Here is a 264,903-nt window from a genome sequence, read left to right on the forward strand (position 1 = left end):
CCTTCCACTGAGCCACCTTGCCTGTGACAACCTGGAGTGCTGGCCAGGTGGCAGCCAGAGGGCTTTGCGGCCACTATTCCATTTGACTCATTACGGCCACCTCACTGACAGGGCTCTGTTTAGCCCCTGAGGTCCCCGAGGTTGTCTAGGCCATGCATCTCCATCTGCAAGTGACCACGAGCTCCCTTCTCAGCTGCACGGCCACACTCACTCTTCTCCCTTCAAATCAACGAGCCAGGAGTTGTTTTATTATCACATTTCCCCCACTAGAGTGGGGCTGGGGAGCTATAGGCTGGACCTCATATTCCTTATCTCAAGGTCACTATCTTTCTCTTGAGTGGGGTGTGTGCTAACCGGGGCACAACTTCACAGGCCATCCCTCAGGGATGACCCAGCCTAGAGCTGCTGCCTCACAGAACCCAGGGCCTCCCACCAGCCCAGGAGGCAAGTGGCCCAGGAGAAGGGCAGGCACAGTGACAGCAAAGGGAAGGCCTGGGTGTGGGAAGCAGGCATCCCTTTGTGTCAGCAGCCCCTTGCCTCTGAGATGGATGCTCCTTGTCAGGGCTGAGTTGTTAAACCCCACCCTCCCACATCCTGGCTGACCCACCATCTGAACTGCTTTATCCCGCGGTAGCAGAAAGAGGAGCTCGGGAGATAAATGGATACCCCAAACTCACATGTAGGCAGAGGCGAGGTGGATAAATGGGAGAAGGGGACAGAGACAGGCAATGGGGAGCAGTGCGGCCCGGGGTAAACAGGAGACCTCTGGCAGCCTCCACCAGCTGACTGTCATGACAGGAGTGTGTCTGCAACAGGGTTACCAGAAAGTCTAAATTTTTTAAGAGTAGCCAGATATCTGAATTTTTATGTAAACTAATTTTTTTAAAATGTTGGCTTCCCAGGTGGTGCTAGTGGTAAAGAACCCACCTCCTAATGCAGGAGATGTAAGAGAGTGATGAGGATTTGATTACTATCCACTCCAGTACTATTGCCTGGAAAATCCCATGGACAGAGGAGCCTGGTAGGCTACAGTCCATGGGGTCACAAAGAGTCGGACACAACTGAGCAACTTCACTTACTCACTTACTTCAGGAAGATCCCCAGGAGGAGGAAATAGCAACCCACTCCAGTATCTGGCCTGGAGAATCTCGTGGACAGAGGAGACTGGCAGGCTACAGTCCAAAGGGTTGCAAAGAGCTGGACAATGACTGAAGTGACTTAGCACACATGCACCAATTAAAAAGTTGTATACACTGTACAAGACAAACAAATCACCCTCCTGGGGGACCCCAGCCCATAAGGGCACCTGCTGCTACCCTGGCCACCCTGAGCTGGCCAGCACTGAGTGGTGTGGCCGCTCCAAGGCAAATAACCTTTTGCACTGCCTTGGCCTGGCCTGGCTTTTGGTTTTGACTTTGGTGTGAGGTTCAAGGAAGGGCTTCCCTGGCAGTTCAGCTGGTTAAGAATCCGCCCTCAATGCAGGAGATTCCGGTTCTATTCCTGGATGGGGAAGATTCCCTGGAGAAGGGACAGGGTACCCACACCAGTATTCTTGGGCTTCCCTTGTGGCTCAGATGGTAAAGAATACGCCTTCAATGAGAGAGACCTGGGTTCAACCCCTGGGTTGCGAAGATCCCCTGAAGGAGTACATGGCAACCCACTCCAGTATTCTTGGCTGCAGAATTCCCACAGACAGAGGAGCTTGGTGGGGGCTACAGGTCATGGGGTTGCAAAGAGTTGGATAGGACTGAGTGACTAAGCACAGATTAAAGGAAGTGACCATCACACCAAGGAGCAGCAGTAGGGAGTGCTCAGCTCGGAGACTCTCCAGTCTGGCCATCTTTAGCTGGGAAGGGCAGAGGGGTGGCACACGCAACCACCCCAAAGCCTGGCAGAGCCTGAGGTGGAGGAGGGCAGAGAGGCACATTCAAAATTGACTATTGCTTTGATTTCTTTTCATCATGTATATACAAAATGTTAAACACTATAAATGAAAAATGTGAAAAATTTTATGTTCAACCAAAAATGAGAAAGAAACAGGATTGAGGCCCATCCCTGAGGTGAGGAGAGTTGATCCAACCCCCATTCTAGACGAGTGAGCAGACTGTAGAGAGAAGGGCTGGAGCAAAACAAAGGGGAGACTTTCTGAACGCGAGGCGGGCATGGCAATGAGCACCCTGGGGAGGCGGCGGGGGGTGGCGTTCCTGGGCAAAGGGAAAGGCCAGGGAGGCAGGACCGGGGGAGGGTCCAGCTCCCTGGGTCTGAAGGCCTGAACTTGGCTGGAGGTGAGGAAGGCGGACTTTTCAAGGACCCTGCCAAACTCTGAAAGGGCAGGAGACCACTTTTCAATCTCTTTCCCCAGACCTAAAGAGCAGCTGCATCTTCCCTGTCCTCCTGGCCAGGCTGGACCTCAAGCCCGGGATGGACAGAGAGCAAAGGGCAGAGTGGGCAGGCCCACTCAGTTCCCAAGCAGCAGGAGCCACCTAGAAGCTTCCATTGGTTGGGGGGGTGGGGGGGGGGGGCTGGCTGCCTACCTCTCTTTCTTCTACATATGGCACTTTTATAAAAAGTTGTGAGTCCAAGCATCTGCCCCCTTGGCTACGTGTGCGAATTTGGCTGGTGCGAACTCACTTCAGTTGTGTCTGACTCTTTGCGACCCTATGGACTGGAGCCTGCCAGGCTCCTCTGTCCATGGGATTCTCCAGGCAAGAATACTGGAGTGCGCTGCCATTTCCTTCTCCAGGGGATTTTCCCAGCTCAGGGACCAAACCCACATCTCTTATGCCTCCTGCACTGGCAGGTGGTTCTTTACCACTAGGAAGCCCTGCTTCGTGTGTGACCGTAGGCAAATCGCTCCACCCATGCGCGCCTCAGCTTTCTCACCTGTTAACAACAGTATCCACCTCACAGGGTTGTTCTGAGGATGGAATGAGCCAATATACATGAGCGCTGAGCGCCCGGCACGTGCGGTGCTTGTTTATTACTGTCATCATCATCGTTGTCATCACCATGTTGTGGGAACTCTCGCCAGGGTCCCCTCCACCGAATGGCGGAGACGGGTGCCTGGGGCCATTCAGGGCTGCTCTCCAGGCTGCCCTGAAGCACTCGGGATGGGGCTGGAAGGGAACGAAGGGGCTGCCTTTGGATCACCTCCTTCGGCCTGCGAGGTGATCAGTAGGGAGACTATAGCGAGACCTCGGCCACCCAGTGGGATGCAAGACCACCGCTCCTGCTGTGAGGGCATGCCAGGGCTCAACAAGGAAGCACATTTTATTCCTGATGACCCAAGGAATGAGCACCACCCAGAACCCGTGGGTGGCTTATTTTGGGGTGCAGAGAAAGGCAGAAACTGCAGAGCCTCATCCCATTTGACAAGGATGAGCCCAGGAGGTAAAACTGGAGGCAGAGCAGATGTTAGAAACACGGGAATGAGTCCAGCAGGCCCAGTTTGGAATCCCGGTTGTGCCACCCTCTAGCTGTGTGACCCTGACAAATTAATGTATAAACCTCTCTGTGCAAAACTATCACTGTTGGATGGGTAGCAGTAACCAGGGGGAGCAGAATCAGGCTGAGTCCTGTGGCCAGGGCTGTTCATCACGTCCTGACCAAGTGCTAAGCACTCACCTACCTTCCCTGACCAGCACCTCAGACTAGGTGAGGTCACTGCTCTGCCTCCCAAGACACCCAGTTGTCTGTCTTGACAGCACTCTGCATGCTGCACTCGTGGCTTAATTGTTTATGATGCAGTGTATATTCCCCACTAGACTGTCAGCTCCAGGAGGACAGGGCCCATGCTCCGTTTTATCCTCCACTGTATCTCTGGAGCCCAGCACATATGTTACACTGAGAAGATGCTCAATAAATATATTGACCTACCTCAGTTCTAATCCTCACAGCTACTAATAGTTAGAACAGTTAAACAGTGCACACTGTTCTAACACAAAGAAAAAAGATTAACATTTGTGTTTGCTCTGGTCATTGGGAAAGAAAGCCTGGCTGAAGACTTTGACCGGGTTCAGAACAGTGACGACAACAATCCCACAGCTCCTGCTGTGGTTCTGCAGGTCACGGTGTAGGTCTGGGGTGCAGGTGCATACCTCTTGCTCGAACAAGCTCTTTAATGGCTCTTTTCACAAGTAAAAGGGTAGGCTCCCAGCCTAGTCTCCGTGTCATCATTTCTCTGCAGTTAAGAATAATGGTACGGAAATGCAAAAGACCCCGATAAGCCACAGCAATCTTGAGAAAGAAGAATGGAGCTGGAAGAATCAACAGTCCTGATTTCAGTCCATACTACAAAGCTACAGTCATCAAGACAGTATGATATTGGCACAAAAACAGAAATATAGACCAATGGAATATAACAGAAAGCCCAGAGATAAACCCACACACCTATGGGCACCTTATCTTTGACAGAGGAGGTAAGACTATACAATGGAGAAAAGATACCTGGGAAAACTGAACAGCCATGTGTAAAAGAATGAAATTAGAACTTCCTAACACCATACACAAAGATAAACTCAAAATGGATTAAAAACCTAAATGCTAAACCCAGAAACTATAAAACTCTTAGAGGAAAACATAGGCAGAAACTTTTTGACATAAATCACAGAAAGATCCTCTATGATCCACTTCCTAGAGTAATGGAAATAAAAATAAAAACAAACAAATGGGACCTAATTAAACTTAAAAGCTTTTGCACAGCAAAGGAAACTATAAACAAGATGAAAAGACAACTCTTAGAATGGGAGAAAATAATTACAAATGAAGCAACTGGCAAAGGATTAATCTCTAAAATATACAAGCAGTTCATGCAGCTCAACATCAGAAATACAAACAACCCAATCAAAAAAATGGGCAGAAGACCTAAACAGACATTTCTCTAAAGAAGACATCCAGATGGCTAGTAAACATGTGAAAAAATACACATCACTCATCATTAGACAAATGTAAATCAAAACTATAACTAGGTATCACCTCATACCTGTCAAAACGGCGATCATCAAAAAAAATCTACAAACAATAAATGCTTGAGAGGATGTGGAGAAAAGGGAACCCTCCAGCACTGTTGGTGGGAACGTAAATTGATACAGCCACTATGGAGAACACTACGGAGATTTCTTAGGAGTTTTACTCTTAGAAATAAAACTACCATATGACCTAGCAATCCCACTACTGGGCATATACCCATAATTGAAAAAGATACATGTATCCCAGTGTTCATTGCAGCACTATTTACAATAGCTAGAATATGGAAGCAACCTAGATGTCCATTGACAGATGAATGGATAAAGAAGCTGTGGTCTATATATACAATGGAATATTATGCAGCCATAAAAAGGAACAAAAAAAAATTTTTTTTTTTTAAAGGAACAAATTTGAGTTAATTCTAGTGAGGTGGATGAACCTAGAACCTGTTATACAGAGTGAAGTAAGTCAGAAGGAGAAAAACAAATATCATATATTAATGCATATATATGGAATCTAGAAAAATGGTACTGATGAACCTATTTCTCAGACAGGGGCTTCCCTGGTGGCTCAGAGGTTAAAGCGTCTGCCTGGAATACGGGATACCCGGGTTCTATCCCTGGGTCGGGAAGATCCCCTGGAGAAGGAAATGGCAACCCATTCCAGCACTCTTGCCTGGAGAATCCCATGGAGGGAGGAGCCAGGTAGGCTACAGTCCATGGGGTCGCAAAGAGTCAGACATGACTGAGTGACTTCACTTTCACTTTTCATGGAATCTAGAAAAATGGTACTGATGAACCTATTTCTCAAACACAGAGAACAGACTTATGGATTCAACAGGGCAAGGAGAGAGTGGGAAGAACTGAGAGAGTAGCATTGAAACATATACATTACCATGTGTAAAATTGATGCTTTTAAACTGTGGTGCTGGAGAAGACTCTTGAGAGTCCCTTGGACTGCAAGGAGATGAAACCAGTCAATCCTAAAGGAAATCAACCCTGAATATTCATTGGAAGGACTGATGCTGAAGCTGAAGCTCCAATACTTTGGCCACCTGATGTGAAAAACTGACTCACTGGAAAAGAGCTTGATGCTGGGAAAGATGGAAGGCAGGGGGAGAAGGGGATAACAGAGGATGAGATGGTTAGATGGCATCACTGATTTGATGGACATGAGTTTGAGCAAGCTGTGGGAGTTGGTGAAGGACAGTAAGCCTGGCGTGCTGTAGTCCATGGGGTCACAAAGAGTAAGACACAACTGAGTGACTGAACTGAACTGGCTGGTGTGTAAAAGAAACAGCTAATGGGAGGTCGCTATATAGTGCAGGGAACTCAGCCTGGTGCTCTGTGACAACCTAGAGGGGTGGGATGGAGTGAGAGGTGGAGGGAGGTTCAAGATGGAGAGGACATGTGTATACCTATGGCTGATTCATGTTCATGTATGGCAGAAACCAACACAACATTGTAAAGCAAGTATCCTACAATTAAAAATAAATACATTTATATATAAAAAAAAAAAATAATGGAAGTTGGGACTTTTCAGAAGTTCTGGAGGAAAGTGTCCAGGAAAAGTGGTCCCTGGAAAATGGCAGTCAACTAGGCTTGAGGAGACAGACAGCCAAGGAGGTGAGCAGGCAGGGGAAGAGGTCTGGCGCTGTTTTAACTTCTGCTCCATTCTGAGCGAGGGGCCCTTTCTCATAGGCCCTCGGTGACCGCCTGTTACACACAACAGCCTTGGCGCGGTGGGGCTCAGGGAATGAGGAAGCCACACCTAGGGCACCCACGCAAAGCGTGGCGGCTGACTCTGGAGCCCAGATGGCCAGCGGGCCTGGTCCCAACTCTGCAATCCCCAGAAAAACTGCAGATGAACGGATAATCTTCAAAGAAAAATAAATGATACTCTCAGAGAGCTTCCACAGGGAGAAAAGCTTTGTGGAAAACGAAGAACTATTGGGGAGAGCATCTCCCCACTTCCACATCTGTGGGATGAGAGCTTGCCCAGCCTAACTGGATTAAACAAGAAAGGAGGGCGGTGTGGCCAGGACATGTAAGTTGCAGCAGCCCTGTCCCTGTTACAGATACGGCAAAGGAGGGCCAAGCAGGTGGGGACTTGCCCAAGGTCACACAGAGGACAGGGAGGGGACAGAGAGTCAGCAGGGGGGCTGTGGCCCAGGACCCTCCCTACTCTCCTGTGGCTCCTCTGAGGAAGGGAGTAGGGACTGAGGGGCCCTGAGCCCCACCGAGGCCAGTTGCTGGTGGCCCCAGACCCTGCCTGGGCCCGCTCCTCCTTCCTTCCACACAGGGGCTCTCCCACCCTCCACCCAGCTCTCCTATCCACACATACCAGCCCCAAATAGAAAAAAAGCCCCCGTTAAGTGCTTATGAGAATAGTTATTTTGTGGAAGAGCCAAGTGACCTGCTCCCGCTCCCCCCTTTCCATCCCTCCAGCCGCCCTCAGTTTGAGCCCAGAAGTAAAACAAAGGCTTTGTTTCTTTATTTTGATTTCCTCTTTAAAATCTCAAACATGCAGGAAACACCCACCCAGCCCCAGATAAGCGGAAAGGAGCCCCGTGGGCGGGCGGGGCGCGGGTCACCAAGTCTTAGCACCCCAGGAGCACCAGCAGGGCAAGGGGGTGGGGGGGCTGACTTCCTCTTCCAGAAGAGAATGGGTGTGAGTGAGCGTGTGTGCGGAGCCTAGGCCTTCCTGACTCTGACGCCAGGGGAATCTCAACCTGAGGAATGTGGGTGGGGAGGGACCACGCAGAAGACATATCTCGTAGAAGTTATTTTTTTTTAACATATGCCCCCAAGGCTTTGGGACCCCGGTTCCACCCTTTTCCATCATCTCCGGTTACAATAAAGCAGGCATTGAAGGAAGAACATGATGGATGCTATTTTGGGCTGCTGAGCCTCCTTGTGAGAGAATGGTACTCCCCAAAAAAGATGCCTTTGCCTCTGCCTCTCCCTTGGGACCTCCGTTCCCAGTGGAATTAAAATACAAAGGAGTGAGCTTGGGGTCATCTAAAAGGGGGAATTTTCAAGGTGTGTTAAAAGTTCTAAAGGCTAAAAAAGAAGAAAAAACAAACAGAACTGAATTAAAACACATTTTGCCCTTGAAATGAATATATAATGCTTTGGGGAGGCAAGAACCTGTCCCCAGGTCCCCCCAGAATGGTCAGCTCTAAGGGGAAGATGGGTCTCCCCAGCTCCAGCACATCTTCGGCTATCTCCACACAGCACCACGTGCTTACAAATACTTTTACTTTTAATCTGGGTAGTTAGGATTCAAGGGACATCCTAACATAGAGTATGTATAGCAGATTCTTAAAAAAAAATTTTTTTTTTAACTTACAGTTTCTGCCATACATCAACATGAATCAGCCATAGGTATACATATGACCCTCCCTCTAGAACCTCCCTCCCACCTCCCACCCCATCCCATCCGTCTACGTTGTCTCAGAGCACTAGTGTGAGTTACCTGCATCATACAGCAAATTCCCAGTGCCTATCTATTAACATATGGTAATATATATGTTTCCATGCTACTCTTTCCCTTCGTCCTACTCTCTCTTTCCCCCACTGGGTCTACAAGTCTGTTTTCTATATCTGAGTCTCCATTGCTGCCCTGCAAATAGGTTCATCAGTACCATCTTTTTAGATTCTACATATATGCATTAACATGATATTTGTTTTTCTCTTTCTGACTTACTTCTTAGGCTCTAACTTCATCCACCTCATTCATTAGAACTGACTCAAATGCATTCCTTTTTATGGCTGAGTAACATACCATGAGAAGACCATAACTGAAAAAGATGCGTGTATCCCAATGTTCATTGCAGCACTTTTTACAATAGCTAGAACACGGAAGCAACCCAGAGGGCCATCAACAGATGAATGAATAAAGAAGCTGTGGTACATATATATAATGCAATATTACTTAGCAGATTCTTTTTAAACCAAAACTTTTCTTTAAAAAGTAGGCCATCAACATAATATGTATGTGTATTCTTGCATAAACAAATAGTTATCAGCTTTAGAATATACTTAACTGCCTTCATTGGCACAGCTTCTGACCATTTCTATTGCAAGAGAAACTCCAACAAAGCAGATCCTTCTGAGGTCTTTGGGGTCCTAGTCTTTGCCAGCTTCTGCAGCATCTCCATCAAGTCAAGGGAAAGGATGCAGACAGTGTTATCCATTGTTGGTAACTCAGGGACAGAAAACATTTCAACTCATTCTCACCACTTAGTAAAGAAAACCTGGGGACCACCTCAGGTCCCTGTGTTCTATCACAAAACTAATTGAAATCTGTCCCCAGTGGTGACTCCTTGAAAAGCCAATCTGCTTGGGGAATGCAGGGCTTTTCCAGAAGGTTTTAAAATCTTTCCTGCACAGCTTTACAAGTGGTGCTTTGCTAACTCTCTTAACTCAAGCCTAAGTGAAAGTGAAGTCGCTCAGTCGTGTCCAAATCTTTGCGACCCCATGGACACCAGGCTCCTCTGTCCATGGGATTTTCTAGGCAAGGGTACTGGAGTGGGTTGCCATTTCCTTCTCCAGGGAATCTTCCTGACCCAGGGATTGAGCCCACGTCTCCCGCATTGTAGAAAGATGCTTTACCATCTGAGCCATCAGGGAAGTCACTCAAGCCTAAGCTACATGCAAATGGGCCATGTCAGGTTCCAGCTCAGTCAGCCGGGGTGGAAGAAGGAGCCTGCAGAGCTGGGTGAGAAACCATCTCCTGTCATGGAGAGCTGCCCCCTCTGCAGCTGGGACCCTTGGCAGAGAGGAGGACCCAGGACCAGGCACATGGGAGCCTTGTTTCCAGGAAAGGGAGAGCGGCAAGGCTGCGGTGATGTTGTTCAGTCGCTCATTCACGTCCGACTCTTCGTGACCCCATGAACTGCAACACGCCAGGCTTCCTGTCCTTTACTATCTCCCTGAGTTTGCTCAAACTCATGTCTGCTGAGTCTGTGGTACCATCCAACTATCTCATCCTCTGTTGCCCCCTTCTCCTCCTGCCTTCAATCTTTCCCAGCATCAGGCTCTTTTCCCAAGGCCGTGTCAGGGGTTAGAAAGGTACCATATCAGACTCCACCTTCCTTCCTTCAAAGCAGTCCTGCACTTTAGAACATAAAATGCATTTTGCTCAAGGTTTTGAAGATGAGCAGCTTAACAAACTGTTAAGTTTGTTTCATCTAATTAGAATAAGAAAATTGTTTTTTTCCTCTCTTTTCCAAATATTTACATTTACTATCTGAATCACAGTTTGGTTTGGGCAGCTGTGACTACATGATGTGCCACAGTCTGGCCTGAAACCACGATGGTCAAGGCAGGTGTGTATGTGGGTGGAGGAACTTTTTGAAAGAGGTTAAATCCCAAGACGTACACTTATCTCTCCCCAGTGTGAGTTCAGGCAGCAAAAATATCTACTGACAACCTCGATGGAGACCCAGGTGGTTATTCATTAAATTTGTTGGGGACATGGAGCTAAGAGAGCCAAGACGTGGAAACTTGGGAGCGGGGCTCTGAAAGTCAGTCGGAGGCTGAGGGCAGGCCCAGCCAGCCAGGTCTCCTGAGCAGGGACATGCTGAAGCCCTCCAGCATGGAAGGGATCAAGGGCAGACAGAAGGGTCCCATCTGCTCAACTGGGGTATGGATACATGGTGTTTGTTATATATCATCCTTTGTATTTTTATATCTTTGAAAATTACATAATATGTCAAGTGTGCAAATGATGGAGGGCTTCCTGGTTGACCAGAGGATTAATGGAAATTAGGGGAAAACTGCCACCATCTAGGGTCCCTCTGCCTCTCTTGTCAACCAGCCGTACCTGCACCTCCACGGTTGCTGTCGCTTCACAGCATCCCTGTGTGTGAACTGCTCCGTCCTCTCTCCCCATGAGGCCTCCACTCCACTGCAGCACTGACTATATCTAGCCAGACCCCCATGAGCCATGCCCCATGAGCACTGAGAGAGAAGGGAGGTGTCATCAGAATGACCAAAGTTATCTATCAGTCCTGGGAGCAGCACTGTGTAATAGGTGGAGCATGCCCTCCGGGACCAAACAGACCTTGGTGAGACTCCTTCCAAGCTCTGCTCCTCTCAGGCCATGGCCATGGGGGTGATTACCACTCTGAGTCCCTGTTCCCACATCTGTAAAGGGCTAACAGCCAAACTGTTGTGAGGCTTAGAGATGGCCAATGCAGAGCCTCTAGTCCAGTCCAGCCCGGAGCGGGGGTGGACATCCAGAGAGACTATCTTCAAGCCACGTCATCTGAGGAGCAGTTGGAGAATGCAGGGCTGCTCGCGCTGGAGAAAAGCATGACTGTCAAGGTTCATATGGCACAGATCCAGTGGGACAGGTTAAGGTGAGAAAGGAAAGAACTTTGCAAGGATGAGTGAATCCCCAGTGGGTAAACTGATTTGAGGGGCAGCAACCTCCCTATCTCTAGAAGGGCCCAGCTAAGATCTGCTCCTCAAAGGCTACACAAATTTTCCCAGCCCATTTGGGCCAAAATGTCTACCACTGAACTATTACTGGCTTAATCTTTACCTTAAAAATTAGCATAGTTTTTAACTTAAAATCCTTCCTTAGCCTTAATCTGAGCAAAATAGCCATTAAAAAAATAGGTTTGATGTCATACCTTTATTTTTAAAATACACATAAATAAGTATATATGTAACTATTAAAATATGTCCTGCCTAAAAACCATTTACCTCACCACTATGAGCAATATGCTCTCCTAGATCTGAATTGAGACTAAATATGCTCCAGGGGCCCCTTCCTGGTCTGTGATTCTGTTATCTAAAGGCTGCCTGAATACTGATAATGCTCTTAGTTCTTATCGCCCTTTCTGGTCTCCCAAGCATGTTCTCATCTGTGTATTTCATCTAATCCCCATGACAACCCTGAGGGCGGGCTAGAGAAGTCACAGATGGAGCCTGAGCCCCTGCAGCACAGGACGCTCCCAAGGCCCTGTGGATAGGGTCAGAGAGGGCCCGAATCAGAGCTCAGGACTCCCATCCCCTGCCACCTCCTTCTATTACCACATGCTGAACAGCCAAATCCCTTCCTGTACTCTCCAAAATCTCATTAGCAACATAACCCACATCCAAATCACGATGTTTTATCCATCTAGGTGGCCAGATGCCAGCTCTGTAGATGAAAATGTGCCCCTCTGAGCAAGTCACCTCATAACCAATGGTAACCCGCATTGTCATTTGGCCACCTGGCCATCAGCAGTTTCCACTGACTAAAGCTATCAAAAATACTAAAGGAGGTGGTCCAGTGGCTGAGACTCCGCCCTTCCAACGCAGGGGACCCAAGTTCATTCCCTGGTCAGGGAACTAGATCTCACATGCCACAACTGAGTTCATACACCGCAACTAAAGATCCTGCATGCCACAGCGAAGACCCAACACAGCCAAATAAATAAATATTTTAAAAAACACGAAAGGACAATGATAGGGACATTTAAAAGCTAAATACACACTGCTACTTCATGACCCCTACAATGCGGATGACTGCAGAAAACTGTCTTGGATCATGCCAGTGGGCAACAGACCCTGGGCTCAGTGGTGAGGCTCAGCAGATGGCCGGGGTGGGGAGGTGGAACATGCAGCACCAGCCTCATTATGGCAGCAAGAATGTTACCTGGAAGACTAGAGATGGGCACCAAGGGATGCACAGCAGATGCCAAGGAGTGCAGTGAGGATGTCCCCCTGGCCTTAACAACGTCCTCTGTTGTCTGAAGAGGGGACGGCAGCACTACGCTCTCAGAGTTCCACAAGACAGATCTGCTGGCTGAGGGCATGGACTTCCTCTCATGGCTGAGAATTATGCCTGTCCGGCTCCACCACGACAGCCTGCTGGCCTGGCTGGGAGGTCAGAGCCTCAGAGCAGGTCCTCAGTGAACAGTAGTGAAGCAGGGGATCTAGCCTGGGATCCAGGGCTCATTTTCAGAGATCCACAAATCTCCCAAACTGTATGCCTAACTTCATACATCCAAGCAACGTTTCTCTGGGTGTCTCACTGGCATATTAAAGAAGTAGTGGCCCAAGAAGGTAAAAACCATTGCTCTGAACACTCAGCCTTCTTGGCTGCCTGTGCTATGCAAGAACTTGCTGGAAATGGCACTAATATCCCATCCCTGTACAGAGACAACACCAGGGTTGAGAGCATCTTTGGGAGATCTAAACTCTGCTTAATCCACTATTACTTGGGTTTTGTTATTTGCAGCCAGAAGCATCCTTCTTTTCTCCCATCCCCAGACAAAGGTAACTGTACCTTCTAGCTAGTCAGATACCTGCCCCAGGCCTGGCAGGTGTGAAGCCTTTGGAACTCAATGCACACTTTTTTGGACACTTAAGAACATCCCAACTTTGCACAAGAATGTGTTCCCATATAGTTCACACACGTGTGTTTTGTGAAAACTACATGATATTCACGAGCAGGTATGTTTCCAAGTGCTTCCAGGGAGGCATACTCCTTATGGGGCATTTCATAGGGAGACAGTGATGACACCAGATGTGAAATATAAAATGGAGGTCATATTTCCCCGAGAAGTTACTTGATCCAGCAGGCTGGTCAACTTGTGAATCGCGCTGATATTAAACCCAGACACTCCAGGAACTGGTTCAGTCCATCAGAGCCCAGAAGTCTTCCCTGGTTCCACGTGATCACTCAAGCTCAGGAACCAATCCCAGGGATAATGGACTTGTCTCTCTCTAAACAACTCAGATCAACCGAAAGTGTGAAATACCTGTGGTTAGAGCAGGATACTGGATGCTTGGGGCTAGTGCACTGGGACGACCCAGAGGGATGGTTTGGAGAGGGAGGAGGGAGGAGGGTTCAGGATGGGGAACACATGTATACCTGTGGCAGATTCATTTTGATATTTGGCAAAACTAATACAATTTGTAAAGTTTAAAAATAAAATAAAATTTAAAAAAAGAAAAAAAAAAGTTATACCTGTCACAAAGATATCTTAGGCAAGTGAAAACATAAGTAGTGGCAAATACACAGAGCTGGCAGCCCTGGACAACTGTCACTTGCCTCACCAGTGTTCAGCAGAGGGCCTTGACCGCCCCCCTCCCATAAGGAAACACTGAAGTAGAGGGGTAAGGGGCAGTTTCTGCTAGAGCTCCTGGCTTACACAACACCCACCCCACCCCCATAGAGGCTGGCAGACCCTGTAGCTTGCAAAACTCCAGAGCATCAAAGCTTCAAACCTCCTGACCTATCAGAGAAAGGACAAACTACACCCTAATCCACAGACAGAGAAGCTAACTAGCTGCTAGGAATGAGAAGAGACTGAGGGTCAAAATCATGACCCAAAACATTTTCAGTCCCCTAGTCAGCAGGGAAATGCAATTTATAGGAAATTGGGAGATTTACAAAAATGTTAGCCAGCTCAAGTTTCTTTCCTGGGAAGAGAAGTAGGAGCAACTCTAAGAATTGTCATGGTGAAAACGCTTTGTTTGCTGCAAAGCCCCTGACACGTGTCAGTTATTAATACCAGCAGCTCACCACCCCACACTTGAACCAAGCAGTGAAAGGCAACGGAGTCAAAGCCTAACACAGGCTGCACCTGGAGCCATGAAGCCAGGGCAGCCAGACCCTCCCCAGAGGGGCTGGAGAGCTGAGGGTCTACATGGACCCTAGATAGGATCTTGGGCAAGTTACTGACTCTTTCTAGCCCCTGTTCCCCATTTGCATGGGGGTAATAAGAAGACCCTTCTGGAGTCTCGTCAAATGATGAGCAAGCATATACACGTCAAGGGCCTGGTCTGTGAAAGCCCTGCTGGCAGCTATTATTACAGTGGAGCTTCAGGGCTTTTTGGTCAGCCTTCTTCATCATTCCTGCTGTGAGGAAGATCACTCTTTTGAGGCTACAGTTCTGAGCCTTGTCAGTTACACTTTCTGGTCAGGTCCAGGACACAGTGTGAGTCTTGGAGGGGCAAGAACCATTCTAGCCCAAAGAGGTTTACTAGGAGTAGGGGCTTGGGGTGGGGGTGGGGGTGGGGGCGGTAAGGAGGGACAATCCCAGAGCTCAGGGATCAGGGCCCACATGAAGTGGCCCTTGTCTGCCTCTCCAGACTGGCCTCTGGCCCCAGCCAGCACAGACCTCAGCTCCAGCCACAGAGTCTATCTGGGTGTCCAGTGCCCATGCTCCGCCAGGCATCACCTCCTTTAGGAGGCCTTCCCTGACCCTCCACGCTGTCTGTTCCCACAGCCCCTGTGCTCCCCTGATCCCAGAACCGATACACAGGGTTCACTTTGCACCCCTACCTTCCCCGCGGCACAGGATCTGGCACTGTGCCCCACACGCAGTGGGCGCCCCTGCAGGTCCCATTCAATGAATGAGCCGGGGCCCCTGGTGGTGGTGACCAGAGCCCCAAGCCCCGTGGCGCCGCAAAAGACTGTTAATGCAGCAGCCTGCTTTTTATCATTCAGACAAATCTGACAACTCTCTCGGCAGATCCCTGCCCTCGTTAACGCCCTTCTAAAAATATAAAGAGTCACCACCAACCCTTCCCCATCCCACTCGAGACCCGCCGCCCACTCCCCGCGGGTTCTCGCCAGAGGAAAAAGAAACCCAAGGGCGGTTACCATGAAAGGGGCTTTTTAGGTGGTGAGCAGGCCCATCTCACTGGGGTCCGGATCGTCGCCGACTTCCCGATCGCACACCGTTACGCTGGAGCCTGCGATGGGGGAAAAAGGCCAGTCCCAAAGCGCCGTCCTCCGGCCCGGCCCGGGGCGGCCACACCTCCCGCCCGGAACAAAGCGCCCGGCCGATCCCCTCCCTCCCAGCCAGCCCCGACCTCTCACCGCGCACTCCAGCCCAGCTTGGCTCCGGCCTCAGGCCACCTCCTCCATGCCCGCGCCAACCAGAAGACAGCGCCGCGCCCTCCGGGCCCCGCGGCGCCCGGACTGACGGCTTTGGGCCCGCGGCCTGCCGGCCGCTTCGGCCGGTCCCCGCCCCGGTGCCTCCTTAAAGCGACCGCGCAGCCCGCGCGCGCCCCAGCCTAGCGCCCGGCGAGCCGCGCATTCCTTATATTGCAACAGCGCCTGCTAAAAATAGAGCGCCGCCTCCGTGGGCGCTGGGGGGGCCGGGCCCGGCGCCGCGACCCTGCCACCCCCGCGGGCCCCAGACTCCCAGGACGCGCGGCTCACGAGGTTTGTGCCACCTGCCCCGAGCTCCGGGGACCCAGCAGGGCGCGCGTACCGGGCCTCCCCCGCGGCCCCGCGCACTTACCGGGGTCCGACCACTGGCTCCTGGGAGCTGGCTTTAAGGTGGACGCCGAGTGGGAATTCGCCCGGGCCTCTTTAAGAGCCTCTGCGCTCCAGCCTTTAAATCTCCGCTCCCGCCCGGCCAACTTCGGAGCCTACAGACGCCTCCCCTGTCCTAGGCGATCCCAGGCCGCCACCTTAACCGCATGCCCTTCGAATCCTGGGCCATGTTTCTTCCTAGATCCCGTCTCCAGTGTCGCTTCCCGAAGGCCCTGTCGGTGCCGGTTCTTGAGCCTAAAGTTCGTTCAGAGAGAGGCGACGGACGGGGACAGGCGACACTCGCGATCCATTTCATCTTTTCAGTTCCGCTGACTCCTCTCCATCGGCGTCATTTTCCCCTGCTTTTAAAAACTGAGATATAATTCACACACCAAAAAATTACAGCTTTTAAAGTGGGCAATACAGTAGTTTTTAATTTATTCACAAAGTTGTACAACCATCACCATTACCTAGTTCCAGATCATTTTCATAACACCACCTCCCCTTTAAAAAAAAAGAAGAAGAAGAAGAAAAAAAGAACCCATTTACAGTTACTCCCCATTCCCTCCTCCTACCGGCCGCTGGAAACCACTAATCTACTTTCTGTCTCTATGGATTTGCCTACTCAGGACATTTCATGAAAGTGGAATCATACATGTGGTCTTTTGTGACCCAGCTTCCTTCACTTCACAGGATTTTTTCAAGGTTCATCAACGTTGCAGCATGTAGCAATGCTTCATTCCCTTTTGTGATTGAATAGCATTGGGTTGTGTGGACACACTACCTTTTATCTTTGATTAGCTGATGGACAGTTAGACGGTTTGTACTTTGGGGCTATTATGAATAAAACTGCTATGAACATTCATGTACAAGTCTTTGTATGAACTTATGTTTTCATTTCTCTTGGGTATATACCTAGGAGTAGAATTGTGGATCATATGCTATGTTTGACTTTTTGAGGAACTCCCAAACTGGTTTCCAAAGCAGCTGCTATTTTACATTCGACCAACCATGTATTAATGTTCCACATCTTCACATCCTCACCAGCAATTGTTATCATCTGTCTTTTTGATTATAGTCATCCTAGTAGTGGGGATGGGGGAGTGGTATCTCACTGTAGTTTCGATTACCAGTGTCCTTTATTAAAAGATTTTTTTTAAATGTGGACCATTTTTAAAGTCTTTATTGAATTTGTTACCATATTGCTTCTGTTTTATGTTTTTATTTTATTTTTGTTCTTGAGGCATGTGAGATCTTAGCTCCCCAACCAGGGATCGAACCCACACCATCTGCACTGGAAGGTGAAGTCTTAACCCCTGGACCACCAGTGAAGTCTCCTATCAATATCATTTTTGAGGATGTTCTTTTTGTAGACAGACCTTAATGATAATTTGGAACCAGCTTTACACATCTGATAAACCCATCTGGAACCCATCCTCTTATTATTTTCAAAGCTTCACCCACCACCCCAGGCCTTTGCTACCCTGAGTCCTTCATGCGGTACTGTGGCACAGGGTCTGACACAGGTTTCAGTTGGCACCCAGGTACCCAAGCCACCATTTGGTGAGAGCTATTGTGTCCCCTGCACCCACCCCCACCTGCTGTCCTGAAGGCCCTGCAGATCCCCTGACTCTCCATGGCAGTGGGGGAGGGTTTGAATCCCATCAAGACTATTGCGTCTTGGGAGGGAATGAAAGACCCGATTGAGGAGGGGGCTTGAGGGACAGCTGTTCGTCTTGACAGTCTAGTCTTGCCCTGGGACCTGCCTCTTCCCCTGCCCCTTCCATTTACCACAGGCCTTGGGGGAGAAGGCAGGGGTCTGTGTGTCCTGGTTTGCAAAGGAGTCAAAGGTTTGTCTTTTTAAAAATTTTTTATATTTAAATATTTATTTTATTTGTATTCCTTTATTTGGTTGCACCAGGTCTTAGTCACAGCTCATGGGATCTTTGATCTTTGTTGAGGCAGGAGAACTCCTAGTTGAGGCAGGAGAACTCCTAGTTGCAGCGTGTAGGATCTAGTTCCCTGACCAGGGATCAAACCTGGGGCCCCTGCAATGTGAATGTGGAGTCTTAGCCACTGGACCACCAGGAAAGTCCCTCAAAGGTTTGTCTTTATACCACTTTCATACACAAATATTTAATAACCTGTCTCCCTTTAAAATGGAACCTAACACACAAGTACCTGGGTTTCTGTAAGGGTGAGATTAGACACTACAGGTTGACACTGGAGTCTTACAACAGGGCACTTGTCCCTCTTGGGCTGCCTCCTCTGCATTTTGAGCCCTGAAATAAAGCAAACAGCTGCTAGCAAATAGGAGCTTTAAAGAATAAGGTCACTGAGCAGAAAAGTGAGGCCTGGGGTTGACGGTTCATTCATTCAGTAAATACTGTCAGTATACCTACTATGTGGGCTTCCCTGGTGGCTCAGGCAGGTCTCCTGCAATGTGGGAGACCTGGGTTTGATCCCTGGCTTGGGAAGATCCCCTGGGGAAGGGCATGGCAATCCACTTCAGTATTCTTGCCTAGAGAATCCCTATGAACAGAGGAGCCCTACAGGCTATAGTCCATGGGGTCATAAAGAGTCAGACATGACTGAGCGACTAAGCACCGCACAGCATAGCACCTACTATGTGCCAATGCAATGCATAATCCTACCTCCAATTGCCAGCAGAGGGGGAGATGGTATGGAATTGAGAGGCATGGGGGCTGACGGAGCCCAGAGGAGGGGCAAGCACCCAGGGCAGATTTTTTGTGAGAGGTGATGATGAAACCCGGGCTTGATGGACAAAGACCAATCAGCTAGGCTGAGAAGGGAGGGAGAAAACCTTATAGACTGAGGTATGTTTGAGTTGAAGTCTTTGCCCAAACTCCAGCAGAACCTTATGGCCAATCAAGTGTGGTTGGGGCATGATAGAAGCCTAGGCTCATGTCCAAGAACCCAGGCAGGGTTCAAGCCCAAGTTTCAGGCACTGAGGTCTAAGGCCAGCCATGGGGCCAGGAGATAGTTCCTGAAATAGGACAGAGATCAGAGCTGTGACCCAGAGTAGAACTTCCCTGCTCAGCGACAAGAGCAAACATGCCTGATGGGCCGCAGCGCGTCCCGTGTCTGCCTCTGCCTGAGCCTTGCTGAGCGCCAGGCCTCACAGCAGACCCAAGCTGGTGTCTTGGGGTTCAGGAAGCAAACCTGGAGGAGGAGGGCTGCAGACTTCAGGACCTGGAGCCAGCCAAGTAAGTCACTGTGGCACAACCTTCCTCCAGAACTCTGCCCAGAGCAGCCCCTGGGGGTTCCAGCAGCGCTGGGCTCTGGAGCACACAGGCACAGAGATGACTTTCACGCCTCCCAGGGCCCGGGGCAGAAGGCCTTACCTGACCTGCTTTAGACATAAGAAGACCACAAGCCCAATCCCACCCAGTCAGTGGACCAAGTGTCAGGGCCTTCCGCCCACAGAGCCTCCACTCTTTCTCCGGTGTCTGGTGGCCTCGGTGGCAGGTCAGTTGGTCAGGGGTGTGTGTGTGTGTGTGTGTGTGTGTGTGTGTGTTTGGAAAGCAGGGCAGAGGTGAAGAAAACACTAGCACTCTTCCCAGCCCTAGTCCCTTCAGGCCTGTGGCCCAAATTAATCTCTTGCTGACCCTGGAGTGCCAATCATGGCTTAGTAGAAGAGCTTCACCCCACCCCCAGGCCTGTTCTTCCCCTTAGCTGACCTTTCTTCTTTGCCAAGTACAAGGCCTTTCTTCCCCTGGGTTGCCCATGATCTGATGCCAAGAGCTACACAGAGTCTTCTCTCAGGGTTGCCATGGTCTTTCCCAGCCCAGGTTCAGCCATCTCTCATCTTTACCTCTCTCTGCTACCTGCTCTGCACCCTCCACACCTGCCTCAGCCCCATTTGGGGAGGCCTCCCAAGACTTTCTTCTTTGATGCTTATGCTTACTGATGCTTGTTGTCCATCCTTCGCATGGGCTCCCTCTTGTTTTCTGGGGCCAGAAGAGCAGCTTGTGATCAGTCAACTTCCCACTCAAGGCCAAACTTCTCTCCAAAGTTGTCCACACTCAACTAACCTTTGTTTCTGATCATTTATTTTTCTTCCCTTGGTGCTTCCTCTACTTAAAGTCCAGCGAGTTTTAAACATTTTGGCCTGCAACCCATAGGAACAAAGAGGCTTGACACTGCAAACCAGAACAGACACACACACATGAAACAAAAATTTTGTGAAACAGTACTTACTATTACTATGTGCCATGCACTCTGATCTATTCTATTCTGTTTGGTAAGCAAATGCTAGCGAGAGCTACTGAATTGATTTCATGCTCCACAAATGGGTTGTGACCTACGGTTTGAAAACCATTGAACCACATTTTGACTCCTGGAGCCTCAGGGTAGTAACATGATAAAAGTTAGTCAAAAAAGAAAATTCATCCAGTATCGTGCATCGAACCTGGACTGGCAACTCGTTTCATACATGATATTTTACATGTTTCAATGCCATTCTCCCAAATCTTCCCACCCTCTCCCTCTCTCACAGAGTCCATAAGACTGTTCTATACATCAGTGTCTCTTTTGCTGTCTCGTACACAGGGTTATTGTTACCATCTTTCTAAATTCCATATATATGCGTTAGTATACTGTATTGGTGTTTTTCTTTCTGGCTTACTTCACTCTGTATAATAGGCTCCAGTTTCATCCATCTCATTAGAACTGATTCAAATGTATTCTTTTTAATGGCTGAGTAATACTCCATTGTGTATATGTACCATAGCTTTCTTATCTATTCATCTGCTGATGGACATCTAGGTTGCTTCCATGTCCTGGCTATTATAAACAGTGCTGCAATGAACATTGGGGTACACGTGTCTCTTTCCCTTCTGGTTTCCTCAGTGTGTATGCCCAGCAGTGGGATTGCTGGATCATAAGGAAGTTCTATTTCCAGTTTTTTAAGGAATCGCCACACTGTTCTCCATAGTGGCTGTACTAGTTTGCATTCCCACCAACAGTGTAAGAGGGTTCCCTTTTCTCCACACCCTCTCCAGCATTTATTACTTGTAGACTTTTGGATCGCAGCCATTCTGACTGGTGTGAAATGGTACCTCATAGTGGTTTTGATTTGCATTTCTCTGATAATGAGTGATGTTAAGCATCTTTTCATGTGTTTGTGAGCCATCTGTATGTCTTCTTTGGAGAAATGTCTATAAAATATCATGTATGAAACGAGTTGCCAGTCCAGGTTCGATGCACGATACTGGATGCTTGGGGCTGGTGCACTGGGATGACCCAGAGGGATGGAATGCGGAGGGAGGAGGGAGGAGGGTTCAGGATGGGGAACACATGTATACCTGTGGCGGATTCATTTTGATATTTGGCAAAACTAATACAATTATGTAAAGTTTAAAAATAAAATAAAATTTAAAAAAAAGAAAAAAAAAAAGAAAATTCTACACCAAGATTTTGAAACACATGCTGGGGACAATAATCTGAAAAGGGTTCTGAGTTTCTGCTTTGGAAGCACAGGGTCCCAACTACTGGACCACCAGGGAAGTCCAACACACAAATTTTAGAATGGCACGTGGCAGAAAGAGAGCTAGCTAGCTCTCCGGCCTCTACTTGTAAGAGGGATAACCCCATGGAGGAAGGTATCGCCCTCAGGTGATTTCCTCTTCTAGGTAGGATGTGTAGGTTGTGGCAGGCCAGTTCTCCAGTAACAAAATGAGATGAGGCTCTCCAGCTGTGCCCTCTCCCCTCCCCAAGGACATTTGCTAACTGGGGGCACTGGCTGATGATCACTCTTTGCCTAGAAGGAAGACTTCTAATGGAATAAAGAGAAACCAGTAAAGTTTTTAGGGGCTACATGGTATTAGAATGAGAAACTGGAAACAGGGGGCCTTAAAAACATGACCAATTTTCTCCACATGACGTTGGCTGAGTTCCGGGCCTGAGAATGCATCTAAAAGACTGACATCTTCCAAAGTACCGCAGGGCTTAGAAAATAAAGCTTTCCGAAGAAGGAACGGCCCATCTCAAAACCAAGCCCAGTTCCTGCCTCCTCCTGAGATTTGCCAAATTTTGAAACTCCATGGGGACAGCATCCAGACAGCTGGGTTGGGAATTTTTTTTTTTTTTTCTTAAGAGAATGTCTTTTAAAAAAAATGTATTTATTTATTTGTTTGGCTGCATCAGCTCTTAGTTGTGGCATGAGGGGCTTTTGCCGGGGTGCACAGGCTCTGTGGTTGTGGCACAGGCTCAGCTGTCCCAGAGCATGTGGGATCCCAGTTACCCAACCAGGAATCAAACCCATACCTCCTGCACTGCAAGACAGATGCTTAACCATGGGACCACCAGGGAAGTTCCAGGGTTGGGAACTTCTGAAGGGCAGAGCTGACTCTTTACAGCCTTCCATCTTAGGAGACAGATCTTCAAGGCTCTCAATCAAAAACCACACATGAGAAATAGGGGTAAACCAGAGATATGGTGAGTCTTGCAAAAACTAAAACCCAGTTGCAACCTAGCTTGATCCTTCCGTGGATTGAGATGATCACGCCTCAACCTCACCTGCTTAAGAGAGGAAAGAGGGTATACTCTGTGGGGCCAATGACCTAATCTGGGGTCTCTCCACCTCTTACATACAATAAGAGTCTGTGTATAGGAAAACCGGGGGTTTCCTCAGTGGCTCAGTTGGTAAAAAAAAGAATCTGCCTGCAATGCTGGAGACCCAGGTTCGATCCCTGGTAGGGAAGATCCCCTGGAGAAGGAAATGGCAACCCACTCCAGTATTCTTGCCCAGAGAATTCCATGGACAGAGGAGCCGGGTAGGCTACAGTCTGTGGGATCACAAAGAGTTGGACACGACTGAGCGATCAATTTTCATTTTTTTTTTTCATAGGAAAACATAACTAGTCCTGTGAAGAAGCATGAATATATAATTGATAAACAACAGAAAAAAAATAGACAACAGACACACAAATCATTCAGCTATTAGAATCAGTAGACAGAACTTTATAATAATGAGTGGAAGAACTGGAACTCTCATGCACTGCTGGTGGAAGTGTTAAATCCATGTATCTGCCAGAGCGCACTAAGGATGCAAAAACTACACAGTACTTTGGACAGGAAATTTTACTGTGAAGAATTATTAAGGGGCTTCCTTGGTGGCTCAGCAATGAAGAATCTGCCTGCCAATGCAGGAGACACAGGTTCGATTCCTGATGGGGGAAGATCCCACATGCTGCAGTGCAACTAAGCCCCTGCACCACGACTTTTGAACCTGTGCTCTAGAGCCCAGGAGCCGCAACTACTGAGGCTATGTGCTACATCTACTGATGCCTGTGTGCCTTGAGCCTGTGTTCCCAACAAGATAAGCCACTGCACTGAGAAGCCCATGAACTGCAACTAGAGAGAGAGCAGCTCCCGCTCTCCACATATAGAAAAAGCCTTCACAGCAACGAAGACACAGCACAGCCCTAAAAATAAATAATACATTTTAATATAAAGAATTATTAAGCATTAGAGGAGACTACCTACTAAGGAGAAAAGATAACCCTAAAGAATATAGTTATAGCAGATGTCAGGAGTAGACTCTAGGGCTGAGGCAGAGAACCCAAAGGAGGAACAAAGCTGTATGAGTCCCAGTCCTCACCTTCTACCACAGGGCTGAGAATCTCCATTGTTGGAGATTATGTAGCCATGACCCATGGGATGAAGAACAGCCTATCTCAAAAACAAGGCTAGCCCTTTGTTGAAAGTCCATGCAGATGGAATTTACTGGAAAGCATCCTCTTGGTGTTGAGGGAAGTCATCCATGGAAGGGAGTCACACTGTGGAAACGGCCGGAAAATTTCCCACAGGAATAATACATTGGAAAGTCAACCTCTGGGGTTTTGGAGGAAGCTGCACATGGAGATATGCTTTGTGTTTCTGACTGCCACATGCTGCAGGAACCTGCCAAGGAAGACATCAGAACCAGAAGAGAAACCTCTTTCTCCTACGGTGACTGCCATTGCTCCCTACTGACAAACCTTGACACTGTACTGGATGGCAAAGGAGAAATGCTCGCAGGGCCCAGCTCCATTAGAACAGGGCAGGTAACTGAGAACGGACCTGGAGGTAATAAACTGATAACTGACAAAACTGGCTTTGCAAAACTATTTAGTAGACTCTACTAAAACTAAACATACAGCTACCTTTGGACTTAAATTTTTTATTAATACTCCTAGGTATATATCTAAAGACAAATTAGTATATTCACCAAAAGACACATTTAAGAATATTTATAGCAGTTTTAGTCATAATAGCCCCCAAACTGGAGACAATCCAAATGTTTATTAACTACAGGATGAATAAATAAATCATAGTTTATTCATATAATGGAATATTCTACTGCAATAACTAAGAATGATACATAAACAGAAATGAATCTCACAGACATTTTATTAAGTGAAAGAAGTTAGACGCAAAAGATAACATATACTAAGTCCAGTAAAAAGTAAAACTAATTGATGGTGTTTGGAATCAGAATAGTGGTTTTCTCTTGGGGGAGAGGAATGAGAACTGCGTGGGTGGAAAGAAGAGCTGTAAATGTTATGTATCTCGATCTAGGTGGTGGTTATAAGGATATACACTAATGTGAAAGTTCAACAAGCTGAGCATCAATGATTAGTACACTTTTCACAAACTCTGGGAGACAGTGAAGGATAGAGGGGCCTTGTGTGCTTCAGTCCACGGAGGTCGTGAAGAGTCAGGCAAAACTTAATGACTGAACAATAACAACACTTTTCACATTTCACTGTATACACAGTGATTATACACAGTATACACAGGGGATTGGTTCTAGGACTTGATACAGATACCCAAATCCATGGATAATCCAAGCTCCATGGTCTGCCCTCCAATATCTGTTGGTTCCACATCCATGGATTTAACGAACTTCTGAGTATGTGTTAAGTCTGAAATTCACAGTAGGCTGAACCTGTAGATGCAGAACCCACAGCTACCGAGGTCCAACTGTATATTTATTGAAAATAATTCATGTATAAATAGACCAGTATAGTTCAAATCCATGCCTTTCAAGTGTAAACTATACTTTAAAAACTCATAATATCGCCACTTAGATTAATATATTGAGTAATGTGGAGGAAAAAGTATTAATAAAATAGATGGATAAAAATGCCACCAGATAAGTGGAATCTACCAAAAAAAAAAATCCAAAGCAATAAAAATCAAATGAACTCTCTAGAACTTAAAAAGTATAAGAACTGAAACCAAGAACTCATTGGATAAGTTTAACAGTAGATTGAACACTGTTGAGCACAAAATGAATGAACTTGAAGGCAAGTCAAAAGAATACATTGAAGCTAAAGCACAAGGGAGAAAATGGAGAGAAAAAGAGAAACTAGCATCAGAAAGATATGTGGGGCATATTCACATGTCTAACATTCCTATCACTCGAGTTTCCAGATGAGAGGAGAGAGAGAAAATGGAACAGAAGCAATATGGGTTTCCCCCACTATCTGAAAGTAGAGCATTCCTATGAAACCTTTCATAAGCTGAAATGCTATGAAATGAAATATCAGTTACTTTGGTGCTAATGGATGCACAAAATAAACTGAGATAAAGCAGAGATGCTCATAGACACTGTTCAACGCTATGGTGCCTTGATGCTGAGATGTTGGGTATAGTTCCTGGGGAAGGAGCTTGGCATTGCCATTTTTGCCTGTGTAACAGCTCCCTGAAAACAAATGCTGAACATTATTTTCAATTTTTTGCCTTTTTCCTTAAAAGTGAAAACCCCTCTATGGATTTCTTTCTTTTAGTAAAAACGTACTTCTGTACTTATGCAGGAATTACTTATGTAATTCCCAAAAGGAATTCATGTAGTTAAGTGCAAAGAAAACTACAGGCAGGCTCATCATAGTTGCATTGCTGACAGAAGAGTAAAAAATAAAATTTTAAGCATCAGACATTGAAAAAACCCTTTGATGAACATTTCCTGGCAGCTGATTAGAAGCTGAGCTTGAGTGAAAGCCATTCTCTGCCATGTGAACAATGTCGCCAGCTTCTCAACAGGCATCAACCCCAATGTCATTCTGCAGTTCAGAGCCTAGGACCAGCATCCTGAGCACCACTTCTAAATAATTCCCAGCCCCAGCTTGTAAAATGGTAGGTAAATGATCATAATTTGTAGCTGCATGTTCTCATGTCTTAGGATTTGAAGTATCCTTAGGATTTGAAGTACACCAAGTCAGAAAAGGGGAAATTGCCCTGATTTTGAAACTGAAAATACAAGACTGGCTTATTTCAATTTAGCCAAATTTTCTGAAATCCAATAGCATCACCCCCTGTCAACAAAGAAGAATTTTAGATCTCTGATGGTTAAGATTTTGAAACACTTTTATATTAAAATAAATATGGATATGATAGCATCCCCAAATACACAATCTTTGAGATAAATATTTGCAAAGTTTAGAGAATTCAGAGGCCATTTAGAATTAGGACTTTAGATGTTCACACAATTTTTATCATTATTTTTCGGCCCTGAGGCATGTGGGATCTTAACTCCCCAACCAGGGATTGAACCCATGCCCCCTCCTTTGGAAGGGCAGAGTCCCAACTACTGGGAAGTCCAACACACATATTTTAGAATGGCACACAGCAGAAAGAGAGCTAGCTAGCTCTCTGGCCTCTACTTATAAGGGGAGCAATCCCATTCAGGAAGGCATCGCCTTCATAACCCAATTACCTCCTAAAGCCTCACCTTCAAATACCATCCCATTAGGATTAGGATTTCAACATATGCATTTTGTAAGTCAGTCAGTCAGTTCAGTCACTCAGTCGTGTCCGACTCTTTGCGACCCCATGAATCGCAGCACGCCAGGCCTCCCTGTCCATCACCAACTCCTGGAGTCCACCCAAACCCATGTTCATTGAGTTGGTGATGCCATCCAACCACCTCATCCTCTGTCGTTTCCTTCTCCTCCTGCCCTCAATCTTTCCCAGTATCAGGGTCTTTTCCAATGAGTCAGCTCTTCGCATCAGGTGGCCAAAGTATTGGAGTTTCAGCTTCAACATCAGTCCTTCCAATGAACACCCAGGACTGATCTCCTTTAGGATGGACTGGTTGGATCTCCTTGGAGACCAAGGGACTCTCAAGAGTCTTCTCCAACACCACAGTTCAGCTTTCTTCACAGTCCAACTCTCACATCTATACATGACTACTGGAAAAACCAAGCCTTGACTAAACGGACCTTTGTTGACAAAGTAATGTCTCTGCTTTTTAATATGCTGTCTAGGTTGATCATAACTTTCCTTCCAAGGAGTAAGCGTCTTTTAATTTCATGGCTGCAATCACCATCTGCAGTGATTTTGGAGCCCAGAAAAATAAAGTCAGCCACTGTTTCCATTGTTTCCCCATCTATTTGCCATGAAGTGATGGGACTGGATCCCATGATCTTAGTTTTCTGAATGTTGAGCTTTAAGCCAACTTTTTCACTCTCCTCTTTCACCTTCATCAAGAGGCTCTTTAGTTCTTCTTCACTTTCTGCCATAAGGGTGGTGTCATCTGCATATCTGAGGTTATTGATATTTCTCCTGGCAATCTTAATTCCAGCTTGTGCTTCCTCCAGCCCAGCGTTTCTCATGATGTACTCTGCATATAAGTTAAATAAGCAGGGTGACAATATACAGCCTTGACGTACTCCTTTTCCTATTTGGAACCAGTCTGTTGTTCCATGTCCAGTTCTAACTGTTGCTTCGTGACCTGCATACAGATTTCTCAAGAGGCAGGTCAGGTGGTCTGGTATTCCCATCTCTTTCAGAATTTTCCACAGTTTATTGTGATCCACACAGTCAAAGGCTTTGACGTAGTCAATAAAGCAGAAATAGATGTTTTTTTCTGGAACTCTCTTACTTTTTTGATGATCCAGCGGATGTTGGCAATGTGATCTCTGGTTCCTCTGCCTTTTCTAAAACCAGCTTGAACATCTGGAAGTTCACAGTTCACGTATTGCTGAAGCCTGGCTTGGAGAATGTTAAGCATCACTTTACTAGCATGTGAGATGAGTGCAAATGTGTGGTAGTTTGAGCATTCTTTGGCATTGCCTTTCTTTGGGATTGGAATGAAAACTGACCTTTTCCAGTTCTGTGGCCACTGCTGAGTTTTCCAAATTTGCTGGCATATTGAGTGCAGCACTTTCACAGAATCACCTTTCAGGATTTGAAATAGCTCAACTGGAATTCCATCACCTTTACTAGCTTTGTTTGTAGTGATGATTCCTAAGGCCCACTTGACTACACATTCCAGGATGTCTGGCTCTAGGTGAGTGATCACACCATCGTGATTATCTGGGTCGTGAAGACCTTTTTTGTACAGTTCTTCTGTGTATTCTTGCCACCTCTTCTTAATATCTTCTGCTTCTGTTAGATCCCTACCATTTCTGTCCTTTATTGTGCCCATCTTTGCATGAAATATTCCCTTGATATCTCTAATTTTCTTGAAAAGCTCTCTAGTCTTTCCCATTCTATTGTTTTCCTCTATTTCTTTGCATTGATTGCTGAGGAAGGCTTTCTTATCTCTCCTTGCTATTCTTTGGAACTCTGCATTCAGATGGGTATATCTTTCCTTTTTTTCTTTGCTTTTTGCTTCCCTTCTTTTGAGGGGACACAAAAATTCAGTCCATAATACTATACAAATATAACAATCAAGTCATAGAAGTACTAGTGTTGTTCTTGTTATTGAGTCAGTAAGTCATGTCTGACTCTTCGTGACCCCATGGAGTACAGCACACCAAGCTTCCCTGCCCTTCACTATCTCCTGGAGTTTGCTCAAATTTATATCCATTGAGTTGCTGATTGTATCTAACCATCTCATTCTCTGTGGCTCCCTTCTCCTTTTGCCCTTCAATCTTTCCCAGCATCAGGGTCTTTTCCAATGAGTTGGCTTTTCGCATCAGGTAGCCAAAATATTGGAGCTTTAGCTCCAGCATCAGTCCTTCAGTGAATATTCAGAGTTGATTTCCTTTAACATTGATTGGTTTGATCTCTTTGCCGTCCAAGGGACTCTCAAGAGGCTTCTCCAACACCACAGTTCAAAAGCATCAATTCTTCGGCACTTAGCTTTATTTATGGTCCAACTTTCACATCCATACATGACTACTGAAAAATCCATAGCTTTGACTATACGGCCATTTGTTGGCAAAGTGATGTTTCTGCTTTTTAATATGCTGTATAGGCTGGTCATAGTTTTTCTTCCAAAAGCATCTTTTAATTTCATGGCTGCAGTCACCATCTGCAGTGATTTTGAAGTACTAGAAAATAAAATCTGTCATTACTTCCACTTTTTCTCCTTCTATTTGCCATGAAATGATGGGACTGGATGCCATGATCTTAGTTTTATGAATGTTGAGTTTTAAGCCAGATTTTTCACTCTCCTCTTTTACCCTTATCAAGGGACTCTTTAGTTCCTTTTCATTTTTTGCCATTAGAGTGGTGACATCTGCATATCTGAGGCTGTTGATCTCTCTCCCGGCAATCTTGATCCCAGCTTATGATTCATCCAGCCTGTCATTTCACATGATGTACTCCACATATAAGTTAAATAAGCGGGGTTACAATATACAGTCTTGACGTACTCCTTCCCCAATTTTGAACCAGTCTGTTGTTCCATGTCTGGTTCTAACTGTTGCTTTTTGACCTGCATACTGGTTTCTCAGGAGACAGGTAAGGTGTTCTGGTATTCCCATTTCTTTGAGAATTTTTCACAATTTGTTGTGATCCACACAGTCAAAGGCTTTAGCATAGTCAATGAGGCAGAAGTAAATGTTTTTCTGGAATTCCTTTGTTTTGTCTATGATCCTATTAACATCAGGAGACACAAATATATAGTGGAATAGACTAGAGAGCCTGAAACTCACATTTAACCACCAACTGATATTTGACAAAGGTGCCAAAAGGAGTCAAGTTTTTCAACAAATGGTGCTCACACAATCAGAGGTCTGTATGGGAAAAAGGACATGACCTGTACCTCACATCCCCCACAAAAATGTACTCCACACAGTGGTACAACCATACTGTGGAATGGAGCAATTAAAAAGGAACAAAATATTGACACGTGCAACAGCTGTAGGAAACTATGCTGAGTGACAAAAGGCCAATCTCAAAAGCTACATACCATGGATATGACTTAGATAGCATAAAGCTTTTATTTTTTATTGGGATATAGTTGATGAACAATATTGTGTTCGTTTCGGGTGCACAGCAAAGTGATTCAGTTATGCATGTAATCCATTCTTTTCCAGATTCTTTTGCCATTTAGATTATTACAGAGTACTGAGCAGGGTTCCCAGATAATTTTTAAATGACAAAATTTTAGAAATGGAAAGCAGTATACTGATTGCCAAAGGTTAGGGACAAGGAGGAGAGATCCAGAAGGGAGGTGGGTGTGGTTATAAAGGGTAACACAAAGGATTCCTGCATTCAGAATCTTGACTATGGCAGTGGATGTGCGTGCATGCTAATTTGCTTCAGTTGTGTCTGATTTTTTGCTACCCCACGGACTGTAGCCTGTCAGACTTCTCTGTCCATGGGAGAATACTGTCCAGGCACGAATACTGGAGTGGGTTGCTGTGCCCTCCTTCAGGGGAATCTTCCTGACCCAGGGATTGAACTCACGTCTCTTATGTCTATCTGCATTGGCAGGCGGGTTTTTGTTTGTTTGTTTGTTTGTTTTACCATTAGTGCCACCTGAAAAGTCCCCATGGTGGTGGATACATGAACCTAAATATGAAAACATTTTATAGAACCTAATACACATACACACACACACACACACAAAGAACCTAATACACATACACACGTAAATGAGTACAAGTAAAACTAGGGAAACCTGAGTAAGATGTGTGGATTGTATTGATGTCAGTATCCTGGTTGTGATATTATAATTATATAAAATATTACCATTGGGGTAAACTTGTCACAATATACAAAGATTTTCTCAGGGTGGTTTTACAACTGTATGAATCTACAGTTATCTCAACAAAAATTTCAGTCAAAAAGTGAGTTTGAGATGGCTCATAAGCCTACATGTAAAATTTAAATAACTCCTTTTATTATAATTAAAAAACAACTTCATGGGACCAGGCAGATTCCTTAGGAAAAGATCTCTTAGGGCAAAGAAAACAATAAACAATTAAAAAGTCTTAGATCTCCTCAAAAATTTAAAATTTATGGTCATTAAATCCAACCTGGTAACAGCATCAATCTGGTAGCTAGGGTCAGAATGTGGAGAATTCTACACCCGATACTTCATCACTTAGGTTGCAAAGTTACCAGGCTGATTGAGGAAAATTAATCAGAGAGCTGCATCTGGGGCTAGGGGAGGGAGCAGCCACTGTGATCCTTGACTGGGAAACTGCCTTTAGAAGGTGATACTTTAACAACAGTACCAATAATGGCTCTGCTGTCAAGAAATTTTAAAGGACATTGTCTCTCTTCACAACATCCCCAAATGGGAGGTGTTATACTCCTTTTAAAGACAAGGAAAGCAAGGCTGAGAAAGTTGAAGTGACTTACCCAAGCTCATGCGGGCAGTAGGTGGCAGGTTCAGTGCCCAAAAGCCTATGAGACTCAAAAGTTCCCAGTTCTAAGACGTCTGGCTGCCTTCCTCAGAGCAACTTACAGTAAGGACATGCTGGTACTCAGGCAGAAAGAAAACGATATCTGGGAGCAGACATATTTGTCAGCCTAGACAAAAAAATGTACATTCTTGTCTAACATGGAAAACTGGAAGTTGTCTGGGGAAATAATTTGCTGTGGTTTGTGATTTGCTCTTAAAGCAAGTAGGTTCATTCTTCTTTTACACAGTCACATCACAGTTCTGAAATGTTTTAATAGAGAAAGCACTCCTGGTATTCAATTGGGATCACAGAAAGGGTTTCCCTTGAGGAAACCACCACCTTGTGGCAATGAGCTTAACTTGCAGGACCAAGAAAGGTTTCTGTTGCTTGTTTCCTATCTTTCATACTCCCAAACGCAGTGGTAACCCCTGAAGTTGGAAATGTTGCATTAAACAAAACAAACAAGCCAGAAAAGTACCTTCCTTAGGAGAGGCTTAAATAAAATAGATATCAGTGAAAAAGATAGCTTTTGAGCAAAGCAATCAAATCACTGACCCATGTTATAAAATATGACAAAGATGGAAATTTCTTTAAAACAAGATACTAAAAGTTGGGGTGATCCATTTGGAGAAAAAACTGAAGAGGTTCCATATTGTCTGAACTGTACACTTTTGAAAGTAAAAGGGGCTGCTATTAATAATTACAGAGGACAGCAGGTATAAGGTCAGGGTGTGAAGACACGTGGCTCCCCTAAATTGTTTGTGTGGTTTAGCCTGGCAAAGTTGTGACTACATTTTATAGAGGCTGTGTGGTAAGAAATCCAACCCTTTTAAAGTGAATAAAAAGTCTTCCTCTCTCAGTGTGCTGGTAGGAGGAGTTTCATAACTGATCTGAATTTTATTTTTGGAACTAAGATCTAAGGGAGATTTCAAACTATTAAAGAGCTTGAGTAACCACCACCATGTAGCCAAAAAAAAAAAAACCACAACACACAAGCCATCACTTACTTGCACCTAGTAAACCCAGTTTGTAATGTTGTGTTTTACAGATACCATTGTACAGATATAACACAGACTATTTACTCATCTATTAAAGGATATCTTGGTTGCTTTTAGTTTTGGGTGATTATGAATACAGCTGCTATAAATATGTATGTGCAGGTTTTTGTGTCCACCTAAGTTTTCAAATCAGTTGAGTAAGTATGTGTATGTGCTAAGTCGGTTCAGTCGTGTCCAACTCTGGGACTCTATGGATTGCAGCCCACCAGGCTCCTTTGCCCATGGGATTCAGGCAAGAATACAGGAGTGGGTTGAGTGCCCTCCTCCAGGGGATCTTCCTGACCCAGGGATCTAACCCATGTCTCTTTTGTCTCCTGCACTGGCAGGCAGGTTCTTTACCACTAGCGCCACCTGGGAAGCCCTGAGTAAGTATAAAGGAGTTGGTTGCTCAGTTGTGTCTGACTCTTTGCGATCCCATAGACTGTATGTAGCCCGCCAGGCTCCTCTGTCTATGGAATCCTCCAAGCAAGAATACTGGAGTGGGTTACCATTTCCCTCTCCAGGGGATCTTCCCGACCCACAGATCAAACCAGGGTCTCCTGCATTAGAGGCAGATTCTTAACGGTCTGAGCCAACAGGGAAGCCAGTTTTAAAGTATATCTATTTTTTCTTTCGTGATTCATTCTTTTCATGTTGTGTCTAAAGTTATTGCCAGACCAAGATCACCTAGATTTTGCCTATGTTTTCTTCTAGAAATTTTATGATTTTCCATTTTATGTTTATGATTAATTTTGAGTCATTTTTGTGAAAAATGTAAAGTCTATGTCCAATTTTTTTTTCAAATGGATATCTGATTATTCCAGCACCAGTTTTTGAAAAGATTTATCTTTCTACATTGACTTTCCTTTCCAAGATTGGTTGACTACATTTGTATAGGTCTATTTCTACACTTTTTATTTTATTCCATTGATGTATGTATCTATCCTTTCACTAAAATATTGTCTTACTTATTGTGACTTAATGGTAAGTCTTGTAGTCTTATATCAGTTCTCCAACTTTGTTAATCTTCATTGTTGTGTTGCCTATTTGGATCTCTTATCTTTTCATATAAACTCTAGAACCAGTTTGCTGATATCCACAAAATAGCTTGCTGATGTTTTGATTGGAATTGTGTTTAATCCATAGGTCAGATCTCAACAGTATTGATTCTTCTTATCCACAAACACCCTATCCAGACAGCATATTAAAAAACAGAGACATTACTTTGTCAACAAAGGTTCCTCTAGTCAAAGCTATGGTTTTTCTAGTAGTCATGTATGGATGTGAGAGTTGGACTATAAAGAAAGCTGAGCACTGAAGAATTGATGGTTTTGAACTGTGGTGTTGGAGAAGACTCTTGAGAGTAACTTGGACTGCAAGGAGATCCAACAAGTCCATCCTAAAGGAAATGAGTCCTGAATATTCATTGGAAGGACTGAGGCTGAAGTTGAAACTTCAATACTTTGGCCACCCGACATGAAGAAATGACTCATTTGAAAAGACCCTGATGCCGGGAAAGATTGAAGGCAGGAGGAGAAGGGGACGACAGAGGATGAGATGGTTGGATGCCATCACTGACTCAGTGGACATGAGTTTGAGTAAACTCCAAGAATTGGTGATGGACAGGGAGGCTTGGCGTGCTGCAGTCCATGGGTTGCAAAGAGTTGGACACGACTGAGTGACTGAACTGAACTGACATGCTGTTACTATATTCATTTTCAACTGCCTGCTGAATCTGCTCATTCCTAAAGGTGTGGTGTTCAAGTCTTCAGTTATAAGAGTGGTGGTGGTTTAGTTGCTGAGTCATGTCCAACTCTTGCGACCCCATGGAGAGAGGAACCTGGAAGGCCACAGTCCATGGGATTCTCCAGGTGAGAATGCTGGAATGGGTTGCCATTTCCTTCTCCAGGAGATCTTCCCAACCCAGGAATTAAACCCGGGTCTCCTGCATTGAAGGCGGATTCTTTACCAACTGAGCTACGAGGGAAGCCTTCAATTTGGGTTTATCTATTTTTTTCTTTGCAGTTTAGTCAGTTTTTGCCTCAGGTTTTGGATGCTTTGCTCTTAGGTGCATACACAAGTATTGTTATGTCTTCCTGGAGAATTGATCCCTTTAGCATTATGTAATACCTTCTCTTTACCCCTGATAAATTTCCTTGCTCTGAAATCTGCTTTGCCTGAAATTAGTATAGTGACTCCAGCTTTCTTTTGATTACTGTAGCATGCCATAGTTTCTCCACCCTTTTACTTCTAACTGTCTTTAAAAACAAACAAGCAAAAAAACCCTTTTAAACCTGTGCTTTATATTTAAAGTGGATTTCTTGAAGACAACATACAGTTGGGCCTTGTTTTTTTAATCTCCTGGCAATTTCTTTTAATTGGTATAGATCAATCACACCATGTTTATAACTGCTTCTGTTTTCTCCACTTGACTTTCATACTTCATTTTGAATTTGTTATTTTGTATTTTTTATCTTGAAAGAAATCTCTTCAGATCTGTCAAAACCTGGGAGCCACCCCTGCCCAGTATGTATTCAGTAGAAATAGAAAAGCTGCATGCCAGTCCTGGTGGGACAGAACGGATGCAGGAATGGAGGACGTAGCTCTACAGCACATGATGCATCTGATCCGTGCTTGGTGGGTGCCAAAGACCCAGAGAGGACAAACTCTTCAGCCAATGAGTGTTTCTACAGTCCAGTCCTGACAGCAAGAGGCGGGACACCCTCCTGCCTTTGCGCTAGCCCAGAGTGGGCGTGGCTTATGTGTACTCGGGTTCATTTCTTGGCCGCCTTTGTACCCCCTCCCCACCCCGCCCGCGCAGTGTTGCCATGACGACCGTGGCTGGGTCGCAGCAAACTGTGTAGGAAACTCTCGCTGCAGGTTGAGGACCCGGTACCTGTTTGCAGGGGCTCAGTTTCCCAGGAATAAATGGAAACAGTAGGGATGGCAGGGTTCTGTAGGCTTTTTCCGTACAAATTCCTTGGCAGGCATTTCGGGGCCTGACGGGCTGCGTGGCCCGGCGTCCCTACTCGGGCCTCCACGCGCGCCCCTCCGCCAGCTCCCGGCGGGGAAGGGACTCCGCATGTCCAAAAAAAACCTTTTGGCGAGCCAAGAGCCCTCGGGCTTAAGCTCAGTTTTCTCCGTGGGGTGTTTACTTTGGATCACTGCTGCCATTCATAATTAACTTGAAGGAGCGGAGTTGGGGAGGTGGGCGCTTTATCTGAAGGAGGCTCTAGGCTTGCCGATCTACTCAATGTTTGTCGTGAGGTTGCGGCCAGAATGGCCTGAACCCTCAATAACAGAGCTTCTGTCTTCTTTGTAGAGCCATGGGCAGCAAGAAAAAAGAAATTGCCCTGCAGGTAAGTCTCAAAGCGAAGTTGGCTTCCAGCACTTGATTGGGGTGGAATAGGGGGCGGGGAGGATGGTTTGGAATGGGAAGTGCAGTATAAAAATGACTTCCCTGGTGGTCCAGTGGTCAAGACTTTGTGCTTCCATTGCAGGGGGTACAGGTTCTATCCCTGGTGTGGAAACTAAGATCTCATAAGCCGCACAGTGTGAGCAAAAAATTAAAATGCGGCATATAACAATGTTCACAAATTTGAATATTGTACCCTTCTGTCTTAAAGGAATAAAAGCTTATCTTGACCTCTAATTATGACAATTTTTTGTGTGTGCACTTAAATATAAACATGAGGAGGGCATGGCAACCCACTCCAGTATTCTTGCCTGGAGAATCCCATGGACAGAGAGGCTTGGTGGGCTACAGTCCCTAGGATTGCACAGAGTCGGACACTACTGAAGCAACTTAGCACGCATGCAAATATAAACATATAATCACAAACTTGGATAAAAGCTGCTTATGTTTATAATGCTTATGCAACCATGAAACTGAAACATGAATTAAAATAAAACAAAAAATAGCAAGAAAATATGAATCAGTATAATTTGATCTGGCATATATTTTGTTGAGGTATAATTATGACTTGCTGAGAGAATATAAGTTCTTAGAGTCTGGGCATATGTCTGTAACTGTGCCCTTTCTGAAGACCCACTTCTCCCATCACTGCTTTCTTGAAATCATTTGTTTATTCAAAGTATATTTTGATATTTTATGCACTATACTTTCCTTATAGAGTGCTTTACTTTGTTTGCACCTGTGACAAGTGAATTAATAAGACAATAACTACTTATTGTCCTGGCCTGGACAATAAGTAGTGGTTGATTCTAAAGTGATGGTAAAAAAAAAAAAGCAGGCATGGAAGCAGATGGATGTGGGATGGAAGGCTTTATTATCATAATGTAATGTGGGTGCCTTTTAAAGTAAACTTTAAAATTTTTTCATGGTCAGGCTCTAGGCACCTCTCAATAGATGGGCAGTGGTTTCCAGGCATCTGATTTCTCCTTTATTGTTCTCTGTGGCATCAGCACTTTACATGTGAATTTGCATGTGATTTTTAAAAAAAGAAGAAAGCAGTATCAGGCTAAGGATAGTGTGCAGGGGGCTGGATGGGCAGGAAAGGGAAGAGTTTTGGTCTGGAAGTCAAAGATTTGATGCAGTTCTTGACTCTTTTGGGACTTCGGATAAATCACATAACTGCTCTGGGCTGGAGCTTACCCATCTGTGGAAGGAGCATGTTGGGTGAATTATCCCTAAGGGCTTTCCAGCACTGAGATTTTAGTACTCTAGAGTTATGAGACTTTTTCTGTGTCTGTAAATCAATTCTAAGCACCTGGTCCTATCAATTATTGCTGTGAACAATGCCCTCAACCTCTCTGAGCCTCCTTGTTCTTTGTGTAAACAGGAGGGATAATACATACCTGGCAGTACTGTGGTGATGAGACTCCTTTAGATACGTCCAGGCTTGCGGCTCTAAGCGTTTTGCTCCATATGATTGTCTCTTCATGTGTCTATGTCTGATATTCCCTTGGAGAGTAATAACATTTGTTATCAATCTTTTTCATGCATATTCCCCAGAGCTCTGAGTTCATTGTGGTGCTCAAAGGAAGTGCTCCCTTTTGCTGAGGCAGGGAGTGGGGGGTCGCTATGCACTGAGGCCGCTGTGTAAGCATTGCTTCTCTACCAGGTCAACTCCTTGAAAACAGTGTTCTAGGGTCTGCCAACCAGGAACCCTGTCCTCTCCCTAGGTAAGACTATTTAGGGTTCCTCAGTTGACCCAATATCCCAGCAATATAACTCCTAGGTACTTACTTACTGAAGACAAATGAAAGGGTGAACGCAAAAGATTTAACAAGAATGTTCCTAGGTCTTTATTCATAAGAGCCCCAAATCATCTATCACGCAGAATGTGATGTTGTCATACAATGGAACATGCTCAGGAATAAAAGTGAACAAACTATTGAGATACAATTACATAGATGAACGCCCCAAATCCGCTGAGCAAAAGAGACCAGCACAAAACAAGACATGCTGTACTATTTCATTTATATGAAGTTTTAGAGTCAGTAAAATCAATTTGTTATGACAGAAAGCAGGTTAGTGTTTACCTGGGGAGAGGAGTAGGGAGTGAGCGGGAGGAGACCAGAGGGAAGTTTCTGGGGAGATGGAATGTTCTGCATTGTGATAGAAGTGTGGTTACCTGGGTATGTGCATTTGTTAAAACTCACTCATGTGTAACAGTTTAGTTCTGTATGTCTCACCATATATAATTTATACCTCCATACAATGTATAAAAAGACAAAAAAGCAAAAACAAATTAGTACCTCCCTGTACATGAATTCAGATAAATGTCAAAATTTAATGTTGAGTAAAAACACAAATTGCAAAAGGAGATCTTCAATATAATACTGTTTATGCCTATTTATGTACACAAAACAATTTTATATATAGTTTTGGCAAAGTAACAAGTAAAAATGATTTTTTAATTAAAAAAATTTTTTTTTAATTTTTGGCTGCACTAGGTCTTCGTTGTGGCATGCAGGCTTTTCTCTAGTTGCTGCCCATGGGAGGCTTCTCCAGTTACATAGCATGGCCTCTAGAGCGCACAGTCTCAGCGGTTGCCTCACACGGGCTTCTCTAGTTGTGCCACCTGGGCTTAATTGCTCTGAGGCATGTGGGATCTTAGTTTCCTGACCAGGGATCAAAGCCATGTCTCCTGCAGTGGAAGGCGAATTCTTAACTATTGGACCACCAAGGAAGTCCCAACAATTTTTAAAATGAGATTTTTCTTAGGATAGTGGTTATTCTTGGGGTTGGAGGCAGGAGGAGAGAGAGGAGAAAAGAAGACTGGGCAAAGAGGGCAGCTTGAGCTGTATTTGTAAGTATTTCATTGAGAAAGAGATGGAGAGAGAAGAGAGAGACCTGACTGATAGATATTAGTAGATAACCTAGAGCGAATGCACCAAATTGCCTCCCCATGGGCACCCGCAGTAATACAGCGTCTGTTCCTCTCTGATGCTAGGTCAACGTCAGCACCCAAGAACTTTGGGAGGAGATGCTCAGTTCCAAAGGACTAACTGGTAATTTAAAATGATTTTTTAGACCCACTCTTTTCAAAATTCCTAAATGGCATATTGAACCATGAAGGGAAAACCTGCAAAGAGTATCATTTCCCTATAACCTTGAGCTTCATAAATAAAAAAGAAGGTAATTCTTTTGTGTATATGTACATATCTGATTTCAACATCTGTTAGTCCAATTCAGGAAAGTAGTCAGTACTGCCAGATAGCAAGGTTCCCTTGTTTTAGAGCTGATTATCATGCTCAGGGCATATTTGGTGTTAAAATTACTTGAGGCACCACAAAAGGGGAAGGTATTGAAAGGAACAGGGTATCTCTTGGAACTCGAGGGCTGGAATGAGAGCCAGGTAGCCCAGGAGAGTGGAACCAGGGGCTGCACAGTTACTAGGAAACAGCACAGCCTCCTAGTCCCCTACCCTCCTTGTATCAATATCTATTGCTGAATAACAATTTACCCTAAAACTTAGCAGTCTACAGCCTCAACATTTATTATCCCACAGTTTCTGTGGACCCAGAATCCAGGGGTTGCTTAGGTGGGTGCCTTTGGCTTGGGGTCTCTCACCAGGCTGCAGCTAAGGAGTCAGACCAAGCATGTCAAGGCTCAACTTAGAGTTTAACTTACTTCCAAAGTTGGTCATGTGGCTTTGGCAGATCTTCAAAGGTCATTTCCAAGTCCATTCCTGTGACCATTGGCAGGATATAGGTCCTTACTGGCTGTTGGCCAGAGACATCCATTTCTTGCCATCAGTTTCTCCATAAGACTACTCACGACATGGTAGCTTCTTCCCCCCAGCCCCTCCACCCAAAGCAGGGTTCAGGGAGAGAGAAAAAGAGAGAGAGCGAGCGAGTACACAAGAGAGGGAGGTGAAAGTCACAGTCTTCGTGTAACCTAATCTCAAAAGTAACATCCCATCGCGTTTGCCCCCTTTATTTGTTAGAAGCTCTGGGTCCAGCCTGCACTCAAGGGCAGAGGCCCACACAAAGGTGTGAATCCTGGGAGACAGGGCCCACTGACGGCATCTTAGAGGATGCCCATCACAGCTGCTCCCCACTCTTCCTTTCTCCACTTCTTTTCTTCTAGAAGGGCTCTATTTTTGTGTCTGGTCAGTTCTCTCTATCAATGCACCTGCTCTGTCAACTTGTATCTGCTCTCATCTCTCTCCTTCGCTGCCTCCCACACCATGACTTTAGCACTCAAAACCCCCTCCCCCAGCCCTCTCTCAAGACTCAATTTGTCTCTGCAGCCCTGTCACCCACTGTACTCTGGGGTGTGTCCTGGCCTCTAGCCTTCCAGCACATGCCAGTAGTTTCCCCACTTCCTCACTCATATCCGTGTTGTTCCTACTACCTGGAGTATCATGGACCCCAACAGACGGTAGAAATCTTTCTCCTTCTCAGGCAGCTCTAAAGCAGCCTCCGTGAATGAAATCTTCCCTGAACCTCTGTGTGGTCACTTCCACCTGGTGTCTCTAAGGCATCTGGGGCGGGACTCTGTCCCAACCTTCCAGCACAGCCAGCCTTGTGTGGCCCCTGTGTGGCTGGGCATTCCGTGCCTGCACCCAGCCTCTAGACACAGGGCCAATGTCTTTTCATCTCTATCTGGAGCACACGTGTCCAGGCCTGAGCTGAGTGGGTACTTAATAAATGCGGTTGCATTGATCCAGGATGGGGTGTGAGTCTGGCCACACCCTATTACTTGAGGGGCTACAAAGCTTTGTTCATGGTGCCAGGTCTTAACTATTTTGTCCATATGGTTTGTCTGTGCAATCAGAACACAGCTCCTGGGTAAAACTTCTATATCTTTAATAACAAACTCATAAGAAAGTGAGTTTCTTACTACTCATAAGTAAGAAAACCACAAACTCATCGTGTTTTGAGGATTTGCCATGTTCCAGGCACCCTATGTGATCATAGCTGCCATCTATGGAGCGTGGAATTGTTGAGCCCAGCACTAAGTGCAACACAGGGAATTGTGCAGACTGGAGGCAGCAGGGGCTCATCTGCCTCGTTCATCAGGCAGTCTCAGGAAGACATGAATCTTTCTAGAGCCAGCAGAGATTTGTGCCCAAAGTCAACCACCATCTTGGAACTCTGGTTGGCTCACTTCCATCTGCCTTCAAACATGCAAAAGTCTATTCAGGTTTGCACACACACACACACACACCCTTCCCTTTTCATTTCTCTACCATTTCTTCCCTTCCTTCTCTGTTTGCTTCCTGCCATTCAATCTCTTCATATAGTTTCTCCCCAGTCCCCAGTCCCTTCTCCCCCTTAACCATGGCAAGTGTGCCTTTGTCCCCACCACTCCTCAGAAAGCCAGGGAGTGCAAGAGGAGATGGGAGGTTGGTACAAATGACTGGGCTGACCTCAGTGGAAACCCTGCATAGAGATTGGTAGCTGTGTCCCAGTTGTTTTTATTTTTTTTTTTTACCTGCCAGAGCTTGAACCTGTTCTCCTTGGTGGGCTTGGATAGAGGGTCATCTGAGTCTTCCAGGACTTTTTCCCAGTATGACCCAAATGCCTTTCTCTCCCATTACTGGGGTCTACTGAAATTGCTCAACTGTGAAGCTGTTGTCCTTAAGGAAGCCCAGAGCTTCATCCACCTCCGCCTGGATGCTAAGGACCAAATCCCTCTCTCTTGCCCCTGCTGGTGTCTAACTGCCTTTGGGACCATTTGGCTTAGACTCTCTGGTTGGTACTGGAAATGCAGCATATCTGGAATCTAGTGCACTTTCCTCCCTCCCCAAACACTCTCCCTGCCTTCACTCGGTTCTGTTTTTCTGCTGGGGCCAATGGTGGGTCTTCCTCACACCCGCAGGACTGTCACCCCCCAGTCTTTCCACTTCCTTTTCAAGGTCTCAGGGATTCTTCCATTCCTTCCATCCCTCCCTTGACATTGCCACCCCTGTGTCTGGCTTCCCGATCCCTCCCAAACCCAGTCTGATTCTATCTCTGCAAAACTATGTTGCTTGGCTGAACTGACTCATACTCTTGAAATTGTGCATCTTCATTCCTAGAGTCATTGAAAAAGCATGAACTATGGCATCAGACAAACCTCAGTCTAAAACTTGGTTCTACTCCTTGAGAATTTTTATTTTGTTTTACCTTGGGTTGGTTATTTCATTTCTATTTCTATGGTAGGATAAAAATACCTATGTTGCTGGATTTTTCTGAGAGAAAAGCCAAGTGCAGATGGCTTAGTAAATATTAATTCTCCTTTCTAAAAACCTACTGTGAGTCCTCATTGCCTAGTAAATCAGGATGGAGCTCCTCAAACCCACATTCCTTGCTTGTCCAGTGGTCTCTGTCACCACTTCCCACAGCCCAACCCCTACCATGCTTCCCACCATGGGCTCCCTCTCTGCCCATCCAAGCCTGGCATTTCCATAGTGTCCAAGGCAAGTCACCCCTCCACTGGGTATCCTCTTCCCAATTCCTATGGTACAGTGTTAGTGCTGCCAGAGTCTATGCTAACTTCAGTCATGATAATTTAGGTAATTCCTTAGCAGTCCAGTGGCTAGAACTCAGTGCTTTCACTGCCAAGGACCTGGGTTCAACCTCTGGTCAGGGAATTAAGATCCCATAAGCCATATGGCACAGCCAAAAAAAAAGGAAAAAAAGATAATTCATACCATGTTTTATTAATAAATGTTCTCATACGATGTGAAAAATTGAAATGTGAACCTTCGAAAAGTAAAATCACAAATCGCATGCTATTAAAACTGGCAGAGCTGAGAGTTTATAAGCAGTGTCCACACTCCCTCCCCATGACCATGCACTCCTGCTGCTGAACAGAAATGCCCTGCTGTGTGGATCAGGCATGAACTCTGACTGCTGAGGTCTTCACGAAGACATCCTTTCTCTACAATGTGACCATCAGGACGTCACCATCTAGCACTTACTCGTGGTGTCTGATTGGGCTGAGTGGGTCCTGTGTGTGTCCGCTGCACAGGTGTTGGCTTTGTTGCTTAGCTTCTTGCAGGCCTCGAGGTCTAGTGCCATCAGACAAGAGGGTCCCTTGTATCCAGTTCCTGCCACACTCTGGAGACCAGGACCAAGGCAGAAACAGGCTCCCCAGTTTCCACCTAGGTCTCTCTTAGGTTCACTTTCTGGGAGAACAATGTTGATTTGATAGAGTAGGTAAAATTCCCCTTTACCCAAAGCAAGTGGCTTTTAACTTGTCAGGAGGAAAGGGTAATGCTGTGTTTATTAGCTAAGAGTTGATTGTATGCTGACAGGTCACCTACTATTCCTTTCAAAAGGGATACTTTCAGTCCAGTTCAAATAGTTACAGAGGGCCTCTCTGTGCTAGGCCTGAAAATTCCTTGCGGTAAAGGATGCATGTTAAGTAAGTGGTTTTCACTCTACTCACTTCATTGAGTTTAGAATTTGGAACACTGAGTTCACAAGGGAACGCTGTTTCCACTCTCGCTCATGCTCTGCTGGGAGAATAAATCCTCTTAACCAGCAAATGGGGCTTCCCTTGTAGCTCAGTTGGTAAAGAATCTGTCTGCAATATAAGAGACCTGTGTTCAATCCCTAGGTTGGGAATATACCCAGGAGAAGGAAATGGCAACCCACTCCATTATTCTTGCCTGGGAAATCCCATAGACAGAGGAGCCTTGGAGGGCTACAGTGCATGAGGTCGCAAGAGTTGGACATGACTTAACGACTAAACCACTAAACCACCACAGCAAATAAAGATGGCCATCGGAGCGGGTGGGAATGTGCTGGTATCGATTTTGCCTGACGTGGCCGGGCGCTCCGGTTTCTTGGTTCCCCGCAGTTGTTGACGTCTACCAAGGCTGGTGTGGCCCCTGCAAGCCCGTGGTGAGCCTCTTCCAGAAGATGAGGGTGGAGGTTGGCCCGGACCTTCTGCATTTTGCAACAGTAAGATCCTCTCTCAGCAGAATGTCGAACAACGGTTGCAAAAAAACTTAAACACTGAAAAACAGGAACAGGAAGCCTGAGGGGCCTTTTGCAGATCATGGAGAGAGTATTCATTGTGGAGTTTCTGCTGATGCCAGTTTCTCGGGGGAGGAGGTTTCCTGCCTTCCCCGCCTCCAGCAGTCCTGGTGGCCTCGGCCACCCCTGGCTCTGGAACAGGGACTACTTGGCCACTCTGAGGCCAGTGCTCCTCCTTCTTGTCTCCTGGACACCGTGAAGCCTGGAGTCTCACTTCCAGAGCACAGGGTTTAAGATCTCTATCCTTGCTACTTAAAGGGGACTTTCAGCAAAAGTTTCCTTGCGTCAGTGGATGGAGATGGGAATCACTTCCGGAGACGCGCGTAGGAGACGCGGGATGAGCTGCCAGGGGTGAGGCTCAGCCAGTACACTCGGGAGCGACGCTCCCTCGCGCTAACTCTGGAGAAGCTGGGCTTCCGGGGCCTGCCTTCCGGGGAGCCTGTTGCGAGGCTTCAGTGGAGGAGCGCTGGAGGGGCCTGAATGGCCGGCTTTATCCGACTTGGAGGCAGAACTCAAGGACCCTCCTGTGTCCCAGCCACTAGGAGCAAACGTGGGATGGTAGCGGAGGAGCTCCCTTGATCCGGAGCAGGAGAAGCTGTCATTTCCTCCTTATTTTATTCCTCAAAAAACTACACGGGCAACACTTTTTACCCGTATGTTGACAGGACACTTGTTAAGGTTCTGATGAAAAGACATTAGAAGGAGCAGCATGAGAGAGAAAAGCCAGGGCTCCACCTGGGGAGGGCATCACTCGTGTGTGTGTAAGATGTGTCATGTATGTATGTGATGTGTGTGGTGTGTAACATATGTGTTATGTAGCGTGTGTGTTCTGTGTAATGTATATGTGTGATGTGTGTGTGATATGTGTGTATGGTGTGTGTTATGTGTAATCTGTGTAGTATAGTATGTATGACTTATGTGCAATGTATGTGTGTGATGTGATCTGCGTGTTATGTGTACTGTGTGTGGTGTGGTATGTAATGTATGTGTGGGGTATGGTGTGTGTGGGTGTATAACGTATGTGTGTGCATGTGTGTGGTGTGTTATGTGTATGTAGTGCATGTTGTGTGGTGTGTATGTGTTACGTGTAATGGATGTGTGTGCTGTGTGTGTATGTGGTATATGGTGTGTAGTATTGGGGGCTGTGGTGTGGTGTAGTGTGCGTGGGATGGGGATGAAGTGTGTGTGTGTCGTATGTAGGGGGGATGTGGTGTGTGTGTGTGTTTTGTGGGTTGAGGAGTATGTATGTATGTGATGTCTGTGCGTGGTGTGTGTGTGTGTGTGGTATGTGAGGGTGTGTGGTGTGTGTGTGTTGTGTGGGATGAGGGGTATGTGTGTATGTGATGTCTGTGTGTGGTGAGTGTGTTGTGTGTGTATGTGGTATGTGGTGTGGGGATGAGGTGTAGGTGTGTGTCTGTGTATGTTGTATGGGGATAAGGGGTATATGTGTGTGTGTGGTATGTGAGGGGGGTGTGGTGTGTGTATGTGTGTATGGTGTGTGAGGGGGTGTGGTGTGTGTGTGTGTGGGGTGTGTGTGTGTGTGTGTATGGTGTGTGTGGTATGTGAGGGGGTATGGTGTGTGTATGTGTGTGTGGTGCGTGTGTGTTGTGTGTGATGAGGGGTATGTGTGTTTGTGGTGTCTGTGTGTGTGTATGTGGTATGGGGATGAGGTGTGTGTGGTGTGTGTGGGATGTGAGGGGGTGTGGTGTGTGTGGGATGTGAGGGGGTGTGGTGTGTGTGTGTTGTGTGGGATGAGGGGTATGTGTATTTGTGGTGTCTGTGTGTGTGTATGTGGTATGTGACGTGGGGGATGAAGGGTGTGTGTGTGTGTGAGATGCGTGTGTGAGATGTGTGTCCCATGCGGCTCTCCCATCAGTCTGCTGACCATCTGTCTCCTTTAGGCAGAGGCAGACTGTCTCGATGTGCTCGAAAGATACCGAGGGAAGTGCGAGCCAACCTTTCTGTTTTATGCCGTGAGTACCTTTTCAGTTGGGGATGGTCCCACGGCTGCACCCCTGAGTGTTCAGAAGGATGCCTCTCACCAAGAGCCCACATTATTCCCAGCAAGAGGTGCTGGCTTCTCCTGACTTTATTGTTTGGCCGAGGACCAATGCCCTCAATCACGGCACTGCTTGCGGGCAGAACCCTGAGGAGTCGCTCTGGGCTGCAGGCCTCCTGAGGGCTGGACTCAGGACAGAGGATGATCCCCTCGGACGCCTGTGCGCCTTCTAGCTCGTGAGCCCTCTTGACTCAAGTCTCACTCCCAGCACAGAGTTTGGCGAGTCCCACTGTGCTCCACAGAGGGAACATGAATGCTCCACAACATGAACACTCCTGTATTTACCTTTGCTTCATCATTAAATATGAAGATATGCTGACAAAAAGTTGGAAATGAGAAGGTCGATGGATGACAACCAGTGGTTCGGCATTTGCAAGACTGCCTGGTTGCCTTCAGCTGTGACATCACGCGGGGCTCCCGGCCCCCGAGGGCCTGCCATCTCACATCTGGCTCTTGGCTTTAGGTCACCTGCCAGGCCCTGAAGACAACGGGTTGATTTTCTCCTCCTGACTCAGTACAGTGCTCCGTCACACAGTCAGGGAAACTGGGGTCTGCTCACCAGGGCACGGGTTGTTTAGCTTGGAAACCTTCGGGCTCCTGCCCTCGGCAGCAAGTCTCACAAGTTGGAAGCTTCTGGTGAAACATCATTTGAGCTTTGGCCTTCAGGAGGGAGATTGAAGTTATTTGATGGAACCTGGTGGGGGAGGGAGGGGGAGTGGGAGATGCTGAGATGGACATGCCCCCAGCCACATGGCATCAGAGCTCAGTGGCAGAAAAGGCATCATTACCACAGTGGTTTGCTTGCCTGAGCCTGGAGCATGCGTATTAAAGCGTCAGTTATAATGGCCATGTGGGGACATGTGGCAGCTTGTCACCGTCGTCATGCAGTGGAGGTCCCCTGAGGGTGGGATGGACACAGAAGGAGGACCCAGTGTATATGATGGTCTGTGAGTGACGAGTATGGAGACTTCTGAAGAATCAAAGACGGGAACCTCCAGTTCACTGCAAACAGCACCTCCACTGTGAGGTTCTCCCTGATCACCCCAGATGGGTTGGGAATTGATTCTTGCCCCAAATCCCAAGTACCCCTATTAATGCAATGGCCTTATCCTGTTGTAGTTGTTTCTCTGACACCACCATCTCCCTCCCCACTCCACACCCAACTCACTGAGGGTGGTGTCTGTGTCTTTCCATGTTTCGGGTTTATGTTCTGTGCCTCTGTCTTGGTGTTGGGCATACTAAGTGCTCAGTTGATACTTGTTGGATGAAGGAGCCACAGAGAGGCCACACTTAGTGACTCAGAACCTATGGCCCTGGTCCTCCCCCACCTAACTCCCCGCTGCCCTGAAGGAAGTTTTGAAGGGAGAGGGGCGTGGGGTAGGGGGCAGAGAAGTGACTGGAGGCCATGGGCGTGGGGTCCATGGACCTTGACCTTGGGCACACTCCCAAAGCCCTTGGACACTCGCTAGCTCTTGAAAGAGGTTGCTGTTGTGTGATCTGAGCAGGACCTCTGTGCTGTGTTCCAGGGAGGAGAGCTGGTGGCGGTGGTGAGAGGAGCGAATGCCCCACTGCTGGAGAAAACCATCCGCGAGCAGCTGGAGGCAGAAAAGAGGGTGCTGGCTGAAGGCAGAGAACGGAGGGTGGTAAGTGGCCAGGCCAGCAGGTCCCTCCCCTGCCCCGCCAGTGTCCTCCCTGTCCCTGGAAAGCTGCAGTAAATGCCCACCTCAGGGGAGGTGCAAGGCCCACTAGGAAGTCTTTGAGGAAGTCATCCTCTTCATCCAGAACACTTCAGTGTCTCATCTATTTCTTGCTCATCCCCACTTCATCTCCCAACAGGGGCTTCTGTAACCCTGACAGCGAATTCAGAAATGAAAATGAAGTTATGGATCCAGGAGTGGGTTGGAGGAGTCAGCCTCAGGGGGACATCTCTCCTGGTGACCTGCCCTCCCCTCTCATTCCTGGGTTTTATTTGTGACCCCAGGGGGTTCATTTCTTTAACTAGAAAGGGGTCATTACTTTGAGAAATAGGATCAGAAAGCACTACTTGTGATTTAGGTACAACATTTTCAGGATAACATGGACTGTGAGTTTTTCATAAAGAATCGGCAGCCTTTGAAAACTGACACCCCTTAGTTAGAAGTATTTCCTGGTGCTCTGAGCGGCTGCCACAGGAGGCTTAACGTTGAGCGGTGTCCAGTGTTCAAGTTTTCACTCAATTCCAATGAGCAAAGTGCTGTTCTCATAGAATGGATTGGAATCAAATCATACATTTCCCCCAGAAAACTGGCAAATTTTCCCCAAGAAAGAAAACACTTGTGCCTCCTCCACAGATAAATGATCTGTCTTTACTACTTCCCCACACAGTGGGGCCAGTTGCCTTCTATCTATTTGTATTTCAGTTCTTTGTTTGTCTGCTTGTCAACTCTCTAGTTCATCTTTCTTCTTCCTTAGTTTCTACTTGATGCTCATGGAAACAGGCAGGCTCTAAACCTGAAGATCAGCATGGATTTCCTTGTGTTCAATTGCTCTCACCCTCTACCACCGTCCAGTTACTCAAAAGGACCTTGAAAAGTTTCCAAGACTGATCATCTTGACCCTCTTCTTTTGCTCTGCATTTGGAACCTTTACTTTCTTGGCTTCTGTTGGTTGTTGAAGGTCTTTGTGGAATTTTAATCAGCTATCTACTTTCTGTCCATGACCAATTTGTACTAGATTAAAGATGAAGCTCTTTCTGATGAAGATGAATGCTTTTCTCATGAAAAGAACAATGGTGATGATGAGGACCTGGGTGAGTACAGAACCAACAAGCAAGCAAAAGGCAGTGCAGATTCGGACTTGATGTGTTTTTTAAAAAAATATAGGAGTAGTAAGTTTATTGAATAATCTGAACTCTGGGGAAATAACCCATAAAACATTTAATCTCCAATCACCTGACTTCAAATATACTGTGTTAATCTCCGTCTGCTTTAATGGCATCTTGAGTGTCTTTCTGATCATGTTCAACTATAACAAGTGTGACTTTCATGACAATTACTGAGCATCAGGAAAGGCTTTCTTAATAAAGTGGAGGGGAATGATACTAATAAGGTAAATGAGGTGCTAGGGTTTCCTTAGTTCTTATTTGAGTTAAGAACTTGAGTTTCTTTAACCATTTTTCTCAAGTGTGAGAAAGTCAGCTGTCCTGAACCCCTTCCCTCCCCACAGCCCTGTACCCTCTTCCTCTTAGTCCCCAAGTATCAACTCATGGATTTTACACTCTTGAGCATCACTGTTCTTCCTGAGCCTTTAATATGCGAACATCTTGACCTGGCAGTGGGAAGAGAAGCCAGAAGTTAGAGAAGTTGTTGCTGGCAAGGTGGCTCCTGATGGTCCCTGTGACACCAGAGGAAACCAGGATGTGGCTCAGGAGCCAAGCAGGAGAGAGGAGGAAGTTCTGATTACTGCCTGAACGAGAAAAACTGCTGTTTATGTGTGGATGACAAGGACTGTCTGAGATGGATTCTAATAAGGGATGTGGTGCAGTTTAGTAGAGCAAGAAACTTCAAGTGTGAAAGAGAAGTCAGTGATTTGGCTTCTGCAGGAAATACTCATTGTCTCGTTTATGGATTATCTCTTCTTCTCTTCCCCATTATTTTCTCCTAAATCCAGTCTCTCCACTTAGGAAACTACACAACGCCTGCCCTTGCCCTTAGCTTTCCACTCCTCCCAGCTTATCTTCCTGGTCCACACTCCTTGGGCCACCCTCTCCTCTGTCACTGCCCCTCTGCTGCTCCCAGGGCTCCAGTGACCTTCCTGGGGCCAAATCCAGCAGGCAGTTACCAGTCAGAGCCTATGGTGTCCTGCTGCAGGCTTGGCTGCCGTCCACAGCGTCTTCCTACTCAAAACCCTCTTCTTGAGACTTCCCTGGTGGTCCAGTGGTTAAGGTTTCACCTTCCGATGCAAGGGGGATGGGTTCAGTCCCTGGTTAGGGAACTAAGATCCCACATGTGCTAAGTCACTTCCGTCATGTCCAAATCGTTGTGACCTTATGGACTGTAGCTCACCGGGCTCCTCTGTCCATGAGACTCTTCAGGCAAGAATAGTGGACTGGGCTGCCTCCTCCAGGGAATCTTCTGAACCCAGGGGTTGAACCCGCATCTCTTATGCCTCCTGTGCTGGCAGGTGTGTGTGTTCTTTACCACTAGTGGCACCCGGGAAGCCCTAGGATCCCACATTCCTTGTGGCCCCAAAACAGAGGCAATATTGTAACAAATTCAACAAAGACTTCAAAAATGGTCCCCATAAAAATCCCACAAAAACAAAAGTACCTCTCTTCTTGTCTGATGTCTGAGACATCTCAACCTTTCTCATTTTCCTACTCATTTTCTCTGGCCTGTCCACAGCCTCCCCTTCCTCAGCTTCTTTTCTTTTGCTCTCTCTTCAGACAGGAGTTCTCAGGCTCCTGCTCTGGCCTCTCCTCTTCTCACCTTATACCTCTGTGCAGTCTCTTTAATTGGTCAATTTCTAAGGGCATTTAAAGTCCAAGGATTCATAGGATGTTAGAAATAGTGCTCAGGGAAGAATGAACCGATTGGCTGCTTAACATGATCCACACTTTTTCAGCCCACATTTTTTAGATTTTCGGAGTCAACACAACTGATGTGAAAGTTGAAAAGAGAAAATAGGCCATGGGGGATATAGTCTGTGGGCAGCGTGCAGAGCTCACCAAGGCCAAGTCCATACAAACCGGAATCCAACAGGGATGGGTTTGTGCACAGATGTAGGTTACCCCGAGGCATCTGTGGGCCCGAGCAGTGGACAGCGGCTATGCAGCATCTCCCTCATCACCACAGCTGCTTGACCTGTGGACACAGCCACCCAGTAGCCTGGCCAGTGAGCTCTGTCTGTTGCCTGGGCTCCAAACAACAAAGCGGCTGATTCTCAGGAGAATGGGACAGAGACAAAAGAGTTTGGTAGAACGTGCCAGTCCTGAGTGGACTTGGGGTCTGGGGCAGCCACCACTGACCACATGCTAGAAAATCAGAAAGACGCACTGAGACGAGAACACAGTAGGTTGCAGTTAGAGGCCAAGGATCATGAGGTGGGGACAGGAAGGGATGAGAGTGTCCTGGCCTGCTTCGCCTTTGTTCCAGCTGTGTCCCCTCTCCAGGCTGACTTGGTTGTTTCTGGGTTTTGCTCCTGAGTCGTCTTTGATTTCCTTCTCCACCTCCCATCCTCTCCTCCCTCCCCACACTCTCCCTCCCAGTTCGTGTCCCTTGCAGCCAGGCTGGGGTTGGGGTCTGGAGCCAGACCCCTGCATCCACTAGAGTCCAGGTCAGCAGAAGCTCAGCCAAGAGGCTGGGGGAGGGAGGCGGGGGCTGTGCGGAGCTGCATGGTCCCTGCGGAGAGCATCCTGAGAGCCTCCTGCGAGCCCAGGGTCTGACAGCACCATCCCCGGCTTGTTGCAGTATCATCAGCGAAGACCTGCACCTTGGCCATCATTAAACCAGATGCGGTGGTCCATGGGAAGACAGATGAGATTATCATGAAGGTAAGAGAGACAACGGGAGACTTCTGAGTTGGGAAGATCCCCTGGAGGAGGGCATGGCAACCCACTCCATTATTCTTGCCTAGACAATTCCCATGGACAGAGGAGCCTGGCGGGCTACAGTTCATGGGGTCGCACAGAGTTGGACATGATGGAAAGACCTAGCCCAGCAGCAAGAGAGACAACATTTCCCTTACAGACTATACTTGTGTCTTCTCTGGTGGAAAACAGGGCTGGGGCATAATGTAGCAGCGTCCTAGAGGGAGGAGGCGTCTAAGGAGTTTTAATTAAAATTCCAATGAAGTAAATCACAATATTTCTTTATTTATTTTTGGCTGTGCTGGGTCTCTGTTGCTGTGAAAGGGCTTTTCTCTAGTTGTGGCATGTGGGGGCTATTCTTTGTTGCCGTGCATGGGTTTCTCATTGGGGTGGCTTCTCTTGTTGTGGAGCACAGGCTCAGTACTTGTGGTGCACGGGTTTGGTTGCCCTGTGCCATGTGGGATCCTCCCAGACCAGGGATCGAATTTGTATCCATGCATTGGCAGGTAGGTTTCTTGACCACTGGACCACCAGGAAAGTCCTAAATTACAATTTTTAAATTGAATCAGGTCAGATATGATGAGAATGAAGGTGTCCACTGCTTTTAATGTTGTCTTTCCATCATCTTTTACTTTCAACACATTGAAATGTGAATTTGTGCTTGCTTTCAGTTCAGTCGCTCAGTCATGTCCAACTCTTTTCAACCCCATGGACTGTAGCATGCCAGGCTTCCCTGTCCATTACCAACTCCCAAAGCTTGTTCAAACTCATGTCCATTGAGTCAGTGATGTCATACAACCATCTCATCCTCTGTCGTCCCCTTCTCCTCTTGTCTTCAATCTTTCCCACTATCAGGGTCTTTTCAAATGAGTCAGTTCTTCACATCAGGTGACCAAAGTATTGGAGTTTCAGCTTCAGCATCAGACCTTCCAATGAATATTCAGGACTGATTTTCTTTAGGATGGACTGGTTGGATCTCCTTGCAGTTCAAGTTATTCTCAAGAGTCTTCTCCAACACCACAGTTCAAAAGCATCAATTCTTTGGCGCTCAGCTTTCTTTATAGTCCAACTCTCACAATGACTACTGGGAAAACAATAGCTTTGACTAGATGGACCTTTATTGGCAAAGTAATGTCTCTGCTTTTTAATATGCTGTCTAGGTTTGTCATAACTTTCCTTTCAAGGAGCAAGCATCTTTTAATTTTATGGCTGCAGTCACCATCTGCAGTGATTTTGGAGTCCCCCAAAATAAAGTCTGTCATTGTTTCCATTGTTTCCCCATCTATTTGCCATGAAGTGATGGGATCGGATGCCATGATCTTAGTTTTCTGAATGTTGAGTTTTAAGCCGACTTTTTCACTCTCCTTTTTCACTTTCATCAAGAGGTTCTTTAGTTCTTCTTCGCTTTCTGCCATAAGGGTGGTGTCATCTGCATATCTGAGGTTATTGATATTTCTCTGGTAATCTTGATTCCAGCTTGTGCTTCATCCAGCCTGGCATTTCACATGATGTACTCCGCACATAAGTTAAATAAGCAGGGTAATAATATACAAGCTTGATGTACTCCTTTCCTTATTTGGAACCAGTCTGTTGTTCCATGTCCAGTCCTGACTGTTGCTTCTTGACCTGCATACAGATTTCTCAGGAGGCAGGTAAGGTGGTCAGTATTCCCATCTCTTGAGGAATTTTCCACAGTTTGTTGTGATTCATGCAGTCAAAGGTTTTGACATAATCAGTAAAGCAGATGTTTTTTGGGAATGCTCTTGCTTTTTTGATGATCCAATGGATGTTGGCAATTTGATCTCCAGTTCCTCTGTGTTTTCTAAATCCAGCTTGAACATCTGGAAGTTCATGGTTCATGTACTATTGAAACCTGACTTGGGGAATTTTGAACATTACTTTGCTAGCATGTGAGATGAGTGCACTTGTGTGGTAGTTTGAGCATTCTTTGGCATTGCCTTTTTTTGGGATTGGAATGAAAACTGACCTTTTCCAGTCCTGTGGCCACTGCTGAGTTTTCCAAATTTGCTGGCATATTGAATGCAGCACTTTCACAGAATCACCTTTCAGGATTTGAAATAGCTCAACTGAAATTTCATCACCTCCACTAGCTTTGTTCATAGTGATGCTTTCTAAGGCCCACAGGACTTCATATTCCAGGATGTCTGGCTCTTTACCGTATATATGTGTGTATATCTCCTACAGATCCAGGAAGCTGGGTTTGACATTTTAACGAATGAAGAGAGAACCATGACAGAAGCAGAAATGCGACTTTTCTACCAACACAGAGCTGGAGAGGTCAGTTTTTCAGTTTCCATTTGTCCAACATGCTTGCATTTCTTTCTCTTTCTCCAACATTATGTTTGTAAATGGATATTAGTTTGGGAAAAACTAGACTATTATGAAGAACAAGATTATGAACAGCAAGTGGGCCATGAAATTACTCTCAGCATAATGATTACAGGCTGCGTCAGGGAGACGTTGCTTGGTATGCTCCCAAAGATCAGAGTTTGACTCTAACTTAAGTAATGAAATAAGGAATTACTGGGGGGATTCTCTGTGACTCCCAGAACTGAAGAAAGAAGGCTGAAGGAGTTGCATGAGAAGGTGTGGGGACAAGAAGAACCAAGGCAGGGGTGTGGATTTCTGAAACAAAACCTCATGGGCAGTCACTTCAGGTGCTCCTGTTGGGTGACAGATTCAACCACTTTTCATCTGTTTCTGCTCCTGACCCACTCACCTGGGAGACAGGGTCTCCTAGCCTGGGCCCCACCTCTCAGGTGAGGAGGGTGTGTGGGGAGGGGTGGATAGGCATTGTGGTTGTCGGCCAGACTAGGACTGAGTGAAACGGGGAAGGGCTGCTCCCCAAAGGAAGCTTGAGTGCTGCTACTTGAAGAAGGGGGAAAGGTTGCAAGATGCTGCAAAGAAGTCTCAGCTGTATCCCCTGATTTCCATGTATGTGGTCTTCTAAATGCTATCCAACTTCTTATAATTTCATGCTCAACCCCAAACATGCCATTTCAGAGCCTCATATCTGGGTTCTCTGTGTCTTTGGGTGCCACTTCCCCTCCCTGGGCTCTTCCAGGGCATGCTGGCTGGTGGTGAGGCAGCTCATGGACCCTCTCCCATCCTGTGGGTGGGATGGGCCTCTGGGGCCCCTGGCCTGATTCACTCCCTTCCCTCCCTGTGCTAGGACACATTTGAGAAGCTGGTACATCACATGTGCAGTGGACCAAGCCACCTCCTGATCCTTGCCAGGACTGAGGGCACCAAGGACGTGGTCACTGCCTGGCGAACCCTCATGGGGCCCTGTGACCCTCATGTGGCAAGGAGGGAGCAGCCTGACAGGTAATGTCAGCAGCAATGGTCCTTTCATGCATCTCAACACCTGCATCTGAGGAAGCTGAGAGCCCTGCTAGGGGCTCAGCAAATTGTGGGTAACACAGAAGGCACTCTGATGGCCACGAAGCTCCCTCTTTGTTATATGCTGGGGAGTCCCTGCCCTTTGTTATGTATTTGAGGAGACCCTGACGTCTTCCCTCTCTGATCTCACCCCAGCCCTTCAGAGGATGCCTCCTTGCTGCCTCTTCCCCTCTTCTGAAGGGTGCTGTGGGTCCAGTCCTCACTGTTCTCTCTGTAGCAGAGGGTTTGTGGTCCCAGAGCCATCTGAAGCCCTGACCCAGAAGTACAGATTCCAGGGCTACACCCAGGCCTGCTGAGTCAGAGACTGAGTGGGGCCTAGGAATCGGCTGTGTAGACTCAGCCCCCCCCCACCTCTTACCCCCTACTCCCTACCCAAGGTGTCCTGAGGTCCCTTAGAGTCTGAGCACGCTGTTCTGCACACAGCGCTAGGCTGCCTTGGTTGGCTCCCTGGCTCCGTGTGATTGTTTAGCCTGACACCACCACTGCCAAATCCACGGTCTTGCCTTTGAAGAAGCTGAGAGAGGCCCCGCCAACAAGAAAGACATTAGCAAGAGACTAACTGCAGTTGTACTTTATAGTTGTAGGGAGCTGGGAGCATTCATGTTTGGGGCAGCCGGGGCGGATGAAAGAGCCCAGAGTTCAGATCTTAGGTTTTCTGAGCCTCGGTTCTCTCATCTATAAAATGGGGTTGTGAGCACCTATCTTGGGAAGCTGTTAGAGCGCTGTGGTTAGAATCTCTCTTCTTCCTTTTGCTAACTGTGTGGTCTTGGGTCATCTGTGCTTTAATCCCTCTGCCTTAATGTCCTCATCTGGAAAATGGGAACTACAATGGGAAAGGACCTGCCTCAGATTAAGAGAGAGAAAGAGGGAACTTGGAACACTGTTTGAGATAAAGGAAATCTTATCAGTATTAGTATTGTTTTAGGGAACCTTGAGGGATTGACTATGCCAATTTGTATCAAGCCCTCAGCAGGGTTCTTACCTGGCCCCCAGTAGTAACAGCTACAGAATGACAGCTCCTGGGCTCACACCCTGACTCCTGCACATTTACCCCCTTTTAAAAATATTTATTTGGCTGCATCAGGTCTTAGTTGCCACACGTAGGCTCCGGAGCACAAGGGCTTCAGTAGTTGTGGCACACGGGCTCTCGAGTTGCGGCACATGGGTTTAGTTGCTCCATGGCATGTGGGATCTTAGTTCCAAAATCAGGGGTCAAACCCACACCCCCTGCATTGCAAGGCGGGTTCGTCACCAGTGGACCACCAGGGAAGTCCTGACTCATGCACATTTAAACTGGGGGTCATGACGGTCTCCCTAGTCTCCCTCACAGCGTTGTTGCGCAAATGAAACAAGGTCAGAACACTGCTGGTTACCATCACCCTTGATGCTGTTCCTGGCATTTCCAGCAGAGAAAGCCACATCACAGAAATGCTGCCTGTTGATGGGTAGCTGGTGGCCGTGTTGCCGATCGAAACATTTCTTTTCAAATGAGACCATTCTTTCTTGTACATTTTGGATACTGCTAGTCTCCGGGCTCAATATGGCACAGAAATGCCCTTTAATGCAGTCCATGGAAGCTGGGACTCAGAAGATGCCCATCGGGAACTGGCCCTGCTCTTCCCCGGTTTTCAGTTTTCAGACCAGATTCCAGAATCCGCCCCTCTGGGTAAGTCATCCAGGCAGATCTGGTCTGTATTTAATCCCCAGTGGGGATGGTGTGTGTGTGTGTGTGTGTGTGTGTGTATGTGTGTATGTATGTGTGGTTTGAGGAGGCGGGGTTGGTTACTGATAGTAACTATGTGGTAACCACCTTCAGGAAAAACCGGGCCCCTTAGGAAACTTTAGCCACTGTCCTGCTGTTTTATTTTCAGAGTAACAGTGTTGCTTTTTAATACCTCATTACATTTTTTGCTGCATATTTCACTTTGAAGCCAAACTCTTGTTGCAAAGTTACTTTGCATTCACCCCTGGAAACCACAGGAAAATGTAACTAACTTTCCAGAAGCCAATTTCCAAGGCAAAGGCCAGTCACTCGGTCACTTCCTCTGAGGTCCGCAGGCTCCACCAAGCTTTTGATGGGGTTGCCGAGAAATAGAGGGTTATACAGAAGTACCCTCTGCCTGGAGCGGCTGTGGCTCTCGTATCCCTCAGCACCCCCATTTGGGAAAAGTGTGCTGGGCTTTTTTGGAGGTACCCCTTCCAAATCCGGGTGAGAAACCCACGGGGCTCAGAGCACATGTGACCTGCCCCACCCCGTGAGTGGGAGAACAAGGCCTGTGCTGCCCCTGCCGAGTTGCACATCCCTGTTTGAGCCTGAGGTGAGGCGGAAGGGGCCAGGAGTGAACATGCTGGGAAAAGCAAAGGATGTGAAGGTGGCCTTCTTGGGAGAGGGCTGCCTGCAGATCTGAAACGGTAATAACCTCTGTATGCCTACCTGTTAGGGGTTTTCACCCAAATACTTCCTTAAGTGTTTATGTTCATCATGGTCTCCTCAAATCCACAACCAGCCAAGTAAGAATAAGTGGTCCAAAGGCAAGAAAGGGAAGGGTGAGAGCTGACCCCAGCTGGCCCTTGTTTAATCCTGGCGTGGCCTACTGCTGGCTGAGGGACAACTGGGAGTGAGATGGAGTTTAGGGAGGAACTCTCACTCTGGTGTGGGCGGTACTGGGAAGACCAGCTTGCCTCTAGGGACCTGCCCTCACAGAGAGCCCACCATGTATGGTCAGGGGACCTCCTCATCCATTTGGGGTAGTTACTGGAACAGGTAGGTATGACTCCGGGGAAGGAGGAGAGGGAACTGACTGGGGAACACTCACTGGGGAGAGCGTGAGCCTGACCTCCCGTGATAATGAGCGGAAGGGCCTGAGCCTGGATCACACCTGGGATAAGTACACAGCTTCCCGTGGGGATGACCCGGAAGTAGCCTGGTTGGGGTGCGAGTGTTCTGCCCCTTTTCTGATGTATGTGCTGCACCCTCTCAGCCGTCAGGAGAGTGTGCTTTCCATGTACCCAGCACTTTTTATGGGCCCTGGAGACAAGAGAGTCCTGGGTCTGAATCCTGCCTCTGCTATTTATTAGTGGAATAGCCTCAGGAAAGTTACTCTTTTGGACCTCGGTTGCCTCATCTGTGAGACGGAGATGATGAGACCCGTTATAGCCCCATAATCATCTTTCTCAGAGGGTTCTTGTGACATACATAGCCTGGCGCCCTGACACAAATGCTCAGCCAGTGTCACTTCCTTTCCTAATTCTCCCCTAGTCCCTGACCTGCATACTAGGACCTCTTTGCTGCTCTGTCCACCCTGACCCCTAGCTTCACTGCCTATCTTTCTGCTGTTCTCTGGTGGAGTCTGTGGGTGGGGGAGCAGGACTGGGCTGCTGTAAGAAGTCCTACAAAATGCCTGTCATCCCACAGGCCATGAGGCTGAAGGAGTGGAGGGCCCCGGCAAAATGCTGTGCTCCCCGGAGGATGTGGATGAGGCAGCCCGTGACCAGGGTGAGGCCACAAGCTGAAGTCAGAACGTTTATATCTGCTGCACATAAGGAAACTTCCAGAACTGGAACTTCCTCTCTTGAGCACCGATACTTTCTTGATTTAGCTATCCTTCATGAATAAAAATAATGGTATCCACTTTCCTGCCTTACTAAACAGTATGAATGTGGAATATGTACTTTTGGGGGGCCATCTTTGACATTTTAGAAAATAAATGGACATCAGTCATTGAACTCTGCTGTGACACGATGTCATCTCAGGGGATACTTACTGAGCTAGAGGACAGTGTCTCCCCAGGAATAAATCTACATTATGGATGAAATGATTTTTAGACAAAATTTTTTAAAAATACTTATTTGCTGCGCTGGGTCTTACTTGCAGCACTTGGGAGCTTCAGTCTTCACTGTGCCACACAGCATCTTTAACTGCAGTTCTTAGTTGCAGCACACGGGATCTAGTTCCCTAAGCAGGGATTGAACCCAGGTGCCCTGCATTGGGAGTGAAGTCTTAGCCTGGACCACCAGGGAAGTCCCATGGATGAAACAATGTTAGAGCTTAACTTAGTAAAAGTGAACTTGAAATCAGTGCAACAGGACTGGACATGACACTTCAGGGCTTATGGGGGCAGATATAAATCAGCTTTAATTCAGGCCATGCGCCCTGGCTACAACGGGCAGTCCTGGAATAAGCTGATTCACCATCTGTGGTTCTCCATGAATCAGAACATGTTCAGAAAACAGTGCGTGGGGGTTATATTTGGACCCAGGGTTCAACTAATTTTCTTAATGCCCCTCTCTCCTCATTTCTTGGGTTTCTGATTTTGGCTAAAGCTGAATTGTATTAAAAATTTTTTTCTGTTTGGCTGCACCATGGGCTTATAGGATCTTGGCTCCCCACCCAGGGATCAAACCCCAGCAGTGAAAGCTCCAAATCCATGGGGCCACCAGGGAATCACCAAGCCTAATTTTAAAACCTGAGAGCTCCTCGTGGTGGCACCAGCTTTCACTCAGTTGCCTGGTTTAGTTGTTCCTTCATGGGTGACAGGAGCTGTTCAGTAACTATCACTACTCCTGTGAGTAGTAACATGCCAGCTACCCCTTCTTACTGGTTTGTTCTTTGGTTTATTGTAAATGCACTGAGCCTGGGCGTACTCTTTCCTCTCTGACTTGGGAAAAGGCTGTGTTCTTCTACACCATGAGGCAAATGGCTGGTTTTCTCATGAGGTGACTCTGTGCTTATGACCTGAAGAAGCTCTCTAAATGGACAGTTTGTGTCCACAAACTGTCTTCTATGGGCACACTACTCTGTCCTCCAGTCTGTAACATGAGCCCTTCGGGGCTGGGGCCAGGGACACAAGGAAGAGTCAGGCTGTAGAAGGTTGGGATCAAGGCCTGTGACACTGGGTTCAATTCAGTTCAGCTGCTCAGTCGCGTCTGACTCTTTGTGACCCCGTGGACTGCAGCATGCCAGGCCTCATTGTCCACCACCAATTCCTGGAGTTTAGTCAAACTCATGTCCATTGAGTCAGTGATGCCATCCAACCACCTCATCCTCTGTCGTCTCCTCCTCCCACCTTCAATCTTTCCTAGCATCAGGGTCTTTTCTAGTGAGTCAGTTCTTTGCATCAGGTTGCCAAAGTATTGGAGTTTCAACTTCAGCATCAGTTCTTCCAATGAATATTCAGGACTGATTTCCTTTAGGATAGACTGGTTGGATCTCACTGCAGTTCGAAAGACTCTCCAGAGTTTTCTCCAACATCAGAGTTCAAAAGCATCAATTCTTCAGTACTCAGCTTTCTTTATAGTTCAACTGTCACATCCATACATGACTACAGGAAAAACCATAGCTTTGACTAGATGGGCCTTTGTTGGCAAAGTAACACCTCTGCTTTATAACATGCTGTCTAGGCTGATCATAGCTTTTCTTCCAATGAGCAAGTGTCTTTTAATTTCACGGCTGCAGTCACCATCTGCAGTGATTTTGGAGCCCCCCCAAAATAAAGTCGGCCATTGTTTCCACTGTTTCTCCATCTATTTGCCATGAAGTGATGGGACCGGATGCCATGATCTTTGTTTTCTGAATGTTGAGCTTTAAACCAACTTTTTCACTCTCCTCTTTCACTTTCATCAAGAGGCTCTTTAGTTTTCTTTGCTTTCTTCCATAAAGGTGGTGTCATCTGAGTATCTATTTCTCCCAGCAATCTGGATTCCAGCTTGTGCTTCATCCAGCCCAGCATTTTGCATGGGTGACAATATACAGCCTTGATGTACTTCTTTCCCAATTTGGAACCAGTGTGCTGTTCCATGTCCAGTTCTGACTGTTGCTTCTTGACCTGCATATAGATTTCTCAGGAGGCAGGTAAGGTGGTCTGGTATTCCCATCTCTTGAAGAATTTTCCACAGTTTGTTGTGATTCACACAGTGAAAGGTTTTGGCATAATCAGTAAAGCAGATGTTTTTCTGGAACTCTCTTGCTTTTTCGATGATCCAATGGATGTTGGCAATTTGACCTCTGGTTTCTCTGCCTTTTCTAAATCCAGCTTGAACTTCTGGAAGTTCTTGGTTCACATACTGTTGAAGCCTGGCTTGGAGAATTTTGAGCATTACTTTACTAGCATGTGAGAGGAGTGCAATTTTGCAGTAGTTTGAACATTCTTTGGCCTTGCCTTTCTTTGGGATTGGAACGAAACTGACCTTTTCCAGTCCTGTGGCCACTGCTGAGTTTCCCAAATGTGCTGGCATATTGAGTGCAGCACTTTCACAGCATCATCTTTCAGGATTTGAAATAGCTCAACTGGAATTCCATCACCTCTACTAGCTTTGTTTGTAGTGATGTTTCATAAGGCCCACTTGACTACACATTCCAGGATGTCTGGCTCTAGGTGAGTGATCACACCATCATAGTTATCTGGGTCATGAAGATCTTTTTTGTATAGTTCTGTGTATTCTTGCCACCTCTTCTTAATATCTTCTGCTTCTGTTAGGTTCATACCATTTCTGTCCTTTATTGTGCCCATCTTTACATGAAATGTTCCCTTGGTATCTCTAATTTTCTTGAAAAGCTCTCTAGTCTTTCCCATTCTATTGTTTTCCTCTATTTCTTTGCATTGATTGCTGAGGAAGGCTTTCTTATCTCTCCTTGCTATTCTTTGGAACTCTGCATTCAGATGGGAATATCTTTCCTTTTCTCCTTTGCCTTTAGCTTCTCTTCTTTTCTCAGCTATATGTAAGGACTCCTCAGACAACCATTTTGCCTTTTTACATTTCTTTTTCTTGGGGATGGTCTTGATCACTGCCTCCTGTACAATGTCACAAACCTCCATCCATAGTTTTTTAGGCACTCTATCAGATCTAATGCCTTGAATCTATTATCACTTCCACTGTACAATCGTAAGGGATTTGATTTAGGTCATACCTGTTTTGGGTTCGAATTTATACACAATTTTTGTGTTTCCTGTCTAGAGAATATCCTTTAGTATTTGTTGGAGAGCTGGTTTGGTGGTGCAGAATTCTCTCAGCTTTTGCTTGTCAGAAAAGCTTTTGATTTCTCCTTCATATTTGAAAGAGATCCTTGCTGGGTACAATAATCTGGGCTGTAGGTTATTTTCTTTCATCATTTTAAGTATGTCTTGCCATTCCCTCCTGGCTTGAAGAGTTTCTATTGAAAGATCAGCTGTTATCCTTATGGGTATTCCCTTGTGTGTTATTTGTTGTTTTTCCCTTGCTGCTTTTAATATTTGTTCTTTGTGTTTGATCTTTGTTAATTTGATTAATACGTGTCTTGGGGTGTTTCACCTTGGGTTTATCCTGTTTGGGACTCTCTGGGTTTCTTGGACTTGGGTGATTATTTCCTTCCCCATTTTAGGGAAGTTTTCAACTATTATCTCCTCAAGTATTTTCTCATGGTCTTTCTTTTTGTCTTCTTCTTCTGGGACCCCTATGATTCGAATGTTGTAGCGTTTAATATTGTCCTGGAGGTCTCTGAGATTGTCCTCATTTCTTTTAATTCGTTTTTCTTTTGTCCTCTCTGATTCATTTATTTCTACCATTCTATCTTCTAATTCACTAATCCTATCTTCTGCCTCTGTTATTCTACTATTTGTTGCCTCCAGAGTGTTTTTAATTTCACTTATTGCATTATTCATTATATATTGACTCTTTTTTATTTCTTCTAAGTCCTTGTTAAACCTTTCTTGCATCTTCTCAATCCTTGCCTCCAGGCTATTTATCTGTGATTCCATTTTAATTTCAAGATTTTGGATCAATTTCACTATCATTATTCGGAATTCTTTATCAGGTAGATTCCCTATCTCTTCCTCTTTTGTTTGGTTTGGTGGGCATTTATCCTGTTCCTTTATCTGCTGGCTATTCCTCTGTCTCTTCATCTTGTTTAAATTGCTGAGTTTGGGGTGTCCTTTCTGTATTCTGGCAGTTTGTGGAGTTCTCTTTATTGTGGCGTTTCCTCGCTGTGTGTGGGTTTGTACAGGTGGCTTGTCAAGGTTTCCTGGTTAGGGAAGCTTGTGTCGATGTTCTGGTGGATGGAGCTGTATTTCTTCTCTCTGGAGTGTAATGAAATGTCCAGTAATGAGTTATGAGATGTCTATGGTTTTGGGGTGACTTTGGGCAGCCTGTATCTTGAAGCTCAGGGCTGTGTTCCTTTGTTGCTGGAGAATTTGCTTGTTATGTTTTTCCCTGGAACTTGTTGGCCCTTGTGTGGTGCTTGGTTTCAGTGTCGGTATGGAGGCGTTTGATGAGCTCCTGTCAATTAATGTTCCTTGGAGTCAGGAGTTCCCTGGAGTCAGGGTTTGGACTTAAGCCTCCTACTTCCAGTTATCGGTCTTAATTTTACAGTAGTTTCAAAACTTCTCCTTCTATACAGCACCACTGATAAAACATCTACGTTAAAGATGAAAAGTTTCTCTACTGTGAGGGTCACTCAGGTTCACAGCGTTACATGGAGAAGAGAAGAGGGAGGAGGGAGTTAGAGGTGACCCAAATGAGATGAGGTGGAATCAATAGTGGAGAGAGTGGGCTAGCCAGTAGTCACTTCCTTATGTGCACTCCACAACTGGACCGCTCAGAGATGTTCACGGAGTTATACAGGGAAGAGAAGAAGGAGGCAGGAGACAGAGGTGGCCAGAAGGATAAAAGGGGGAAATGAAAAGGAGGGAGACAGATCCAGCCAGTAATCAGTTCCTTAAGTGTTCTCCACCGTCTGGAACACACAGAAATTCACAGAGTTGGGTAGAGTAGAGAGGGGTTAGGGAGGAGATACAGGTGACCTGGTGGAGAAAATGGAGAGTCCAAAGGGAGAGAGAGCAGTCAAGCCAGTAATCTCGTACACTAGTGAAAAATGGGTCCTGAAGATTGGGTTCTTAAAGGTACAAAATTGGTAACAAATACATAAAAGCAAAAATTAGAAATCTAGAGTAGAGTTTGGAATTTCAAAAATGCGATGTTAATGAAAAGAAGAAGGAAAAGAAAGAGAGAAAAAAACGAACAAAGAAAAACAAACAAGGTCGTGAAAATTATAAAGAAACTACAGGTACAAAATTGATAACTAATACCAAAAAGCAAAAATTAAAAATCTAGAGTAGAGTTTGGAATTTCAAAAATACAACGTTAAAAAAAAAAAAAAAAGAAGAAGAAAAATAAAGAGAGAAAACAAACAAACCAACAAAAACAATGTCGCAAAAATTATAAAGAAAATACAGGTACAAAATTGATATCAAATACCAAAAAGCATAAATTAAAAATCTTGAGTAGAGTTTGGAATTGCAGATATACGATGTTATATAAAAGAAGAAGAGGAAGAAACAGAGGAAAAAAAAGTCACAGAAATTATGAAAAAAACTATAGGTACAAAATTGATAACATATATCAAAAGGCTAAAATTAAAAATCTAGAGTAGACTTTGGAATTTCAAAAATACAATGTTAAAGAAAAGAAGAAAAAGAAAAAAGAAAAAAAAACACGGTCAAAAAATTATAAAATATATATATGAAGTTTGCTGAAGAAGAAAAAAAAAAAGGGTCTTTTTTTTTTTTTGCAAAGTAATAGTTATAAAAGTGAAAATTAAAGGACAATAGAGGACTTAAAAAATTTTTTTTTAATTAAAAAAAAAAAGAAAGATTGATCGTAAAAATAGTAAAAATATATCTAGGTCTTTCTCTGGTTTTGTTGTGAGTATTGTGGGTTCAGTTCATTTTTGGCAGTTCCTTAGTCCGACTTATATTTCTCAAGATCTATAGGCCCCTTCCTATGTAATCCGTAGTAACCACAGGGTTTTAATCTATGGCCTGTAGCTTCCAAGGCGTTTCCCTCTGTTATAGCTTCTTCTGTTTGCTGGTCTCTTCAGTGTCTGGTTCCCGCCCTGACACAAAGGGGATGGTTGAGGACACTATTTTTTTTTTTTTTTTTTTAAATTTAGGCTCACTTGTTCAGCCGCGCTGTGGGGAGGGAGGGAGGGATGCTGCAAACAGATAACACTGGCGTATTATCTGAGGCTTGCAGTGCCTCAGCCACACTGGGTCTGCCCCCGCTCACGGCGCGTGTAGCCTCCCTGCCCACACTGCTCGGGCTCTAGGTTGTTCCGCCGGGAACAATCAGAGGCCGGCCCTGGGCTGAGCTCCCAGGTCCAAGCCGCTCAGGTTCAGGCACTCGGGTAGTCCTCAGAGGCGCAGACTCGGTTGGGCCTGCGTTTTGTGTTCTTCCCAGATTCGAGCAGCTCAGGTGATGAGGTGTTTGGCAGGCGCCAATGCTGCGACTTATCGCCTCCCCGCCACTCGGTTATCTGGGTGTAAAACTGGCGCACCTTCTCAGGCAGCTGTTGACCGTCCAGACCCCCAAGAAGTTTTAGTTAGCAAAGAAGCCTGCTTACAGTATTATAGATAGTGTCTCTCTGGGGCTGCGATTGCCCCCTTCCGGCTCTGGCTGCCTGTTACCGGAGGGGGAAGGTCTCCAGCCGGCTATCTCTGTTCAGTCCTTTGTTCTGTGCGCGGGCCTGGCGGTGTCTTAGGTTAGGGCTGGCTTTTCGCGTGGTAGATATCCCACAGTCTGGTTTGCTAGCCCAAATTATTTCGCTCAGATAGCGCTCAGGACATTCGGCCCGATTCTTACTCTAAGGGACACAGCCCCCGCTTGCTAATGCCGTGTGCAGGCGTCTGCGCTGCTTCTCCGCTGGGGGAGTTACCGTAGGGCTCACAATCCGCGATTTTTAATTGTTTATTTTTTTTTCCCCTCCCTTTTATGTTGCCCTCTGTGCTTCCAAAGCTCGGCACAGATTCGGCAGTGAGAGGGTTTCCTGGTGTTTGGAAACTTCTCTCTTTTTAAGACTCCCTTCCCGGGACGGAACTCCATGCCTCCCTCTTTTGTCTCTTTTTTTGTCTTTTATATTTTTTCCTACCTCCTTTCGAAGAGTTGGGCTGCTTTTCTGGGTGCCTGATGTCCTCTGCCGGCATTCAGAAGTTGTTTTGTGGAATTTACTCGACGTTTAAATGCTCTTTTGATGAATTTGTGGGGGAGAAAGTGTTCTCCCCGTCCTACTCCTCCGCCATCTTGGCTCCTCCCCCCCTGATTTAGGTCATACCTGAATGGTCTGGTAGTTTTCCCTACTTTCTTCAACTTAAGTCTGCATTTGGCAATAAGGAGTTCATGATCTGAAGCACAGTCAGCTCCCAGTCTTGTTTTTGCTGACTATATAGAGCTTCTCCATCTTTGGCTGCAAAGAATATAATCAATCTGATTTCGGTATTGACCATCTGGTGATGTACACGCGTAGAGGCTTGGTATTTCCCACGACCTTGGGTCACCTCTGGATGGAAAGTTGCCTGCCCGTCGTACTCAGCACCATCAGCACAGGCCCCGTGAGAACACTCAGTGGAGCCCTCCCTGACAGACTCTGTCAGGGAAGTTGACTCCGCCAAGGCAGGACACCCCCCACCCCCCCAGATACAGAGCCCACCAAGGGGCTGTGTTCTGACCTTTGTGAGTGGTCTCAAGAGGCGGTGGCTCTGTCGGTCTGGGCTCACCTCTGAGCTGGCTCCAGAGCCCCACACTTGGTCTTCCACACCATGGGTGTTGTTTGGCTCTGAATGAGTTGCTTGGGGGTACATACAGTTCACAGCTATCTGGTCTCCCCAGAAGCTGGGATGCCAAGCTTCCATCCCTGGAGAGAGGTGAGGTGAGAAATGGAGTGACCAAGGCCTCTGAAAGCAGGGGAGAGAAGAGCAGGTGGAGGCACTGGCCTGTGTGTGTAGGTGTCTGCGATGACCTTTCAGCCTTCCCAGGATGTGGCTGGGATGGCAGGGCTGGGATGGGGAAAGCAGGAGGACATAGGTGACACGGCTGGGGTAGGAGGTGTGGTGACACACCCCTTCCTTCTATTGCAAGGGTGCTTCTTTTCTCAGAGTCCAGAAGGTTCCTGGCAGAAGGAATGAGGGTGGGGTGAAGAGAGAGGAAGAGAAGCTCCTGAAAGTGATGGAAATGTCTGCTCACCAACAGAGGAGGGAACTCCTTGGTAGACACCCTGGGCCTGCGGGATGGGCACCGTTTTAGGCCTTACGGCTTCTCCCAGGTGTGAGCACCCGACAGGGTGGAGGGCAGGCCTAGCCCCACTAAGTCAAGGAGGTGGCCTGACTGTCTCAGGCCCTCCACTCAGCCAGAGGGTTGACCGTCCAGCAGAGCCAAGGCCAAGGCTGGGAGCTGAAGGGATAGAGGGAGGAAGGCACTTGTGGGGCCATAGCATGGCTCCCTCAGCTTGCCCTGAAGCCAGGTCAGGACCAAAACCCTCCTCAGGCTGGGAATGGACACATGCCTCCTGCCCAGCACCCAGGGAGGTCAGTGCCAGGGGCAGGTCCAGGGCAGCACTAGCCCCACCACAGGTGGCAAGGTCCTGGGACTTCTCTGTCAGCTCTCCAGCAGGATCAGTGGTCAGTCCCTGCTTTCCCAAGCCTCGCCTCCAAGCTCCTCCTGTGGCAGGGGAATCGCCTCCCCCACCAACCACCTCACCATCTTCCCCTCACGCTCTAGGGCAGGCATCCTTGGCTTTCCCTCAGATTCTAGTGAAGCCAAGAGACAGGTGGCGTGTCCCTACGTTTCAGACATGGGGGAGGAGGGGAAGAAGGTGGCGCACTGGAAATGCAGAGCATCTGTGCAGGTGGTCATCTGCTAAGCTCCGGGCTTGAGTCCAGCGGGTGCTGGTGGGGGAGTGGCATACAGAAAGAGAAGAGGAGAGGACGGAGGGGGAGCCCTGGGAGTGTGCACCTGTCAGTGGGAAAGGGGGCTGCAGACGGCTGCAGAGGCTCCCGGAAGCCACAGTTATCCTAGGGTCCTAGCTCTGTCTCTGAAATGCAGTCACTTCCCAGCCTCTAAATCATCAAGAATCCCGGGTTTTGAAAGTCAGTCCACATCATCTTCTAATGTTTCCTACTGTTCTAGATATTTGGAAAACAGACTCCTTTTTAGAAGTTGCATGCTTTTTTCTTGGCTTTTATTAGCATGTGTTAAAAATCATATTATCCAAACACTACCAGAAGAACATGTATTGTTCTGCATAAAGTGCTTAAGGAAAAAAAATGCAACTTATTAAATTGGACATTCTTTTCTAGTTCATAAATTTTGGGTTACAATCAGGGCACAAAAGGAGAAACAGAATGCAGTATTAGAGAGAGCGAGAAGCTTAGTTAAGAACTTGGGTGGAGATACAAGCCCACATTCCATTCCCCCCACTTCCTTGCAGACAGAACACTGCATCTGCATAAAGCAGCAAACAGCTTTGTTTTAATAAATACATTTTCCTTCATTCAAATCAGAAAAGTTAATTATCATAAAGCACTTTTCCTCTGACCATCTGTTTATAGCCACAGGCAAGATTTATCCACAGAGTTTAAGTGTCAAAGTGTCATTTCATTGGGCTTTCAGCTTTCTAATGCTATCTGGGTTCAAGATTGTCTCAGCAATTCATTACTGGTTTATTATATTTACCTGGTACTTAAAAATACCAATTCTATAGTGTTTTGTGTTACAAATGCCAACCAAGGATATTTTCTCAGTACTAGAAATGTCAGTGAGTGGGCCTAAATAAGGCTTTTACCCTCAGAACACTCCATTTTCTTTAAACTGGCTTCTGCACATTAGCACTCTGATGGTTGCACAAAACCCAAGTCCCTGTTGGGACAGATTTTAAAATCATTAATGTTCTGAAAGAAAAAATACAACTTGGAAATCTCTGTGTTTGAATCTTGGGTGGTCATGTTGAGAACAGAAAAAAAAATGGCATTAAATACATTTTAAAAACATTCATTTGCAATCAAACATATTTAAATCTTCCAAGGAAGGAGCAAGTTGGTGATGGAGTGGCTGCACCACCGGCAGCTCCGTCAGGAATGGCAGGCAGGTTTGGGAGCCCATCAGGTGCACAAACTCAGGGCAAGCTTCTGAGCATAGACCCTGCTTCCTGGCCACGATGCCTCTGAACTTCTTATAGCCAAGGGAAAAGACAGGTTGGTTGTACCTTCAAACAGTCAGGAGTAATCATGTTGAGTTCACCTTGAAGCTGACCCAGAAGTTGGAGCAGGTACCAAGCTAAGGGCTGCCAAAGGGCAAAGCAGTCCTGACTGGAAAAAGCTGTCATCTTCGGTCCTCCCAAGGGGACCCCTTTCCCTTCTCTCAAACTTCAGTGCTTTGGGCTTCATGCAGGAAAAGATCTTAGCCACATCATTTACTAAAATTTCCATCTCACTTTACGAAAGCACACTGAATAGCAGTCCTGAGTGACAAGTATATAGAATTTGCTGAGTACAGCCGAGAGAAAAACAGCTTTCTAAACTATTCTGTTCTCTGCTTCTTCCTACAGATGCGTCTGTAGGACATTCTTTAGTTTCACAGTGATATATGCTGTTTCAGGAAGCACAAGGTGATTGGACGTTGTTTCCAGGAAGCGGTGACCTACTTCCGCTGGAGCACAAGTTTCCATGACTGGATCTAAATCCTGCCATCTATTGCTACACCAGTGACAGGGTTTAGGGCAGCTGGGAGGCTCCTGGTGCCCAGTTCCTGCCGAGCGGAGTCCACCAGTCGTGGCTGGGTTTCACTATCAGTAGTTACCTTTCCCTTTGATGTCTGTATTTGTCGCCTCACTCCACTCCAACCTGTCCATCTGACTTGGAAGCCTGAGAGCTTATTGAATTAGTCTGAAAAGAGGCTCTGTACCTGCTGATATTGACGGCAGTAAGATGCTAGCTTACTATTTTGCACAGCACCATATATCATGCCTGTTACTCAGGCCAACTATAGCCAACCTTTTCTTTTTAATTTTTTTTTCTTTTCTTTTTTTTTTTTTTTTTTATAAAGAAAATCTATGTAAGTTGAGGTTCAGAAATGCATATATTTTTTTACTTACAAATATTCATCTGACCAAAGTTCAACATAACCTTTATGGAACACTTAACAATTGTTTTGTTTTTAAAATAACATTTCATTCAAACTGTATATAATTCAGTAAATTTTTTTTTTTTTAATACAGCAAGCAATGCTTAAACCCTGGAAAATCTGTAGAAAAGAGATTTTCACACAAAATAAGAAAAGAAAACTCTGAGGTATCCCTCACACATACACATTCATTCATTCTGACCTTCATCCACACACGCGTACACACACACACATCTGTGTGTGTGCGCAGACATACATCCATTCTCACTCACAAAGTGGCTGCAGCATAGGCAAAAAACTGTAGGTCCAAAGGAAAATAATTGATTGTTCTAATAAAGAGTCCAGGTAGCTCAGAAAGAAACAAAACAAAACACAATAGTCCTCTGAGGAAATTACTACCTCAAAAAAATGTTCTCAAGATGAATTTGAGATCTAAGCCTACCAAATTGCTTTTGCAAAACAGCTCCCTGCAGTCCAAGGTGACTTGTGCAAATAGAAGGAATCAAATGAGGCTAGTTCCTGTACTTCCTTTATCAAGGATGTGGGATGCCCGCAGGTGCCCCGGGTGTTCTCATCACGCCAGGTACTGCTGCAGTGCCGTCTTTGCCCTGGAATCACAGAGTTCCTGTTAGCTATCATCTCAGAAGTGTAATCAAGGCTCAAAGATGGCAGCTGGGAAAGTAAAAAAATAGGTTCCCCCAAGGGAACTGGGGTGAGCCCAGCGGAGTGCCTACTATATAAGGGACAAAGATCTGTGGTCAGCACACACTGCAAACTCATGCTGGCTACATCCCCTTCCTGTAGTCCTGCTCTTGTCCTTACAGCTGCTGCAACTCACAGACATGCTATAGTTCTCCTCTGTCAAACCTGACCTAGGCAGGGGTGAGTAGGTGCTGATTAGAAAGTGCATGGGAGGGGCCAAGAGCTCATGGGATGAGTCTGTTGCATGGCTCAAAACTGTGGGAGGTAGGTTACGATTTTATCCTGTCCTTCACATCATGCCTGATGACACTGACTGATGTGGGTTGTTATGGTGACTGGGGAAGGTAGCTAGTTGAAGAAGAAACTGTGTGTGCAATGTAGGCCATGCCTTAACCTGTCCCAAAGAAGTGCCCTCCTTTGGCCTGGGACTGAGAAGGCCTCCTTTACTCTCCCATCATGCGCTTGGTGAAAGCTGCACCTGTGGAAGTCAGGTTTTAGCAATGGTCTCTTTCCCCTTCTAAGTTACGGGAAGAAAAGGCTAAAATTTTCTGTTACTATTAGCTACATACCAAAGCAGACAGGGCATGCAAAAAGCTGGACTTAAGCACAGTTTCTTTGGTGGTGTAATGGATACAATCTATAGTCTTAAAAGGAATCAGCTCAGGGATACTCCTGCAATTATTTAAGACTCTATAAAGATGATAATTGCAAGCAGTCCAATCCATTAGAACAGAAAGCTCCATAAAAACCGTTCCAAGTTATGAGCGAGTTGGGTTCTATGAGGTCGTTTTCCTAGGAAACAGTTTCTGAATAATGCCATAGGCTACCTCTCATTGGCCATAACTTCACAAACCCGAGGCCCTCTGAGCCTGGGGTGGAGAGGTCTAGTTGGCAATAACTCCACATCTGTTAAGTGTCTGAAAGTCAAAAGGTCACACAGCCTTGAATACAGAAAGAAACTTAGAGATGTTGCTGTTAGGTCACAGACTGTGCCATGGTGGGAATGTCTACATGAGGGTCTTGATCAAAATTCTGCATTACTCTTAAAACTGCCAAATCAGACTCCTTGTGGATCTTTCCAAGGGTTTGGCTATATTGGACCTCAAAGACTGTGCCCCCGTGATCTTTCTGCTACCTATGACTATCTACAGAGCCTTTCCAATGGATGGCTTTAAGGCAAGGTCACCTTTCCTTAAATGGACTGAGGTAGAGTAGCTTGGACCTTGATTCTTTTCATGGGGTTTAAGAAATGCTGAAAACATATGTGCCATGCAGATTTTGGGAAACAATACTGCTGCTGCTGCTGCTGCTAAGTCACTTCAGTCGTGTCCGACTCTGTGCGACCCCAGAGATGGCAGCCCACCAGGCTCCCCCGTCCCGGGGATTCTCCAGGCAAGAATACTGGAGTGGGTTGCCATTTCCTTCTCCAAGTAATGTTAGGCCAGAACTTAAACCTACCTCACTTCGTGCTGGTGAGGTCTCTTTTCAGGTCGTTCCAGAGAGGGTTTTAAGCAGAACTATTTTAATTTCTGAACAAACACAAGAAAAAACCCTGGGAACAGCCTGGCTTTTGGCCAGAAGAGATGGGCTGACAGAGTCTGTTACTGCTGCTGTGGAGGTGGAGGTTCCCGCTCTCAAGGTGGAGCTCAAATCCCGCCTTCAGCATGCGCCGCCCTGACTTCAGTGTGCCTTCGACAGGACACTCATCTGAGCAGCAGTTTGGGGATCTGTTTTCTTTAACCCAGTGGATAGCAAGCTTCAGGAAGGCAGGAGCCCAGCTCTGTGTGCTCTATCTGGCCCAGCCATTTACTCGAGGAGCCATTAAACGAGTTCCTTCCCTGGAGCAGATAAGCAAGCTGACAGCCATGACACAGTGTGGTGTGTCCTCTGGGCGCTATGGGAGCACAGAGGGGTCCCTAGCAAAGTCTGGGGGCCAGGGTGGACAATGGATCTGGCAAGACTTTTCCACAGAGGTGATAACCTGATTTGAAGGATGGATGGTCACTGTCCAAGCGTTCTCTGCCTTTGCTTTTAGGACACCTATGTGCCCAGGTCTCTGCCTCTCCCAGTGGTTGTTCTTTCTGACCTTTTGCTGGACATTTTTCATTCTCTTCTAAATGCTGGGGTGGAGGTGGGGTATCCCAGTCCATAGTCCTTAGCCTTCTGTCTTCTCTCCTCTTGTTTATTCTCCCTAGGTGACTCCAGGCAGCTCCATGGTTGATATACTATCCCAATTCATATCTTCAGCCCCTCTCCTCTGAGTCCCTTGGACGGCTAAAAGCATCCAAAAGCTGGCACACCAAATGACAACTCTTGATTCTCCAAGACTTGATTATCCTTCTCTTCTTCTTGGCATCTTGGCAAATGACCTTCTTGGTAGACCTCTCTTCAGTTGCTCAGGCTAAAACTCTAGGCATTTTCCTTTCCTCTCTTTAATATCCTACATCGAATCCATGAGCAAATCTGTTGGCTCTGCCTTTATATTAAATCTTGAATCCAACTACTTCTCAATACTCCCATCACTACCTCCCTCCCTTCTCACCTAACACAACTGCAACAGCCTTGACTGGTCTCCCCGCTTCCATTCCTGCCCTACTGCGAACCATTCTCCACAAAGCCACCAGAACCAGCTTCTAAAAATTCACAATACTATCTCTTCCATTCAAAACCCTCCAATGACCTCCTATTAAACTGAATAAAAGCCAAAGTTCATGCTACAGGCTCAAGGCTCTTACTGCCTCCCTGCGTCTACTTCTTCTCACTCTCCCGCCCATTTATTTTTCCCCATTCCACTGGTCTTCTTGCTGTTTCTTGAATGCTCAAGCTCACTCCTGCCTCAGGACCTTGAACCCCCTGTCCCCTTTGTCTGGAATACTATTCTTCTAAACATCTGCTGGGCAGACCCTCTCATTTCACCGAGGTCTTAGATCAAATAATGTCACATCCTCAGAGAAGCTTTTACTGACTAATCTATATGACAAGAAACTTTCTTACTTTCCATCCCTTCATTTTGGTTATACCTTCAGTACCTCTCACTATCTGTGATCACATTACATATTCATTTGCTTATTGTCTGTCTTCTGTACTAGAATGTTAGTTCCACGAGGGCAAAGACTTCATCAATTTTATTCACCCTTATATCTTTGATGCCTGAAGCAATGCTTGGAAGAGGTCAGTATTAAAAAAAAAAAGTACTTGTTGAATGAATGGGAAGTCAGAGGAGAGAGGCCTGGGATGGCAAATCTGGTGGAACAGAATGTGTAAACACATGAAGGTGTGATCCTATAGAGGGCAGGTGTGGCTGCAGCACAGAGTAGGCATGGGGGCAGGGGGGCATGAGGAAGGCAGGGCCAGACCACGGAGCACTCTGAGACCTGCTCAAGAGTCTGCAGGATGAAAGTGAGCTGGAATGTGGAGGCTGTATTATAAGTGTTCACAGCCAGAAAAAACATTCTTGGCTATCTAGAGGTTAGAGGGGTCTCAGACTGTACTCTCGCCTCCTCTAGTAAATGGTGAGCTCACTAAGGACAGGGACTCCCTCCTGGTCACGGCTGCAGCCCCAGCAGCCAGGCTGGGCTGGCACAAGGCAGGCACTTAGTGAGGTTCTGAGCTAATGAATGCTTTTATAATTGGTCCTCATTTCTGCTCTCCAAAAGGCCACATGCTTTTCTATTCTAAAGATCAAAAGACTGAAAGGGAATGGCCTTAGGATCCTTTCTAGATTCCCATGACGGTGGTCCAGGCTCACATTCATTCACAGTGAGATGAAAATCTTTAATAATCTGCCAATTATTGGTTTATCTCTTACTCAGATGTCACACAGTTGGCTCACAGATTACTAAAAAGGGAAGCCAAGAATCTAAAAGACTTTTGAGTTTGACCCTGTGGCTTACTAAGCAATTTAAACTCTTTCAACAAGAGAATTCAACACCACAAAGCAAGGACCTTTAACGTTGATACTCACTTGTCACAAAGATTTGAATCTGGTGACTGACTCAGTTTGTGTAGAATATCTACGATGCCCATGTCTCGTAATTTATCCTGGCGTTCTTGTGAGCCTGAGAGATGAAAGCTAGCAGGTTACTGGGAATATTACCCAGGCCATTGCTCTCTTTAATGTACAGCCAACAGTCTGGAGCCTTACCAGTGTTCTTGCCCCCTCCATCCCCCCCAAACCAGCTCCCCCAGTGTAACCCAATCTCCTCATGCTGGGATTCTCTAACAGTGTTCTAACTGGTCTCTTGGCCTCTTGGACCCTGCTCTCTAGGTTCTGCTGCTGGATCAGTTTCTCCACAGACCACAGGGTCAAGGCCAGAGTCTTCAGCTGGGCACAAGGTCCTGCCATCAGGCCTCATTTTCATCATTTTTTTTTCTGGACAGACTTAGCCAGGCTCTTCCTACTCCAAACCAGTCTCATTTCCCACCCCCTCTATTCCCACCCACTCTCCTCTGATTTCCCAGCACTTCCTGCTGCCTCTCAGACCATGGCACCTCCAACTCCACATTGCTTTGTCCCATCTTCCAACTAGATTAGGACCTCCTTGAGGGCAGCTTGTTTCCCTGGCATCTGGGCCCGCAAGTGGTCTCTTGGCCCACACACTGAACCCAGCTCCTCCTCTTTCTGCTTTGTTCTGGACCCACTGCAAAGTGTTAATTCCTCCAGATTCTCTCCTCCTCACTGAGGCGCTCACAGTGACTCACTCATGCACTGACCTCCTTGAGACTCAGTGAACCAGAATCTCCAGGGGTGGTGCGCAGAAATCTGCATTTTACAAAGTCCCTCAGGTGATGCTCATGCAGCCAATCCAACACTGAGGCCCACTGCGCTCCTCACTACCTTGGCTGTTCATTGGAATCACATGGGGAATTTTAAAAACCCACTTATGCCTGGAGCCCGCCCCAGGGATTCTGACTTAACTGGCTGATTCGAATGCACAGTCAAGGTGGAGCGCTGTAGAGGCCTGCTCACACTCACCGCCTCGCCAGGCACGGTGTAGTTCTCCCTTCTCACCAGCCACCCTCTTCTCCACCGAGCTTACCTGCCTGTGGTCCTTCCGTGTGCTCCCCCTGCACACAGTGAAAGATCAGCCCTCCCGCCCACCCTCACCTCTCATCTTCTTCAAGTGCATCTCACCATCCTCCTCCTCAGCTCTCAAGGGCAAGGGCTGTCACTTCTCTAGGGTCTCCTCCAATCCCCACGCTCAGTACTCCGGAACAGTGCTGACTCCAAGGTAGGGACTCCATGTTAGCTAGGCCAGCAGATTCTCATTCATACCTAGGAGACTTTGTTGGGTGCTTGGGGCCCAATGAGTGGTGCCTCTACCCAGGATTTTGAGGCAGTTGATGCCATTCCTGTTTGACACCTTCTTCTCCATAATTTTTTTTCAGAACAAATCTCACCAATCTCTTACCTTCCTCTTCATTCCATACGAGGTTTGATATACAAAACATAGCGGCAAGTTGCAACTTGACATGTGAATGACCCTATTTGATGCAGAAACAGAAAAAAAAAAAAAAAAAAAAGGAGGTACTCTCATTTGAGGTAATTTTTGTAACATACCACAGACAATTCCAATGAGGCAGGGGCCTCAAATCCAAATGTCTTAAGGGGTACAAAGTTAGTGCTAATGGGTGAACAGGTTGGGCTAAAGACAACAGAGAGTGGTGGGAAATCTGGTACACTGGGGAGTGAAGGCTTGCCAGGACTCCATACTCAAATTTTAGAGACCCTGGGGCTGGCCAAACAAAACACCTCAAGGGCCACGGGAGCAGTCTGCAAAACTCAACCCATACACACAGGAACACTGGCCTAGGACAAGTCTATGCTTCTGACTATTCTCTGTCTACATCAGGAAGCGTTCAGGGCCAATAAACTGGATGGATGTGCACTTAATATTTATCCCTTTGGCTACTGATTATCTGATTCAAATTGCTCGTTTCTTTAGGAACAGCATAAAAAACTTGACTGAGTCTCTACTATTATTAAGGAGTCTCCTTATTCTTCTAAAACACAGTCTCATTTATTTCTCTTAATAATGTACTGAAAGTACAACCATTTTTGCTTGTTATTGTTTATCCATATAGAGTGCTTTTTCTTAAATGAAAGAGGACCCTAAACATCTTTACAGATGATTTTTTTGGCTGCACCATGTGGTATGTGGGATGTTAGTTCCCTGCCCGGAGGTCAGATCTGCAACCTGCACTGAACACATGGAGTCCTAACCACTGGTAACCACTGGACCGCCAGGGAAGTTCATACAGGTGATTTTTCAATTGGTCAATTAAAAAAATAAAGTTCTCAGTACACTTAAATAACTCATGCATATCTGGAAAAAAACATGACATAATATATGCTCAACAGTTTCTTGAAGGCTAGGACAGACTCTTCTTGCCACATAAAACTGTATCTGAACTAAGCAGAGACAAAGGATATGGTTTCCTTCATTAGAATTCTATGGCTGGTGATTCTTTTTCCTTCCTACCTGCCAAGGCTTTTACACAGCTGTCCAGTTTGGGCTCCACTAAGACAAAACAGAATAAAATGCACCATCTACTCCCAGCATCAGGCCATGAATGAGTATTTGTTGAATAAACAAACTTATTTATATTGCAACACTAAGTATTTACATCCAGCATTCACTCAATGAATTTTTTTTGAGAAAACAAATTGCTTGATAGAGAAAACTGAAGGGTGAAGTTTTCACTAATTTTAAGTGAAACGTACAGAAAAGATCTCTTTAAAGGAGGCAATACTTATGCAGAGGAAGAATAAAAAATAGGAAGGTGCCAGGTATACAAAGATCAAGAGGCACCAAGAAGAAGGAAAAGTTACTGAAAGGGTTTGAGGTAAGAAGAAATTGTAAAGCTGTGCATATTGAGAAGGAAAAGCAGAGTAAAATGTGGAGAAGCAGGCATGGCTAACTGTGGGCCCCTGTAGGCCAGAGTAAGGATGGATTTCACTGAGTCGACAGGAAGCCCTGAAGGATTTAAGCAGTGGAGGGACAACATCTGATTTACATTTTTAGAAGATCATGCAGGCTGAAGGGATTGGAATGACAGTGCAGAGGTGTCTAGGAGGCTATCATGGTCCACAGGGCATGAGTAGCTGTGGCCTGAACTAGGGTGAGGGTTGTGGTCACAGAAAAAAGTCAACAGCATACAGATCGGTCTTGGGGAAGGCTAACAGGACCTACTGACAAACCGGATTAATGAGGTGAAGGAGCTGGAGAAATCAAAATTGACTCCTAGAGGTGAGCAACAGGGTAGATGGCAGTGCCACTGTACCAAGACAGAAAAGGTCAGGAGAGGGAAATTCAGGGTTAGGGGAAATACTTAAGAACTGATTTTTAAGCATCAATGTCAAGAGGCTTCAGACAGCCACATGGAGATGCAGAGGAGGCAGGAGGATATGTGAGTCCTGAGCTCTGACGAGAGGTCTAGGCTGGAGGTGTACCCTCCATGTGGGCCTTGGATCTTGCTCCCCTCATGAAGAAAGAACCAGCATTTGTAAAACTGTAGACACCATCGGAGTAGCTTCTTGTCAAGGCTTTTGAAGGCCATGTTGTGTTTTGCATTGCTTGGTATCAATGTAAATACTATAATGACTATAATACTATAATGTCAGTGTAAAAACTATAATGACTAATCTATCAGAACTGACTACTGAACTGGAGCCCAGAAACCAAACAAAGAACAGAGATGACAGTCAAAGCCATGGGAGTGGATGAGGTTCCCTAAACCAATGGTTCTCAACTCTGGTCAAACATAAGAACCACCTGGGAGTTGGTTAAAAAAAACACTGATGCCCAGGCTACACCCCAGAACTATTAAATAAATCAGAATCTCGTGAGGAAAGGGGCCAAACAACAGTCTTTGCAAGCTCCCTCCGCTATGCAACAGAGGCACTGAAACATCAATCTCAGGACCATACGAGGAAGAAAAGAGAAGAGGGTCCAGGGCTAAGAAGGGAGGCATAATGTCATGGAAACCAGGGGAAAAGAATGTTTCCAGGAGGAGGAAACAGCCAGCTGAGTTGAAATCTGCTGTGAATGAGGTAAGATGAGGAAAGAAAACTAGCCCTTGGACTTGGCATCATGGAATCAATGGTGACATTAACCAGAACAGTTTGAGTTGAGCAATGGGGGCAGAGGCCAGATGAAGTGGGTTAGAGAGTGAATTTAGAGGTGAGGAAGGAGGGAGCACATTCAGAAGATGCTCTTGAGAAGTCTGGCTCTGAACAGCAGCAGAGAGACAGGTGTCCTCGATGGGCGTGGGAAGTCCAGAGAAACCTTTAAAAGATTATGGCGATCCTACATGGATCTGGTATTGGAAAGGTAGTGGAGTTCCTGGTTGAAGTTGTACTTTTCTATTCATCGAACACTTACCAAGCATATACTTAAAGGCTAGGCACTCTACAGGTGATAGATATACAATTATACACAGAACTGACACAATTATTGCCCTCGTGAAGCTTATGCTCAGTAGGTTCACTAACAAACAACTATAAGGGGTGATAATTGAGCTAAGTGCTCTGAAGGGAATAGGATGCAGTAACAAAGAATAACCTGCGCAGACAAGAGTCCAGAAGGAAGTGTCAGCTGAGCTAAGATCCAACAGGTGAGAAGGAACCCCATGAAGGAATGGAGAGCAGAGTGCTCCAGGCAAAGGCGCGGGCATGTGTGATGGTCCTGAGGAAGGAAAGAACTTGCACGGCCTCTCTGAAGAACCCAAGGAGGCCACGCTAGTGAACAAAGGTATGAGGGGAAAGAAAGGAGCTGGGGGCACAGATGAGCCAGGTCATGCAGGACTTCACAGGCAGCAAAAGGTGGGGGGAGGATGGATTTTATTCAAGGTGTAATAGGCAACCACTGAAGGACTTTGGCTTCTATTTCCTTCATAAAAAAAAAGGTGAAGTCGCCCCCAGGAGTGATGAAGGAAAGAGAAGGTGAGGTCTAAACCATGAGAAGGTAAGAGCCTATTCTTGTGGAGGATGGAGGTGCCAGCATGCTGGAGAAGCAGAGGGGACACTAAGCAGTTCTGAGTGCACATGTGGGTGTGCATTTAACAAGAAACCAGTCCGTCTGGTTTTGTGCCTTTCTCTATAGTAGTTAACTCCACCATGCAGACAAAGAAAAGACAGGTTCATCCACAGTTAGGGTTTCCCTAGGAGACACTGCGGAGAAGGCAACAGCACCCCATTCCAGTACTCTTGCCTGGAAAATCCCATGGACAGAGGAGCCTGGTAGGCTGCAGTCCACGGGGTCGCTAAGAGTCAGACACGACTGAGCGACTTCACTTTCACTTTCCACTTTCATGCATCGGAGAAGGAAATGGCAACCCACTCCAGTGTTCTTGCCTGGAGAATCCCAGGGACGGGGGAGCCTGATGGGCTACCGTCTATGGGGTTGCACAGAGTCAGACATGACTGAAGCGACTTAGCAGCAGCAGCAGCAGGAGACACTGACAGAATGAAGAGAGGAAGCATGTCTAACTTCCAGATTTTGGCAAGGGGCAGTTTCTGGTGATGACAAGATCCCGGTAAGGCTTTGGCAGTACATAGCTGAGGTGTCTACAGGTAGGTAGCAGATTATGATTGAAAACAAACTGGTCAAAGAATAAGAGCCAGAGGTACCAGAGACTAGAGGGTTCATCTGCACAGGATTGAAGCTTTGAGAGGGAAGACAGGATTAGGGGCGCTGAGAGAAGGCCAAGGGCCCAAGTTCTTCACTGCATAAGAAGGCTGCAATCAGGTGACAGGGTGAAAAATGGGGTGATGAGTGAGAACACTGCCCAGTGGTACAAGCCTCAAGGGCTTGGTGTTGTTTCAGTTTTCAGGATGGAAGAGGATTTCTGGGATTGGTTACAGAGGACTGTATCCTTTGTTTAATTTCTGCACAATTTGTTTCGAGCTAGCAGCGCTACCTGTCCTCGCCTTCTAATGTGCAGCTAGTGTAGAGTCATGCAAGGGACAAAGGCCTACCATATAATACTTGATTTTCTGCAGGATGTCATCATTGGTCATAATAAGTTCTTTTGCTGTTGTCCCATCTGCTATGTTGGCTAAGATGCACAGTGTCTGGAAAAGAACAAAGGGCGGGAGGAGGTCAGGAAAGTTCTGAAGTCCCCAGACTCAAGCTCTTTCAAGAACCTGGGCAATTTCCCACCTGCAGTACATGTTCCTGATTCTCACATGTTCCCCTGTGAATGCCCTGATTTCTTATCCCCTAACATCACTGCCTAGAAAAGTAACCACACCTAAAAAAGTCTGCCTTAGGTAGACGAGAACCCAAATGCTTCAGAGGCTTCTTTCTAGGCATAAGCCATCACTGCTAGGCAAAGGCAGCCACGGTCATGTTATCACATAAATCAAAGGGAAAATGTAATTTATTATTTTCTTGAAATTTTCATTTTTAAGAGGCACTCTTACTACTAACCCACAAGGTTTCTTCAAAGCAGTAGTCTCTTGAGTAGAAGCTTTGTAGGTGTTATAATTCCTCCTACGCCTCCTTCTAGATGCTACTTATTTCCAAGCCCATGACCTTCTAGATAAAGACCTGACCCTGTCCATTAGCCTCATGAGATGAGGACCTCTTGACTTTTTGGAACCCTACAAGAGGAACAGAAAGGGAAGCACAATGTGTGCAGGAGCTGGTCCAGGTTGGCCTAATGTGCAGGGTGGAGGGAGCCTGTGCCAGCTGGCACTCTTGAGGACAGTGCCCACCTTGGTACTGGAAGAAGAGCCTGCTCTTGTCAGCTGTTACATTCTCACAGCCAAACCAGCAGGTAGCAGGCATTAAGGTAAAGGTGAAGGGCCTGTGGCAGGAATACTGAGCCAGTGCCAGCCCCAGCAATTCCACAAACACTGGCCGAGCACCTGTAATGTGCCTGAACTCCGCCCACTCCACTGGGCAACAGGCTGAGATAGGAACAGGACACACTCCCTAACTCCAAAGGCAAACACACAGTTACATTTCACTGTGGTGCAACTGAGGTGAAAACAGAACTGAGAAAGCACCAAGTCCATCCGTGTGACAACACAAAGGCAGGGAAGGGCCAGGGAAGGTTTCTTGCAGGAAGTGACACCAAGTCCACGAGCACAGTGAGGAGTCACTCAAAGAAAAGGGACCAGAGGCGGGGACGGGATCTGAATTCAAATATATTTTCTCCAATTTTAACCTTTTTCTTTGCTAGACTTTAGTTTGTTAAGCTTACAGGTTATAGCTAATTGAAGAGGATGTTTTCTTCCTATGGCCCAAACCCTCAAATATCTTAAAGGGTATATGGTCTTATTTTTCCTGGGTTAACAACACCACAGTGATTAGACTGTTAAGGAGTGAGTACTGAGGTTGTCCCTAGGATACAGGAAACAGAAAATGGACCATTTATGATCCAAGGCACTGGGGGACTATTATTCCAGGGTGCTTAGATCATAATGAGGAGACCCTGATATGCCCCACAAGTGGGAGAGAGATGACCTGAGGAAGATGTCAGATTTCAGTGACCTGAAATCTGGTACATGGTGTGTCTGTCAGAAGTGTTGACAGGCACAACATCCTTGAATTTTTCAGGACTGAGGAGACAGCAAAGAGGAAAAACAGGATTGGACTCTTGACTATGGACAAGAATTTAGACTCACCTAGGGAAGAACTACCTCTCTCTTACCTACTAGGACAAGGGATAGAAGGGAGGATTTCATGAAACAGCCCTCAGAATAGACTAGGCCAGCAAGATAGGCAAGTGATTCCCTTTCTTGCAGGTTAGAATACACCCATGCATCCTCAGGCTTGTCCAGCATGGCAGAGTGAGCTACAGTTCTGCTCTCAAGCCCGCACACTCCTACTGTGAGTATTCTGATGGAGACAAGAAACCAAATCTTAAAGAGACTAAGTTAGTTCTTGGGCCAAGCCTATTTAACACATGAGCTAGGGAGCAGAGATAAAAGCAACACACACACACACATACAAGCTTTCATGTGAACAACTGGAAATCAATGATACAGAGTAGTAATCGGCAAATTATGGACTGTAGGCGGAATCCAACCCAACCCAATACCTGTTTTGGTAAATAAAGTTTTACTGGAAGACAGCCACATCTACTTGCTTACATAATGTTTATACCTGAATTCAGGTTACAATATCGCAGTTAAGAAGTTGCTACAGAGACTGTATAGCCTGCCAACTTAAAATATTTACCTTGCCCTTTGTAGAAACAGTGTGCTAAACCCCTGAAATGAATAATGCAGTTTTAGTATGATGCTCAATAGGAGAGGTTAGAATGGACCACTTGTGTTCCTGTTTTAAGGTCAGATATGTTCACTATCTTGATCACAGTGATTGTTTCATGGCATATACATATGTCAACTTATCACACTGTATGCTTTAAATATATGTACCTTATTGTATATTAATATACCTCAATAAAATAGAAAAAGAGAATGTATCTTTGATTCTTTTGAGAAGAATGAAACGTCTAGCTAAAAAGCAGGCAGTTTAAGCCTCCCCATAGTCACCCACACTTCCCATTACCCAAACCTGTGTGAGTAGGTATCACTGGATTCTACCAAAACACCTTATTGTTGTTGGTCTTTTCTTTTGCCCCCATCCGAATCTTGCCTCACCTTTCTACCTTGCTTCGCTTTTCAAGTTAGTGGAATTCTATCTAGGTGAGCTGTCTTTACAGACAAATTTCTATGCTCTCCATGTAGAATAGTTTATTTTGACCACTGACTGCATCTTTATTGTGTTCTAGAAATGAATCTCATTTACACTAACTTCAGTGATGCCTACAAATCATAGTTTTTCTGTGTTCAAATTTTGTTCATCATAAAACATAGTTGTTTATTACTGAATTTCAATAAGAATCACCTAAAATGTCTGTCTAAAATCACTTTGTCAAATCTATCACCTTCTTTGCTCACAAATTCCAACAGAGCTCCCAAGTCCTACTACTCTTGCCTCCTGGACTGCTCTTCTGAAGCCTGATGAATTGCTTTAACTCAGGAACACAGAGGGTAAGGAAGTGGGCCCAACTCTCCACAGATGATCTTGGGCAAGTTTCTTCCATATATGTAAGTGTAGAGCTCAATGAACTGTGAAATGAACACACCCATAGAGCCAACATTTAAGTCAGAAAGTTGAACATTACCATTATCTCAGATCTTGTGTTAAAAATATGTGTGCAGGTGACTTTTTCTTTTACGACAAAATGTCATATATACTATGTTAAAAATCTTGTAATAAACCCCAGGAACTAGAGAAAAGTAATTCCAAAACTGTTCCCTAATGAACATACAGCCTCTGTACTTTCATGTCTATCCTAAACTTGCCCTATTGAAACACAACAGAAAGAAGGGGTATGGGATAGAAATAAGGAAGAGGGATGTATGAGAGTAAAGAAATAAAAGATGTCTTCAGCATAAGGGGGTTTTCATCAGGAAGTTGCAGGAATCTGGTTCAGAGCATAGTGATACGGAGGGCTAGAAATGTGAATCCTGGGAAAAGGATTCATTCTAAGATGGTCAGAGGCATCCATCCCCATAGTGACAGACAGTGTATATAGTGCATGACACAGGGTAAAACTATAGACTCTGCTCATGTCTTCTTCCATTCCAGGAGGAGGAATTCTTGAAAAGAGTTTCAGGGATGGTGGAGGGTCTTTTCCTTCAGACCCTTCCTGTGTCTACAGCACTTCTGAACTCAGCACTGTCTTTTGCAACAGAGTGACTCAGGAGGTTCCTAACTACTATTCCTCTTGGTACTCACACTCAAAAGATATTCCTCAAAAAAAAAGGGGGAACACATACCTGCTCTTTGACTTCAATGTTATGCTCCCCTTCCAAAATAAGAGTGACAGCTTGCATAATTTGCTTTCCGTGAGTGCTCATTATTTTATCTATGTGCTGCAAAACAATGGGAAATCCACAATTATCATCTGGAGAACAAAGAAAAAGACAATAGGAAAGAACAGAAGGCTTCTAAAAGTTAAACATTACAGGGCAGTACACAATTGCTTCATAGAGAACACCATGAGTATAGGACCAGAGGCCACAGAACCCTGTTTACAAGTATGTTGTTGCTGTTCAGTCGTTGTGTCCAACTCTTTGCAACCTCATGGACTGCAGCATTCCAGGCTTCTCTGTCCTCCATTATCTCCCAGAGTTTGCTCAAATTCAAGTCAATTTATTGCATGCTGACGATATATTGTTTTTCTTTTTTTTTAATAAAAAAAAATTGAAGGTTTGTAGTAACCGTGTGGAGCAAGTCTATTGGTGCCACTTTTCCAACAGCATTATTTTTTAATTAGGGCATGTTAACAATACATTTTCTTCTTAAGACATAATGCTTATTACATGCTTAACAGACTATAGCACAGTGTAAATGTAACTTTTACATGCACTGGGAAATCAAAAAAATTCTTGTGACTTGTTTTATTGCAGTGGTCTGGAAACCAAAACCAGCAGTATCTCCAAGGTGTGCCTGTATTATGTTGTGAAGCTATATTTTGCCTTCAATTTTTTGCTGTTGATGACTTCAAGATGAAGATAGCAGACACTTGGCCTGACAGAATATAGAACTGCAATCACTGAGGATTCTTGAGCCCAAAGATACTAAATAGTAAGGAAGCTAAAAAATGGATTGGGGAGGGGGAGAAGCCAGGGACCTGGAAAATATGGTGTAGATTTACTAATACGCTTTTGGGGCACAAATGTACAGAAAGGACTCAGAACCAAAATGATGCACACAGAAGGGAACCACCCATGTTTATCTGCCTGAAGGCCACTGACCCTGCTGCTTGGGGAACATTAGAGAACAGCAAGAAAGACACCACAACAAGGCTCAGCCTCTCCTGCTCTGACATATGCCCACTGCTCTCCAGGCTGACACCTCTAGAGGTCAGTCCAGTCAATGTGGGCAAGGAGATGGCACTGAGGAGTCTACCAAGGGACAGAAGCTCAGGCCCCAGAGATTAAGAGATTTAGGCAGATGAGAAAACCCATTCTGGCCGGCAAACCAAGTCAGAATAAAGCAACAAAGGCAGGCTCCCATCTAGCATGTAGGACCAAGAGGGGGAGACAGGACAGGCAGTGCAGGAGTGGAGGCCACATGGTGAAGCAGCTCCAGAACATCTAGGAAGGTGACAGGTCTAAATATCAACTCCTGGCCTTTCTGGCAAGGAGCATGCCTTGGATCATAACTTCTGGGCAGATATTGATGGGAGCAGAGAGGCAGGGCAGTGCTCTGTAATGTATATGCCAGGCTAGTTAATCTGGAAACTAGGGTGATTTTACTTACAGGGCGAGTAGAGAGTAGGTTTCTAAGAAGTCCCAATGTCTTCATCAGCACATTCAAATCTGAATCTGATAATAACCGGAAGAGCTGTTCAGTACTCAAGCTTCGCAAAATATCTGCTTTTATTTTTTGTTCAGCCTGAAATGCCATATTCTGGAAGGATTAAAGAAGTTTCAAGAATCACGTCTACATTTGCTTTATTAAATTATATTTTAATAGTAATTCTAATAATTTTCAAGTATAAACAGAATCTGCAGAAAATCCTTAAGGATAAGCCACATTATTTTTCTAATTCCTGTTAATCACCTATAATTCTGTCTGTCAAGAGAAAAGTTAACTGTCACTCCTATACATACTCCTCAATGAGAAATACAACCACTTTCTGACATGGCATCTTCATGTCTTAAGACTTTTCCAATAAATACAAAACCTACTATTATAATTTTTAAATTTTCATTTACTTAGTTCAATTTATTTAAACTACAAAAACAAAACAGTTCACCCATTTCTCCCACCCCCACCCCCACCTCTGGAACCACCAATCTGTTCTCTGTATCTATGAGCTTGGTTATTATTTTCGAGAATACCCTTCTGGCTATCAAGTTGCTTTCCGTGTACTTCAATAACAAAATGACTGCTAACAACTATACTGTGACAAGTACTTTGAGAAAGACTTAAAGCTACTCCTCTATTATGCATGAAATAAACAGCAGGTTTTGTTAACTTTACTGGCACAAACCACCTACTGCATTCACAGTTCTCCGGTACTGCTGATATGGCTGGCCATACCATGCAGGAGGTTCTCAGGGGCGGAGGGGAGAGATGTACCCAAGACCAGCAGCCCCAGATGGCCAGGAGCTATTTTGCTCCTTTTTCTCCTTTCTGGACATATTATAGATTACCCTAGCTTAACCTGAAGCAATAACAACATGTCTGAAGGAAAAAAAAAAAAAAAAAAAGGCAAATTCCAAATAATTCATAAATCAACTTCTGGTTTAAAAATCGCTTGTAACTTGAGCCCCACAGAACACACACACACACACACACACACACACACACACACACACACAAAATCTCTTGTAAACTAGAGACTTAATATAATATGTGGTTATTGCCCTCCAGGAACTTTTTGAAATTAAGGATCTAAGACATATGAAAGATGAAATTCTGAATATAGGCAACACGTCAGAGCAAAAAGAGTACTGGGTTGGGTGTCAAGAAACCCAGGCCAAAGAGAATTCCAAGGGTTTATATTCTGTGAACGAGAACATAACAGCTGGTAATAAGGAGATTGATGAGAATAAGACAGTTAATATGAATTTGAAGAGTGGGGTAAGTTTAGTTTTCAGCATTAAAACTGTACTTGTCAGAGAGCCCTCAAATGAAGTCCCATTAGCCACTGAAGTGACAACCTGGGAAACGGAACAATTCTACCTGGATATGCATATTCCAAAGCAACCTCTTCTGTGAGGGGAGCTGAAACCATGAGCGCAGATGAAGTCCCTGAAACTATAGTGTAAAGGGAAGTGGAAACTGGGAAACGAAACTTGGGGGAGTGTCTCTTGAGAAAAAGCTTGAAAAGGAGGCTGAGTACAAAGTGAGGGGGAAAAAAATTCCTGGGAAAGAGTTTCAAGAAAGAGAAGTCCAAAAGCTGTTAAGTTAAGAAGAAAAATAACTGAATCTGATACACTCAGTGCTTTCCTGAAAGACGAGTATTTCCATCCCAAAATTTGGGTGAAAAGACAGCAGACACAGCACAGTACCAGAGGATGAACACGGGCCGGGGACAGGCCCAGAACCCGTTTCTAGCATGTATTAGCTGTGAGGCCTTAGATGATTCATTTACCCTCTAAATTCCATTTTCTCAATTGCAAGGTGGATCAATACCAATATAATGTAAAATAAAAATTACAGATAGCAAATATAAACTCTTAGCTTAGTTTCTGGCATATTGGATTGAATTATTAACTGCTATAATTATGTTTTAAAAACTCATGTAGAATTATGCTTTATTTTCAATTTCAATAGATTTTATTTGAAAAAATTTTAAGGAAAAATGGTTTTCTGACTTCATAGTTACACAGTTTTAGAATTCAGATTATTACAAGTTATTCACTAGACACTGCTAAGAAATTATTGAGCATGTATACCTAACTCTCTTACCTTGGGCAAGCTGTTCAACCACTCTGTGCTTAGTTTTCTCATCTGTAAAATACGTATACTCTAGCTTACTTCACAAAGACGTTTTAAAGGAGACACAAAACCACCCTGCAAAGTACGTAGCTCTACACAGATATCAATGAGTTCATGATGAGGAAAACTTTTTCCCCCAAATTCTACTTTTCTTAATAAATAGGAGAACCAAGGAACACAGTGGCCATGAAACTTGCTTATATTCAAATCTGAAAGGTGAATGAAATCTTTTAGGTCCTAAGTCTTTATAAAACTGAGCCAAAAGAGTTAAGATTTTAAAAAAGAAAATTTCAGACATTCCAAATAAAACATTCTTTAGAAAACATTCAGTAACTGCTTTCTCCTCTTTGTGAAACATACCATTAAAGCCCAAATTCCATTCACTCGTAAAGCAGGATTTTCACTTTGGGTTAGTCCACAAAGTAGCTCTACAGCTCCTGATTCTAAAATTGGCTGCGATTGGAAAGGAGAAAAAACAGTTTTAAAGACAGGTTTGTAAATGAAGTGTATATAATAACACAGCCTGGCACTCTGCCTACGATTTCTTTCCTCCTGTTACCAATTCCAAGCAACCTTCACAAGGCAGGGAGTGAGGTGGCTACAAAAATCACCTTGAGAAGGGCAAGTGTAGGGACAATGACTCTGTCACAGATCCAAAAGCCAAAGTAAAGCCTGTTGTCTCCTTTTTCCCTGTAGTCCTGAGAGTCTCAGGAGATATCCCACTTCTGTGTATGTTCACTCTTGCCCTTATGATCTGTTACCTAGTTCCGCACTCTCCCTGCCCTCCTCTGAGACAGCCACTCCCTGCTCTGCTGCAGCATGTGTCCCAGTGTTCCTCACAAACTGTGACTATGAAGCGACATGGTTGGTTTAGAACAGAACTAACTTCCTTCCAAATTGTTAATCTTACTCGTCAATGTGCTGCAGAATTCAGCTTTTGGAACTACTTTCAGGACTACCTATCAATTATACAAGCAAAATACTCTTGTACTTTTATAGTCAAGTATAAGTATAAATATTTAGTCAAATATTTTAGGTATTAAATGTGATACATTTTATACCTAAAATAGCATGCGTTAGTCTGACGACTTGCTTTATTTATGATATTTGGCTGAAAATAGGTTTTGATAGTTTCTAAAAAATTCAAACCTTAGAGGACTGATTTACCATCACCAGCGAATGCTTGAAAGGTCTATTTTTGAAGTGGGTTCTAGAAATGTCTTAAGCAATTCAGACTTGCATACCAAGACAAAGGTCAGTGCCCTTCAAGATGACATTTTTGAAGGAAAATACACTTTACTAGAACAAACTGTACAGTTAAAAAAACCATTTTATTTTAAAATAAGTTTAAACTTATAAGGTAGCAAGACCAATTTAAGGAACTTCCATATATTCTTCTCCCAGATTCACCAATTTTTAACATGCTGCCATATTTGTTTTATCATTATGTCTCACATTCTACACACCCATATCCACATTATTTACCCTTTTACTGAACCATTTAAAAGTAGAATGAAAACATCATGCCACTTTACCCTGAATACCTCAATGAGTATTCCTAAGAACAAGGATATTCTCTTAGATAACCATAGAACAGTTACCAAATTCAGAAAAACTGAAAGTAAAACAATACTTTTATTGAAACTACTCCATATTCCAGTTGTGTCAACTAGCCCAATAAACGCTTATACCATTTCCTTCCCTTCCAGTTAAGAATCCAGTTTACTTTTAATACTAAAAAAAATCAATCATGTTAATGACTCTACACCAGAGCCCATCTACCTTCCTTTCTAGCTAAATATTCTGAAGGTAGCTGTTCAGGATGATTAAAAGTGTCACACTGACTGCAACCACATCATCCTCAGCAGAGACAGGCGCTCTGGTGCCCTATCCTGCCTCCCCTTCTTTCAGAACAATTACCAGTCTCTCCACTTTGTCCCAAGATTTCCGCTTGCTGAATGACGGTCTCTGAACCACCACCTCATTACTAATGTCTTCCTAAACACCAGTCAAAAGCCTGAAGTATTACAGTGCAGGAAAGAAATTCACCAAAATGGGACACTAAATGCACTTAATATCGGATGGTGTCCAAACCTAGCTCATGACTAGGCAGACCATAGATATTTCAACACTGTAAAACTAATTCTATCAGGTAACCTCTTCCCTTTATTAAAATTTATTTCCATTTTCTCTATCATAAAAACAATGCATGCACAAACAATGTATAAAATGCATATAAGGTGAAAAAAAAATCCCAAATGTAAACCCTCCCTAAATAAGTACCATTAACATTAAAAAGATTACTTTTCAAAATAAAGCTTAAAAAAAAAAAAAAAAAAGATTACTTTTCAGTGCCAGCAGTTATCTCCTTGCAATGCCATGTAATCTTGGTTTACAAAATTGGGTCTTAATTCATTCTTTAGTAAATATAATTTGAAAATAGTCTATTACTTGTGTAATTATTTTCTATATTTACAATTTTAGACATTCAGATTGACTATAAGCTATAGTCTCTTTAAAATAAGCTGCATATGCCAGGCAGAGAAGGGCTAACAGGGAATGACAACTATATTTTAAAATTGATTTAATGCCCCCCAACACCCAACATCCAAACAATTCAGAAGTAGTGTTAAACCCCAAGCCTCAAATTTTAATGTCAACTACTGTGAAAATTATTTAACTAAGCTCTAGACTGGGCAGAAGTCATCTAGGAAGAGAAAATCAACACTAACCTCTTTGCTTGGAGAAAATTCAAGAAGAAGATTACATAGCATGGACGATGCTACTACTAGGATTTCATCTGGTGCATTTTGTAAAACCTATGGAATTAAAAAAAAGGATACTATTAATAGTTTGCAATCGTGCAGGTGAGATCATCAGAATCAATGAGAACAAAAACAATTTATCTTTTAATCTGATTTCTCATCTTGGAGAGACAGGAAAGATCCACCTGACGCTGAGTGAGACTTCACCTAGTGCTGTCATGATGACTGACAAGGCCCTCAGGTCTGTCTTGCTGGAGAACTACAGCTCACCACTACATGGAAAAGGAGACAGACACGAACGAGTCAGGGATGGGGTGCTCTATGCAAAAAGTCTGAAGACCAGAGAACTGCTCTGAGGCAAGTTAACCCAATTGATTCCACCACATCAGGCACTTAGGAAACCACAGAACTGCCCGAGGGCCTGAGCCTTTCCGTTGCTTCTGGAAGGACCTGTCTGAACAGGAATGTGGATGGATCAAACTATGACACAGGAAGAGCAAGGTGAAGAATTGGTTCTCAGGACTGGAATCACATGGTCCTGACCGTCACTCCTCCACTTATTACGTGTGAAAATGTAAGCACATTTCTTAACCTCTCTGAGACTTCACAACACTTCCTGATAGGAATATTTAAGATTAAATGTCATTTGCTGAATAAGGGAAGTGGCATAGCATGGAAATAAGAATGTAGAATGCCTGAATGCAAATTTCAGTTCAATTACTTAATAAGTTTATGAATTTCTTGCCTGTAAAATGAGGATAATAACAGAGTCTGCTTCAGGGATTTGTATAAAAATTAATATATAAAAAGATTTTAGAGCAGAAACTATCACACAGTAATGGCTACATAAAAATAAGGTTTTAAAAAAAGGTAACTCCTTGCCATAATTGCTATTAGGCACAATATCAGACTCATACAAGTTATACAGCAAACTATCATGGACTCTTGCTGAACTTAGAGAAGACAACACAGCATGATGACAAAGGTTAATTGCTGTTAGCTATTATCAGAACCCCTTCCTTCTAGATTCAAAGAGAGAAGGCTTCATAAGCACCACCAGTTATATGCCATATCCACTTCAGAGAAATCCTTTGCACTTGGAATCAGACCAGGATCAGGCTTATGACCCCAAAAGGAATCCTAGGAGTTCTAGTTACACAAAATGAAAATGGATCATTAAAAAAAAGAAAAAATTCAGAGAGTTAAATGATTATCTGCTTTCTTCAGCTAAATCAAGCCTGAAGTTCCCATGTTAAGAATAAACAAGAATTACAAAATTGAAGCAATTCTCCTAAAATACTGTGTTTTAAGTCTCCTGTGAATTTTTAGCTGGGTGATAAAGATCAAATCTCATATACTATGCTGGCCAATCTCTGTGTTCGCCATAATCTACTCTAAGACTCTGTTCACCCTTCCCTTCCCTTACCATGTCCTTCCTACATCTCTATCCATGCTTTAAAGTCATCTTCTTCCAGAAGCCTTCTTGAAGCACTTCCAAAAAGAAGTCATTCTATCTTCCTGAATCCACTGCTATTGTCTGTGACCTCTCTTAGGGCCCGTATTACTGTCCACTATTCAAATTCTTTGTGCAGCCCTGCCAATCTCCTTTCCTACTTACAAACTAAAGCTTTTTGAAAGAATAATCTATAATAATATCTATAGTTTAATTTATCCAGGCCTAAGTGGCACTGCACAAAGTGGGCACTCAAAGAATGCTTATGAATTAAGAGAAATAATGATTTTCCAAAATTATACTACTTAGAATCATTGGTTGAAATAAGTGAATGCCAAACAAGGCTTTAAAAAGTTGCTTTGTTTCTTGTCTATGTGTTCAGGAATTTACAATAATATGAATTCAGGGTAGTGTATTTTGGGAGGAAGGGACATTCTGTGTCTTGTTAAGAAAAAAAAAAAAGACTTTCAAAATGTGTATTTTTTAAACAAGAACCATTAATAAATAGTTACTACTTGTTTCACAAAGTTGCTTTACTTTTATGATTCATTTTAAAAAATATTATTTGTTTTACAGAGATTCATGTGCTTTTACCAAATTTTATTCTCAAATTAGATAACACTAAATGATAAAACAGAAGACATGCTAGAAAAATTCAAGAAATTCTTGAAAGCATTTACTCAGTACAGTATCAGATATAACATACGAAATTTAGAAGCTGACATCCAACACTGACCAAATAGAATTTCACCAAAATAAGAACAAAAAATAATCCACAAATGAAAGTTTTAGTTAAAACTGAATGCCTACTCTTCTACAGTTTGCTAATCAACATTTAAAAACACAGACAAGAAAAAGGGGGAAAAGAATCAATAGATATGCAAGCAATCTCTGAACTAAGAAAAACCTAAAAGTACCTGAAATAAATCACTCATTTACTTTCAGGGATTTAATACTATACTTTAAATGTGCAAACACAGTAATAGTTTGATGGTAATTATACCCACATGTACCCAAGTGCACAAATCCTTTTAGACTGCTCACCCAACTTGTGCCCAGGCAGAACTAGTCAGAAACCACTTCTGATTCATATGATAGAGGGGTTCTGAGCTGAGCAATCAGAATGAGCAATGAGCAATGGCTCCAGAGAAAATATCTGGAAGCTATTTTGGGAAATAGGAGAGCACTTAAAAAAAAATCTTGAATGGACAGAATCAATAAACTAAGATGAAGCTGCTACAAAAAAAGGTGCAATCTAAGAACAAGAAAGAGTGGCAACAGTAAACTTCCTTTCCTGGGGAAGGCAGTGGCCCAACCCTTCCAGCTGGTGCCCGCCTTCCACCCAGTGCCCACGGCGCACCCTCCACCACAGTCCTGAAGGCGGCTCAGTCCTCCTTCACACACCACACGTAATGTTTCTGCTCTTCAGGCTATTCCTCTCTAGGAAATCCTCCTGCCTTCCTTCTGCCTTCAAAGTCACTTTATAATCTGACAGAAGCCTCTCCCAATTATTCTGACTAAGTCTACCCCACAGAAGCCTCTACTGTAACCGAGGCTTTAAGCTGAGGGCAAGAGCTCCGTAGTACAAATTTTTGGTAGACTTACTGTGCCCGGAGGCTTTCACAGTAGGTACTAAAAAGCAAAACAAAAAGCCAAAAACTTAGACAAAAAAAATCTGCAGATCAAACGCAAAGTATACAGTTGCTTAAAAAAAAAAGAAAAAAGATGGTGAGACCACAGTGACCTGTGGTTCTGTAATGTATGAGGGATAACATTATTAGCAGAAACCTGATGCATATTCTAAGTCTCAATTCAGATACTTCTTTGACCTAAACCACCCTTTTTTGTGTGTGTACCCTCAAAGGAAAGACCTTTAGGTCTTAACAAAGAAGTCTTTCTGGAATGGAGAGGCAGGAAGTAGCAACTTTTTAAAAATATTAAGGGAGTGCCAAAAGACTAAGAACAGGTTATATCTGTAAATGGCTGATTCCGTTCTTTTTTAACAACTAAAAATCACAAAGATGACTCTGGATATAAGTCTAAAGTATAATACTAGTCACAAAGGAAGATCAGATGAGTAACTGAAGTTTTATTTCATGAAAGAAAGCCAGGTGTGTACTTCCCTTGTCACACATGAGATGCTGACCTCAGAAACACAGTCCGCGTGTTCTAAAGAGGCTTATAACATCAGATCGGAGGAGATCAATGTTCACAACGCTTTAACATAAAAATGAGACACACTCCTAGATCAGGGAGAGCTGTCAGCTACCTTGCCCACTAATGGCTCTGCGGGAATAGGTGTGGACTTGATGTTTTCTTCTTACCTTCATTAAAGGTTTCCACACGGCATGATCCTGGAAACTGGTTCGAAGCTGCTGCACAGATCTAGATAAACTGTGCAAACATCTACAAAGAATAATCAAAATTAGCTTCACAAGAAGCCAAAACTTTTCTTTTTAAAACACACTGCTGGGCATTGCACAATTACTAATATACATTTCAAGTTTATCTACACACAGCGTTAATTCAACTACTTCAGGACTTCATGGGCTTTTCAAGCTAGTTTCTCTGTTAAATAGTGTTACACACTGTATGAATTCACCTGAGAATACTGTCAAGTAACATTTGGATTCTGTGCTTACTTGGTGAAGGTCCGGAAAGGAAAAAGGTTAAACACATGGCAAAGGATTTTTATTCAGGCCATTTAAAGCTCATACCTGACGGCAGCTAACCGCACCTTGACACTAGACTCAGACAAGCCAGTCACAATTCGGTCCATCATATTTTCAGTGTCAATGATCTGGAGAAAAAGGTTAATGCTGCATAAATAACAACACGAAGATGACAAACTTCACTGCTTGTAAATGCAAGTATGTTAATGTCCATTTTACGTTTAATGCTGTTTTTAGCAAGAGTTTTGGCCTCTGGAACAATCACTTTGCAGTGGGGGCAGACAGCTGATCAGAAAGGTGTGACTACCCCACCAAGGAACTGCCAGGCGGAATGGTAGGCGTAAAGGGCAGATTATGTTTTCTTTATTTTTAAAGACACTTAAAACAATAATTACATGTGATAAATATTGTGGTGGTGTTGCATAAATAGTTTTGAGAAAAAGCAAGATATAACTGAACTACCATTGGGCAGGTTCCTGCCAGAGTGAATTTCTCGAAAAATTATGGTCCACACTCAGTCCTTAAGAAATCTGTGGGTTTCTGACAGAGCCATCCTGTGGCCACTCTCTTACCAAGCAAACTGAAACTAAGCTAAATATTTAGAAAAGTAATCTTTGCCAACTTTCACTGTAGCACTAAGTCCTGCTACTTGTAATTATTACAGTCATGAAGCTTTATTATTTTTTAAATTTAGGAAAAAGAAAGCCTATGATTTTCCAATGTAGAGGCACAAAATAGTATGTGGAAGAAATTAATTTGTGTGGTCCTATGAAAAAACAGCATATTAGAAAAAAAGCTAATGCAATCACAACACAAATATTAACAAAAACAACTATTTGTTGAGCACTTCTATGTGGCAGGCATTGTGCTAGTAAGTATGTTACATTCTGAGAATTAAGCCTTTTGTAGGCATTATTATTCCCCATCAGCACATTAGGAAATTGAGGATTCTAGATAACTGAGAGTTCGCCTAGCATCACAGAGCTGAGATAGGAATCCAGGCATCAGACTCTGGAGTCCTCATGCGCAGCCACACTTGTCATACTGCCATGGTTAGAGAAGGGCTGGGTCTGTGCTCATCAGGTAGCTCCCAGTGCGGGCAACACAACTGGAGTCATTATTTTCACCCGGGAGAACACCCGGTTGGGCAAACATGTACAAAGATCACCTGTGGAGTTTAACAAATTCCCAGGCCAATTAAATCGGATTCTCTGTGCTGGGCCCAGGCACCCGTATGTTTTTAGAAAGCTCCTCAGAGTCCAGTGTGCAGCAAGGTTGAGGGCCACTGACCTAGGCTAAAATGAGAGGCGTTAGAAGCCTGACCTCAGAACAGGAGAGGATGGGAAATCTCAGGATGTTCAAGCCAAATGGGACGAGAAGAATTGAAATGAACGGTGCCTGGGGGAAATCTGAGGATGTTCAAGCCAAACGGGAAGAGAAGAATTGAAATGAACAATGCCTGGGAGAAAGACCATCGACTATTTAAGAACAGGCAACCACACTGCAGTCATAGGGCAGGAGGAATGCTCATTTTAAAAAAGAAAAAAAAAGTAATGATTTGCAGGTTCCAAAGTAGCTGATGAAAACTTACATGTTGATCTATTTCTCAGCCTAGACCAAACCTCATCTCATCCTTTCCTTTGTGCACATCCGCCCTCTGTCCTCCCTGTCATCTCCAGCCCCTGAACACCACCCTTCTCACTGTCTATCAACCTGACCCTCATATATCTTCTCTTTGACCTGGATGTCATGCTCAGATACTCCACATATTAATTAGACTCCTTTCCACTGTCCTCCCACCACTCAGTTCTGTTGCAGATCCCAAAATGCTGACTATTTACAATAGCTAGGACATGGAAGCAACTTAGATGTTCACAGAAAGATGAATGGATAAAGAAGATATGGTACATATATACAATGGAATATTACTCAGCCGTAAAAAGGAACAAATTTGAGTCAGTGGTAGTGAGGTGGATGAGCCTAGAGCCTGTTATACAGAGTGAAATAAATCAGAAAGACAAAAACAAATACTGTATATTAACACATAAATATGGAATCTAGAAAAATGGTACTGATGAAAACTTTGCAGGGAAGCAGTGGAGATGCAGATGTAGAGAACAGACTTGCAGACACAGAGAGGAAAGGAGTGGGTGGGACGAATGGAAAAAGTAACACTGACATATACATTCTATTATGTGTAAAACAGATTACTAGTGGGAAGCTGCTGTATAGCACAGGGACCCCAGCCTGGCACTCTGTGATGGCTGAGAGGGGTGGAATGCGGGGAGGAGAGAGAGACTCAGGAGGGAGGCGACTTATGTATACTTAATGGCTGATTCTTGTTGTTGTATGGCAGAAACCAAGAACATTGTAAAGCAATTTTCTGCCAATTAAAAATAAATAAACAAAAAACCCTGCTGATATTAGAATAAAAAAACCACCAAGCCTGCCTGCCTGGTCCCAGGGCATGCCACCCTGCTCACTGTGGGCCCATGAGCCTTGCACTCTGCTGCAGGAGACACCGTTTTTCTCACAATGTTTCTCTCCTCCTTCTAGTGCTTCTATTCTCCCTGATCCCCTCAGTCCATCTGCGCTCACCTCATTCTCCAGGGTCACTGCTTTCTTTCTGGGACACAAGTTGCCTCAACTTCCTTCTTCTCATTAACATGTCTCCATACTTTTCTTCACTCCTGTTGAGGCTGGGTACTTCCAGCTCAAAGCCCTTCTCGCTTCTCCACTCCTCTTCTTCAATCTTTACTCTGCTCTAACCCACTGAGTCCCCTTCCTACGTCTGCCTCACTTCCCATTCCCACTTCTATTTAAAAGACTTAAGTGCCCAAACTTTAGACTTTTCACCCCTTCCCTTCCTTAAATGGACATGCATCCTAAAGTTCTGTTCATTCTCACTCTACATAAATGAAAAGGCTGGGACTTTGAAATCAGCTTGATATGGATACTTCCTTTTCCTGAACTCTAGCTTCATATTCCTAACTGCCTGCTCAATGCAAACTTAGTTTCCATGAAATCTAACCCATTATGTCCCACACTGAGTTAATCTTCCCTCCTAAATGTGCTCTTTCTCCATGTCTGTCTCTGTCACTCTGTTAAAGGTGTTATTATTCTCCCCATCACCAAGGCACTACATTTGTTAATTCTGATTTCATCTCTTCCTGAACACCCCATCAAGTGATTTTGCACTCTACACCTTTTATTCATCCTCTTACTGATCTCACTCCAGTAAACTTATTAGGACCTTATTATTATTTCTTTGGGATTACAGCCTTTCCCAAGTTACCTAATCTTCTGTGCTACAGCAACTGTCAAAGACTGCTTGACTGACAGGTTCCTTCAATCAAGCACTAGCTATTGTTCTTGAAAAAGGCAAGGCCAAACCATGGGCCTTCGGCACGGGAAGGAAATTAAAAGTTGGGGCAAAAATCTGGGCACTGAATAGCTAGATGCAGAAGTCTGAAAGCTCCTCCATGACTTGGGAAATAATTCCTACTTAAGAATAAGAAGGGATAACTTGGGAGAAACAGTTCCCTGTATTGAGTGTAATCACATTACCAGAAAATAAAGTGTTGAGGGCTAGGAAAGGCACAGGGGCAGGGACACCTGATTACGCTCCAAGACCTGAGAAATACTATTAGACTGGCTCTGCTGCTTAAGAAACCTGGGCACAGTAAATACAGACATGCAAGAGGCTCCTGGACAATATTTACCGGCCACATCCCACCAAAGATGGAAATCTGCCAAGGCACAGGACAGGTGTAGTAGTCATGTAGACATACAGATCCATTCCTGCGTCTGAGCAACTCGCTTGACCTCTCTGGGCCTTCAGGAAAACGAGGGGATACAGCAATAATTATTTTACTTCCAATTCTTTGAAGTCAGGGAAATAAAAATCGTGTAAGTCTGTCTGGGCAAAACTGCCGTGACGTTCAGAAATGACATGGGGAGCCAGGTTGGTTAGAAGAGAATGGAGATAGTGCAGGACAGGGGGACAAAATCAGGGAGCAGGCAAGGAAGGGCAAACAGGACACAGCTCCGATTTACATGCCCACATTTATCTATTCAGCAAATATCTGCGTGCCCCCTGAGTGCTAGGCATGGTGTTAAAACTTGAAGATACAGTAATGGAGGAGAGAGAGCCCTTGTTCCCAATAAACTTATAGTGTTGAATAAGCAAGTGCAATCAACTATTTAATGAATGCTATGGCACTTGAATCTATGTCAGTAAGAGCACTTTAGGAATGACACAAGTCATGGGGCTAAGGCAAACAGAGTAAAATAAGTACAAAAGGTAAGTAGGAAAAACGCCCATTCTCAAAAGTGGGAGTTCTATTATCAACTGGGAAGTGGACATTTAATTCAAGAAGAAAATGTTCTGGCTCAGACCAGAGAACACTGGAGAACTGTGCTAGTGGTCAGTCACTGAAACACAGAGTGGAGCTTTGAACTTTCTTTCAAGTTTCCTGGGGGGTGTGATGGCTAACACTTCGGGGATAGAGGGGAGCTATAAGGTAGATGGAAAACCTCGCTCCTGATTTAGGATATCAAGTAGTAGAACTATCTGGAAGTATATTCCCTTCAGACTATTGGTCATATTCTATCAACATGTCTGCAGTAGGAGGCCCAGATTTGTAACTAAATTCATCATAGCGGAACCCTCCTAGGGTTCCAGAAAGCACACTACTTAAGTGTCTGATCTACCTTTTCCATTAAGGTATCAGTCGGGGAGCAAGTGGGTAAAAATGATGCAAAGTCAGAATGTGAATGAATTTAGGTTTCAAACCCCAAAGAGTGCCCTGAGAGGCTACATGAATGAGCAACAGGATCTAACTGCAATTGTAGCCTTGAGCAGACTGAGACATCTATGCAGGGATAAAAGGAGCACTGTAGTGAATACACTAACCAAAATGAGGATTAAAATGTGATTCAGTTCAGTTCAGTTGCTCAGTTGTGTCCGACTCTGCAACCCCATGGACTGTGGCACACCAGGCTTCCCTGTCCATCACCAACTCCCGGAGCTTGCTCAAACTCATGTCCATTGAATCGGTGATGCCAGACAACCATCTCAACCTCTGTCACCTCCTTCTCCTCCCACCTTCAATCTTTCCCAGGATCAGGGTCTTTTCCAGTGAATCAGTTCTTCGCATCAGGTGGCCAAAGTATTGGAGTTTCAGCTTCAACATCAGTCCTTCCAATGAATATTCAGGACTCGTTTCCTTTAGGATTGACTGGTTGGATCTCCTTGCTGTCCAAGGGACTTTCAAGAGTCTTCTCCAACAGCACAGTTCAAAAGCAACAATTCTTCAGCGCTCAGCTTTCTTTATAGTCCAACTCTACTGAAAAAACCATAGCTTTCACTAGACGGACCTTTGCTGGCAAAGTAATGTCTCTGCTTTTTAATATGTTGTCTAGGTTGGTCATAGCTTTTCTTCCAAAGAGTTAAGTGTTTTCATTTCATGGCTGCAGTCACGATCTACAGTGATTTTGGAGCCCAAGAAAATAAAGTCTGTCACTGTTTCCATTGCTTCCCCATCTATTTGCCATGAAGTGATGGGACCGGATGCCATGATCTTCGTTTTCTGAATGTTGAGTTTTAAGCCAGCTTTTTCACTCTCCTCTTTCACTTTCATCAAGAGGCTCTTTAGTTCTTCTTCACTTTCTGCCGTAAGGATGGTGTCATCTCTGTATTCGAGGTTATTGATATTTCTCCCAGGAATCTTGATTCCAGCTTGTGCTTCACCCAGCCTGGCATTTTTCATGATGCACTCTGCATATAAGTTAAATAAGCAGGGTGACAATATACAGCCTTGACGTACTCCTTTTCCAATTTGGAACCAGTCTGTTGTTCCATGTCTGGGTCTAACTGTTGCTTCTTGGAGGTAGGAAAAAGTTTGGAATCAAATCCAGAGAAACAATTTTCAGGTCACCTGGGAAGGAGCCGGCAGTGGCCACTGCCACAGTAGCTCTCTGACCCACGTGAAGTCTAACAGAGCACTGGATAGCTTCTCAGATGTGGGGCTGGAAAGCCAAATACAATAAAACACATTCTCCAAGGTGTCTTTCAACAACCCTAGTACTGTGCTGTAAAGTTAATAATGATGGACAGCCAGTCCTAGTCCCTGCAAAGGATCTTTACGTCTTTCCAGGTATAAGAGCAATGACAAGTGGGGTCTGAAGTTGTTCTACCCCATGGTTCTTGGAGATTCCTCACCATAGCTCAGCAAATATGCCCTGTGGCATAGCTTGTTGAATCTGCTCTAAGAGAGAGATCACAGACATTGCGTCTGGCCAGGAGGAATATTAGTAACAGACTGAATTCTCAGAGTGGAGTCATCTCTCTTTCCCTGCTCTTCAAGGGGACTGGTTTGTACCTTTAACTACAGAATTAAAGCATATAAAAAATGCTATACCCCAAACTGACCACATTTGAGGTCAGTGGGCTAGGTGCTATGTACCCTCTGCTGGTGTCTTCATCACTACATGCTTTTGATAAGCTTTTTGTCTCTGACATTGGAGCTCTCATAGGGACGGATGAAGATCTATTGGAATAGCATGTGAGGCCCCTGTTTTGGGACAGGAGATCCCTATGGCCTGGCAGAGAGAAGGGGTCAGCCTAGAGGGTCAGGGGGAAAATGTGGAACCCAGGTTATCCTAAGGCAGAGGTGCATGGCATACATGGGAATATTACTAAGTTAAAGGTGAAAGTAAAAGTCGCTCAGTCGTGTCAGACTCTTTGCAACCCCACGTGGCCTTGGCTTAAAAGGGTATTCCCCAGCCCTCCATGAGCTCTAGTGGATCTATGACTTAGTTGTGGCCAAGTCATAAACCACCTCTTTCTCAGAAAACTGAAGAACTGAAGGGTCAGAGAGCTAAAAACGAAACAAAAACAAAACAAGACACAGCTACTCTTCCAGCACGATCCAGGATGAAACATTTTCCAAGTACTGCAAACTTCAGAGTGGACTTTGAACTGGATGAAATTAGATGAAGATGTGGAAATGGAAACCAGGCAGATTCTTAGCGGCGTCACCAAACTTCTTAGACAATTCAAAGCAGGTGGGCTCAGTTATTTATGCTAATGTGCACAATGGCCAGATAAACACAAGTTAATTCCAAATGGGCTTCTGTTAAAGGTTCCTAGAAAGAGTTCCAACAGAGGATAACAAAACAGAACTGTCCAGAAAGAGTGAAGACTTGGAATCAAACTTTAAGTCAGAAGACACTGCCATCTAAGATGATAAAGTATCAAATCCAGAAAGTCTAGTTAAAGCAGCAAGGACTAAGCAGTCAAGCAGACTGTAGCACAAGGAGGTCAGGGAGAAAAAGTAGGTCTGGCAAGGAAAAAGGATCTACAAGAGCCCTGAACCTGCTATGTCAACACTTCAGTCTCACAAGTGTCAGTCTCAGGGCACACACTTGGGCCTTCCTACTTGGGGCCATTTACATAAGGTCCAGCCCCTCATCTAAGTTATCTTTTTAAAAGATGAGCCCTGTGAACACAAGATCAGATGACAGTGCAGTTGGCTGGCTTTGGAAATGAGGTAAAGGCTAGGAGGATGAAGAGGGGTTAAGAGATAACAAAGTAAACACTGGAGTGAGGTAAGTACAGCCAGCTGATCTGGTAGACTGAGTAGCATTTGCAGCGGACTGGGGAGGGATCTATTCCTACAAGTAGAAAATCAAACTTTTCCTAGGTTTTAGGATGTGAGCATACTGATTTTGCCACAGAATACTTAACTAAAGGATATGCTGCCATGCATATCATGGAAATGCTCGAGCACTTAATATTTATAACTCCTGAGTACATCCTCATGCCATTACTCCTTTATTAAAACAAAGCAAAACAAACTAAATCCCCCAACAGTACATGGTCTTCCATGAATCAAGCAAGGACAGCTGCAATGCTAGCTCTTAAACAGGTTCAACTGGAAACCCAACCCTCTTACTGAATTCTCATGGCATTAATGGCAGCAGACATAACTCTCTGAAAGAACTAAATGAACTTATGGCTGTTAATTTCTACTTGAATAATGTTCAAATCTACACAGGTTTTGGAAATAAACTCTGTAAAGGTTTTAAAATCTACAGAGGTCTTAGAAATAAACTTCTTTATTGACAATGAGGTCTTCAAAGTTCAGAAAGATTAAGTCACTGATTCAGGTTCTCTAGGCAAATTTGGGGCAGAGCCGACAAGACAACTCCACCTGATTTTCTGGCTTCTAGTTTGAGGGCCTTTCTGCTCACTGTGCTTAAGGATGAGATATTTTCTTAGCCTCAGTTATGAGGTTGAGGCCTGAGTTTGAAAATTAGGAATGAAGAGAACTTAAAAGTCTTCAGGGTTGTAGGAACTACAGATTACCCACTGACATTCTAAGCCAATAAAGATTAGTATATACTACACAATGCAAGAGAGGGCATTGCTAATAAGCTAGACAAAGATAACAGAAAAGGTCCAATTCACAACACCTACATGAAAGAAAAATGACAAATCATTCAGCCTGGGTTGGGAGTATAAATGCCAAGGGTCAGAGAGGTTGCAAGTCAATGAAGAAAAGTTAAGAGAACACTGAAGAAACCACAAGAGTGAGTTGTACTGACTGTGAAATTCAATTCCCTTATAACCTGCTCTCCATTCTAGAAGCAGGACCCAGCTTCAGCAGATACCAACCAAACGGACTAATATTCTACTGTTCTCAGGCTGCAAGCCCTTAAGTGCTCTGGATGAGACCTGCAGGTTTTCCCCAACTACAGCCTATTCTGTCATATTTTTGCCACTGCTCCATACACGATTTTCTGACATTTTCCTCTAGCAAATATTTAAAGAATAAAGGGTAATTTTTTTACCGGAGACTTTTTTCCTCTAAAATATACACAGTTTCAGCTCAGATGGTAAAGCGTCTGCCTACAATGTGGGAGACCTGGGTTCGATCCCTGGGTTGGGAAGATCCCCTGGAGAAGGAAATGGCAACCCACTCCAGTATTCTTGCCTGGAAAATCCCACGGACTGAGGAGCCTGGTAGGCTACAGTCCACAGGGTCACAAAGAGTCAGACACGACTGAGCGACTTCACTTTCACTTTCTCTAAAGACAGATTACTGATCAAAACTATATCTTGGAGTCTCAGTAAACATTTTACAAGGCATTTCTTCCCTTCTCTCAGTCTCCCATGGCTCTTCATTTCCACATTCATACCAAACTTCTCTAACCCCACAATCTTGGGAGACAGGGGGTTGGGGGAATAGTATACGTCCTCTCAGCCAGAGAAACTGAAAAACCAAACATCATAAGAGTTGACCTGCAGGGCCTCCTTTTGGTCCTTTCTCTTGAAGGCATTGAACTAAATTAACATCTAAGCTCTCCTGCAGGTCCAAGCCTGGGAGCAGTATCACTGCTTTAGGAGTGGAGGACAAAGAGGAGGAGTTCTTAGGGTGGGCCTTCTGTATTTCATTCTTGTTTTTAAGCCTCTTTAAGTGGCATTTTGTAATTTCTACCTCTGGACCTTTTTATCTTCTTAAAGTGAAAGTAGCTCAGTCATGTCCGACTCTTTGTGACCCCATAGATTGTAGCCCACAAGGCTCCAGTGTCCATGGAATTCTCCAGGCAAGAATACTGGAGTGGGTAGCTGTTCCCTTCTCCAAGGGATCTTCCCAACCCAGGGACTGAATTCACGTCTCCCATACTGCAGGCAGATTCTTTATCGTCTGAGCCACCAGTGAAGCCCCAGAATACTGGAATGGATAGCCTATCCCTTCTCCGGGGAATCTTCCCGATCCAGCAATTGAACCAGGGTCTCCTGCATTGCAGGCGGATTCTTAACAGCTGTGAAACTTCATTTATGTTAAGTGTTTAAGAGAAACACTCAAAAGTTCTAAACTTTTCCACACTGTAGAGAAGAAAATAGGAGAACTCTCTTGGCCCAAACTGTCCTTCTCTTGAAACCAAAAATATAAATACAGCATGTGAGAAATACTTACAACATCTAAAAATCGATCAACACTTCCTCAGTTAAAAACATAATTCTCTATACGTAAGAGTTCAATTTTAAAAGTTCAACCACTAGCTTTATGGCAGAACAAAACCTAAACAGCTGCTGAATTACACTTTTATTTTAGCATATAGACAAAACCTTTATAAGTGACTATTCAAACAACAGAACTAGAAACTTCCCCTCCATCTCCTACTGTTTTTCAGGGGTCTGAATGACGTGCTGTCCCAAGAACCATGCAACACAATGGCTTGCTCAGCCCCTGCTCCTCAGCACAAAGCTGTGCATGCAACAGTCTTAAATATCCTACAGGTTGGCTGGCTGACTTCTGATGTCCAGACATACACAGTTTACTCAATAAATACAAGCACAGTTATCTATCAAGTACTGCGTTTATGGAGCTTACATTCTAGTTATGAACATTATAGCTTGATAAGAGATAACTACTAAAAGATTTCAAAATGCTGCCTCAAGTTCAAATCTATTCCATAAGGAAGCCATCTACAAAATAAAATTCTGAGATGATATCATTAACTCTGGATGCTTCCTTTCCAGAATATTAATTTACAGTGTAGTCATATCAAGATAGTGGCCTTAGAAACTAACATCTTCAGTGGATGCAGAAGGAAAACAGATATGGAGATCTTTTATTTCTTAATATCTTAGAAGGAAAGGATGAGAATGCTTTTAAGTAAACTTCTTTATAATATATAAATGGACTTCAACTACAGCCTTATTTTAATCATATCTAGGTAGATCACAGCAAAACTGGCTTTCAATGCAGATGAGACTTTTTACACACACGAGGCGCTAGAATTACTACACAGCAATTTAGTGTCTCGTTCCTTAACTGCTTTAAGTTGTAGGCTCCCATAAGCTACATACAAGTCTAGTGCTTTATTCTTGGGAATACAGGAGGAGGTATACCATAAATGCCACATGAATAAATGGATATGATTAATGCATCTCATTATTCACTCTGTACCAAAAACTATGTGAGAGAAAAAACACATTTTCTGAATCTTATACTTTGCAACCACTTAATACAGATGATTAAGTTTTCTGAATTCATAGCACTTTTTTTTCAGACTATCACATATCTCCCAGTGAAATTTCTTGCCATTTCATAATTTGGCTCTAGTGGGCATTTAATTTTAGATGAGTAAAGTAATGAAGTGGTTAACAGCACAGGCTTTGGAGTGAGAGAGACTGGAACACAATTTAGGGGCTACCACTTATTGGCTGGATGGTCTTGGTCAAACCACTTGTTTCCTGATCTGCAACAGCTTACCTTACAAGGTTGTATAAGGTTTAAGGGAGATAATGTGCTAATGCACCTTTATCAGCACAGTGCCCAGCACACAGTAAGTGCTCAATAAATGGTAGTTCTGCTAAGTTTGGTTTCCCAAATAGATTATCTCTTGATGTAAATATCTGAATTACATGATTTTTACATGCCCCGTACCACGGTGCTGCAGTCTATGGTGTTGCAGAGTCAGACATGACTAGGTGACTGACCAAAAACACCTAACACAATGTTTCATATGTAGTAAAGGCTAAATAGATATTTACTTAAAAATGGAACTGGATGGATCTTAATTTTTCTCTTTGACAAGGTGAAAAATCTTATTCTGACAACTCTGCTAATCAATACACAGAATCTTAGGTTTCCTATCATAACCAAAAGCCGTAATTACCATCCAATTTGTCTGGGATCTGTCACATGGCAAAATCATTCAAACAAGGGAAACAGCATGTAGGACAGCATCCAGTGGCAATGTCATACTGTCAACACTTGACAATGCCACTCTTTCAGGAAGTCAGACAACTGATCTCCAAGTCACCCCCCCACCAACCTCCCCGCCTCCCCTCTGGTTTTGGTAGGGCCCCATTTCTTTCTACAGTCCAGTATGAAGAGGAGAATGAGAAATACAGTTTTTCATCAAACTGGTTTATGGGTGTTTCTATTTAGCTATGTACTTTTAGCACAGGGTGAGCAAAGTTTTTCTGCAAAGGGCCAAATAGTAAACTTTAAGGTTTTCTGGGCCATGTGATTGTGCAAAATAGCCACAGGTAATGCATAAACAAGTCAACATGGCTATATTCCAATAAAACTTGATAGATATTTCATCAATTATACCTCAATAAAGCTGAAAAGAGATACAGAGGAAGAAAAACTTTATGGACACAAATTAGAATTTAATTTACTTTTCATGTCAGGAAATATTACTCTTCTTTTGGTTTTCTTCTTCCAACCATTTAAAACTGCAAAAACCATTTTTAGCTCACAGGCTACAGAATTATTACACAGGTGATAAGTACCCACAGGATATAGTTTTGCCAACTCCTGTGCTAGTATCAATATAGCGAAGTGTGTAGCACTGATTCTGGTTCTTCATCACAAACTCAATCTTCTCAAGGTCTACTTCTGCACAAATATTTTATCATCCCAAACAATTCATTCATTGCTAGATAGAACATTCTTGAAAATCAAACCAAGTCACTAATTTTAGCTCTACATAGACCATAATGTAATATGGTCTTTAATATATACCATATTTTAGCCAATTTCTTGGTTTATTAGACATCTGTCTTAATTATATTATAAACAACTAATGAAACAACCAGTTTGTACTTCTTATGAAAAAAAAGAACAAGAACTGTAATTCAATGATTTATGTAACTACAATACCACAAAAACAGTATAACTCTCAATTTTATGTCTCCATTTAATGAAAGTCTAAACTATAAGTTCATTGCTTGATTGTATAAATACCTCTATTCTGTATATAGCATTATCGCTCCCAGGTTTGCTTCTTTCAGTATGTTGAAGGCCAAGGGTCTTAATACTGTGGGCAAGTGGCAAAACCTGGTCCTGTCATGGTGAACTCTTTAAAAATACTTACCATCATGAATCAGTGTTGCAGAGTTCATTTAAAATTCTTTAGTAGATTAGCTTTCAGATGATAACTAACAATTTAACCACAGATTAAATCAAGTAATTCTGAATTCTGAATGAATTGTTGTTATTCAGTAGCAGAACCAAGTCCTGAAGGGTGCTATTTCTGTGATACCGTCGAAAACCTTCAAAATGTTCAAGGCATTTGTTTCAACATGTAGACTAATGCTTAGAAAGAATTCTCTGCATCTGCCTGATTTCATGGCAGAGACAAATACAGAATTTTGACAGTATACCTTTTAGATAACCATTTAGAATTACTGAACTTCACAAAATATTTAAAAATATAAACTCATGATACAATTATACTGTTACACAGAAGACCAATAATAAAATAAAATAAAGCTACAACAAATGAGTAAAAAAGTTCAAAGTGAAGTGCTTATTAAATCTTTGAGATATTAAAAAGATAGTAAGAAAAACTGGCCTAAATTTACAAATATACTTTAAAATCATATAACTTCAAAAACACAGAAGATTTACATTTGTTCAAAATTTGAACATGTGCATTTGGGATATGGTTTCAGAAGAATGATGATTCTTTGGAGAAATGACATCTATGGTAATCATAGACAGTAATAATTAATACTTAGATAAAGTTAGATAGAATTTGGTCTCCTTACTTTGCTCAAGACATCTACTACCTATGATTTTAACCAATTATTGATTTAGATTGTGAATTCTATTTCACTCCAAGAAAAACAAAAGTGTTTTTGTGCTTCAGAGGGCATGGTATAGCAACAAAAAGGTTTTGAAAATGAGTATTTTAAATATATTTTAAAATATAAGAGTAGGAAGACAACTTATTAATAAAAGATAAACTAAGGAAAGACCTATGCTTCTGAATTATAAATATTCTTTTTACTAAAACAAATAACTAATAGTCTTGGAAATTTATAGTACAAAAGCAGTCTTCACTATAAACCTTTTTATTTATGTCCCAATAGCATTCAATTTTTTTCCCTAATACACTTAAAAATATATTTATCTTTAATCTTCAAATAAAATTATTCATGGAAGGTATTCTAACAAATGCTTCCATTTATTGAGCACCTACATGCACCATGCTAGATATTTCAAATACATTGTATCTCAAACTAAAATGTCCCTGCAGATAAAACTTCCTCTGCTAGGAAAAAAAGGGTATAAGACAAAGTCTCAATCTTCTTTTTGCTTTCCTTTCCTCATTTTTCTCTGCCTATACTTCTCAAAAAAACTGTCCAAGAAAAAAAATTGCTCAGTTTAAAAAGAAAATATATCTCACCCTTGGCTACCTTCTTCACATGTGTTATATAAAAACCACTGTGACTAGTCTTTTTCCCCTTACAAAGAACAGAAACTTAAGATTTCATGTTTTTGATTCTTGAAGATAGAACAGGCATTTAGAAAACATCAAAATATTAAATTATTCATTTCCAAATTGATTCAAGGATAGGTCCACTGGTATCACCATGTCTACTTTAATTGGTTCCAAATAATTCTTTGAGCCCCTTGCAAATTCTTACTGGCATTTCCTTACTTTTCTCTGACTTACTAAGGTTTTATTATAAATTCTGAATATTAAGGCTGTGTCTTTACTTCTCTTTATCACACCTGCTGTTTTCCCCCCCTCTCTCCACCAATCTAACATTATTTATACAATGTGGGCAGTTCAATCAATCTATGTAGAATTAAATTACTGACCTTCATTAATTATGATTTTCATAAAAATCTGACATTCATTAATTGGGAATTATTTTATCCAGTTGTATATCACTTTACAGAATAGGCTGATTTCTAAGAGTTGGGCTAATTTCTATAAACCAAATCATACTTTTATCCCTAGGGGAAAAAATTGTGCAGATTCACGTTTGCGAGTGCTATATATCTTTAAAAATCACACATTTAGAAAGGAAAAAACTAAGAAATGGTAAAAAATTATTTCAAAATTAAACAAGTACCATATCATAAAACATATTCTCTTTGATCTGTATCAAAGTAAGTAGAAGACATGCCCTTGGAATTGTTTGCCTCTTGAAAATAGAAAATTCCTATATCCCCTCTATGCTAAGTATAGTGAAACCCCTTGACTATATGATCAGATGTAGGTTTTCTCTATTTTAAATCTCCTCTTCACATACCCGTAGAATTGCTAGTAAAGTTATGAAAGTTCTTAATGCAGAGAGGTCCATTTATAATACAATTAACAGTGCTTATCAATCCAATTTTGCAATATGGTTCAATTATCTGCTTGTTTTTGTTTTTGTTTTCCCATTCATCCATTTATTCTTCAAATACTAGTTAAGTGTCAACTATGCACTCAATAGTATTGTAGATGCTGGGACTACAGTGAGGAACAAAATATTTTAAAAAATCCCTGCCCTCGTGGGGCTTACAGTCTAGTTCCTTAAAGGGGATCTCTAGCTAAAATAAAAGTACTCAAAATCCAAGAGGAAAGCTTTCTGAAAGGCTCCATTAGTCTGATATCTCAAAGGAGCAAAGGCTACAATAAGTACTACATTAACATTTGTAACATGTTTTATCAAAAATAAAAACAACATCTAGTTAAGTTTATTAATTTCCTTAAATTTTAATTTATTCATATTTAATATACTCCTAATTTTCCTCAATTTACACTTCCTAGCTATTTCTGATAAATTCTATAACCTCCTTGAAGAAAGTAAGAGAGACAATCCTTTTAAATTTCCAACCTAATTGATGATCAATAGATACCAATCAAGAGATGGTCTTCAAAAAAGCAGTTCTTTGTTATAAAACAATGGACTTCACAATTACAGGACTGTTTGCCACTGCTGCTTCTGCATGACTTAACCAACTGACTGGGGTTTTGATTGGGATACCAGTACTTGAAATAATTTGTTAGTTTTCTAACTTGTTTGTTACCATCCCATTAACTGAACTTATACTTCTTAGTCAGCATTACTATGTGGTAAAGAAGAAGGCAATGGCACCCCACTCCAGTACTCTTGCCTGGAGAGTCCCATGGACGGAGAAGCCTGGTAGGCTGCAGTCCATGGGGTCGCTGGGAGTCGGACACGACTGAGCGACTTCACTTTCACTTTTCACTTTCATGCATTGGAGAAGGAAATGGCAACCCACTCCAGTGTTCTTGCCTGGAGAATCCCAGGGACGGGGGAGCCTGGTGGGCTGTCGTCTCTGGGGTTGCAGAGTCAGACATGACTGAAGCAACTTAGCAGCAGCAGCATGTGGTAAAGGTTATCATTAGAAACTAGACTTTCCCCATGGCAAAGATTACCTGGCATTTTACTTCATTTTTACCTGGCATAGTTGTCAGTGCAGGCACTGCTATTGTGCTCTGGACCCTTCTTTCACCGAGCTCTCAATTCCTACTCTGCCCTTGCTTTCTCTAAACAAAATCGTGAATTATCTAAGTTTAATATGGCCAGTCCACATCTGCTGTCAAGCTGAGCGGTCCTTCATCTTTTCTTGGGCTTCTTCTCCCTCTTCACGTCACAGCTAATGGTAATGGTTTCCACTTTCACCGCAGGACACTTTCCACCCTCTTTCACTGACAGGACACCACAGGAAATCAGGAAATTTGTAGGTATGCCACAGAGTGATAACGGATGCCAAGCTAGGAATAAGGATACCGACTTTGCTCTGCACAGGATACCAAAAGATCCAGAGGTATTAAAGGAAATGTCACTCTGCATATGATTTCTGCATTTTCATTTCTATATTTCTCTCTATATATATTCATTCAACAATATTCATTGAGTGCTTATGAGGTTCTGGGACTGTTACACAGTTACTTTTAATGGGAACACACCAACACTGCTTCAAAGCAGGACTGGTACATCTCTGACCTATAGATCATATTCAGTCTTCAGCTTAATTTTGTGTGGCCCAGAGAGAAGGTATCAAGAAATGAAATCACAGCAGGCCTTAAGAGGTCTTTAGAAGCAGTAAGATAGAGAGAGCCATAATTCCATGAAGAGAGGAGGCCTGTAACTTTCTCCTTTACTTCTGTGTATACCTCTCACTGTCTCTAGTTCTCTGGTCTAGTTTTCTCTTCTTCATTCTGCCTCATTTCCTTAACTGGTCATAAAAAGGCAATGGGATATATGTTACTTCCTATATTTATTGAATCGCATTCCTATCTTCAATTTAAAGGGCAGACCAATTGAACACCTCTTATTTGTATCCTGGAGCAAACATAAAGCCTTTTTGTTGCTTTTATTTGGGGTGAGGGAAAAGGAGGGGGTGGAAATAGGTCTACAGTCCTTGAAATCTCTTTCAGAGATTACCCACTCATTAACTCAGTAAACTAAAATTCCATCTTGGCATGTATGAAAATTGCATCAAAAATAAAACAATAATAAACATTGTACTTCAAGAATCTACACCAAAAAATGAAATACAATCAAAGCTCATTAAGGCATAAGTGCAAAAAGTAAATAAATATTTCAGAGAGAAAGTAAATAAAAATCTATCCAAATAATTATTTCAACAAAAAATAGAATAGAAATAAATGCATTCAAAGGAAGAGTTATCATTTATCATTTTTTATACACTGAAAATAAGAATTCTCCACTAGGAACTGTTTTCATGCAGATTTTATCACAAAATTATTTTATATTTTTCAGTTTACAATTTCTCTCTTCAGTAGTTGCTATGAACTGTAAATTATTCACTTAATTCCCCAGAAGTTAAATATCTTCCTAAAAACTCTATAGAATCCCCATTACATCAGCATACCACAGTATCTTTTCTTCAGCACACACAAAAAAAACTATAATAATTATAACTTATTCTTTATTTGTCATCTTTCTACAGCAATTATCAGGATTTAGCCTTACCAGGAAATTATACACATTATAAATACAAGTTTAGACTACTAATCACCAGACTGTTATGTTGTATTTCTAGAACACGATATCACAAATTAAAGTCATTAATTCCAAAACAATAGTTTATTAACAAAAAAGTACAAAGAAGTACAAATGGACATCCTATTTCCCCTCATTATGGTCCATCTATCTATCTCCCTTTCAGTCCATGGCATGGCCTTCTTGAGCTAAAAGAATGGGTAAAATACTTCTCTTTCCATTGGGCCCTACTAAACCATCCCCAAACAAATCATTATGTATTTAAGTTACATAGTCCATGTCAATTTTTAAAATGTTTTATCTATATGAATTGCCATAGAAGCCTCTCCCCTTGGCAACATACCATGTTCCTAAACTGAATGAAACATATGAACATCAATATCCATAAATCATGCTTAGACAGAGGGAATATCGTATCACTAGTATGTCTGCCTTGAAGTAACAGTTTACAAATTAAAGCTTAGAGGTGTTGAAAAGGATTTTCATAGATATTTACTAAAACATATCAAGTCAAAAACATCTTGTTAACTGAACTAAATTGAGGTACATGGAAAACATTCAGCTTAGTTGTGTTTTCTGCACAGATTTTAAATCAAAGCTACTTACATATCTAATCTTACTGCTATTAATTTCAATTATCTCCAACAGTGGTCCAATTTATTTTAATAAACCTATAGTTAATTACATACTTCTCTCTCTACAAGCCCAAATTACCTCTCTAAATCATGTTAAAGTCCCAACACTTGTGATTTCTTTCTCAGGGCTCCTTAAAATACCAATATACAGGATGGGAAGATTGAGTAAACTGCCACATTTTGCTTTCTGCTATGGTTCATCAAGACAGAATATATGAATTAATTTACTGATGTTCCTAAAGTCTTGTGTATAATTTATTAGATTATACATTATTGTGTGTAGTAAGCTCCAGCATTTTGGTCTGCAGAGGGAGCCAGATCAGAGCTTACAATACTTTACTCCCTGCTTAGAACTATTCTCATGAAGAACATGAGCTCAGTGTTGGACTAGACTGCAATAACATAAGGTGCTATACCAGTGATACATTTTTTGGGAGCTGGAAAATTCAGATGACCACTCACTAAACATAAAATCATTATTCCACAAAGATTTTATTCACATCAAACTTGCACAGTAGCAAAAAAAATCAAAACATAACTAAGCCACATATCAAAGAACAATATACAATAGAGATATGAATTTCTCAATGGCATTGGAAAGGATTTCCATAAATAACATTTACAATTCTAGTGTTAGGTCTTTCAAGGTATCTGAAGCTTCACAGTGCTAGAACTGGTTTTTATCAGAACACATGCAAAAATGTGCAACATAATAATCCATATTAATGACACAAAAAAGCACGCCGGTTATTTGTCATTCCAGCACGGCCATGCCACTCTATGTTCTAAAAAAACAAACAACCCCCCAAATCCGGGTCCCATTCATTCTTCAATTATGCCTTTAGTCACTCTGTTTTATTATATTCAAACAGTCACTGTTAGTGCTCTTCACCACGACTTTCAGGTTGACGTCACTCCCTGCCTGCTGGCTGTCAGGACTGGGGGACGCCCCTCTCCCAGACTCACCTTCTTCCGGATGTCTTCATCGTTTGCTCCAAGAGAGGCATAGAGCTTGAATGCAGCCTGGCGAAGTTCATGAGCATGCTTTAAGTCATGATCAAGCTACAGGAGGAAAAAAAGATGTGTTCCAACCCAGTCCACAAATTAAATTTTCAATAAAACTAATAGAGTTGAAGAAAAAAAAAATGCTTAACAGCTACTAACATATTAGTGCTGGTTATTTTGGGGTTTGGCTCACATATGACTAAGACCTTGCTGGGTCTGTGTCAGGAAGACCTGGAATTCTTGCAGTTTGCTTCTGTCTAAAATGTGATAATACTGGTATATGAAAAACCTTTGTGATCTTTGAGCCCTAAAAATTCAGTGTTTCTTTAGTGGCACCGATGCTTGCTTGCACCAATTGGTTTTTTTTGGCCATGGCATGTGGAATCGTAGTTCCCCAACCAGAGATTGACTCTGTGCCCCCAGCAATGGAAGCGTGGAGTTCTAACCACTGGACAACCAGAGAATTCCCCACCAGCTCTTTGAAACGCTCTCACCAACACGGCACACGCAGGCCTTTCCAGACCTAGAACACAGCTGATAACTTGAGTGCTGCTGCAATCTTTGAGAAGGTTTTCCCAAACATTAATAGTGCTAGCCAAATTTCAGCATTTATAACGCTTTTTAGAAGCAGGAAAATCTTTGTAAAAATACTTAATAAACAACACAAAATGGTAATCATTAGTATCTGTCTATTACAGCTATCTGAGAGTTGTTTTCAGGAGACTTTTTTGGGATACATTTATTAAAATTACTGGTAAGAAATAATTAATGCTGTCTTTCACATGCATAACTGGCTTTCTCAGTTATCAGTTCTTCCAAATACCTGATTTATCACCAAACTACCAAAAAGATAAAAAAGAAGTATGTTCTTAGGACACTTTCAGTGACTAAATATGAACCAGTAAATTTATAAGGCATATCAATAAATAATTTCACAACTAAGGGATATAACTTATTCATCCAAATGATGGCAACTTTTTCCAAATAAGTTGCCTTGGAAAACCTCAGCCTTATGCAAAGATATAGGTGTTGTTCATAATATTCTGAGACCCTCTTTTGAAAATTCCTAAAGAACTGAATGGCATACTAGCAAGCAAATCTTGACAATAACATATTTTCATCAACTAAGAGAGTTTTAATTGTCATTGTGTGTGAAGTTGGAGAAACCCAGCTGGGTAATGTCATTTAGAGTAATAACAACAACAAAAACTCCACAGTAAAAAAAAAACTGAAACTCAGATGGGGTGGTTCTAAAGGCAATTCTTTTTTTTTTTTTTTCTAAAGGCAATTCTTAACGTAGCTCCAAAAATATCTTGATCAAAGCAGGCACAGATGGTTTATGGGAGGAATCTCCCAATATACAATATTCATTTTGATGTGTAAGTTCTAAAATATGTGTTCTTATGTCTTAACTACTTTCCAGTCATAACTCACTAGAATACTGACTTGGACTTAAATAAAGTATTGTAAAAATCACACATTTATTAATATGCAAAAAGTCCCTTTTCGGTCTAGTATGCACACTTCTATGTCAGAAACCATTGTATCAAAAATAAAGATGACAAAACAAACTAATACTCAGGTTTAGGAGATTTTTAAAAGTCATTATTATTCCAGTTTTACTGTGATGGAAAAACCCTAGGAGAAGGGATAATCTATATACCAGTTAGTTTTGCACATACGTAGGCTAGAAGTTCTTATAACTGTTTCTTCACTCTCGTATCCATCAAAGTGTTCTATTTGCCTTGCTGGGATGGTCAACTAAAGGGGTTCATGAGGCTATAGTTAGGACTTGCTCATATATGTTTGTACTGAGAAGTACTGTGTCAGTTTGAGCAAGTGGTCAGAGGGAAAACAGACAAGGCAAGATGGCTCAATATAACCTACCACTTCTGCCAGAAAAACAATACTATTGAAGGGAATGAAAGTGAAAGTGGCTCAGTCGTGTCCGATTCTTTGCGACCCCATGGATTATACAGTCCATAGAATTCTCTAGGCCAGAATACTGGAGTGGGTAGCCTTTCCCTTCTCCAGGGGATCATCCCAACCCAGGGATAGAACCCAAGTCTGCCATATTGCAGGTGGATTCTTTACCAGCTGAGCCACAAGGGAAGTCCAAGAATACTGGAGTGGGTAGCCTATCCCTTTTCCAGCGGATCTTCCTGACCCAGGAATTGAACTGGGGTCTCCTGCATTGCAGGTGAATTCTTTATCAACTGAGCTATACTGAAGGAAGGGTGGGCACAAAACTTTAATATATAAAGGGAAGAGTACATTAATACAAATATCAATGAAAGTTATTCTAGGCCCTTTCTGAGACAGAGAAAGGTATACCCTTAATAGTTTGTTTTATTTTTAGTGTTAAATGCCAAAAGAACAGTTGCCTACCAGATGAAGTTTTTTGAAACCCAAGGGCAGGGGAGAGGTCAAAAGAATAGTTTTAAAAATTTACCACTGGGACCAGTGGCATTAAAAACACAGTCACATATGTGAAACAGTACTGGTTACCATTTAAGAGGCAATGCTCTCTCTACTATGACCTCCTTAAATAAACTTTCTCTAACAGAATGTTTATCTCTCCCGCTTAGAGAAGTGCATATGACAAACAGGTTGAGAAAAACAAAGCCAAAAAGAACATCTGCCATTCTAAGGCACTGATAGTTTGAGAAAAAGTTAGCACAATTTGGTCTTTGATGCTTTCAAACTAGAGGTTAGGTGGTGCTTTACTGTCAACTACCAGGCCCAAAATACAGTATGAAACTGCAGAAAAGAAAGAGGAGATGGCAAAAATTAGAAGAAAAGATAGGAAAAAACAGTGGCAGAGAGTAAAATAAAGCCACTCAGTCTCCTGGAACAGAAGATTATCTTTGTTCTAAAGAATGAGAATATAGCAACAGAGATGATTCTGGAACCTTGAAAAGGATGAGGATGTTGATATAATGTCAATAACCCTAGCTTAGAGACCCTACTATTTTGGGGTTAGGTGGGAATCAGGGATGAAATTTCTTGATTACCTCCTTACTAAAAAACTTAACAGACTGAATTCAAAAATTCATAAAGCAACATCATCTTTCTTACCAGAAGTAAAAGATTTCTTTATTTATAAGGGCTTTGAACTGTAATTTATCAAGTGGTTCAAAGTAGTGAACAGTAAGAAAATCTTTTTAAAAATCCCTCTCTCGAGTTGCTGAAAAGGAAAAGAGAACATACCCTTTTAATATCAGTGATGGCACTCACAGAGCTGGGATACTTGAAGTAATCAGCAAGCATGGCAATGAGGTGATCAGTAATGCTAGCAATTCTCTGCAGCTCAACATCTGGTTCAATCAGATAGGCGAGTGTCTCAGCTCCTTCAACTCTCTCCTCTAGTAACCTCTCCTTACTGCACATTCGAACCAAACAAGGCAATGTCTGGAAGGAGTGAAATTAATTATTTGCTTTTTTGGTAAAGGGAAAAAGCATGATGGAGATCATACAGTAACTAAATTAACCCAATGGTTTTTACTGGGAGTCATGTTGGTAATCAAATATTTCAATAAAGACTTTCAGAGAATAAAAGGATTTGTTTTGGAATGTAAAAACAAAATTCAGTGTGCATTAATCATTTACACTGGCACACTAAACTCACATATATTCAAAGCACTTTAGGCTTTTGTGATTGATGAGACTGAAGCTTTATCATAAAACCTTACAAAAGACATTCAAGAATCCCTAATATATCACTGCTGATGCTTCTGCCCTGTCTATGTATTTATTTACCTAAAATAATTCAGCAGTTTAATTAGGAAAAATTTTGCCATAGAAAAAGCATGCTATCTTTTCCTTGTGCTCAGTCGTGTCCGACTCTTTGTGACCCCATGGACTGCAGTCTGCCAGGCTCCTCTCGCCATGGAATTTTCTGGGCAAGAATACTGGAGTGGGTTGCCATTTCCTACTCCAGAATCTTTTCCTTAATGAGTGTGATATGGCTGGGATGACTTTCAATTTTTTGTTTAGAGATTACAAAAACAAAATACAGCTTTAAAAATTCAGTGATCTTCCCAATTGCTCAGATTCTACCAGTTCTCCTCTAATCCAAGTGAACTGTACCAATCACAGTTCCTTGGTTCTCCAAAGAACTCCCTGGAATGACTGTGATATCAGTTTTACTTCTGAGGTCCTTTGAAAATCTTGGCTTGGTAATTAACCTACCTTAAGATAAAGATAAAGATAGTGCTAAGTCATGTCCAACTTTGGCAATCCCAGGAACTGTAGCCTGCCAGGCTCCTCTGTCCATGGGATTCTCCAGGTAAGAATACTGGAGTAGGTTGCCATTTCCTTCTCCAGGGGAACTTCCTGATGCAGGAATTGAACCCAGGTCTCCCACATTGCAGGCAGATGCTTTACTGACTGAGCTACGTGGGAAGCCCTACATTAGGTTCTCACTAAAAATATCCCATGTTTATATTTCTAAGGCTGAAGAATTAACTTTAAAGGTTGATATGGAAATAGAAACTGAAACGTTAGAATTATATGAAGCTTTCCTCTACAGCCACAGTCAACTATGTTTTGTTCTAAGTTCCTATCATAGCTTTACCACAGAGTTCAGCACTTCATTGTTCACTACTGATCTCTTATCAGGCTGGTTCCATCTTTAAGATACAACCCTAGGCTTCCAAGAAGAAAGCCTTATTCTTATTTTCCTTTGAATAGTTACCAACATTTTCAATACCATAAATTCATGGATTATTGAATTTAATACTCACAACTACTATCCAAAGAAGATACTATTAAACAAGTTTATCAATGAGAAAGAAAAGTAGGGATAGAGCAGTTAAGTAAGGATGTGGAAGCCCTCAGTGCTCTATGCAGGGCTACCTACTTAGGGGTCCTCAGATCTCATTACATCAACTGTCTGCTTCACCAAAGACTAAAGGAAACATTAATCTTCTTAATGGTCTTTTATCCTTGGGTTCATTTTGAACACAGATAATGAGAGATTTCACACTCACAAAATGACACACTATTTACAGCTATTCTGTTCTTTAGAGTTAATAAGAAGTTTAATGCATTTAATGTATTATTATTATTCTCAACTCTGTGGGATAGATGAGCAGGAATTATTGCTCCCATTTTCATAACTAGGACTCTAAAGCACCAAAAGAATAAGGGATGTGCCCAAGGCTACCAACCCAGTCACTGGTGGAAGTGCTAAAACCAGAATCCAGGTCTTAGGACTTTTAGGGCCAGTCTTTCATCTGGGCTTTTCTGAGTTCTAGTCGCATCTGACACACCACAATAATGATGATTGCTTTCAAGTGTTATTTTCTTATTCTTTCTCATTATGTCTTTTTATTATCTGCCATTAGGGTGAAATTAAGTCTTCATCTGAAGAGTTAGCAAACTGCTTGCCTACAAAACTGTGTTGAAAACAATGAAAATCAAGTATTAAAATATATTTTCTATTTAACGTGAATCTTACATATTTTTATAGTATTTACATCCTTCTAATTACCATAAAAGTGAAAAATTTGACACGTACAGATTTACTTTGACTTTCAAAACACATCTAAAACCCATTTCTAAAAACTACAAGTCATCCCATTGAAGAGCGTTATGTTTTAATATTATTTCTTGCTGTGTTCAAATGCCGTAGTGATAAATATGTAAAAGGAAAAAGGAATATCAATATTTACAGTCAACGCTTAAATAGCTGGGTAATTTTCACATGTTTTTAGGAAGAATCAATTAGCTCACCTTTAATACAATACAGTTGTCATCTGTCCGAATTGCTCCAGCTCTACACATGTAAGTTAAACTGGAATAGGATGGCAGAAAGTAAGTTTTTGCTAGTATTTTAAAATTAAAAAAAAAAACAAAAAAACTCTACTTGCTTTTAAGATATTATAGAGGAGAAAAAAAGACAACTACTCTTAGTTATTGTGAGGGAGAAGGTTTTGACACTTTCTTACCTGAGATTCTATTAATTAAACAAAACTATCTGATATATGCAGACAGTAAGCCAGATACTTTTTAAATACCTACAAAACTGTTTCAAAATTAAATGGCCAAATGAGTGGATAAACATTAAAGCGAGGTGTTGGGCACACTTGAGTCCTTTATACCTTTCTCTATACTTCTTATGTTTGAAATTTTCCACAACAAAAAGGAAAAAATTTTTAAGTAAAATATAAAGTCAACAAAGTATCTAAGTTTAAATGAGGTTAAATTTGGATATTTCAAATCCAATAACAGTAGAATTATCACAGAAGAAGCATTTAACTTGTAATACTTACAGCTCTCCCTAAGATATTAACTAACTAGTCAGATGCTAACAGTAGTGGCTTTGAGAATTAGTTAATGATTTGGTTCTTTTGAAAAACAATTTACCTTCACAATTATATCTGACTTTGAATAAGAATAAAATTACTTTCTCCTCTCTAAGCAAGTACGGAATATTAAGCACTTAAATTAATGAATGTCCATTTTGAATTAGATTCCTTTTCAGGAGGGAAAAAAATAAAATAAAATATCCCATGTTATGGCTTTGAGGGAAAGCTTTAAACAAATCAGTAAAATTCCTTACTTATATTGTAGGAGTTAAATTCTTTATTACTGTTATCATTATCTTAAGATTTGTTACTGCATTGTTGTTTGAAGCCAGTTGCATGAGACCATTACCTTACTAACAAAAAGGCAAATGCTGCTTTGAAGACAAAAAGCAGATGAACAAAAAATACAAACCACATACATAAATAGAAAACAGAAAATTCATGATGCAAGGATGATTCACTGAAAATTCCTCATCTGGGCCAAAATATTAGAGCCCTAGCTTCTTAAATATTGGAACTAAACCATTCACTTAGCACAGAACCCTACACAACAGGTATTAACTCTATCTGGTAATGAATTGATAATTACAGAATTAACATGTATTGAATGCTTACATGAGCCAGGAACTGTGCTAATAAGAACTTTAAATAACTATTTTATAAATGGTCTCTATGAGAATCTTTGTTTTGTTTTTCTAAAGAGAAAGAAGTCACATTCTCTGAAATCATGCCTTGGTTATCAACTTCAACTAATTCTGTTTCTTTATATTCTCCTGACAATACTTAGCATAATCTGTGTTGGTTAAATCTGATCTAATTCTGTCTTATTTCAACTGAAATACAAGGAGAAGGGAATGTACTGAAGTAATTTCCTGTAGGCAATCTTAGATGTTATGAGAGTTCTTGTTCTGCATGCAAACTGAGTACAAAACTCATAAGCATTTAAGAAGATGACATAATCCCATGACTGTCGAACTTCAAAATCCCCAAACAAGATGGTGATTGAGAGTGAGCTGACTAGGCCGTCCACAGTAGACAGGTAAAGCGCTGTCTCTCTCCCCACAGTAGACAGGTAAAGCTGTGTCGTTCTCCCACACCATCTTCACTTTTACCATTTTGCCGATGTCAGCTGCATCTCAATGGGCTTATCCCTCTGTAACATCTTCACAAAAATCTGTGGTAACAACTCTCCATCAACCAAAACTAGAAATAGAACAAGTAACAAGGAGTAAGGAATTTTTTAAATCTACAAAGTTCATAAATTAAATCATGTAGGTGCCACTGAAAGTTCCAGCCTACCATTTACCAGGGTCATCGATACCTGGGGGTTTTCAAAAGCTAAAACTGAGAAGCATTTCAGTGCTTGCATTCGAACCTATAAAAATAAACAAAGTATTTATTTTAATTTTGCAAATATGAATTTTAATCTTTCAGATTCTAAACTCTTCTGAAGAAATAACTATTTAAATCTGCTTAGAGTACTAAAGGAAGGGTTTGAGGGAATAAAAATAAGACTTGTATACCTGAAGAGTACAGTAAATTAAAATTAATTATAAAAAGTTAAAATTAATTTTGAAATAATGGTAAAGAAAGAACAGGAAAGAAGTAGCAACTAAAACTGAACTAGATAGATCCCAATCAAATTTAAAAAGAATGCTGTAAAAAATACAATGTTGATAAGGCAAAGGGAACTTAATAACAATAATAACTAATTGCTTTTCAAGTGAGACATTTCTTCTTCCCAAATTGCAAACCAGAGAACTGAAGAGAAGACCAAAAAAAGTACTCTTATAGTTTGAAGTGGGGGAAGAGAACAGGAAAGAAAGTTATAAAAAAGTTCAAAAGAGGACTAATTCAACTTTAGAAATACTTATGATTTGTGTTTTGTTGTTTTTGTTTGGTTGCTAAGTCATGTCCGACTCTTTGCGATCCCATGGACAGTAGCCTGACAGGCTCCTCTGTCCATGGGATTTCCCAGATAAGAATACTGGAATGGGTTGCCATTTCCTTCTCCAGGGGATCTTCCCAACTCAGGGATCAAACTTGTATCTTCTGCATTAGCAGGTGGATTCTTTACCACTGAGCCATCAGGGAAGCCTGTATGAATTATGCTGCTGCTGCTGCTGCTAAGTCGCTTCAGTTGTGTCTGACTCTGTGCGACCCCAGAGATAGCAGCCAACCAGGCTCCCCATCCCTGGGATTCTCCAGGCAAAAACACTGGAGTGGGTTGCCATTTCCTTCTCCAATGCATGAAAGTGAAAAGTGAAAGTGAAGTCACTCAGTCGTGTCCGACTCTTAGCGATCCCATGGACTGCAGCCCACCAGGCTCCTCCATCCATGGGATTTTCTAGGCAAGAGTACTGGAGTGGGTTACGATTTCCTTCTCCATGAATTATGCTACTATACCTCAAAACTAGGTAATTGGTCTGGGATGACACCAAGGCTCAAATTTTTGACCATACACAACATAGTTTATTAAGTTGTTAGTTTTCATTCTTTCTGTTCAGTTTTCACCAAATGACCTAATCCTTACTTCTAAGTCTGACTAAGGTTTTTCTGTGGAGCCTGAGAGTGGCAGGATAGGTAGCTGGGATGTGAGGAAGCCCTGTCCTTCACTTGGGTGATGCTCTGCAGCACAAGCACAAGCCCACAGGTGGAACCTAGAATATGTTCATGACACTTTGTCAGTGGAGCAAACCTTGGCAAGAGTAGTTATCAAAACCCTTTTCCTTCCACAACCTGTAACTTGTCGTAGTAGATAAGGAAGTCTAGTGTGGAAAAGAAAAGAAAGAAATGGAGGAAGAACTAGGGGAATTAATGAAGCTAGAGGATGGAAAAGACGAGCAGTAGATCACCACCCCAGCAACTGTTTGTTGATGTGTAAGTGCTGACTGGTCTCAGCCTATAATGCTCTGTGCAGAGCAGAGGAAGCAGTTCTAGCATATACTTCTTCCCCTTGCCTCTAGCTAGTTTCAAGCTGGTTCCAGTCCCCATTCCTACCCTTGCGAGATCTTCACCAAGATCTATTAATAACTTTGGATGTCTGGGGTAGGGAAAACACATGTTAGCAGGCCATACCTTCAATAAAGCTAAGGACCACAACAGCAGACTAGGATCAGCATAAATGGATAGAAAACAAGAACGACTGCTTCTCTGCTCTAAAAGCAATTCCTACCATACTTAGTTCTAATGTGACACAAGAAAGACAACGTCCCAATATTTGCTACAACTTACCAGTGGGACAATAATGAAACGATCAAAGTTTTAACTAAATGCCTGACAGAGTATCATGATACTGCTTACCTGTATATAAAAGATAGTAAAGAAATTAACACACCTGAAAACCCTTGATTTTTTTTTTAACTCAAAATAAAAAATAGAACACATTTTAAATGTTGATGTATATGTGGGTATATGCTATAAGTTTTGGAGAAGGAAACAGCAACCCACTTCAGTATGCCTGCCTGGGAAATCCCACAGATAGAGGAGCCTGGCAGGCTACAGTCCATGGGGTTGCAAGAGTTGGACATGACTTAGCAATTAAACTACCACCACCATGCTGGAAGTGTGAGTCAATGTGGTTAAATAAAGATTTAAAATAGGAAATCAATCCAAAGTCTTTCCTAATCTAGCAAGTGAGCCAGTGCTCCTACATACTTCAAGGTACATGCAACTTTGGCACTGACACCATACCAGAAGAGATTACTAATGATCACAAGTAAAACTCAGTAGCAATTTATACCACAACCATATCCTAAAAAAAGAAAAAAAAAAAAAGGAAAAGCAAGGTAGATTGCTTTTAAAAGCATTCTGTAGAAAAAACAATGCCTCACAACATTTTACTGGTAAAATATGATTCTTGATCACAATATCTATCAAAGAAACAACAAAATATGTGGGCCTCTTTCCAGACCAAGACTCTAAAAACCAAAAATAAAACATAAAAATCAGGCCATAATTTTTAACATCTTACTTTGTAAGATACTGAGGTTAGTAGGTGAGCAATATTCTGAACTGCACCATGGTTAAATAAAATTGTTTGATGATCTGGACCCTGTAAGAAAAGAGAAAATACATTAAGAAGAGTAATAATTCATTCCAATAATACATTTACTTAAAAGGGGAAAACCACATTCATTGCAATGTAGGATTTTCAGTTCTACATTTGTATAAACCCATTCCCAAAGAGCAGGGTAGACACTGTTTTTAGTCCTGCAAAGGGCTGTCACAGTTTACCTCTCATCTCAGTTCTCTAGAACGGCTCGCTGGCCCCTTACCTCCCCAGAATAAGGAAGCGGGCACAGAATATTCTGACGTTGGCCCTCATCATTACAGCAATAGAAGCACTCCAAATTTTGCATTTCACTTGCACACCCTTATCCCCTATGCCCAAGGAGACAGTGTAGTCATTCTTAAAACTTAAGACTGATGACTTAGTCAGAAGAAGTCTAAAACTAATCAGCTGCAAGAGAAACTGGACCAGAGCCCAAGCTACCTCAACACATCAGGGAGGTCTGAGCAGTGGATGGTGGGAAACAACACTCTGTAACTGGGAAGTAAACATGTTTTAGTTCTCTTTCTCTCTCATTTCTTTTAAAATTACTACTTCTTAGAGTTAGTAGGTGAAGAAATAGGAAAATTCAGGTATTTTATTCTTTACTGACTCTGTTTTCTACTAATCAATTTATTGAAGATCTTCAAAGTGACTAAAGGTTAATGCAAGGCTTCAATTTTCCCAGTACTTAATTCATTTCTTTTATATCCCACCCATCCACTCAAATAATGAAAAGTCAATTAAAGCCAAACAAGGATGGTATTTCATGTTTATCATTATTTAGGAGATAAAAGTGTAGCATCAAAAAGTAGGCTATCTGTCTGGATTCAACAGAAGAAACCAGTTCCTAGTGTAGAAAAAGAGCTCTTAAACTAGCTTCTCTAATTCACTGTTTAGCTAATAACGATCTTACAGATGCTCATTCTTTCTTAGACCAAAATATCCATCATTTGAAGTGGAAAGATTAGCATTTTCTTACCTCTGAGTAGTAAAAGAGCCATATTCTATTTTATAGGCTCCTAAACATTTTATCTATTATTGCTGCTGCTGCTACTGCTAAGTCACTTCAGTCGTGTCCGACTCTGTGCGACCCCATAGACGGCAGCCCACCAGGCTCCCCCGTCCCTGGGATTCTCCAGGCAAGAACACTGGAGTGGGTTGCCATTTCCTTCTCCAATGCATGAAAGTGAAAAGTGAAAGGGAAATTGCTCAGTCGTGTCCGACCCTCAGCGACCTCATGGACTGCAGCCTTCCAGGCTCCTCCATCCATGGGATCTTCCAGGCAAGAGTACTGGAGTGGGGTGCCATTGCCTTCTCCGTATCTATTATTAAGAGTATTTAAAAAAAACAAACAAACAGCAATTTCTGTCTTAATTTTCACACATTTAAAAAATTGAAGTTTAATTGATCCTAAATATTTTCTAACTTCTAATCACCACATAATATTCCACAGTTTACTCATGCAAACCCCCATTACATATTTTAAGTAGTTTCTAATGTCTCACTATTATAAACAATGTTTTGTTGAATATTAGTAAAGCTACATCTCAGTGCAGATTCTTAGGGTATGAGGACAAATTCCCAGAGTACAACTTCTTGATATTATTTATCAGTATATATCCACTCAGAACAGTACAAACTTGCTTTTATAATAACTGAAAATACTGACATTCCCAGGGCACAGGCTTGAAGTGTATTCTTTTCCTACCTCATTCTCACCCATGCATCTGCAGTTACAATTACAGGCACTCCTTATTGGGTACCTGCTACCTGTGGGGCCCTGCTCTAAATGCTCTATTTGAATTGACTCATTTGAAACATGAGTCTCTGGCTTATTCATTATAACGGTAGTGGTGGAGACTACGATGGGGAAGCCAAAGAAAAGAAGGGTCTTCTAAGAATCTGATCCATTTTTTTCTTACCTATTAATAAATACATTACTAGAATAAATTATGAAGATAAGCCTCAGTTAGCCTTGGCTTACAAATTTTAACATGCTGACTTATATACAGGTAATGTTCAGCAGAACAGCTAAGTGGGCAGGGGGCTGCCTTTACTCCCTGTACTTCACTGCTCTCCCATTGTATTCAGCCAATCTGTCCCCGCTTTCAGGTGACCTAATACTTATAGATTATTTTATACTCTTCAAGACATTTCACATCTATACAAACAAATACCCAAGTATATTCTTTCCCCCATTTTAACACAAATGGTAAACTAATACTATATATTTATATATAAAAAATACTATATGTAAATACTTGTTGTATAGTTGCTAAGTTGTATCTGATTCTTTTGTGACCCCATGGACTGTAGCCTGCCAGACTCTTCTGTCCATGGGATTTCCCAGGCAAGAAAACTGGAATGGTTGCCAGTTTCCTTCTCCAGGGGACCGTCTCAACCCAGAGATTGAACCCGTGATGTCTACATTGGCAGGTGGATTCTTTACCACTGAGCCACCAGGGAGGCTCCATATAAATACTACATATATACACAGATAGTTAGACATTTAGATTGTTTTCAGTCTTGGAGTTATGTTTAGAAATTATGGTGAAACACAAAGCAATTCTCTGTACATACTGTTCTCCATCACTTACAAGATATTGTACCTTTTAATTCCTCACATTCTTTGTCCAAATTGCAGCAAATATGTTACAAAAGAACCTCTTCCTTCTGTGGTTGTAGACAGGATTGTGTAAAAACAATTACAATGAAGGAATTAGTGGCTGAGCCAACCAAAGAGGAGGAACTATTGTTCTATTCTTTTTAAGTCTCTCTTGAATCTCTCCAAAGCAACCTGCATGAACCTGGAGTTAGTGAAGCAGTCTCCTCAAGGTAGGAAGTACATAAGCCCTCATGTTCCTAAACTAAACACCAAATAATTGGTCTCAAAATCTGAATAACTGCTTAGGAAGTGGCAACAACTTAGAAGTTAGGGTTTCAATCAATATTCTTACTAGCCTTCTTTTGCTTCTTAATAAATCAAGGAGAGACTTTCAAAACTTTAATGATGATTAGCTTAGAACACAAACGTTTTAGAAACCTCTTTATCTCCCCTGACCAAAGTATGTAAATTTATTTCATATTGATACTAGTATATGCAAATTTGTAGATCAGTCTTCAAATGCTATTACAAATCTTACTTCAGGCTTGTATGTAAACAATACAAAAATAAAAAATTTTTATAATTAATGACAATACAGATCATCAGATCAGTTGTTTTCAAAGACACATGTTGTTAGTGTATCAGTAGGGAAATCAATACTGTATTTTAGGCTATTGCTATTGTCACTGCTACATGGGTTTATACATGCTACAATGTTTCCTGAAGTCTAGTTACAGTTAACTATTTAAACTGATGGATAATCCTGAGCAGAGCTAGCAAATGCTACTTATCAGGCTAAAAGAAAGCTGAGTTCTGTTAGTGGCATGAGGGTGCTTGTGAATTATAAAAATGTCTTGCATACAGGGTATTTGCTGCAGCACTGACTGCACAAGACCGGAAACAAGCTAAATGCCCAATGGTAGAAAAAAAGTTGAATAAATTATCGTACATCTATACAATAAAATACTATTCATCTGTTTTTTAAAAAAGAAAGAGGAAGCTCCTTATGTACTGATATGGAACATCCCTCAAAATGTTAAGTAAAAAATGCAAGGTACAGAACAGTATGTATGGTCTGTTACTATTTGTGTCAAAAAAAAAAAAAGAGGGGAAATTATATACATAGGTCTGCTTAAATGTGTATAGATTAGCTCCAGGAGGACATACCTAGAAGGCACATCTCCTGAGGGCATACAAGTGTTTACATTATAGAGAACAGTTATCCTGGTTCTTACTTTACAGCAGTGTGAGAAGATCTGACAGATGTACTCCTGGGTATAGCGGGACCTGCTAAGCAGCGCCATGAGGTGCGGTATCACCGTGGCATCCTGCAGTGAAAGGGAAGCAGAGCAGAGCAACAGGGAACTCAGACTTGGTGAGTGTCTTTAACACTGATTTCCAAGGACAGGTACACATGTAAGCCTCTTATCTTAATGACAGTAAATCAAGTCTGTTTAAGGAACACAGCAACACAAAAGCAACATGTAATCAAAACTGTCTAGGCAAAGGACAAGGAAAGGGGCTTCAATTTTCATGCTTGATAATAAAATACAAGAACAAGAAATTCTCAATCTCTCTCCCATAAACATCCCCACAATAAAACAAAATCATTTTAATAAGACTTGACATAATCTATTCCAAAATCAAAATGTGACATAATTAATAAGATAAATACTTATTACATAGCTTATAAGGAGGAATTACTGTATTAAAATAAAAGTTCACAATTTTGAAGTCTGAGACGTTATGGTAAGTATCAGTAACAGATTAACACTTCTAATAACTGTAGTGAGCTAATTTCAGTCTTCACAAGACAAGACAGTTTATATAATAGCAGCTTCTCACTTACAGCCCACTCTCTGCCTACTACTGACACTTCACAACATACATGATGGTACAGAAGAAAGAAGAATCCACCCAATCTGCCTCAGGGCTCTCAAAAAATCTGCTCTTTCATGATTTAAACATGAGAGGATATTTGGCCCAAACCACAGATGGAAAAGGAGACTTAGCTCGAGTGCCCTAGTCAATGCTGTTGTAGGTCCTGCAGCAACGCTTTTCAGATATGAACGCACATTGCAGGTATGTTCTCAGGGGATATTTTGTATGTATAGACTGATTCTGTAGGTCTGAAGTACGACTTATGATTTGGCATTCTATCAATCTCCCAACTAATGGTTGATGTTGCTGGTCCACAGACCACACTTTGACAAAAGACAACAGAGAGCAAGGAAGGAAACGTAAAAGAATACCACTGTTGGGATAAACAGGGTTTGGGGTTTCCCTCAGTATGAAAAGAATGCCCAAGACACATAAAAGCTAAGTAGGAAAACAGTAGGCTATTTTTGTAGAAGATGCCTACAAATAGAATCTTTTCCCCTTGCTTGTTATAACCCTGTGTTGTCATAAACAGTTTAAACACAAAATGAGGGAACTTCCTGGCAGTCCAGCGGTTATGACTCAGGGTGTCCACTACTGTGGGCCCAACGTTCAATCCCTGGCCAGGGAACTAAGATACTGCAAGCTGCTGTGTTACATATCTGCAGTTTCTGGTTGATTAAACAAGGCAAAGAACAGTTACATAATTTCCCCCAAAGTCACTCATCTTATAAACAATTTAAAACTAGACATTCTGCCCTCTTCAACAGGATTGTGTGCTTGTTAGTTTAGTGCCTGAGTTGCTATGGCAGCTGGTCTCTATACAATCCTACCCACAGATGTCAGTTAGTTACACTGAAATACTACTCTCTGTCATTATCCCACCCAACATTTTTCAGTCTCCACGGTCTCTGAGGCATAAAATTGTTTCATAATTTAGGTATCCTATGAAAGTCTCTTAAGTCCCTGTGTCTTAATTTTTCTTGCAAAAAGAAGCTAAGTTTGTATATAACAGCATTCTCCAAATTATGCACCACAATCCATTAGTAGATCATGAAATCAATTTAGAGAGAGAGAAGGAAGGAGCTGAATAAGTTGACCAGGGTCAATTCCTTCCCATTACTGGGCTGAGGGTTGGGGAAAAACTTCTAGGGTAAAGAAGATGAGTGATTGGCTTAATTTCTTTGTAAAAATGACAATCGGAAATCCTTAAGTAAACAGACTCATATTCAGATGGAGAGTTCTATATAGAATGCTGTGAGAATGCTTCCTCAATTTAGAAGGGCTTACGGTAAACCAGTGGTTCTCAAAGAGAGGTTCATGGACCAGTAGCATCTGGTTTACCAGATACTAAAGTTTACCAGTTATTGGTAAACTTATTCAGTCCAGTTCAGTCAACTTATTAGAAATGCATATTCTCAGGCCCCATCCCACACTGACTGAATCAGAAACTCTGGAGGTAGGGTCCAGGATTCTGTGTTTAATAAGCTCTCCAGGTAATTTTGATGCCTGCTCAAGTCTGAGAACCACTGTAGTAAATGGTCTGGATTTATGAGGCATGGCTCCCCAAAGAATGTTACACAAATCCTTGAGGTACAAATTCGAGATGCTTCATAATTTAGCTTCCTGCTGTGTGCGATGACCCACAAGCCTCATTTACAGACCTTAGGCATCATTACAGGCCAGAGGAGCAAGTGTCTAATGTAGGAAAAACAAACTCTGGAGGTACGTGACATGTCCCTCTCCCTGCTTGCTTTGCCTGTGCCTCCTGACTACTTATATTCTTGAAGTATTTGTAAAACATGACCCTGGACAAGATCTCTGATACATATGTGTCCACTTTGAAACTATAATTCTACATCTCAGCTCAGAGAATCACAACCAGCATTTTTTAAAATGAAAAAGAATAAAATAGAAGTCAGAAGGCACCACATTTATGCAGTTGTTTTGTGAAGACTATCTCAAGATACTCCCACCACCACTCTGCGCCCCCACCTCCCACCCCCCACACACAGTGTAGCAGTGGAAAATATAATTCTTACTGTGAATTGTAGGTAAGGGAGTTTAAAAAATACTAGCCTTGATAATTTTATTAAGAAAGCCCCAGATAAGCAACAGATAAAAATACACCCTAATAATCCCTGAAGTTTTTGAAAATCAATGAATGACTCTGAAGATCTTTAGATTCTCTCACATGTATTCTCTGATCCTAGCCTGGTAAGTAAGCCTCTAACAAGTGCTTCTGGTTCACCTCTCCAGCTGAAATGAACAATGATTCCCTTCCTGCATTAAACTGTTCTGTCCACTATCCTGCATATTCTCTTTTTCAAAGATACGTCCTAGAACAGCTTCTTTTCTCTACACTTTTTGAAATCTTTTCCATTATTCAAGACCAGGTCAAATTCTACCTTCTCCATAAAGCCTCTTCTACCAGATTTAACCTATAGTGAGTGCATTAAATGTGTTTCCTTTATGTGTACATATTAAGAAATTAAGAAGGGTCTTTACAAAACAAAAAACAACAAAAAAACCCCAGCTTATAAATTTCTCAAGGTCTGGGACTATCTTTCACTGCTTTACAAAGCCTAGAACATTTGATATTTGCAAATTAGCAATTCAAATACTTCTTGAGACTTTTCTATAACATAGTTATCACAGCTAAGATCAGTTATGAGATGCTAAGTAAATCAAAAGTATGCTGTTAGTAAAAATGTAAGTTGATGATTGAAAAACACCTAAAACTCACTGTATACAGTAGTTCCTCTGGAGTGACGGGACTGGTGAAGATGGTGCGCAGGCATCGGAGGCAAGCTTCAATGAACTTCAGGTCTGGGGACAGTAGTCCTGTTAAGAGAAAACAGATTTGAGACTCATGCTTTCAACTCATATTTAAAACGCTGCAAACTGATTCTACTTTTTACCTGTATAAAAGTGACTTCCTTACATACCTTGCAGTAAGGCAGGGATAATATGGCAATCTAGTAGAGACTTAACATTGTTTTCAGTACCCATAGCAAGACTTCCCAATACCACTGCACATTCAGTTTTCAATTCTGTGCTTGAGGTTTCTTGCTGAAGCAAGTACAATAATCTAAAAAGAAAGAACTTGATAAACAGAAGAGACTAAAAAACTTAAAAGTAAACATTAGCTAAAAGTAATGTCACAGAAAAAGGCCACCAATACATCCTACACACTGAAAATACGGTAGGTGAGTTTACAGGCTGCTAGGAAATGGTCATATCTTTATATAAGCTGTTAATTTAATAAAGGAACATCAGCAGGGCGGAGAACCAAAAGAGATTTTCTTCTTTTTGAACAACAGAATTATCATATAATCTTAGTGTATCAGAACTTCAAATCTGAGAGTTGTCCACAAGTGATGTCTGTGCAAACAGCCAGCACGACAGTCCACATTATCTGCCACTCCAAGATATGAAGACTCCCAAAGCCAAGTGCTGGTGGATCTTAAGGACCCTGAATATCCACTACTACAGTTCAGAGATCACAGACGTCTAGCCTAGAGGGAATACTCAGAGTTCTTGTGCAGTTCTTCAAACAAGGGAAGTTCTCTTCTTTCTCTAGTTCTCCTATTTGGGGCATCAAAAGATCCTATTCTATTCTAGGCTAGCCTGTCAAAAAACTACTCCCCAAATTCCAATTGTCTACAACATATGACTATCTCCTTTATGTTCTAAGGTACATCCTTCATGCTCCCTAAAGCGTATTTATATATACTGAGCACTAGTCCCCTAAGAAAGGCTGCTGACAGCTTTACAGTTACCAATGGTTGATTATAATATAAACAACAAAACCATTAAATAATCCTACATTAAAAGACAGGAAAGAAAAAAGAGAAGAGAGAAAACCAAAACATTTAAAAATTTAGAATGAAAAATTTATAACTGCACATAAAACTTAATTCTGGGTAGCAAAGGCAAAGAAGCAGTTAAACAATTGTCACTGTCTGCCAAAAAGAAGCTTAATAGCTTCATCAGAAGACATGAAACTTTCTATGTTAATTTAAATGCCAGCAAATTCTAAAACTAGAAAAGCAGGGTCAAAAAAAAATTTTTTTTTTTTTTTTTAATTTTAAAAAAGGTTTTGAGAATCCTAAGAAATTATTATCCAATCATATAAAAGTTGCTAGAGCTCTGAGGAGACAGGGAAGAATCAGGTTGATGTACACTGCTTATCTACCCAACGTGTCCTTTTATGGCAGGGTCAATGATTTTCCCAAACCTCTAAAAGGTATTCATATATTCCACTCCCTGGTACCTTATTTTTTTTAAAGAGATGCTTCATATACTTCAAAGCATTTATTTAAAAAAAAAAATGTAGGACAGACAATACAGAAAAAAGATGAGTCTTATGATTGAGAATGAGAACACATCTGAAACTTCATATGAACAGCAGAAAAGGGGATGGTAGCAAACTTACCTTGGAACAGCTCCTAAAACAATGAGGTTGGCTTTCTGCTTGTTGTTTCCAATCACAGCATTTTTCATGTCTCTGAATTCAAGGAAAAGAGAAAAGGTAAGATGTGTTGAGATACTAATTTATCTTTATTTTACAGCATCTTGGATTGTCAAGTACAGATGTTAGTGACAAAGTAAAACCCTGACGCTTCTCCACTTGCAGTGCTAACCAGAAGGGACAAAGACAGGGCTGTGCAAACCTGGGGCTATGAAACAGGAGGGCAGTGGAGGGGGAGTAAGAGACAGCTTGCGAATCAGCAAAAGACTTTCAATACAAAGAAAGCCGAGTTCTTCAAAAAAAAGGCCACCAATCCTTTGAATAAAAAGAAACACAGGCCTCTTCTCATGCATAGCTCTGGGAGTAGGCAGTAAAAGCAGCCAGCCCAAGGAATGGACCTGACCTTGCTTCAGGGACCATGATTTTACTTTCTTGTTTTTCTGACTTCCTTGGACTGAATATTTCTGTGATTCCATTTTATCTCCTTTATTGTCTGACTAGCTGTACCTCTTTGGGTTTTGTTTTGTTGTTTTGTAGTGGTAGATTTACAGTTTACAATATGTACCTTTTAACTTATCACAGTCTTCAAGGGATAGTGTCCTACTTCATGTGAACTATAAGAGCCTTGCAAACATACTTCCATCTTCCCATTCATTCTTTGACCTGCTGTTATACATCTTTAAACTAGTTAGAAACAACATGATATACTGTACTATTTTTTTTGGCTGCATCATGAGGTTTGTGGGATTTTAAGTTTCCCCACCAGGGATTGGACCCCTGCAGTGAAAGTACAGAGTCCTAACCACTGGACAGCCAGGGAATTTTCTATATTGTACAGTTTTTGCTTAAACAGTCACTTTTAAGGACATTAAAAAATACGAAAATATCTTTTATTTAAAGATATTTACTTGTGGCTGCACCAGGTCTTAGTTGTGGCATGTGAGATCAAGTTCCCTGAACAGGTATTGAACTGCAGCCCCCTGCAATGGGAGCACAGAGTCTTAGCCACTGGACCACCAGGGAAGTCCCAGAAAATATCTTTTATATTTCCCATTTATTCACCAGTATTTTTTACTCTTGCTACACTCAGATCTCCATTTCTCTGGGAGTGAAACTCTTTTCCACAATAAGAGTATCTCTATCAATGACCAGTTGGTTTACAAACACATGGTTGTTCTCAAAGGACAGGCAGAGAAAAAATAAATAGCTCAAAATAAGCCCAGTACTTGGAGAAGGAAATGGCAACCCACTCCAGTATTCTTGCCTAGAGAATCCCGTGGATGGAGGAGCCTGGCGGGCTGCTGTCCATAGGGTCGCACACAGTCGGACACGACTGCAGCAACTTAGCATGCATGCATTCATTGGAGAAGGAAATGGCAACCCACTCCAGTATTCTTGCTGGAGAATCCCAGAGACGGAGGAGCCTGGTGGGCTGCCGTCTATAGGGTCGCACAGAGTCGGACACGACTGAAGGACTTAGCAGCAGCAGCAGCAACCCCAGTACTAATAAAATGTTTAATAAAAAAAAAAAACTTAAGGTAATAGGTCAGTAGTGCTATCTTAATATAAAAACACTATGGTTCTCAAACCTTCTTGTGGAAGAAGGCATCAGAGCCTCCCAGGGACACTTCAGAAGTTTATGAAGGTGTCTGGAAATTTCTGGCCATAGTTTTAAAACAGAAAGCAGTTTTTGCACAATCTTCAAGAAAACTGTACTTTTCAGTATTGTACCTGCCTTGTAAATAAAAGGGAGATTATACTTTTTATTAAAAGTTACTTCATTTTGAAAATCAAATAAGTGGCACTTATGGTAGATGGGGTCATCAATACCACACCAATATTAGTCCACAGTTTCAGCTCTTGCTTTCATACCTCATTTGAGTTTTCTAACATGATCATGCTTAAGCACTAACATATTGAAACATTATAAGTTATCTTTCTTTCATATGCCAAAATACTTGCTGAGCATCTCTCCTAACTTCTCTTTTAGGTGGCAGAGCTCTACAACATATAGAAATTTTTTGCCAACCATTAAAGTTATACTCCTAAAAAAGTCCTGTAATTGGCAAACTATGATCTTATAGAAAAACAGGATAGAAAACCAGGGGGTAGGGTTGGGGGGTGGGGGTGGAGAGGGAGTTATTAAAATCAATGACTTCATGTTATTGTCAGCTTGTGTTTCCAATACCAACCAATTTCATCAGCATTAAAAACCCTGGTAACGATAATACCCCTCTCCTTAATTATCCTTTTTGATTATTACAAGAAAGTGCTGTTATGATGTGGTGGTCTGCTGAAAGCTGATTCTCCCCATAAGGCTTTGAATAGCATTTTCACAAGTCTTGAGCCAAACACTGTACTTGTTAGCCTTCTTCCTTTAGCTCAGTGCTTGAAGGCCTTCTCTCTCTCTCTAGAATATCCCTGAGATCTTCCATATGATTTATAGTGGATAAGCAGGAGTATTTTGTTCGTTTGTTTGCTCATGAGGACTAAACTGAATGAAGCTTACTATGGTTTTAACCAAGCTTTTAAAATTCATGTGATATCAAGCTTCACTGAGCAAAACATAGTTAATAAGAGACTGTACATCTAGGCTCCTGCTTCCTTATAGATGCCTGCTGTTTTCTTAGAGACTTACTTCCCAATTGTCAGCTTATAGACTCTAACCTAGCAGTCTGTCATTTTCTTTCTTCTTCTCTTAATGTGTTCTGCCTATACTAACGCAGCACATTCATGCATCCGGTAGCTTACTGAAAGTTTATTTTTGCCAGGAGCCATTCTAGAGGCTTTCTATTATGGAATTTCTAATTCTAACATTTTCCCAGATTTCTCCCCATTCTTCCTAAACTGAGCAGAAATGAGTGTCCCTAACCTTATAAATACAACCCAAATATCTGAAACCATGCCAGAGTAAATGTTTTTATAGACAAAAGCAAACAAAACTCCTCCAAAACCAATTTTCCAATTTCCTTACTAGTTTGAAAAATGGACATGAAGGAGGGAGCTGGTAGTTATAGAGTAACTGCAGACTAAAGAGAACACAATTAATAAAACATACCAATGGGGCTTCTCTGGTGGTCCAGTGGTTGAGACTCCGCCAGCCAATACAGCAGACATGGGTTCAACCCCTGGTCTGGGAAGATCCTGCATGCCATGGGGCAACCAAGCCCATGCGCCACAACTACTGAGCCTGCGTGCTGCCACGACGGAAGCCTCTGCACCTAGAGCCTGTGATCAGCAACAGAGGCCACTGCGATGAGCAGCCCACGCACTGTGACGAAGAGTAGTCCCCGCTCGCCACAACTAGGGAAAAGCCTGAGTGCAACAACGAAGGCTCAGTATAGCCAAAAAATGAATAAATAGATAAATTTAAAAATAATTAAATGGACCAACGTCTAAAGAAAACAATTCTTGCTCTAGTTCTAATAAGTAAATATTATCTATACTAAAGAAGAGATGTTAATGCCCTGCAAATAAATTATATTTAGTCATTAATATAAAAGGATACCAGAAGATCATTTCTATGAAAGAGTTAAAAACAGCAAGAGACAATAATCAACACATATACTCATTTTTAGCAGACCTAAGTACAGTGTTAGATTCAATTTCAGAGCCGGCCAAATGAAGCTTCTTTCAGTTTCCAGAGTGTAGCTATTCTCTCTCTCATTTCCTTATCATCCCCTCCCTATATCATTCCTTGGCTAACTTGACTCGTCTTTCAGGTCTGAGCTTATATGTCAGTGTCATTCTCCAGGAAGCATGCCCTGACAACTCCCAGGTCTGGGTAAGTATCCTTTCTAGTGCTCTTTATCATAGCACACTCATTACTTTTTTCCTCTTCAGAGGCAAGAAACCAGTATGATCTGGAAATATCAGAGAAATTACTATCAATAGATCACAAAACGTACCATACAGAAATCCATATTTTTGTAAACTAGAAACTCACAATTATAAAGATGGGAGCACAACAAAACTATGCAAGATTTATACATTGCTCTGAAGTTTACAAAGCATTCCATACCTATTATTTAATCTTCATCACAACCTTAAGTAATATTAACCCCATTTTACAGATGAGGAAGCTAAGACTCAGGTTTGGGGCACTTCTCAGAGCCCCATAATAAATAACAGAGCCATTCTCAACCCATGTCTTTTATGCCAAGTGTTTTTTTCCATCACCTCCAGCATATCAGGCATTCAGAACAAACTGACTGAAAAGACAAAAGAACTCAGTAAATGTATTTCTTTTTTCTCCTGTCTTTCAATTTACATAAAATAAAAGCCTGTCTTTTAGTCAAACACATCCTTTTACTAGTAGATCAAAAAAATATAATCTCATGTCCGCCAGTCTTTAATACTGATGGTGGGAGGGGAATGTCCTGCTTATACACTACTGAAATTCAATGATTTTTTTGGGGGGGGGGGGGCGGCACTCAGCACTGTGCAAGGCTCTATAAGGATACAAAAGTATCACATAATGAGATGCCTGACCTGAAGAGTTTACAATCTTCTTGAGGAGACAAAAGTAACACTAACAACTAATCACTAAGGCAGTGACATTTTATAAACAGTGTGCTTAGAGGGTTGAGAAAAGGAGATAAGACAAGCTTAACAGGTTTTGAGGCAATGATAGAAACTAAGATGAACTAGCCTAGGAAATGGCTAGGATTTAGATAAGTGGATGAGGAGGGCAAAGGGGATCATATTGGAAATGGAATATGGCATATTTCTGGGGCAGTACTAGGAGCCAGGACTGAAAAGAAGATTCCCTTTAAGGTGGGAACATTAAGCCTGGAACAAAGTTAGAAAAGTGACAGGGAGAAGAGACAAACTAAAGGGAGATGAATTTAAGAGAAATCATGGTCTTGATCAGAAAAAGGACATGAAGGAAGCAATGACAAAGGAGGATAAGCTGAATGCGGAACAGATTGGAATACAATAATTCTAGAGTCAAGAGTGGCAATTAAATGGCTGATGCCCTTCCTTTGTGGCCCCAAGACCCCCTGTGCTTATCATTATCACAGCATTCACTAATCAGACTGTGGTGAACTATCTCTTTAGCTATCTGGTTCCTGCATTAGACATTCCCCAGAGCAGCGACCACATGCACAATGCACAATGCCTACCTAGCACCTGATTGGCACTCAGGGTTTGTTACAGGAATTACTCCACCCAGGTATCCGGTTATATGAGACTGACTAAGTAGCAGCCACAGGAATCATTAATAGAGAGGACATTTTAAGGAAGCAGTTAACAAGATGATTTTATAAGCAGAGAGAAAGTGACATATGACATGTCTTAAATGACTACTTCAAGTCTGGGTGCCTGGGTGCAGGGAACACAGAAAGCTTGGAGAATAATTCCCTTAGCAAGACAAGGATCTATCTTGACTTTATACATACTGAATTATCTTTGAAGATAAGAATATCCAGATAGAAAAGCTAAAATGCAAGCCTTGGGGACAGTCTACTCTTTGAGGATGGGAGAAAAGCAGCCAATATTAAGATGTTATAGAAACACATTTGTCAGGGAACATTTTCAGCTAACATCTAGCTTAAATCTTAAACTTGCCCACTAATAAGTAGACTCAAATTGTGGCCACTTTTACATGGAGGCTAATCTTTCAAATCCCTTTCTTTGCTCTTTTGGTGAATAATTTTTAGTGTGGTAGAGAAAAAGATCTTGAATATGAAAGCAACATATATAATGCCTACTATAGCATACATGTAAACCAGAGTATTATGATATGTGATCAAAACCAAGAGAGAAAATAAAACCACATGTTGCCATTAAAATAGTAGAAAAAGCAAAATAATAATAATAATAATTGGAATCTAGACCCGTTGGAAAACAAAGTCTACGTCAATCAAGTATGAGCATATTTATTCCTAAAAAGTCAAAATAGCATAAATTTTAACTGAAAACCTAATTAGCATCTAAAAATAGAAAATTATCTTTAAAATCATTGAAGGCTAGAGCCAAAAACTAAAGATCAATGATGTCATTTTCACTCTGAACCAGTAATGACTTTTCACTTACCTGAAAGCAGCTCTTATTTAGAATATGTACATTCATTCTTGATCTAATTAGTGTGAAATAGCCAAAAAGTGGGAGAAGGCAATGGCACCCCACTCCAGTACTCTTGCCTGGAAAATCCCATGGGCGGAGGAGCCTGGTAGGCTGCAGTCCATGGGGTCGCTAAGAGTCAGACACGACTGAGCGACTTCCCTTTCACTTTTCACTTTCATGCATTGGAGAAGGAAATGGCAACCCACTCCAGTGTTCTTGCCTGGAGAATCCCAGGGACAGGGGAGCCTGGTGGGTCGCACACAGTCGGACATGACTGAAGCCACTTAGCAGCAGCAGCAGCCAAAAAGTACAGTAGATATGGAAAACTACAATCTCAGTATAAAGTCTGACCAATTTATGAAAACTAACTTTTTACAAGACATAAGGAAAAAAATACATATTTGTGGGTAGCTACAATAAGGTAACAGGGTAAACACACTAACAAAATTATTTGGACTTGAAAAATTACAAACATACTCACTGTTCTGACCCTGTAATAATAATTGCTATGATGTTCTTTCTGGAGAATGTAATATCCGAATATCCAAGTACAATAAGCATTCTGATAACCAATATGGTTAAGGAATGAGAGTCTTCATATTCCAATTAGAATCACCATTACCGCATGTAAACTGTCAATTTTAAAAGGATTAGATAATGATGATCTATTATTCAAACTAAAGTTATTTTTAATATAAGGCTTTGATTCAGCAGGCACTTGAGGCTTAGAGTGAACTTCAACTCAAGGCATTTATTATGCAACTGCTGCTGCTGCTGCTGCTAAGTCGCTTCAGTCGTGTCCGACTCTGTGCGACCCCAGAGACGGCAGCCCACCAGGCTCCCCCATCCCTGGGATTCTCCAGGCAAGAACACTGGAGTGGGTTGCCATTTCCTTCTCTCTACTGTATGTATAAACTGAACAAAATTAAGAACTGACGGTAATTTAGTTCATTCTTATAAACAAATTACTCTGAGGTGTATATTTTTGGAATGTAAGGGGTATCAGCTACAGTTTTGATTTGTATAAATACTAGTTCAGAAATTAAGAGCTGTATTTAACTCTGTCTTCTCAATATATGATCACAAATCACCTTACATTCTCCAAAAATGAAAAGTGCAATGTAATAACTGCACTAATAAATGCCAAAATATTTTTACAGTACATTAATAAATATTTTTAATATATGTAATCATGCCAAAGAACATAAAAAATGTGTTAGAACATTATGAATATGCAGGCATACAGTTAAGTGGCTTATAAATATGAAAAGATATATATACACATATGCGTACAAATATTCCACTATTTTTTATGTCCAAAGTTAATATAACATACATATATAAACAGCTTAAATATCTGGACACAAAACTATGTCAATTTGTTCTCATAATGTCTGGAAAATCTTGCTACTCTTTTAACCAGACTAAACTGTCTCAGGATACAAAGTTTTAAACAAGTAACTCTCAGGAATCACTCCATTGCATTTGGTATTAAGGTCATCTTCACTCCTGTTTACCTGTAACACCTTTAAAAGTTCAAAGTTAACTTTTAACTGTTAAGATTAACAGGATATTTCTTTTGAATTATCCTAAAACTTATCCTTTAACTTGAAATTTCCAAAAACCAGAGGCTTCATTTTTATGGCAGCTCATATTTTTAGCTCATGCAAGAAAATGGAAAGTGTCTATATTCTACTGAAACCAGAGGTATATATTTCCCTGAAACCAGAAAATGATGTACAGAAAAATCATTACCAAATGATTTCAGCAGTACATTAAAACACTTCAGAAGACACTTTTTAAAAACAGATACTTGATGAAAACCACACAATTCTACAGTATCCACAACTGCCTGCCTTAGTTTATCAGAAGGAGTTTGATTACCTAGTTATCTAGTTCTCTACTTTGATTCAACTTTGAAACTATAAAGCTAGCCACATTTGCTTATACTATCTTTTGCCTTTCAACATAGGAATATCATCAACATAAGGCCGCATAGGGATACCTATTTTTTTCATGGAGAATCACTAATGTAAAAACAAGATTCAGGTGCTCTAACTTAGGTATGTCAAAAAGCACAATGTTTAAGCAGCTTTGACCTAAGATCTACAAAAATATTTCAACAGCTATTCTTCTGCAACTATGAGATTTAACATGGTTGAGCTAACACCAGAGTAACTGCACCAAAAACATCTGTAACTGTTTTAAGTCACACACAGATCACCACACTAGAGGAAGCTCAAAATCTGCAATACAATGTAGCTTATCTGATGTACCTACTCTCTGTTGTAGTTGCAAAGGCTATACATTTATGACCTACACAGCTGACCTCCCTGTTCTCTCTGACTCCAAACTACTCAGTTATGCATTTGAAACCTTGCTTTTCAGGACCGAATTCTGTTTTCAAAGCTTTAATATACCCTCGTTGGTGGTCTAGTGGTTAAGAGCCAGTGCTCTCAACCTTTAATATAATAGGACCATTCAAATATATGCTAAATACTGCACTATTAACAACAACAAAAAGTTGTTCTACGATGAATCCTCAATCATCACTAACTAGGTAAAATGGTCCTTCACAACACAAGTTATCTACAAAGTTCCCTCTGTTTACAGCTAGGGCTATGGCTCTAACTCAGCTGAGTAATTAGCTACTGGTCATGATGGAAAGTTATAATTCATCTTTAATTTCTTCAATTTTGTTTTTCCCACTAGTGAAAAATCAGATAAATATTGCTAGAAAAATGATAGAACTCTTATAGCTAAAGCTAGTCAATTCTTTTATGTCTTTCTCATTGGATATTTTAGATTCAAAGCAGATTACTTCAGCCTCTGTTCTTTTCCTTCTCTAAAATTAGAAATCTACCTTTGGTTGTTTACGATCTGTGGCCACCTCCCTTCTACCTGCTTATTTTGGTCTAGTAATGGTCTCTGTATGAATGACTCAACAGTGGCTGTGTAATGTGTATTAAAAAAAAAGAACTGGTCAACTCTCTATTCCTAAACATCATTTTGGTTCCCTCTTTTTGTCTATCAATACTGTATTATTCTTATATTAGATAAGGTTACTTAAAAATGAATAAAATGTTAAAAATGTGATTCACTTTTCATTCTCTTGACTATACACAATTAATTTTCAGGCAGTAACAAAGTTCAGGCAAGAATTAAGTCAGAAAAATAATTTTTTCTCTCTGAGGTAAAGAAAGCTTTATCAAATCATACTACACACACCTCTAAAGGCCATAAAGTGAAAGGACTTGGGTTGATCGGTCCATTTCAAGCTAAAAATAGATTTTAAAACTATAGGTAGCAATCAGGTTTACTGGAAAATGTTATCATTCACATTTTCTTATCTGAATCAAAAACTTCTAGCTCCTCTCCCTCTTCTTTCGGTGGGAATTGTTTTATCTCTTTGATATTTTTAAAATTTTTCTTTCACTTCTTTGAAAAGAATCATCTTACTTTTGAAGTTGTTTTAAATTAGGGCTGGTAACTACTAACCACTGAAGTGCCAATTTGTGGGTATCCACAACATACCAGGTACTGAATTTTATATTTCTGACTTAATCCTTTAACAACTTGGCAAGATGGGCAGTATTACTCTCCCTTTACAGATGATAAAGTTGAGGCTCAAGGAAATGAGATAACTTGCCCAAGCATTACACTAGGAAAGGACTCTACTAGGAAATATCAGAGGCAGGTATTTAACTTACAGTTGAACAGCTTGAAAGCCCGTATTCTTTCCACTCTACTACCCCTCCCTCCCCCAAAACCTTTCTTATCTTCTTAGCTGACAGCTAAGTGTCTGAGACTTAACAATTTCTTAAGAGGCATTAAGTTTATCAAGCTATATGTTAGTTGGTTTGTAATAATACAGTCTTCCCAGTGTTTTTTATGCTTTATTTGATATTTTATCACCTTTCAAGAAGCTATGATATCTTTGGGTAAATGAGAAATTTCTAACAGTGACAATTAACACTTGAATTAGCTACATATATGAGACACAAATCAAGATACAAGTCTTTCATGATGAATCCTTAACCGAGAAATTTAGCTTTCCTCCTAAACAACCATAGTAGCAGAAATAATTAAAACAACAACAACAATAACATCTATCATTTACTGAACACTTAATGAGTTTGACATTTCCAACTGAACGGTTTATTGAGGAATCTTAAGTGATATCTAGGATTATCAATTGGCTTTGTATGGGGGGAGTGTCTGCTTGTCTAAGAAAGCATATCAATTTGACCTATCCCTTCAACTAATATGTGTGTGTGAAGTGAAGTGAAGTGAAGTCGCTCAGTTGTGTCCGACTCTTTGCGACCCCATGGACAGTAGCCTACCAGGCTCTGCCGTCCATGGGATTTTCCAGGCCAGAATACTGGAGTGGGCTGCCATTTCCTTCTCCAGATTTAACAGATGGATTTAATACCATTACCCTGGCATTAGTCAAACTAGACTTACAGGGGTTGATTAAATCATTATAAAGTCTAGCCTAGTTAAGAAGATAAAGGCAAAGTTAACATAATGAGAAAACAAGAAATACCATCTCTTGTCTCTGTAAACTGAGAAGACATGAAAAGAAGGTGTTAAGTATCCCATGTTGGTCTCCATTCAGCTCCTCCTCACCTTTCCTTCTAGCTCAGTTTGAATAGTTAAGCAGCCTTGCTTGTTTATCTTGCCTCTACTTTAGAAATAAACCACTCCCTCCAAGACATCCCTTATATACAGCCTTTTTTTTTTTTTGGGAAAGTGGGGGGTGAGCATCCAATAAGAATTAACAGTCAGTAGAAACTTCCATAAACAAAGCATCCTAGCTGTGCCAAGGTTGAGCAAGAGTTAAGCTAAAGATGCTATCTTGCTGATAACACTAACAGGGTAAAAAGAAGAAAGGGACAAATGAGTGCCTCACTGCTATCCCAAATGTATCTCATCCTCCTATTTCTGGGGTCCTCCTTTCCCAGGACACAGCTCACTGCTATGGGTGCTCTGTGTTTCCCAACCCAATGAGTTGTCTTAGGCTAGACCTTCAATGCAAGAGACCTGGGTTTGATCCCTGGGTTGGGAAGAATCTCTGGAGAAGGGAAAGGCTACCCACTTCAGTATTCTGGCCTGGAGAATTCCATGGACTATATAGTCCATGGGGTCGCAAAGAGTCAGACACGACTGAGCAACTTTCATTTTCACTTTTTTCTTTCTTAGAAGTGGTGTGATAAGAGCATAAAAACCTGCTCTTAGGAGAAAGAATTCTTTCAATCATTTGCAATCTTACTGCACTCGTACCACTTAATTATTTTTAAGTATAATCACCTCAGATATGTTGCTTAAAAACATTTCATCTCATTAAACATGAGGCAATTCTAGAGAAAAGATGGACATTAAGGTTATCAAGAGTTTACTTAAATTTTCTAATGACTGCTTTCTAAATCCTGATATTTAAAACATCACTAGGAAATCCAAACTTTAGAGACCGTCAATGAGTTAACCAAAAACAAAACAAAACCACCTCTAGCCCCAATGACCTATTCTCCAGGCCTTTTCAAATGATAAAAGATCACCAATTTTACTCTCTTGCTTTTGCTAGATATTAAAGTAACAAAAACCTTCTCCAAACTAAACATTTTAAAAAATGTAAAGCAAGTATTCTACAAAAAAAATGAAGCTAACCATGTTAACTACCCAACAGACAATTCTTTTCAGTATCATATTAAAGTCATGAATGTCAAGGAGTCTTTCCAAAACAGAAAAGTTATAACCCTGCATTTTCAGAATTATAATACTTAACAGATTCAAACATAAAACAAACAAGATTTTTTGATAGACTCTTAAATACATACTACTTACATGACACCTTGTAGAACTTTCTGGGGATCAGGGTCAAATAGCCTGTCAACATAGTGGCGACTGCTAGCTGTTACTTCCTAGAAAGTGGGGGGAAAAATTATGACATCTGAAGCCATGCAAATCACAAATTCACAGTATCACCTATAACATCAAATAGCTATATAATCTAACTTAAAGCAGAAGCATTCAAATTTTTATATATGCTTATCATATTAAATCAATCTGAGAAAATCTTGTGACAAGATAAAAAATAAGATGAGCAAGAAAGAGATACCCAGTTCTCACTAGCATAACTAGACAGTGAAACCTTTGTAGTGAGCACTGCAAGCTTTGCCAACAGAATTGAGCCTAAGTATTAAGAGGCAAGCAAGCTAAGTTTCTTAATTAAGTGCTGGATGTCACCTACATACGAAAAAAAGATAGGAATGTTGTTTCTGTTTATATCCACTAAAGGGAGGGAAAATCTGTTCTCATCAAGGAAAAATGGGAAAGGACTTTATGAACAGTTTATGAAGGGTAGTCTTGGTGCAAGAGGAAGACCCTCAGAGTGACAGAGAGGAGCTCTATTGCTAAGAAGCAGACATATGTAAAAAATAAAAACTAATATAAAGGAGTTGTTATCACACTTTCTGTGAGGAAAAAAAAAAATTAAAAATTAGGGTGATTTATCAGGTCCAAAAGAGTTACCCAGTCTGAATTGGCTAAAGCTGACCAGAAGGGGGAGGAATTAGAATATGAAGAACAAGGGAGACACTTACCTTCTTTTATTTGTATTTTGGGGTTTGCTCTATTATGTTATTTCCTGTAATACTTATTTGGGGGGTATACTTATTTTTATATTTAATTTTCAATGCTTAACATTATTTAAAACAACGAACATATGTTTAAGAACCAGGAAGAAAGAACTTTTATCCCTTGCTGTTTCTTTCTGATGCCTGCTGGAATATGCTGCTCATATACTATCAACCATTAGCAATAAATTTTTATAGAGAGGAAGAAACACTTTTCCAGTTTACCCAGAATCCCTGATCAGAAAAGAGTTAACTGCCAAGACACAGTGTCAGCTTAAAATTCTGAGTCTCTGAAAATAACTCTGGAAAAAATTTCAGACAATATAGTTAAGCTAAAAATCAAAGTGTATGTTCATATTATGGGTTTGCAACAAAAATATCCTTGTAGGCAACACAAATACCTATTTTTAATACATACTCCATTTATAAAGAACAAACTGGCAGCAAATAAAGACACACTGATGAAAATTCCTATGCCTAACAGGTAACATAAAGTACTTGCTAACAGGTCTGGTTTCCTCAAAATAATATACCCAAGAGCAAAATCCAGGATAAAACTGAAAACAGCATTCCCATAATACAGATACGTCTTCTCACTTCATCTGAGCACATGGGCTTTCCTGGCTTTCCAACAATGCTAAGTCCATCTGAGAACTTCAGACTCTTAAGATTCCCTGCTATGTAAGGACTGATCTTTGATTTTACTGTTTGTCTCCACAGCTCTATATCTCTTGCCTCTCAATGTGGTTTTTAAAAAGGTACTTGGGTTTAAAACCTATAATTAAAATAAAAATAAATATAATAAAATATAAAATATAATATATAAAATAAAAAATAAAAAATAAAATAAAAATAAAAATAAAATAAAAATAAAACCCTCACCTACAGCCAGACATCCTGGAATGTGAAGTCAAGTGGGCCTTAGAAAGCATCACTATGAACAAAGCTAGTGGAGGTGATGGAATTCCAGTTGAGCTATTTCAAATCCTGAAAGATGACGCTGTGAAAGTGCTACACTCAATATGCCAGCAAATTTGGAAAACTCAGCAGTGGCCACAGGACTGGAACAGGTCCATTTTCATTCCAATCCCAAAGGAAGGCAATCCAAAGAATGCTCAAACTACCACACAATTGCACTCATCTCACACACTAGTAAAGTAATGCTCAAAATTCTCCAAGCCAGGCTTCAGCTATATGTGAACTGTGAACTTCCAAATATTCAAGCTGGTTTTAGAAAAAGCAGAGGAACCAGAGATCAAATGGCCAACATCTGCTGGACCATCGAAAAAGCAAGAGAGTTCCAGAAAAACATCTATTTCTGCTTGATAGACTATGCCAAAGCCTTTGACTGTGTGGATCACAATAAACTGTGAAAAATTCTTCAAGAGGTGGGAATACCAGACCACTTGACCTGCCTCTTGAGAAACCTATATGCAGGTCAGGAAGCAACAGTTAGAACTGTTGAACCAGTTAGAACCAGAACAACTGACTGGTTCCAAATCAGGAAAGGAATACGTCAAGGCTGTATATTGTCACCGTGCTTATTTAACTTATATGCAGAGTATATCATGAGAAATTCTGGGCTGGAAGAAGCACAAGCTGGAGTCAAGATTGCCAGAAGAAATATTAAAAAATAAAATAAAATAAAATAAAATAAAACCTATAATTTAAATAACAAATTTCTCCCATTAACAACATGTCTACTTCTCTGTACATTCATTTAATAAGCACTGCCTATCTATTAATAAGATATGCAAGCTACAAAGGAAAGCATTAAAGTTAAAAAAAAAAAAAAAGGCACGGTCTCTCCCCTCAAAAATTCATATTCTATTGTAACTATGTTTACATGTTTATATTCCCTGTTAGAATATAAAACAGAAGTATACACAAATAAAGGTAGCACTTAGTTCAGTTCAGTCACTCAGTAGTGTCCGACTCTTTGTGACCCCATGAATCGAAGCACGCCAGGCCTCCCTGTCCAACACCAACCCCCGGAGTTCACTGAGACTCACGTCCATCGAGTCAGTGATGCCATCCAGCCATCTCATCCTCTGGCGTCCCCTTCTCCTCCTGCCCTCAATCCCTCCCAGCATCAGAGTCTTTTCCAATGAGTCAACTCTTCGCATGAGGTGGCCAAAGTACTGGAGTTTCAGCTTTAGCATCATTCCTTCCAAAGAAATCCCAGGGCTGATCTCCTTCACAATGGACTGGTTGGATCTCCTGGCAGTCCAAGGGACTCTCAAGAGTCTTCTCCAACACCACAGTTCAAAAGCATCAATTCTTCAGCACTCAGCCTTCTTCACAGTCCAACTCTCACATCCATACATGACCACAGGAAAAACCATAGCCTTGACTAGCCGGACCTTTGTTGGCAAAGAAATGTCTCTGCTTTTGAATATGCTATCTAGGTTGGTCATAACTTTCCTTCCAAGGAGTAAGCGTCTTTTAATTTCATGGCTGCAGTCACCATCTGCAGTGATTTTGGAGCCCAGAAAAATAGAGTCTGACACTGTTTCCACTGCTTCCCCATCTATTTCCCATGAAGTGATGGGACCAGATGCCATGATCTTCGTTTTCTGAATGTTGAGCTTTAAGCCAACTTTTTCACTCTCCTCTTTCACTTTCATCAAGAGGCTTTTGAGTTCCTCTTCACTTTCTGCCATAAGGGTGGTGTCATCTGCATATCTGAGGTTATTGATATTTCTCCCGGCAATCTTGATTCCAGCTTGTGTTTCTTCCAGCCCAGCGTTTCTCATGATGTACTCTGCATAGAAGTTAAATAAGCAGGGTGACAATACGCAGCCGTGACGTACTCCTTTTCCTATTTGGAACCAGTCTGTTGTTCCATGTCCAGTTCTGACTGTTGCTTCCTGACCCGCATACAGATTTCTCAGGAGGCAGGTCAGGTGGTCTGGTATTCCCATCTCTTGACGAATTTTCCACAGTTGATTGTGATCCACACAGTCAAAGGCTTTGGCATAGTCAATAAAGCAGAAATAGATGTTTTTCTGGAACTCTCTTGCTTTTTCCATGACCCAGCGGATGTTGGCAATTTGATCTCTGGTTCCTCTGCCTTTTCTAAAACCAGCTGGAACATCAGGAAGTTCACGGTTCACGTATTGCTGAAGCCTGGCTTGGAGAATTTTGAGCATGACTTTACTAGCGTGTGAGATGAGTGCAATTGTGCAGTAGTAGCACTTAGGAGAGTATTAATAAACTGAGAGAATCAGTGAAGACTTCTTAGAGGAGTTGGTTTTAGAAGATGAGTTAAGAGTGCACAAGAATAGATAAGGAAAGAATCAGGGTCACAAGCACAGCCATAAGGTGAGAGAAGCCAACACCCAAATACCATCAGCAAGGATACCAGTTGGCGGCACTGAAAAAGAAGGGGAGAGGGTAGAAAGGTAACTGCAGACTATAAAGCACGGAAGGTCAATCAATACGTAGCCAATAAGTGAAACGTTACACTGCCTTTGGGTCAAAGTTCTATGCTAGGTGCCAAAGAGATATAAGAGGGAGCTAAGGCAGAATTGTATAGACCTTACACCTATAAAGGTGTCGGTCATATGTACAAAAATGGATCCTCTGAGCTGCCTACATAGTAGCAAGCTGAGAGGATATAGTCTGTTGTTCAAAGTGACTTTACTCTATGCTTCTGCTTAACATATTCATTTAGTTGTTTGTACGGGACATTTCTCATATTTCACTGCTTTCCTTTGTAGATCAAGCCATCTCTCCACTTTCAGCCCTGTTCTCTTGTCTTTCAAAAGGCAGCCTGGAGGGACTCCCCTGGTGGTCCAGTGGCTAAGACTCTTAAGCTCTCTCAACGCTGGAACCCTGAGTTTGATCCCTGATTGGGGAACTAGATCCCACATGCCACAACTAAGACCGTGCACAGCCAAATAAATAAATAAAAATAAATATTTAAAAAAAAAGGCAGCCTGAAAATAAAAGACTTTGAGAGAGAAGGCAATTGGTACAGATACTAAATAGGTGCTCAGAGAAAAAGTGACACTTGAGCAAAGAGTTGAAAAAGGTCAAGGAGTAAGTCATGCAGCTATCTGGGAGCAAAGCTTGTTAAGCAAAGAGAACAACAAATGCAAAGGCTCTGAAACGGGAAGTGTCTGAGGGGATCAAAGAACAGGAGGCTGTGACAGCTGGAGCAGAATGAGCAAAGGAGAAAACAGTAGGAGATAAGTTCAGAGAAGAGGGGCCAGATGGTAAAGAGCTGCGGTGTCCAATATGATAGCCACTAGCCTCATATGGCTATTGGACATTTGAAATGTGGCTAGAAGATGAATTTAAAATTTTTAAATTTTAATTAATTAAAATTAAATATGTAAAAACCAATGCTGGATTCAATTATTAGAAAACTTTTAAGACTGTTTAGAAATACTTGGGTATGTAAATCTACTTTCAACTGTAAATTTCACGAAACCTAAATACCAATCAAGTATTTCCAACCAAAATTTGGCATCAAAATTGTGTAAAATACATACCAGATTTTTGAAGACTTGATATAAAAAAGTAAAACAATTTCATTAACAATTTCCTACATTAACTGTATGTTCAAATAATATTCTGTATATAGGTTTAAATTAGATTTAACATTAAAATTAACTTCATCTGTTTTCTTTTTATTTTTACAGCATGGTTGCTAGAAAATTTAAAATTATGTAAGTGGCTTGCATTATTTTTCCACTGGACAACATTGGTATAGAGTCTTGTTGGTCACTGTAAGAATTTTTATTTTTATGGTGTGATTTGGGAAGCCATTAGACATGAACTGACTTGCTTTAAAAGGACTGCTCTAGTTGCAACTACAGAAACAGACAAATATGTGGGCTGGGCTAGAGAACAAAGCAGAGAGACTAGGTAAGAGGCTGTTTCAATAATCAGAAATGCTATTATTTCAGAGAGATAAAGGAAGTCTGGACTAGGGCAAGAGTTTTGGAGGTAGTAAGAGTCACTCAGATTCCAGATAAATGTTAAAGTTGAAATGACTATCAAATTGGATATGCTGTTGGAATAGATGAGGGACGTGAAAGAATAGAGGAGCCAAGGATAATACTTAAAGTTTCTACCTGAGCATCCAGAAAGACTGAGCTGCCAGTTACTGAGATGGGGAAGACTGTGGGAGATATAACTCTGAGTGAGAAGATCAAAAGTTCAGTTTTTGTTAGAACTGAAAATTTTATTAGCCTTCCAAGTGAGACTGTCAAGTTACAGTTGAATATATGTCAAGAGGTTAGGAGAGACCTATTGAGTGGGAGATACAAATTAGGGAGATGAGTATAAACAGGAGTAGTATAAACAGGATAAATTCACTTAGGATAAAGCAGAGCCAGAAGACTGAACTCTGAAGCACCTGAACAAGCAGCCAGTGTGATGGGAAGAAGTCTAAGAAGCCAGATAAGGTAATGTTTTAAGAAGGGAGTAATCAATTATGCCAAATGCTATGGATGTGTAGCATAAGATAATAACTAAGACCTAAACGTTGGGTTGATGAGCTGACTATGGCTCAGATCATCAGCTTCTCATAGCAAGACTCAGGCTTAAACTAAAGAGAGTGGGGAAAACCACTAGGCCAGTCAGATACAACTTAAATCAAATCCCCTATGAATATGCAGTGGAGGAGACAAATAGATTCAAGGGATTAGATCTGGTAAACAGTGTGCCTGAAGAACTATGGATGGAGGTCCATAATATTGTACAGGAGGCAGAGAACAAAACCATCCCAAAGAAAAAGAAAAGCAAGAAGGCAAAGTGGTCATCTGAGGAGGCTTTACAAATAGCTGAAGAAAGAGGAGAAGCAAAGAGCAAGGGAGAAAGGGAAAGGTACACCTAACTAAACGCAGAGTTCCAAAGAACAGCAATGAGAGACAAGAAGGGCTTCTTCAACAAACAGTGCACAAAAACAGAGGAAAATAACAGAAGGGGAGAGACTAGAGGTCTCTTCAGGAAAACGAGATATCAAGGGAACATTTTGCCCAGAGATGGGCACAATAAGGGACAGAAACAGTAGAGATCTAGTAGACGCTGACGAGATCAAGAAGAGATGGTAAGAATACACAGAACTGTACAAAAAATAATCTTACTGAACCAGATAACTATGATGGTGTGGTTAGTCACCCACAGCGAGACATCCAGAAGTGTGAAGTCAAATGGGCCTTAGGAAGCACTGCTGTTAATAAAGCTAGTGGATGTGATAGAATTCCAATAGAGCTATTCAAAATCCTAAAGGATGACGCTATCAAAGCATTGCACTCAATATGTCAGCGAATCTGGAAGACCCAACAGTGGTCACAGGACTGGAAAAGGTCAATCATCATCCAAATTCCCAAGAAGAGTAGCACTAAAGAATGTGCTAACCATCAAACAATTGCACTCATCTCCCATGCTAGTAAGGCCATGCTGAAAATCCTACATACTAGGCTTCAGCACTATGTGAACCAAGAACTTCCAGATGTCCAAACTGGGTTTAGAAAAGGAAAAGGAACCAGAGATCAATTGCCAACATTCACTGGATCATAGAGAAAGCTAGAGAATTCCAGAAAAACATCTACCTGTTTCATTAATGATGCTAAAGCCTTTGACTGTGTGGATCATAACAACTTCAGAAAGCTCTTAAAGAGATGGGACTACCAGACCATCTTACCTGTCTCCTGAGAAACCTGTAAGTGCGTCAAGAAGCAACAGTTAGAACTCTGAATAGAACAACTGATTGGCTCAGGACTGAAAAAGGAGTACAACAAGGCTGTCTGCTGTCACCCTGTTTATTTAACCTATATGCTGAATACATCATGAGATATGCCAGGCTGGATGAGTTACAAGCTGGGAATAGAGATACGTAGGAGAAACATCAATAACCTCAGATATGCAGATGATATCACTCTAAATGGCAGAAAGCGAAGAGGAACTAAAGAGCCTCTTGGTGAGGGTGAAGGAGGAGAGTGAAAGAGTCTGCTTAAAACTAAACATTAAAAAAAACTAAGATCATGGCACCTGGCCCCATTACTTCATGGCAAATAGAAGGGGAAAAGGTAGAAAGCAGTGACAGATTTCCTCTTTTGGGCTCTAAAATCACTGCAGATGGTGACTGCAGCCATGAAATTAGAGATGATTGCTTCTTGGCAGGAAAGTTATGACAAACCTAGACAGTGTATTGAAAAAAAGAGACATTACTCTGCCAACAAAGGTCCATATAATCAAGGCTATGGTCTTCCCAGTGGTCACACACGTTTGTGAGAACTGGACTGTGAAGAAGGCAGAGCGCCAAAGAATCGATGAATTCAAACTCTGGTGCTGGAGAAGACTCCTGAGAGTCCCCTGGACAAGAAGGAGATCAAACCAGTCAATCTTAAGGGAAATCAACCCTGAATACTCATTGGAAGGACTGATGCTGGAGCTGAAGCTCCAGTATTCTGGTCACCTGATGCAAACAGCTGACTCACTGGAAAAGTCTCTGATGCTGGGAAAGGTTGAGGGCAGAAGAAGAAGAGGGCGTCAGAGGATGAGATGGCTGGATGGCATCAATGATGCAATGGACATGAACTTGGGCAAACTTCGGGAGATGGTGAGGGACGGGAAACCTGGCATGCTGCAGTCCATGGGGTACGAAAGAGTCAGACACGACTGGGCAACTGAACAACAATAACAAAAGTTGGATTCAGGAACATGGAGATCATCAAATGATCTTGTCAACAACAGTATGTGCAGAGTGGTGGGGCCAAAGCTTGCTTGGGGAGGGTTAAGAGAGAATGGGTAAAGAGGAATTAGAAAAGTAAATACAGACAACTCTTTCAAGGATTTTCACTGTAAAGGAGAGAGAAGAGAGAAGTAGTTAGAAAGGTGAAGTCAGGAGAAGTTTTTTTTTTAAGAAGGAATACATTAAAGCATATTTATTCATTGAGGGAATTTTTTTTTATATAAAGAAAAACATGCTGCATTGGGGTAGGGGAAGAACTTCTGGAACAATGTTCATGAATAATTGAGAAGAAAGTGGATTTACTGACGAAGTAAAGCATGGAAAGTACAATCAGTTCACTTCAGTTCAGTCGCTGAGTCGTGTCCGACTCTTTTCGACTCCATGAATCGCAGCACGCCAGGCCTCCCTGTATATCACCAACTCCCGGAGTTCACTCAGACTCACGTCCATCGAGTCAGTGATGCCATCCAGCCATCTCATCCTCTGGCGTTCCCTTCTCCTCCTGCCCTCAATCCCTCCCAGCATCAGTGTCTTTTCCAATGAGTCAACTCTTCGCATGAGGAGGCCAAAGTACTGGAGTTTCAGCTTCAGCATCATTCCCTCCAAAGAAATCCCAGGGCTGATTTCTTTCAGAATGGACTGGTTGGATCTCCTTGCAGTCCAAGGGACTCTCAAGAGTCTTCTCCAACACCACAGTTCAAAAGCATCAATTCTTCGGCACTCAGCCTTCTTCACAGTCCAACTCTCACATCCATACATGACCACAGGAAAAACCACAGCCTTGACTAGCTGGACCTTTGTTGGCAAAGAAATGTCTCTGCTTTTGAATATGCTATCTAGGTTGGTCATAACTTTCCTTCCAAGGAGTAAGCGTCTTTTAATTTCATGGCTGCAGTCACCATCTACAGTGATTTTGGAGCCCAAAAAAATAAAGTCTGACAATGTTTCCCCATCTATTTCCCATGAAGTGATGGGACCGGATGCCATGATCTTAGTTTTCTGAATGTTGAGCTTTAAGCCAACTTTTTCACTCTCCTCTTTCACTTTCATCAAGAGGCTCTTTAGTTCCTCTTCACTTTCTGCCATAAGGGTGGTGTCATCTGCATATCTGAGGTTATTGATATTTCTCCCGGCAATCTTGATTCCAGCTTGTGTTTCTTCCAGTCCAGCGTTTCTCATGATGTACTCTGCATAGAAATTAAATAAGCAGGGTGACAACAGACAGCCTTGATGAACTCCTTTTCCTATTTGGAACCAGTCTGTTGTTCCATGTCCAGTTCTAACTGTTGCTTCCTGACCTGCATACAGATTTCTCAAGAGGCAGGTCAGGTAATCTGGTATTCCCATCTCTTGAAGAATTTTCCACAGTTGATTGTGGTCCACACAGTCAAAGGCTTTGGCATAGTCAATAAAGCAGAAATAGATGTTTTTCTGGAACTCTCTTGCTTTTTCCATGATCCAGCGGATGTTGGCAATTTGATCTCTGGTTCCTCTGCCTTTTCTAAAACCAGCTTGAACATCAGGAAGTTCATGATTCACGTATTGCTGAAGTCTAGCTTGGAGAATTTTGAGCATTACTTTACTAGTGTGTGAGATGAGTGCAATTGTGTGGGAGTTTGAGCATTCTTTGGCATTGCCTTTCTTTGGGATTGGAATGAAAACTGATCTTTTCCAGTCCTGTGGCCACTGCTGAGTTTTCCAAATTTGCTGGCATATTGAGTGCAGCACTTTCACAGCATCATCTTTCAGGATTTGAAATAGCTCAACTGGAATTCCATCACCTCCACTAGCTTTGTTCGTAGTGATGCTTTCTAAGGCCCACTTGACTTCACAATCCAGGATGTCTGGCTCTAGGTCAGTGATCACACCATCGTGATTATCTGGGTCGTGAAGATCTTTTTTGTACAGTTCTTCTGTGTATTCTTGCCATCTCTTCTTAATCTCTTCTGCTTCTGTTAAGTCCATACGATTTCTGTCCTTTATCGAGCCCATCTTTGCATGAAATGTTCCCTTGGTATCTCTAATTTTCTTGAAGAGATCTCTAGTCTTTCCCATTCTGTTGTCTTCCCCTATTTCTTTGCATTGATTGCTGAGGAAGGCTTTCTTATCTCTTATTGTTATTCTTTGGAATTCTGCATTCAGATGCTTATATCTTTCCTTTTCTCCTTTGCTTTTCACTTCTCTTCTTTTCACAGCTATTTGTAAGGCCTCCCCAGACAGCCATTTTGCTTTTTTGCATTTCTTTCCCATGGGGATGGTCTTGATCCCTGTCTCCTGTACAATGTCATGAACTTCCGTCCATAGTTCATCAGACACTCTATCTATCAGATCTAGTCCCTTAAATCTATTTCTCACTTCCACTGTATAATCATAAGGGATTTGATTTAGGTCATACCTGAATTGTCTAGTGGTTTTCCCTACTTTCTTCAATTTAAGTCTTAATCTGGTAATAAGGAATTCATGATCTGAGCCACAGTCAGCTCCTGGTCTTGTTTTTGCTGACTGTATAGAGCTTCTCCATCTTTGGCTGCAAAGAATATAATCAATCTGATTTCGGTGTTGACCATCTGGTGATGTCCATGTGTAGAGTCTTCTCTTGTGTTGTTGGAAGAGGGTGTCTGCTATGACCAGTGCATTTTCTTGGCAAAACTCTTATTAGTTTTTGCCCTGCTTCATTCCATATTCCAAGGCCACATTTGCCTGTTACTCCAGGTGTTTCTTGACTTCCTACTTTTGCATTCCAGTCCCCTATAATGAAAAGGACATCTTTTTTGGGTGTTAGTTCTAAAAGGTCTTGTAGGTCTTCATAGAATGGTTCAACTTCAGCTTCTTCAGCATTACTGGTTAGGGCATAGACTTGGATCACTGTGATATTGATTGGTTTGCCATGGAAACTACCAGAGATCATTCTGTCATTTTTGAGACTGCATCCAAGTACTGCATTTCAGACTCTTTTGTTGACCATGATGGCTACTCCATTTCTTCTGAAGGATTCCTGCCCGCACAATAGCCAGAGGCAATTAATCAGGTGGATATGGTGGTGAAAGCTTGTGGACATTCTGTCCGATTATTTCTATTTTTTTAAAGTTAAAATGGTGGGGATGGATGGGAGGGTGGGTGAAGAAAAAGACGAGAATAAGACACTGTATGGACCAGAAAATATATCAGCGCTGCCAGGCAGCACTTAACCTTCCTGAGGCTCATGATTATGAATTTATTTATTTATTTATTTTTTTTCATGATTATGAATTTAAAGTGAGACCAGTCAGCATGGCTGTGTTTTTCTCCAACTACATTTAAATATACAGAAGTAGGCATGAATAAGAGAGCTGGGTTTAATCAGAGCTGGAATTTCACCAGGCAAGGATGACAAAGCCAGAGGAAGAGGTCAGCTGAGTTGAGAGTATATGCAAGATTGTGATTATGACAGGCCTCCTGAAGACCAGTGAAAGAGTGGTAGAATTAATACAATGCAGGTAACAAGGGAACTGAGAAGGGTTGCAGGTGTTCGGGTGGTAGAAGGAATCGTTAGGGAGGACAGAAGGTGGTGGCCAGGATGTGAAAAATTGAGATTATGAAGGGATTTTAGTTAGTGAAGGGATTTAGTTATTACATCAAGGTCAAGGTCTAGGAAAAAACCATGAGGGCAAATACCTCAAGGTAGGACAGAGGATATGATCACTGGAGAAGTCTAGAATTTTAGAAAAATTGTCTATATAGTTAGTGAAATTTGCATAAATTACCACAGAAATAATGCTAGGGAAAAAGTGATCACAAGCTAGGAGCTCAAATCTTAAAAGAAATGAGGGGGACTGATCCAGAAGATCTATGCTCATATTCAGTCACTCAGTTGTGTCTGACTCTTTGCAACCCCATGACCTGTAGCCCACCAGGCTCCTCTGTCCACGGAATTTTCCAGGCAAGAATACTGGAGGGGGTAGCCATTCCCTTCTCTAGGGGATCTTCCCAACCCAGGGATGAAACCCACATCTCCTGTGTCTCCTACATGGGCAGGAGGATTCTTTAGCACTGTGCCACCTGGGAAGCCAGGGGATCTATCGATGACTACAACAAGGTAGAGTCTGATAAGATGCAGAGCTGGAACATTCAGAAAAAGGGAAGAGAGGGGTCTGAAAAGATCCATGAGAACCATTCTCTCCTGGAGATATGAGGGACATGGGAAGGAAAAGAGCCACCAGCTGAGAAGACTGCAGGAGAAAACTGAGGAAAGGGATGTCAACAAGTGAAAAGCTCAGTTTCAGTCGAAACAGAAGGATGAGGGAAATGTTTGGAGAAGAGGCTGAGGACAAGGGAAATCCCATGAAAGAAGGAGAGAGGCAAGGAATCTGGCTAGAAAAGTAAATGGAGATACATGGGCAAGAGGAAGGACCCCAGAGTCCTGGGCTTCTTGTGGAGGTTAATGTAAATAGAGAATAAGAGTTTAATCTTGATGAGCTGGAGGGAAGGATGAGTGTGGCTGTGATACTGGGGTCGGCAGGGGTGAAGAGAACCTGGGGGCTCTTTCATTCTTGCCAGCAACAGCGTGGATTTTGGTGAGGGACAGTTTCATCTGGGCACGTACTTACTCCTGAAATATGAAAAGCACTAGAGTTCCTTCCTCCCTCCTTCCCACAGAAGCCAAAAGGCTAGAGTTTCCGATGATCTGTCCTTTCAAGAAGTAGCTTCACCCTCACTTCAAAACACCAATACCCTTTCAACTGTAGTTATAGCTTTCAGGAGCTGGAAGGGATTGTACACAGTGATGCTCCATCCTCCCCACCAAGAGAGCAGATGTGCCAGGGAGCCAGCTGAAGCTCAGGGTACAGTCTGTACCCATGAAGGACAGCAATGCTAGCCAGGGTCACACTACGACCTCTGCCTTTTGGCACAAGGCTTCAAACAAATGGCCTAGTAAGCCCTCAAAACCTAGCTCTAAACTCCTTTTACCCATTCAAAGCTTTAGAAGCCACCGCAAATGTATTAAAAACCTGTTCCATTTCTATGCTTAATAGCACCCCTCCAAATTATGTGAATATGGACACAGATCCCTTCAAGCGGAAAGTTTATATATGCCAAATCTGTGAACTAGTATTAATTCTAAGTAGAGCTGAATGTACATATGTATGAACAGGTATTAAACATTAAAGAAAGATGAGACGCTTGAAACAAATTTCTTTTTGAAGGAAGACAGAAACAAATAAGTTGTATTCCACTGTGGAGAACTATTATGTGGAAGCAATTTCCCTTTTATTAGGTGACAGGCAGTCTCTGAGATCGCCCCAGTGATCCCACTTTCTCAAATTCAAGTCCTGTGTGATGTCTCCCCTTGAATGAAGACTGGTCATAGTGACTTGATTCTAGCAAGAAAGCAGCGGAAGTGATATAATGGCATTGCAGAGCTCTCCCTCTCTGTGTGTCCATGTCTGTGTCTGTCTGTCCCCCTCTCTGTCAACAGCCAGCTGCCTTGTTGCAAGCTGCCCCATGGAGAGGTCCACATGGCATGGAACTAAGGGGAGCACCTGGCCAAGAGCCAGTAAGGAACTGAGGCCCTCAGTTCAACAGCCCATGTGGAACTAAATCCTGCCAAAAACCCTGTGAGTGAGCTTGGAAGTGTATGTCCCCTCAATTCAGTCTTCGGGTGAGAAGAGGTGCTCCTGTTGATACCCTGACTGCAACCTCACAAGGAACTCTGGGGCCGAGGCACTAGCTAAGCCACATCTGAATCCTGACCTACAGAAACTGAGATGCCAAATGTTTTAAGCAGATAAGTTTTGGGGTAATTTGTTACGTAACAATAAACAGACAATGAACAGACATTCAAATTTACCATCCAAACCAGGATACTTTTAGGACTGAAAGACAGCACTATTAATACTTGTCACAGATAACACGCATAAATGCAGAGTGTTGGAGACAAACCAGGCTATATGCTCACCCTACCTTTTATTCCTCTTTGGTAGCACAAAAGAGGAAAAACTTAATGATAGCTCGGAAAACTGGTCAGACATGCTGAAAAGGCACATTAGAACATTCTCTACTTGCCCTTCTGAATAAACTACCCATGGCTGGGGTGAATAAAACCCTAACTTCAGGGGAAAAAAAAATTCTTTAGGGAAGGTCTTGAATACTAAATTACTAAATCCTAGACTTGAATGGGATTTAACTCAAAGATTAGAAGTAAATGTGTTCAACTGAAGTTTTAAAACCTGAAATGAAACAATGGGTTTATTAGACAATGAACAGTGAACTCATTGTCTTCATTAACATTTCTTAAATGTTAATAAGAAAATATCAATTTCATTTCATTAAAATCTTGCTCTATGTATATTTCATTAAAATAGTATGTTCTTTATTTTTACTATATTCAGGCACTGAGTGGTAGAATAGAAAACATGATCCGGCATTAGAAGATGGGTTTGAAATCTAATTCTACTACTTCACGACTCAGGGCAAAAACAAAATTTTGAGACTGTTGTCTTCAAGTATAAAATGGTGATGTCACCGCATAGTTCAGAGTATGGAGCAAATGAGATAATACATTTGCATGTATTACAGGAAAAACTCCTGTAATGATCCATACAAATACTGATTTCAGGAAAATTCTATTTTTGAATTAAAAAAAATATTTTCTTAAAGTGTAACAAATGCTCTTCTCGGGTATTGATATTCATATTCATGGTTAAAGCTTAATTATTCAGACAGATGGGCTTCCCTGGTGGCTCAGATGGTAAAGAATCTGCCTGCAAAGTGGGAGACCTGGGTTCAATTCCTGGGTTGGGAAAATCCTCTGCAGGAGGGCATGGTAACCCACTCCAGTATTCTTGCCTGGAGAATCCCCATGGACAGAGGAGCCTAGCAGGATCTCTTTGAGATCCATGGGGTCTCAAAGAGTGAGACATGACTGAGTGACCAAGCATAGCACATTCAGAAAGATACCTGTCCTCACCTGATAACAGCCTTATTGTCAGAGCAAACTAAGCACTTAGCAAGAAATAAATATGCATTCGAGTGCTGAACTTAAAACTCTAACCTTTCATTACTTGAGATTTTTTAAAAACTTAAAAATGTAGAAAAGATTCATTAAAAGCAATCATCAGTGCACTTTTTATTACTTTCATTATAACTGCAGGTATAACAACAGACTCAGAAAATATTTGATCACAGTTAAGAATACCAATACATAGGTCAAGGAGTAATCTTTCTTTTTTTTCTGGCCACAGTGCACAGCATGCAGGATCTTAGTTCTCCAAACAGAAATCAAACCCGCACGCACTGCAGTGCAGTGCAGAGTCTTAACCACTGGGGAAGTTCCAAGGAGTAATCATCTCTAGTGTTCTCGTTCTCATGCAACCAACCCAGAAAGAAAAGGTAGACAGAATATAAATATTTTTATAATACCTGATACTTGTTTAGCAAGTTATAGTTTACAAAGCATTTTCATATCTATTTTCTCATTTAATTCATGTGTTCTTTAGAAATTAAAATATTCTAATTCTCAATGGGGAATTCTGACCCCTAAGAAATGAATTTTAAACTGGTTATTGCCAATCAAACTTTAGTATGTCAATTATTCCACAAACTACTAGGAACTCCAAGATAAAATTACTCATAATGTTGATCATTCAACATTGTCAGGGAAAACCTTGGTTTAGGGGAGAGATGAAAGGAATACAACCCCCAAAATAGAATGTCTGAGCTCTACAAAGATTCATTTAAAACCTATTTCATGCTGAAATTCAACATGTGAATATCTTTAATTTACTAGGTGCTGGTAACAGAGATAAGATACAGTCCCTTACCCTCAAGGCATTCAACACAGAAAGGAAACAGGTAAGTAAGTTACAGTTGTTATTTCTACCAGAGGATAAGTATAACCATAAAAATGAACACAAAATAAAAAGAAAGTTGAAGATATAATTAACTGAAGTACAGAAGGTAGAGGTGGAATGGGAGATGGTATCTAAGCAGCAGGATGATTAATCTGAAAGACTAATATATTATTGTTAGGTGAAAAGGGAAGGAAAAAAGACAAGGACTAGAGGTAGAGACCATAGCACATGCAAAAGAGTTCTGAAGCAATGTGGTGTGTTTGAGAAATGTAGTTTAGTACTACCGTGATTATAATATACACTCAGGACTACAAAAAAAAGCTAAAGTTGTACTCTTTAATTCAGTCAACAGTTAAACAACCACACAGCCTAGGCAATGACCAAAAAAAGCCCACCTTTGCAGAACTGACATTTCAGCAAGGGGAGTATGATAAAAAGCAATAAACATAATAAATAAATGATGCCTGATATTAGAGGGCTATACATGCTATGGGGGGAAATGTTTAACAGCACATTTTATTTACATCTCATACTATACACTTCACAAGCTGGGGGAAGGGAGGAGTGCAGAGGAAAAAGAGGAAGGCATACTAATACACACACATCACCAGAGAACCGTTCTCAACATGGACAGCCTAAAATATGTTCTGTAAATCTATGGAAGTGATTTGGGACTGTCAGAATGACAGTAGATGCTACTAATATCTAGTGGGCAAGGACCAAGGATGCTACATGTCCTGTGAGTGGGACAATAGGCCCACATTCCAAAAGACTTTCCATTATAGAGTCATGTTGCAAAATAAATTTTAATATCCTGAGCCTAGACTCTAACTCCATTTTACATACAAACACAAGATATGTTCAACATCATTTTATTATAACATTTTCAAAAAATGCAATTCCCAAAAGAATATAGAAAAGGTTAGACTTGAACTTTGTCTTGTTAGGTACTTTACCAAAAGTACCTTTTGTTTCAGAAAGTCACATCAAAATTAATATAATTTATTGTATTTAGGTAACCATCACATCATACCTATATCAATCTGTCATACAACAGTCATATTTATAGCTAAACTAACCTTACTTGCAAATATATCACCTCTTTATTCGGCTTCCTGGGTAGCTCAGCTCGTAAAGAATCCACCTGCAATGCAGGAGACCCCAGCTAGATTCTCGGGTCAAGAAGTTCTTCTGGAGAAGGGATAGGCTGCCCACTCCAGTATTCTTGGGCTCCCCTGGTGGTTCAGACAGTAAAGAATCTGACTGCAATGCAGGAGACCTGCGTTCGATCCCTGGGTTGGGAAGATCCCCCGAAGGAGAGGACATGGCCACCCACTCTAGTATTCTTGCCTGGAGAATCCCCATGGACAGAAGAGCCTGGTGGGCTACACTCCATGGGGTCTCAAGAGTAGGACATGACTTAGCACAGCACAGCACTACTTTATTACTTCTTCCCATTACCTGAGTATTTACTCATTTAAATGGCATAGTTTCCTACTCTTTCTCCCTTAACACAGCTGGGGCATCATGCCAACCCTTAAAAATTTACATGTGAGAACAGTTACTAATGAATTTCACTTCAGGAGAGCCAAAGAGGTGCTTCTAAATATGTTTTAAGAAGAGGGTGTGGAGTCTGGTAGAGTTGAGAACCACTAAATAAAACAGTTCTTAAAATTCCACTCAACTGCGAGCTTCAGATCTTCTTCTCCATCCCAGTTTAAAACCAAGATTTGGCACTGGGACGACCCAGAGGGATGGTATGGGGAGGGAGGGGGGAGGAGGGTTCAGGATGGGGAACACATGTATACCTGTGGCGGATTCATTTTGATGTTTGGCAAAACTAATACAATTATGTAAAGTTTAAAAATAAAATAAAATTAAAAAAAATAAATAAATAAAACCAAGATTTGATTTTCTGATGTCTCCAAAACTCTCAGTCCAAACAAATGCTTCCCAATTTTCTGAACTCCCAAATAACTGTACTGCTTAGATCAGTCACAGATTCACAATTATTCATTTTAAAGTCCAAGAACACTTGATGTGTTTGTGCACACGTGTGTGCTAAGTCCCTTCACTCGTGTCCGACTCTTTGCGACCCTATGGACTGTAGCTGGCCAGGCTCGTCTGTCCATGGGATTCTCCAGGGAAGAATCCTGGAGTGGGTTGCCATGCCCTCCCCCAGGGGATCTTCCTGACCCCAGGGATCGAACCAGTGTCTCTTAGGTCTCCTGCATTGGCAGGTGGGTTCTTTACCATTAGCACCACCTGGGAAGTCCCTGATGTGTTTCTATAGTATCACTAAAGAGATTCGGGCTGTCACAATCCAGAACATCAGAAATCTGGTACTTTGAAATTTTACTCAACTGTGCTTTACTATCAAATCATATGTCACCCCTTCCCCATGTTTTGACTGTGTTCTGGTGAGATAAAGTCACAATATCCTAAATACTGCCTCACTGCTGCTTGAAGAGTTCTAGTGACACTGTATTTCTCTGCCATAATTTCACCATTAAATAAAACTAACTGCTGGAGAATTTTTTCCCCTAATATTGATGGGGTAAAATCTACCGCCCTCTGGAACAGTACAAAAAAGGATAATATCAACAGTTCAGTTCAGTTGCTCAGTGGTGTCCGACTCTTTGAGACCCCATGGATTGCAGCACACCAGGCCTCCCTGTCCATCACCAATTCCCAGAGCTTACTCAAACTCATGTCCATCGAGTCGGTGATGCCATCCAACCATCTCATCCTCTGTCGTCCCCTTCTCCTCCCGCCTTCAATCTGTCCCAGTATCAGGGTCTTTTCAAATGAGTCAGTTCTTCGAATCAGGTGGCCAAAGTATTGGAGTTTCAGCTCCAATCAACAACGACTGACCTTTTCCTTGCAGCTATCATACCCTCCTGTGTATTAAAAAATTCCCACCTGCCTCCAAAAGGAAGAAAAATTAGAAGAAAATGCCTAAGTAAACTCAAACTTTCATATATATTTTGGTTTTTCTTTTACTTTTCTGTATTCTAGTAAACTTTTAGCCTGATTAGACTCAATCAGATTCTCATTCAATTTTTGCAGACCTATCACATGGTATTTTTTAAACTACTTTTATCTTTACTTTTTAAAAAATCATGGGATTCATTCTTTGGTGATTCTAGAAGTTTGAAGCATTCTCCTTCCCAAAATTCACCAAAGCCCTTCTTTTCTGCAGTCTCTAGCAACTTTCAAAGTTTATAAAATGGCACTTGAGTCTGGCCAGATCCCATCTGCATAGAATATAACATACTTATGACAGCCAAAATTCCTAGAATTTAATCTGTTTCAATCTCATAAACACAATCATGAAAATACTTAAATATGTAATTGTTAACTTAATCTACTTGGATAAGAGGCAGCCTGCTGCTGCTGCTGCTGCTAAGTCGCTTCAGTTGTGTCCGACTCTGTGCAATCCCAACCAGGCACCCTCTTAGTAAATGATTAAGACTGAAAATCAGATTTTACATGTTAAAAGAACTTATTTTAAAATAAGTAGCAAATAAGTCAGTACTCACAGAAAGTCTTCAAATAAAATACTAAAATGTAAGGTCGTGCACACAAAAAATATTTTTCTAATTACATGTTTGGAAACCTGACTCTGACACTTTATAGATGATAGTATATGACAGTGGACAGGTCAACCTCTCTGGTTCTCAGTTTTTCCCAATAAGAAAGTGACTAGGACAAACTAAAGACTGTCTGCAAGCTTCTTTCACACCAAGACTCCATAATTTTACTCACACACAAAGAGGATTCTTTTTTACAACAGGAAAATCAGATGACAGTTTAAAAGAAATATGAAGAACAGCCTCTACTTTTTCTGTGAAAGTGAAGTCGCTTAGTCGTGTCCGACTCTTTGTGACCCCATGGACTGTAGCCTACCAGGCTCCTCCATCCATGGGATTTTCCAGGCAAGAGTACTGGAGTGGGGTGCCATTTTCTTCTCCAGGGGATCTTTCCGACCCAGGGATCGAACCCGGGTCTCCTGCATTGTAGGCAGATGCTTTACCGTCTGAGCTACCAAAAAAGCCCACTTTTTCTGTAGTGAGTTTCTAATGTAATAAAATATTACAGCTCTTGCATACAGGTGGTCTGAAGAACTGGAAGCAATTTAATATGCACACTGTAATGTTTATCTTTTTAAAGTATGGTACAAATCACAAACAGCTATTTGAGTCTCAGTTCAGTTCAGTCACTCAGTCGTGTCCAACTCTGTGACCCCATGGACTCCAGTACACCAGGCTTCCCTATCCATCACCAACTCCCGGAGCTTATTCAAACTCATGTCCATTGAGTCGGTGATGCCACCCAACCATCTCATCCTCTGTTGTCCCCTTCTCCTCCCGCCTTCAATCCTTCCCAGCATCAGGGTCTTTTCTAGTGAGTCAGTTCTTTGCACCAGGTGGCCAAAGTATTGGAGTTTCAGCTTCAGCATCAGTCCTTCCAATGAATATTCAGGACTGATTTCTTCAGGATGAACTGGTTGGATCTCCATGCAGTCCAAGGGACTCTCAAGAGTCTTCTCCAACACCACAGTTCAAAAGCATCAATTCTTCAGCACTCAGCTTTCTTTATATATTTGAGTCTAGATGATTTTTAGGATTCCTTCTCACTATTAAATTATATTCACTCTTCAATAGACAAAAATGTCTGAAGACTGAGGGCCAAGAAGAGATCCCTCTGGATAGAATAAATGAATCATGTGAGGATTTATGGTGCCAAACAGGAGAATCTGGAAGTTCAAGGGAGCAAGAACCTTCTCATTGGAGTGACAAGGGTTGTGAGGAGTTTTACAGAGATTGAGACATCCTCTGGGTTGGCAAAGGTTTATTTAGATGCCTTCTACAATGTTAAGATAGACCAGGAAATCCACTAGGGTGCATTGAAATGCCGACTTCTCAATCCTGACATAACAGAATGAGGCTACTCAGACATGGGTGTGATATTGTCCTTGACCATAAAAATAGTTTGAATTATTCTTCAAGACTACAGTCATGTAATGACTTAGAGATCCAGGGTACCATCATTCATGGTACACCTCAGAGGTGACACAGTCCAGACAGGCTACCTGCCTCCTTATTTAAAAAAGGAAAAAAAAGGGCTTTCTTTGTTTCAGTTTTAGAGGCAGTAAATACCCTTGCTTTGGAGCTATCCATGGTGCTTGACCCACACTCAGTCTGTCTCTTCCAGCAATTGGTATGTTAACTTTCCGATCATAGTATACCACTCAGGATCTGCCTGACCCATCATCCACATTGAGGTCTGTGACTATTATGCCAATATCATGGGCCACTTGTGATTTCAATCTATTCCACTTTGCCTGTGTCCAGACCTTACTTTCGGAGAAGGTGATGGCACCCCACTCCAGTACTCTTGCCTGGAAAATCCCATGGACGGAGGAGCCTAGTAGGCTGCAGTCCATGGGGTTTCGAAGAGTCGGACACGACTGAGCAACTTCACTTTCACCTTTCACTTTCATGCACTGGAGAAGAAAATGGCAACCCACTCCAGTGTTCTTGCCTGGAGAATCCCAGGGACGGGGGAGCCTGGTGGGCTGCCATCCATGGGGTCGCACAGAGTCAGACACGACTGAAGTGACTTAGCAGCAGCAGCAGACCTTACTTTGTCCTACTGAAATTTCTCACTTAGCTCTGTCTCCCAGGTCTGCTACATCATCTGCTACAACAAAGTCCTTTCTGTAGATACAATACACCTTGGGGAAGATCACTGGTATATTCTGGGAAAAAGATTATAGTTCTTCAGAGCCAAGTCTCCCACATGGTACCTTACATGACTTTTAAAACCTTGTGTTATAATTTGTTATCATTCTAAAATTATTTTAAATGAGTTTTAAATTTTTGTGATATGTTTTTCTGGCTGACTGGAATGAATAAAGAATAGGAACTGTTAACTCAAGATTTTTGTGTGGGTTTCAGGGAATTCATGAGCCTCTTGAAATTATGTGATTCTTTAGGCAGATGCATGTTTTTCTGGGGAAGATGGTGTTGAGCCTCTTAAACCTAAAAAGCTAAGATCCACAGATCAATGTACTGATGATTCCCAATAATAATCATCTCCCCAGGTTTAAGCACTAGACCTTTATGTATGTTCAATCACTAAATCATGTCCAACTCTTCATGACCCCATGAACTGTAGCCTGCCAAGCTCATCTGTCCACAGGATTTTCCCAGCAAGAATATTGGACTTGGTTGCCATTTTCTTCTTCAGGGAATCTTTCCAACCCAGGGATCAAACCCATGTCTCCTGCATCGCCTGCATTGGGAGGCAGATTCTTTACCACTGTGCCACCTGGAAAGCCCATTAGATCTTTATCAGTTCAGTTCAGTTCAGTCGCTCAGTTATGTCCAGCTCTTTGCGATCCCATGAATTGCAGCACGCCAGGCCTCCCTGTCCATCACCAACTCCCGGAATTCACTCAAACTCACGTCCATCGAGTCGGTGATGCCATCCAGCCATCTCATTCTCTGTCGTCCCCTTCTCCTCCTGCCCCCAATCCCTCCCAGCATCAGAGTCTTTTCCAATGAGTCAACTCTTCACATGAGGTGGCCAAAGTACTTGGAGTTTCAGCTTTAGCATCATTCCTTCCAAAGAAATCCCAGGGCTGATCTCCTTTAGAATGGACTGGTTGGATCTCCTTGCAGTCCAAGGCACTCTCAAGAGTCTTCTCCAACACCACAGTTCAAAAGCATCAATTCTTCGGCACTCAGCTTTCTTCACAGTCCAACTCTCACATCCATACATGACTACTGGAAAAACCATAGCCTTGACTAGACAGACCTTTGTTGGCAAAGTAATGTCTCTGTTTTTGAATATGTTATCTAGGTTGGTCATAACTTTCCTTCCAAGGAGTAAGTGTCTTTTAATTTCATGGCTGCAATCATAAATCTTTATATCTGTAGTTTAATAAAGAATGGGTTAACCGAAAAGTTCATTCAGGTTTTCCATTCCTGAATAAACTTTTTGGTCAGCCTAGTATATTCAGTCTTTCTTCCAGTTCCTAGCACAAAGCTCCTGAAACTCTTGAAAAATTTCCTGCATTATATGAGTATCTTTACTTCTTCATAAGGCATACTTTTCAAGAGCTTATGCTAATAAATGATCAGGCTGGGGCCTGGGACTCAAGTTGGGACTGGTTACCAAAAAGACCAAGTGATTAGAGGGCTGGAAGTTTCAGTCCCAGCCACCAACCTCTGGGAAATGGGAGAGAGGGAGGCTGGAGATTAAAGCTCTATAAACATTCCTAAATAAAATGTGATGAGTTTCCAGGTAGGTGAATGGATCCACAGGCCAGGAAGATTTTGCACCCCAGTTCCACAGGGACAGAAGTTCCTGAACTTGGGACCTTTCTAGATCTTGACCTATGTACCTCTTCGCCTGGCTATTCATCTATCCTTTAAAATAAACTGGTAAACATAAATAAATGTTTTGCTGAGTTTTGTGAACCATTCTGACAAATAACTGAATCCAAGAAGGGAGTAGTACAATCCCTTGATTTATATCTGGTCAGTCAGAGGACAGGAGAACAATGTGGACTTGCAACTGCTGTCTGAAGCAGGGACAGTCTTGCAGGACTTAACCTGTGGAATCAAATACTATTTCCAAGTAAACAGTATCAGAACTGGGCTAAACTGTAGGGCACCCAGTTGATATCCACAGAGGACTAGAGAAAACTGCCTGGTGCTGTGGAAAACATTCCAGAATATCCAACTGCTTATTGGACACCCCTAAATGAATTTCCAGAAAACGCAGCATGTCCAAAATGAAACTCATTTTTCTTCCTTATTCCTCTAACACAGGCTTCCCTGGTAGCTCAGCTGGTAAAGAATCTGCCTACAATGCAGGAGACCCTGCTTCGATTCCTAGGTTAGGAGGATCTGCTGGAAAAGGGATAGGCTACCCATTCCAGTATTCTTGGGCTTCCCCAGTGACTCAGCTGGCAAAGAATTCGCCTGCAATGTGGGAGACCTGGGTTTGATCCCTGGGTTGGGAAGATTCCCTGGAGAAGGGAACAGCTACTCACTGCAGTATTCTGGCCTGGAGAATTCCATGGACTGTATAGTCTATGGGGTCGCAAAGAGTTGGATGAGACTGAGAGAGTTTCACTTTCACTTTCCTCTAACATGTCTGCTTCTAATCCTCACCATATCAGTAGAGGATACCACCTAGATATAAAGCTAAAAATCTTGCCAATCATACTTGATCATGATTATGACTCTCCTTTTCTTCATTCTCCTTATTCAATCAGTCATGTCTTACAACTTATTGAAAGCCTAATAAATTCTTCCTGAAACAAAATAATTGTGTATTCTGTAATCATTTTGCAGGTGGTAAAGACTTCCAACAGAGAAGGCAATGGCACCCCACTCCAGTACTCTTGCCTGGAAAATCCCATGGACGGAGGAGCCTGTTAGGCTGCAATCCATGGGGTCGCTAAGAGTCGGACATGACTGAGCAACTTCACTTTTACTTTTCACTTTCATGCATTGGAGAAGGAAATGGCAGCCCACTCCAGTGTTCTTGCCTGGAGAATCCCAGGGACGGGGGAGCCTGGTGGGCTGCCGTCTATGGGGTCGCACAGAGTCGGACACGACTGAAGTGACTTAGCATAGCATAGTATAAAGACTTCCAAATATTAATAGATTCTACAGGCTGGAATCTGAACTTTTCATTTTTAATAGAAAGCACAACTCTGTCTCATCATTCCCCTCCCCCAATAACTTTTTTATGACTATACCAGAGAATGCAGCTAATTCTTTATTTTTCTGAGTTTATTAAATGAGATCAAAACAGTTTTCTTTTACCGAAGTGACAAGTGGGAGCTGTTTCTGCAAAACAGCTCTTATTTGGAATACTTTTCATTCCTATCTAAACAGTCCTAAGGATCACAGCGCTACTGCTCAGTGAGGGTAGCTGTTCTCCAATTTCCAGATAATAACCGAAATCCTCCTTTGTCAATAATTCCATACCTTTACTTAGAAGCCAACACGATACACAGCACTGCAAAACAACTGTCGAAATCAAAAAGCTAAAAATCAAAGTAACTGAAATTCCTGGCTCTTGGCACTACTTTAAAAATTCTTGGTGAGAATGGGAGGAAATAAGACCAGATCTCCAAGTGAAACTGAAAGACCCTACCTAATTCTTGGTGAAGCATAAATGACTTCTTGACCATTTGATGTCTGAATTCAGGTGGCAATCTTTCCTTAAAAAGACAGCAAGATGTCCAGAAACATACAATGAGCATCTTCTGTTCTTCACACATTCCCATTAAAGATTAGGAAGTTCATACTGATTTTCTTTTAGCACCAACTCCTGACATACCCTGTCTTCACAGGTGTTTTGTAGAGTAAACAAAGAGAAAACTTTAAAATGCGCTTACGAGATTTTACTTTGCATTTACTACTAAAAACCAAGAGAGACCAAATTCATACTTATAGGATGGCTGGGCTTAACTTCACAGAAAAGAACAACTTTTAAAAACTCTTGTTAGTTGTCCATGTAAAAAGGTAAATCACTATGCACTTTAAGACCAACTAATGTTTATAATCGTCAAGAACAGAACAAAATCAAGGAATATCCAGACTTGGAATATCCTATACAGTTCAAAGAGCTGCTTGTCAAATAGGCATAATGGCACTGGAAAAAGAATGTAAGGAAGGCCTTAGCTGTCTCTGCAGCCTACAGTATGATTCAAAGGTATTTTATCATTTTGTCTCTCAAACCATTACAAAGTGACCAAAGTGTAATCATCCTCTTAACGGGGTCTTTCAAAAAGCATAAATTTTCATTTTAAGTCCAGTTATCAATTAAAAAAAAAACAGATCATGCTTTTGATGTTATATCTAAGAATTTGTTACCAAACCCAAGGTTCTGGAAATTTTCTGTTTATTCTAGAAGTTTTATTTGATATTTTACAATTAAATCTATGATCCATTTTGAATTAATTTCTGGTGTGAAATTGAGATCAAAATTCATTTTCTAAACTATGTTTAAGAGGATGAAAAGATAAGCTACACACTGGGAGAAAATATTCTTGAAGTATCTATCTGACCAAGGACTCATATCTAGAATATACAAAGAACTTTCAAAACCCTACAGTCAAAAACCAAATAGTCCAATTAGAAAGTGGGCAAAAGGACATGAAAAAATACTTCACTAAAATATTTTATTCATATTTCAATAAAATAAGAATGGCAAGTAATGAAAATATTACTAAAAATGTATATTAAAACCATGATGAGATATCACTATACATCTATTAGAACAGCTAGAATAAAAACTAATGCCAAATGCTAGTGATCACACAAAGAAACTGGGTCTTTCCTATGTTACTAGTGGGAATGTAAAATGGTACAGTCACTCTGGAAAAGTTTGTCAGTTTAAGAACTAAACATACATTGACCACAGAACCTAAAATTGCACTACTGGGCATTTATCTCAGAGGTACAAAAAGTTATGTCCATGGAAAAGCCTGTACCTGTTTGTTCATTGCAGGCTTTAACAGCCAAAAACTGCAACAACCGAAATTTCTAATAGGAGAACAGTTAAGCAAACTATCTTTCAGATATCCAAATCATAAATCCATATCATGGGATACTACTCAGCAATTAAAAGGAAGAAACTATTGACACATCTACAACAGCTTAGATGGATCTCCAGGGCATTACACTGAATGACAAAACCCAATCTCAAAAGGTCACACGCCATATGACTCCACTTATGTACCACTATAGAAAAATGACAAAATCATAGAGATGGAGAAGAGATTAATTGTTGCCCAGGGTTAGAGATACCTGGTGTGGGGGAGTAGGAAGGTGTGACTGTAAAAAAGTAGCATGAGGGAGATCTTGACTGTGTCACAAATATACACATGTGATAACATGATAGAGAGATACATACATATTTATACCAATAACGGTTATGTGGTTTTGATATTATACAATAGTTAAATAAAATGTGACCAAAAGGGGGAACTGGGCATAGTATACATAACGATCTCTTTGTACTTTCTTTGCAACTTCCTGTGAATCTGTAGCTATCTCAAAATAAAAACTTTTAAAAAATGCAATCAATGTAAAATCACCCAAAAGTTTGGGAAAACGTATAAATGTGTTGAAAACAGTGACATTGTAATGCTAAATGCAAACGAAAGAGGGATAGGGTGATCATGTCTATGACCAAGAAAGACACCTGGAGATTTCCTCCAATTCCTCCAAATACACAGTTCAATCAAATATTTATTGAGAATCTAGCATACAAAAAACATAGTGTTATAAAGAGTGAAAGTGTGTGAGTGGCTCAGTTGTGTTCAACTCTTTGCCACCACATTGACTGTAGCCTGCCAGGTTCCTCTGTGCAGGTTCTCCAGGCAAGAATACTGGAGTGCCATGCCCTCCTCCAGGGGATCTTCCCCACCCAGGGATCGAACCTGGGTGTCCAGCATTGCCGTCAGATTCTTCACTGTCTGAGACACCAGGGAAGCTCTATAAAGAGTAGCTAGATTAAAAAGAAGGAAAGGTCCAGCATTTATCTCTGAATTACTTTACTCTCTAAGAAGATAAAACAGAATAATTACTAAAAGCCTCAGGGCCTCTGCAACACAAGTTTCCTTTGCCTGGAATCAGTTCAGTTCAGTTGCTTAGTCATGTCCAACTCTTTATGACCCCGTGGACTGCAGCACACCAGGCCTCTCTGTCCATCACCAATTCCCGGAGCTTACTCAAACTCATGTCCATCGAGTCGGTGATGCCATCCAACCATCTCATCCTCTGTCACCCCCTTCCCTTCACTCTTTCCCAGCATCAGGGTCTTTTCTAAGGGTCAGTTCTTTGCATCAGGTGGCCAAAGTACTGGAGTTTCAGCTTCAGCATCAGTCCTTGCAATGAATATTCAGGACTCATTTCCTTTAGGATTGACTGGTTTGATCTCCTTGCTGTCCAAGGGACTCTCAAGAGTTTCTCCAATACCACAGTTCAAAAGCATCAATTCTTCGGCACTCAGCTTTCTTTATAGTCCAACTCTCACATCCATACATGACTACTGGAAAAACCATAGTTTTGACTAGACAACCTTTGTTGGCAAAGTAATGTCTCTGCTTTTTAATATGCTCTCTCGGTTGGTCATAGCTTTTCTTCGAAGAAACAAGTGTCTTTTAATTTCATGGCTGTCACCATCTGCAGTGATTCTGGAGCCCAAGAAAATAAAATTTGTCACTGTTTCCATTGTTTTCCCATCTATTCATCATGAAGTGATCTTAGTTTTTTGAATGTTGAGTTTTAAGCCAACTCTTTCACTCTCTTTCACTTTCATCAAGAGCCTCTTTAGCTCTTCTTTGCTTTCTGCCATAAAGTGAAAGTCACTCAGTTGTGTCTGACACTTATGACCCCATGGACTATACAGCCCATAGAATTCTCCAGGCCAGAATACTGGAGTGGGTAGCCTTTCCCTTCTCCAGGGGATCTTCCCAACCCAGGAATTGAACCGGGGTCTCCTGCATTGCAGGTGGATTCTTTACCAACTGAGCTATCAGGGAGGTGATGTCATCTGCGTATCTGAGGTTATTGATATTTCTCCTGGCAATCTTGATTCCAGCTTGATTTCAATCTTAATTTCAGCTGGATTCCAGCTTGCCTGGAATGCTCTTGTTTTTCTAGTTAGTTCTTACTTGTCCTTGAACTATTAACTCATTGTCACTCCTTCAGGGAAACCTTTCCTAGCTCACTGACCTCTATATTTGAACACATTCCTCTATTACATGCTGGTACAGCATCCTATATTTTTCATTCGTAACACTAATCATCGTTCACAAAGACCTCTGTGACATTTTGATCTGTGACATCTCTCCCCCATTAGACTAATCTCCAAGAAGGCAGAGACAGTCTGTGCAGTTCACCACTGTATTCTCAAACCCAATGCCATGCTCGGCAAATGACAAAAGCTCAAAATATGTTACATACAAAGCTAGAATTCATGTGTGCAAATGGGCAGGCAGACAAGGGCTACTGAGGTTGGTAAGAATCCAAGATCACTCTACCTTGAGAAAGCCATTTTATATGGGATAGGAGGTTCATGCAGAGGATAAAGAATCTTATATCCAAAGTTGAATAGGAATAGCATCCTTTCATCAACAGGAATCCACTGAAGAATTGAAACAAGGAAACTGTGTGTCCTGTGTGCTAGGAAAATTAATGTGGAGAACTGGACTACTAGAGGCAGTAAAATAAACGGCAAGGAACTGTGGCAATGCAGGCATAAAATGATAAGGTCCTGAAAGAGAAGACGGTCACAGGAATAGACAGATGTGCGAAACACTGAGAATGAAGAGCCAAAAGAACTTAAGGACTGATTAGCTTCAGGGGCATGAAAGAGGGAAGAGTCAAAGATGATTCAAGCGGTTTAATGGTGGGTGATCCATGAAAGACAGTACCATTAACAGAAATGGGAAGTCAGGACTAAGTTCTCTTAAGGGAAGGAATGTGCTTTGTTGGAAGTGATTGCTAACATCCACACAACTGAAGACATGAGACCAGATAGAGAACAGTCAAGGCTGACAATGTAGATGTGTGAGTTGACTACAGGTAACGTTTTAGAATGAATGAGATCTCTCAGAGAGGTTGTGGTTAGTCGCTCAGTTATGTCTGACTCTTTGTGACCCCATGGACTGTATTCCATCAGGCTCCTCTGTCTATGGAATTCTCCAGGCAAGAATATTGGAGTGGGTTGCCATTCCCTTCTCCAGGGGATCTTCCCAACCCAGGGATAGAACCCAGGTCTCATGCATTGCAAGTAGATTTCTTTACCATCTGAGCCACCAGAGAGGAGAAGATATAAAGGGCCTTGAAGGGAAATTCTCTAAACCATTTGATTTGCCCCTGGTGTGAATTATGTTTTTCAAGCTATGGAGTCATTCAGACCAGTGAGTTCCCTGAGGGTATAGCTGAGCTCAATCGTGCATTCCCTAAAGCATACATTAAAGAGTGTTGTACACAGCTGGTGCAAAATAAGTAGCCTATTAAAGGGGTCAATTATTTTCAAGATAATTTTTGATTATTAATTCCTGTTCCATCTGCATTTTGTATTTCAAAAAGTGGTGCCCTAGGTAGAACTTTGAAAGATCCAGGCTTCAGTTGAAATTATTATTATCAATAAGGCTAGACAGTTTAAATCATTTATCCAAAGCTCCGATTTCCCAAGGCTCCAGAACTGATGAACTGAAAGACCAGACCCTGAGACTCTGAAAACCTTAAAACAACAACAACAACAACAAACAGGTGGTTGGAGGTGAAGGGGAAGAGAGGCCCAATGAGACTGGGGCTAAAGCAAATCCCAACTAGAAGTACAGAACACTCGTCAAGAAGTTTTTGCACAAAGTTTAATAGGAAATATTACTAAGGGAGTGAAAACAAAACAAAACAAAACATTCAACTGTACCCTACATGAGTTGACAACGTACAAAAATAAAGACGCTTCAAGTGAAGTTAAGGATAAATGAGAATAATTAAAGGGAATTGAGAAAAGCGACTTAAAAACAACAACAGCATAATGATGGAAAAGTCATTGGCCTGTTCGCCCATAAAATGTTCCTAGGTGTCAGTCAGAGGCGCGGTAACTGAATTTAAATTCAATGCTTAGGTGAACATTATTTACCCAGTCACAGTTTAAAAATTTTAAAAAGGGATTACTAAAATGGATCAGAGAAAATATTTCTGTACGGCTCCCCTCCTTCCAGAAAAATTATCAAGGTAGAATATACCACAATTCTGTAACTGCAACAATGCTCTAACTGCAACAATGCTCTAACCGCAACAATGTTCTAACTGCAACAATGCTCTAAACGCGAATTGTTGCAAACGTGCTAACTGCTAAGATAGGTGAGTGTGTTTATGGGAGAAGTCACCGAAAAGAAAAGAAACCAGTTGAAGCCACAGACTCACGGAACCTGACAAGTCATCTACAATCCAGCCACCCTCTCAACATCGGACTGACTTCCACGACAAGTCTAAAAGATGGTCAACCAGTCTTTGCCGGCTGGTTTCCAACTACAACAAATGGGCCTCTGGTAAACTGACTTTTCTCAGTTGCACAGCTCTCATTTGTTGCAAAACCCTTCTAAGGTACCTTCTAGTAACTTTCACCCCTGGTCCTGGTTCTCTCAAGAGCAACACAGTACACGATGAAAGTCGCGTTCTGGTTTTATTTTTAAACTTCAACAAGCAAACTAGGTTTGCTTTCTGGCATGTCAATACATTCCTTTTTTTTTTTTAAAAAAAAAAAACATTTGACTCCCCTTGAAGGAAAAAGGAATGCCAGGCACAGGTTCCTTCAGACTCACAGGGCTGAGACCTCCACAGCAGAGCGGAGAAAGGGAGCTTAAAGAACTACACACACTAGGAGACGTTGCAACTGATATGAAATCTCCGTTGCCAAGAAGCAAGCAGCTCCAGCCCGTGACCAGGTGCTGGGAAGAGATAGAAGCCACACAGATCTGGCGTGGTAGCCCCAAGTCTGTGGGGGTCAAGGACCCTCTATCTCTTTTTGCCACAGCGGCCGGGGGGAGGGGTGGCTAAGTGGGCACTCATCTCCAGGTCAGCGGCAAGCCCGGCGCCTCACGGAGCAGAGTGCTCGGCCCCGGGGAACCGGCATCGCTAACAGGAGGGCTCGGTGAAACAACTGGCAAAGCCCAAGCCGCGCCGCTGGGCCAGCTGCCCGTTTGCCCAACCACCCCGCCCGCCGGACGCCGTCCTGAGAGCAGGCACCGGTGAGCGCTCCGGGAGTTGGAGACGTCTCGAGCTCGGCTGGGATCCAGTCTATCCCGCCCGCCCACCCTCTCTTACTCGCCGGCCCAGAGCTGAGCCAGAGGCCACCCCAAGGGGTGGTGCCCAAGAGGCAGACGGCGTTGGTGGTGAATGGCGCGGGCTGGGCCCGAGCTCCCGCGCGGGCAAGCGAGCGGCTGCGGCGGGTCACTCACCGAGAGGACGCTCATGCGGATTGGGGTCTCCAACAGGCACGCCATCTTGAGCCTTCCCACCCGGCTGGGGCCGGCGCCGGCGCGGGGGACGGCACTTTCGACAGCCGACTACTGGGCCAACCACAGGTACCTCTGCAGAAAGTCAGGCAGGTAGACGAGAACAGACCACCCTCTAGACACCGCTGAACTATGGCCAAAGCCCGCAGAGGGACGAGCAATGGGAAACCGCGCCAGGGGCCTCCTTACGAATCGTCCTCTCAGAAACGGCAGCTACTCTCAGCCTGGGTTAGAGATGGGCAGCGGTTCCCGCATGCGCAAAGAAGACCTGCCGGCCCCACCTGCGGCTCGCGGAGGGAGGAGCGTCAGGGGCGGAGTCGGGAGCTTCATAGACTGATTCGTTACAATTTCTTGAGTTCCCGTTCTCATTATTCCCAAAGACTGGTGTGTGGAGCCACCTACATAATTTGAAGTTCACTTTCGCATTCATTATCTCGCTCCTTCTTTGCACCGAACTCCTAGCGTCGTTATTATCTCCATCTTACAGAAGGAGAAACTGTGATCCCAGAGCCAAGTGTTCTGCCACCAGTAAGAGTATTTCACGATCCGACGCTGAAGGGTGAGCTGTTTCAGCATTTTCCGACTCTTTTATTATAGTGTAAAGAATAGATACTCTAGAGCCAGAACGCCTGAGTTTAATCCTTGTTGTTTCACAGAGCTGCATTACCTGGGCATCTCCTATGCTTCAGTTTCCTCCTGTGTCAAATAAAGGGTTAGAAGAATGGAAAATGTAAAGCTCTTATAACATGCCTGAGACATAGAAAGCGCTGTATATGTGTTAGTGTTTCTCGAGCCTCTGAGTCAAGTAGAAAAAAAAAAATGGTGGCAAGAATCTGACTAATTCACACTACCGCTCTGATCGTTGAAGCCAAATAAAAATATGCTTCTAATTCTATTTTCTGACTGACGAGTTCAGCTCTCTCATTCCATTTGTGTGGTTGTGTATATATGTGGACAAAGCTGCTCTGGATTTGCCTGAACAGGTTTCAACTTCATGCTGTTCGCAACCAGCGAGGTTTTCACAGCATGATTGCAATGAACCTATTATATTACTCGTCCTTATGCCATTGCTGAAGACACTCCCTAACGCAGGCTGGTATTATCTCTCCCCTGGACTAGGGTAATAGCCTTCCGATGGAGGTTGTAGCTCTAGCGTAGGCTTTCACTTTGCTCCTCACTGTTTTCCTATCTTATTCCTGTATTTGGTTTCCAAATTTATTGTGGTACTAATCATTCTTGCTTGTGGGCCAGTGTTCCCTCACTGTTGACCTTCTAGAAAGCAGGGATTTCATTTTAGGTTTTCTTCCTGCAGCAACACTATTCCCCAAATTTCATTACCCTGCATACCACCCACACAATGTTTGCCAATCTGCACCCAGGTATTATTCCCTCAATGTTTTTCTTTAAAACCAATTTCAACTCATTAATTTTAGCCTCATCCTAAACCATAAGGCTCTGAAAAGTCAAGTATGTTTTTAGTCTAGTACACATTAATAACTACAAAAATGTTTAAATGTCCACCCATGTATCACCTAGGATCATATCATATACCACTACAAACCACAAAAGAGCAGATCATAGCCCTTGTACAGAGCGTGCCTGCTAAGCTACTTCAGTCGTGTCCGACTGTGCGACTCTATGGACTGTAGGCTGCCAGGCTCCTCTGTCCACAGGATTCTCCAGGCAAGAAAACTGGAATGGGTTGCCATGCCCTCCTCCAGGTGGCTTAGTTTGGGCACTCCCAAAGGTAGATCTTGGGGACAATGATTTGGGTGCAGCTAGTTTATTTAGAAAGGGTTTCCGTGGAACAGAATTGATGGATCAGCAAGAGTGAGACAAGAAAGAAGAAAAAGTCGGTATAAGGGTCCATTGTTGAAGTCACTGCTTATTCCTTAAGGACCCCTGAAAAACATACAGCATGCCTCCAATCCTGGATAGCCATCGTGAGGTTGGAGCATTAATTCACCACTCCCATCCTGTACTGAGAGTTTCCCACAGCTTTTAATTCTCTACCCTCCTGGATTGTACTTCTGCATAGAACAGAGAGGGCTTCCCTAACCTGATGTAGAAAAGCAGAATGTGAAGGCTCACATTTGGGGTAGAATGCAGAGAACATCTCCCTGATGGGTCAGCTGTAAAGAATCTACCTGCAGTGCAGGAGATGAAGGAGTCATAGGTTTGATCCCTGGGTTGGGAAGTTCCTCTGGAGGAGGGCCTGACAACCCACTCCAGTATTCTTGCCTGGAGAATCGCATGGTCAGAGAAGGCTGGTGGGCTACAGTCCATGGGGTCACAAAGAGTTGGACATGACTGAAGCAACTGAGCATGCATGCATTTAGATAGCATGCATCTAAACTTGCAATAGAACCCTCATTACAGCTGTGGCTAAAATCAAAGCATCCAGGCTTTTCTGTTTTATTTCCAGAATATGACACGACTGTTTTACAGGAAGGAAGTATTGATTAGCAAAGCCCTAAGCTCTGGGATCAGGTATCCCATTTCTAGTCCAAATTTTGCTAATAAATAATCTTAAGTGAGAGGAGAAGGGGATGACAGAGAATAAGATGGTTGGATGGCATCACCGACTCAATGGACATGAGTTTGAGTAAGCTCTGGGAGTTGGTGATGGACAGGAAAGCCTGGCATGCTGCAGTCCACGGGGCCATAGTCAGACATGACTAAGCAATTGAACTGAGCTGAAGTGAATCTTAAGTACATCCTTCATACCTAAATAATGAGTAGAAATTGAGGGGTAATTTAAAAAATTTGTTTCAGCCTCCATGGAACAGCAACAACAAAACAGTTAACTTTGGGAATAGCCACACAGACTCCTCAACAAACAGGAATGAAATTTCACCCCATCCTTCCCTTTCTCAGAGCAGTATTAATTTATGAACAAAAAATCACAACAAAGTGTGAGTTTAATAAAGAAAAAGTAGGAATACACAACAGAAAATAAGGGTGGCTCAGCTGGTAAAGCATCCTCCTGCAATGCAGGAGACCCTGGTTCGATTCCTGGGTCAGGAAGTTCCCCTAGAGAAGGGATAGGCTACCCACTCCAGTATTCTTGGGTTTCCCAGGTGACTCAGATGGTAAAGAATCTGCTTGCAATGCAGTTTGATCTTTGGGTTGGGAAGATACCCTGGAGGAGGGCATGGCAACCCACTCCAGTATTCTTGCCTGGAGAATCCCCCAGGGACAGAGAAACTTGGTGGGCTACAGTCCATGGGGTCAGAAAGAGTTGGACATGACTGAGTAACTAAGAACAGCACAGCAGGAAAGAAATCTGAAAAGTATTTATAAATGTCTAAAGGGAATTGCCAGGGTAGAGAAATAAAGCCATATTTTTGAAAGTAGAAGCATGTGAAAAGAAAAAAAATGTGAAAGAAAAAAAAATAATAAGGAAAGCTTATGGTGTAGAAAGAGCTTTCCTCATAGCTCAGCTGGTAAAGAATCTGCCTGCAATCCAGGAGACCTGGGTTCAATTCCTGGGTTGGGAAGATCCCCTGGAGAAGGAAATGGCAACCCATTCCGGTATTCTTGCCTGGAGAATCCCGTGGACAGAGGAGCCTGGCAGGCTACAGTCCATGGAGCTGCAAGAGTTGGACATGACTTTGCGACTAAACAAAAAAGGAATGATCCCAAAAGGAATTTAGAGGACCCTTTAAAAGATTTGAAAATAGAAGCGATTTCTTAAATCAATTAAAAAGAAAAAAATGGACTAACAGTGGTACAGAGGAGATATAGTTTGGTTCAACAGACACTAACTGTGGGTTTACTTTGCACACATTGTCCTAGGGATTCAAAGTGAATAAAGATATGGCTCCTGCCTTCAAGCAGACAGGAAAAGAGTGAGTCTCTGAGAGGTTCAATACTTTGCTCTCTAATACATAGTGCTCTGTGACCCAATAGGACTCTCCCACATGGGATTACAGAGCACTTAAGCAAGCAACCAATTAAAGAAAATCTACAAGAGCTTTGCAATGAGAAATAATGCATCCATAATTCAGGTGCTTGGAGGATGTAAAATATGTATACACATAAAGCAGAATTAGTAAGATATTCAAAAAGTCTCTTAATAGAAACAACAGTAAAATAGAAAGTGCACTTTTTGTTTTTTATGTATTTATTTGGTTGCGCTGGGTCTTAGTTGTGGCATGTGGAATCTTTTAGGTGTGGCCTGGCTCATGGGATCTTGTTCCCTAGCCACAGATTGAACCCAGGCCCCCTGCACTGGGAGCACAGTCTTAGCCACCGGACAATCAGGGAAGTTCACAAAATGCACTTTTTATAACTAGGTAACTGCTGTGGCTGGATTTCAACTTACAAATATAGAAGAAATGATGAATTTGAAAACCACTCTTTTGACAACCATAGGAGTTATAATTGAGGCAAGAATCAACAATGAATGCTCAAACTAATTGGGAGAAATATGATGAGAAACAGAACCTCCCCACAAGTTACTAATGATAGTAGATAAACTTGATAGATGGGCTTCCCTGGTGGCTCAGACGGTAAAGCATCTGCCTGCAGTGCGGGAGACCTGGGTTCGATCCCTGGGTTGGGAAGATCCCCTGGAGAAGGAAATGGCAACCAACTCCAGTACTCTTGCCTGGAAAATTCCATGGACTGAGGAACCTGGTAGGCTACAGTCCATGGGGTCGCAAAGAGTCGGACACGACTGAGCAACTTCACTTTCAAACTTGATAGATACCACTTTATTATAGTGATTATAATTAATAATACCACTAGTGGGATAAATAGACATCCCATGGTATTATTCACTGAAAGGGATATAACATCAGTTCTGTAGTATTCCTGCCAATATCAAACACACCTTGAGGGACATACAATAAAATAACACATCTACATCCTTCAAAACTGGCATGAACGACAAGAAAAGCTGAACAACTGTTATAGATTAAAGGAAACTAAAGTGACATGGCACTTAACTAAATGCAATTTGTGTTCTAGGATTGAATCCTGAAAAAAAATTCCCCTCTTGCTACATAGAACATAAATGGGAACACTGGCTAAGTGGGAACAAATTCTGTGGATGAGGTATCATTGTTAATGTACTGATTTTGATAACTGTACTGTTATGAAAAAAATATCTTTGTTCTTAGAAAACACAGAGTGAAGAATTTAAGTGTAAAAATGGAGTCACTGTGGGTTAAGCAACTGTTTTTTCTTTAATAATGAGAAAAGAACTCCTTTAGAGAATGATAATTAGAAGACCAAGGATCCTGGAAATTAATTCACTCAACAAAATGTATTTACTAGGTACCTACTATGTGCCAGGAACTGTGGTCAGGGGTGGTAATATAATTAACAAGAGAGACACATTCCCTGTTATCACAGAGCTTTCAAAAAAGGAAAGAGAGGAACTTCCCTGGCAGTCCAGTGGTTAGGACTCTGCTTCCACTTTCCACTGCAGGGGACATGAGTTCAATCTTAGGGAACTAAGATCACACCTGTGACACTGGGGGAGGGTGGGGAAGAAGAGAGACAAGTCATTAGAATGTAGGATGACTAGTGAAAGGGTATGGGGCTAAGAGAGGGTCTACGAGGAAACCTCATCAGGACTAAAGTCATAAGAAGTCCTTCTGGTAGAGGTGGCTTCCAAGCTCTGACCTAAAGGGTCAACAGAAACAGACCAGGCAAAGCTCTGTGTGCTGCTCCACACAGAGCTTAGCTTTTCCATAAATATTTGTCTAATGAAACAATTAAGACACCACTTCTCTGCATTTAGTTGTGGAAACACTGACAGATCTTCCAAGATCATTGCTAGGACAAAGACCTCAATTATTTATAGGAAAAGAGACACTATAAAACCAGCAGGGCTTCAGATGGCTTACCATCTTCTGGATTACTGGGGACTCCAAATTCAGACTTAAATTTAAGAAAGTGGGGGAAACTACTGGATCATTCAGCTATCACCTAAATCAAATCCCTTATGACTACACAGTGGAAGTGAGAAGTAGATTTAAGGGACTAGATCTGATAGAGTGCCTGATCAACTATGGACGGAGGTTCGTGACATTGTACAGGAGAGAGGGAGCAAGACCATCCACAAGAAAAAGAAATGCAAAACAGCAAAATGGCTGTGTGAGGAGGCCTTACAAATAGCTGTGAAAAGAAGAGAAGTGAAAAGCAAAGGAGAAAAAGAAAGATACACCCATTTGAATGCAGAGTTCCAAAGAATAGCAAGGAGAGATAAGAAAGCCTTCCTTAGCAATCAACGCAAAGAAATAGAGGAAAACAATAGAATAAGAAAGACTAGATAGAGATCTCTTCAAGAAAATTAGGGATACCAAGGGAACATTTCATGCAAAGATGGGCTCAATAAAGGACAGAAATGGTATGGACCTAACAGAAGCAGAAGATATTAAGAAGAGGTGGCAAGAATACACAGAAGAACTATACCAAAAAGATCTTCATGACCCAGATAACTATGATGGTGTGATCACTCACCTAGAGCCAGACATCCTGGATTGTGAAGTCAAGTGGGCCTTAGGAAGTATCACTACGAACAAAGCTAGGGGAGGTGACAGAATACCAGTTGAGCTATTTCAAATCCTGAAAGATGATGCTGTGAAAGTGCTGCACTCAATATGTCAGCAAATTGGGAAAACTCAGCAGTGGCCACAGGACTGGAAAAGGTCAGTTTTCATTCCAATCTCAAAGAAAGGCAATGCCAAAGAATGCTCAAACTACCACACAATTGCACTCATTTCAAAGGCTAGTAAAGTAATGCTCAAAATTCTCCAAGCCAAGCTTCAGCAATACATGAACCGTGAACTTCCAGATGTTCAAGCTGGTTTTAGAAAAGGCAGAGGAACCAGAGACCAAATTGCCAAAATCCGCTGGATCATGGAAAAAGCAAGAGAATTCCAGAAAAAACATCTATTTCTGCTTTATTGACTATGCCAAGCCTTTAACTGTGTGGATCACAATAAACCGTGGAAAATTCTGAAAGAGATGGGAATACCAGATCACCTGACCTGCCTCTTGAGAAACCTGTATACAGGTCAGGAAGTAACAGTTAGAACTGGATATGGAACAACGGACTGGTTCCAAAGAGGAAAAGGAGTACATCAAGGCTGTATATTGTCACCCTGCCTATTTAACTTATATGCAGAGTACATCATGAGAAACACTGGGCTGGAGGAAGCACAAGCTGAAATCAAGATTGCCGGGAGAAATATCAATAACCTCAGATATGCAGATGACACCACCCTTATGGCAGAAAGTGAAGAACTAAAGAGCCTCTTGATGAAGGTGAAAGAGGAGAGTGAAAAAGTTGGCTTAAAACTCAACATTCAGAAAACTGAGATCATGGCATCCAGTCCCATTACTTCATGGCAAATAGATGGGGAAACAGTGGCTGACTTTATTTTTCTGGGCTCCAAAATACTGCGGATGGTGATTGCAGCCATGAAATTAAAAGACACTTACTCCTTGGAAGGAAAGTTATGACCAACCTAAACAGCATATTCAAAAGCAGAGACATTACTTTGCCAACAAAGGTCCATCTAGTCAAGGCTATGGTTTTTCCTGTGGTCATGTATGGATGTGAGAGTTAGACTATAAAGCATGCTGAGCACAGAAGAATTGATACTTTTGAATTGTGGTGTTGGAGAAGACCCTTGAGAGTCCCTTGGACTGCAAGGAGATCCAACCAGTTCATCCTAAAGGAGATTAGTCCTGGGTGTTCATTGGAGGGACTGATGTTGAAGCTGAAACTCCAATACTTTGGCCACCTGATGCAGAGAACTGACTCATTTGAAAAGACCCTGATGCTGAGAAAGTAGAGGGCAGGAGAAGGGATGACGAAGGATGAGATGGTTGGATGGCATCACCAACACAATGGACATGGGTTTGGGTGGACTCTGGGAGTTGGTGATGGACAGGGAGGCCTGGCATGCTGAGGTTCATGGGGTCGCAAAGAGTCGGACATGACTAAGTGACTGAACTGAACTGAAAAGACACCCACACCCCCACTCCAAGCAATAATGACCATAGTAGGCAAATGAGTTTGAAAATGGAGATGTAAAGGTGACAAGTTAGGCAAAGTAAATTCAATCTTCACCATTTACAAGACAGGAATGGAATCTGGAATGACATCAAACCTATAAACAAGAGATATTGCTAGCTTTAAATAAAAAAGTCTGATGAAATTAGGAAGTCTGATGGAATGTCTGACAAGTTAAAAATGCAGAGCCTAGAGTCGCCACAGAACTCTTTATTAATATATCTCTGTGATGTTTGCCTCTCTAGTCTTCCCACGGCAGACTTGCTCACTTGTTTCTTGCAATTAGTGTACTGTCTGGAGAAGGCAATGGCACCCCACTCCAGTACTCTTGCCTGGAAAATCCCATGGACGGAGGAGCCTGGTGGGCTGCAGTCCATGGGGTCGCTAGGAGTCGGACACGACTGAACGACTTCACTTTGACTTTTCACTTTCATGCATTGGAGGAGGAAATGGCAACCCACTCCAGTGTTCTTGCCTGGAGAATCCCATGGACAGAGGAGCCTGGTGGGCTGCTGTCTAAGGGGTCGCACAGAGTCGGACACGACTGAAGTGACTTAGCAGCAGCAGCAGCATCAGGTGTGGTAGGTACCACAACCACTTAGTTCAATTACAAGATACAGATAGCAGGGATGGATGTTTTATCTTGATCTTTATAACATTTTATTTATAAATTGACTAGAAAACTCACTGCCCAGATAGCTCCATAGCTCATTCCCTTATTTCATGAAGCTCAATGTCACCCTATCCACATAGTCTTGCAGAACCACATTCATTAAGTGCCCTACCCCTACCACAGCACTTCCGATTCCCTCACTCTGTTCTAAATCATCCATCTTTTAAATGCAGTTCTTCTTTCCTGTGTTATTTATTTTTATTCAACTCTTACTTGGCTGGATTTCATTGTCAAGTCATATTTTTTCAAGAGGGGCTCATGGGTATTGTCTCCTTGGAGGCCTTTCATGGCTGAAAATATCTTGCTTTTTGCCTTTTGCTTGAATGATATCTAGGCTGGTATAACACACAAGGATACAGAACCCATTTTAGGTATTTTAAGCAAAAAGATTATAAAGTTATTGGGTAAACAGGGAGGGAATAGTTTACTCCGGATCAGGAACAGCAAGAAGTGTGCCATCACTAAAGGAGCTGGGGTGCTGAGCTGCCACAACTGCTGCCAGAGCCAGAAGAGAAGAGAAATGGTTTTTACTTTTCTTCTACCTCCTAACTTTACACAAATGTTTCTCATTTGCAAAACCTAATCCAGACTTCAGCTGGCAAGGGACTCTAAGAAATGTAGTTTCTTAGCTTCTAGCCCCTGCAACACATGAATGGGCAGATATATATGTTTCTAAATATTTCAGTGTGTGTTTTCTAAAAACAAGGGAATCCTTTATGTAGCCATAGTAAAATGATCAAGATCAGGAAATTAACACTGATACAGTGCTACCTAATGTACCGATTTTATTCAGATTTTGCAATTATCTTAATAATGCATTTTTATAGCAGCACATAGCATTCAGTTCTCACAAATCTTCAGTATCCTTTAGTTTTTAATCTTTCTCAGTCTGTCCTTGTATTTCACAACAATCATATTAAAAATAAAAGACAGGCCAGGTCGTTTAATATTTTTTGTCAATTTCAATTTATCTCCTATCTTTGAAGATTAGATTCAGGTTATGCATTTTTTGCAGGAATACCACAGAAATAATGTAAGTCATCTCAGGAGGCACATGATGTGGATTTGTCCATTCCTAGTGAGATTAACTTTGATCACTCTATTAAGTGGTGTCTGCAAGGTTTCTCTAGTGTAAAATCCCTATTTGTCTCTTTGTTAAAAAAAAAAAAAAAGTATCTTTTGGAAAGAAACTTTGAGATGATACAAGTGAAGTGCAAGTCGCTCAGTCCTGTCTGACTCTTTGTGACCCCATGGATTGCAGCCAGTCAGGCTCCTCTGTCAGTGGAATTCTCCAGGCAAGAATAAATGAGTGGGTTGCTATTTTCTTCTCCAATAATTGAGATCATATAAATAACTTCAAATAATAGATACGTTGAGACTATATAAAAAAAGAACTATATAAAAAAAAGACTATATAAAAAAAGAACTATATAAGTATCCTGTGTGTGTGTGTATGTGCGTGTGTGCTCAGTCGCTTCAGTCGTGTCTGAGTCTTTGTGACCTCATGGACGGTAGCTCCCCAGGCTCCTCTGTCCATGGAATCCTCCAGGCAAGAATACTGGAGTGGGTTGCCATGCCCTCCTCCAGGGGATCTTCCTGACCTAGGGATTGAACCCAGGTCTCCTGTGTCTCCTGTATTGCAGGTGGATTCTTTACCGCTGAGTTACCATGGAAGCCCTATAAATATCCTATTACTCTTCAACATTTTTCCCAGTTGTTTTAACATTCATTGAGAATTCTTACTTGAAACAATGATGATGATGATGGTAAATGGTAATTTATAACTCCAACTTTACTTCTACATTATCAATCAGCATTCTTATGTAAATGTGAGCTCTCTTTTCCTACTTACTTGTTTATTCACTTACTTCTGCCAGGATGAAATAGTGTATTCTTACTTTATTCAATGGGCTAATGTCTGTTACTACAATTCTGCATTTTGATGCTGAAATTGTTTCAGATTTGGCCTGTAAGAAAGCCTTCAGTCAACGTCATTTTGATGTTCCAGATTCTTTGAGTACTTCCTGTTTTCATTTTCTTTTTGTCTCTTTTTTTTATTTTTTAAATTATGAAAATATGATAACACATTTATAGGAGACTTGGAAAATATAGAACAGTTACATACAGTTCCACTATATATTACAATTATTTTTTAAGTAGATTAATTAAGACTTTTAGTTGGAATTTCACTATCAAACTCCTAAAAACTAATAGAATGAATATACAGAAAGGTAGAAGCATATAGTAGGCCTAAAAAGCACAATTAGGTGAAAATACAATTTTCATACAACAGTAGGATACAAATTCTATTCCAGTTCCCATAGACTATAAAATAGGGGACATATCCAGGGACATAAAACAAGGTGCAAAAATTTCATGGTCTAAGGTATTGAAATCCTATAGAGTCTGTTCTCTTATCACTGTGAAATTATGTTAGAAACTAATATCAAAAGATATTGGAAAATAACTCACATATTTTCAAGGAGCACACCTTTGTTTTATGGCACAAGATGATCCAGGCTCATGTTGTACTTTCTCTGCCTTGGAATCAACCATTTCAACAAGCAGACTTGATTTAGAGGAGAAAGGTCTGGTTGTATCTACAAAGTTTTAATTAATATCTGCTCAGCTTTACCCTAGATTAGGCTTTTTTTTTTAAGCATGTTTCCATAGTTCACATGTGGTTTCTTTTTTCATCTTGCTCATCATTGAGTATCGGCTTCCCTGGTGGCTCAGAGGCAAAGAATCTGCCTGCCAAGCAGGAGACACAGGTTCAATCCTTGGGTCAGGAAGATCCCCTGGAGAAGGAAATGGCAACCCACTCCAGTATTCTTGCCTGGGAAATTCCATGAACAGAGAAGCCTGGTGGGCTACAGTCCATTGAGTCACAAAAGAATGGACATGACTTAGCAACTAAACAAAATGAGTGCCTCTATCTAGATACTGTCTTTACTCTAACAGAATCAGTATTCTTGACTGGAGAATTCCACTGGTGGTCTACAGTCCATGGTGTCGTGAAGAGTCAGACACAACTGAGGGACTAATATATACCTACCACATTACCCAGAGATTCCATTCCTGACCATAATCCAAGGAGAAAAAGTGCTATGTCCACCAAAAGATTTTACAAAAATGTGCATGGTGGCTTTATTCATAACAGCCCTAAGTTCGAAACAATCTGAATGTCCTTCAACAGAAAAATAGATCCATGGACTGTGGTATGTTCACACAATGGAATGCTACACAGTAATACGAAACAGCATACTACGGCTGTATCTATCCATAGTAAAGATGATACCAAACCAAACTTGGGTCTGCTTGCCCGTTTCTACTAAAGCCAAATCTATTGGTTGTGATGAAGGAAAGAGCAGCAATTATTGCAGGGCGCCAAGCTGGGAGTCCAGATAGCTAGTGCTCAAAAGATCCGAACTCCCTGATGGCTTTCGGGGAAAGGTTTTTAAAGACAGGGTGAGGGAGAGGGTTGTGGGGTGCATGATTAGCTCGTGGACATTCTGACTGGTTGGTGGTGAAGCAATCAGGAGACATATCATCAACCTTCTGGTTCCAACCAGCCTGAGGTCTCTGTGCTAGTGGGCAGCATACAGTTAACTTCTTCCACCCAAGGTTTCAGTATCTGCAAAACAGTTCAAAGGATATAGATCAAGATATTATCTATAATAGTTCTTGGGGAACTAAAGGTCCTTGACTTTGTTTAACAGCTAAACAATTATTATTTTGTCTTGTTTGATTGCTTCCCTTTGCTTCCACATTTTCTCACTTTAATTAAATGTATTCTTTGGAATTTGGGGTAGACCTAGGAGGCTAGCATCTCTACAAACAAGGTGCAGGTGGAGGACATTGTGGGGGTTGGGGGTGGGGTGGTGGTGGTGTGGTGCTCTGCCCTAGGAAGACCCCATAGTGTCCTCCTGCTTGGCTACATAAGATTCATGAATGAATTTCACAGGTATTATGTTAAAGAAGCCAGACTTAAAAGAATACATAATATACACTGACATTTCTATGAAATTTAAAAATAAGTAAAGCTGATGCATGGTGATAGAGGTTAGAATAGAGTCTTAACTACTGGATCGCCAGAGAAGTTCGATTAGATTAATTTCTTGATTAACTTTGCCATAAGGGTTTTATTTGCTTACTTGTCTCTGCCTTGGGAAGATCCCCTGGAAAAGGAATAGGCTACCCACTCCAGTATTCTTGGGCTTCCCTGGTGGCTCAGACGGTCAAGAATCCGCCTGCAATGCAAGAAGCCTGGGTTTGATCTCCGGAAGTTCGATTCTTTTCTTGATTACATTTGCCATAAGGGTTTTATTTGTTTATTTGTTTCTGCCTTGGCCACAAATTCATCAATTGTCAGTCTGGTCCTTTTCCCTCCTGGATGTTTTCGAGACATTCTTCCGCTTTCATTGAGTTTGCTGTCTAGTTATGCAAACAACTAGTAGGAAAATGAAGAGTCCCCGGCCCCCTTTAAAAAAAAAAAAAACAACCTGATAATTTTAGAAACTCTTCGAAGAGATAATTTCAAAATCGTCAGTGGGTTTTTCAGGTTTATTTTAAATTTGTTTTTATCTTGGAGTGTCTTTTAGAAACCTTTTAATTTCTAATCACTTTCAGGCAACTATCTTTGCCGTGAGGGTTACACCCTAAGTTTGGTTACATATTCAAACTACACTATTTTCGGGAATGTTTATTTTACTATTCTGGTTTTAATTTCTAGCATCTGTCAATCTGTTCGGACTCAAAACCCCGCCAAAACAGGCAAAATCCGAGTCTTTTAACTTTCCCTGCAATCCCTGAGTGGATTTTGCCCTTCCGATCCCTTTCTCGCGAGATTTGAAAACCGGAAGTGAATTATACTACTGGAGACTCGATTGCAGGAGGCGGCATGTCAGGAAAGGCGGGCGGCTGCTGAACTCAGTCTGGTCTTGGCTTGTCTGTCCTGGGCTGGTTCTGGCTAAGGGGTTGCGGGCAGCGCTCCCCTCTTCGGACCGGCAGGGATGCGCGTGGCTGTGGCCGGCTGCTGCCACGGCGAGCTGGACAAGATCTATGAGACGCTGGCGCTGGCTGAGCGGCGCGGCCCGGGGCGGATAGACCTTCTGCTCTGCTGCGGCGACTTCCAGGCAGTGCGCAACGAGGCCGACCTGCGTTGCATGGCCGTGCCGCCCAAGTACCGCCACATGCAAACCTTCTACAGGTGAGGGACGCGGCCCAACCCGCGGTACGAGGTGTGGGGCAGCCAGCGGTGGGGGCTGGGTTCTAATCCGTTCTGCCTACCACTGACCAGCTGTCTCTCTTAGTTCTCGTTTCTCGTCTTTGTTCACGCTGTGTGTCTAGGAACTGGCGCTTAGTAAATGTCAGTCACTTTTCTTCTTTCCATTCATCTGTTTTATTTGTTTCGAAAGGGATCTCAGCCTGTGAGGGACACCTGGAGAAAGAAAGTGACAGGTTCCTCTACCTTAATGCTTGATAAGACTCTGGGACTTTTTCATTTAATGATCCAAGAGTTTTTATTGGATCCTTGCTGTGTGCTAGTCCTCGTTCAGGGCTTGCCCGATGGCTCAGACGGTGAAGAATCCGCCCGCAATGCAGGAGACCTGGGTTCGATCTCTGGGTTGGGAAGATCTCCTGGAGGAGAGCATGGCAATTCACTCCATTATTCTTGCCTGGAGAATTCCATGGACAGAGGATCCTGGCGGGCTACAGTCCATGGGGTCACAAAGAGTCGGACACGACTGAGGACTAAACACAGCACACACACAGCAGTCCTCATTCTAGAAACTAAGGCTTTAGCAGTGAACTGACAAAAGTTTTTGACTTCACTGAACATACTTTGGCTTGAAACCCAAAGTGGCAGCTCTTCATTCTTAAGGAAAGGATGGGGATTAGGAAGAACTTTTAAAGTTTTTATGATGAGCTCAGATTTTTTTTCCTTGAGATCATTTTGCTTTTCTGCTGTGATTAATTGTATAGGCGTGCCCATTTGCTTTTCTCTGTGTCTCATTTCTGCAATACCAATTGACAACTTTTAACCTTATGTTCTAGGTATTACTCTGGGGAGAAGAAGGCCCCAGTTCTCACGATTTTCATTGGGGGAAACCATGAAGCCTCAAATCATTTGCAAGAGTTACCCTACGGTGGCTGGGTAGCACCAAACATTTATTATTTAGGTATGTGTTTATGGGTAATTTCTTGGTCTGATGGCATGGAAGAGCCTGCCAGGATTTGTATATCAGTTGATCAGCATCTTGAGATGTGTGGTGTTTGGGGACTGTCTTGATTTAAATAGTTAATTATGAAAATTTAACTAGAATAAATCACATAAGTAGGCAGTCTTGAGAATATGCCCATGCATCATTTAGTGCTTTAAGCAATACTTAATGTAACTGCAAAGAGCTTCCACACTGTTTGCATTCTCTTTATTTTCTTCCTATTCCTCTTATTAAATTAAAGAAATAAACTTTTAATAATGGAAATTGTTAAACATTGATAAAATAGAGAATAGTATAATGAATATCTGTACCTATTAACCAGCTGTAACAACGATTATCATTCTGTGTTCCTTCTTTTAACCCACTCCCCACTAAATTCTTTCGTGGAAGGAGGTGATTGTAGTATTTTAAAGCAAATCTTAGCCATCAGATTATTTCACCTGTAAATACTTTAGCATGTATTTTTAAGTGATGAAGATTTTTTAAAATACCACTACTACAGTACCAGGATTATACCAATTATCTATTATTATCTGTTACCTAGTTTATGTTCATATTTCCCTGATTATCACAAAGAAGTCTGTTTTACAGTTGACTTATTCACATAGGATCCAAACAAGGTCTGCGCATTTTATTTGATTGTCATGATTCCGAAATCTCATAATTGTCCCTTTTCACTTTCTTCCCCACTCCCCATGCTATTTATTTGTTGAAGAAAATGGGGAATTTATCTGGCAGTAATAGACTTTCCTGCTTTCTAGGTTTAGCTGACTGGATTCCCTCATGTTGTTTAGCACTCCTTTTATCCTGTGTGTTGCCTGTAATTTGTATTTAGGTTTATAGTCCTGATTAGGTTCAGGTTCATTTTTAATCCTTTTGAACTGTACAGTCCTTTCATGTCTTTATTTAAATGTTTACAGATGTTTCTAAACTTTAGAAACTTCATTCTTCTTCTTTATTACTGATTGATCTTCTTTTGACAATTGTAGTATTGTGAAAGGGTGAAATTGAAGATGATCAATCAGAAATGAAATACAGAAAGTGCAGGTTCTTTATACTTTACACCTTTGACTTTCAGGTTTACAACATATAAATCCATCATAGAACATTTTCCCCTATTTCCCCAACCCCCTCCCCATATTCCATTAGGTACCAAGCTTCCCAGGTGACTCAGTGGTAAAGAATCTGCCTGCCAATGCAGGAGACACGAATTTGATCCCTGGGTGGGAAAGACCCCTTGGAGAAGGAAATGGCAACCCACTCCAGTATTCTTGCCTGGAAAATCATATGGACAGAGGAGCCTGGCAGGCTATAGTCCATGGGGTCACAAAACAGTCGAACAGGACTTAATGACTGATGCTGCTACTAAGTCGCTTCAGTTGTGTCCGACTCTGTGCGACCCCACAGACAGCAGCCCAGCAGGCTGCTCTGTCCCTGGGATTCTCCAGGCAAGAATACTGGAGTGGATTGCCATTTCCTTCTCCAATGCATGACAGTGAAGTCGTTCAGTAATGTTTGACTCTTCGAGACCCCATGGACTGTAGCCTACCAGGCTCCTCCATCCATGGGATTTTCCAGGCAAGAGTACTGGAGTGACTGACAAAACAACAGTTTCCCTCTTCACACACCCTGTCTCATTTGTTCCTCCCTCTCCGCTCAGTCTCTTGCCTGATTTGCTTCTAGTCCCCTCTCCCTCGTCCACCTTATATATTGTTGGCATATTTCTATGTAAAAGGGTAACCTTATCATGATACTTAATTTTCACATAATTTTAGGACTGAATGGTATTCTTGGCCTCTAAACCGTTAAGTTAGTAAAGAGATTGCTTTTTCCTATAGTAATTTTATTTAATTGTGTAATTTTTCAGGTTTGGCAGGAGTAGTAAAATACCGAGGAGTAAGGATTGGTGGAATCTCGGGTATCTTTAAGTCTCATGACTATCGAAAAGGTATTATCCTTTTTTAAAAAAAAAAACAACAAAAAGGTTACATTCTTTTTTTAAAAATTGAAGTATACTTGACTTACATTGTTACATTAATTTCAGGTGTACAACAAAGTGGGTATTGTTATTCTGAAAATTGTTTTAATTTCTTGTTATTTATTTTTATTATTATTTTAAAGTTTTTATTTCATTTTTGGCGGTGCTAGTCTTTGTTGTGGTGGGAGGATGTCTCTAGTTTCATTGTAGGGGCTTCTCTGGTTGTGGCTTGTGGGCTTAGGTGCCTCATGGCTGTGAGGACTTACTTCCCCTTAGATCCCCAGAGGGATCAAATCTATGTCTCCTGCTTTGGAAGGTGGATTCTTAACCACTGGACCACTAGGGTGGTCCCCTGAGAATTGTTTTTAAACTTTAGAACTTGTATGCCACAGAGTAACTTAAACGTAATATATAGTTTGACTTTTTCATTGAATTTCTTCTATGAATAGATTTGTTAAATTTATAAAATATTATATACATATGAAAACATACAGACATTAGAATGTATCGTCTGTGTATCCACCATTTAGTTTTATTTGGTATTTTGCCATTTTTAGTTTTGATTTTTAAGAAGAAAAGGAGTGCAGATACAATCAAAATTCATTGTCTGTCTGTCCTCAGTCCCATCTCTCCCCTTTTTTCCTCTCTTACTTCACCAGGCAGTCACTAGTCTGAATTTGGTATTTATCATTCACTTGATTATTTTATGTCATTACCATATCAGTTAATAGCTTTAAACAATGTATTATATAGAATACTTTAAACTTCATTATAAGTGTATCATTTTACATATATTTTTCTGCCACGTTTGTTTATATGTTTTTGACATCCATGTTAATACATGTAACTGTATTCATTTTAATTTGTGAATAGTATTCCATTGTATAAGTATACCACACTGAATCTGAATGAATCATACCTTGATTTTAAAGAAATAGCTTGGATTCCCATTGATTTTAAACTTTCATGAATTGAATTGGCAGCTAAAATTTATATCCTCAGTATAACTGTTAAATTCAAGTCTGTTCTTTGCTGCCCTGCTCCCTGTTGTAAACTGTTGGAACAGGTCTACAAAAATAGGCCATCTCATATGTAGCAGGTATAGATGCAAATAGAAACCATTCTTGCTAGGATAATTGGTAATATCATGGAAATCATACAAGTATTTTGACTAAGGAATTCCACTTCTAGGAATTTATCTACAGATATAGTCCACAAGTGCAAAATGATATAAACAAATTTATTTATTTCAGTCTTCTTTGTAATAGCAAAAGATGGGAACTAGTTAAGTATATCATGATATAGGGACTTCTTTGGCGATCCAGTGGTTAAGACTCCAAGCTTCCGCTGTAGGGGGCTTAGGTTTAATCCCTGGTCAGGGAACTAAGATCCCACATGCCAAATTCCCCATCCATCCTTCCCTCACTCTTCTTTCGCCTTCCCCTATACCTTTCAGATGGTATCTTTCAAATCTTAAACTATGTGAATAAGCAGTGTATTCCAAAATTAAATATAATTTAATTTTAAAAATCAGAAGCCCCTCTAGTCATTTAGATTTATACTTTGTAATTACTTATTAGAAAATACCAGCATTTAGAGAGCAAGGTTTTTCAAATAAAATTTTTAAAAACTGAAAGTATTGATGACAAACATCAGTTTTGGAGCAGTGTATGTATGTATTTATGTTTTCAGCATTTAAAGGAGTTGAATACAACTTCTCTTCTTTAAGGTCATTTTGAGTGCCCCCCTTATAATGCAGCTACAATAAGGAGTATATATCATGTGAGAAATATTGAAGTCTACAAATTAAAACAGGTATGTAAAAACTAGACTATGGCAGACTTGAAAAAATGTAAAGAAATTGTGTACCAGAATGTATTTTGATCAGTTTAGTCTACTACTTCCAAGAAGAGCTTAATTCTGTATTTCTAAAATTTGGATCTTGAGTTGTTTTTAGGAGGTTCACAAATGAACATTTATAAATTTTTAATGGCTATACATTTATTTTAGTGATTAATAATAAAATGTTTGATCCATGATTTCAGCTACTATTCCTGAAGGTAAAGCTGAAGAATATATATTGGAAAAAAGTGATAGTTCACAGAAAGTATTACTTGTTTATTTTAAATAGTGATATTAAATAGAAAATAATAGTGATAATAGAGGATATGGGAAAATCATGAAGGTCGTATTGAAACACTGGCTTAACTGGAGAGTGGGTGAAACTAGGTTTTTGTTTGTGATCCCATTCAGTGCCTGGGCTTCCCTTGTGGCTCAGCTGGTAAAGAATCTGCCTGCAATTCGGGAGACCTGGGTTGGATCCCTGGGTTGGGAGGATCCCCCAGAGAAGGGAAAGGCTACCCACTCCAGTGTTCTGGCCTGGAGAATTCCATGGACTGTGTAGCCCATGAGGTCACAGAGTTGGACATGACTGGGTGACTTTCACTTTCACTTTTCAGTGCTTAACTGGGTTAGCAATTTTCATCTGTGATAGTTCATATAAATGTCACTCAGATTCTGTGAGATAGATATTGCTCAACTTTGTCACACTAAGGGTGAGTGGCCAAGGCTCAGTTAGGTAAAGTCACCTGCTGGAGACTTCCCACACTGTTCAGTGGTAGAGTCGGCAGGCTGAACTGAGCCTGGCAGTCTAATCAAAGTGTGTCTCTACTGAGCTGCTTTGCCATAGAAAATAAGGATCATTTATGAGGTAGAGAGAAAGTTATTTCTCTTTGCCTTGATGAGTGAGTAGCTCAGTATTTCTGTAATTTCATTAAATAAAGAGTCCCTAGGATGAATTACACTGAAATCTAGAGAACTCTGTGGGTAAGTGGTTGTGTGATAGCAGAAGGAAGGCAGGGGATTCCTTTTATTTAATCTCTTTTTAAGAGCTTGCTTTCTTTTCTTTTTCTGTTAAAGCTGAAGCAGCCTATGGACATATTCTTATCTCATGATTGGCCAAGAAGTATCTATCATTATGGAAACAAGAAGCAACTTCTTAAGGCTAAATCTTTTTTCCGACAAGAAGTGGAAAATAACACACTAGGAAGTCCTGCTGCCTCTGAGCTTTTAGAGCACTTAAAACCTACTTACTGGTTTTCCGCCCACCTACACGTAAAGTTTGCAGCCTTGATGCAGCACCAGGTAGGAACCAAAATGTTTATTCTTTGATTTAATAAACGCTTACTGAACATCTATGGGCACCATTGGCACAGTTGGGAAGTTAGCGAAAGAAATCAAAGATAAGTTTCCTTTTGTGAGTAACTCAGCATCCAATCGGGAGAAGGGACAAGCAGTCAATTATAGAATAGTGTAGTAGGTCTGTGACAAAAGTGCTAGGTACTGTGGGAACACCTGAACCAGGCCACGGTAAGATGGGGATGTGGACAGAGAGATGAAGGGATAGAGGAGGTCTTCTAAAGGAATTGATGTTGCCAGGAAGAAGCAGGTTATCAGGGTAATCTAGGCCAAGGGACCAGTGTGTGCACAGGGTGTAAGTCTGAGTGTGGCGTCTTTCAGTTCAGTTCAGTCGCTTAGTCATGTCCAACTCTTTGAGACCCCATGATTTGCAGCATGCCAGGCTTCCCTGTCCATCACCAACTCCCGGAGTTCATTCAAACTCAGTCCATTGAGTCAGTGATGCCATCCAGCCATCTCATCCTCTGTCGTCCCCTTCTCCTCCTGCCTCCAATCCCTCCCAGCATCAGAGTCTTTTCCAATGAGTCAGTTCTTCGCATGAGGTGGCCAAAGTACTGGAGTTTCAGCTTTAGCAACATTCCTTCCAAAGAACACCCAGGACTGATCTCCTTTAGAATGGACTGGTTGGATCTCCTTGCAGTCCAAGGGACTCTCAAGAGTCTTCTCCAACACCACAGTTCAAAGGCATCAATTCTTCGGCACTCAGCATGGTGTCTTTGGGGAAGTGCAATTGGTCTCTGGGGCTGAGGCACAGGGAGAGAGAAACCTGGAGCAAGATCATAGCTGCCTTCTAGCCATGCTCTGCAGTTTGGGAAAGTTGGGAGATAGTGACATCAGAGTTTCATTTCAGAAGGATTAGTTTGGCCACAGTTTTGTGTGTGGGTTGGAGTAATGTAAAGTGGGAGACAGCGGGCTATGTAAGTAAAAGATGAGGTTCTAACCTATGGCAAAGAGGGAACACAGAACGAAGCAGGCTCCAGAGAGATTTTGGAAGCAGAACCATCAGAATTTAGTGACAGAGGGAGGAAAACTTCCAGAGTGCTCCTTGGGTAACTGCATAGCTGATTGTGCTTGATGGCAGGTAGATAATATAGACTTTAGAGCTAGGCTTTTATGGAAATACATGGATCTTCCTTTCACCTCCAATTCTGACTTAATTCTGACTTTCCCATAAAGTATTCCCTAGGGAAAATGTTTAGAAAACACTGGGTTAACAGAGATACCGTCTCAGAAGCTTCTCTAGAATTTCTGAGCACCTTTATTATTTATTCGGCTGCACTGGGTCTTAGTTGCAACACGTGGGATCGCGCGTGGCACTTGGGCTTCTCCCTGGTTGTGGTGCATGGGCCCCAGAGCCTGCTCTCAGGCTCAGTGGTTGCAGTGTGGGCTTAGTTGCCCCATGCATGTGGGATCTTATTTCCCTAACCCTAATCCCTGTGTCCCCTGCATTGGAGGGTGGATTTTTTAACCACTGGACCACCTGGGAAGTCAACCTGAGAGTCTTTAATGTCCTAATGGGCATCACCTTACTCCAGGATCGGGGATGGGGTATGCAGTGCTTCCTGAACTTACTGGACCAAACCTTCTTTTTTGGTAGAGGTGTACTTCAGTGATGCTCCTCAAACACAGTCTGGAATGTTCTGTCTGAAAACATGCCTGTGGGCCCTCTCTTATTCTCACTCCCCAGCTTCACTGGGGGAAGGAAGCAAGGTGACCTCTTTCATCTTCCTTTGGGCTGTTGCCAACGTGATTATCCTCACCTCCAAGTCTTCTGTTTCTGTCAGTCACCTGCCCCACATCGTTGTTAATCTCTTTTGGGCTTGTGACTTTCTTGGACTGTTACTGAAGCACCTGACTTGATACTCCACCCCCGCCCCCACCTGCCCAACTCAGTCTTCTGGTATCAACCTCAGGAGCTTGTGTCTCTGAATTAAGGCTATGTTTGATCCCCTTTTTCTTGGCACCTCTGACTTCACCAGTCTTCTGTTTGAGCTCTTTACCAACACCAGAGATCACCTTTCCTCAGAACCACTGTGCTTCCCAAATCTGCTCGTGGTCTCTGTGCCTCCCACTGGCCACTCCCTCCCTACCACGGAGTCAGAACTCTCAGCAGGGTGTCGAAGAGCTTGCTTCCTTGCTGTTCTTAGTGAGTCACTTTTTACTGCTTCCAGTGTGACTTTCATGTTTGTGATCCCCCCATGTTGCTTTCTGCCAGTTCACTTTTTAAAAAGAGCTTTATTGGATTTTTATTTTCATATCAAAAAATTCACCTGTTTTAAGTGTAGAATTCAATGATTCTTAGTAAATTTCCAGAGTTGTGCAAACATCATATATAATCCAATTTTAGAACATTTCCATCACCCCAAAAGATCCTGTGTGCCTCTTTGATGTCAGTCTGTGTTCCTGCCCTCAGCCCCAGCCAACCACTGCTTTTTATCTCTGTGGACTTACCTTTTCTGAACATTATGTATAAGTGGAATCATAAAATAAATAGTCTTTGGTTTCTGATTTCTTTCTTTTACTTGCTTTGAGGATAATTTTTGTAGCGTGTGTCACTATTTCTTTCATTTTTATTGGTAAATATCTACTTTGGTGTTATATCTAAGAATCTTTGCCTAACCCAGGGTTACAAAAGTTTTCTCCTATTAATTCTTCTACAAGTTTTATGGTTTTAGCTCTGCCAATTTACTTTTAAGCTCTTCACTTGTCTGTTCTTTAACCTTTGTGTTATACACTTTGGTTTGTGTGTAATATTTGCTTTAACATTATCATTACCACCATTACTTTCTGCTGTGACTTTTATAAGGACTTTTTTTTCTTTTGTCTGTGCTGGGTCTTCGTTGCTTTGCCTGGACTTCTCTAATTGCAGTGCACAGCTCTAGTTGAGGTGTGTGGGCTTCAGTGGCTGCAGTGTGTGGGCTCAGTAATTGTAGCACCCGGCTTAGCTGCTCTGTGGCATATGAGATCTTCCTGGACCAGGAATCAAACCTGTGTCCCCGGCACTGGCAAGCAGACTCTTAATCACTGGACCACCAGGGAAGTCCCCTTGTAAGGAAATTGAAACGCAGAGAATTTAAGTGCCTTGCTTGCCATTGTACAAGTAGAAATAGAGCTAAGTTGTTTTGGAAAAGTAACAGTTGTTCCTTTAACACACAACTTATAGGTATGGGTAATAAAGATTATTTCTAACCTATTCAATGTATGACTTGCCTGAGATGATTTTTTTTTTTTAATTTTTAATTGGAGGCTAATTGCTTTACAATGTTGTGTTGGTTTCTTCCATAATGAACATTAATCAGCCATAGGTATACATATGACCTCTCCCTCCCCACCCCACCCATCTGAGGTGATGTTTTAACAGTCTTTATTAAATCATGGTTCATATTTTCTAGACCATGGATAAAGGACAGTCAACCAAAGCAACCAAATTTCTAGCCTTGGACAAGTGCTTACCACACAGAGACTTTCTTCAGGTAAAGAGAAAATGAAATAACTTTGCCATGTAGTTTGCTCTTCCAATGATTAAAAAAGAAATTACTAACCTTTCAGAATTTATTGTTGCTGTTTGTAATTTATATATTCTGAGATTTCTTGGGGAATGTTTAAGTTACATTAATGGTTTTAAGCTACTAAATTAAATTCCTAAACTGTATTGTTATATTGACATTCCTAGAATATAAGAACAGGTATGTATTTCTTAAAATTACCGATTTCTTCCTGTAGGTAATAGAAGTAGAACATGACCCCAGTGCTCCTGATTACTTGGAATATGATGCTGAATGGCTCACTGTTCTCAGGGCTACTGATGATCTTATTAATGTGACTGAGCGCCTATGGAATATGCCTGAGAATAATGGCCTGCATACAAGGTAAGTCTGGCCTTATTTAGGATTTGCTGTCTCCATTGTATGCACAGTTTTTGTCCCCTCCACCTTGTTATAATGTTTTTAGTCAAAGGAGTTATTGTTAAATGACTGTCAGAACAATTCAGAGTTTACCGACTGGTATGAAAACTGTTTTCCATCTAAGAAATCCAAGAAAATGGACTGCTGAGCACCAGCTCTAATAAGTGTATAAGTGCATCAAACTTTAAGATGGTGGAGATTTGGTTCGCACATTAAAATAATTTGTACTTGTTTTAGGGCATGAGTTAAGGACAGCTTTTTCTAAAAATTGTTTTAATTTCAAAAATGGCCCTTTGCTAAGTTAACTATAATTTTATTAATTTTGCAATGTGGTTAATTTTTTAATTCTTTCACCTGCAGTCCATAGTTATATCTCATTATTTATTGCTGAGGTGGATAAAATGTAAAAAGCTATTGTTTTTGACTTTTTAGATGGGATTACAGTGCAACAAAAGAAGCTATTAACGAAGTACTGGAGAAATTGAATCATGACCTCAAAGTTCCAAATAACTTTAGTATAACAGCTGCTTGTTATGACCCTAGCAAGTCACAGACACAGATGCAGTTGGTTCATAGGATCAGTCCTCAGACAACTGAATTTTGTGCCCAACTTGGCATCACAGACATTAACGTCAGGCTTCAGAAGGCCAAGGAAGACCAGCACTTGTGTGGTGACTATGAAGGGCAGGATGACACGGAGGGTAATGACTCTGGAGAAGACCCTAGTGAATATAACACAGACACATCTGCCCTGTCCTCTATTAATCCAGATGAGATCATGTTAGATGAAGAAGAGGAGTATGATGATAGTATTGTAAGTGCACACAGTGACATGAATACACCGTCTGTAGAACCGTCTTGTGATCAAGCTTCTGACTTTTCTGCAAGCTTCTCTGACATCAGGATCTTGCCAAGTTCCATGACTGTATCTTCTGATGATACATCGGGTTCCCCAGTGTGCAAGGAGGGGAATTCTGGTGACCCTGTGGACTTGGGGGATGGAAAGGACTTAACCACGGTGCCATTGAAGAGGCTGAGTGATGAACATGAACCTGAACAAAGAAAGAAAATCAAGAGAAGGAATCAAGCCATCTATGCCACAGTGGATGATAATGATACAGCCTGAGACAGTTTACTTCTCTTAGTATTATATGTAGATACATGATTTTTAAGACTATATTTTTAGAATTGGATCTTTGACTCAAGACTTAAGTTTGTAATAATGAAGTTACATAAGAAGATTTTAGTTCAGTATAGACTTTATCTTTAGCACTTTGTATATTTCAGATGAAATAGATATTAAAATTTCATATATTTACTTGATTGAGTACCCCTTTTTCTGAGAACTTAATTCACTTTAATTTTTTTCAGCAAGCACTTACTGAACACATGCTTCGTACCAGGTACTCTTCTATAAGATGGCACTACAAGGATGAGTAAGACCAGGATTCTTGCCTTCAGAGAGTTACTACCACTATAAGTATTTTGGTGTATAAAATGTGGCATATTTATATATTTTTTTACAGAGTTAAGTCATTATTGTATCTATACTTATATGTGCTCTCTTTTCATTCATTATAAATATTTTCTCTAGTCAGCTCTTCAGTTCGGTTCAGTCAATGAGTCGTGTCTGACTCTTTGTGACCCCATAGACTGCAGTACGCCAGGCCTCCCTGTCCATCACCAATTCCCGGAGTTTACTCAAACTCGTGTCCATTGAGTCGATGATGCCATCCAACTATCTCATCCTCTGTCATCCCCTTCTCTTCCTGCCTTCAATCTTTCCCAGCATCAGGGTCTTTTCAAATGAGTCAGTTCTTCACATCAGGTGGCCAAAGTATTGGAGTTTCAGCTTCAACATCAGTCCTTCCAATGAACACTCAGGGCCGATTTGCTTAAGGATGGACTGGTTGAATCATCTTGCAGTCCAAGGGACTCTCAAGAGTCTTCTGCAACACCACAGTTCAAAAGCATCAATTCATTGGCACTCAGCTTTCTTTATAGTCCAACTCTCACATCCATACATGACTGCTGGAAAAACCATAGCTTTGACTAGATGGACTTTTGTTGGCAAAGTAATGTCTCTGCTTTATAATATGCTGTCTTAGGTTGGTCATAACTTTCCTTCCAAGGAGTAAGCGTCTTTTAATTTCATGGCTGCAGTCACCATCTGCAGTGATTTTGGAGCCCCCCAAAAATAAAGTCTTCCACTGTTTCCCCATCAATGTCTGTCAAATATAATTGAAACTGAAGAGGGTAGATAAGATTTCAGGAAATAAGTACTCAACATTGGCAAACATAAAATCGTATACTTATTTGCTGAGATTAATATAAACCTGTTGACATTTACATATTATATTTAACTTTAGCTTTAATTTTAATGTAACTAAGCTCACGCGCTACAGCTATTGAGCTTATGCCGTAGAGCCTGGGAGCCGCAACTACTGAAGCCTGTGTGTCCTAGAGCCCATGCACTGCAACAAGAGAAGCCACCACAGTGAGAAACCCTTGCACTGTAACTATAGAGTAGCTCCCACTCTCCACAACTAGAGAAACAAGCCTGCCCAGCAAAGATCTCACAGCCAAAAATAAAATTACTTAGAAAAAATTTTTATAATAACCTATAAAGGAATTTTAAATAGAATATATATATATATGTATGTACATACATGAAGTGAAGTGAAAAGCACTCAGTCGTGTCCAACTCTTTGCGACCCCATGGACTATACAGTCCATGGAATTCTCCAGGCCAGAATACTGGAGTTGGTAGCCTTTCCCTTCTCCAGGGGATCTTCCCAACCCAGGGATCGAACCCAGGTCTCCTGCATCACAGACGGATTCTTTACCAGCTGAACCACAAGGGAAGCATATATATGCGAAACTGAATCACTGTGTTGTAAACCTGAGACTAACATGACACTGTAAATCAACTATACTTGAATTAAAAAAATAAAAAAATGTATGCTCTAGCAGCACATTTAAAAAGACAAAAGTTATTAGTAGGGATCAAGTTGCATTGGTGCTGCCTCTCATGCTACATAACAGGTTACTAATATTAAAGAGTGTATAAAGATCCATGTGGAGAAGCCGCATTCTGTTCTGTCTCTGGTTAGAATGCCTGGGCCACCAGAGGAGATTGTCACCCAGCACTTGGGTCAGAACTCATGGAACCCAAAGACTGTTCCAGGATCCCATCCTCCCACAGCAGTTGAAGTTCAGGAGCTAATCTAGGAGAATGTGGTGGCACTTGGCTTCCGTCTTGTCAACATCTGACTTGAAAAATGTCTTAGACTTTGGGGGTTTTATTTTTATCGCTTTCCATCTTCTTGTTTACTTTCTTTTTTGAGTTGAATAATTCACTGATTTTAATTCTCACATAAAATATTTAAAAACTATGGATTTTCCCCATCACTGATTTGATTGAATTTCCATAAACTCTGACAATTATTCTTTTTCAGAAATTTTTAATAAAGTTTAAAGCAGAAAGTAATTAGATATAAAATAAATAATGGAGTTGATAAGTGCTTTTTCTCAAGAAAAAAGGAAAGATAATCCCTAGTTTACCCAGTCAAGAAAGAGTAAGCACAAATACGAAAAAAATAAAAGGGAGAAATGGCCACTAAAACAGGATATTCAAGCAAACTAATAGGATTACTCTACACAGCTTGGTACAAGTGAATTTGATAAGTAAATGATTAATTTTGTAGGAAAATAGAATTTACTGAAATCCTAGTAGAGGCAGAAAGTGAAAATAATTTCTGGAGAAGGAATAGTTAACAAGGGACTACTTGTTACATGGTTTCAGGAGAAACTACCAAATCTTTTAAAGGCCAGATAATCCCTAACATTATGTAAAGTGTTCCAAAATAAAAAAAAATGAAGGAAAATTCAGTTTCTTTTCATGAAGCTAATATAACATTGATACCTAAATCTGATAAAGATTGCACAAAAATACTACAAACCAATCTTACATATGAAAATTGAATCCTAAGTAAAGTCCTAAATAAAATATTAATAAACAGAATCTATAGCACATTTTTAAGATACAGCATGACTGATACAAAGATGGTTCAATATTAGGAAGTCTGTTCATAGAGTTTACACAGTAATATTAATAGATCTAAGGACAAATATGATCATGGATGACGAAAAGGCCTTTGACAAAGGTGAACACTCTGATTTTTTGAAAAGTAAAATCTAGCATCTTGTTTAACAGGGAAATACTATAAGCATTCCCATCAAAGGAAAGTAAGAACAAAATCAAGGAATAAGATACCTACTATCCCCATTACATTTTAATATTGGTGAAAAGAGCAAAACAATCAGATAAAACTACGAGGAGGATCAGAATTGCAAAGGCAAAAACATCTTTATATGGATGACCTGAATGTTTCCATGGGATAGCAAAACATCAGAATATCAAAACTAAACCTAATATATCAATATCACTAAAGTAATATATAAATAAAGCAGTACAGCAAAGTAATAAGATATAAAATTAACATGCAAATCAATGGTTTTCACATACGAAATTACCAATGAGTGGCATGGTATAAGCAAAACAATAAAAAGAAATAATGAGAAATGTGCAAAGTCTACAATGAAATCCTTAAAACGTACCCCCAAAATGCAAAAGTTGTCTTGAATACAAAACCATCTCTTATTCTTGGATAGATAAACTCAATACTATAAAGATGCCAATTCTCAATACATAAATTTAGCATTAGTTAGAAATCAATACATGCTTTTTTGTTTGCTTTTCTGGAGCTGGACAAGTTGATTTTAAAGTGCATATGGATAAAAAAGTTAAAATAGACAGGAAAATCCCACCCCTCAAAGAGTAATGGATGTATCCTGGCCACATCAGTTACTAAAACATACCATAAAACCATGGCACCCCACTCCAGTACTCTTGCTTGGAAAATCCCATGGACGGAGGAGCCCGGTAGGCTGCAGTCCATGGAGTCGCTAAGAGTCGGACACGACTGAGCGACTTCACTTTCACCTTTCACTTTCATGCATTGGAGAAGGAAATGGCAACCCACTCCAGTGTTCTTGCCTGGAGAATCCCAGGGAAGGTGGAGCCTGGTGGGCTGCCGTCTATGGGGTCGCATAGAGTTGGACACGACTGAAGCGACTTAGCAGCAGCAGCAGCAGCACCATAAAGCCTCTATAGTAATTAAACAACACAGTACTATTCCATTAGTGGACAGGCCAGTGGAACAGAAAGACAAGAAATAGGCCCAAACATATATAAGAGTTTAATATATTATTCAAGTGGCATCTCAAATCAGTGAGGAAAAAGATGACATTTTAAATAAACAAGATTGGATCTCTGGATATCCCCTTGGAAAGAAACATTTTTTTTTAATATAGCAAAATTCAATCTAAAAATACGAGAGATAAATGTAAAGAATCAAACGATAAAAATATCAGATGTAAACATGGGTACATTTTCTTATAGTCTGGAACTGAGGAAAACCTTTGTAACTGTCTCTGAATCCAGAAACAAAGACTGACACGTGACTATATACAAAATAGATACCTTTCTCATGGCAAACAAAACGCCGTAAACAATGTTAAAAGATAAATGACAAGAATGGAAGAATATATTTACGCTCATATCACAGATAAAGGGCTCATCTTTGCAAAATATAAATAACTCTTTATATAGACCCAGTAATTACACTTGTAGGATAGGTCCTGCTGCTGCTGCTGCTGCTAAGTCGCTTCAGTCGTGTCCGACTCTGTGCGACCCCATAGACCGCAGCCCACCAAGCTCACCCGTCCCGGGGATTCTCCAGGGAAGAACACTGGAGTGGGTTGCCATTTCCTTCTCCAATGCATGAAAGTGAAAAGTGAAAGTGAAGTCGCTCAGTTGTGTCCAACTCCTAGTGACCCCATGGACTGCAGCCCACCAGGCTCCTCCACACATGGGATCCTCCAGGCAAGAGTACTGGGGTGGGCTGCCATTGCCTTCTCCGAGGATAGGTCCTAAAGATGTAGTTCAGTTGCTAAGTTGTGTCTGACTCTTTATAACCCCATGGACTGTAACCCACTATGCTCCTTTGTCCATGGGCTTCCCAGACAAGAATACTTGAGTGGGTTGCCATTCTGTCTTCAAAATAAAAGGAAGCATAAGTACAGGAGTATTCATTGTAGCATTATTTGTAATAACAAACTATTGGAAACTTTCTAAATGTTCACCAGGAGAGGACTGATGGAACAAATACCCAATGGAGTAATACACAGGTTTAAAAAAGAATGTGACTCTATTGAGATGATCATATGGTTTTTATTCTTCTTTGTTGATATAGTGTATTACACACTGATTTGCAGATACTGAAAAATCTTTGCATCCCTGGGGATGAATCTCACTTGATCATGGTGTATGATCCTTTTAATGTGTTGTTGGATTTGGTTTGCTAGTATTTTGTTGAGGATTTTTGCATCTATATAATGGATACAGAGGCTTCCCTGGTGGCTCAGATGGTAAAGAATCAATGTGGTACACATAAAGTATTACTCAGCCATTAAAAGGAATGAAATAATGCCATTTGCACCAACATGAAGGGACCTAGAGATTGTCATACTGAATGAAATGAAAAGTGAAAGTTGCTCAGTCACGTTCATCTGACTCTTCCTGACCCCATGGACTATACAGTCCATGGAATTCTCCAGGCCAAAATACTGGAGTGGGAAGCTCTTCCCTTCTCCAGAAGATCTTCCCAACCCAGGGATCGAAACCAGGTCTCCTGCACTGGAGGCAGATTCTTTATGAACTGAGCCACAAGGGAAGCCCAAGAATACTGGAGTGGGTAGCCTACCCCTTCTCCAGAGGATCTTCCCTACCCAGGAATCGAATCAGGTTCTTCTGAATTGCAAGTGTTTTGTTTACCAGCTGAGCTACAGGGAAGCCCACTAAGTGAAATAAGCCAGACAAAGAGAAATATTGCATCGCTTATATGGAAAAGGTAAAATAAAAAGGATACAAAAGAACTTATTTACAAAACACAAACAGACTCACAGACTTAGAGAATGAATTTATGGTTGGAGGGAGGGCGTAATAATTAGGGAGTTTGAGATTGACATGTGATTCTGTGTGTGCTCAGTCACTAAAGTTGTGTCTGACTCATTGTGACTCCTTGAACTGTATCCCACCAGGCTCCTCTGTCCATAAAGTTTTCACAGCAAGACTACTGGAGCAGGTTGCCATTTCCTTCTCCAGGGGATCTTCCTGATGCAGGGATCAAACCCACATCTCCTGCATTGGCAGGCGAGTTTTTTTACCACTGAGCCACCAGGGAAGCCCGAGACTGAACATATACACATTGTCATATTTAAAATAAATAACCAACAAGGACCTACTGTATAGCACTGGGGACTCTGCTCCATATTATATAACAACCTAAAAGGGAAGAGAATTTGAAAAATAGATACACGTATATGTATAACTGAATCACATTGCTGTACACCTGAAACTAACACAACATTGTTAATCAACTATACTCCCATGTAAAATAAAAAGTTTAAAAAATCTGTTTCACTAATAAAAGTTTGAGAGATTAGTACAAAAAATGTGGAACACAAAAACAGGTACACAAATGTTTATAGCAACATTATTCATGATAGCCAGAAGTAGAGATCACCCAAATGTCCATCAGCTGATGAATGAATACATAAAATACATATCGACACAATGGAATATTATTCACCAATAAAGAGGAATGAAGTACTGACATATGCTACAACATGGGTGAAACTTGAAAACATTGTGATAAATGAAGGAAACCAGATACAAAAAGAATTGTTTGTTAATTGATTTCCACTTATATGAGATGTCCTCAATAGACAAATCCATAGAAACAGAAAGTAGATTATTGGTTGCTTAGGACTTGGGGAATGGAGTCTGTAATAATGAGGAATGACTGCTAATGGATATATGATTTCTTTCTGGGGTGACAGAAGTGTTCTAAAATTAGATTATGGTAACAGTTATACAACTCTGTGAATATACTGTGAACATAAAAACAATTGAATTGTACACTAAAAAAAAGGGAGATTCATGAACTGATACAGAATGAATTTTAGGTTATATTAAGTTAAAAAAAATCAATGTAGAGAGCAGTGTATATTTTCTGTGTGAGAAGGAAAAATTCACTACCTTGCTCTCTTGTTTCTCTTTTAGGTTTGAATTTGTAAAACATTTACATGTCTCAAAAGTCAAAACTTTGTAAAAAAATTGAAGTGTAGTTGATTTAACAATATTGTGTTAGTATCAGGTGTATAGCAAAGTGATTTGTATATATATATATGTATATATATTCAGATTATTTTCTATTATAGGTTATTATAAGATACTGAATATAGTTTCCCATGCTATACAGTAAATCCTTGTTATTTATTTTACATATAGTCGTGTGTAACTGTTAATCCTATACTCTTAACTTATCTCTCCCCCTCCTTCCTTTTCCCTTTGGTAAACATAAATTTGTTTTCTGTATCTGTGAGTTTGTTTCTGTTTTGTCAATAAATTAATTTGTATTATTTTTTAGATTCCACTTATCAGTAATATCATATAACATTTGTCATTCTCTGTCTGACTTACTTCACTTGGTATGATATTCTCTAGGTCCATCCGCTTATTGCAAATGGCAGTATTTCATTCTTTTTCTATGGCTGAGTAATATTCCATTATATATATATATATATATATATATATATATATATATGTGTATGTATGTATACACCACATCTTCTTTATCCATTCATCTGTTGATGGACACTTAGGGTGCATCCATGTCCTGGCTATTGTAAATAGTGATGTTATGAACATTGGGGTGCAAATATCTTTTTAATTGAAGCTTTCATCTTTTCTGGATATATGCCCAGGAGTGGAATTGCTGGATAATATGTGGCTGTTTTTATTTTTTTAAGGAACCTCCATACTGTCTTCCATATCGACTGCACCAATTTGTATTCTCACCAACAGTATAGGAGGGTTCCCTTTTCTCCACACCCTCTCCAGCACTTATTACTGATAGACTTTGATAATGGCCATTCTGACCACTGCAAGGTGACACCTTAATGTAGCTGTCAAACTATATTTAAAAGGTGTACTCAGAGATGTCTTCCTTCAGTCTTGAGCCCCTTCACCCTACTCCCTCCTTTTTTTTTTTCTTCCCCAACTCTTTTTGTTAGTTTCTATTTTATCCTAGTGTCTGAAATGGTGGTATTGCAGGTAGATCTTTAAAGTGGTAGACGCCCAAAACTTGTAAGTTGTGGAGGCCATTGATTTATGGCCTGCAAGCATCCCGTCCTCTCTCTGGTAGTAGCACCACACATTCTTTCTTTGGGAATCACCACGACTGCACTGGTGCCCTGCCCTCACCTGTCCAAAGGCAGTCATGTGACTCAAGTTCCACTAGTTGGATGCTCCCTGCTTGGAATATGGCTCTTGATTAGAGAGATAAAAGGAAGAAAACAGTTGTTCCCGTGGCAGTACCCAGACAATACTCTGGAGCAGTTTCTACTATCTGCTCCACACCCTCAGAATTGCTCTTTTCTTAACCTAGTGTTTCAGCCTTCCTTTCCTCTTCTAATCCCAACCGCCTATTTGATCTTCTTCCACTAAATTCTCCACTTATTTAATTTAGTCAGTATGAGGTTTGGTACTTGCAGTGCAAATATCCTGACGGATACATATGCTCTTGGATGTTAATGGAGTTCTAACTGGAATAGGCAAAGAAAAAGCAAAATAAGAAAAGTCAGGCCATCTATTATGCATTTCTTTATCAACTTATGCCATTTCTTTATTTATTCATTCAAGAAATATTTATTGAGATAAATATGTCCTAGTCACTACACCTGGTTATAACTCCAGCTTTCATGGAGCTCAAAGTACAATGAGGGAATTTAACATTAATTAAATAATCACATTAATACCTGAGTTCCAACTATGGCAGTGTGACAAATGAGAGGAACAAGGTACCATAAAAGCAAATCAAAAGGACAGATATATTCACAGTATAATATAAATGACCAGGGTCTTGGTTGAAGCTATAAAATAAGGAAGGTTGTATAACATGGGGAATATAGCCAATATTTTATAACCACTGTAAATGGAAAGTAACCTTTAAAAATTATATAAAAATAAAAAAGGCTTTGCCATTTAAAAAAAGATAAGCAAATGAATGTATATTTATGCTTTAAGTAGATATAAAATAATAGACGTATCTTTAAAAAAAGAAAAAATATATGAAATTTGGAAAGGAAACATCATTATTTGCAGACCATCTATATCGAGATCATCTATACAGAAAGGAAAAAAGCAAAATAGATTTATAGAAATGAACAAGATCAATGAAAGTTGCTAGTTCAAAGAAAACTTTAAAAATCATAGCTTTTAAAAAAACTTTTTTTGGCCATGTGGCATATGGGATCCCACTTCTCCAGCTGTGCTCTCTGCATTGGGAGCACGGAGTCTTAACCACCAGACCACCAATATTTATTTTCGAAAACAGCAATAATCAGTAAGCAAAAATGAAAGATATAACAGCACAGCAACAAGAAAAGTGAAAACACTTATGAGAAATAGTTTATCAAAATTGCACAAGGCTTCAGTAGGGAAAAACTGAAAACTGTTTTAAAGTAAATAATTTAAGATTTAAATGAATGAGAGAATGGTCTAGGATTCCAGATGTGAGAGCTTAACATTGTAAAGATGTCAATTTTTGCTGTATCAACAGCTACCAATTATCCCAAACCACTGGGAGAAAATGTTGACTCCATCCTGGGAATTTAACAAATGCTGGCAAATTAAATTTTAATATAAATTATTGTACTGAAATTGTAAAGAAGATTCAGAATCAGCTTCTAACAGTATATAAAACTATGGTAACAAGAATGCTGTGAATTATTGATGTGACCATTATTTTTATTTTTAATGTATAAAACATGAAGAGGAAAGGTTCATTTTAGTCCAGTTCAGTCGCTCAGTTGTATCCAACTCTCTGTGATCCCATGGACTGCAGCATGCCAGGCTTCCCTGTCCATCACCAACTCCCGGAGCTTACTCAAACTCATGTCCATTGAGTCAGTGATGCCATCCAACCATCTCATCCTCTGTCGTCCCCTTCACCTCCCACCTTCAATCTTTCCCAGCATCAGGGTCTTTTCAAATGAGTCGGTTCTTCGCATCAGGTGGCCAAAGTATTGGAGTTTCAGCTTCAATATCAGTCCTTCCAAAGAATATTCAGGACTCATTTCCTTTTGGATTGACAGGTTGGATTTCCTTGCAGTCCAAGGGACTCTCAAGAGTCTTCGGCAACACCACAGTTCAAAAGCATCAATTCATTGGCACTCAGCTTTCCTTATAGTCCAACTCTCACATCCATACATGACTACTGGAAAAACCATAGTTTTGACTAGATGGACTTTTGTTGGCAAAGCAATGTCTCTGCTTTTTAATATGCTGTCTAGGTTTGTCATAACTTTTCTTCCCAGGAGTAAGCGTCTTTTAATTTCATGGCTGCAGTCACCATCTGCAGTGATTTTGGAGCCCCCCAAAATAGAGTCTGTCACTGTTTCCACTGTTTCCCCATCTATTTTCCATGAAGTCATGAGGCCAGATGCCATGATCTTAGTTTTCTGAATGTTGAGTTTCAAGCCAGCTTTTTCACTCTCCTCTTTCATTTTCATCAAGAGGCTCTTTAGCTCCTCTTCACTGTCTGCCATAAGGGTGGTATCATCTGCATATCTGAGGTTACTGATATTTCTCCCGGCAATCTTGATTGCAGCTTGTGCTTCATCCAGTTCAGCATTTCACTGATGTACTCTGCATATAAGTTAAATAAGCAAGGTGACACTATACAGCCTTGACGTAGTCCTTTCTCAATTTGGAACCAGTCTGTTGAGGAAAGGTTAGGGAAGAATATCAAAGGATTCCAAAGCATTTCAGTTGCTTTCCTTTGTCCACTTTGGACTTCTCTACCTATTGACTTACTGAATCCAAGATAGGAAGTTCCTGATGATTTCCTGAATTCTTCACTAGTAATTGTATCAAACTTTTGAACCCTCATCATAAAATCTGTTCATCACTCTGTTGGGATACTCAATTGCTCTTACTCAAACATTTTTTGGGGGAATTGCTTGTATATTTATATAGAACTGAATTTATAGTACTAGGTGCACATGATAAAAAAATCTCTTTGTGTCTCTATTTCCGAGTCACTTGATTGCTTTGTTTTCTTTTAAGAATGATAGTGGTTCTCTTCTTTATTGTGTTTTTTTAATCACTTAAAGTATATATCTTGGAGATGATTCCATGTCTGTATATAAAATGTTTTCCTTGTTTTTTTTTTTATGGAAGCTCATTATTCCATTGTATGTGTGTATGCTCAGTTGTGTCCAATTCTGTAACACCATGGACTGTAGCCCACCAGGCTCCTCTGTTCATGGGATTTCTCAAGCAAGAATACTGAAGTGGTTTGCCATTTCCTCCTCCAATTCCATTGTATGCTGCTGCTGCTGCTGCTGCTAAGTCGCTTCAGTCGTGTCTGACTCTGTGCGACCCCATAGACGGCAGCCCACCAGGCTCCCCTGTCCCTGGGATTCTCAAGGCAAGAACACTGGAGTGGGTTGCCATTTTCTTCTCCAATGCGTGAAAGTGAAAAGTGAAAGTGAAGTCGCTCAGTTGTGTCTGACTCTTGGCGACCCTATGGATGCAACTAAATTTACGAAAGTGTTTTGCTCAGTCGTGTCTGACTCTTTGCGACCCCATGGACACTAGCCCGCCAGGCTCCTCTCTCCATGGAATTCTCCAGGCAAGAATACTAGAGTGGATTTCTAATTCCTTCTCCAGGGGATCTTCCCAACCCAGGGATTGGCCCTGGTCTCCTGCATTGCAGGCAGATTCTTTAGTGTCTGAGCCACCATGTCATTTGATGGACATTAAGTTTTTCACAACCTTTTGAACATAAACTCAACAAAAATGAAAACATGTAATTTCTCTCAGGGGCACCTAGATCTCTAGGACAAATTCCTGGAAATAGAATTCCTGGACATAAGATATATTGGTTTATAATTTTGATAAGTAGAGCTTGACTGTGGAGAAGGCAACGGAACCCCACTCCAGTACTCTTGCCTGGAAAATCCCATGGACGGAGGAGCCTGGTGGGCTGCAGTCCATGGGGTCGCTAAGAGTCGGGCACGACTGAGCGATTTCACTTTCACGCATTGGAGAAGAAAATGGCAATCCACTCCAGTGTTCTTGCCTGGAGAATCCCAGGGACGGAGGAGCCTGGTGGGCTGCCGTCTATGGGGTTGCACAAAGTCGGACATGACTGAAGCAACTTAGCAGCAACAGCAGCAGCAGCAGAGTTTGACTGTCCTCGATACCTTGACTGTATTGCTGAAGCTATACAGATTTATGCTCCCAGCAATTTGTGAGTGACTGTTTCTCCACACCTTTCCCAACACCTTATGTTATTAAACTTAATAGGCTTTGAGAGATGAAAAATGGTATCTCAGGGCAGCTTTTAATTATCTTATGAGTAAGACTGTCTTCGTATATTGCAATCTATTTAGATTTCTCTTACTGTAGACTTCCTGGTCATAGTTTTTCCCTAATTTTCCACTGAATTGAAGTTTAATTTCTTACTTATTTATAAAATTTATATATAACAGGCAATTTTTAACTTTACTATTTGATTATCTCTGACTTACTATTAAGGAGTTTGTAATCACTGTAGGGTCTGTAGGTCTTTTTATAAAATAAAATTATAAAATCAAATAAAACACAGAATCAGAATACCTCATAAGACAATGTGTTGTTACTGAATTATTATTAGGTGAACACCCTTGTAAGTGTAATGCAGGACACTCAGGTGACTAGAACCTTGCCATTTACTCCAGAAGCTCCATTCCGTGGCTCCATTCTGATCTCAATACCCTTCCTTCTTCCAGAAGTATCCATTAGCCTGTCTTTTATAGTAATCACTCTTTTGTGTTTCTTTGTAGTTTTTCATCTGTGAGCAATCCTAGATACTACAGTTTTGTCCATTCAAAACTTATGTGTTTAAGGGGCTTTCAAGCTTCAGGACTTCAGTCTGTTTTTTCTTTTATTTACAATATTTCAGATGAAAAATCTGTGACTTTGATGTGTAGTTTCCCACAGTGTGGATTTGGTTTTTGGTGCAGTTCAACAGACTCCCCTATGTTTTTCCTGCAAATTGGCAGCTGAAGCCAGATGCTTTATCAGACTTAGGGGAAATTCCTTTGAAAAGACCATAGGTGGTGCTGTGTTCCCTCATCAGCAGGTATGCATGCCTGGTTTTCATTCTTTTTGTGATATTAGCAGTGTTTCATGCCCAAAGTGTAGATCCAGTCATTTATTGGGTGTTGAAAAATAGTGATATTCTAATTCAATAATGTATTTTGCATTTATTACTTGGAATATCTTTTATAACAATGCTATCTGTATAGCCAATAACCAACAGTGCAATTGTATATGGGAAATAAAGGATGAATATTTGATTCTTTCTCTTACAAGTCTTCACATAGTGAATAGATTCTCTATCACAATCTAAAGTAGAAGTAGAAGCAGTGATAGACTATTTTCTTGGGCTCCAAAATCACCGCAGACAGTGACTGTAGCCATGAAATTAAAAAACACTTGCTCCTTTGAAGGAAAGCTATGACAAACCTGGACAGTGTATTAAAAAGCAGAGACATCACTTTACTGCCAAAGGACTGTATAGTCAAAGCTATTTCCAGTAGTCATATATAAATGGGAGAGCTGGACCATAGAAAAGACTGAATGCCTTTTCTATGAAAGAATTGATGCTTTCAAATTGTGGTGCTGGAGAAGCCTCTTGAGAGTCCCTTGGTCTGCAAGGAGATCAAACCAGTCAATCCTAAAGGAATTAACTCTGAATATTCATTAGCAGGACTGATGCTGAAGTTGAAACTCCGATACTTTGGCCACCTGATGGGAAGAGCTGACTCATTGGAAAAGACCCTAATGCTGAGAATGATTGAGGGCAGAAAAAGAAGAGGGGCACAGAGAATTAGATGGTTAGAGAGCATCACTGACTCAATGGACATGAGTTTGAGCAAACTCTGGGAGATAGTGAAGTACAGGGAAGCCTGGTTGCTGCAGTCCATGGATCCGCAAGGAGTTGGACATGACTCAGAGATGAACAACAACAACACAATCCAAAACTGGTCAATAAGTTTTTAAAACCTATGGGTTAAAACATATTGAGTTTCAATCAGTTTCATTTATGCCTTGTAAATCAAAGAGTATCCTATTTCTGTTAGTAGAAACCCCTATCACTGAATCATTTTGCATGACTCTTTCCTTGCTATCAGCTATGAAAATATATTTCAGACTTACCTTATACGTTTTTCTGCCTCAGGCATGAAATGAATCTTTTTCCCCCAAAAGTCCTTGTTTCTCTTGGTGAGACATATTTCAAGACCATAATCTGAGTGCAAGGATAGTTACTTACAATTGAATTGGTCATTGTTTCTAGGTCTCTTAAATGGACAGAGCTAGGAAAAGTGTACACACACACACAAACACACACATCAAAACACCTCACACATTCACACTGATACTTCCAATTCAAAGTCAAGGATTGCAGGATGTTTCCCTTAACCTCTTGGATGTAGGTTTTTTTCTCTTGTTAGTTTGATTTTCTCATGCCATTCCCTTCTGGCCTATAAAGTCTCTGCTGAAAAGTCAGCTTATTGGAGTTTCCATGTATATTGTTGTTGCTGTTCAGTAGCTCAGTAATGTCTGACTCTTGGCAACCTGGTAGACTGCAGCATACTCCAGGCTTCCCTGTCCTTTACCATCTCTTGGAGCTTGTTCGAACTCATGTCTATTAAGTTGGTGGTGCCATCCAACCATCTCATCTTTTGTTGTCCCCTTCTCCTCCTGCCTTCAATCTTTCCCAGAATCAAGGTCTTTTCTAATGAGTCGGTCCTATGCATCAGGTGGCCAAAGTATTGGAGCTTCAGCTTCAGCATCAGTTCTTCCAAAGAGTATTTAGGATTGATTTCCTTTAAGATTGACTGGTTTGATCTTGCTTTCCAAGGGACTCTCAAGAGTCTTCTCCAACACCACAGTTCAAAAGCATCAATTCTTCAGTTCTCAGCCTTCTTTATGGTCCAACTCTCACATCCATACATGACTACTGGAAAAACTTTGTCAGCAAAGTAATGTTTCTGCTTTTTAATATGCTGTCTAGGTTTGTCATAGCTTTTCTTCCAAGGAGCAAGTGCCTTTTAATTTCATGGCTACAGTCACCATCTGCAGTGATTTTCTGCTGCTGCTGCTAAGTCACTTTAGTTGACGGCAGCCCACCAGGCTCCCCTGTTCCTGGGATTCTCCAGGCAAGAACGCTGGAGTGGGTTGCCATTTCCTTCTCCAACGCATGAAAGTGAAAAGTGAAAGTGAAGTCGCTCAGTCATGTCTGACTCTTAGCGACCCCATGGACTGCAGCCTACCAGGCTCCTCCGTCCATGGGATTTTCCAGGCAAGAGTACTGGAGTGGGGTGCCATCGCCTTCTCCAGCAGTGATTTTAGAGCCCCCTAATATAGAGTCTGTCACTGTTTCCACTGTTTCCCCACTATTTGCCATGAATTGATGGGACCAGATGCCATGATCTTAGTTTTTGGAATGTTGAGTTTTACACCAGCTTTTCCACTCTCCTCTTTCACTTTCATCAAGAGGCTCTTTAGTTCCTCTTCACTTTCTGCCATAAGGGTGGTGTCATCTGCATATCTGAGGTTATTGATATTTCTCCCAGCAATCTTGATTGCAGCTTGTGCTTCATCCAGTCTGGAATTTCTCTTTATGTACTCTGCATGTAAGTTAAATAAGCAGGGTGACAATATACAGCCTTAACACTCCTTTCTCAATTTGGAGCCAGTCTGTTGTTCCATGTCCAGTTTTAACTGTTGATTCTTGACCTGCACACAGGTTTTGCAGGAGGCAGGTCAGGTGGTCTGGTATTCCCATCTCTTTTAAGAATTTTCTACAAATTTGTCGTGATCCACACAATCAAAGGCTTTACCATAGTCAATGACGCAGAAGTAGATGTTTTTCTGGAATCATCTTGCTTTTTTTATGATCCAATGGATGTTGGCAATTTGATCTCTGGTTCCTCTGCCTTTTCTAAATCCAGTTTGTACATCTAGAAGTTCTCAGTTCAGGTACTGTTGAAGCCTAGCTTGGAGGATTTTGAGAATGATCTTGCTAGCATTTAAAAAAAAATTTTTTTTTTCTCTTCTCCTTGATTGATTTCCATTACTGTCTTCCAGTTCACTGATCTATTCCTCTTTATCATCTAACCTAGTGTTGATTCCCTGCAGTGTATTTTTTATTTCAGTTACTTTTTTCTTCAAATCTATTTGGCTCTTCTTTGTGTTTCTTAACTCTTTGTTAAGCTTCTCACTGTGTTCAGCAAGTCGTCTCCTGAGCATCTTTATGGTCATGACCTTGAATGCTTTATTGGTTAGACTGCTTATCTCCAGTTTGCTTAGTCCTTCTTCTGGGATTTTGTTTTGTTCCTTCATCTGGAACATATTCCAGATGAGAATGTCTCCTCATTTTGCCAAATTTTCTGTGCTTTTTTTCTATGTATTAGGTAGGTTGGTTATGTTTACTTATCTTGGAGAAGTGGTCTTATGTAGGAGACTTCCTAGGGGATCCAGAAGCACACTCCCCTCTGCTCACCAGAGCTATATGCTCTAGGAGTGCCAGCTATTGGGCTGAGAGAGCCCTTCTGCTGTGATTGGGCTGACTACTGTGGGTGCACTGGTAGGTGGGGCTGGGTCCTGTTATGTCTGATTGTGTGGCCCAGGATATCCCAGGCTGGTACTGGTCTTCTACAGGGTAGGCTGGGTCCTGGTGTGGCTAGGTACATAATCTGTGGGTGGGGTAGTATCCCAGGGCTGGCCCACTGGTGTGCAGGGTTGGGCCCTGTGTGGCTGGCCACAGAGCCAGTGGTTCTGGGATTGGAGCTTACCTGCTGGGAAATGGGCCAGAACCTGGGGCATTTAGCTGGGGGCCTGAGTGGACTGGCACTGATGCTGGCCCACTGATCAGAAGGGCTTGGTCTTGTATGGCTGGGGAGGTCCAGGACTGCTTCTGGGCTGCTAGTGAGCAGGTAGGCCCCCAGCACTCATAGGCTAGAGGGAGGACTCCAGTATGGAACTTGCTAGAACCTGTGTTCTAGCTGTGTCCCACCAGCATTTATGTCCCCAAGGGGAGTCCTGGTTGCCTCCTGTCTCTCCAGGAGGATATCCAAGAGCAGCAAGTCAGTCTGACTGAGTGCTGTTTCAAGCTACTGCCTCTGTGCTGATTCTTAGAGAGTGTTAGATTTGTGTGCAGTTTAAGAGTGGAGTCTCTGTTTCCCACAGACCTCTGGCTCTCCCAGAGCCAGAAGTCCCACTGGCCTTCCAAGCTAGATGTTCTGGGAATCATCTTCCTGGTGCAGGACCCCCTAGCCGGGAAGCCTGATTGAGGCTTGGACCCCTCCCTCGGGGAGAACCCTTCATATTTTGGTTATCCTCTTGTGGGTTGCCTTCCCAGGGGTGTGGGTCTTGACTATACTCCATCTCACCTCTGTTACCCGACTCACTGTGTTTCTTCTTTATGTCTTTAGTTGTGGAAATTTTTTTAAAAAATCGATTAAAAAATTTTTTTTCAAAGATTTACTTATTTATATTTTGGCTGTGGTGAGTCTTCATTGCTGCATGCAAGCTTTCTCTAGTTGCGGAGAATGGGGTTTACTTGCTAGTTGCAGTGCATGGGCTTCTCATTACAGCGGTTTCTCTTCTTGCAGAGCACAGGCTCTAGGGTATGCAGGTGCGTAGTTGCAGCACATGGTCTCAGAGTTGCACCTTGTGGGGCTCTAGAGCGCAGGCTCAGTAATTCTGGTGCCACAGCATGTGGGATCTTCCAGGACTCAAGGGTTGAACAGGGTGTCCCTTCCACTGCAAGGCAGATTCTGAACCACTGGACCACCAGGGAAGCCCTGACCATCTCTTCTGTTAGTTTCCACGTCATTCTCAGCGATAGTTCCTCTGTACATAGTTGCGATGTTTGCGTGCCTGCGAGAAGGGTTGAGCTCAGGGTCCTCCAACTCTGCCATCTTGGCCACCTCCTCTGCTCCATCCTCTCAGGTGTTGCTTTTAGAATTTGTTAGGCAGAAAAAAAATCTGTTTGGCAGCATCAGAGCTGTGTTTAGTGTAAGGCTAATTTTTTTTCCCCAGTACTGAGACAAGAGCATTCTGAGTTTTCTACCCCATACCCTATGAATTATCAGGTTTCTCAGCCTGACTGGTGGGCCTGGGCGCTATTTCTGGCCCTGTGTGAGTGCCACATACTCTTCTTCTGATCCCTTTTGGTGGTTCTTTCCTCAGCCTCAGATGGTTATCTCACACACCTGCTCTGATTATTGCTTTGCAGAATTCTCAAACATAGCCCTGTCTGTTCAGTTCAGTTCAGTTGCTCAGTCGTGTCTGACTCTTTGCAACTCCATGAATCACAGCACACCAGGCCTCCCTGTCCATCACCATCTCCTGGAATTCACTCAAACTCACGTCCATCGAGTCAGTGATGCCATCCAGCCATCTCATCCTTTGTCGTCCCCTTCTCCTCCTGCCTCCAATCCCTCCCAGCATCAGAGTCTTTTCCAATGAGTCAACTCTTCACATGAGGTGGCCAAAGTACTGGAGTTTCAGCTTTAGCATCATTCCTTCCAAAGAAATCCCAGGGCTAATCTCCTTTAGAATGGACTGGTTGGATCTCCTTGCAGTCCAAGGGACTCTCAAGAGTCTTCAACACCACAGTTCAAAAGCATCAATTCTTCAGCGCTCAGCCTTCTTCACAGTCCAACTCTCACATCCATACATGACTACAGGAAAAACCATAGCCTTGACTAGACAGACCTTTGTTGGCAAAGTAATGTCTCTGCTTTTGAATATGCTATCTAGGTTGGTCATAACTTTCCTTCCAAGGAGTAAGTGTCTTTTAATTTCATGGCTGCAGTCACCATCTGCAGTGATTCTGGAGCCCCCCAAAATAAAGTCTGACACTGTTTCCATTGTTTCCCCATCTATTTCCCATGAAATGATGGGACCAGATGCCATGATTTGTTTTCTGAATGTTGAGCTTTAAGCCTACTTTTTCACTCTCCTCTTTCACTTTCATCAAGAGGCTTTTTAGTTCCTCTTCACTTTCTGCCATGAGGGTGGTGTCATCTGCATATCTGAGGTTATTGATATTTCTCCTGGCAATCTTGATTCCAGCTTGTGCTTCTTCCAGCCCAGCATTTCTCATGATGTACTCTGCATAGAAGTTAAATAAGTAGGGGTGACAATATACAGCCTTGACGAACTCCTTTTCCTATTTGGAACCAGTCTGTTGTTCCATGTCCCGTTCTAACTGTTACTTCCTGACCTGCATAGAGGTTTCTCAAGAGGCAGGTCAGGTGGTCTGATGTTCCCATCTCTTGAAGAATTTTCAACAGTTTATTGTGATCCACACAGTCAAAGGCTTTGGCATAGTCAATAAAGCAGAAATAGATGTTTTTCTGGAACTCTCTTGCTTTTTCGATGATCCAGTGGATGTTGGCAATTTGTAGGTCTCTGGAATTTTTGCTCTGTGACTCTCTCTTCTCTAGTACTCTGCTTACCTCAGGCTTTTGGATTCTCAGATCTCTTTTTTTCTCCCCAGTACAAAATGTGGGTTCCACCTGAGCTCCCACTCTCTGCACTGAGGCTAGAAATTCTCAGGAAGCTGGGTTAACCAGAAGGCTTACCTTGTTTGTTTCCCATCAATCAGGGATGATTGTCCTTTATTGCCTGATGCTCAGTGTCTTGAAAATCACTGTTTCATATGTTCTACATTTTGTTTGTTTCAGGTGGGAGGATAAGCCTGGTTCCTTTATTCTGCCTCTGGAAGTGGAATTCCTTATCCTGTACGTTTTTGATTGTTCCATTCATATCAGTATCTCCTCTGTGTGAGGCTCTATGTTGAAGAGAAAGCTCACAGAGCTATGTCACATGCTTCAGATCTTACTGGAAGCCCTCATCCACTGTTTTTATTTATTTATTTGGCTGTGGCAGGTCTTAGTTGAGGCATGTGGGGTCTAGTTCCCTGAGTAGGGATTGAAACTGGGCCCCTTATATCAGGAATGTGGAGTCTTAGCCACTGGACCACCAGGGAAATCCCGCCTCACCTATACTGGATGAAACACCTCCCTGTTTCAGTGTGGCCACACTTTCCAGTAAATTACAATTGGCTGCTTTGATTTCTCCCTCCTCTCAGGTTTGGCTGCTTCTCTCTGCTTTCTCTAGTGCAGAAGCTGAAACCATGGAGTTCTTGGGGCTATTGGTGATTTGTTACTATCTTTGGGATTTAAGGAGATACCGTGTCACCTAGTTTTGCTGTAAATGTTGTCTGTGGGATTTTTGACTTTATAATTTAGTTGTTCTGCCTGTTTTTCCATAGAGATTTGGATTTAGATTTTATACTGCTGCTATTATCATTTTCCCAGAATCCTGCTGAAATCCCTCAAGAGAAATTTATGTTTTTATCATGTCATGTACTTCTTTTGGACCACTGCTTTTCACTAATAGTTCACCAATGTTTTCTTCTCCTACACTAATTTAAATTCTTCTGCAAATTCTCCCCTCGCCCCAAGAAGATATGGTTGCTTGCTCTTTTTTCTCCTTTTCCGCCCGCTCCTCTTTTCTCTTTCATTTCCTCCAAGAATATGTTCCATCCAGTCACAACTTTTTTTGCCTGTCTCTTAACTCTTTATTTCCATCAATTTATTCTAAGGACAAGTTTCACCATCATTCTTCCAGCTATTTTGTGCTGCCAGTGCAGCTTCTCCAAAGACTTGTGGGGAAATCAGAAAAGGGAGTACTTCTTCAATGCCTACCACAGATAAAACAAACAAACAAACAAACAAACAAACAAACAAAAAACGCCAATAGAATTTAACAAGTACAGTTATAGGAACAGAAGAATCAGACCAGTGGAACAAAAGGGAAAATTCAAAGACAGGTGTGCACGTATATATATGGGGACAAAATATGGTGACTTGCTACCTGACAGCACTGATATCACCCAATGGAGAAAGCACATCTGTACTGTAGATGATGTTGGAGAAACCAGGTCACTACATGGAGAAAAAAGAACAATCAATCTTTATATCCTACCACGAACAAATGTATGCTCCAGGTGGATGAATAAACTTAATGTGAACTATGACATAATGAAAAAAAAATTTTTAATGTGGGAAAATATCTTTGTCACTTAGGAATGGAGAAGGTTTTCTTTAATAGGATTCCCCAAGAGCAAATCATTCAACAAAATATAACTGCTGTATTTATTGCATCAAGATGAGAATATCTGTTAAATAGAGGACATCAAAGAAAATTAATCCAGATGACATTTTGGGAAAAGAGAATTACAGTATTTAAAACAACACAAAACTAATATCTAGATTCTACAAGGGATTTGTAGATTTATAAGAAGAAGGCAGAGCAAAAACAAATGACAGACAAACCAGCAAAGCATATGGAAAAGCAATTTATATGAGAGGAAAACAAATAGCTAACATATGTGTGGAGGTACTCAAACTCATTAGTTATCAGAGAAGTGCAATTTACAGCAATGGTGAGATACCTCACAGAATGCTGGTATACTGATGACAATCTAACAATTGGTTACCAGCCTAGAACTGGCATGATGGGCACATGAATGGGCACACTAATAGAATGGATATGGTAACAAAAATAGAGGCCATATATTGTCCAATAGTATAGACTCTCACTTCCCAAGATTGATCCAACTTGTCAGCAACGGAGATCACCACCGAGTCCTTGGTTTGGCATTATTTCTTGAGAGCAGCTGGCTCCTTGGTGCCCAGTTGGTTGGCTATATCAAGCCCTTTCCATTGGAAGTGCTAATGCTTCATTGTCATAGGAATGAATAGTCCAGGTAAGAATTTGCCTTTCCTGTCTGTCGGCTTCAGCTACAACACTATTTGGGGTTATGTACTGCATGATCCACAGGCATGGGATCTCATATAGCGTAGCATTTGAAAAGGGGACTCACTCTGCTGTTATGGAGGTGCAGGAGTGGCTCCAGTATTGTGGAATCTACTGGTTGTATCATATTTTGCACCATCCAAGGACGGTTTTCTGAAAAGACATTCTTAAAGGTGCAGTTGAAGTGCTAGCTTGGAGAAAACACTCCCAGAGAATTGAATATTATCCTTCAGTACACAGCATGTTCATGTCAATTCAGAGACGTGTGTATGATGCTCTGTTCCTAATAGAAAGAGTAGATGGATCTGGGAATCAAGGGCTGTAAATAGGAGTGGCCCCACTGACCACCACTCCGAATAACCTCATTAGAGGATTTTGTGCTTCTGGCCCTGTAAATCTGGACTCTTCAGTGTTATAGGTTCTGGTCCCCAGTAAAGCCGATTCTTGCCAGGTGATACAGCAAGTGTCTCATTGAATTACAAACTGCTGCAAGAGCACGTTGAACTTCTCGTGTCCAGGGACCAGCAAGTAAAGGGAACAGTTACACTGGTGAAGGTAATTGACTCTAATCAGAAGGAGGAGGTCAGGCTACTTTTACATAACGGTACCAGGGAAGACTATGTACTGAACTCAGGAGATTCAGTTTGGGGCTTCCTGGTATTCCCTGGCCCCACGATAAATTAACAGGCATGTGCAGCATCCCTGACCTGAGGAAGAGTATGACTATGAAAGGCTCAGGCACTTCAGGGAAATAAGTTGCACAACCAGCTAAATTATGATGAGGTGATCTCTGAGGGTGAAGGCAATGGACATTAGAGGAGGGAGAGGATGAGTTGCAGCCCTGAGATCAACTCCAACCACAGTGACAGGGCCTGTAGTTCACTCCTCTAACCTGCTACTTGTTAGTTTCCCCTCAGTAAGCGAGGTCCGTGCGAACCATGGAAACACTGTTCCCCAAAACTATCTGGAAAAGTAAATGTGTGCATCTCAAGGGGTGCACTGGGGCAGTCATGAGACTGTGCCTCATGCCTCTCCAACTGGAGGGAGCATAAGTGACCAACAGCCCCAGCTACTGCACTATGAAATGTATCACTGAGTGGTGCTGAGGCCACTCTTGCCACAGGCTTTTCCCAGAAGTCACTGTGTGTGGCAAGAATACTGAGGTAGACTCATTCCCGGGAGACACAAGACTCCTCTAGTGGCTGACTTTGGTTTGAGGACTCTGATGACTTTGCTGAGCCTTCCTTAAACAATGACAACCTTGGGCAAGACAGCCTAGGACAATTCCACTCCAGCTTCTCTCAGATTTGCCCTGTGATTTGACAGCTCTCCCAGCTGTACACATTTTCCTTCCTATTTTTATGCTGGCATTTCTCCTAATAAAATCTTTGCACAGTTAACCTCATCTCATCTCAGTCTCATCTCATCTTGTGGTCTGCTTCTGAATCAACTTGAGATTTGCCCCTGCTCCCAATAGGGTGGTGATGGCCCCTGAGCAGAGGGGAAGCACTGCCTCACACCTGGTTCTACTCCCTCCATCTCCTGCCCTACCCCCTACCAAGGTGATAGCTGCCAGCACACCCTGAGGAGAGATGTGACTCCTGCTCACATCAAATCTAGCTGATGTGACTCTTGTTCACATCAAATCTCCTGTTCACATCAAGGACAGGGAAGCCTGGCGTGCGTGGGGTCACAAAGAGTTGGGCACAACATAGCAACTGAACAGCAACACACAGATTGCATAGGGATGCCCTCAAAGAATACCCCTTCAAGAATACCCCTGCAATTGGTGACTGTTTCACCTAAATTCATGGAGACAGAGAAAGTTAAGCAAAATGAAAAGACAGAGGAACCGATCTCAATTGAATGAGCAAGAGAAAACCCCTGAAAAAATAATGAAACAGAAATAAACAATTTACAAGATAAAGAAACCAAAGCACTAGTAATAAGAAAGCTAACTGAATTATGGAAAAGAACAGATGAAACAGTGAGAATTTTAATAAGGAACTAGAAAATATAAAAAGGAATGAATTAGGACTGAAGAATACAATAGCTGAAGTGAAAAGCACCCTAGAAGGAATGAATAGCTGACTAAGTGATATCGAAGAACACACAAGTGATTTGGAAATCTTCCAAATCTGGCTGGAAATCATCCAACCAGAACAGCAAAAAAAAACAACAACAAACAAACAAATAAAAATAACTGTTTAAAGGGTCTCTAATAAAGTAATGCTCAAAATTCTCCAAGCCAGGCTTCAGCAACACGTGAACCGTGAACTTCTAGATGTTCAAGCTGGTTTTAGAAAAGACAGAGGAACCAGAGATCAAATTGCCAACATTCGCTAGATCATCAAAAAAGCAGAGTTCCAGAAAAACATCTATTTCTGCTTGATTGACTATGCCAAAGCCTTTGACTGTGTGGATCACAATAAACTGTGGAAAATTCTGAAAGAGATGGGAATACCAGACCACCTGATCTGCCTCTTGAGAAACCTATATGCAGGTCAGGAAGCAACAGTTAGAACTGGACATGGAACAACAGACTGGTTCCAAATAGGAAAAGGAGTATGTCAAGGCTGTATATTGTCACCTTGCTTATTTAACCTCTATGCAGAGTACATCATGAGAAACGCTGGGCTGGAGGAAGCACAGACTGGAATCAAGATAGCCGGGAGAAATATCAATCACCTCAGATATGCAGATGACACCACCCTTATGGCAGAAAGTGAAGAGGAACTAAAAAGCCTCTTGATGAAAGTGAAAGAGGAGAGTGAAAAAGTTGGCTTAAAGCTCAACATTCAGAAAACGAAGATCATGGCATCTGGTCCCATCACTTCATGGGAAATAGATGGGGAAACAGTGGAAATAGTGTAAGACTTTATTTTGGGGGGCTCCAAAATCACTGTGGATGGTGATTGCAGCCATGAAATTAACAGATTCTTACTCCTTGGAAGGAAAGTTATGACCAACCTAGATAGCACATTCAAAAGCAGAGACATTACTTTGCCTACAAAGTTCCATCTAGTCAAGGCTATGGTTTTTCCAGTGGTCATGTATGGATGTGAGAGTTGGACTGTGAAGAAGGCTGAGCGCTGAAGAATTGATGCTTTTGAACTGTCGTGTTGGAGAAGACTCTTGAGAGTCCCTTGGACTGCAAGGAGATCCAACCAGTCCATTCTAAAGGAGATCAGTCCTGGGATTTCTTTGGAAGGAATGATGCTAAAGCTGAAACTCCAGTACTTTGGCCACCTCATGTGAAGAGTTGACTCATTGGAAAAGACTCTGATGCTGGGAGGGATTGGGGGCAGGAGGAGAAGGGGACAGCATGGGATGGCTGGATGGCATCACTGACTCGATGGGCATGAGTTTGGGTGGACTCTGGGAGTTGGTGATGAACAGGGAGGCCTGGCATGCTGCAATTCATGGGGTCGCAAAGAGTCGGACATGACTGAGGGACTGAACTGAACTGAACTGAAGGATAACATCAAGTATACCAACACTTGCATTGTAGAGGTCCTAGAAGGAAAAGAGAGAGAGAAGGGGGTCAAAAATGTGTTTGAGGACATTATGGCTGTAAACTTCTCAAATTTAAAGAAGGAAACAGCTATCCAGGTATCATAGGAAGCACAGAAGGTCCCGAACAAGATGAATCCAAACAGAACCATACCAATAAAGTCATAATTAAAATGGCAAAAGTTAGAGAGAAATCTAAAGGCAGCAAGAGAAAAACAGAGTCATGTAAAAGGGGATCCCCAGAAGGCTATCAGCTGATTTCTATGCAGAAACTTCACAAGTAGAAGGAAGTGGCATGATATATTCAAAGTGCTGAAAGGGAAAAACCTGCAACCTAGGATACCCTACCCAGGAAGATTATCATAAGAATGGAAGGAGAGACAATTTCTCAGACAAGCCCAAAGGAAAACAGTTCATCAGTACTAAATTTACCCTAAAATAAATGTTAAAGAGTCTTCTCTAAGCAGAAAAAGAGTAAGAAGTAGTAGGAAAGGGGAAAATCCCAGTAGAAAAGGGTAATACATAGTTAGCATTGAGGCTCCACCACTTAAAAGAGCCAGTGTGAAGATCAAAAGACAAAAAATTGTTAAAGTAACTATAACTACAATAAGCAGTTAAAGGATAAACACAAAGATGTAAAATAGATCAAAAACACAAAATTGGGAGGGGAGTAAAAAAGGTAGATCTTTTGAACTTGGTGTGTTTGAACTTAAATGACTATAGTTAAAGCAAACAGATATAGTTATAGGCCAACATATATGAACCCTATGGTAATTACAAATTAAAAATGTGTAATAGATACAGAGAAACTTAAAGGAGATAAACACAAATATACTACTGAAGAAAATCATCAAGCCATAAGGGAAGAAACAAACAAATGAAAAAGACGTGAAGCATAGAACTACAAAAACAATCAGAAAGTGTTGAGGTCCTTTAATGGACTGGAACCTGGTGGTCTGGAGTTGATGATAAGAAAGTAAAGGAGAGAGAAAGAGGCTGATATTCCTTGGTTTATGCAGAAAACCAATAAAGTCCCTGACACGGGGCTTGCTCTGTTCACGAAGGCCTCAGGCACCCTCTCGATGGGGTGAAGATGCAGAACGCTTTCTCAAGAGGGTCTTAGAAGCCCGGGCAGCAAAGTGAATTCAGAGGGCCTCTGCGCTCCAAAGAAAGAGCCTGTGAGAGAGAGAGAGAGAGAGAGAGAAAGCAAGACACGGGGACCAAAGCTCTGATGGAGCAAAGGTGTTTTAATCAACATGGTGTGGGCATATATACTGTCTTACAAGGTAGTTATTCTTCAGCAAAGATAAAGATTAAAATTCCAGACTTACAAAACATAGGTGATCCATATCAAAGAGAGAGAGTTATAAACACTTTTACCATATGGTTCATAAGAAGAAGAGGGTACTTATCACCGTATTGAAAAACTAACAAGGAAATGCCTGGATTCCTCAGCCCCGGGAGATGCTTGCCTCTCCTCTTAATTCCTGAATATTCAGGAATTAATAAGGAACAGAGGATTCCTGTGGAGAAGGCAATGGCACCCCACTCCAGCACTCTTGTCTGGAAAATCCCATGGATGGAGGAGCCTGGTGGGCTGCAGTCCATGGGGTCGCTAAGAGTCAGACACAACTGAGCGACTTCACTTTCACTTTTTCACTTTCATGCATTGGAGAAGGAAATGGCAACCTACTCCACTGTTCTTGCCTGGAGAATCCCAGGGGCAGGAGAGCCTGGTGGGCTGACGTCTATGGGGTCACACAGAGTTGGACACGACTGAAGTGACTTAGCAGAGGATTCCTGACAGAGCCAAAACAGCACATGGGAAGCCTCCTGTTAAATGCTTCCTGACAATTCCCCCTATGTTATTATATTTGTAAAATGAAATTTGATTTGTTTCCAGTTGTAGGCACTATGATTAAAATGAATCAAGAGTAACTCAAAATTGAAGTAATCTGGGAGCAAGTCCAGCCATGGGACCCTCTTCCCAGGGTCGTTGGAGATTTACTGCTAACCACACATTATGTCGAGATCAAAGAATCAAAAGGGAATCATTTCTTAAAGAGATAGAGGAATTAAGACAAGTACATAATTTACAATTAATACAAGTTACAGAACATAAAATCTTATTAAATTGTAAATTTCCTATGGCTATAACAAAAGGAAGTGGGACATAGGCCTGTATAAAATATGACTGATTATAGAAATAGTTACTATGACCACAATTGGTCCCTGTAAAATGTCCGGTCCAAGTTCCAAGTTTTTCGGTGCTCGAAGCAAGTTTCCAAATGTCCCATTGTTCAGGCCCACTCTGTTTATTGAGGACGATCCTAGGATGAGGTGGGGCTAATCCACCGTCAAGCCACCCAAGAAGTCCTTTGTCATGGTAATGTTCCATCATAGTGTCAGTGACCTTCCATATCACACACAGTGTTGTTAATATCATCTGAGCAGTCAGATAACCACATACTATGGGGTCCGCAATCAACAATCGTATGATTAGCCACAAACATTAATTTTCTTGATTTGGTTTGACATTTGGCCCAACGAACAGGAGTATATGTAAAGTTTTTATAAGTAAACCCTTTGCATAATGTTCTTTGTTCTTTCCCTAACTCTTTCCCTAAAGTCTCAGTAGTATAAACATGGTTCACAGACAAAGAAAGGGCAGTAAATAGTTGAAGCAACATCCGAAAATCCTTTTTGGGAGGCAGGGCGAAAGCCCAAGTTTGTTGGCTGATGTTTATGCTCAATTGTGCTGGCCCATGCTAAAGGGAAGGACTTCATAGCCTAAAGAAATGTTAGTTTTCCCTCCTCCCCAGGGTGTGAAGGCCCTTTCACTCAGGGAGGGGGCATATGGGTGGAGTCATTGGTTGATCAGTTCAGTTCAGTTCAGTCACTCAGTCATGTCCAACTCTTTGTGAACCCATGAATTGCAGCATGCCAGGCCTCCCTGTCCATCACCAACTTCCAGAATTCACCCAAACACTTGCCCATTGAGTTGGTGATGCCATCTAGCCATCTCATCCTCTGTCATTCCCTTCTCCTCCTGCCCCCAATCCCTCCCAGCATCAGAGTCTTTTCCAATGAGTCAATTCTTCACATGAGGTGGCCAAAGTACTGGAGTTTCAGCTTTAGCATCATTCCTTCCAAAGAAATCCCAGGACTGATCTCCTTTAGAATGGACTGGTTGGATCTCCTTGCAGTCCAAGGGACTCTCAAGAGTCTTCTCCAACACCACAGTTCAAAAGCATCAATTCTTCAGCGCTCAGCCTTCTTCACAGTCCAACTCTCACATCCATACATGACTACTGGAAAAACCATAGTCTTGACAAGATGGACCTTTGTTGGCAAAGCAATGTCTCTGCTTTTGAATATGCTACCTAGGTTGGTCATAACTTTGCTTCCAAGGAGCTAGTGTCTTTTAATTTCATGGCTGCAATCACCATCTGCAGTGATTTTGGGGCCCAGAAAAATAAAGTCTGACACTGTTTCCACTGTTTCCCCATCTATTTCCCATGAAGTGATCGGACTGGATGCCATGATCTTAATTTTCTGAATGTTGAGTTTTAAGCCAACTTTTTCACTCTCCTCTTTCACTTTCATTAAGAGGCGTTTTAGTTCCTCTTCACTTTCTGCCATAAGGGTGGTGTCATCTGCATATCTGAGGTTACTGATATTTTCCCGGCAATCTTGATTCCAGCTTGTGCTTCTTCCAGTCCAGCATTTCTCATGATGTACTCTGCATAGAAGTTAAATAAACAGGGTGACAATATACAGCCTTGATGTACTCCTTTTCCTCTTTGGAACCAGTCTGTTGTTCCATGTCCAGTTCTAACTGTTGCTTCCTGACCTGCATACAGGTTTCTCAAGAGGCAGATCAGGTGGTCTGGTATTCCCATCTCTTTCAGAATTTTCCACAATTTATTGTGATCCACACAGTCAAAGACTTTGGCATAGTCAATAAAGCAGAAATAGATGTTTTTCTGGAACTCTTTTGCTTTTTCCATGATCCAGCGGATGTTGGCAATTTGATCTCTGGTTCCTCTGCCTTTTCTAAAACCAGCTTGAACATCTGGAAGTTCACGGTTCACATATTGCTGAAGCCTGGCTTGGAGAATTTTGAGCGTTACTTTACTAGCATGTGAGATGAGTGCAATTGTGCAGTAGTTTGAGCATTCTTTGGCATTGCCTTTCTTTGGGATTGGAATGAAACTGACCTTTTTCAGTCCTGTGGTCACTGTTGAGTTTTCCAAATTTGCTGGCATATTGAGTGCAGCACTTTCACAGCATCATCTTTCAGGATTTGAAATAGCTCAACTGGAATTCCATCACCTCCACTAGCTTTGTTCGTAGTGATGCTTTCTAAGGCCCACTTGACTTCACAAATGGCCAAGAGAACGCACTGGTCATAGCAAACACCCTCTTCCAACAACACAAGAGAAGACTCTACACATGGACATCACCAGATGGTCAACACCGAAATCAGATTGGTTATATTCTTTGCAGCCAAAGATGGAGAAGCTCTATACGGTCAGCAAAAACAAGACCGGGAGCTGACTGTGGCTCAGATCATGAACTCCTTATTACCAGATTAAGACTTAAATTGAAGAAAGTAGGGAAAACCACTAGACCATTCAGGTATGACCTAAATCAAATCCCTTATGATTATACAGTGGAAGTGAGAAATAGATTTAAGGGACTAGATCTGATAGATAGAGTGTCTGATGAACTATGGACGGAAGTTCATGACATTGTACAGGAGACAGGGATCAAGACCATCCCTATGGAAAAGAATTTCAAAAAAGCAAAATGGCTGTCTGGGGAGGCCTTAGAAATAGCTGTGAAAAGAAGAGAAGTGAAAAGCAAAGGAGAAAAGGAAAGACGTAAGCATCTGAATGCAGAGTTCCAAAGAATAGCAAGAAGAGATAAGAAAGCCTTCCTCAGCGATGAATGCAAAGAAAGAGGACAACAACAGAATGGGAAAGACTAGAGATCTCTTCAAGAACATTAGAGATACCAAGGGAACATTTCATGCAAAGATGGGCTCGATAAAGGACAGAAATGGTATGGACCTAACAGAAGCAGAAGATATTAAGAAGAGGTGGCAAGAATACACAGAAGAAATGTACAAAAAAGATTTTCACGACCAAGATAATCACGATGGTGTGATCACTCACCTAGAGCCCGACATTGGTTGATAAGATGAGTCTTTTCTCTGTCCATTCTACAACATGCAATAGAGGGGGTTGGGTATTAATCAGAGCTCGAGTGGGTAGAGGTACAGGTCAAAAGACTGAGCATTGTCAGGAAAATGTATTCAGAACTCTGAGGCGTTCCCTGTTGAGAGACCAAATTTTCAGCTCGATTAGTAAGGGTTTTTATTGTCCCCAGGTGGGAAGATCATAGTGGTGATGCCGCTGAGGGCAGTGCTTCCTAGAGATCTTAAAGCTGCTATGGCCCGTATTGGAATTTCTTCCTCCTGGGGTCCTTGTTGTCCTGTCTCCATTTTGAAGGCCGGGGGCCCCCTTGGGTCGAATCTTCTGAAGAGGAAGCCATGTGAGTTCGTTGGATCCATCTGGGGAAATACAAGCATACTCCCTTCCCTGTAAGATTGGTTTCCCAGATTTTCATTGTTTTGTTAACCTATCTTGGTACCAAATGGGCAGAGGAAGAGAAGTGTCCTTCAATTCCTCGAAATACTTTTCTGTTCTTGTTAAGATATCTCCCTGTTTTAAGTTTAAAAAATTTAAAACAAATAAAGCTGTATTAACAATAGTTATAGGTTTAGAAAATATCTTATGTTGGAATCTAGTAAAGTCTGCTTTAGATAAGGAAGACAGTAGTGTTTCTGTGTATTCCCCCTTTTAAATTTTTTTTTGTTTGCAACTTTACTGTGTGATGTGCTCGTTCGACTATGCCTTGTGCCTGTGGATTATAAGGAATACCTGTAATATGTTTAATAGAAAAAGATTGTAAAAATTGTTTAAAGTTTCTAGAAATATAGGCAGGGCCATTGTCTGTTTTTATAGAACTAGGAGTTCCCATTACAGCAAAACAAGCTAATAAGTGAGTTATAGCGTGTTGTGTAGCCTCACTGTGAAGAGGTGTGGCCCAAATAAAAGAAGAATTAGTGTCGATACAGACATGCAAGAAAGAAGCTGGCGAGAGTTCAGGGCAATGAGTTACATCCATTTGCCATAGTTCATTAGGCTTCAAACCACGAGGATTAATGCCTTGTGTGATGGGTCGAAGATGTAGGGGTCTACAAGTAGAACAATTACTAATAATTTCTTTAGCCCGGCAGTATGGGATTTTCCATAGCTGGTGTAGGGAGCCAGCATTGTTATGCAACAGAGCATACTGTTCCTCTGGAGTAGCAAAGGAAACCAGTTTATCAGCTTGCTCATTACCATAAGTCATCGGGCCTGGAAGACAAGAATATGCTCGAATATGTGTAATATAAATGGAAGAATTGCGGTTTCTAACAACAGATTGTAGTTCGAAAAAGAGTTGTTGAATAATAGGTTGATTGGAGTTTATGGTGGAGGTTGCTATATTTTTTAATACAAAAACAGAATATATAGAGTCAGAGACTATATTAATGGGGTAAGGAGGTAGGCAAATAACTTGAATAAGAGCATATAATTAATTTTATTGAGCAGAATGAAATTTAGTATAAAAGACTTTATATTCCTTAAGAGACCAAAATGAAGCTTTGGCATTTTTAGTCCCATCTATATAAAAAAATCTTGGCCTGTGGTATAGGTTGTGAGCTGATAATGCGAGAAATAATAAATTCAGTATTTTTGAAGAAATTCCACAGCTTACCAGAAGGATAATGAAATGAAATTTCTCAAAAATATTCCAGAAAATCTATTTGGAAATTGGTAGAAGTTTGTAAAGCGTTCTCAAATTGAGATTTATTGATAGGTATTATAATTTTATGAGGATTGGAGCTAATTAGAGTTCTAGTCCTATTTCTTCCGTTGATAATCATTAGAGCAATTAACTCCAGGTAGGGTGTAAGTGACTTTATTCCCCTAAAACAGCTATATGTCCAGTCTACTGGGTGTTCTTGTTGGGCAAGAAGTCCTGTGGAAGAATAAGGAGAGGGGAGTATAAACAATTCTAGAGGTAAATCTAGTTTGATGCGAGTAAGAAATTGTTTTTGTAATTTGTTTTGCACCAAATAGAGTTCCTCTCGTGCATCTTGAGAAAGTGGACGAAGGCTATTTAAATCAGGATCTCCTTTTAAAGTATTAAATAAGTTATTCAGTTGATAATTAGCAATGCCTAAAGAAGGTCTAATCCAATTAATATCACCTAAGAGCTTTTGCAGCCATGAAATTAAAAGACACTTACTCCTTGGAAGAAAAGTTATGACAAACCTAGACAGCATATTGAAAAGCAGAGACATTACTTTGCCAACAAAGGTCCGTCTAGTCAAGAATATGGTTTTTCCAGTGGTCATGTATGGATGTGAGAGTTGGACTGTGAAGAAAGCTGAGTGCCGAAGAATTGATGCTTTTGAACTGTGGTGTTGGAGAAGACTCTTGAGAGTCCCTTGGACTGCAAGGAGATCCAACCAGTCCATTCTGAAGGAGATCAGCCCTGGGATTTCTTTGGAAGGAATGGTGCTAAAGCTGAAACTCCAGTATTTTGGCCACCTTATGCGAAGAGTTGACTCATTGGAAAAGACTCTGATGCTGGGAGGGATTGGGGGCAGGAGGACAAGGGGACAACAGGGGATGAGATGGCTGGATGGCATCACTGACTCGATGGATGTGAGTCTGAGTGAACTCCGGGAGTTGGTGATGGACAGGGAGGCCTGGCATGCTGCGATTCATGGGGTCGAAAAGAGTCAGACACGACTGAGCAACAGAACTGAACTCAAGAGCTTTTGAAAATCATTTAAGGTTGATAATTTATCAGTACGGATCTGAGTTAGTTGGGGAGTAATACGTTGTCTATTAACAACAAACCCCAAGTAATGGTAAGGTGTAGAGGTTTGAATTTTTTCAGGGGCAATGATTAATCCAGAATTTTTAAGCATAGTTGAGCTGTATCAAATATATGTTGAGTTTCTAAGATAGATGGAGCTGAAAACAATATATCATTCATATAGTGAATAACAAGAAAGTTAGGAAATTGCTTTCTCACAGGCTCAAGGGCTTTGGCTACATAGTACTGACACATGGTGGGAGAATTCATCATCCCTTGTGGCTGTAGAATCCATTGGTACCCTTTATGAGGTCCAATATGGTTAGGATAAGGGAAAGAGAAAGCGAATCTCTCTCGGTCTAAAGGTATATTAAAAAAGCAATCTTGTAAATCAATAACAATAATATGCCAATTTTGAGGAATAGTGGTAGGTGATGGAATTCCTGGCTGTAATGCACCCATAGGTTTCATAGATACATTAACTTTTCTAAGGTCTGTTAGGAGACGCCATTTGTTAGATTTCTTTTTTATAACAAAAATAGGAGAGTTCCAAGGAGAACAAGATTCCTCAATATGCTTTAATCCTAGTTGTGTATCTATAAGTTCCTTAGCTGCCTGTAATTTCTCTTTAATGAGGGGCCACTGCTCTGTCCAAATAGGCTCATCATTCTTCCAAGTTATTTTAATAATTGTATTGTTTGTTAAATGAGCAGTGGCCCCTACAAAAAATGTGGGATGTATATCTGAGTTTGCCATTGCATAAGTAAGTCCCTTCCTATTAGATTAAGGGGTGCATCTATCTCATAAGGTTTTAATGTTGCAAGTTGGCCTTCTGGTCCCTCACATGGATAAATCTGAGTACTCTGATAAATCTCTTGTACTTTGGTTTGAGAAATCCCTGAAATTTGGCAAGAAATTTTTTGTACAGGTCAGGATTTGGGCCATAAATGTTTGGAAATAATAGTAATATCAGATCCAGTGTTGAGGAGACCAGAAAATCTTTTACCATTAATTTTGATATTTATAGTGGGTCAGGTGAATTCAGATACTGATGATGTCCAAAAGGACCGTTTTTGATCTGTACTGCCGAATCCACCCGTCTGTACATCATTAGAGGAGTTAATAGAAATATAAGGTAAAAGGAGTAATTGAGCGATTTTACCCCCCTTTTTGAATTGCCATAAAATCTGAGATGACATCATAATTTGAATTTCTCCTTTATGATCTGAATCAATTACTCCAGGGTGAACAGTAATTCCTTTAGAAGTCAAACTAGATTGCCCAAGTAAAAGACCGAAGTTTTGTGGGGGCAGGGGTCGAAAAAGTCCGGTAGGTATTCTAGAGGGGACTGCCTGGGGGTAAAGGAGAAAGTCATTTAAGGCTGGTATATCAATGGCAGCACTGCCGGATGTTGAGGTTTGAGGGAAAAGATGGAATTTGCCCCTGGTTTTTGTTGAAGGGGACCTGCTTGGAGTTTCCCGGAATAGGTTTCCCTTCAATGTCAAATTTAGATTTACAATTTTTGGCCCAATGCGTTCCTCTACGGCAGCGAGGGCAGATTTTTGGAGGTTTTCTTAATTAACTTTCTTACGGCAGTCCCTTTTTAAATGGTTCTTATCTCCACATGTAAAGCTGCCGGGAGCCGGCATATTGCATATTGAGTGAGGATCTGGAATAGCTCAACTGGAATTCTATCACTGCCGGGAGCCAGCGTGAGGCACTCCGCCCATGACAAAGGTCATGAGGAAGGAGGCTCGGCATACGCAAAGGCGGGATCGAGCCTCAGGAGTCCCTCTGGAAATTCTCGAGCATCTACCCCCAAAACCAGAGTCTGCCTATTTTCTGCTTTGTGCTTTCACCTACACCTCTGACTTTACAGGGGGCTGTCCCCCACTACCTCTCTCTGAAAAAAAAAAAGAGTTAGCTTACAGCTCCAGTTAATAATTCCTGGATGTGACAGTGTTTCAACCTACAAACTCCTTTGGAAATCCTCTAGCCTGCCTGAATGGGTTTTTCCGGCCACATGTGATTGTTCAGAGCCTCCCAACTGTGAGAGGCAGGAGATGTTCTAAACTGCCTAAACACAGATTCCTTTGAGTAGTTAAAAGATTGATTAGAAATTGTATTGGTGAAGGGTTTTTCACTTGTTGGGCCAAAGTTTGCTGCTAAGTCTCCATACTCCTTACCTACTGTGTCCTTGGCAGTGTATTGATTGATATAATGGGTGTATAGAAATGTAAAATGCAGCTTTGTCTAATGCTTTTTGGAAGGCTGGTGCCTGACTTTGGAATAATCACCTTTAGAGAAAAATAAGTTTCTTAAAATGTTAACAGGCCTCCGGGCAAGAAGATGATGTCAATCACCTGAACTTTTGCATATGATAAGTTTGAAAGCCTGGCTTCGGTTAGGACCAGGAACTGCTGTCCTTGCATGACTCCACCCCTTCCCCCATTATCCTCTATGCACAACTTTAGGTATAAAAACTACTTTGGAAAATAAAGTGCGGGCCTTGCTCACCAACGCTTGGTCTCCCCATGTCATTCTTCCCTTTAACTTCCAGCTGAGCGTCCATCTGGAGCACGGATGTCCTCTGCGACCATTTATTTGCCTGGGCTTCTAAGACCCACTCGAGAAGGTGTCTAAGGTGGGGCACCTTCCGCTATTCGAGAGGGCGCCTGCGGCCTCCGTGGTCAGAGCTAACCTGGTGTCACGGGTTATATTGATTTTCCGCGTAAACCAAGCCACTCAGCTTCTTTTCTCCACTGAATTTTCCTACTGAGCTATCCTTATTTCAGCCGCTTTTCTCCACTGAATTTCCTCACTGAGCTATCCTTATTCTATTACTCTTTGTATCCTTAATTAAAGTGTAATTAAGCAGTTGTTCCCTGACCCTCGCCTACGCCGTCTCTCCTTTGAATACCCTGGCTCAGCCGGGGCTGGTCCCCGGCATAAAGCATCCTTCATTTTCCTTTCTTTAGGCAGCAACCATTGTTTCAGCTAGCATTTGCATCTTTTGAGTTTCTGATCCTAGGTTGCGACAAGCCTTTGGAATAATCAATAATGGTCCCTGTCTCACGAATTGGAGCTATAGCTTTTTGACATTCCTGATTTGCATTTTCATAAGCAAGTAATTTCTCTAGTTGCCTTTTGGCTTCTTCTCCAGTTACAGTACAGGAAATAGCAGTTTGTAATCTAGCTAAAAAATCAGCATACATTTCATTGGGCCCCTGTAATATTTTAGTATAGCTACCTGTAGGCTCCCCTTGAGGAGTAATTCGATCCCAAGCTTCAAGGGCCACTGTTTTTAATTGTTCATGTAACAAGGGAGGGCACTGTATTTAAGCCTCTATAGTGTCAGATTGTCCTGTGCCAGTTAGCATTTCAAAAGTAATTTGATTTTGGGGAGCACCAGCTCGAGCATTTCTGTTAGCACGTTCTCTGGCTGTATCATGAAACCACATCATCCATTGAAGATATTCTCCTGGTTTAAGGAGAGCTTTTATTAAAGTTCGCCAATCATGGGGAATAAAACCTCTAATAGAGGATGTTACAGAATTTAGAAGTGCTTTAGTAAAAGGTGAATGTGGGCTGTACATAGTTACAGCTTTTTAAATTTGTTGCACGTGAAAAAGTTAATACTCTCATGAAAAGTGAAGTCGCTCAGTTGTGTCTGACTCTTTGCGACCCCATGGACTATAGCCTATCAGGTTCCTCTGTCCATGGATTTTCCAGGCAAGTGTGCTGGAGTGGATTGCCATTTCCTTCTCCAGGGGTCTTCCCGACCCAGGAATCGAACCCTGGTCTCCAGCATTGCAGGCAGATGCTTTACCATCTGAGTCACCAGGGAAGCCCAATACTCTCATAATGAGGTATTATGCTCCCTTGATCGTCAGGATTTCTAAAAACTGGAAAGGCGGACAAACCATCGGCTTCAGAGACTTGTGTTTGCAAAGCCAGCAATTCAGAGAGCCTCTGTTGTGAAGGAGAGTGAGTAGGTAGATTATTGCTATTCAGAAAGGTGTTGTTGGTTTTAATATCAAAAGGTGTTTTAGGGGAGTAGTTTCCAGAATCATTAGGTTCTAGCAAGGGAGAGACTTTGGAATTTGTGCCTGCTGGCAGGGGAGGAGTGCTTGGAGCAACCAGGGCAGGGCTTGTAGGAAAATTCTGAAATATTTTATGTTGTTCTACTTGGGCCTTTCATAAGGTATCATCATCTAATTCATATTCATGTAATAAGTGTTCTGCCTGTTGCTGAATATTAGGAGGGCTAGAATTACCTTGTAATGGCAAAATCACGGCTTCAATAAGAGCCCACAGGGGCCAAAAATCTATCGGGATATTTTTTCCCTGTCTGGTGGCACGTTCAACATTCTCTTTAGCCGGGTGCCAAATTTCTAAATCAAAACTACCTTCTTCAGGGAACCAAGGGTTGCATTCAACCACTGTCTCAAGGCAAGCCTCTATTTGCTGAGGCGAAACTGAAAATCCCTGAACTTTAAATAAGTGCTGAAGTAAAGTAGAAAAGTGATGGGGCTTTCCAGCCATTTGACCCATGTCTTAGTACTCATCAGCCTCAACAGGCCCTCAGGGTCACTCTGTCCGAATCTGCCAAGTGTACCAGGCTCCTATTCTGGGCACCACTTGTTAAGGTCTTTTAATGGACCAGAACCTGGTGGTCTGGAGTCGACGATAAGAAAGTAAAGGAGAGAGAAAGAGGCTGATATTCCTTGGTTTATGCAGAAAACCAATAAAGTCCCTGACACGGGGCTTGCTCTGTTCATGAAGGCCTCAGGCGCTCTCTCCATGGGGTGAAGGTGCAGAGCGCCTTCTCGAGAGGGTCTTAGAAGCCCAGGCAGGAAAGTGAACCCAGAGGGCCTCTGTGCTCCAAAGAAAGAGCCTGAGAGAGAGAGAGAGAGAAAGCAAGACATGGGGACCAAAGCTCTGATGGAGCTGCTGCTGCTGCTACTGCTAAGTCGCTTCAGTCGTGTCCGACTCTGTGCAACCCCATAGACAGCAGCCCACCAGGCCCCGCCGTCCCTGGAATTCTCCAGGCAAGAACACTGGAGTGGGTTGCCATTTCCTCCTCCAATGCATGAAAGTGAAAAGTGAAAGTGAAGTCGCTCAGTCGTGTCCAACTCTTCACGACACCATGGACTGCAGCCTACCAGGCTCCTCCATCCATGGGATTTTCCAGGCAAGAGTACTGGAGTGGGATGCCATTGCCTTCTCCATCTGATGGAGCAAAGGTGTTTTAATCAACATGGTGTGGGCATATATACTGTCTTACAAAGTAGTTATTCTTCAACAAAGATAAAGATTAAAATTTCAGACTTACAAAACATAGGTGATCCATATCAAAGAGAGAGAGTTGTAAACAATCACTTTTACCATATGGTTCACAAGAAGGAAGAGGGTACTTATCACCGTATTGAAAAACTAAGGAAGCAAATATCTGCATCCCTCAGCCCCGGGAGAGGCTTGCCTCTCCTCTTAATTCCTGAATATTCAGGAATTAATAAGGAACAGAGGATTCCTGACAGATCCAAAACAGTACACGGAAAGCCTCCTGTTAAATGCTTCCTGACAAGAAAGCAAGTAATAAAATGGTAATAAGTACACACCTACCAATGATTACTTAAGTGTCAATGGACTCAATGCTCCAATCAAAAGATACAGAATGACTAACTGCATAAGAAAGTAAGAATCTTCTACATGCTGCCTCCGAAAGACACATTTCAGAGCTAAAGACACACACAGACTGAAAATGAGGGGCTGGAAAAAGATACTTCATGAAAACAGAAAGGACAAGAAGACAGGGGTAGGAATACTCATATCAGATAAAGTAGATTTTAAAACAAAAACTATAACAAAAGATAAAGGAGGGCATTATATAATGATAAAGGGGTCAATATAAGAAGAAGCTATTACACTCATTAACATATATGCACTTAAAAGAGGAGCACCTTAATATGTAAAGCAGATACTAACAGACATAAAGGTAGAAATTGACAATAACACAATAACTGTAGGGGACTCTGAGAGCCCACTTACTATGGGGCTATCAATGGACAGATCATCTAGAAAGAAAATCAATAGGGACTTCCCTGGAGGTCCAGTGGTTAAGACTCTGTGCTTCCAATGCCAGGGGCATGGGTTTGATCCCTGGTTGGGGATCCCACATGCCATGCAGCATGGCCAAAAAATTAAAAAAAAAAAAATCAATAAAGCAACAGTCTTAAATGACACAACAGACCAGTTGGGCTTAATAGAAAAGATGAGTTAAGCTAATAGCTGAATTTTTGAAAAGATAAACAAAATTGATAAACTTTTAGTCAGACTTACCAAGAAGAAGAGAGAGGACCCCCAAAAATAAGATATGAAAGAACAAAAATAGCAACTATTTCCACAGAGAGGCAAAAAATCATAAGAGAATTCTATGAATAGGTATATGGCAACATATTGGACAACCTAGAAGAAATGGACAATTTCTAGAAAAATGCAACCTGCCAAAAAGAAATACAATTTGAACAGACTGACTATTAGTAGTGAAACTGAGTTTGTAGTAAAAAGAACTCACAGCAAACCAAAGTCCAGAACTGGATGTCTTCACAGGTAAATTCTACCAAACATATAGAGAATAGCTAATATCTATTCTCCTCAAGCTATTCCTAAAAATAGAAGAGATGGAACACACCGAAATTCATTCTATAAGGCCACCATAACCCTGTACCAAGACCAGAAAATGATACTACAAAAATAGAGAAAACTGGGGGCCAATATTCTTGATGAATATAGAAGCAAAAATCCTCAAAAAAAATTAGCAAATCAAATCCAACAATACATAAAAAGAGGTATACACCATGATCAATTCCAGGGATGGCTCAACATTTGCAAATCAATCAATGAGATAACCACATTAGCATAGGAAGGATAAAAATCACATGATTATCTCGATAGACACAGAAAAAGTCTTTGACAAAATTCAACATTATTCCATGATAAGAACTCTCATCTCAGTTGGCAAAGAGGGAACATATCTCAACATAATAAAGGCCACTTATGACAAACCCACAGCTAATATCATACTCAATGATGAAAAACTGAAAGCCTTTCCTTTGAAATCTGGAATGAAGCAAGAATTCTTATTCTTGCCATTTCTATTTAACGTAGTACTGGAAGCCATGGCCACAGCAATCAGGTAAGAAAAAGAAATGAAAGGCATCCAGATTGGAAGAGAAGTAAAACTGTCACTGTTTGCAGATGATATGATACTGTATATAGAAAGTATCCAAGAAAAAGCTGTAAGAACTATTAAATGATTTCAGTAAGGCTTCAGGATATAAGATTAATATAAAAAAATCTGTTGATTTTTCTATACACTAATAATGAACTGTTAGAAAGAGAAAGCAAAAAGCCAATCTTGTTTAAAATCAGATTCAGTTCAGTTCAGTTCACTCACTCAGTTGTGTTCATCTCTTTGCGACCCCATGGACTGCAGCACACCAGGCTTCCCTGTCCATCACCAACTCCTGGAGCTTACTCAGATTCATATCCATTGAGTCAGTGATGCCATCCAACCATCTTATCCTCTGTTGTCCCCTTCTCCTCCAGCCCTCAATCTTTCCCAGCATGAGGGTCTTTTCAAATCAGTCAGCTCTGCGTATCAAGTGGCCAAAGTATTGGAGTTTCAGCTTCAACATCAGTCCTTCCAGTGAATATTCAGGACTGATTTCCTTTAGGATGGACTGGTTGGATCTCTTTGCAGTCCAAGGGACTCTCAAGAGTCTTCTCTAACACCACAGTTCAAAAGCATCAATTCATTGGCACTCAGCTTTCTTTATAGTCCAATTCTCACATCCATACATGACTACTGGAAAAACCATAGCTTTGACTAGATGGACCTTCGTAGGCAAAGTAATGTCTCTGCTTTTCAATACACTGTCTAGGTTGGTCATAACTTTTCTTCCAAGGAGCAAGAGTCTTTTAATTTCATCGCTGCAGTCACCATATGCAGTGATTTTGGAGCCCCCAAAAATAAAGTCTGCCCCTGTTTCCACTGTTTCTCCATCTACTTGCCATGAATTGATGGGACCGGATGCCATGATCTTTAATAAAATATCTAGGAATAAACTTAACCAAGGAGATGAAAAATCTATACTCTGAAAACTATAAAACAGTGATGAAGGAAATCAAAGATAATAAGAAGAAACAGAAAAGTATCTTGTGCTCCTGGAATGGAAGAATTAATATTGTGAAAATGTCCATACTACCCAAAGCAATCTACAGATTTAATATGATCTCTACCAAAAGAAGAAAGTTTTCATAGAACTAGAACATATAATCCTTAGATTTATATGAAACCACAAAAGACCCTGAATTGCCAAAGCAATTTTGAGAATAAAAGGACAAAGCTGTTGGTATCATACGCCCTGATTTCAGACTATACTACAAAGCTACGTTAATAAAAACAGCATTGTACTGGCACAAAAACAGATTAAATGGAATAGAATAGAGAGCTCAGAAATCAACCTACACATCCATGTTCAATTCATCTACAATAACGGAGGCAAGAATATGCAAAGGAGAAAAGACAGTCTCCTCAATAAGTCATGCTGGGAAAACTGGACAGCTATACATGAAAGAATGTAATTAGAACATTTCTTCACACCACATACAAAAATAAACTCGAAGTGCATTAAAAATCTAAATGTAACACCTGAAACCACAAAACTCCTGGAAGAAAATATAGGCAGAACACTCTTTGACATAAATTGTAGCAATATTATTCTGGATCTGTCTCCTAAGGCAAAAGAAATAAAAGCAAAAATAAATAAATGGGCCCAATCAAACTTAAAAGCTTTTGCATAGCAAAGGAAACCACCAAGAAAAAAAAAAGACAACATACTAAATGGGGGAAAATATTTGCAAATATTATGATCAGTAAGGGGTTAACATCCAAAATATATGAACAGTTCATACAACTCAGTACCAAAAAACAAATACCATATAAATTGTGTTCATAAAATGGCCAGAATACCTGAATAGGCAGTTTTCCAAAGAGGACATACAGATTTTTAACAGGCAAAGATGCTAAATATAATTAATTATTAAAGCAATGCATATCAAAACCACATCTATCACTTCATGCCCATCAGAATGGCTAACATCAGAAAGTCTACAAATAACAAATGTTGGCAAGGATGTGGAAAAAAAGGGAATCCAAGCACACTGCTGGTGGGAATGTAAATTGGTACAGCCATTGTAGAAAATAGTATGGCAGTTCCTCATAAATAAAAGTAGAACTATCATACAATCCAGCAAGTTCACTCCTGGGTATATACATCTAAAAAAACCTAAAACCTTAACTCAAAGAGATACATGCATCTCAGTGTTCATAGCAGCATTATTTACAATAGCTAAGATATGGAAGTAACACATATCCATCAATAGATGAATAGATAAAGAAGATGTGATGTATCTATATGTGTGCATATATATTATATATAATATATATTAAATATATAATGTATAATATATAGTATTATTGCATTTTGTATACAGACATATACACAATGTAATATTACTCATCCATTAAAAGGAAGGAAATTCTGCCGCATTTGCAGTAATGTGAATGGACCTAGAGAATATTATGATTAGTGTAATGTCAGAGAAAGACAAATACTGTATGATACTGTTTATATGTGGAATCTGAAAAATAAATGAATGTATATAACAAAACAGACTCACAGGTATAGAGAACAAAGTAGTGGCTACCAGCGAAATGGTGGAAGGCAAGAGGGGCAAGATAGGGGTAGGGTACGAAGAGGTACAGGATTTCCAGGTGGAGCTAGTGGTAAAGAATCTGCCTGCTAAGGCAGGAGACATGTGGGTTCAATCTCTGAGTTGGGAAGATCCCCTGGAGCGGGGCATGGCAACCCACGCCAGTATTCTTGTCTGGAGAAGACCATGGAATAGGGTCGCAAAGAGTTGGACATGACTGAAGCAATTTAGCATGCATGCACATTAAAAGGTGGAAATTACTGTGTATAAAATTGATAAGCAACAAGGATATATTGTACAGCAGAGGGAAATATATCTATTATTTGTAATAACTTTAAATGGAGTATAATCTATAAAAATGTTGTACACCTGAAACTAAAGTAATATTGTAAATCAATTATACTTCAATTTAAAAAAGAATATTAAAAAAAAAGAATGAGTCCCTGATTTCTGACTTGGATGATGGGTGCCCGGTGACTGTCAGGCACGAGATGAGGGAGACCAGGGATTTCCATTTAAAAAGAGAAGTTGTAAAAAGGGCAGATTATGGGGTGCATGGAAAGACAAAAGGAAGGGAAGGCAGAGAAAGAGAAGTCATAAAAAGAGGGCAGATTGTGGGGTATGTGGAAGGACAAAAGGAAGGGAAGGCAGAGAAGTCTCAGGTAAGGAGGACACTTCCACCTGGTACAGGTTTCTGTTGCAGATGAATTTGCCCTTTCCACACAGGAGGCTTGGTGTCGGTTCTCCAAACCTTAAGAGTAGCTCCAACTGCAAAAACATATTCTCAGGAAAACATATGGATGGAGATCAGAGAGCAGCAGCTTACTGCGAGGTTTCTGTCTTAGTCAGCTTGGGCTGCTACACGAAATGCTGCCCACTGGTGGTTTCTTCAACAGAAACTTGCTGCTCACAGTTCTGGAGGCTGGGAAGCCCAAGATCAAGGTACAGACTGGATTCCTGGCATGGACCCTCGTTGAGGTTTGTAGACTGCTGCCTTCTTGCTGCGTCCTCACATAGCCTTTCCTTGTGCGTGCTTGTGGAGACAGGGAACTCTCCATCTTCCTCTCCTTAGAAGGATCCCACCCTCATGATCTCATCTAAACCTGATGACTTCTGAAAGGTCCTACCTCCAAATACCATCACATTGGGCTTAGGGCTTCAACATATGAGTTTTGGTGATGTGGGAGTTTGTGGCACAAATATTCAGTCCATAACAGTTTCTTTCAGAATGGGAAGTGTTCACTCTCAAGGCCATAGTCTTTATAAAGGTCCTGTGTCATGTAGACTCTTGGCATATGTGGCTCCAAGATGTCCCCAATTCCTTACAGGAAGAAGAAATTAAGCATTGACTTATAGAGCTTAATGGGGTTTCCCTGGTGGCTCAGTGATAATGAATCCACCTGCCAATGCAGGAGACAGTTTCGATCCTTGGGTGGGGAAGATCCCCTGGAGAAGGAAATGGCAACCCTTGCCAGTATTCTTGCCTGGGAAACCCCATAGACAGAGGAACCTAGTGGGCTACAGTCTAAGGGGTTGCAAAAGAGTCAGACACGACTTAGGGACTAAACAACAACAAATAGAATTTAACAGCAAAGCCCCTTTGAACAACCTGCCAGGATCAGGTTGGTTCCACTGACTTTTGTGGGCTTATTGCAGATCCTGTTCTCTAGCCTGGAAGAGTGGCGTCTGTGGCACAGCTTATTTATGGAGAACGATTATTTCCCCTTGTATCCCTGCCCTTATTCCCCACCCCTTTTATCTGCAAGTAAATTTAAAAAGGGGGGAAATTACATGTGTGAATAGAGTAATTTCCAGGATAAACCCAGAAGCACATTCTTGGTAGCTATATAAGGTTTTGTCAACAGGAGCATGTTTGACTAGTATGGCTGTGTGGAGAACAAAAACGATTATCTCCAGAAACACGAGGTTAGAAGCATTTTTCTTGGAAATGCAGAATAGTTTAAATTATTGCCATGGGAAAAGGAGATTTTACTCTGGCATGAACTCACTGATTTTTAGTAACAAAAAATTTTTTCAAGATTTGATGTTGACAATGTCACTCCTCAGTGTGTGCCAAGGGTTAGGCTGTGGATTCTTTCTCAGTCTGCAGCAGTGAACTACCTCTGTCCAGCGATCTGCTCTCCAGTCATGGAAAACCAACACACCAGCCTGTTTCAGCTTCAGAAGAGTGCTGAAAGGAATTGGCAAGGTTGATAAGATATCACTCTGTGTATTGGTTTTGCCCTGCTAATAGCTAAATTGTTTAACAAGTTTATCAGTCCCACTGGTCTGACACATATGTTAAAAACAGGAACTGGGGTTCCAACGGCTCCAAAGAAAACAGGACACGTATTGTTGGCTTGAATATTTCCTTCTCGCAATAAATCAGAGTTCAAAGAAAGTACAGAATTAAGAGGTAGGCTTTTCATGTGTAATTGCACTCAACAAACATTTATTGTTTAAAAATTCCTTTAATGTTTCCTTCTTGACACAGTGGATCTTTTACAACAGAGGTAGTTCAGATCCAAACACCAAACTATTTCCAATTGAGGTGATCAGAGGTTATCTGTAGGGCCAACAAGTTGGGGAAAACTAGGCTTTTCTTTGATTTTCTTCCCTGTACTCCCTTTTCTTTGCACTAGCTTCAAGCATCCAAAGAACAGCCTTGTAAAATAAAAAGAACATGGATTCAGAGTTTCTACCCATCCTGTTAGCTTATTGCAGGCAGATTCTTTACCGTCTGAGCTATCTTGGAAGCTCCAAGAATACTGGAGTGGGTAGCCATTCCCTTCTCTAGGGTGTCCTCCCAACCTGGGGTTTGAACCCAGGTTTCCTGCATTGTTGGCAGATTCTGTACCATCTGAGCCACCAGGGAAGCCCCATTTGAGGCTACACCAATCCACATGTCCTAAGGTCTCATCACTGAGCAACAATTACCCAGGCTCCATAATCCACTGGATTGACCAAGTCTGGCTTACATTACAGTGTAGGAAGTAAGAACTCCCTTACAGGAGGCCAAAACTCTAGGCAAGGAGACCAAATAGACCTGGATGCATATGTGACCGTCACCAGTGCATTCAGACCCAACCGTTGCGTAAAGATAAAGAACTCTGGGACCATCTCTACTCAGATATCTGTATTGAGGTTCCCAAGGATTGTTTGGCTGGTTGGAGAAGACCTGAGATTGGATGGTGAAGACATCTTCAGGAATTTTAAACAGAATTAATGTCAGAGAGGGTCAAAGAGTAGGGACGTTCCTTAGGTGATAGGTAGGAGAAGCTGTGGATAAGTGGCATCCAGGGTAAAGGTACTGATGGAAGTTGTGGCTTCAGCATCTAGAGTCTCCTGAAGCCCATCCTTGAGCCCCTAAGGGTCTGTGGAGTTCAGGATAGGAGCTGTCGCTGTGGCAGCTGCCTGCACAGACAGAAAGTTAGTGTGGTACAGGCCAGAGAAGGCAGACATGGGAGCAGACAGAAGGGAAGGCAGTTCTGCTCTGAACATGAGAGGGAAGGCTGGAAGAATCTGGGGATGTTCCTGGTAGAGCAGCTCAGATGACAGGAGACATCCTTGGAAAGACTCTACAAGGATATCGGGCTGTGATCCTAAAAAGACCGCAGGCACCAGAGGCTGACTGCTGGCCTCTGCACCCATTTCAACAATTGTCACACAGGGCTGAGAATTTCCTTCTTAACTGTTCACTGGAAAGAATGAAGATTTCATTCATCTGAAAACAGTAACGACTTAATGTTTATCATCAGGGAATCATGCCATCTATAGTACTAGTGTTCTAGTTTTCTCTTCTTAGCCTTTGGCTTTTAGAGGCTTCTGTCTTCACAATGGGCCTGAGATCAGCACTGCAGAGAGGAGCAGAGGCTCTGGGCAGCTTGGGAACTTGCCCTGGCCCCCTCGACCTATAGTGGGTAGAGGCATGATTCCAAGCTCAGTGCTTTTTCTGTTATACCCTCTACTTGGTCCCTGGTCAGACAGGTCCTATGTTTTGTGCTGAAGGTTTTCCTGCATCAGGGCAGGAATACAGATGCAGATGTAGAGAATGGAGTTGTGGATACAGGCTGGAGAAGGAGAGGGTGGGATGAATTGAGAGAGTAGCATTGGCATATATATACTACCATGAGTAAAATAGATAGCTAGTGGGACGCTGTCATACAGCACAAGGGAGCTTAGCTCAGTGCTCTGTGATAACCTAGAGGGGAGGAAGGGAGGCTCAAGAGGAAGGGGATGTATGTATACTTGTAGCTGATTCATGTTGCTGTACATGAGAAACAACATTGTAAAACTATTATCCTCCAATTAAAAATTAAAAAAATTTATAAAATATGAGCCTAATAGATGGGTTTACTGCAAGGAGGTCCAACCAGTCCATTCTAAAGGAGATCAGTCCTGGGATTTCTTTGGAAGGACTGATGCTAAAGCTGAAACTCCAGTACTTTGGCCACCTCATGAGAAGAGTTGACTCATTGGAAAAGACTCTGATGCTGGGTGGGATTGGGGGCAGGAGTAGAAGGGGACGACAGAGGATGAGATGGCTGGATGGCATCACCGACTCAATGGACGTGAGTTTGAGTGAGCTCTGGGAGTTGGTGATGGACAGGGAGGCCTGGCATGCTGCAATTCATGGGGTCAGAGTCGGACATGGCTGAGCCACTGAACTGAACGGAACTGAATAGATGGGTAGAATACTAGACTTGTAAAGGTGTAATGAATTGATGTTTACACTTTTCCAATATTAAATAAAATTTCTTGAGTGAGAAAAAAAAGATGTAACCGCATCACTCATGCTCACTTTCATCCCTGTGACTGTGACAAAGATCACCAACTACTTCCAGGCTCCACCTCGACCACTTCTGTGATGGTGTTGGCTATCTTGCAAACAGCTAGAAGGCACCAGGATTCGTGATCCCCCTGAAATGTGGGCACTAGGAATGCATCACTCCCACTAATGGAGTCCTTTCTTTACCCCAGAGTGAGGACCAGGAGCTCTGCTTCCTCCACCCCTCCATGAGGAAGGAACAACCCATCTACCCAGGGCTAGGGAACTTTGGAAAGATTCCAAGGACTCTGACCCTAGACCTGACAAGGTCCAAAGAAGAAATTCAGTTCCAAAGGGAAGAGGGGTGTGTAGAGACCCAAAGAACTGCTCCTGGGGAGCCTCGGGCACATAGTGAGTTGAATAAAAGTTCATTCAGGTTTTTCTGTACGATGTTATGGAAAAACCCAAATGAACTTTTTGGCCTACCAAATAGAAAACAAGAAACCATCGATGAGTGGGACAGCTTTATTTCCCTTGAGCTGCTATATCAGGATCCAAAGTCTGCTTAGGAGGGAGCCTCTCCGTCCATACCAGAACATCCAGTGGATACCTATTCATGGCTGAAAGAAGGTTCTGGATGAAGATAGAGCAAAGGATAGCTCAAAAGAGGATTACTACACATGCCTGTTTGCCTTCCCAGGTGGTGCTAGTGGTAAAGAACCCACCTGCCAATGTAGGTAGACATAAGAGACGTGGGTTCAATCCCTGGGTTGGGAAGATCCCCTGGAGGAGGGCATTGCAACCCACTCCAGAATTCTTACCTGGAGAATCCTCATGGACAGAGGATTCTGGTGGGCTACAGTCCATAGGGTCACAACGAGTTGGACGTGACTGAAACAACTTAGCATGCATAAAATTACACCTGTCAGGGGTGATGGGGAGCAGACCACAGGAGAGTCACACTGTCTGGGGAAATGTGGGGATTACCACATCAGCGGAGGGTGTTGACACTGACCTCATGAGACTGAGAGGAAGCCCAGGGACCTCTGGGCAAAGGCACCCTTCTCTTTGTGACCCCATGGACTGCAGCCTGCCAGGCTCCTCTGTCCATGGGGATTCTCCAGGCAAGAATACTGGAGTGGGTTGCCATGCCCTACTCCCGGGGTTCTTCCCAACCCAGGGATCAAACCCATGTCTCCTGCATTGCAGGCAGATTCTTTACCATCTGAGCCACCAGGGAAGCCCTTCCTGAAGCCACCATAACTGAAATCAGGAAATCAATTCTAGTTCCAGACCACCAGGCCTTGGACTACTGGGGTTTGCATGTGTGAGCTCAGTTGCTCAGTCATGACTCTTGCAACCCCATGGACTGTAGCCCACCAGGCTCCTCTGTCCTTGGGATTCTTCAGGCAAGAATACTGGAGTGGGTTGTCATTTCCTCCTTTAGGGGATCTTTCTGGCTCAGGGATCACACCCTCATTTCTTGCATCTCCTGCATTGGCAGGCAGATTCTTAACCACTGAGCCATGTGGGCAGCCCTTGGGGTTTGAACACTACTTACCTATTTGTGGAGGTGGATTTTCTTTTCCTTCAACAAAACCTTTTGTTTGCAGAGCTTGGACAAACAGGGTTGTGTGTTGAAGAAATTTCCCAAGTCTCTGCCCATGATCTTGACTGAGGCCAAACTACTTGGGTGCACACTTTGTTGGCTCCAAGACTATACTACAGATTCAGTTTTCCCCAGGTGAAACTGTTGCCTTGTAACACCCTGACAGGCCCACCAACAGGTAGGATTAGTGTGTGGGTCACCTGAAAAATCATGTGAATCCCTTGATCTGCAAGTCTCTGTGTTTGGGGCAACTTAGTAAATAAAGGGAGGAGCTTCCTGGGAAGTTCTGGTGTTTAGCATTAATCTTCTGCCAATGATTTACTTCCCTTGGCACTGTTGAATTGAAGATTAGGTGGTCATTTATCAGAAAGTGCAGTAGGAAAACACTTGTCGTTGCTTCTAAGGCCACAGGTATTGGCCAACTACAAGTTTCTGGCTAGAAGGTAAGCTCTGATTTATTGGATTTGTATTTTCTGAAAGAGTTATATGTAAAGCAAAAAACTAACCGCTAATGAATGAGATGTCTGTCTCCTGGTGTTGGCTGGAGTTAGAGCTTATGTTGAAGGAGAGGGAGGTGCTGCAGGTATCCGCTCAGAGCCTAGGTTTTGGGGACAGGTAGACCCAAGTTAAAGTCATGGGTCTGCTAACTGTGTAATCTTGGCAAGTGATTTAACCTTCAGTTTGCTTCTTCCTAATTCTATTAGTTTTTCGGTAAGTTGTCTTGGATTTTCTCTGTAGGCAATCAAATTTTCTACAACTAGTGATATTTTTGTCTCTTCCTTTCTAATATTCATAGTAGAAATTCTTTTATCTTGTTTCATTGCATTGGTTAGACTTAGCAGAATGATGGGGAAAGTAACATTGATAATGGACATCCATACTACATTCCTGGTCTTAATGGGGAGGTTTCAAATGCTTCATATTAAGCATGATCATTGCTATATGTTCTGGTAGACACTGTCAGCTTAGGAAAGTTTCCTTATGCTTTTAAAAAATCATAAATGGATATCAAATTTATCTTGTTGTCAGCATCTATTGAGCTAAAATGATCATACAGTTTTTCTTTTTTAATCTGTTAAAAGAATGCATTTCATTAATAGTTTTCCTACTAATTAATTATTTTCCTATTGCAAATCATCCTTAAATTCCTCAGGTAAAACCTAATCAATGCACCTTTCTTTTGAACATTGCTGGATTTGATTGGATCACATTTTATTTAGAATTTTAAAAATGAAAGCTTATTATTATTAAAGAAATGCAAATAAAAACCACAAAGACCTATCACCTCACACCTGTCAGAATGGCTAGCATCAAAAAGTCTATAGATAACAAATGTTGGTGAGGAGGTACAGAATAGAGAACTCTCATACAGGGTCCGTTGGAATGTAAATTGGTACAGCTTCTATGGAAAACAGTATGCAGATTCCTCAAAAAACTAAAAACAGAATTACCATATGATCTAGCAATTCTATTCCTTGGTATGTAGCCAAAGAAAACAAAACCATGAATTTGAAAAGACACATGTACCCCAAAGTACATAGCAGTACTATTTACAGCAGGCAAGATATGGAAGCAACCCAAGTGCCGGTCAATAAATGAATGGCTATATATATATATATACACACACACACAATGGAATTATTACTCAGCCATAAAAATAATGAAATTCTGTCATGTCAGATGGACCTAGAGCAATGTCAATGGACCTAGAGAATATTATGCTTAGTGAAACAAATCAGACAAATACTGTATGATATCACTAACATGGGGAATGTAAAAAGTAATATAAATGAATGTGTATGCAACACTAAAACAGACCCAAAGAGAGAGAAAACAAACTAGTGGTGATCAAAGAGTAGAAGGAAGGGGTCAGGGGGAGACGGGGGAGGGGATTAACAAATATGAACTACACTAGATATAAAATTGATAAGCAACAAGGATATATCGTCTTGCAAGGGAATTATAGTCATTACTTTGTGATAACTTTTATTGGCATCTAATCTATAAAAATACTGAATCACTATGCTGTACACCTGAAAGTAATCTGATATTATAAATCAACTATACTTCAATTAAAAAACTAGCTTGAAAGTGATATTCATATATTATCTTCTTGTGTACTATATCTTATCAAGTTTTATGAATATAATTTTTAATGAATGGTGTTGATTTTAGGGAGCAGACCAGGAGAGAGGGGTGGACATGCTGACGAAGCTCCAGTTCTCCCTGTCGGTCACCCTGCTGTTTGCTTGTGGCTTCCTCTACCAGTTCACCCTGAAACCCAGCTGCCTCATCTGCTACCTACCTTCCTACAAGTCCCATCAGGGCCTGGAAGCCCTCCTGGGCCGTGGGCGCAGCATCGTGTTCCTAGAAACCTCGGAGAGAATGGAGCCAACTCTGCTGGTCTCCTGTGCTGTGGAGTCAGCTGCAAAGGTTTACCCTGAGCAGCCTGTGCTGTTTCTTATGAAAGGGCTCAATAATTCCATGCAGCTGCCCCCAAATTCCACTTCCCCAGCCCTTTCCCTCCTCTCAGCAATTGACAACGTTTTCCTCTTCCCTTTGGATATGAAAAGCCTGTTTGAAGACACACCGTTGTTTTCGTGGTACACTCAAGTAAGTGTTTTGAGAACCTCAGAATCCCAGTGTTGGGAGGGACCATAGAAATTGGATCCAACCTACTCATTTTATAGATGGGTACACTGAGGATAGATGGGTGGGGAAGATCCCCTGGAGAAGGAATAACAACCCACTCCAGTACTCTTGCTTGGAGAATTCCATGGATGGAGGAGACTCGTAGGCTACAGTCCATGGGGTCGCAACGACTGAGCGATTTCACTTTCACTTTTCACTTTCACACTGAGGATAAGGGCTCAGAAATAGGCTGAGACAGGGTATCAAAGATAAGCAAGAACCCAGATCTTTTGACTCTTGCCTGGTCTTCTTTCTACGGTGTTGAGTCCCAATTCAAGGAAACAGGAGAGTCTTGATTTAAGCTTACCTCTACCCTGCTGCCTTTTACTTTCATTTTATTTCTTAGGATGTCTTGAGACTACTCTTAATTGAATGAGTTTCTGTATTTTTTCTAAGTGTATAGACCACTCATTTTTCACTGAGAGTTTTAAACCCATCTATGTTAAACTTTTTTTGCACCTGAGGGGGGGAAATTAGGCAATATTGAACTTGAAAATGATTTAAATAGATAATTCATGAAAGATCAGGTGGGTGCAGCTATATAGGATTGTGTAATATTGAGAGATGATCAAGAAACTCCTGGGGTTCTTAGGACTTTTATAATTTTGTGTGAAATCTCTCTTTACCTTTCCCTTTAAAGGACACTTGGGGTGGCATTTAGGGCCCATGGTAATCCAGGCTAATCTCCTCGGCTCAAGGTCCTTAAGTTAATCACATCTGCAAAGACCCTTTTTCTAAAGGAGGTAATTGTAGGTTTCAGGAATTAGGACCATTGAGTGGCTGTTATCCAATCTACTACAGTATTTGTATAAAAAAAGAGAAAACTTCTGTCCCACACCCTCTCTCAGTCACCTAGGGACTGGGTGGGGTGTCCTGGATGGGGGACATGCTTGCATCTTGGGGGAGCTGGGCAGTGGCATTTTCTGCCCCAGTTAGCCACCGTAGGATAGCTGGAGGCCAGCTGTAAGGATGACTGAGTGTGCCATCACCTGCTGATGATCACTGGATTCGCTGCACTGATTTGAGCAACTGTAGCCCTTGAAGAAGAGAAGGCAATGGCACCCCACTCCAGTACTCTTGCCTGGAAAATCCCATGGATGGTGGAGCCTGGTAGGCTACAGTCCATGGGGTTGCTAAGAGTCGGACATGACTGAGTGACTTCACTTTCATGCATTGGAGAAGGAAATGGCAACCCACTCCAGTGTTCTTGCCTGGAGAATCTCAAGGATGGTGGAGCCTGGTAGGCTGCTGTCTACGGGGTCGCACAGAGTCGCACACGACTGAAGCGACTTAGCAGCAGCAGCAGCAGTAGCCCTTGAAGATGCCCAGAGATGAATACTGTGAACTTGGGGAGGGAATGAGCAACCAGAATCTGATTCCCCTTTCTGGTGCTCACCTCCAGGGAAAGTTTTATTTTACCTTGATGTCAGTCCAATGTCCACATCAAGGCAGGCTTCCTCCTCCTGGTTCTGTGTGGCTTCTGATATCTGGGTCTGTTCATTAATAATCACCAATTTACTAACAATCAACTTCAGTTATTTTTACTGAAAATAAGTGAGCCTCCAGAGTTAGACTGCCTGGGTTAAAATCCAACCTCTGCCTCTCTTACCTTGGACAAAGGATTGAACTTCTTGTTCCTTCCTTTCAATTTTTCACTTGAAAAACAGGAATAATCGTAGTATATAGGTACTATAAGATTTATTATTATTTTTTTATATTTGGCTGAGATGGGTCTTGGTTGCTGTGCTTGGGCTTTCTCTAGTTGCAGCAAGCAGGTGGCTACTCTCTAGTTGTCGTGTGCCAGCATATCATGGCAGTGGCTTCTCTTGCTGTAGAGCACGGGCTCCAGGGTGCGTGGGCTCAGTAGTGGTGGTGTATGGGCACAGGCTTAGTTGCTCCTCAACATGTGGGATCTTCCCATACCAGGGATCAAACCCATGTTCCCTGCACTGGCAGGCAGATTCCTAACCACTGGACCACGAGGGAAGCCAGGTACTATGATTTTTGAGGATTTGTGTAGATTAGAAATTATAACAGTTATTGATAAATTTTAGCTATTATTATTCATGAGATTTTTGGCAATTGTATACAATATAATGCTATTAATAGTTCAGGTGAGGATTTTGGCAGTCTTAGCTGACTTTCTTTTGTTTGGTTTTAGAGCAGAATTTAAAAAAAAAAAAGTTTATTTTGTCAAAAGCCAAGGGTCACGGTTTAATCTTTTAATCAACATGTTTAAATTTAGAAAAATCTATTTTGTTTTCTGTATTCAAAATCTTAGCATTCCACTTGGGAACATGGATATTTAATTTACAATGGTTTATTTTTATTCATTTCAAAGTCATTTTCTGTTCTGCTCACATTTTAGCATTTTTCAGTTGTCCTTGACTCCTTGGTCTCCAGTTCCATATCCAATTCATCAGCAAATACTGACCAGCTTTATCATTCCCATGTGCTCAGAATCTGACTACTTCTGTCATCTCCTTTATTGTCACCCTGGTCTAAACCGTCATCATCTCCTGCCTGGATTATTTCAACAGCTTCCAAATTTGCCTCTTTGCTCCTGCCCCCATCTATTTTCCATACTATAGCCAGGGTGACCCTTTTTAGACTAATTCAGGTCATATCTCCTTTCTTCCAAACCTTCCAAATCATTTCGGTCTCTACCCCAGCATAGCATCCGCCCTCACTCCTGCCCTGCCCCTTCTCTGATCTTGTTTCCTATCCCTCTTCCTTCACTACTCTGCACTGCGGTTTTCCTGTTCCTACACACCATGAGTGTGTTCCTGCCCCAGGGCCCTTGCACTTATGTTTCCTCTACCTAGAACCCTCCTCTCAGAGTTCATCCATTCGCTTCATCCAGGGTTCTGTCTGAACTGAAGATAGTGCTCCATCCTGTCTCCTTCATAACCCCCTTGCCTGACTTTCTTTCCAAGGCCTTATGAAAACCCAACATATGATGTATTTGTTTGTTTATTGTCTATATTCTGCCAGTAAAGATTTTTGTCTATTTGTTCACTTTTGTATCCTTAACAGCTTAGAGCTATGTGAATGGTAAGTAGGCCTTTGATGAATGTTACTAAATGAATTAATCAGTGGACAAAGGCATGGATGCATTTTAAGATTCTTTTACCAACTTTTCAAAGAACATAGATATTAATATGTCCTATAGTTTCAGAGTTCATTTTTTCCTTTATCAGTTCTCAGCATTTTTAGGATGTACAAAAAATTCTTTCTTCACAGTTTGATATTTGTGGTTAATTTCTATCCTGTTGAAAGCGACTCATGAAATCCCTTCTGGGTTTCATCTTTCTACTGCTTTTATAAAAAAAACGATTTCATGAAATCTTTAGAAGCTGCTAAAAATCTTCCTATTGATACTACTGCTGTAAACTTTTCACTTAAAGGCAACTTTTTTGGGTTGAAGGTAATTTTGATAAATTTGCAACATTGGGCTTTTGGAAAATAGATTTTTGGGAGGTCGACTTGCTTCCTCCTTAGCTACCTGTGCCAGGCCTCCCCTTTCCCCTTTCTGGGGGCTGATTTGTACCTGCTCCTGCAGATCAACAGCAGTACCGAGAGATTCTGGCTCCATATCAGCTCAGATGCATCCCGCTTGGCCTTCATCTGGAAGTACGGCGGTGTCTACATGGATACAGATGTCATCTCCATCAGACCCATCCCTGAGGACAACTTTCTGGCTGCACAGAAATCTCGGTTCTCAAGTAATGGGGTGTTTGGATTCCTTCCCCACCACCCTTTCCTGTGGCAGTGCATGGAAAACTTTGTGGAAAATTACAATCCAAATATTTGGGGCCACCAGGGTCCCGAATTGATGACGAGGCTTTTGAGAGTATGGTGCAAACTCAGAGACTTCCAGGAGGTGAGTGACCTCAAGTGTTTAAACTTTTCCTTCCTACACCCCCAAAGATTTTACCCCATCTCTTTTCTAGCCTGGCGGCGCTACTATGAAGTCTGGGATACGGAACCAAGCTTCAACAATTCCTATGCCCTGCATCTGTGGAACCACATGAACCAGGAAGGGAAGGCTGTGGTCAGAGGAAGCAATACACTGGTGGAACATCTCTACCGTAAGCACTGTCCCAAGACTTACAGGGACCTGCTTCAAGGTCCAGAGGGGTCAGTGACTAGGGAGCAGAGTCCAGGTAACAAATAAGCCAATGCTGGGTTGTTGGTGCAACACTGCGGATTTAGCCACTTCCTAGAGTGCCAGGCTTTCACCTGATCTCCACTTCCCTGGAGTGCAGAGGCTCATCCACATATCACTTACAGTCACAATTTTCCATGTTGTTTCACCAAGAAACCATTAGAACTAAAAAATGAATTCAGTAAGGCGACAAAATCAATACACAAAAATCAGCTACATTTCTAACCACTAATAATGAACCATCAGAAAGAAAAAGAAAACAATTCTATTTACATTTGCATCAAAAAGAACAAAACACCTAGGAATAAATTTAACCAAGGATGTGAAAGGCCTGCACATTGAAAACTTTAGGACACTGATGAAGAAACTGAAGAAAGATACAATGAAACAGAAAGATATCATATGCTCATGACGGATGAATATTGTTAAAATGTTCATTCTACCCAAAGCAATGTGCACACTGAAAGCAATTTATACCAAAATTCCTGTGGCGTTTTTTTCAGAAATAGAGCAAAGAATCCTGATATTTATGTGGAGCAACAAAGGACCAGGAATAGCCAAAGCTGTCCTCAAAAAGGAGAACAGGTTGGAGGTATCTTGCTCCTTGACTTCAAACTGTATTTCGAAGCTGCAGTAACCAGAACAATTGTGAGGTCAAAGACAGACCCACAGGCCAGAGGACCAGAAGAGAGAGCCCAGAAATAAACCTACATGGATGTGGTCAGTTTATTTATAGCCAAAGGGTCAAGAACATACAGCCGGGCAAGTGCAATCCCCTCAGTAAACAATGCAAGGAAAACTGGACTCCATACTAAAGAATGACACTGGACACAGTATACATTGCACATACCACGGGCTAGAAACCTACACTTTTCCATGTCAAGACCTTCCTTTCCTGGGTCCTCTGAAGATGGACTCCCCCCAACCACCACCAACCTTCAACTCCTGGCAGTCAGCTGCACACAAGAAGTTTCTCCCCTCCTTCCCTCACTTCACTTTTCCCTCACCGTTTTCTCCCCATGGGACCTCCTGGGGCGTGTCCTGAGAAAACTGTTCCTATCTGCATGGACACAGTGTCATGTTGTCCTCAAGTTGAAACCTCAGCAGGTCCTCAGAAGACCGAGCACTGACAGCGCTGACCTGTGGTATGCGGAAGTGGAACCTGTATGGTGCTGAAGGAGGCTGAGCTCTGCAACAGAGCGAGATGAAACCTCTCGCGAGTCCCCGCTTACTGCTCCCCGCAGGCAGTGGCAGAATTGCAGGCCCCGCTTGTCAGTTGGGATGGGTGGACTGTGTCTACAATAGAAATCCCGAAGACCATTGGTATTAAAATATAGAAGTTTCTCTCTCATGTAAAAGTAGTCTGAAGGTAGGCAGATCAGGGTGGGTATGGTCACTGCAGTGAAAAGGGACCCTGGCTTCTTGGATCTTTCTGCTTACCATCCTTAGCATCCACAGCCCATGGTTCATACTGCAGCTTGGTCTCCAGCCCATCATTTCTGCGTTTCAGGCAGCAGGATGAAGGAAAGAGGAAAGGTGCACTTTCCTTGTTTTATAAACGCTTCCTGCAACTTACCATATAACATTTAACCTTACATTTCAGTGACCAGCGTGTAGCTGCAAGAGAGGCTGGGACATTTAAGGAGGAAGAAAAAGTGGGTGTTATATAGGTGGCTGACAGTTTTACTACATGTTAAATTTACTTGGTCTCCAGCCCATCATTTCTGCGTTTCAGGCAGCAGGATGAAGGAAAGAGGAAAGGTGCACTTTCCTTGTTTTATAAACGCTTCCTGCAACTTACCATATAACATTTAACCTTACATTTCAGTGACCAGCGTGTAGCTGCAAGAGAGGCTGGGACATTTAAGGAGGAAGAAAAAGTGGGTGTTATGATAGGTGGCTGACAGTTTTACTACATGTTAAATTTACTTCTGTAAGATTAATTATAGAGTCCGATAGAGCATTAAATTTACTTCTGTAAAATTAATTACATAATCTGATAGAGCAGGGGTCCCCAAACTCTGGGCTGTGGATAGGTATCTCCTGTCAAATCATTGGTGGAATTAGATTGAAGTACACTTGAATCTTCTGAAACCATCCCCCTCCCCCCAACCCCTGGTTCGAGGAAGAATTGTCTTCCACGAAATCTGTCCTTGGTGACATATAGGTTGAGGACAGCTGTGTTAGAGAATTGGCTGGGGGAAAAAAGAGGCTTGATTTCTACCCTTTAATATGATACTCATTAAAGCATTCAGTCAGTAATATTAATTCTGTCTCTCTGTGTGCCAAGCACTGATGTAGATGCTGAAGATTCAGCTGGATGAAGCAGACAAGGTCCTAAGTCAGCTTGGACTGCAATAACAAAGTACTATAGATGGAATGGTTAAACAACACAAATGTATTTGTCACAGTTCTGGAGGCTGGGAAGCCCAAGATCAGGGTGCCAGCGTGGCTGAGCTCTATTAAAGATCCTCTTCCAAGTGGCAGATAGCACATTTCTTGTTGAAGCCTCAGATGGTGGAAAGAGGCAAGAGAGATCTCCAGGGTCCCTTTTATACGGGAACTAATCCCATCCATGAGTGTTCTGCCCTCATGACCCAATTACCTCCCAAAGGTCCCACTTCCTAATATGATCACTTTGAGGTAGTAGGATTTCAACATATGAATTTTGGGGGGATCACATTCAGTCAATTGGAGGTCCCCAGTACTTAAATCTAATGACTGGCCATATCCCCCCTGGGATAGTCTCCTCTGCTCCTTAGGGTGCCTGCTATTCCCTTTTCTACCCCAGTTGTCTTAAAAAAGCAAATCACTCACTCAAATTTTAAAAACAGCTGCCCCTTCTACAGTCACATAAAAATTTACTTCCTCTTCCTAGGAGGTATGAGAATTAATATTTCTTCCATAGTCATCAGTCAAGATTTTCTAGAAAATTTTTTTGATAGTTTGCTTTTAAGGAAAGCATAAATTTATGTTTTTATCCAGATATAAAGTGATGATGCTTTTCAAACTACATCCACCCATCCCCTTTCATTCTGATATTTTCCCCTTTGAGAATCACTGCTCTGACTGACTGTCTTACTGAAAAAGAATCGCAAGTCATGTCTCCTGCCCTAGGTTTGTTTATTCCCAGCTAATTGCTCTGGATTCTTAGGTCCAGTCTGACGCTAGAGTGAGACTTTGCGACCTGCTGCTGCTCACCGTGGCGGCCCTCTGACCAGTGTCCCCAGAGTCCCTGCTGGGTTTCAGCTCACCTGCGTGTCTCCACAGGCGTGTCTCCTAGCACTAGCAGTTTGAGGGTGGAGCAGGGTCACACATTGAACCTAATTTCCACATCTGGAGAATGCATGGCAAATGCATAACTAACGTTCCCAATCACTAGGGTTTTGAAAAGTTTGATTAGAAATATTTTCAATATTTCAAAAATATATGAACTGTTTTATATGATGGGATCAAATAGGTCAAGCTGAATGTCACATTTCTTTATGCTGGGCTGTGATTATATGAATTCACTGTAGCAATATTGATAGTTTGATGGTTATAGAGTTTTACCTGGCAGCAAGATGTTTTTGATTGATAAGACGTCAGGCAGAAATTAATAATGCATTACTTAATAAATGCAGTTTGTGTAGTAGAAAAGAATATTTCAAAGCTTGGCGGCGATGGGAAAAATGCATAGACTAAAAGGTATGTAATTAAAAAATAAGTACTAGAGATGTAACGTACGTGATGATTACAGCTAACACTGCTGTGTAAAACACAGGAAAGATGTTAAGAGAGTAAATACTGGAGTTTGCATCACAAGGAGAAACATTGTTTCCTTTTTTCTTTTTATTGTATCTATATGAGAAGACGGATGTTAGTTGAAACCATTGTGGTTGTCATTTCACAATATGTGTAAACCATGTTGTATACCTGAAATTTATAGAGTGATAAATAACAATTACTTCTCAATAAAGCTGGAAAGAAAACATGGTGGTGAGGACGGTACTGGGCAAAATAAAAAGAGTAATGAGCCATCAGAAATGTGGATTCCAGATGACCCTGGGTTCCTTCTGGCCTTTGGTGAATATATTGCACACGTTTACATCATGATACAGTTTGAAATTAGGTCATGCTAGTGTTTCCCCCATGTTAATTTTTCTTTTTTCAAATCTGACACTCATTCTTAGAATTTCAAATGATAAGATTGCATGGAATAAAAGATGAAAGTCCCTCTTGTACCACTGTCAAGTTTGGTATGTCTCTCACTTTTCTCTGAGTATATGTCCATGCTATTTGTAAGTAGTTTTGGCCGTAGTCTTCCCAGTATCCCCCACTATCAGCTTATCTGCCCTAACTCTTCTCTCCAGGACCTCCATGATGCAGCAACCAATGTGTGAAGATTTGCCCCAGAGGGCTAATGACTGTGTGAGCATAATGGTTAAATATTTTGAATATCACCCCTGAATTTCTTATAGGTATAATTAAAAAACATAAATGGATACATATAATACATAGTATTATGTTAGTTGTTTTTTAATTTAACAATGCATATGTCTTGGACACCTTTTTTCATTAACAAAATATATTCTTCATAAGGGCTGCAGAGTGTTTTATTGTAGGATATATCATAATCTATTTACTTAAAACCCAATTGGTGGACATTTAAGATGATTCTAATTTTAATCATACAAGTGGTACTGTAGTTCTGATTACCACATTTTGAAGACTTTAAAATTTGATATGTGCTGTGAAATTGTTTTCCAAAAGGCTGTTTGAAATTTCTCATTTTCCCATCCTTCACCAGTGCCAACATTCTACTTAATTTTAGCCAATATGATTGTTTAAAAATGTATCTAGTTATTTTACTTTTGGTGAAGTTGAGTGTTTCATATGTTTGCTGCTGCTAGGTCGCTTCAATCGT

General features: G+C 41.8%; 4 protein-coding genes, 1 long non-coding RNA gene and 1 other non-coding gene across 30 annotated transcripts in view; 4 read left to right on the top strand and 2 right to left on the bottom strand.

The window, feature by feature from the left end:
- The window catches only part of LOC102391353, a 29,324-nt gene extending 13,321 nt beyond the window's left edge, over window positions 1-16,003 (bottom strand). Inside the window, exons 1-2 of the transcript XR_006641315.1 lie at window positions 15,796-16,003; window positions 15,577-15,668 (exon numbers count right to left, since the gene is read on the bottom strand). This is a non-coding gene — a transcript (uncharacterized LOC102391353). The remainder of the gene's footprint in view (window positions 1-15,576; window positions 15,669-15,795) is intronic.
- Window positions 16,004-16,008: 5 nt separating this feature from the next.
- Window positions 16,009-17,108, top strand: LOC112586483. Its single transcript, XR_003110928.3, has 2 exons — window positions 16,009-16,143; window positions 16,439-17,108. It is a non-coding gene; the product is annotated as an uncharacterized LOC112586483 (long non-coding RNA).
- Window positions 17,109-34,455: 17,347 nt separating this feature from the next.
- Window positions 34,456-58,987, top strand: NME9 (NME/NM23 family member 9). 10 transcript variants are annotated; one of them, XM_044946695.2, is made up of 12 exons: window positions 34,456-34,737; window positions 35,349-35,503; window positions 36,189-36,225; window positions 44,130-44,233; window positions 46,210-46,281; window positions 47,894-48,010; window positions 49,080-49,155; window positions 51,815-51,897; window positions 54,139-54,231; window positions 55,127-55,281; window positions 56,883-57,022; window positions 58,772-58,987. In XM_044946695.2, exons 2-12 carry the CDS (start codon window positions 35,423-35,425, stop codon window positions 58,867-58,869), a joined length of 1,056 nt encoding a protein of 351 aa, XP_044802630.1. In that variant the 5' UTR covers window positions 34,456-34,737; window positions 35,349-35,422; the 3' UTR covers window positions 58,870-58,987. The 10 variants fall into 10 exon arrangements, with proteins under 10 accessions (XP_044802630.1, XP_044802647.1, XP_044802637.1 ...); XM_044946702.2 differs by lacking the exon at window positions 34,456-34,737 and adding an exon at window positions 39,286-39,343 and having other exon boundaries at window positions 34,799-35,503; XM_025291109.2 differs by lacking the exons at window positions 34,456-34,737; window positions 35,349-35,503 and adding exons at window positions 35,514-35,758; window positions 39,286-39,343.
- A 9,319-nt stretch (window positions 58,988-68,306) lies between these two features.
- On the bottom strand, window positions 68,307-178,644 carry ARMC8 (armadillo repeat containing 8). Of its 14 annotated transcripts, none has more exons than XM_006049402.4 (23): window positions 178,375-178,637; window positions 146,032-146,108; window positions 134,083-134,154; window positions 132,593-132,735; window positions 132,391-132,488; window positions 129,002-129,094; window positions 125,081-125,161; window positions 122,407-122,482; window positions 122,220-122,310; window positions 120,533-120,593; window positions 118,007-118,207; window positions 114,758-114,853; window positions 95,396-95,478; window positions 95,003-95,084; window positions 91,193-91,279; window positions 88,821-88,913; window positions 88,431-88,472; window positions 86,271-86,420; window positions 84,782-84,877; window positions 80,960-81,055; window positions 76,392-76,464; window positions 74,945-75,038; window positions 70,712-70,886 (listed from the first exon to the last, which is right to left on the bottom strand). In XM_006049402.4, exons 1-23 carry the CDS (start codon window positions 178,417-178,419, stop codon window positions 70,853-70,855), a joined length of 2,064 nt encoding a protein of 687 aa, XP_006049464.1. In that variant the 5' UTR covers window positions 178,420-178,637; the 3' UTR covers window positions 70,712-70,852. The 14 variants fall into 14 exon arrangements, 12 of the variants coding, with proteins under 12 accessions (XP_044802662.1, XP_006049464.1, XP_006049465.1 ...); XM_025291150.3 differs by lacking the exon at window positions 70,712-70,886 and adding an exon at window positions 73,625-74,223 and having other exon boundaries at window positions 178,375-178,639; XR_003110955.3 differs by lacking the exon at window positions 70,712-70,886 and adding an exon at window positions 76,115-76,255 and having other exon boundaries at window positions 73,625-75,038.
- A 25-nt stretch (window positions 178,645-178,669) lies between these two features.
- DBR1 (debranching RNA lariats 1) lies at window positions 178,670-203,767 on the top strand. Of its 2 annotated transcripts, XM_006049400.4 has the most exons (9): window positions 178,670-178,990; window positions 191,872-192,348; window positions 193,197-193,321; window positions 195,231-195,311; window positions 197,071-197,156; window positions 198,261-198,485; window positions 201,932-202,012; window positions 202,263-202,408; window positions 202,877-203,767. In XM_006049400.4, the coding sequence occupies exons 2-9, from the start codon at window positions 192,152-192,154 to the stop codon at window positions 203,568-203,570; spliced, it is 1,635 nt and encodes a 544-aa protein (XP_006049462.2). In that variant the 5' UTR covers window positions 178,670-178,990; window positions 191,872-192,151; the 3' UTR covers window positions 203,571-203,767. The 2 variants fall into 2 exon arrangements, with proteins under 2 accessions (XP_006049462.2, XP_025146994.2); XM_025291209.3 differs by lacking the exon at window positions 195,231-195,311.
- A 49,680-nt stretch (window positions 203,768-253,447) lies between these two features.
- On the top strand, window positions 253,448-263,968 carry A4GNT (alpha-1,4-N-acetylglucosaminyltransferase). Of its 2 annotated transcripts, none has more exons than XM_025291228.3 (3): window positions 253,448-253,581; window positions 255,314-255,751; window positions 259,392-263,968. In XM_025291228.3, exons 2-3 carry the CDS (start codon window positions 255,341-255,343, stop codon window positions 260,004-260,006), a joined length of 1,026 nt encoding a protein of 341 aa, XP_025147013.2. In that variant the 5' UTR covers window positions 253,448-253,581; window positions 255,314-255,340; the 3' UTR covers window positions 260,007-263,968. The 2 variants fall into 2 exon arrangements, with proteins under 2 accessions (XP_025147013.2, XP_044802709.1); XM_044946774.2 differs by lacking the exon at window positions 253,448-253,581 and having other exon boundaries at window positions 259,392-259,554; window positions 259,783-263,968.
- The last annotated feature ends 935 nt before the right edge of the window (window positions 263,969-264,903 follow it).

The sequence above is a fragment of the Bubalus bubalis genome, chromosome 1 (genome assembly GCF_019923935.1).
Source record: "Bubalus bubalis isolate 160015118507 breed Murrah chromosome 1, NDDB_SH_1, whole genome shotgun sequence".
In the NCBI taxonomy this organism is placed as follows: domain Eukaryota; kingdom Metazoa; phylum Chordata; class Mammalia; order Artiodactyla; family Bovidae; genus Bubalus; species Bubalus bubalis.

Bases quoted from the DNA above. Each gene is read 5' to 3' on its own strand.
- NME9 (XM_044946695.2), top strand. From the start codon at position 35,423: ATGCCAGTCCTGGTGGGACAGAACGGATGCAGGAATGGAGGACGTAGC. The intron at 35,504-36,188 runs GTGGGTGCCAAA...TCTTCTTTGTAG, and splicing joins ATGCATCTGATCCGTGCTTG to AGCCATGGGCAGCAAGAAAA. The intron at 48,011-49,079 runs GTAAGTGGCCAG...AATTTGTACTAG, and splicing joins AAGGCAGAGAACGGAGGGTG to ATTAAAGATGAAGCTCTTTC.
- ARMC8 (XM_025291150.3), bottom strand. From the start codon at position 178,419: ATGGCGTGCCTGTTGGAGACCCCAATCCGCATGAGCGTCCTCTCG. The intron at 88,473-88,820 runs GTATGTTTCACA...CGTATTTTACAG, and splicing joins ATGGAATTTGGGCTTTAATG to ATGAGAAAACTAAGCACAGA. The intron at 81,056-84,781 runs GTATGTGTTCCC...GTTCTTTTCCAG, and splicing joins ACATTGAAGTCAAAGAGCAG to ACACTGTGCATCTTAGCCAA.
- DBR1 (XM_006049400.4), top strand. From the start codon at position 192,152: ATGCGCGTGGCTGTGGCCGGCTGCTGCCACGGCGAGCTGGACAAGATC. The intron at 193,322-195,230 runs GTATGTGTTTAT...GTAATTTTTCAG, and splicing joins ACCAAACATTTATTATTTAG to GTTTGGCAGGAGTAGTAAAA. The intron at 198,486-201,931 runs GTAGGAACCAAA...CATATTTTCTAG, and splicing joins CAGCCTTGATGCAGCACCAG to ACCATGGATAAAGGACAGTC.
- A4GNT (XM_025291228.3), top strand. From the start codon at position 255,341: ATGCTGACGAAGCTCCAGTTCTCCCTGTCGGTCACCCTGCTGTTTGCT. The intron at 255,752-259,391 runs GTAAGTGTTTTG...CTGCTCCTGCAG, and splicing joins TGTTTTCGTGGTACACTCAA to ATCAACAGCAGTACCGAGAG.